At 41.0% G+C, this 288,358-nt stretch overlaps 7 protein-coding genes and 1 long non-coding RNA gene across 11 annotated transcripts; 6 read left to right on the forward strand and 2 right to left on the reverse strand.

Moving 5' to 3' along the window:
• Positions 1-9,079: 9,079 nt before the first annotated feature.
• On the forward strand, positions 9,080-13,556 carry LOC144534063 (uncharacterized). The gene is made up of 2 exons (XM_078275731.1): positions 9,080-9,715; positions 12,006-13,556. Exons 1-2 carry the CDS (start codon positions 9,269-9,271, stop codon positions 12,702-12,704), a joined length of 1,146 nt encoding a protein of 381 aa, XP_078131857.1. The 5' UTR covers positions 9,080-9,268; the 3' UTR covers positions 12,705-13,556.
• Positions 13,557-25,329: 11,773 nt separating this feature from the next.
• Positions 25,330-28,318, forward strand: LOC144534064 (uncharacterized). Its single transcript, XR_013503503.1, has 2 exons — positions 25,330-25,419; positions 26,469-28,318. It is a non-coding gene; the product is annotated as an uncharacterized LOC144534064 (long non-coding RNA).
• Positions 28,319-43,816: 15,498 nt separating this feature from the next.
• On the forward strand, positions 43,817-58,991 carry LOC144534239 (peroxisomal acyl-coenzyme A oxidase 3-like). Of its 2 annotated transcripts, XM_078276068.1 has the most exons (19): positions 43,817-43,922; positions 44,834-45,012; positions 45,866-45,963; positions 46,062-46,197; positions 46,662-46,736; positions 48,619-48,708; positions 49,986-50,129; positions 50,787-50,875; positions 51,027-51,123; positions 51,950-52,132; positions 52,328-52,450; positions 52,545-52,665; positions 52,759-52,881; positions 53,533-53,646; positions 53,813-53,928; positions 54,452-54,626; positions 54,718-54,785; positions 55,256-55,342; positions 56,927-58,991. In XM_078276068.1, exons 2-19 carry the CDS (start codon positions 44,893-44,895, stop codon positions 57,044-57,046), a joined length of 2,079 nt encoding a protein of 692 aa, XP_078132194.1. In that variant the 5' UTR covers positions 43,817-43,922; positions 44,834-44,892; the 3' UTR covers positions 57,047-58,991. The 2 variants fall into 2 exon arrangements, with proteins under 2 accessions (XP_078132194.1, XP_078132195.1); XM_078276069.1 differs by lacking the exon at positions 43,817-43,922 and having other exon boundaries at positions 44,930-45,012; positions 45,924-45,963.
• Positions 58,992-71,931: 12,940 nt separating this feature from the next.
• On the forward strand, positions 71,932-101,366 carry LOC144534142 (peroxisomal acyl-coenzyme A oxidase 3-like). Of its 3 annotated transcripts, none has more exons than XM_078275883.1 (19): positions 71,933-72,104; positions 73,440-73,537; positions 73,646-73,781; positions 74,573-74,647; positions 74,840-74,929; positions 75,610-75,753; positions 76,967-77,055; positions 78,377-78,473; positions 81,000-81,182; positions 81,742-81,864; positions 81,956-82,076; positions 82,152-82,274; positions 86,927-87,040; positions 87,207-87,322; positions 94,236-94,291; positions 94,772-94,890; positions 94,982-95,049; positions 97,202-97,288; positions 101,043-101,366. In XM_078275883.1, the coding sequence occupies exons 1-19, from the start codon at positions 71,985-71,987 to the stop codon at positions 101,160-101,162; spliced, it is 2,079 nt and encodes a 692-aa protein (XP_078132009.1). In that variant the 5' UTR covers positions 71,933-71,984; the 3' UTR covers positions 101,163-101,366. The 3 variants fall into 3 exon arrangements, with proteins under 3 accessions (XP_078132012.1, XP_078132009.1, XP_078132010.1); XM_078275884.1 differs by having other exon boundaries at positions 73,646-73,709; XM_078275886.1 differs by lacking the exons at positions 94,236-94,291; positions 94,772-94,890; positions 94,982-95,049; positions 97,202-97,288 and having other exon boundaries at positions 71,932-72,104.
• A 9,733-nt stretch (positions 101,367-111,099) lies between these two features.
• On the reverse strand, positions 111,100-135,707 carry LOC144534123 (serine protease HTRA3-like). The gene is made up of 10 exons (XM_078275856.1): positions 134,942-135,707; positions 124,741-124,840; positions 123,581-123,713; positions 122,668-122,757; positions 115,593-115,787; positions 115,408-115,440; positions 114,273-114,387; positions 114,128-114,185; positions 113,355-113,450; positions 111,100-113,232 (listed from the first exon to the last, which is right to left on the reverse strand). The coding sequence occupies exons 1-10, from the start codon at positions 135,354-135,356 to the stop codon at positions 113,064-113,066; spliced, it is 1,404 nt and encodes a 467-aa protein (XP_078131982.1). The 5' UTR covers positions 135,357-135,707; the 3' UTR covers positions 111,100-113,063.
• Positions 135,708-147,189: 11,482 nt separating this feature from the next.
• On the reverse strand, positions 147,190-180,764 carry sh3tc1 (SH3 domain and tetratricopeptide repeats 1). Its single transcript, XM_078276506.1, has 19 exons — positions 180,562-180,764; positions 177,676-177,747; positions 171,955-172,085; positions 170,215-170,320; positions 168,916-169,056; positions 167,703-167,901; positions 167,539-167,615; positions 166,489-166,684; positions 165,062-165,192; positions 160,163-160,201; positions 158,695-160,047; positions 157,840-157,980; positions 157,202-157,423; positions 156,560-156,740; positions 155,308-155,458; positions 154,357-154,479; positions 153,566-153,716; positions 151,782-151,978; positions 147,190-149,633 (listed from the first exon to the last, which is right to left on the reverse strand). Exons 1-19 carry the CDS (start codon positions 180,674-180,676, stop codon positions 149,379-149,381), a joined length of 3,981 nt encoding a protein of 1,326 aa, XP_078132632.1. The 5' UTR covers positions 180,677-180,764; the 3' UTR covers positions 147,190-149,378.
• A 3,571-nt stretch (positions 180,765-184,335) lies between these two features.
• znf16l (zinc finger protein 16 like) lies at positions 184,336-188,017 on the forward strand. Its single transcript, XM_078276185.1, has 3 exons — positions 184,336-185,174; positions 186,201-186,410; positions 187,290-188,017. Exons 1-3 carry the CDS (start codon positions 184,424-184,426, stop codon positions 188,009-188,011), a joined length of 1,683 nt encoding a protein of 560 aa, XP_078132311.1. The 5' UTR covers positions 184,336-184,423; the 3' UTR covers positions 188,012-188,017.
• A 38,523-nt stretch (positions 188,018-226,540) lies between these two features.
• Positions 226,541-263,062, forward strand: sstr1b (somatostatin receptor 1b). The gene is made up of 2 exons (XM_078276461.1): positions 226,541-226,795; positions 257,316-263,062. Exon 2 carries the CDS (start codon positions 258,384-258,386, stop codon positions 259,488-259,490), a length of 1,107 nt encoding a protein of 368 aa, XP_078132587.1. The 5' UTR covers positions 226,541-226,795; positions 257,316-258,383; the 3' UTR covers positions 259,491-263,062.
• Positions 263,063-288,358: the final 25,296 nt, after the last annotated feature.

Raw genomic sequence — 288,358 nt, forward strand, 5'->3', positions numbered from 1 at the left:
TAAATCCAATGCTTGGCTTTCAGACTCAAGTCCCTCTTCAACACAACAGTTTGGTAAATCCATCTTACCCTCACTTGTAAACAAGACCCCAAGATACTTGGTTTCTTTCTGGCAGCTTATCATTCCCAACTCAGAGTTAGCGATCCACCGGTTTTCCAGTATATTACCATGATTTCATTGGACTTGGAAGTGCTATTGCAGCACCGGGGCCCAATGGTTAGCACTGTGGCCTTACAGCACGAAGGTACCGGATTCGAACCCTGGTTGTCCTGGGCCTTTCTGTGTGGAGTTTGCATGTTCTCCCTGTGTCTGCATGGGGTTTTCTCCGGGTGCTCCGGTTTCCCCCACCACTAAAAACATGTTCCCCTCCCTCTCACTTAATTGGAAGTCACTTTGGATAAAAGCATAAGCTAAATGACATGTAATGTAATATTAATAGTTGAATTGCCACACATGAATTTTAGCCAATTTTGTCTAAATGATCATGAGAAGTCAGTTTGGTAGGTTTTGTTAATTTTGTTATCACGAAAAAGCAAAGCTTGTTCATTTTTATAGTTTTCCTGGGATTTCAAGAAAATAACTAAAAAACAACAATCATCTTAACCCCCCATGTGCTCTACTGCCTTCTGTATGAAGATGTCTAGGAAGATAAAAGATTTTTGAAAGCCTTTCTCCGGTAATGAAGAAATGTATATGCAGCCCTTCTCCACCCCTCCCCCCTTCTTTGAAACATACTCTGTACAATTAGCTCGATAGTTTCCTCACAATCAAATACACCCTTTGTTAAGTTTCACATAACCTTATGATAAATATACTCATTAACTTATTTTTGTTGTCTTGTCATAATAATATGTAATACATGTAAATACTGTACGTTGTGTTGGAAAGCCACTGAGCTTGTGAGATGCCAGAAGGAAGACTTACAGTAATGGTAACACTTGAATGGCAAAAAAAGAGCTTATGATAGCCTCATTCAGAGGAAACAAACAGTGGCCAGTTGTGAATTTATCTTTAAGAACCCATCACTGATCACCTCACTTTTAAGTGAATACAACTTTCTATTTTCAATGTTCACTCAATGTGCCCTGCTGCCACTTTAAGTTTAGCACCATTTCAGCATTATCTGATTTCTTTAGTCCTGTTATTATCAGCTGCTTCAGGCAAAAGACATTAGGAGATCTGCTGGTTGTCCACTAATCTGCTAAATTGTTTCTTTCCTATCTACAAATCAACATTCCCTTGTAGAACCTTCATCCATCTCAAGGCCTCAGTATGGTTCAAAGGAAGTAGGAGATAAGTGTTTATACATGTTACGAATGGCCACACTTAAAGGCGCGACCATAAAGCCTACCGTTGTACCCTCTTTTCAATAATTCGGTCTTTTGCGCGTCTTTGTAGTCTGGATGTGATGAATCTTAAAAAAATAACTTTTCACATCTCTCTTGATCGCACCATCAGAAAGGGGCTTTTAGACACTTAGAAAAGTACTTTCTTTAAAGCATACTGAAGCCTTAAAGTTTAAAGCTCAATGTTTTGACTTGTAATCCTTGAAAAAAAAATTGTACAAACAAACTTCTTTTTACCTTTCGAGTTGCTAGGGTCATGGCAACCTCAATAAATTGGCCTGGTCAATTTTTATCAATTTGTGCTGCCATTTTGATTTTTTTGTCATTTTTGATTTATTATACTCCAAACTGTTTGGCTACTAAATCCACACAAAATACACAAAAAGATAGTTGTAAAGCTCCAATGCTGATCAAATTCTTTTTCTCCTTTTACAACACTTCCATAAAATTGACTCAGACATTTGAAAATATTTTGGATGCTTTCATCACGGCTTTTCAAGAGCATTTCGACATTTCAAACAATTTGGCATTGGCACTCAAATGAATCTGGCAGAAGCTGTGGATTTTGCTTCTGTGTTTCTTTGCCTTGTTAATGATCCAAATCGTATATTACATCTACAAGTCCGAACAGTACATGCTTACATAATTCCCTCTAACCCCATATCCAAAAGGTGAAGAGTATCCTACAAACTTCTGAGGTCTTTAACTTGAACCGCTATACGTATTAAAACTAGTTTCTGCCACTGAGTTCTGCAGATTGAGATCAATCCAACGATTACAAAACACTTCTACGTACATGCGACACAGAAAAAGATTGGTAATTTAACCCAAGGCTTAAGAATTTACTACAGTATTGGCATAACAGCAGTGTGGTTTTGTATGACTGTATAACACATAGCCCAACAGAGTTCTTGGATTAACCCCTTGCAGTACCACCTTTACACAAGGGATGCTTGTTATTAAATCCTTTTTTAATAGAGATCATTGAAAACAGTAAACAAGGGAATTTTTTGATTTTGCATGACAGAGAAAAACAGGCCAACAGAGGTATTGCATTAACCCTTTTTAATATTTAGTTTTTAAAGTCATACTTTGTAAAGGGTTTACACATGAATAGCTCTATTAATGTTTTTTGATTCAATAATTTATTCATGCTTTGTAGGCCAGTAATAAGGGCAACATTTGGGTTTCAAGATTGCATGGTGTACAGTGTATCATCTTCAAGCATAATATATTTTGTATTTTGAAATAGCTCTTCAGCACTCAGATCTTCTGGGGCTGCAGAGTATTGAACTCAATTTATTGGCAACTTGAATAGATTTGATGGCTTTATTAGAAAATGAGGGCTGGGACACACTTCTCTGGGCTTTGGTTGTTGTTTCTTTTAGACGTGTACATATTTTGGGTACATTCATGTGTTTTAATATGCAGTGGCGCTCTTCTCTGCTTAGATCTGCAGAGATCTATCACGTTTCCTTATCTGCCACCACTTGGGTTAAGGTTTGGTTAAGTCTAGGCACAAAAACCACTTGGTTAGTGGGAAAATATTGTGGTTTGGAACTACTTTTTGTCAAGGTTAGGGGGCCTTCGTTGTTTAACGAAACAAACATTTAGTATTGGTAAGAAATGGAAAACAAACAGTGGCCACTAACATTATAGCTACCACTGTCATTGCTCTCATAGACACGTCATAATTCACATGGTCAATAGACGTTCTCACCAGATAAATGTTGTTGTATTTAGGCATTTGGACAAACAATTGATGCTGTCATTTTTAATTGGAGGACAGTCTCTAATGGGTTTTTCACAACCTGATAATCCAAAAGTTCTGTATGATTTATCAACCATTAACAAGTCATTAGTAACATTATCATATATCATAAAACTGGGCACCATGTCTAATAAAATACCATTTTCATGGGTTTATGCTACCATACAACTAGCATTGGCTTACATCACCAGCATGTACAAGACAGGGATGCTAACACAGAGGATGTATTTGATGATGAGGAAAATAAGGTTAGATAAAAAGGATTACAAAACATTAAAGATTGGTTATAGAGCCCAGTAGTGCCCCAAAATCCCACTAATCAGGGAAAGTATCTTCAGCCATGAAGTCTCAGATGTGTTTGTTTCCAGAGTGCTGGATGCCTATGCTTACTTCTATATAGAGAAAATATACCGCACAAATATACATGTTCAGTAGATACACTGGATTTTATGCATAATATTTCTTCACTGGATGTGGATGCAATGTGTGCTTGAGGGAAGCTCAAAGAAGTGCCAAATTTCATGACTGCTGAACTTCCATGTTTGTCAATTAGCTTACCAAAATATACGAAAAAAAAGCAGCACATTTCTAGAGTTTTTATTCGCAACATGAATTTTTAGTAGAAACGTTATCTGTGGGTTAAATGTTTCTTTTTTCGTAGCCCCATAGCACGCAAACAAAAGTCAAAGGTGATATCAGTGGTTGAATGTGACACTGAATTGAAAGATTGAAGGTTTTCTTTCTTATAGCACTTTGTTTAAAAAAAATGTGATGATTGTATACTTTGTATACAAATGAATAAAATGCTAACACATTGTGCTGCAAACCCTATAAGTAGTATAGGGTTAAGTGTAATATTAATGTATGTTTATGACTTACTGTACAAGCCATTAAGTTAGTGGGTAAAGCAGCATGCACTTTAGTTGTCTTTGGCAATTATACTGTAGATAAGCTCCCATCTCCTGTAAAGTAGCATCGACTTCAGTGAAAAACATGTTCTTGTCGCACATCTTGATGTCCAGAAACAATCATACAGTGTCATGTGAGATAAGCCTTTCTCTGTCGGTTTGACAATATTTCTCCAAAGCTGAACCATTTGACAAATGACATGTAGAGCAGTTTGTCATCAGTATACAGTGGCATTGAAAATAAGACTATATTTTAACAACTAAAAGAATAACACAATAAGAGTTTGAAATGGCTGTGTTCTGAGGGAGTAATGAAGAGAAACCAAGAGAAAAAAAAAGTAACTAAGTACATTTAGTATTCTAGTTTTTAAGTACTTTATGTGAGTAATTCCATTTTGTGAGATCTTATACTTTTACATTTCAGAGGGAAATATTGTCCTTTTTATTCCACTACATTAACCTGACATCTGTAGTTACTAGTTACTTTAATTAAAGACTAACGTTACATGAAAAATATAAATAAGATGCACTGCTAGAGTTTAAACTAGCCAGTGTGATGATAGAAATATGTAGGCTTTAAAGATTTTATTTTAATATGCACTCAGTGATGCAAATCTTTATCTCTGTACATTAAATCTTTCTCTGTGCTTGATTTGTAGTGATTGCTTTATCATGGCTTGATTGGTAATGCCTTGGACCCCCGAAAAAGGGTGGAGATGATCAAACCTTCCTCATTTGTTGTATTTTCAGTAAAGACAAGTGATGAGTCTGTGTTTTCTTTCATGTCATTTTCCTCCTTTCCAGCTGATAATGTATCAGTATCATATCTGTGCTTCAGAGAAATAGTTCACACTCTTAGAGAAATACACCTATTTGCTATTTTTTCCCCAGGGGAACACAAGAAGATGGATACCAATCTCATGTCTTTGTGTTCAGTACAGAGCTGGGGTCATGGCGTGATTAGCCTAGCTTAGCATAAAGACCGGAGGCAAGAGGAAACAGTCATAGCCTGGAATACCACCACCTCTAAAGCTCACTGATTAACATGTTATATATAGCTAGTAAAACCTGTATGGAAACAGAAATCTAAAAACCACAATTTGCAGTTTTAGGGTTTGAGTTACATGCTGGAACTATTCCTTGATAAAGAACAATTCATCCACCCAGTTGGCTACTTTTGTGCAGTGTCTCCAAATGTGTCTGTACAGACAATGGTACCAAACCTGCACACAGTTACTGCACTTAACTTCCATAAAACTGCTAATTGTCTTTTTATTATTTCTGTTTTTGTGCAAATTAAACCGAGACACAATGTGTTAATCATTTGTCACTTTTTTAACTTTGGACAGAGCCAGGCTAGCTTTTTCCTGCTCCTTCCAGTCTTTATGCTAAGCTAGGCTAACCACGTCTTGAGTCCAGCTCTGTACTTAACATATATGAGATTGATATCAAACTGTCTTACTCGCTGAACAAATGTAAATAACTGTATTTTCCAAAATGTTTAACTATTTTTTAAGTAAAGGGTGAAGTCAGGATTTGTTTAGCCTAGCTTAGCATAAAGACTGGGGCTGGTGGGAACAGCTAGCCTGGCTCTGACCAAAACTTCAAAATAGGCGAGTTTCTCTCAAAATGTTGAACTATTCCTTGAAGGGTTTGACACCAGCAGTACGCAGAAAATTGAGATATTTACAGTAGAACATATACGTCCTAATGCAACAGTAATATAACAATGTGAAAACACCCGTGACCTGATATTTTACTACAGTACATTTGACTTCCATACGTGTTACATAAACTTTTGGGTGCAGTATTATTCCATTGTGGTACTGATAGCTTTTTGTAAATAAAGGATTTAAGTCCTTTTTCCACTACTGTTTAATTCATTCTGTGGCTACAACATAGTTTTTATAATTATAGTTTGATATGATTTTTTTTTTAACACAACACTTGGATTGTTGTGCAGTGGGATATGTATTTATAGAAAATATTCTCCTAAGCATATTATGACATTTGAAGTCACAGAAAACAGCACAAAACATGCAATTCTCACAAATATATTCACACTTAAAACTTGTATGTACAAGTATTTTAAGAAATATTAGCTGTAACTCTAAACACTGTGTGTACAGTACACATGTATACAGAGGTGGGACAGATAATCACACTCAGAATTACTCAGACTGGGACTGTCAGACTGAGTTCAAACAGGGGACTCAGAATGCAGGATTTAGACACGCAGTTAACGTCACAAAAGGGAATTTATTGTACAAAAGCGGTACAAAGCAACGGTTATCCAAAACACAAGGCAGAGGCTGGGTCAAAACAGGCACCGGTCGAAAAGGTAAATCTGGCGACAGTATCCAAAAACACTAGACGGACACTTTTGTCAAAAAACAGGCAGACTGGTCAGAACAAACACTTACTAGAAACGGGGGGGAATGCAACACACGAGTGTAGAAGTTGAACTGGCACTGAACAAAGGGAAAAGGATTGCATATATAGTATACATGAGGGGGGAGGTGGAGACAATTAGACACAGGTGCAGGACATTAGTGCAGGCCAGGTGATCACACAAGGCGGGAAGGCAGACTAGACCAGAAGGAAAGTGACCTGCAACAGATACAAATGGTGAGTATCAAAACAATACAGGAAGTGAGCAATATAAGATGATGAATGTGAAAGAAAACTAAAAACATGACCTAGGAGCGGGAGCTGGGCATGACGGATGTTTTTTTTTTTTTTAGAGATATTAGTCTCAATACAAGTAGTCTTGCATTGCCAGACCTTCCTCCCCAGCTCTGCGGAGGAGGGTCTGGCTAGTCCACACAGCATTCCGGGATGGGAGAAAAACGTGCTCTGGTTTATTGGCATCTCTTTAAACCAATCACAATTGCGCTAAGCGCCGGACAACACAATGGTGCCTCTGCAAAATAGCCTCGGGAAGGAACTTGTTTTGGTGGAACATGGTGTACGTTCAAAGGTTGTTTTAGTCTGAACAATCCCGGAAGTAAAACGTTGTCGATATAGCCTTCAATACAATCGACAAATGTCATTCATGTTGGGTGGTATTTGTGGATAGGAAGACACATTTCTGAAAAGTATAAATTATCATACATGTTTGTAAATCTTATTAGCCACGCTTTTAGCTAACTGAAAAGCAACGTTAGTCTGATGGTCACTCGGCCCACCACTTTGGTGATCATATATTTTATTCCCCTGACCTTTCCTAGCGCCACTATTTTACCTGCAAATCTAATGGCATTCCCATCAGCCTCAGCTGTACTTTGTGTTACATGCTTATAAGCAAATGTTAGCATGCAAAGCAATGTTGTGACCTATTATGCTTTTCCGTATTTTGTGTCATATCTATACTGTTATAATATTGGATTTTCATGTTAGACGTTGTCAAAACTTCAAATAATGAGGTAAACGTATTTCAGAGAAATCCATGTGAGCTAAAATGTTCAGATTTCCAACTGTTCTGAACGCTCCGGTTTCAACACTGTGTGTCATGTAACATCTAGCCGGCCTTGGTCATCTGCTCTAGGCAGGAACTGCTGGAGTCTTTTTTTTCAAGCCACTGAGGTGGTCCCATGTAGCTACATGCGAAAGGCAGTAGAAGATGTCATCTTGGCTGCCAATGTTGTTAAATTCTACCCAATTTCGGGTCACATTACTCCTGAAACATTTCGGGTTATGTAGTATTTGGTTTAAAAGCCTTTATCTGCGAATTTTGACTGTAGAAAGTGCTGCTATATTCTATTAGTGTCCATTGCTAATGCTAATAGTTAGCATTAGCAGTGGACACTAATAGAACGAAAAAGAAAAATGTATAACAATCTTGAATCTTTTTGTTGTATTTTGTGTGATTGTTTTCCTGTCAGCAGGGTTCAACACAGTGCAAAACTGAAGAATTAATACAATTACTCGTACCCATCACATTTAGACCATTTGGTTATCTGAATTTTAAAATACGAAGACAATAACCCCCCATGTTGTTAAAAAATGTATGCCCAGATTAAACATGATAAGGTACCATAAGGGCTCCCTTTTAATGAAAAAAAAAAACATGATGCAGTTCCCCTCAAGAGTCTGACGATGGTGCTAGATACAAAAAATAAGGCACATAAAGGAATCAAAGTGTAAACTCATCTCTACTGCAAAGGCCCAGTTTGTTTTCAAAGCTTTAGGTCAGAGCAAGCTATGAGGGTGAGCTCAGTGTCTGACGTGGAGATAAGTATGCAGACGTTTTGGTATGATTTAAAAAAAGGACTAAGCAAGCCGAGCTTTGCAAGGCTGCAATTTATGGAACTGCTGTGACTTTTTTTCCAGGCATCTAGTCAAGACTTATTGGGATTTTCCTCCTCTGTGTCCCCCCTTTTGGGACAATGTGTCTGACTCCAAATAAAAGACCTATATATCCCTGCGCATTCGTTAAATTGGAATTACATTGATCCTAAGCAAGAGCCAAATAAGACGATAAGATAAAGTCAAATACATACGTGAGCCAAATAAGACGATAAGATAAAGTCAAATACATACGTGAGCCAAATAAGACGATAAGATAAAGTCAAATACAAACGTATTTGACTTTATCTTATCGTCTTATTTGGCTCTTGCTTAGGATCAATGTAATTCCAATTTAACGAATGCGCGGGGATATATAGGTCTCTTATTTGGAGTCAGACACATTGTCCCAAAAGGGGGGACACAGAGGAGGAAACCCCCCAACAGACTGAATAGAAGTACTCGGACAGATCTAAATGTTTCAAGCTCACGTTACATGTTCTCCTGAATTTAGAAAAACAACAACAAAAACAAGCAAAATATCAAGACCTTAAAATAAAGACAAATAAGAGATTACAATGAATGATAATGCACCGCAACAGGTAGACCTACAACTGTTCTCTGAATGACAGACAGGATTAAATCAAACTAACAGTGGAAATGAAGAGTGAAAGCATGTTGTATCATTGTTATGAAAGGGCTGGCACATTGTGGGTAACACATGAGCATGCTTTGCAGACAAAGTAAATGCCACAGACAATCTTAACATTTCCTGTTGCTGTGGCTGACACCTCTTCACTTGACTGTTAAGAGGACAGATCATTTCCCCACACAATTATTTAATGTTTTTGCACTGAGAGGACAAACATAGCTACCAAGAGCAAAGGAAGACTGCGTTGTAACATCATCCTATAAAATACCAGAACTCAACATTGAACTCAGCATTTTCGGCCAGAATGTTACACCACCTCGGTGAAGTTCCTCAAGGATTGATGAAAATCATTACAAAGTCTGTGGGTATTTTCCTGCTCATCGCCCTCTTCTTCACTCTGCAGTACTTATTCGATATGGATTTTCTTTGCTCATGCAGACCAGGTCCACATGATGTAGTGTTCGTGGCTGCCCCTCCTTTGATCCTCACCTTGATTGTCACCTTAATTGAGTCCGTCTACCAAATGGGGATGTTTTGTCGTTGCTGTAAATATTGTGTCAACAATTTCTGCACCTCTTTTGTGAAGTTTTGGATGAAATATCTTTTTCTGACCGCTGTTTGGGCGTCCACGGTTCTGTTTGATGGAGATTGGTACTTCTGCCTCAAAAGCTCCCAGACTGGGATTCCTTGCAAGAAAAATCTGACCTACGAGGAGACACTCATCGAAGCCAATTATAAGAATGAATCACGTGTAAGTGACACACAGTAATCTAATAAGCTAAATGTAAACAATTGCAAAAGTTTTGGCATTATCATTCAGAAATGAGTACTTAAACATGAAAATGTTTTTGTTATTATAATATATATTTACACTGTATAGAGAATTGTTAAGGTAAATGTTGTCAGTAATGCAGATAAAAATCCCAACTACAAGTCTGGACGGATAAAACTGAGTTTAACTGTTTTGTTTTTCAGATGTCAGTGGTACTGCAAATCGTACTTTCTCCCAAGAAAAATTATCTGATGTTTCAAAAGTAAATTTCTGTTTTAAGAGAAAAAAATCCAAATATTAAAGTGCTCTATGAAATAAAGTCATAACTTTGAGAAAAAGACATACTACAAGAATAAGTAGTAATTTTAAAGGCAAGGTCAGTTAAAAAATGTGAGTTGATTATTATATTATAATATAATAATATTCACTGGTCACATAATATTTATTATATATTATATTAATTCACGATATACAGATATATATATTTTTAATCTAATACAAGATAATATACCAATAATCATTTCAGAATGTCTTAAAGTGCTCATATTATGCTTTTTGGCTTTTTCCTCTTTCCTTTATTGTGTTATATATATATATATATATATATATATATATATATATATATATATATATATATATATATATATATATCTTTTTTGTGTATGTTATAGGTTTACAAAGTGAAAAAGCCCAAAGTCCACCCCAAAGGGACTCCAACAGAAAACACTGTTCACAAACTGCTCCAAACAGCTCTATTGTAGTCCAGCCTTTACTTCAGAGACAAACGTGCATCACTTTGTAACACACGTTATAATGCTCGCCTAGCTGCTAGCAGGGCACGCCCTCATACTTCTGACTGGCTAGTAGTCCTTACCTAGGTACTGTCAGGGCACGCCCTCATACTCTGCTCCTGACTGGCTAGTAGTCCTTACCTAGGTACTGCTCATGTGCGACTCCCAACAAAGATGGAACAGAAGTGAGAGGTCTCACTCTGTAGCTAAAACAGAGAGCTCAACACACAGGGTGAAAAGAGGAGCTGCAGCAATGTGCAATACAAGAAAAATATGGTGTAAACCATGTAAACCTATTCTGATATAACCTCTAAATACAATTATGAACCTGAAAATTAGCATAATGAGCACTTTAAGGAAAAGTAAATATACACTGTAAACATTTGATGTAAAGTTACAGCTAAAAATCTCACAGTATCTTAATGTTTTAATGTTATAGAGGATCACACTGTAAATGGCAATGCATTCTGGGAGAAAATAATATTACAGCACTACCTGTGAATGTTCGAGATTACAGAATACATCTTGGGAAAATATAGGAAAAGGCGGGAATTACACTGCAGCCAGTATTTTACTGTAAATTCAAATAATACAGTAAGAAACTGTATGTCTATTTACATTAAAATACCTTAAACTTTAAAAACAGTATGCGTACTGTAAGTAAACAGTTGTGTACTGGCGAAGCTGCTGCCTGTATATTACTGTAAATTCACAGTGGAAAGTTCTACAAGGTAAGTAGTACGTAAGTACATCCGCCAAGGCAATCTGGTTGGTCAATTATACATTTAGAACATACTCAAATCAGCATGATAGCACACCCAGACTTGTGACATTGTGATATTAAAATCCTAGTACTTCCAGAAAAGGTTGCTATTTAAAGCTCAAATGGGCTGTTTCTTTGGCAAAATACTTTTGTTAGGACTGCATTTTTATGTATGTAATCTTGACATACTTTGTCATGCAATGCCTTAACCCAAAAAAAGAAACGTAAAATCATACTATTACAACTAGCAAGACATCTGGTTAAAACAAACAAAACAAAAAAATTTTTTTTAAAAGTAAATAACAATGTTGTTATTGTGACTATTAAAACATCAAATCCATGGGGATTAAACACATGTAAACACTGTTTGTGCATTTTTGAGCCAGTGCAGTACAATTTGTAATAAAAAAAAAAACATAGTGTTAAACATTTACATTTCAATAATATTCAAACTATTTGGTATCTCCAAAAAAGCAAAACCGATTTTGTCATTAACATTATGAAAAAGTTAAGCATATTAAAGGGCTTAATTCTACAGTCTTATAAATGCATGTTGTGGCTATAAAAGCAGAAAAGTGGAAAAAAGACAAGTAACAATTATTATAGTACTGTACTTGAGAAGCAAGTACTTTACATAATGGCTTTACACAACAACATCTTACAGTGACATACAGTAGTATAATTTTTCACATATTTACCTTTGTTTCTTTTCTAGGACTGGGGTTTTGCTGTTATCGCTGGAACGTTTTTGCTTTGGAACTCCGTTGATTTTTTAAAAGCCTTTATCAGATGGTGTCAAAGCAGCTCTGTGTCCTGCAACCTGTGCTGCCCTCCGTACTACAAATGGGTTTATGAAGATCTTCTGTCAGAGGCGGTGAGCAGCCATATAAAAAAGGAGCTAAAAATAATAGCGGAAAAAAGAGCTAAGAAACTCTGTGATAAACATGTTAGGATTATTTATAATCACGAGCTGCAAGAACAATACCCAGATGGCAGGAACGTCACCAATGCCAATGAAAATCCCAATGGCAATCACAATGACAATCCCAATGGCAATCACAATGACAATCCCAATGGCAATCTGAATGAGAATCCTAATGACAATGCCAATAAAAATCACAAAGGCAATCTCAATGGAAATGTCAATGGCAATCTGAACGGTAACCCCGATGAAACTCCTAATGGCAATCTCAATGTCAATCCCAATGAAAATCTCAATGTCAATCCCAATGAAAATCCCAATGAAAATGCCATTGAAAATCCCAATGGCAATCTCAATGGCAATGTCAATCCGAATGGCAACCCCAATGAAAATCCCAATGGCAATGCCAACGAATTTCCCATTAATATTTTTGATACCTGGCAGAACATTTCCCTCTCATATTTCTACTTGTTAGAGGAGGGGGTTGTGTAGAAAAATCCATGAAGGGAGATTAATTCTGATAAGCAAAAACGGTACTATGTTAGCACGACCCAGTGGGTTATGAAACACTGAATTTTAAATCCAACTTTGTTGACAAAAACTCCACAGGGCATCTTTAATTTTTATAATGGTTTGGTTATTTGCTATCCATTTTACTTATTCACATCTTAGCATGATTTTTAACATGTGTACAAAGAGATTCCCTGATATAAGTCTATAGCTCTCTATGTATGCAGTTTAGTAGGTCAACAAACAGGAAAACTATGCCATTGTGATTCAGTGCTGGTTCAGTGAAAACCAGTGTTGTTTTGATGGTGTGTGCGTGGATACAATGACATATTTACTGCATCTGTACTACATGTATATTGATATTATTACCCTACATTTTCAAAGGCAAATATTGTACTTTTCACAGGCCTGTAACAATTATTACATAATTGTCTAATTGTCAAGTTTTTTACTTAATCACGGTTTATTTGTTTAACCGTAATAAATAGCTAACATTAGCTAAGCTCTTCAGAGGTAAGACTGTTGATGGTAATTGTTGATTTTGTTTAGAAATGCCAAATTGTAATTATATAAGTAATTATTGGACTGTTGAGCTAAAGCTATGCTAGTTGTTGGTACTTGACCCTATTCATTACAACAAAAATGACAAAAGGGGGATACAGTTAGAGAAAATGTTTTATAATAATAATGAGTCGTGGTTTACTTCATAGCCTGTATACCGGTTATTACATTATCTGGGTCACCTAACAGTGATATTACCAAAATGTATCCTGGAATTCATTCAAAACTTTAATTTGTTTAAAAAAGTAATAAATAAATAAATATTTAAACATTTGACAGAATGAGAGCATTATATTGTTAATCACATTTATTAGAGACAAATAATTGTACAGCAACATTTTGAATTGTTAAAGCTAACTTTTCACTCACTTTTATTTTAAAGCTTTAGTTACTTCACAGATTCAGATTAATAATACAAAATATAATAAATGATGATGCATTTTCATAAAGTAGTTAGAATTACCCCTATACCAGTTGCAGCATTACAGTACAATGATGCTTACACATTAAAGGTAACTTTGTTTTTTTTTAACCTGGACCCCATTTTCCTATGTTTTTGTGTGTAAGTGACTGATGGGAACACCAACTTTGAAATTGGTCCAGTTTTAAGTGTGAACTCTGTGACCAGCAGCCGCGAAACTGGGTTACAATGCAATCCTATAGGGCAAATGTGCATCATCAATTTCGTCCACTAAAAGTGCAGTTTTTGTAACTGACAGGCTCAGGTTGTTATAATAAGTGTCTGACAACATTATGGAAATGATCTGTACAGAAATAGACCTTTTTTAAAGAATAAAAATCCAATTTGTTTAACCGGAAACAGCTCTGAAATCACTACCCCTAAACCCACAGACTCCATTTAAAAACAATACTTTAGGGTGTATAGAGCCAACATATTTTCACATGTAGAGCTATAAACTATGTGTTTATTTCAACCAAAACTAGAGTTGTGATGGTTGGAAAAGTGGAAAGACGAACAAATCATAGTTTGGTAACCCTTCCTTTTACAGCTCCCTAATTACCAAGTATTTACCTGTTAGTTTTATGGTAATAATATTACATTATTAGGTAATTACCACTGGTAATAAGTAGGCAAAAAATATATAAAGAAACTACAGCTGAAGTACGAGGTAAAACCCAAAGTATTACTCGTCCAGTCAACAAAGTACCTTGTAATTCTGATCGTTTTATGATGGTAATAACTCAGATAAAATTGTGTACCATATAGGTTCCACAACATAACTATGAAAAACATTAATATTTACCCATTAAATAAGTTGAAACTGGACTGTAAAAGGAAGTCTTGTTTGTTCCCAGGTTATTAACAGGATATTACCATATAACTTGTAATGGATTACTCGGTAGCACTTTACATTATGCTTCTGGTAGTTTCTGTGTAATAAACATGAATACATTGGGAACGAACACAACTTACTTTTACAGTCCAGTTTTAACTTATTTAATGAGTTGTTTGAACTCACGTATTGAGTAAATTGTAAACACATCTACAAGAACATACCATCAGGTAAGTACTGATGCAATTTTTCATATTTTCTAAGGTAAATCAAATAAAGCTAATACAGCCATGAACAATAACTAATAAGAAGGTAATTAATAAGAAAGTACTATCTGAATTAATAGAAAGTACACAATAAAACTTGGGTTGTTACTAAATAAACCCTGTACATTTTATTGCTGGGTAATTGAGGGGGAATTTCTAAGGATTAGTTGCGTATTTTCTAAGGAAGTACACAGTTTTATCTGAGTTATAATCATCCTAAATCGGTCAAAACAGGGTACTTTGTTGAATTGACGAGTAATACTTGAGGTTTTACCTCGTAGTTCATCTGTAGTTTCTCTATAATTACATACTTATTACCAGTGGTAGTTACCTAATAATGTTATATTATTACCATGTAAAGAGAGTCAATATCAGTGGGGGTCTGGGGCGTTGTTGGTGAGGCTGACTGCAGAGTGGAAGAAGCGGAGAAAAAAAAAGAAGTTTTTATGGCAGGATGTTTTGGTCCTGATGGATTGTGACCAGGGGAGAGGGATCGGCCACAATCTTTCCTGCCCCCGTCAGTGTCCTGGAGGCACACAGGTCCTGGAAAGAGGGCAGATTGCAGCCAATCACTTTCTCAGCAGAGCGGACGATACGCTGCAATCTGCCCTTGTCCTCAGCAGTGGCAGCAGCGTACCAGATGGTGATGGAGCAGGTGAGGCTGGAATCAATGACGGCAGTGTAGAAGTGCACCATCATTGTCTTTGACAGGTTGAACTTTGTCAGCTGTCGCAAGAAGTACATCCTCTGCTGGGCTTTTTTGATGGGGGAGCTGAACCACTTGAGGTCCTGGGAGATGATTGAGCCCGGGGAGGTACTCCAAAGTGTTGATTCTGAAGTCACCCAGGGTGATGGGAGCAGGTTGGGGTTGCGTCTTTCCTAAGTCCACAACCATCTCCACTGTCTTCAGAGCGTTTAGCTCCAAGTTGTTCTGACTACACCAAGTCACCAAGTGGTCAATCACTCAGCCCCACCAGAGATGAGTCCAATGAGTCTAGTGTCGGCAGCGAACTTCAGGAGCTTGACCAACTGGTGACGGGAGGTGCAGCTGTTGGTGTACAGGGAGAAGAACAGAGGGGAAAAGAATCAGCCTTGAGGGGAACCAGTGCTGATGGTCAGAGAGTCAGAGATGTGTTTTCCCACCTTCACGGGCAGCTTCTGGTCAGACAGGAAGTCTGTGATCCACCTGCAGGTGGAGTCAGGCACATGTAACTGAGTCAGCTTGTCTTGTAGCAGAGCAGTTAGGATGGTGTTGAAGGCAGAGCTGAAGTCCACAAACAGGATCCTGGCATATATTCCTGAGGCGTCCAGGTGCTGGAGGATGAAATAAAGAGCCAAGCATTGTCTTGGCTCTATAGGCGAACTGCAGGGGTCTAGGAGTGGTGAGGGTTTTGAGGTGAGCCAGAACAAGTCTCTCAAAAGACTTCATAACCACAGAGGTCAGGGTGACAGGTCTGTAGTCATTTAGTCCTGTAATCCTTGTTTTTATGGGGACAGGGAAGATGGTGGAGGACTTGAAGCAGGCCTGCATATGTCTCCAGTGAGGTCAGGGGCGATTCCAGGATTTTTTGTCTCCACTCCTAAACGGCTCTTCCTTCACCAGCCTTAGCTGTCTGAGTTTTGCTGTAAACCAGGGCTTGCCATTGTTGTACCTCTTTGTGGTACGTGTTGGTATACAGCTGTCCTCACAGAAACTGATCTAAAAATCTACGCCAGGATCTTGTTTGTGGATTTCAGCTCCCTGTACACTAACAGCTGCACCTCCAGTCACCAGTCCTTCAAACTTCTAAAGTTCGCGGACGACACCTCCCTCATCGGACTCATCTTTGATGGTGACGAGTCTGCCTACAGATCGGAGGCTGACCACCTGGTGACCTGGTGCAATCAAAACAATCTAGAGCTCAATGCTCTAAAGACAGTGGAGATGCTTGTGGACTTCAGGAAGAACTCCGCCCCACCTGGCCCCATCACCCTCTGTGACTCCACAATTGACACCGTGGAGTCTTTCCGCTTCCTGGGAACTTTCATCTCCCAGGACCTCAAGTGGGATCTGAACATCAGCTCCCTTATCAAGAAAACACAACAGAAGATGTACTTTCTGCGGCAGCTGGAGAAATTCAACCTGCCAAAGACAATGATGGTGCACTTTTACACAGCCATTATTGAGTCCATCCTCACATCCTCCATCACCATCTGGTACGCTGCTAGCACAGCCAAGGACAAGAGCAGGCTGCAGCGTGTCATTCGGTCTGCAGAGAAGGTGATTGGCTGCAATCTGCTGCCGCTCCAGGACCTTTACGCCACCAGGACTCTGAAGAGTGCTGGAAAGATTGTGGCTGATCCCTCCCACCCCGGCAACAAACTCTTTGAGTCACTCCCCTCTGGCAGGAGGCTGAGGTCCATCAGGACCAAAAGAACAGTTTTTTCCCATCCGTCACTAGCCTTTTCAACAAGGCCCGGAACCCATCCTGACACTCTCCACACTCCACCTCTGGCTCTACATCCCACTGTACTTACTTTTCTTTTTAATACATACTGTGTATATATGTTTAAATTATATTGTTATATTCTGGCACTTGATTCTCTTAGCCTTCTTGTATTTAGAGATTGTGTGACGCGCACCTACAGCACCAAAACACATTCCTTGTATGTGTAAAAAACGTACTTGGCAATAATGCTTTTCTGATTCTGATTCTGATATCTGAGTACTTCTTTTACTGCTAGTGGTGGTTAAAACAACACTTGTTTTATGAAGAATACATCAAAAATAGCACCATTATTTTGCTTGCTTGCTTGTGTCCTACAGACGGATGAGGTCTTCCTGTCATTTCTGCGGCAACGCAGGATTTCGTATCACTGAACATGATGCAGAAACGACTAGCAACTTCATCATGGATCGAGATCTGATCGCATTTCATTTTATGAAACAGGAGGTATAAAACGTACAGCAAAAAGATGCATGAAAGGTTAAGTATTTACTGTGATGTTTCCAAAGAGCACAAACATGTTTTCATCATTGCATCAGCTACACAGTACATGTCCCAATTTAAACCCAATTTTAGTTTCAAAACAAAAAACGGAAAAAACGTTTCTGGTGTCAGAATTAAAACACATAAAACCAATAGAAAAATGGCCTGTTTTTGCTTTTTGGCAATTACTTTTATTGTTATTCCTTTTAAATTGAAGAATATAAAAGTCTGTATTCAATGTGTTTTAACGTTTAAAACGAAAAATGGAAGTCACGTGGGTTTTTGGATTTTTTAACAAAAAAGAAAGTCAGGTGGTCTGTTTGTTTTGTTGTTGTTTCCAAACGAAAAATAAGAAAACCAAATTCAAATCACGGTCTAATTTTGTTTTTTGCAATTTCATTTTGTTTGCTTGTCCTTTTGAAGAAAGTAATCAAGACAGACCAGAAGTAAAAGTAAATGCATCAAAAATATAGAAGCATGGGGAGCGTGTTAGATGAAAAATAAAAAGCCCTCATAATAAATAAATGGAGAAATATATACACAAAACAGTAAAACAAATATATAACTTAATAAACCTGGACTAATAGAAGTAGGCTATATAAGCAACAGTAGTTAATAACATGCGGTTTGATATTGTGCATTTAGCCTTGTACACAACAAGTTTTCAATGAATGAGTGCATGGTTTGGTGCAAAACACTTGTAATATAGTTTCACCTAAGTAATTATTGTGTGTGCAAAGTATTTACTATGAGCATTGTCTGACAAGGCTATATTTAATTTGATTTCCATGGTAATTGTCGATTACTGTCTTTTCAGCCAATATCATGAATACGCCCCACAAAGGAATGATTGTGATACACTACCTGCATAACATTCAAGCATGGGCATGATACATACCAGGCTACATTCTTTTCTTTTTCTGTTCAGCTATAAAAAAATACATTAAGGACATTACTGCTACTATTCAACTTTTTTTCCCCCGTAAGACCCACAGACCCTGAAATGTCCAGTTCACTTATGGGCTGCCTTTCAGATGTCAAAAGCTGGATGTCACAACATTTTCTTCTGCTGAACTGTAGTCACATATGTATGACAATACATCCAAAACAAATGTAGTTCTACTCACAGTCCAGCAGGCGGTCCTTAACGTGGCTCAGGACACATACACGTCCACACACGTTTTAAATGTTTATCATAACAACAGCCATGCCTTAACAGCAGCCATGCCTTAACTACAGTCAGGTCCATAAATATTGGGACATTGACACAATTCTAATCTTTTTGGCTCTATACACCACCACAATGGAGTTGAAATGAAACGAACAAGATGTGCTTTAACTGCAGACTTTCAGCTTTAATTTGAGGGGTATTTACATCCAAATCAGGTGAACAGTGTAGGAATTACAACAGTTTGTATATGTGCCTCCCACTTTCTAAGGGACCAAAAGTAATGGGACAATTGGCTGCTCAGCTGTTCCATGGCCAGGTGTGTGTTATTCCCTCATTATCCCATTTACAAGGAGCAGATAAAAGGTCCAGAGTTCATTTCAAGTGTGCTATTTGCATTTGGAATATGTTGCTGTCAACTCTCAATATGAGATCCAAAGAGCTGTCACTATCAGTGAAGCAAGCCATCATTAGGCTGAAAAAATCTAAACAAACCCATCAGAAAGATAGCAAAAAACATTAGGTGTGGCCAAATCAAGAAAACAAATTTAAGAAAACATTCTTAAAAAAGAAAGAACGCAGCGGTGAGCTCAGCAACACCAAAAGACCCGGAAGACCACAGAAAACAACTGTGGTGGATGACCGAAGAATACTTTCCCTGGTGAAGAAAACACCCTTCACAACAGTTGGCCAGATCAAGAACACTCTCCAGGAGGTAGGTGTATGTGTGTCAAAGTCAACAATCAAGAGAAGACTTCACCAGAGTGAATACAGAGGGTTCACTACAAGATGTAAACCATTGGTGAGCCTCAAAAACAGGAAGGCCAGATTAGAGTTTGCCAAACAACATCTAAAAAAGCCTTCACATTTCTGGAACAACATCCTATGGACAGATGAGACAAAGATCAACTTGTACCAGAGTGATGGGAAGAGAAGAGTATGGAGAAGGAAAGGAACTGCTCATGATCCAAAGCATACCACCTCATCAGTGAAGTATGGTGGTGGTAGTGTCATGGCGTGGGACATGTATGGCTGCCAATGGAACTGGTTCTCTTGTATTTATTGATGATGTGACTGCTGACAAAAGCAGCAGGATGAATTCTGAAGTGTTTCAGGGCAATATTATCTGCTCATATTCAGCCAAATGCTTCAGAACTCATTGGACGGCGCTTCACAGTGCAGATGGAAAATGACCCGAAGCATACTGCGAAAGCAACCAAAGAGTTTTTTTAAGGGAAATAAGTGGAATGTTATGCAATGGCCAAGTCAATCACCTGACCTGAATCCGATTGAGCATGCATTTCACTTGCTGAAGACAAAACTGAAGGGAAAATGCCCCAAGAACAAGCAGGAACTGCAGTAGAGGCCTGGCAGAGCATCACCAGGGATGAAACCCAGCGTCTGGTGATGTCTATGCATCCAGACTCAGGCTGTACTGAAAAGGATTTGCAACCAAGTATTAAAAAGTGAAAGTTTGATTTATGATTGTTAATCTGTCCCATTACTTTTGGTCCCTTAAAAAGTGGGAGGCACATATACAAACTGTTGTAATTCCTACACCGTTCACCTGATTTGGATGTAAATACCCTCAAATTAAAGCTGAGAGTCTGCAGTTAAAGCACATCTTGTTCGTTTCATTTCAACTCCATTGTGGTGGTGTATAGAGCCAAAAAGATTAGAATTGTGTCGATGTCCCAATATTTATGGACCTGACTGTAGTCTCGCATTGCCAGACCTTCCTCCACAGTGCTTTAAGGAGGGCCTGGCTAGTACACACAGCAGGTGCTCTGGTTTATTGGCATTTATTTAAACCAATCACATTAATAATAATAATAATAATAATAAGAATAATAATAATAATACATTTTATTTATGGGCGCCTTTCATAGCACTCAAGGACACCTTACAGTTAAAACAAGCAAAAATACAGTTAAAAAGGCAAACATAGTAAAATTAAAACAAAACACATTTAAAAGATTGAGATAGAAAATTAAAATAAAGCAATCTATCCATTATATTGATGGAGTGTAGTCATGTGGGGTAGGCCTTTCGGAAAAGGTGGGTTTTGAGGGAGGTTTTAAAGGTGGGTAGAAACTCTATGGTACGGATGGATAGCGGGAGGGAGTTCCAAAGGCAAGGAGCAGAATGGCTGAAGGCTCTAAACCCCATTGTGGACAGGCGGGCAGAAGGAGTGAACAGCAGTGAGGAAGAGGACGATTGGAGTGTTCGGGACGGAGTGTAGGGCTGAAGGAGTTCAGAGAGGTATGGAGGAGTGAGATTATCGAGGGCTTTGAAGGTGAGAAGCAGAATCTTAAAGTCAATATGGTATTGGACAGGGAGCCAGTGCAGTTGTTTAAGGAGTGGAGGAACGTGTTCAGTTGTTGGGGTTCTGGTGATAATACAGGCAGCTGAGTTTTGGACCAATTGGAGTTCATGGATGGACTTGTAGGGTAAACCAGAGAGGAGGGAGTTACAATAATCAATACGGGAAGTGACAAGAGCATGGATGAGAGTAGCAGTATTATTGGGTGTAAGTGATGGACGAAGTCGGTGTATGGTGCGTAAGTGAAAATAAGCAGACCGGGTGAGATCATTGATGTGTTTTTAAAAAGAAAGTGTGCAATCGAGGACGACACCGAGGCTCTTGACCTGAGTGGAAGAGGGGACTTTGGAATTGTTGATGAGGAGTGAAAAATTGGGACATTTTGCTAGAGTGGATTTGGAGTCAACAAGGAGAATTTCTGTTTTGTAACAGAAATTGTTTAGTTTGAGGAAGTTATGAGTGAACCAGGTTTTAACTTCATCCAAACAGTCAAACAGGGAAGACGGAGGGAGCATGGAAGTGGGTTTGGTGAACAAGTAGAGCTGGGTGTCATCCGCGTAGCAGTAAAATTGAATATTGTATTTCCTGAAAATGAAACCTAGAGGAAGTAAGTAAATTATAAAAAGGAGGGGCCCCAGGACTGAGCCCTGGGGAACACCACTGGGAACTGGGGAGGGTTGTGACTGAACATTTTTAAGTTGTACAAACTGAGTATGGCCAGAGAGGTAAGATGTGAACCATTTGAGTGATGTATTGATGACACCAATGGAGGCTAGACGGTCCAAGAGGATATTGTGAGAGATGGTATCAAAGGCAGCAGTCAAATCAAGGAGGATGAGTATGGTGAGAAAACCTGAGTCAGCAGAGGAAAAGAGACAAAGGGACTGTGCTTTGTGCTGATGCTTGATGCAGGAAACAGTCGGCTGTTGCACAAACACCTGGGCAGTTAAGGGACTGTGTTCCGTTTTTAACCCTCATAGTCATTGGTGACCTTGACTAGTGCTGTTTCTGTGCTGTGGAGAGGACGAAAACCAGATTGAAACTGTTCATAGAGGTTATTGTTGATGAGATGATTATGAACCTGTGCAGCAACAGTTTTTTCTAAGATTTTTGAGATAAATGGCAGTTTGGAGATTTGCCCCAGGACAATCGTCATGGGCGGCGCTGAACGCCGGACAGAGCCACGGTGCCGCTGCAAAATAGTCTCGGAAAGGAACTTGCTTTGGTGGAACATGTGTACGTTCAAAGTTGTTTTAGTCGTGCAACAGAAAACTCAGATTGGACAGATAGTCTAGGTAGCTGTCTGGATTTACCCTGCAGTGTCATGTCTTATTTTCAAAATAAAGCTCCAAGTTGGTAATTTTGTCATAACAGGAAAACCAGGATTAAAGCCTCAAAAGTGACTGTGTTTACAGGCAATTAATCATGGACCTAGTTTTTGAGTATAAAAGCCCTAGAAGATAACTGTATCCTTACAGGAAGCTTAGGATGACACTGCATGAACAGAAACACACAACAGCCACTGCATGTTAACAGAAAACTTGAGGTGGACCTACTCTTTCAAATAAATGTGCTTATAGTTCAACTCTAGTTCCAACAAAGAATACGAATCATGCCATTGTTTGTATGGACAAAATGTCAGGACTTATGTAATGACATACATGTAGTACCTACGTATGTCTGACAAACTTTCAATGGTTCATGAGAACAGGCTGTGTTTTATGTAGATGTTGTGATTATTTTATGTGGACCCCAGGAAGAGTAGCTGCTACATTGTTAGCAGCTAATAGGGAACCAAAATAAACATAAAGATATTTAACTTGTCAACGAAATTCAAACTAATTAAAACCATTCCCACTTTTCCAACTATTCTCACTACCTTACCTTCATCTTACAGATTTAAACTAGCAATCCAGTTTAGTTTTAGCAATTTAGCTCTTCAGCATACACAAGCATTTTCTACCGAAAAATGCATTTTCAAATTTTTACAGTGATAGTCAGTGGTGTCTATAACGTGAATTCTTGGATGTTAGAGTAAATGTTCAACTGCAATTTTCTGTAATGGTACCAGTAATATTTGTTTGTTTTGCACTGAAGTAGCATATCACCAACATGGTTAAGAAATGTTTGAGCAAAATAATTGAGGGCCAGTGGCGTTGTTAGGCATGGGCGTACGAAGCTACAGCCCTGAATGTTTAATGAAGCCCGAGATCTAAAAAAAAATAAAATAATTATAGGGGTAAATACTGGTAGAGTGGGACAGTTTCTGACTATTTACCTTATGTATCATTTTTTTATTATGATCCAAGTGTCTTGGCCTCGTATGATACTAGTCTAATTAGCTTAAGAGCTCTATTATACTATAAAGAATCATTAAACACAGGATGGATGACTCACATGAACCCCAAAACCACACTGGGACAGGAACACATTCAATTGTTATTCAAGTGTAGGCCTAAGCATTACATACACAATAATATGAAAAAAACAACTATAATAATTATAAGTTGCATGCAGCAATGAACAGGCCCTCGCACCTCCTGGCATGTCTGGGGGTAGTATTGGCGGGACATCCATGGCCGTGGATTTGCACGATAATCAAAGCAGAGTGCGGGGGAGATGGATACGAGGGAGATGGATACAATGTATTGCACCAATTTTCTGTTTAATGGCTAAACACACAGAATGGCTGCCACGCTGTTAGACAACACACAATAAACATGAATTATGTTGCTCTATGTCAAGTGTGGACCACACAATTTAAATTTCATGTCAATCAGATGATGTTTGTCACATGAGGCTGACTTCCTGTTACAAGTAGGGGGCACTATGAGTAGGACTCAATATTCCCATGTAGATATCTTCAGACCTGGACTCTCATCAAAGCATATTGTACCATTGTTATTAAAGTGTTCGCACAATGTGGTAAAATGTGTAGGCCTTCATGTTTTTACTCTGAAAGACACATACAGTAAAAATCAAACTTACTGCACAATGGCAGTGTACTGCTACGCCATCAACTACTCCAACTACTATTTCTAGTCATAGTTCCATTATTGTTATTGTAACTATTATTGCCACTGTTCATCACACCCCCCAACCGGCACCGTCAGACACCGCCTACCAAGAGCCTGGGTCTGTCCCAGGTTTCTCCCTAAAAGGAAGTTTTTCCTCGCCACTAAATGCTTGCTCTTGGGGGAATTACTGGAATTGTTGGGTCTTTGTAAATTATAGAGTGTGGTCTAGACCTACTCTATCTGTAAAGTGTCTTGAGATAACTCGTGATTTGATAGTATACTGTAAATAAAATTGAACAGAATTGAATTGAAAGTGAAAGCATAGTATACCATCATGATAAAAGGGCTGGCAAACAAAACAACATGAGCATGCTGTGCAGACAAAGGAAAAGGCAGCGGACAGATCTTAAGATTTGCTGTTCTTGTGGCTGACACATCTTCACTCAACTGTTAGGACATTTCAGGATATTTTGCTCTGAGGACAGAGCAAAATATTTGATCTTTTTTGCACTACAGAGGACAAACATATCAACACAGAGGAATTTGGTGAAGCAAAAGAACACTGCATTGTAACATCATCCTATAGATAATCAGATTTGAACTATTTGTTCTACACTCAGTCATTTTTCTGCCAGCATGGTACACCACCTCGGTGACGTTCCTCAAGAATTGATGAAAATCATTACAAAGTCTGTGGGTATTTTTCCTGCTCATCGCCCTCTTCTTCATTCTGCAGTACTTATTCGATATGGATTTTCTTTGCTCATGCAGACCAGGTCCACATGATGTAGTGTTCATGGCTGCCCCTCCTTTGATCCTCACCTCGATTGTCACCTTAATTGAGTCCGTCTACCAAATGGGGATGTTTTGTCTTTGCTGTAAATATTGTGTCAACAATTTCTGCACCTCTTTTGTGAAGTTTTGGATGAAATATCTTTTTTCTGACCGCTGTTTGGGCGTCCACGGTTCTGTTGGATGGAGATTGGTACTTCTGCCTGCAAACAAAACTCAAAAGCTCCCAGACTGGGATTCCTTGCAAGAAAAAATCTGACCTACGAGGAGACACTCATCGAAGCCGATTATAAGAATGAATCACGTGTAAGTGACACACAGCAATCTAATAAGTTAAATGTGAGGAGCTGCAACATTTTTGCATTATCATTCAGAAATTAGTAATGAACACAAAAAACGTGTTTTATTGCACATTTTAAACATGGAGAATCCTTTTAGTAATATAAATGTTGTCAGCAGATACTATTAACTACATAACTACCTATATACGCTATAATCATTTTGGGCTGATTAAACTGAGTTTAGGACAAATGATTCCAAATGATACTGGTACTACAACTTTCACCAGAGAAACACAAGAAAACATCTGAGATTTCAAGAGCAAATGTGTATTAGAAGAGAAAATAAATCCCAATAGGCCTAAAGGAAAAACTATAACATAACAGTGTCAAGGTTGATAAATCTACAAAAGGTAAAATATAAAAACAAAGTTATAGTTTGTAATATTTCAACAATGAAGTCACGTTATTATGAGTCGCGATATTGTCTTACCTAAATATATTTCAAGCTGAAGTGTGCTCCATTTGGACTGCATGTTTTTCTATGTGTATCTGAAACTTGGTCAGACAAAGACAAAAAGAGAAGAGAACCAGTACAATCAAAGGATTTCAGTTGAAGCAAGAGATCTGGCAAAAAAATGCCACAAAATCATTTTAGTTTTGAGAGTACAATGTTATTATTGGGACTTCATCAAGTGAAATCTGTGGGGGTTAAAACATGATAAAATGCAGTTTTTCTGCCAGCTTCAGCCAGTGCAGTACAATTTGTACTTGTAAATAATAAATACGTTAAAACATTGTCATTTAAATAATATCAAAACTATTTGATATTCCCTAAAAGCAAGACCGGTTCCATCATTAACATTATGAAAAAAGTGAAGAATGTCTTAAAGGGCCCAATTCTACAGTCACAAATGCATATTAAAGCATAAGTGGAAAAGTAACATTTACAATAATGTACTTGAGAAGATAATGTTAAAGCACTATAAAAGTACTTTACTTTATGATTTCCATTTTGTTATACAATATGCTTTTACACATTTTACAGCGACTTATTATCCTTTGTTTCTTTTCTAGGTCATTGGTTTCAGTGTACTCTCTGGAATTCTTTTGCTTTGGATCATCTTTGATTTTATAAAAGCCTGGGGTATTAGATGGAGTATGTGGAAAAGGAGCTCTGTGTCTCGATACAACCTGTGCTGCCCTCCCTACTACAGATGGGTTTATGAAGGTCTTCTGTCAGAGGAGGTGAGCAGTCTTTTGAAAGACGAGCTAAGACAAATAGCAAAAGAAAGAGCAGAAAAACTCTGCAGAAAACATCTTAGGACTATTCGTGAACATGAGATGCAGGGACAAGACCCAGATGGCACCCGCGCCAATATTCCCGACGAAAATGCAGATGGTGGTAATCCTAATCCCAATGACAATCCCAATGGCAATGTCAGTGGAAATCCCAATGACCATCTCGATGACAACCCTGATGAAATTGTCACTGAAGATTCCAATAGTCATCTCATTCCTGAGAATGAGAATAATGAGCAAAGTAACATTTTTGATACCTGGCAGAAAATTTCACTCTCATCTTTCTACATGTTGGATGAGGGGTTTGATAGGTAAAAAACATGACGGGAGATTGGTTCTGATGAGCAACAACTGTATTATATTGCCATAACCTATCAAACAATGTCATGGATCCAGTGCCTTCAAGAAACATGCCAGTATAAAAGGTACACTGTCGTGTTTTTATGGCAGGAACATGGAGCAATGATAGGTTTTTAAATTTGTTCCAATGTAAACTAAAAATAATAATGTAAAAAAAATAATTTGTAAATAATAACCAATCCATCATAAAAACATGTGCAAGGAAGAAAAGAAACCCCAAGTGGCTTATAAAGTGTCTCCCTTTAAAGGAACACGCCGACTTATTGGGACTTTCACCGTATCCCCCAGAGTTAGATAAGTCCATACATACCCTTCTCATCTCCGTGCGTGTTGTAACTCTGTCAGGCGGTTCCACCGGTAGCTTAGCCTAGCACAGATCCTGAAGGTAATCGGTTCCAACTAGCCTACTGCTCCCAATAAGTGACAACATAACGCCAACATATTCCTATTTCCATGTTGTGATTTGTATAGTCACAGCGTGTACAAATAACAAGGTCACATGAGACACAGCCATCTTCTAACCGTATACAAACTGGGAACTATATTCTCAGAAAGCAAAGCGAAGCATTGCTGATCTGCTCGGGGCTTCTCAGGTGCTGCAAAGCCTATCACTCCGCCCAAGTAGCAGAAGTAGCACTGCTTTGCTTTTCTGAGAATATAGTTCCCAGTTTATATACGGTTAGAAGATGGCTCAATGGTCATTTCACTGAACACGGGAGTTACTGGTCTACTGCCACTGCTGCCTAAAATGGCGTCCACAACAGTTATTTCCAGACTTAGCACAGCTAATGTTGACTCAACTGCTGGCAGAGTTCAAATGATTCATAGCCTAAGTCACAATACAGTCTGTGTGAATTGTGCTCAGGTGTGTAGAGAGTGCTGCCGGTGGTCTTCAGTTTGGGCGAGTTTGTATTTACCCTGATGAATGATGGGATAGGCTGCTTCGCGTAAAGATTAAGACGTTGAAAGATGATTTGTATGTATTTTTCTGATTGTTTATTTCTATGTTGTCCTTATTTTGTGTTTGACTTTTAATGTGAGATTTCCTTGGGCTAACATGCTCTGTCGTGTGACTTTACCGGTTTATACTAATCAGGTGACTTCTTACCCATTGACCATGTAAACACACAATTTGAGAGTAATAGGTCATAATGTGAAATAAAAATGCATTGTTATATACATTTTCTTGCTTTTACTGTCATAAAAAAAATAATAAAACATGTTAAAGATAATTGTTTAACTTTTGTCTTCAATTACCGAACTAATGAATTGTTTGTCATTGTGACATGAATTTTCAATGCTACGTTATGATTATTTTTAGAAGATTAAGTGTATTGTCCAGCAGAGGGCAGCATAGAACTGCCAATGGAAAATGCAAAGCAACGCTAATAGTTTTCATGAAGATGTAAAAGGGGGTTTATTTGTGTCTTTTGAGATGGAGATGTGGAGATACACTTGTTCTGGGATTCTGGGTTTTTGAAAGTCGGTTTAAACAGTGTTAAGGCTTTTTCTACAATGTGTAAGACTTTTTCACAACTATGTTGCAAAAAACAGAGAATGGGTCACTTAACAGGGCTTGACATTAACTTTTTGTTTTTGATTCTGATGTATTATATTGCTATAACCTATCAAGCAATGCCACTGATCCAGTGTCTTCAAGAAACAAGCCAGTATAAAAGGTACACTGTCGTGTTTTTATGGAGCAATGCTAGGTTTTTATATTCTTTCCAAAGTAAACATTGAAAATGTTTTAAGGAGGAAGGAAAATCTGTCAACATTAGACCTACAATGATGCACAAGGTGTGCTTTGGTGTGTTACTGATTAAAACATTGTGATCCAGGGTTGGTTGAGTGAAAACCAGCACGTTGTTTTGATGGTGTGTGTGTGTGTTTATTACAATGACATGATATTTACTGCAACTAACTGTACTATATTGGTATTATTCCCCTACATTTTGCAGGCCAATATTGTATTTTTGTTTTTGCTTCATGTAGCACATCAAAAATAATTTGTACATAATAACCAATCCATCATAAAAACATGTGCAAGGAAGACAAGGAACCCCAAGTGGCTTATAAAGTGTCTCCCTTTAACATAGAGTATGATTACAGTTTAATATGTAACAACAAAGTAAAGGACAAAAGAAAAATCAAATAACAGAACAAAATATACCCTAGATTGGCCAATCAAAGCATTCTGAGTTGGACGCTGGTTCGACGGATTGTGGGGAAAATATGTAAAAAATGTATTCAATTCAAATCTGTAACATAGACGTAATGAGTGGCACATAACGTGAAGTAACATGGCATTTTATTTTGTTTGAGTTGTAACTTGTGCAGTGGGGAAAGTAAGTTTCTCTTCCACTTGCCCTACAAAAAAATCCACTTGTCCCGGACAAGCGGACAAACCTTAATGTCGAGTCCTGCTTAACATCTCATATTTTTTTAAATATAATATATTTTATGTAATTGGAAAAAGGCTGTAGGAACCGATAACTGCTTTTGTAATCAGTTGGTGGTTCTGATTCTGATTAGAGAAGAAAGATTAAACTGGAAAACACAATCTGTCAATCTCTTATAAAAACTATTCCTTGTAGCCTACATTTGCTCCATTTTAGGAAAACATGCTGGGCTGTCTTAGACTCTTACATCACCCATGGTTATGAATCCTATGGTGACATCAACCGTTTTTGTTTTTTGCATTGCTAATAATATGTATGATTAGTTGCAAACCTTTTTCTTTTGTCAAAGTAACTTTTGTCAGCAGGTAACCTTTCCCCTTATGACCTCATAAGGAGAAGATTCCAGATCGGCCCATCTGAGCTTTCATTTTCTCAAAGGCAGAGCAGGATACCCAGGGCTCGGTTTACACCTATCGCCATTTCTAGCCACTGGGGGACCAAAAGCAGGCTGGGGGAACTCATATTATTGTAAAAAAAACTCATAAAGTGAAATTTTCATGCCATGGGACCTTTAAACAGTATAATGACATATTTATTTTTTATGCAGTGGCGGTTCTAGACCATTTCAAATGGAGGGGCCAGGCTGGGGCCAAATGCGATTTTAGGGGTACCAAATATATTAAGTGTTAGTTACCACCATCCCTCCATAGGTTTGGTTCACAAAACAAAAGCCTAGCGATACACATATAACAATAAACACAAGAATGCTCATTCAGTGTTAACCTACATTTTATTTATCACTGCATATGAATAATATACCCCTTTGGGGATAAAAGGTGGGGTTAATATTGTATAAAAATATACAACGCTGAACTTGACTCCACGTTCGCCGAGTCGGGTATGTCTGCAGCCTGAAGACCTCCCGTCTCATGCTCTCCCGCTCAAGCTCACATTATGTTAAAAAAAAAAGAAAAAAAAAAAGAAAAATATCAAGACCTTAAAATAAAGATAAATAAGAGATTACAGGTAAGAATGATAATGCTCCGCAACAGGTAGACCTACAACTGTTCTCTGAATGACAGACAGGATTAAATCAAACTAACAGTGGAAATGAAAAGTGAAAGCATGTTGTATCATTGTTATGAAAGGGCTGGCACATTGTGGGTAACACATGAGCATGCTTTGCAGACAAAGTAAATGCCACAGACAATCTTAACATTTCCTGTTGCTGTGGCTGACACCTCTTCACTTGACTGTTAAGAGGACAGATCATTTCCCCACACAATTATTTGATGTTTTTGCACTGAGAGGACAAACATAGCTACCAAGAGCAAAGGAAGACTGCGTTGTAACATCATCCTATAGAAAACCAGAACTCAATATTGAACTCAGCATTTTCGGCCACAATGTTACACCACCTCGGTGAAGTTCCTCAAGGATTGATGAAAATCATTACAAAGTCTGTGGGTATTTTCCTGCTCATCGCCCTCTTCTTCACTCTGCAGTACTTATTCGATATGGATTTTCTTTGCTCATGCAGACCAGGTCCACATGATGTAGTGTTCGTGGCTGCCCCTCCTTTGATCCTCACCTTGATTGTCACCTTAATTGAGTCCGTCTACCAAATGGGGATGTTTTGTCGTTGCTGTAAATATTGTGTCAACAATTTCTGCACCTCTTTTGTGAAGTTTTGGATGAAATATCTTTTTCTGACCGCTGTTTGGGCGTCCACGGTTCTGTTTGATGGAGATTGGTACTTCTGCCTGCAAACAAACCTCAAAAGCTCCCAGACTGGGATTCCTTGCAAGAAAAATCTGACCTACGAGGAGACACTCATCGAAGCCGATTATAAGAATGAATCACGTGTAAGTGACACACAGCAATCTAATAAGTTAAATGTAAAGAACTGCAACATGTTTGCATTATTATTAAGAAATTAGTAATTAACAATTTTGTTATTACACATTTTATACATGGAGAATTCTTTTAGTAATATAAATATCAGCAGATATAAACTATTAACTATATAACTACCTATATACGCTATAATCATTTTGGGCTGATTAAACTGAGTTTAGGACAAATGATTCCAAATGATACTGGTACTACAACTCTCACCAGAGAAACACAAGAAAACATCTGAGATTTCAAGAGCAAATGTGTATTAGAAGAGAAAATAAATCCCAATAGGCCTAAAGGAAAAACTATAACATAACAGTGTCAAGGTTGATAAATCTACAAAAGGTAAAATATAAAAACAAAGTTATAGTTTGTAATATTTCAACAATGAAGTCACATTATTATGAGTCGCGATATTGTCTTACCTAAATATATTTCAAGCTGAAGTGTGCTCCATTTGGACTGCATGTTTTTCTATGTGTATCTGAAACTTGGTCAGACAAAGACAAAAAGAGAAGAGAACCAGTACAATCAAAGGATTTCAGTTGAAGCAAGAGATCTGGCAAAAAAATGCCACAAAATCATTTTAGTTTTGAGAGTACAATGTTATTATTGGGACTTCATCAAGTGAAATGTTCATGCCATGGGACCTTTAAACAGTATAATGACATTTATTTTTTATGCAGTGGCGGTTCTAGACCATTTCAAATGGAGGGGCCAGGCTGGGGCCAAATGCGATTTTAGGGGTACCAAATATATTAAGTGTTAGTTACCACCATCCCTCCATAGGTTTGGTTCACAAAACAAAAGCCTAGTGATACACATAACAATAAACACAAGAATGCTCATTCAGTGTTAACCTACATTTTATTTATCACTGCATATGAATAATATACCCCTTTGGGGATAAAAGGTGGGGTTAATATTGTATAAAAATATACAACGCTGAACTTGACTCCACGTTCGCCGAGTCGGGTATGTCTGCAGCCTGAAGACCTCCCGTCTCATGCTCTCCCACTCAAGCTCACATTATGTTAAAGCAAAAATATCAAGACCTTAAAATAAAGATAAATAAGAGATTACAGGTAAGAATGATAATGCTCCGCAACAGGTAGACCTACAACTGTTCTCTGAATGACAGACAGGATTAAATCAAACTAACAGTGGAAATGAAAAGTGAAAGCATGTTGTATCATTGTTATGAAAGGGCTGGCACATTGTGGGTAACACATGAGCATGCTTTGCAGACAAAGTAAATGCCACAGACAATCTTAACATTTCCTGTTGCTGTGGCTGACACCTCTTCACTTGACTGTTAAGAGGACAGATCATTTCCCCACACAATTATTTGATGTTTTTGCACTGAGAGGACAAACATAGCTACCAAGAGCAAAGGAAGACTGCGTTGTAACATCATCCTATAAAATACCAGAACTCAACATTGAACTCAGCATTTTCAGCCAGAATGTTACACCACCTCGGTGAAGTTCCTCAAGAATTTATGAAAATCATTACAAAGTCTGTGGGTATTTTCCTGCTCATCGCCCTCTTCTTCACTCTGCAGTACTTATTCGATATGGATTTTCTTTGCTCATGCAGACCAGGTCCACATGATGTAGTGTTCGTGGCTGCCCCTCCTTTGATCCTCACCTCGATTGTCACCTTAATTGAGTCCGTCTACCAAATGGGGATGTTTTGTCTTTGTTGTAAATATTGTGTCAACAATTTCTGCACCTCTTTTGTGAAGTTTTGGATGAAATATCTTTTTCTGACCGCTGTTTGGGCGTCCACGGTTCTGTTTGATGGAGATTGGTACTTCTGCCTGCAAACAAACCTCAAAAGCTCCCAGACTGGGATTCCTTGCAAGAAAAATCTGACCTACGAGGAGACACTCATCGAAGCCGATTATAAGAATGAATCACGTGTAAGTGACACACAGCAATCTAATAAGTTAAATGTAAAGAACTGCAACATGTTTGCATTATTATTCAGAAATTAGTAATGAACACAAAAACGTGTTTTATTGCACATTTTAAACATGGAGAATCCTTTTAGTAATATAAATGTTGTCAGCAGATATAAACTATTAACTACATAACTAACTTCCTATATACGCTATAATCATTTTGGGCTGATTAAACTGAGTTTAGGACAAATGATTCCAAATGATACTGGTACTACAACTTTCACCAGAGAAACACAAGAAAACATCTGAGATTTCAAGAGCAAATGTGTATTAGAAGAGAAAATAAATCCCAATAGGCCTAAAGGAAAAACTATAACATAACAGTGTCAAGGTTGATAAATCTACAAAAGGTAAAATATAAAAACAAAGTTATAGTTTGTAATATTTCAACAATGAAGTCACATTATTATGAGTCGCGATATTGTCTTACCTAAATATATTTCAAGCTGAAGTGTGCTCCATTTGGACTGCATGTTTTTCTATGTGTATCTGAAACTTGGTCAGACAAAGACAAAAAGAGAAGAGAACCAGTACAATCAAAGGATTTCAGTTGAAGCAAGAGATCTGGCAAAAAAATGCCACAAAATCATTTTAGTTTTGAGAGTACAATGTTATTATTGGGACTTCATCAAGTGAAATCTGTGGGGGTTAAAACATGATAAAATGCAGTTTTTCTGCCAGCTTCAGCCAGTGCAGTACAATTTGTACTTGTAAATAATAAATACGTTAAAACATTGTCATTTAAATAATATCAAAACTATTTGATATTCCCTGAAAGCAAGAACGGTTCCATCATTAACATTATGAAAAAGTGAAGAATGTCTTAAAGGGCCCAATTCTACAGTCTTACAAATGCATATTAAAGCATAAGTGGAAAAGTAACATTTACAATAATGTACTTGAGAAGATAATGTTAAAGCACTATAAAAGTACTTTACTTTATGATTTCCATTTTGTTATACAATATGCTTTTACACATTTTACAGCGACTTATTATCCTTTGTTTCTTTTCTAGGTCATTGGTTTCAGTGTACTCTCTGGAATTCTTTTGCTTTGGATCATCTTTGATTTTATAAAAGCCTGGGGTATTAGATGGAGTATGTGGAAAAGGAGCTCTGTGTCTCGATACAACCTGTGCTGCCCTCCCTACTACAGATGGGTTTATGAAGGTCTTCTGTCAGAGGAGGTGAGCAGTCTTTTGAAAGACAAGCTAAGAAAAATAGCAAAAAAAAGAGCAAAAAAACTCTGCAGAAAACATCTTAGGACTATTCGTGAACATGAGATGCAGGGACAAGACCCAGATGGCAGGAACGTCCCCAGCGCCAATATTCCCGACGAAAATGCAGATGGTGGTAATCCTAGTCCCAATGACAATCCCAATGGCAATGTCAGTGGAAATCCCAATGACCATCTCGATGACAACCCTGATGAAATTGTCACTGAAGATTCCAATAGTCATCTCATTCCTGAGAATGAGAATAATGAGCAAAAGTAACATTTTTTGATACCTGGCAGAAAATTTCACTCTCATCTTTCTACATGTTGGATGAGGGGTTTGATAGGTAAAAAACATGACGGGAGATTGGTTCTGATGAGCAACAACTGTATTATATTGCCATAACCTATCAAACAATGTCATGGATCCAGTGCCTTCAAGAAACATGCCAGTATAAAAGGTACAAGGTTTTTAAATTTGTTCCAATGTAAACTAAAAATAATAATGTAAAAAAAATAATTTGTAAATAATAACCAATCCATCATAAAAACATGTGCAAGGAAGAAAAGAAACCCCAAGTGGCTTATAAAGTGTCTCCCTTTAAAGGAACACGCCGACTTATTGGGACTTTCACCGTATCCCCCAGAGTTAGATAAGTCCATACATACCCTTCTCATCTCCGTGCGTGTTGTAACTCTGTCAGGCGGTTCCACCGGTAGCTTAGCCTAGCACAGATCCTGAAGGTAATCGGTTCCAACTAGCCTACTGCTCCCAATAAGTGACAACATAACGCCAACATATTCCTATTTCCATGTTGTGATTTGTATAGTCACAGCGTGTACAAATAACAAGGTCACATGAGACACAGCCATCTTCTAACCGTATACAAACTGGGAACTATATTCTCAGAAAGCAAAGCGAAGCATTGCTGATCTGCTCGGGGCTTCTCAGGTGCTGCAAAGCCTATCACTCCGCCCAAGTAGCAGAAGTAGCAGTGCTTTGCTTTTCTGAGAATATAGTTCCCAGTTCTATACGGTTAGAAGATGGCTCAATGGTCATTTCACTGAACACGGGAGTTACTGGTCTACTGCCACTGCTGCCTAAAATGGCGTCCACAACAGTTATTTCCAGACTTAGCACAGCTAATGTTGACTCAACTGCTGGCAGAGTTCAAATGATTCATAGCCTAAGTCACAATACAGTCTGTGAATTGTGCTCAGGTGTGTAGAGAGTGCTGCCGGTGGTCTTCAGTTTGGGCGAGTTTGTATTTACCCTGATGAATGATGGGATAGGCTGCTTCGCGTAAAGATTAAGACGTTGAAAGATGATTTGTATGTATTTTTCTGATTGTTTATTTCTATGTTGTCCTTATTTTGTGTTTGACTTTTAATGTGAGATTTCCTTGGGCTAACATGCTCTGTCGTGTGACTTTACCGGTTTATACTAATCACGTGACTTCTTACCCATTGACCATGTCAACACACAATTTGAGAGTAATAGGTCACAATGTGAAATAAAAATGCATTGTTATATACATTTTCTTGTTGGAAAATCTGTCAACATTAGACCTACAATGATGCACAAGGTGTGCTTTGGTGTGTTACTGATTAAAACATTGTGATCCAGGGTTGGTTGAGTGAAAACCAGCGCGTTGTTTTGATGGTGTGTGTGTTTATTACAATGACATGATATTTACTGCAACTAACTGTACTATATTGGTATTATGGGAGATCCAAAAACAAACAGAAAAAAATGGGAGGAACCAAAGTCAACGGGGCTTGGGGACTGAGGACTGTGGGAACTGGGGACCATGGGCACCAGTAGCAAAAGGGCCTGGGGGAAACAGAGGGCCGGAGAGGCCTTGGGGAAAACAGAGAGGCCACTCGGGACAGGGAACAGAGAGGCACGTCAGCAGAGGTTCTGGAAGGCTGCACGTCAGCAGACGTTCTGGAAGGCTGCACGTCAGCAGAGGTTCTGGAAGGCTGCACGTCAGCTCAGGAACAATGGTGAACTCAGACTCTGGAACACTGGTAGACTCAGGAACAGTAACACTGGTTAGCATGGACTCGGGACTGCTGGACAGCACGGGGTCAGGTCCGCTGGACAGCACGGGGTCAGGTCCACTCTGGAACACTGGTCAGCTCTGGAACACTGGTAGACTCAGGAACAGTAACACTGGTCAGCATGGACTCGGGACTGCTGGACACCACGGGGTCAGGTCCGCTGAACAGCACGGGGTCAGGTCCGCTCTGGAACACTGGTCAGCTCTGGAACACTGGTCAGCTCAGGCTCAGATACACTGGTCAGCTCAGGCTCAGATACACTGGTCAGCTCAGGCTCTGGTCCGACAAGAGGTTGATGCAGGGCATGGCAATGGGAGCCATGTTTTCCCTTCCTCTGTCTATAGCCAGGTGGGTCCCTTCAAAGGACTGCTTGCTGTTGGGGGTGCCCGCTAGACAGGAAGTAGTTGAGCAAACAGAAAAAAGTTCTGGGGAAGCAGGCAGGCTGGGTCAGGAACAGAGATCCTGTAGCTATGAAGCTAGTAGGCCAAGAAACAGGCAGGCTGGTGGGAGAGTCATCAAGCACTCGAAGGCTGACAGGCTTGGACACAGGAGGGCTGGTTAGCTGCTGAAGCTCTGGAGGGCTGAATTCCCGCTCTGGAACACTGGAAAGCTCTGGAACACTGGAAATCTCTGGAACACTGGTCATCTGAGGCCTTGGAGGAAAAACAGGCCTGGAGACAGGGAGGCCGAATTCCCTCGCCATAGCCTGCCAACGCACCTCCATTAGATGCCTAGCGAAGGCAGGATCATCCTCATGAACACCGTGAAAAAAGTCCATCATAAATTTTCCCCCAGAGTCCATGGGGTGAAAAAGTGGTACAAACTTGACAACTGCTGGGTCCATCTTTGGTCGGATTCTTCTGTCACAGTGTGGAGAAAGTTTGGACCCAAATGCAGTTCAAACTGAGATTTATTCCAACTAGGAAAAACACTACAGGCAGCGCACAACACGACATGAACCACACTAACAGAGAGTAAGAATCCAACAAGTGAAAACAGAGAGACTAAATACACAGGGTAATGAACACTAACAAGGGACAGGTGATACAACAGGTGGAACAAATCAGGGTGGGGCAGAACAATCAAAAAAGGCGGGAAACAAACAAAGACAAGACGTACACTAGACAAGGCAAGGGAGACAAGACAGACTACAAAACAAAAAAGGAAACAGAACATAACAGAAAAACAAGACTACCACAATAAGACAGAACAAAATACCAAAACCCTGACAAGATTGGCCAATCAAAGCATTCTGAGTTGGATGCTGGTTCGACGGATTGAGGGGAAAAAAATGTATTAATTTAAAATCTGTAACATAGACGTAATGAGTGGCACATAACATGGCATTTTATTTTGTTTGAGTTTTAACTTGTCCAGTGGGGCAAGTAAATTTCTCTTCCACTTGCCCGACAAAAAAATCCACTGGTCCTGGACAAGCGAAAAAGCCTTAATGTTGAGCCCTGCTTAACATCTTATATTTTTTTAATATAATATATTTTATTTGGATAAAGGCTGTAGGAACCGATAACTGCTTTTGTAATCAGTTGGTGGTTCTGATTTTGATTAGAGAAGAAAGATTAAACTGGAAAACACAATCTGTCAATCTCTTATAAAAACTATTCCTTGTAGCCTACATTTGCTCCATTTTAGGAAAACATGCTGGGCTGTCTTAGACCTTACACTCTTAAGCCCGAGACAGACCAAGCCGATAATTGGCCGTTGGACAGGCTGGCGAGGTCGGTGACTTGAGTCTGTTCGGTGTGTTCCGTGCTGTCGTCCGTCCGAGGGGCCGTTGGCCTTCATTTTGGCCGATTTAACATTTATAATCAGCGGGGCGGGCACTGGATAAATCCTCCAAGTACGCTAAAGTTAGCCATGGCGTTCCTCAAGGCTCAATGCTCGGAACAATTATGTTCTCCTTGTATATGCTTCCTCTAGGCAATATTATTAGGAAACACTCAATTAACTTTCACTGTTATGCGGATGACACCCAATTATACTTATCAATCAAGCCAGACGAAACCAGTCAGTTAGCTAAACTTCAAGTATGCATTAGAGATATCAAATCATGGATGACCTACAATTTCCTGATGTTAAACTCAAACAAAACTGAAGTTATTGTGCTAGGCCCTAAACACCTCCGAACATCATTATCCCAAGATATAATTACTCTAGATGGCATTGCCATGGCCTCCAGTTCTACTACCAGAAATCTAGGAGTTATTTTTGGATCAGGATATATCCTTTAACGCCCACTTAAAACAAACCTCTAAAACAGACTTTTTTCACCTTCCTAACATTGCCAAAATTAGGAACATTCTGTCTCAAAACGATGCTGAAAAACTAGTCCATGCATTTGTTACTTCCAGGCTGGACTATTGTAATTTCCTATTATTAGGATGCTCAAATAAAACTCTTAGGACTCTCCAGCTGATCCATAATGCTGCAGCGCGTGTTCTGACTTGAACTAAGAGGGGAGATCATATTTCTCCTGTGTTGGCTTCTCTGCATTGGCTTCCTGTAAAATCCAGGATTGAATTTAAAATCCTTCTCCTGACCTACAAAGCTCTAAATAGTCAAGCACCATCATATCTTGAAGAGCTCATAGTACCTTATTGTCCCACTAGAGCACTGCGCTCCCAGAATGCAGAGTTACTTGTGGTTCCTAGAGTCTCTAAAAGTAGAATGGGAGCCAGAGCATTTAGCTATCAGGCTCCTCTCCTGTGGAACCAGCTCCCAGTCTGGGTTCGGGAGGCAGACACCGTCACCACCTTTAAGAGTAAACTTAAAACTGTCCTCTTCGATAAAGCTTATAGTTAGGGAGTGAGGAGTTGCAGCGCTCGCCTAGACCGGCGGGGGCGGGTGTGTAGCACGGAACACAGCCTCCCTATCTCCCCTTCCCTGCAGCTCTTACTTATGCGGTTATAGTTCTAGACTACCGGGGTACCTCCTGCCCTATTACACCGTGCTACGCACTGCAATGCCCGGCTTCGACTTGCTATGTCGACGCCCTGCCACGCCCTGTTACGCCCTGCTGTGCTCTACGACACCACAAACTATTACAACTATTACAATATCTTTATTGTGACTATTATTGCCATTGTTCATCATACCCTCAACCGACACCGTCAGACACCGCCTACCAAGAGCCTGGGTCTGTCCGAGGTTTCTTCCTAAAAGGGAGTTTTTCCTTGCCACTGTCGCACTTACTTCATGCATGCTCTTGGGGGAATCACTGGAATTGTTGGGTCCTTGTAAATTACAGAGTGTGGTCTAGACCTACTCTACCTGTAAAGTGTCCTGAGATAATTCCTGTTATGATTTGACACTATAAATAAAATTGAATTGAATTGAATTGAATATACGACGCTGAACTTGGCTCCACATTCACCGAGTTGGGTATGACTGCAGCCTGGAGACCTCCCGTGTCATGCCTCCCGTCTCATGCCTCATTGCAGTATGGCAATCATGCTAATGAATACAATTCTTTTTTCAGCAGATGTCTTAGTTACAACACAATGGAGCTAGCAAAGCAGTTTTGTGTTTATATGTGCCGGTGGGATTTATTCAGTTTGGGAAATCCCACAATCTCTACAAAGCTATAGGCCTAGCTCAAATTGGCTGGCTGACTAAACAGGGAGGGACTAGAATTCTTGTCTGTTTTTGTTTTGTTTTGTATTTCAAGAGCGGATTGCTCCACAATATGATTACAGATTGATTATCACTTATTTTGTTGGTAACCGTTGTTGTATAATCACAATATTACACTTGAGGAGGCCTATACTTCAGTGATGCGCATTTCGGACTTCGAAATTAAACCCTCTCATGTAATATGGCTTAAACAAACGTCAACGTTAAACGCTGATGCAGTTTTAAATGTTTTATGATTTCAGAAAGGAGGAGGTTAACCAATATTTTATATTAATCCCATTTTTTCTTGTCAAATTTCATATCCATAATTGCAGCTTTTGAAATTATAGAAGATTAAAAAGATTTAGCCTATAATAAAATATTGGTTAACCTCCTCTTATCTAAATTTTAGATATCAGCTCACCTTCTAATGAGAGGCATGAAAACCATTTTATTGTAGCCTACTCTTCTGTGGTCTCATATGTTATAATTGTAAAAGAGTATTCATTTTAGTATTATGTGGGTGGCTTCATTGTTGAGCTATATTTTTTTCACTTGGCATATGTTTTTATGTTACGCTTGTCCTGTTTTTTTACTGTTATGAATCTGCAAATAAAGCATTAATTAAAAAAAATGCAAAGTCATCGCAGGTTTCATCAAATAAACAACAAACGTTAACATCAGGGAGACAACATTAACATCTACAAATCTGCCAACTATAGGCTATGTATGGCTGTTGTTAATTTAAGAGTTTAAACGGCGTTCAATTAATTGCATCATGCTCACTAACTTAACCGTTACTCCATTTAGAAAATTACTAGCAATTTCGTATTCTGAACATCTGAATTTACCGTTGGACATGCCCAGGCATGAGACGGGAGGCATGAGAAGAGCGGCATGAGAAGGGATGGCATCAGACGGGAGGTCTCTAGGCAGCAGCCATACACTCTTGCGTTTGCCTCCAGTTCTCCTTAAGGGCGCTGACACACAGAGCTGATTATCGGCCATTGGACCGTCTGGCGAGGTCGGTGACTCGAGTCTTTTCAGTGTGTTCCATCCCGTTGTCCGTCCGAGGAGCTGTCGGCCTTCATTTTGGCCGACCCGACATGTTCAGTCGGAGACAGGGCAGTCGGGACTCACCCGGAAATGGCGAGCGGATGAGCCTCTCAAAATCTGATGAAAATCTTTTAAACTGACCTTTGCCGATCTGAAATGAAGACAGATTCAGCAACTGCATGGCATGTTTCTCAATTAAAATGTTTTCAGAAACACGTTTCGTTGAACTATTTTAGTACAATGTGAGATCGTATTCTGAACAAGCCGCCATGACAGTCTGGCTATGAATTTCTGGAGAAAAAAAACATGTGACGCATTTGTCCAATCAGCTGCCGGTTTTCATTTTCTGGGAAACAATCAGACTGTTAATGGAAACAATACAGAGCAGCGCCACCTGCTGCTATGGAGATGTATTAAGTTTTGCGCACGCGCAGAGCGTATGGTCAAGTCGGCGTCTCTTGTGGTGTGTTCTGAGGCACTTTTTGGACCTCGGGGACCCGACTGATCAGTCCGACTGCCTTTTCTGCCGACGGTCGGCCGTCTGGTTGGTGTGTAACTACCTTTAAGTTTCGATTCCACCTTAAAAAATGCCTGTTTCAGCCATTGGGTGGCAGAGTTTAACGCTAAATCGAGCCATTCTGCAGATCAGTGCAGATCACACAGCTTGTCCACAGAGTTTGTGTTCTGCAATCTTTTCTGCCTAGTTATGCTTTCTTTCTTTCTTTCTTATTTCGTGTATTTAAATGACAGCTCTGCAGATCAGAGTAACTTTCATTTTCGCTTTAGCGTCCTCACACTCACCTATATCTACTGTGGAACTATTGAGAAAATCCACCTCAAAAATCAACATTTTGACAATTGTATTGCTAAAGTTCCTGACTTTGCACTGCCCCCAAATGGCCAAATATGGTGTCACCTGATGCACCTAATACAGGTCGTCACCTTTCCAAGGATGCCCAGCATGTCCATATCTAGTGTGCAATTATGGAGATACACTACCAGTCAAAAGTTTGGGGTCACTTAGAAATTTCCGTTCCAATCCATTACAGACAGAATACCAGCTGAGATCAGTTACATTGTTTTTTCAAGCAGAGCAGCAGTTTTCAGATTAAATTATGTGCTTACATAATTGCAAAAGGGTTCTCCAATGTTTTCTCAGTTAGTTTTTTAAAATGATATCAGATTAGTAAACAGAATGTGCCTTTGGAACATTGGATGAATGGTTGGTGATAATGGGTAATGTAGATATTGCATTAAAGATTAGCCACCCACTCAGATCAGCTGGTATTCTGTCTGTAATGGAGTAGAATTGAAATGTGTAAATGACCCCAAACTTTTGAGCGGTAGTGTATGTAAGCATAAAAATCAAGATTTTGACCATTTTATTGCAATGATTCCTGACTTTGCACTGCCCCCTAATGGCCAAATATGGTTTTCCGTTGAATGTGTCACCTGATTCACATACTACAGCTCCTCACCTTTCCAATGATGCCCAACATGTCCATATCTACTGTGGAATTCTGGAGAAAATCCACCTCAAAAATCAAATAACAATATCGAAATTACAGTTGCACTGAAATGACCTGGAAAACAAAATGTAAAAAAAAAATTATGAAAATTCTTTGAATTTCATATAGCGTGTGACAATTAAAACATCTTCTCTATATTGTGTTGTGTGCTTTGTTATCCCATGTTTAAACCAATAATAAAAATATGTTTAAAAAAACATCTTCTCACGGTCTCTTTGCTGAAAGCGCAGCTTTCCTCTTGTGTGAATAATTATATAGCCTGACATACCAGCTCCACACATCAGACATAACAGACTAATTGATTTGCCAATTGTGAGTGTCCAACGGTGGTATGCTAACAGAGGCAAAGTGTTTTCGGGTATAGCTACACCAAATTATCGTTTTGTACTTAAGGAGTGTAGCATAGGCTATTGTAATTTGTCATCCCGGATAATGATGCACATTTCAAGGAATAATGTCTGCGAAAAGTCACAGGTGTGCAAAAGACATCTGATACTATTGTAGGCTAGGCTCACAGGGGTTGGTAACCTTTACTTTCTAGCAAGGCATTTTTGGTCAGAAATAGGAGCAACAACTGTCTGGGGGCCGCTAAAAAAAATACTTATTTAATGCATTAGTCTCAATTTGCTTATCAACATTATACCATAGAAATGGCCCATACCAGATCATTTTAAGCCAGTACATTTGCTTAAGTGCCGCATACCAGGCAGTGACCCACATGACAATCCACCCCCTACAATAGCTTCATGCACTGAAGCTATCCCTAATGAATCAGGTGACACATTCAACGGGAAACCATATTATTAGGGTTTTTATTATTTGATGTTAATGCCTATTAACTAGTAGCACTAATTTAAATCATAAAACTGTTATAACATCCACCAATTGTTACTCTAGATTAGAGTCTAATTAGGAAGTTTTGCATCCAAATAACGTTTGGAGATGGTGCTCTTACTTTGAAGGCTACCGACAGGAAATGGTTTTGTTGCTAGTGGCGGAACAAAACAGGACTCGAGCCATAGACAGCTGTACACAGGTCATTGAGACTGTCGAAGAGTAGCTAGCTAGTTACGGCGGTATTACAGGGTAGTTGACATAGAGCCATAAGGTAAGACACAACTACACAGCTCAGGGTAAATGACGTTCTGTCAACAAAGACGTCAGTTCTTTTTTTTATGCTAACCTTAGTGCGTTTACTACATTTAAATCAACACGTTGTGTAACGGTAAAGTAAATAGTGGAAAGACAGGACTTGAGACTCGAGAGGTTGACCTACTTTAGTAAACACTAACTTCTTCTTTTTCATATGTAAGCCATTAAACAACGCGATGTGTGACAGTGGACAAGTCAGGGTTTAGCAGTCCCTTCATCTGCCGTCTTCCGTTGTAACAGTCTGCTGTGTAACTTTAACTTACTGTCCGTGCTGCAGGTACACAGAGGTGCCGATGAAACCTTGAACTCTGCTCTGTATTGATAGCAGCTGAACTACAAGGGTTGCTTTGATTAAAATAAAGTGTGCAACTTATCAGTTTAGATATAACTAGCTAACTGCTGCAGAGTTGTACCATATCTGGTCCGATGTCTCTAAACGTGGGCACATAAAAAAGTTATCTGCATTGCCTTTACGGGAACTTAACGTGCCCCATAACTGCTGTGTAACAATCACCACTGAGTCTGACTTAATGTCCCGCCCACAACACCATCTGACTTTCTTTCACTGGAGATTATGTTGAAAGTTTCTCAATTATTAAATCATTGCTCAAAGCATTTAAACAACATTTTGTGTTGGAGTTTGTAGCATTCCAAAATATTAATTTTGACTTAAAGATTTTCATTTTCACTGTATATGCATATTGGTTATCGGTTTCATTAACTACTAATAAACGGTATTGGTATCGGCCTGGAAAAAACAGCATCGGTCGACCCCTAACCCCAAGGATCTGAATACCCCTAACCCTAACCCTAACCCCACACCCAGTGCTTTCATTTATGTTCCTCCCTTGTTTCTTCTTTACTCAGAAAGAGCAAAGTGCCTTATTTCCCTGCACGGTGAACCCCTTCAGTCTAAACACAAGAAGATGGCTCATGAAGTGGCTGACTTTCCCAGTGGCCCGCTGGATATCTACAGGAACAAAGCCTCTTTCAACTGGAAGGACATGCTCTGCTTCTTAGACGGAGAGGAAATCATTGCATTCAAGGTAGCTGTCAGCATCAAACGCTATCTGTAGGTAGGACTAAATCTGCAATTTGTAATAAGTTAAATAGTTAAACATGAGTGTCACTTTTTTGTGTGGCTATTTGCCAGATTGGGAACGGGGAGAAAGAGAGGGGTATGACATGCAACAAAGATCCCCAAGGCTGGAATCGACCTGTGACTCAGCCGTTATTGATTATCGAAAAATGCCCCGTCATTCAACACCCCGATTTCAACCTATGGAGTAAATCTCATCAGCGTCAGTGAGCCAATAAGCATGCAGCATGTTTCTACCAAGATCAAACAGTGCTGCTGATTGGCTGTCTAACGTTACACATCGTAGAGACACGCAGGAAAAACTCTACGTTACGCGAGTGTGTGCCGTAATGTGTAAAAAATTCTTTATTTTATAAAATTGGTATCGAAAAAAGTAGCGTTTAGGAATCCGTATCGGTATTGCAAATTTTTTGAACAATACCGTATACACCCCGATAGCCCTAACACCTAGTACTCACTGACAAGTTGAGAAAACAATCTTACGTCAAGGTCCATCTAGTAGCCGTTTCTGAACTTTTCATCATCTGCTTCAAATTATCAGTGAATGTAGTTTTTTCTGAGCACTTCAACTCTATTCTCTTCATGTCGGCTTTAAATCTGGGGTTCAGTGTTCATTCTTGACCTTGGACTCAGCAGTTGAGAAACGACTATTTGGGATTGTTTTCTCAAATGCTGTTTCCTACAAGCACCTTTTAAGTCATTTTTTTAGTAATAAGAGAACATGTTTGGTACCCTATGGTCATCTAAATGTTCCTGTGCTGTACATATCCTGTTCATTTTCTCTTATCACTGTGCTACAGCAACACTTGTTCAAGGCACTTGAGAATGACCCTCTGTTTGCACGTCGGCCCGGTGAAGACGTCCCTCTCGAGAAAATGAGAGAGCTGACCTTCCTCAGGTATCAACACAACAGTAACATCCTCTGTCATATATCATATCCTTATATATATATATAATGTACATAGAGAAAATAAAGCTTCAGATAAAAATTATCAGGGCAAAGCAGCTCTTCCGCTATGACTTCCTGACAAAAGAAGAGGTGATGGCTAACCCCTGGAAGTCCATAACGCTCACTGATTGCCTGGGCATGTACGACTGGGCCTTGGTGGCCAAGTACTTTCTCAACAAAGGGGTGAGTGTACATTGGATGAAAGAAATACAAACTATAATGGGATGTACTTAGAGGCAGCAATGGCATGCATTATATTTACTATATTATATACTATATATTTACTTTCTTCTTTGATAATCTTACAGTGTTGACTTTCCAGTGTCTGTACTTGACCCATTACTATTCTCCAATATGCAACTAGCCCTCCAACCTAAATAACGAAACTTGTCATTTGTAATGAGCATCAGCATGTTAGCATTTAGCTCAAAGCACCACTTAAAATACAACATCACAGAGCTGCTATCGACTGCAGACTCTGAAATCTATGGATTGTAAAGTTCTCTCTCCATTTTTTTATCCGTCCCACACTTTATTTATTGGTTTATCATGTCATGTCCACATAGCTGCTAGCATTGCTTAACTTTGTCCCCTTTCAGTAATTGTCTCATCTCAGTAAAAGATGCTAAAAACATCTTGTGTTTTAGATGTTTGGAGCGACTATTGCCAACTCCGGATCAGGGAGACACAGCAAATACGTTGAAAACACTGAAGACATGACCGTAAGTGTTCAAAACAGCTTGTCGCTGCCAATAACTCCACCTTTTAGGTGTATCTGTGCTTTATCAATGGCTGTCTAACGGGACAATGCAGTACAGGGAGGGTCTACAAGGTTTACACCATCCTGCCCCTATTGATTTATAAGCTGCAGGTGCTGAATGATGTTCACAGTGAGCCATACAGGGGGCTATTTCACAAAACCAAGATAAGGGATTAAACCAGGATTTACCAGTTATCCTGGCTCAATTTAGCCTTGACTCGGTTTCATAAAAGTAGAGGCACCTAATTACCATGGTGATTTATTCTGTACAGCTAGCCTGGTCCCAACCAGGCTAACAGCCAGGATTTATTAATCCTGGAGCCTTTTCTATTCACTCAGTGGTTTTACATTATTGTTATCAGCCTGCATTAAAATACAACAGGTACATATTGCTGTTCATTTAAGTACTGTTATTATTTTTTTATAACTATAATAACTTTATTTTTTATAATTATTCATGTGACATTGTTAATGTTATATTGATGAATGAAGACTGCTGTTCATATTGTTGTAAGAAGTTTGATGAATATATTACTGCAGTTGTTGAGATAATTAGAAAAGGCTGATACAGTTGCCAAATGTGTTTTAAATGAAGTCAGTTACTAAGGGCAATATAGAAAGTGCTGTACATGTGTTTCTATAGTGGACCAATGCACCTTACATTATTTTAGTTGATTAATTTCTTTTGTATTCTTAAACGACTATAATTTGGGAGGATTGTACAATTTTAAGAACATATCCTAATTGTACAATCCTCCCAAATTATAGTCTTAGTTCACTGGACCAGTAACTATATAGTGTAGACTACTAGTCTAGTCTATAGTGTAGACTACATCCATGTAACAACAGGGAGAGGACACCTCAATGGTTTTTGACCTTATATATAGCTTGGGGAAAATAACTGATAAATATACTCTGTTACATTAATGTTTATAGTGTGCATTATATTTATCACTTAATTATCTTTATAGTTTCTAGATTTTAGACCGACTAAAAATAGTCTAAAAATATACATTTACGAACTACTGCTCTTAACTGAAACCATTCAAAGAGTCACTTGTCATTTGCAAAAAAACGAACAGTTGTAATAGGACTTATATGACATGGTAATTCACATTTTAGCCCATGAGAGAGAGCGGGAGGAACAGAGTGAAAGAGATATTTACGCATCATGCTCTAGCGTTGTAGAAAATTGATCTTCATGGTAAATTTCCTGAGTAACATTGTCTTCTGCTCAGTTTTAAGGCAAAGAGTACAACTGTTAATTTGTGCTAATGATTAGTAATGATGGTTTCAATTCAGAGCAGTCGTCAGTTAATGTATATTTTTAGGCAACACACCCATTCAGGCGGTTTGCGATCGTCTGCCTCGCTTTCTCTTGCTGTTTAATTACAGCGGCCGTGTTTCTTTTTTTATATAAAAACAATGTGTTTCACATTATCATACTTACATAAGAAGCTGCTGCACACTCTGTGTAAAGTATGTACAATAATCGTGGTCTGCCGTGAACGCGCATCTATCTGAATTATTTCATCCTGACTCGACCTAGTCGCTCCTCCTCAGCCTGGCTTGGTCTTCGTGAAACGCACCAAGCCAGGCTGCACAGATTAGACTAGGTCAAGCCTCGCTTTATCAGTTATCCTGGATTTATAAATTCTGCTTTTGTGAAACAGCCCCCAGTTTTCTTTGGATTCTTATATTGTTATTTTCCCCAAAACTCCAATCACTTAACATTTTAAGGACACAGTTGGTCATATATTTGTAAATTAAGATTCATGTTACTCAGGTGTGAAATTCATATTAATCTCCATCACTATGAACTCTGAATTTGTGTCTGTTTGTAGACGTTTGGATGCTTTGGACTGACTGAGCTGAGCCACGGCAGCAACACCAGAGCCATGAGGACCACAGCAACATATGACCCCTCCACCCAGGTCAGGACACGCACCACACAACACTCCATTAAATTTTCAAGTCAATTTTATTTATGGGGGCGAATCATCACATAAGTTATCTCAGGGCTTCAGATAGAGTAGGAGAATTCCCCTAACAGCGATTTCTCCAGTGTGGCTGCAGGGAGGGAAAACACTCTTTTAACAGGCAGAAACTTTGAGCAGAAACTGACTCTATGTGGGCAGCGAGGGAGAGAGAAAAGATAGAACTGCGATAAAAGCAAAAATAATAATAAAAGTAGCAGGGCGTCGAGCAGGACCACAGCAGCAGGCGCAGCCACAATCCAGGTGCCACCACAATCCAGGTAAATCTGCAAGGCGAGAATAGGACTCTGGGGAAGAAGCTAAGTTATTAATGGAGTACTTCCATAAGATCATCTCTCAATGCAAATCAAACCAGCTATTAGGCTAACTGAAATAAAACCATGCCAATCTCTAGGTATGGTGAAGGGTATGCGATGATGTGGGGCTATTTTGATTCCAAAGACCAAGGGAACTTTATCAGGATGCATAGTATCCTGGATCCATGAAATAACTGGCCTTTAAAAATAAAAATATGCCTGCCTCTATGAGAATTTAACATAGGGGTGTACTGACTTATGCCCCCTGTATTGTAAGGAAGAACATTTATTTATTTACAATACATTATTCATTCACAAAGAAAATTGGTGTCCTCAAGGGTTGGATGTTTCCTCATTCTTTTAATTAAGGCATTAATTCTTCTGTTCTGTCAACTTTAGCATGGGTGTATTCACTTATGCTGAGCACTGAAAGTTTATTAAAGAGAACTTAAATAAAGTAAACTACTGTGTGTGATGTCAGTGATCAGTAGTGTAATGTGTGCGTTGGATGCTAGGGAAGGGTAACCGCTCACCTAACCTTAAACACAAACAAGGGTTCAGTTTGAAACAAAACAAAAAACCCAAGTTGGGTGCCAGCATGTCACCAGGGCCATAACATACGGTATTATCCTTTGACCCCGTGCATGGGCCTGGTCCCCAGGTTAGGAACCACTGCTTTAGACCATCACTTAGTGAAATGGCATTCTTAATTTTGTTGTTATATAACTTACTAGAAGGTTCTTGCACACCAGACACTGGTGCTCACTTTATTAATGTTTCTGCCCTCAAACCTTCATCTGGTAAAATATTTCCTGGTAAAATGTTGCTGGTTTACTGGTCCGTCTACCTTCTAAGATTGTACAGGGTAATGTTGTGGCAATTTGTAATCATTACTATGTTTACCTTTCTACTCTGTAGGAGTTTGTGATCAACTCTCCGGACTTTGAGGCCGCCAAGTTCTGGGTGGGGAACATGGGTAAGACTGCGACCCACGCTGTGGTGTTCGCTCAGCTCTACACGCCTGACCAGGTGTGCCACGGCCTGCACTCTTTTGTTGTGGCGGTAAGACTCTGACCTTTAACCCCTGACCCAGTTACAGCTGGTTACATTGTCAGGAAATGTTATCACACAGCTGCATCTCAGAAAACTCATCGTTACCCAAGTTTTCAACTCGGAATGTTGTTCCATCTCTGGAAGTGCAGTGTGACGCTGAAACATACAATGTAATTCGGTACTCAAAAAATATCCAAAACCAAAAAGGATTACATTATGAAAGAAGTTGAGCTGTAAAGTGAAGTGCATCACTGAAAGCGGATGAAGTCTTGTTTAGTAAAGTATGAACTGAAATGTAATTTAGTTTGTTTAAACAATCACATCAGCAGAGCACATAATCCAACCAAAAAACTAAAATGTATATGAATATATGCCATCCGTTCAAAATGTGAAAAATACAAATGAGGAAAAGTAAAGCATTTTCCAGTAGTTCCAATTGTCTAAAGTGTGACATTCTGTGAGAGAGGACGATTTTTAATTTTTATTTATGCATGTAGTGTGGAAATGGTGGGAGTGGGACGATTTTTAAGAGTTTTCTTTGAGTAAACAACAAGGTACAACAATCTGAAAATTCCTGAAAACATGAAAATAGAAAAGCTATATAAGTTATACTGTATAAAGTCAAACTGGTCATCCACTTTTAAATCAATAACCATTGTGCTGCAGCTGAGAGATCCCAAGACCCTGCTAGCTCTGCCTGGTGTGCTGGTTGGAGACATGGGCAAGAAGCTGGGCCAGAACGGACTGGATAACGGGTAGGTGACAGATACGACTTAATAAATTATTAAAGTTGAAACAGACACACCGCATTACTATAATTTCAATGTATGTCTTGCTTTTGCGCCAGGCACATGTTGCCAGTGTTCTGTGTAACCAAAGATCATTTATCTGTCTCTCTCTCTTCAGGTTTGCTTTGTTTCATAATGTGAGGATCCCTCGGGAGAATCTGCTGAATAAGACGGGAGATGTTACTCCTGATGGCCGCTACGTTACACCATTTAAGGTTAGTAAGAGTTCCACTGGTGGAAAGCACTAATTTAATGAAAGTTAAATTACAGGTGCACTACTCAATATTGTTGTGCACTTCACAACACTGAAGCTCCTGATGAGTAGATGATTAGGCACATGGCTCAATACATGAATGAGGGCCATAAAAGAATTGGTGGGCCAAACACCAGCTACTGGTCAATGGAGCGGTCACTCAACACTGGGGTGTTTAGTTTGCAGTTTTGCGATGACGCTGTGAGTGACGTCACACGCCAACCCCGGGTTTGCCGAGGGTGGGATGTAAACTGCCGCAACAATTACACCAGCAATCTCTCTGAGCATATAATATGGCCTACATATTATAATAGTCCTACAGCTCAGCTCAGTTCAATGTCCGGGCAGCACACACGTTCCTTGATTGTGATGTGACCAGGATTACATCATCAGTTGTTAACAAAAATAACAAGCCCCCCCCCCCCCCTCCCTTTACGCTTCCCACTCGTGGTGCAGTCCCTGTCTGCCACGAACATGGTCCAATCCAAAGGTGGCAGAGAGTGAAAGAGCTAAGATCCTGTGGGACTTCCAGACTGATAAAATGGTGATGGATATGATGGCATGTGGTGGACAAACAGCAGAACAAGGCAGTTGTGATAGATGTAGCAATTCCAAGCGACAGCATACCAAGGGCTTAGAGAACAGTCCTCTGGTAGAGGACCAAAGCTTGAAGGAAGGAAAAAGACCGCCCTAGTATGGGGCGAGTGGGGAATTATTATTTTTTATATTTTTTTTTCTTTTGCTCATGAATTGTAATGTTTCTCCATTGTTACGTTCCTCTCCTTCAGGACCCCAACAAGCGTTTCGGGGAGTCTCTGGGTGCCCTGTCAGGTGGCAGGGTGTCCATCACCAGGATGGCTTTGGTCAACCTGAAGCTGGCTCTGACTATTGCCATCCGCTTCTCAGCCACCAGGAGACAGTTTGGACCCAAAAACACAGAGGAGATTCCTGTTTTGGAGTACCAGTTACAGGTCAGGATGGAGGGAGGGAGTGGATTTGAAAGCAGATTTACCTAAGCATATTACAAAGCACCTTATCAAAGTAACAGGAGGTATCTAAAGCCACAACTACACGTAATGCTTTATGCTATTTGTGTACATATCCTTTAATAATAGGGGTGCACATTTTTACACAAATTCCTTGGAAATTTGTTTATATTGTTTCAGCAATGGCGTCTGATCCCGTACCTGGCAGCAGCGTATGCTCTTGAACACTTCTCCAAATCCATCTTCATGAACTTTGTTGAGTTCCAGATTGGACAGATGATGAAGGAGAAGAGTGACAGACAAGTGAGTTACGATGATTTGCATCTGAATGTCTATATCCAGAGTGCGCATACTGTACAAACTATAGTCTAATATGTCTGCTGTGTGTGTATTGCAGGCAGAGATGGGCAGGGAGATCCATGCTATAGGCTGCTCCAGTAAACCGCTGGGCTCGTGGATTGCTCAGAGAGGGATTCAGGAGTGTAGGGAGGCCTGCGGTGGACATGGATACCTGGCCAGTACGTCTCTCACACACACACACACACACACACACACACACACACACACACCCACACACACACGCACCTAACTAACTTCTCTCTCTTTCTCAGTGAACCGGCTGGGTGATCTGCGTAATGACAATGACCCAAACTGCACATATGAAGGAGACAACAACGTCTTGCTGCAACAGACCAGCAACTACCTGCTCAGCTGGCTCCATGCTAAACACCACAGTCAGTCCCCTATGCACTGCAGGATTATTACAAGCCTTTAATGTCAGATACAGCATACGGTGGCACGATGCAACGCTGTAGCTGCTACCAATATTCCTTCAAAAGGCTAACTTGAAAGTTGAGTTCTTCACAAGAGTTGTGCCGATTGGCAATTGTATCGCTTATCGGTGACTGACATGATGTTCTTCTGCAGTTGCTAGTGCTGATGCGCCTGCCAATGTAAACCAACAGTTAAGGCCCAGTCACTAGCATTCTTCACCAATTACCATCTAGCCAATCGTGATAATCCTTTACATAACTGGGGTGAACTTTGGCCACAGACTGTCAAAATAATGGACGAAGCTTTTGAAAAGTGAAGCCAATGCAGAAGTGCCTCAAACCTGCATTGTATCTAATTTCCAGCAGGGGGCAACTCCACTGGTTGCAAAAAGAAGTCAGTTTCTATAGAAGGCTATGGGAAAATGGCCCTACTTCTCACTTGATGTATTACCTCAGTAATCATTTTAATAATGAGTTTATGGTCTCAATCGCTAGTTTCAAGTCTTCTTGAATTCTCAGTCAATATTGTGTATAAGACAGTTAGATCGTGTACGGCAGAGCGCAGGAACTCTGATCTCCAGCAGTTTCAGCTGCTGTGTTGTGTGGTTTCAGATGGTGTGCGCATTGAGTCTCCTCTTCACACTGTGGATTTCCTGGATGATTCCCACAAGATCCTGGAAAGCAAGTTCACAGCAAGAACGATGGAGGAGTGTATGGACTCTGCAGGTACTCCTAGAACTCAGAAGGGATTATTCCCTGAACTCAACATGGTATCCAAATATACCTTTAACCAGTTATCTAACTATCACAGATACAAAAATTCTACTGATTGCATTTCTAGAGTTGTTTCTCGGTTTAACATAGTGAGTGTACTCCTTGTTCATCCTATCAGTGCCACTGGCAGCCTATAAGTGGCTGGTGTGTTTCCTGATGGAAGAGAGCCAGAAGAGGCTGGAGCAGGAGATGGCCTCGGGAAAGGATGAGTTTGAGGCCCGTAACAACAGCCAGGTAAGACACGCACACACACACACACACACACACACACACACACACACACACACACACACACAGACACACACCACTGCACAGAGCCTTTACGGATACGCTCAGCTATGCCCATACCTCAAGCTAAAAGCTGTTCTCAGTTATTTAAAAAATTGGCGGGAGTTATAGTACAATAATACTTGAGATTGACAATTCAAAGATTGTATGGTTTAATAAGACGCTGCATACAGCTCTATGGATTTAATTAATCATTTTAATTGCCTGACTACCTGCCCTGTTTCCGGGCACCACTCAATCCTTTCCCCTTGACATCAATATTGAGGTGTCTGAAGCTGCTGAGAATTTCACTAAGCATATTTTTGGTACATTTTTTCTTATGATATTCACAAGGTTAGAATTGAACTGTGATAATAGTTTTTTGTCTTAGTTTATAGCAGAAATAAAGACTATACTATTAATGTTCTTTGTGTGTGTGTGTGTGTGTGTGTGTGTGTGTGTGTGTGTGTGTGTGTGTGTGTGCGTTTAGGTCTACTACTGTCGCTCCCTGGCCATGGCATACATAGAACACAACTGCCTCCAGAGGTTTCACGAGCTGACTACTGAAACGGACACACCAGCTGGTCTCAGACCTGTACTAAGCAAGCTGTGTGCCCTGTATGGTCTCTGGAGCCTCAGCAACCACATGGCCACACTCTACCAGGGTGTGTACTGTACTCTATATACTACATGCATCAAGCTAGATAACACATTCCATTGTATTGATATTTGTAACACAGTGTTGTTACTGCACAGGTAATTACTTGAGTGGAAGGAAGCCCACAGAGTTGGTCCAGATGACCATTCTCACTCTCTGCTCCCAGGTACAGAAACATTCCGTGTATTCTATACGTAAGGGTTAATTACCTTATTACCTGATAATGGAGACTGCTCCAGTAAATAGGACTGAATAGTAGGTGTCCTATATCATAAATGAATATTAAATGTATTAAAATATAAATTAATGGTTTAAAAAAGTGACCATGGTATAAGTGGGTTAATGCCCTTACAGGTGTCCCTTAATGGACTCCGCGGCGCGTCGGCCGGTTCTGACCTCGCCATCGTCCATTAATTCCTGATAATGAACACCTAGTCAGGCATTAACCCTTACTTAATGGACACCCTGCAGCCATGGTATAATATTGGATAGTGTTTATTGCTATGAGGTCCCTTCCTTGTGTCCGTCCATACTTCCTGACTGTCTTCATTAAGCTGAATAATGATGTTATGATGCTGCCCCCCCCACCTGACTTTAAGCTCAACCTGACCTGCTCTGTCTGTGTGTCGCCTCCAGCTGAAGGATGATGCAGTAGCATTGGTGGATGTTTTGGCACCTACTGATTTCATTCTCAACTCACCTATTGGCAACGCTGATGGACAGGTAAAGACATACATACACATAAAGCCTATTTGTATCTCAGTATTTTGATGTATGCCCATAAATAATGAAAGAATTGTCATGTCGTACCAACACATTTAGGGCGCTGTTGACAGGTGAGGGTAACTTTAGATTATTTTTTGAGGAAAAAAGGTACAATATACATTGTTCAGTCTAAATCTGACATGAGCTGGAAGCTTAGGTTTTAATCATGGCCCTTTTTGTCACAGGTCCCCTGACAGGTAGGCAAGAAGGGAAGGGTGGGGAAGGGGGTGGGGTTCGACCATAAATTGACAACAACAGTTGTTGACAATGACCCTCTCTGAACTGAGTTTAGCCAATCAAACCACTCTCTGCAGGGCCGGTCTGTTTGGTGCTGTTTCCGTAGGTTGTAGGTTGATTGGTTGGTCTGTTGTTGTCCTGACTCCAGCGGGTCAGGTCCTCTACTTCTTTCAAGTAGGCCTTTTCATTGTTGTTTATGATCAGGCCCACCACAGCTGTGTTGTCAGAATTAAGGGTGGAAGAGGTGCGTCTGCCCACCCTCACCACCTGGGGTCTGCCTGTTAGGAAGTCAAGGATCCAAATGCATAGTGAATCCCAGGTCCTTGAGCTTCGTGACGTGACGGCCCTGCAGAGAAAAATGGTGTTATACACTGATTTGTAGTCAATGAACAGCAATCTCACATTCGCTCCATTTCTTTTTGAATTGAGATAGGGTAGTGGGGAGGATGTGTGCTATGCTGTCTTCCGTTAATCAAATGTGACGGTAGGCAAACTGTAATGGGTCCACTGTGCTGGGTAGTAAGGAGCAGATGTTTTATTTTTATTTTTTGGGGGGCATTTTTTAGGCCTTTATTGACAGGACAGCTGAAGAAATGAAAAGGGAGAGAGAGAGAGATAGAGAGAGAGAGAGGGAAAATGACATGCAGCAAAGGGCCGCTGCATCGAGGATTTGACCTCTATATGTGGGCGCCCGCTCTACCAACTGAGCTATCCGTGAGCCCAGTAAGGAGCAGATGTGATCAATGACCAGCTGTTCAAAGCATTCAATGACTACAGGTGATCGTCACTGGGAGGTCGTCATTCAGGCAGTCTGGTCTTGTTAGCTTGGGCACAGGAATGATGGTGGACTTATTGAAGCACGGGGGTATGACAGTGACAGGTTGAATGTTATTGTGAACACCGGTGCTAGTTGGTCAGCACGCAGTTTGAAGACCGCCAACTGTTATTGTCAGGTCCTGCTGCTTTCTTGGTACTTGAATGTCCTCCTGACGACTTGCATAGAAAAGGATATGGGTGTTTGAGGTGCACCCACCCACCCATCAACCCCTGCTTCAGCTTATTTTGCTTGTTGGCTGCCAATCAGCATAATTGTGTTTAGCTCACTTGCTATAGCATCAGCACTTCTCAAGAAGGAGGAGGTGGGTTTGTAATCTGTCATAGTTCTTAGACCTTGCCACATGGGGCGGGGGTTGCCCTCCTGAAATTGTAGTTCCACTTTCTTCCCTTAATAAAAATAGGTTAAAAAAAGGGAAAAACCTTTGTTTAACAATGAGCACATCTTCTCCTTGTTTCTCCCTCACGTAGCTTTACAAGAACCTGTGGTCGACAGTGATGCAGGGCAGCCAGGTGCTGGAACGGCCTTCCTGGTGGAAAGAGTTCTGCTCAGACAAGCCGGTGGTCGGATCCCTCCGTCCAAAACTCTAGAACCCACTCAACAACCTCACTTTACCACATTCTAACTAAGTGCAGTTTAAAATGTAATGTCCATACATACAACCTATTGCCAAAAAAAGTGTCCAAAATCTTATACAAAGAGTACCTAATCAAGTGTTTATTTTGAAACTCTGGAATCCTGTGCACTCTTGAGAACTCCGGATGAACTAAAGAACTCTTGATTCCTGGGCTGACGCTAAACAAATCAAAAAGACCTCGAAACAATTACACTGATAGACACAATTACCACGATTCCCTCATAAACACACATAGAAGCCTTGGACCTGCTCACCAGCACATTCTCTAAAACCCTGCATTTAGATGTTGTGACCACCACATCAGATAGGATTGTAAACGGGCCCTGCCAAAGCTGCCCAGCTGAAATGAAATTGCAGGTTTTTCTGCTACAGCATACTGATCTTTTTTGTGAATTACATGTCAAGTCCTCAGAGTGGTGTAGTTCCTCTGTCTCCAAAAACAGAGACATTCTGTGCCAATCAAATAATTCCACTTTAAACTGTATTAACAAAAAGAAGAAATGTGACTGTCCTGTAATTGGCTGACGGTGACGCTTACCGGCACAGAGCAGATGTGACCCAACACAAGAACTCACTAATACACAACTCTTGCTAATTTCTCTTAAATGAGCTACTCAACAGACATGAAGCGGAGAAAATTGCACAGCTAACAGTTTACAGCTGAAGCTGCCAAGCTGACTAATGGCTAGAGCAGCCTAAAAGGTCCCAGATTGTAAAAAGTGGAATTTCAGTGTCTTTTTTTGATTATAAAGCAGGCCAAGGTGCTATATAAATACTGTCAAAGTATCAAAACACTCAATCCACAGAGAAATGCACACAGCCTGTATTCAGAAACTGTATATACAAGTATACAGACGGACAGTATGAGACAAATAATGTGTTGTTTGAACATTAAAGCATTTACAAGTATGCATAATAAGTAAGCATAATATGGGACCGTTCAAAAACCTACTTGCAAATGTCAACATTGTTCCATTAAAGGCTAAATGATGTGTTACTTATTCTTCAACACTGTCTGGCCTGAGCTTGTAAGCTAAACTTAGCAGCATACGTGTATTAAGAAAAAGGAATACTGTTTCAAGATGGCAACCTATTCATTCCAATGTACTACTACTACTACTACTATTACTACAACAACAACTACTACAACTAACTGGGCATTTGCGGCGAAAGTTTTCAAGATGTCCTCAGGATTCCGTGTTTTTTTTCTTCGTCCTTTCAGGAATTACATATTATTAATAATACATTTTAAAATCATTTGGCATATTTTATGTCATTAATGGAAAGGATGACTTTTTGAATTTCAGTTTGCCTTTAAATAATACAATATTTTTAGTATTTCACCGCACTTCATTGGTATGATACATTTAATAATAACCATTATAATAATTTAGTTAAAAATGTATATATTTATAAGAAATTGCTGGATATACTGTAAGGTTTAATGAAAACCTTTGAGTGTCACATGAATTCAATGACCATTACCAGTAGGTTCTATAACATGGAAACTCTGATTATGTGAATTATATTTGTAAACAATGCAATAATGTAATTTATTTACACATTCTCAATTTTGTTTCCATACAGCCTTTATTTACAGGTTTACAAAGAGTTATATACAACCACAGGCTTTCTGTGTGTTTTTTTTTTGACATGCAACAATCTTACTGACCCTTACTGGAGCCTATATAATTGTCTCAACAAACAACCTCATAATTACAGTAAACATCTAGATGTAATTTTTTAGATGTATTGTATTTCATAGTTGAATGATGTGAAATGTATCTAATGGGATGTCATATTCTAATGAATGTGAAAATTGTGTGGATGTCAAGTTTCATATGACCCTGTAAAGAATGATCACAATACAAATTAAATAAATGTTTCGCACAACAGATTGTCGAAAAGCGGAACAATCTTTTTTTCTCGGAAATTTATACCAAAAATAAATAAATAAAATATAAATCTGTGCCTTATTTGCAACAGTTTACTGGCTGAAACTCCCCCATCATGTCACAACTATGCCTCCTTCACAGACAAAATCTAAAATATTCAACAAACAAACGCTCAGCGCCTCCGTATAAGGCGAGTGGTCCATGTCATTCCCTCTTAAAAAAGAATTCTATCTGCATGATACAATGGGTAGATTGTGTTAAAAATGAAACTTCTTTTATTGGCCTCCCTCCAAATTGTTTGGACTTGGATTAAGAGACACACCGAATTGTCGGAAATGTAAGACAGAGAATGGCCAACAGACCTTTTTCACAGCAGACGTATTGACATGTCATAGTAGGAAAAGCACAGGTGTATTCAAAACCATTAATGATGGCTGCATTCCACTTAGGAGAGGCCCTGGTATTGAGCATGCTGACTCACTGAAATAGCTCACTGGGACACTTGATGGAATTGAGCCATCGTTAAGGTTATCAATCTCAGCTGGGCTTTTCCTACTATGACAAGTCAAAATGTCTGCTGTCAAAAAGGTCCATTGGCCAAGGAAGGACACAGACTAAATACACGAGGTAACGAGGGAAAAACGAGGGAAAGGTGACATGAGGGCTGACGAACAGGTGGGACACATCAGGGCGGGGCAGACAATCACAGAGGCGGGGAAAAAAGGCGGGAAGTAAAACAAGACATGACAGGAGAAACAGACACTACAAAGTAAAACAGGAAACTGAAGCATGAAAACATACACAAGGATGGAACTAGAAAAACCCAAACAGAACACAGAAAGAACACGGGTAACACATAATCATGAAACAAACAGGGAATGAATACACAAAATAAACAGGAAACTTTATTTACTCAATTTTTCAAATGTTTGACTTAAGTAAAAGTTGTATTTTCACCACTGCATACAGGTTAGGTGAACTGGGGACCCTTAATATCCCGTAGGTCTGTACAGAACATAAATAAACTACTTTAACGTATTTTTTTCTTTAGGGCTTTATTACGTGGTATTGGATCGGTGCATAAACTCCAGTACTTTCCGATACCGATACCAGTGTTTTAGGCAGTATCGGCAGTATCTATTAAAACCATGCCTGATTCTAAAGTCATAAACTGGGTAGACACTGTGCGTTTATTTTTAACCTTTTACACTGTGTTAACACCCACTACATGTTTTAATCTGCCTTTCTCAATGGCAAGACCCACAGTGAAGGACACGACGTGGCTGTGCACACTGAACATGAGTACTGTTTTCACAATTCAATTCCAATTCCAATAAAGTTTATTAAAGATGTGCAGTTTTACTATGAACGGAAATAGAAGAATTGCATAGCTCCCGATGAGGAATTTTAAGTACTGACAACAAAATTGTGGGCGCGTCCACATGCTACAAGGTACATATACATGGTACAAGTTGTTGTACTATATTATATGAACCCGTTCATTGCATTGTGTAGATAGCTCTCTCTGTGGGTGGGGGGCTGTCAGTGGTGAAATGTAACTACAAGACTTGAGTAAATGTATCTACAGTGGGGCAAAAAAGTATTTAGTCAGCCACCAATTGTGCAAGTTCTCCCACTTAAAAAGATGAGAGAGGCCTGTAATTTTCATCATAGGTACACTTCAACTATTAGAGACAAAATGAGGAAAAGGATTTTTAATGAATTTATTTGCAAATGATGGTGGAAAATAAGTATTTGGTCAATAACAAAAGTTCATCTCAATACTTTGTTATATACCCTTTGTTGGCAATGACAGAGGTAAAATGTTTTCTGTAAGTCTTCACAAAGTTTTCACACACTGTTGCTGGTATTTTGGCCCATTCCTCCATGCAGATCTCCTCTAGAGCAGTGATGTTTTGGGGCTGTCGCTGGGCAACACGGACTTTCAACTCCCTCCAAAGATTTTCTATAGGGTTGAGATCTGGAGACTGGCTAGGCCACTCCAGGACCTTGAAATGCTTCTTACGAAGCCACTCCTTCGTTGCCCGGGCAGTGAGTTTGGGATCATTGTCATGCTGAAAGACCCAGTCACATTTCATCTTCAATGCCCTTGCTGATGGAAGGAGGTTTTCACTCAAAATCTCACAATACATGGCCTCATTTATTCTTTCCTTTACGCGGATCAGTCGTCCTGGTCCCTTTGCAGAAAAACAGCCCCAAAGCGTGATGTTTCCACCCCCATGCTTCACAGTAGGTATGGTGTTCTTTAGATGCAACTCAGCATTCTTTCCCCTCCAAACACGACGAGTTGAGTTTTTACCAAAAAGTTCTATTTTGGTTTCATCTGACCATATCACATTCTCCCAATCCTCTTCTGGATCATCCAAACGCTCTCTAGCAAACTGCAGACGGGCCTGGACATGTACTGGCTTAAGCAGGGGGACACGTCTGGCACTGCAGGATTTGAGTCCCTGGTGGCGTAGTGTGTTACTGATGGTAGCCTTTGTTACTTTGGTCCCAAAGTCCCAAAGTGTGGTTCTGGGATTTTTTCTCACCGTTCTTGTGATCATTTTGACCCCATGGGGTGAGATCTTGCGTGGAGCCCTGGATCGAGGGAGATTATTAGTGGTCTTGTATGTCTTCCATTTTCTTATAATTTCTCCCACAGTTGATTTCTTCACACCAAGCTGCTTACCTATTGCAGATTCAGTCTTCCCAGCCTGGTGCAGGTCTACAACTTTGTTTCTGGTGTCCTTTGACAGCTCTTCGGTCTTGGCCATAGTGTGACTGTTTGAGGTTGTGGACAGGTTTCTTTTATACTGATAACAAGATAACAAGACTGTTGTTTGTGCATATGCACCAAACAAGAGTTCGGAGTATTCGGCCTTCTTGGAGACCTTGAGTGGAGTCCTGCATGGGGCTCCAGTCGGGGACTCCATAGTTCTGCTGGGGACTTCAACGCGCACGTGGGCAATGATGGAGACACATAGAGAGGCGTGATTGGGAGGAACGGCCTCCCTGATCTAAACCAGAGTGGTTGTTTGTTGTTGGACTTCTGTGCTAGTCATGGATTGTCTATAACGAACACCATGTTCGAACATAGGGATGCTCATAAGTGTACTTGGTACCAGAGCACCCTAGGCCAAAGGTCAATGATCGATTTTATAATCGTTTCATCTGATCTGAGGCCGTATGTTTTGGACATTTGGGTGAAGAGAGGGGCGGAGCTGTCAACCGATCACCATCTGGTGGTAAGTTGGGTCAGGGGGTGGGGGAAGACACAGGACAGACCTGGTAAGCCCAAACGGGTAGTGCAGGTAAATTGGGAACGTCTGGAACCCCTGTCCGACAGACTTTCAACTCACACCTCCGGCAGAGCTTTTCGCGCATCCCTGTGGAGGCTGGGGGCATTGAACCCGAGTGGACAATTTTCAAAGTTTCCATTGCTGAAGCTGCGGCGAGGAGCTGTGGTCTTAGGGTCTTAGGTGCCTCAAGGGGCGGTAACCCACGAACACCGTGGTGGACACCGGTGGTCAGGGAAGCTGTCCGACTGAAGAAGGAGTCTTTCCGGGATATGTTATCCCAGACGACTCCGGAGGCAGTTGCAAGGTACCGAAGGGCCCGAAGGGCTGCAGCCTCTGCCGTGAAAGAGGCAAAGCAGCGTGTGTGGGAGAAGTTCGGAGAAGACATGGAGAAGGACTTTCGGTCGGCACCAAGGTGCTTCTGGAAAACCGTTCGCCACCTCAGGAGGGGGAAGCGGGGAACCATCCAAGCTGTGTACAGTAAGGATGGGACGCTGTTGACCTCAACTGAGGAGGTAATAGGGCGGTGGAAGGAGCACTTTGAGGAACTCCTAAATCCGACTAATACGCCCTCTATGGTAGAGGCAGAGCTGGAGGATGATGGGGGATTGGCATCAATTTCCCTGGTGGAGGTTGCTGAGGTAGTTAAACAACTCCACAGTGGCAAAGCCCCAGGAATTGATGAGATCCGTCCAGAAATGCTTAAAACTCTGGGTGTGGAGGGGCTGTCTTGGTTGACACACCTCTTCAACATTGCGTGGAAGTCTGGGACGGTGCCTAAGGAGTGGCAGACCGGGGTGGTGGTTCCCCTTTTTAAAAAGGGGGACCAGAGGGTGTGTGCCAATTACAGGGGTATCACACTTCTCAGCCTCCCCGGTAAAGTCTACTCCAAGGTGCTGGAAAGGAGGGTTCGGTCGATAGTCGAATCTCAGGTTGAAGAGGAACAATGCGGATTCCGTCCTGGTCGTGGAACAATGGACCAGATCTTTACTCTTGCAAGGATCCTGGAGGGAGCCTGGGAGTATGCCCAACCTGTCTACATGTGTTTTGTGGATCTGGAGAAGGCGTATGACCGGGTGCCCCGGGAGATACTGTGGGAGATGCTGCGGGAGTACGGGGTGAGGGGGTCCCTTCTCAGGGCCATCCAATCTCTGTACGACCAAAGCGAGAGCTGTGTCCGGATTCTCGGCAGTAAGTCGGACTCGTTTCAGGTGAGAGTTGGCCTCCGCCAGGGCTGCGCTTTGTCACCAATCCTGTTTGTAGTATTTATGGACAGGATATCGAGGCGTAGTCGGGGTGGAGAGGGGTTGCAGTTCGGTGGGCTGGGGATCTCATCGCTGCTTTTTGCAGATGATGTGGTCCTGATGGCATCATCGGCCTGTGACCTTCAGCCCTCACTGGATCGGTTCGCAGCCGAGTGTGAAGCGGCTGGGATGAGAATCAGCACCTCTAAATCAGAGGCCATGGTTCTCAGCAGGAAACCGATGGAGTGCCTTCTCCAGGTAGAGAATGAGTCCTTACCCCAAGTGAAGGAGTTCAAGTACCTTGGGGTCTTGTTCGCGAGTGAGGGGACAATGGAGATTGGTCGGAGAATCGGCACAGCAGGTGCGGTATTACATTCAATTTATCGCACCGTTGTGACGAAAAGAGAGCTGAGCCAGAAGGCAAAGCTCTCAATCTACCAGTCAGTTTTTGTTCCTACCCTCACCTATGGTCATGAAGGCTGGGTCATGACCAAAAGAACAAGATCCAGGGTACAAGCGGCCGAAATGGGTTTCCTCAGGAGGGTAGCTGGCGTCTCCCTTAGAGATAGGGTGAGAAGCTCAATTATCCGTGAGGAGCTCGGAGTAGAGCCGCTGCTCCTTCGCGTCGAAAGGAGCCAGTTGAGGTGGTTTGGGCGTCTGGTAAGGATGCCCCCTGGGCGCCTCCCTAGGGAGGTGTTCCAGGCACGTCCAGCTGGGAGGAGGCCTCGGGGGAGACCCAGGACTAGGTGGAGGGATTATATCTCTAACCTGGCCTGGGAACGCCTCGGGATCCCCCAGTCGGAGCTGGTTAATGTGGCCCGGGAAAGGGAAGTTTGGGGTCCCCTGCTGGAGCTGCTACCCCCGCGACCCGACCCCGGATAAGCGGATGAAGATGGATGGATGGATGGAAGTTCAAACAGGTGCCATTAATACAGGCACGAGTGGAGGACAGAGGAGCCTCTTAAAGAAGAAGTTACAGGTCTGTGAGAGCCAGAAATCTTGCTTGTTTGTAGGTGACCAAATACTTATTTTCCCGAGGAATTTGCAAATAAATTCATTAAAAATCCTACAATGTGATTTTCTGGATTTCTTTTCTCATTTTGTCTCTCATAGTTGAAGTGTAACTATGATGAAAATTACAGGCCTCTCTCATCTTTTTAAGTGGGAGAACTTGCACAATTGGTGGCTGACTAAATACTTTTTTGCCCCACTGTAGATACATTTACTCAAGTCTTGTACCTAAGTACAAATTTGAGGTACTTCTACTGGTACTTTTCTTTTCATGCCACTTTCTACTTCTACTCCGTTACATTTCGGAGAGAAATATTGTACTTTTTACTCCACTACATTCATCTGACAACTTTAGTTACTACTTAAAAATACGTAAAAATATGGTTTTATTATAAATTAAACTAGCCAACAATATACAGTATAGGGGGGGGGGTGGTGCACGGGTCACAGAAGGCTTGTATCATGTGGACGTGCTGACAGTGTTGTTGTCATTACTTAGAATTCCTCATGGGGGCAACAGAAACTATAGCTTTAAATAAAATGTGGTAATCATTTTTACTTTTACTTAAGGAAATAATCGGAATCCTTCTTCCACCACTGGGGGCTGTGGCAGGTGGATAGCTTGGTTCGTTTGGTGGTGCTGGTGTTGTGGTTGTTTTGGCTGCTGAGGGTAAAGTGTAAGTATCATCAGGAAAATGTACATAAATGCAGAACAATCCCCACATTTTAGAAACTGGAAAGGATCCAAACTGATTATTATTTCAGCTGGACTTGTATGCTGTTATATTGTTGGGTAGTTTAATTTATAATAAAACATCGTATTTTATAAAATGCATGTGTTTTGTGTGCAAAAATCTTAATTTGTAAAGTAACTAGTAACTAAAGCTGTCAGATGAATGTAGTGGAGTAAAAAGTACAATATTTCTCTCTGAAATGTAGCGAAGTAGAAGTAGAAAGTGGTATGAAAAGAAAATAATCAAGTAAAGTACAAGTACCTCAACATTTGTACTTAAGTATAGTATGAGTAAATATACCTATTTACATTTCACCACTGCTTGGTAGAAGAGATGACAGAGTCACACCACAGTGTTGCTGGTAAGTCTCTGAACCTTGCTGTCAGGTCGTTGGTCCCTGTATGGACCAAGATGTTCTTCTCATCCTGATACCTCTGTTTAGATAGCTGCTCACTATATAGACAAGTAGTAAGATATTAACTTTCCCTGTTAATCTCTCTCTCTCTCTCTCTCCTTCAAGGAGAAGCAGCATCTATACTCAGGTCATTTTTTACCACAGAAGAAGAGAGACAGCGATATCGACAGGGGAAGCTCACATATAAGGTAAGACACAACTACACAATAATAGTGTTAGACATTTTAGGTTAAGCACTAAAGCTGTCTGAAAGCCACTTTGAGCTTTGTGAAAGCTTTATTCCATTTGTGAAAATACAATAAAGGGACATTTCACTGATTCTTTCAATCTTTTTTACATCAAGACCACATCGGACCAGGTCCAGATCAAAACTTGGACTTATCAAATCAGGACTGCGTTATCCCAGAGAGGCTAAAGATTCTTTAAAACACACTTTCAGATTTGTGAAAGCTTTATTCTATTTTTTTGAAAATTCAATCAAGGGAGCTTCCAGTCCATTATCCTGGAAATGTACCTCTGTTGATCCAGACTATGGTACCTCTAACACAGGCCACAGTTACGGCTTTGGCCAAGGTGAGGACAGTAAAATTGGCAGAACCATTGATTTTTTTTTTTTTTTAAGAATTCGTGTTTGAGTTAATTAACCAATTGACCCAACTATGAAGATGTTTTCATTGTTTTTCAAAAGGAATACAAAAAAACATGTTTTCTAAAAAACTAATTAAGTGAGAAGGAAGAGATGTTCACAGCATTAAGAAATGGATGTGGAGAGACTGACTTCTACATTGAAAGTCAAACAACAAAGGCTGTCTGTCACATTCCATTCTGTAAAAACTGAACAAAGCTCTCGCTCATCTGTTTTCATTGGTATCGTACATTTGTATCAAACTGTTTCACCGTTTTCCTTCCTGAAGATTTATCTGTGAACCAACCTTGAACCAATCTTCCTTTCCTCTTGGCCCTTTTCTTATCTAGTGAGTAAGTGAATGGAGCGAATTGTTAGAAAATGTATAGATTCTTGAGTCTCTCTGAACCTGTAGAACATTGTCAACTGAAAGGATATGGACCACATAAGGTGTCACAAATATGAAACTGTGTTTAAAGAGAATCTGTAGCCTCTCTGGGATAATGTAGTCCTGAGTCCTTTTAGTTGTTGCATTTTAACAAATAGAATAAAGCTTTCACAAATCTTAAAGTAATATTACTTGGAAGAACATATCGTAGCTGAGCAGTTCTCTGCAAACTGTTAGATTTGCCAGTCTCATTAAGGGTTTTATGTGTGCTTTTGTTTGGTCTGACTATCAGTGATTAATGTCGTAATTTCAACTCTACATTCTGTGAATAATTTAAACTAGATCCTGTGTTGTGTTGTGTTGAGTTGAATGTTGTTGTGTCTTATTATTTTGATTGTTTTTTCTTTCCGTGATGCATTGACTATTGTTTTGTTTGGTGGTTGTTTTTAATGTGATCATGCACGACAATGCATAGCTGCACAAGTTTTGGGTGGACTCAGGAAGAATAGCTGTGGCTATGGCCCCAGCTAATGGAAAACACTAATATATCAAATCAAATCAAAGTGGGTTTCAGACAGCTTTAATGATTACTTAAAATGTCTAATATCTTTGTCTGGCCATCTTCCAGTGTAACAGATCGCTCTGTGCCAGCAGGTACACAGAGGTCCGGATGAAACCTTGAACTCCGCACTGTATTGATAGCAGCTACGAAGGTTGCTTTGATTGAAAAAAAAGGGTGCGTCAGTTTAGAATCTTATTTTTTACACACTATTGTTTAGAGTTTGATCATCTCTGCTCTAATTTCTCAAAACGTCGGCACATTTGGCGCTTACCCACGGCTAGTACCAGCTCTACTCAGCTCGGCTCGACACGGTGCCCACTCCTCCATTTTCCATTGCAGATTTAGTACCGTCTCATGCGTGAGGCAAGTGTGGCTGGTCGTCATAGCGATGCTGCAGGAAACTGCCCTGACCTAACGCGACACACACAGAACGTTGAAGGTGTGTTGTTTTTGACGTTTTTTTCGTTGTGGTTGTTTTGGCTGCTGAGAGTAAAGCTGCGTGGGCAGGGTGACGTCCGTGTGGGTAGAGAGCTTCCTGGTTGGGGGGGAGTGTTTTCTGCGCTAAGGTGTGGATGTACTTTCGGCCTAGGGCTGTGTCCCTGAGGCTCCACGGCTCTCTCACTGAGGTGGATGTGTTGCTGCTGAACGATGTCTCTGGGGACATGGACTTTCTGCAGTTGTGTATATTTCTTTGCAATCTCAGCATTGATTGGGTTTATTGGGTGTTGACATGGATCAGTGCTTGGTAGCAGTGGTGGAAGAAGTATTCAGATCCTTTACTTAAGTAAAAGTCCTGCATTGAAAATGTTACCTAAGTTAAAGCATGTAAGTATCATCAGGAAAATGTACATAAATGCAGAACAATCCCCACATTTTAGAAACTGGAAAGGATCCAAACTGATTATTATTTCAGCTGGACTTGTATGCTGTTATATTGTTGGGTAGTTTAATTTATAATAAAACATCGTATTTTATAAAATGCATGTGTTTTGTGTGCAAAAAATCTTAATTTGTAAAGTAACTAGTAACTAAAGCTGTCAGATGAATGTAGTGGAGTAAAAAGTACAATATTTCTCTCTGAAATGTAGCGAAGTAGAAGTAGAAAGTGGTATGAAAAGAAAATAATCAAGTAAAGTACAAGTACCTCAACATTTGTACTTAAGTATAGTATGAGTAAATATACCTATTTACATTTCACCACTGCTTGGTAGAAGAGATGACAGAGTCACACCACAGTGTTGCTGGTAAGTCTCTGAACCTTGCTGTCAGGTCATTGGTCCCTGTATGGACCAAGATGTTCTTCTCATCCTGATACCTCTGTTTAGATAGCTGCTCACTATATAGACAAGTAGTAAGATATTAACTTTCCCTGTTAATCTCTCTCTCTCTCTCTCTCCTTCAAGGAGAAGCAGCATCTATACTCAGGTCATTTTTTACCACAGAAGAAGAGAGACAGCGATATCGACAGGGGAAGCTCACATATAAGGTAAGACACAACTACACAATAATAGTGTTAGACATTTTAGGTTAAGCACTAAAGCTGTCTGAAAGCCACTTTGAGCTTTGTGAAAGCTTTATTCCATTTGTGAAAATACAATAAAGGGACATTTCACTGATTCTTTCAATCTTTTTTACATCAAGACCACATCGGACCAGGTCCAGATCAAAACTTGGACTTATCAAATCAGGACTGCGTTATCCCAGAGAGGCTAAAGATTCTTTAAAACACACTTTCAGATTTGTGAAAGCTTTATTCTATTTTTTTTGAAAATGCAATCAAGGGAGCTTCCAGTCCATTATCCTGAAATGTACCTCTGTTGATCCAGACTATGGTACCTCTAACACAGGCCACAGTTACGGCTTTGGCCAAGGTGAGGACAGTAAAATTGGCAGAACCATTGATTAAGAATTCGTGTTTGAGTTAATTAACCAATTGACCCAACTATGAAGATGTTTTCATTGTTTTTTCAAAAGGAATACAAAAAAACATCTTTTCTAAAAAACAAATTAAGTGAGAAGGAAGAGATGTTCACGGCATTAAGAAATGGATGTGGAGAGACTGACTTCTACATTGAAAGTCAAACAACAAAGGCTGTCTGTCACATTCCATTCTGTAAAAAACTGAACAAAGCTTCGCTCATCTGTTTTCATTGGTATCGTACATTTGTATCAAACTGTTTCACCGTTTTCCTTCCTGAAGATTTATCTGTGAACCAACCTTGAACCAATCTTCCTTTCCTCTTGGCCCTTTTCTTATCTAGTGAGTAAGTGAATGGAGCGAATTGTTAGAAAATGTATAGATTCTTGAGTCTCTCTGAACCTGTAGAACATTGTCAACTGAAAGGATATGGACCACATAAGGTGTCACAAATATGAAACTGTGTTTAAAGAGAATCTGTAGCCTCTCTGGGATAATGTAGTCCTGAGTCCTTTTAGTTGTTGCATTTTAACAAATAGAATAAAGCTTTCACAAATCTTAAAGTAATATTACTTGGAAGAACATATCGTAGCTGAGCAGTTCTCTGCAAACTGTTAGATTTGCCAGTCTCATTAAGGGTTTTATGTGTGCTTTTGTTTGGTCTGACTATCAGTGATTAATGTCGTAATTTCAACTCTACATTTTGTGAATAATTTAAACTAGGTCCTGTGTTGTGTTGTGTTGAGTTGAATGTTGTTGTGTCTTATTATTTTGATTGTTTTTCTTTCCGTGATGCATTGACTATTGTTTTGTTTGGTGGTTGTTTTTAATGTGATCATGCACGGCAATGTATAGCTGCACAAGTTTTGGGTGGACTCCAGGAAGAATAGCTGTGGCTATGGCCCCAGCTAATGGAAAACACTAATAAATCAAATCAAATCAAAGTGGGTTTCAGACAGCTTTAATGATTACTTAAAATGTCTAATATCTCCGTCTGGCCATCTTCCAGTGTAACAGACCGCTCTGTGCCAGCAGGTACACAGAGGTCCGGATGAAACCTTGAACTCCGCTCTGTATTGATAGCAGCTACATTTTCCATTGCAGATTTAGTACCATCTCATGTGTGAGGCGAGCGTGGCTGGTTGTCATAGCGACGCCGCAGGAAACTGACCTAACGCGACACACGCATAGAACGTTGAAGGTGTGTTGTTTTTGACTCTCGGCATGTGGCTGTTGCTGCAGCCAGAAGACACATTTTGTTTCAAAAGAAGCTGGAGGCAGCAAAAAAAACACCGCTGGCTAAACTGTTTAAAAATGGCGGGTTTGTTCAGGTCACCCCCATCTGTCGCTAGCAATGATGACGCAGTGACCGTTCTCTCCAACCAATCAGTAGTCTGCAGGTTTTAACGTCACCTTTTGGTATCGCCTCGGCTCGCTTGGAACCTCGATGGAGGTGATACTTATGGCGTTTATCCATCACGTGGTACCTGCTCGACTCGCCTCGACTCTACTCGCCTTTTTTGGTTTTCCATTACGAAAAAAAGTACCTGGTACCTGCTAACAGGTACTTTTTTTAGTACCACCTCAGTCGAGGTTCCAAGCGAGCTGAGCCGATACCAAAAGGTGACGTGATAGCGACAGACGGGTGTCCTGAACAAACCCACCATTTTAAAACAGTTTAACCAGCTGGGTTTTGTTTTGCTGCCTACAGCTTCATTTGAAATTAAATGTGTCTTCTGGCTGTGGCAACAACAACACACCTTCCACGTTCTGTGTGTGTGTCGCGTTAGGTCACGGCAGTTTACTGCGGCGCCGCTTGCTTTACAGTTCTGCGGAGGCTCCAGGCAGAGCTTTCGCCGTAGCCTACGTACACACACACACATGCTGGCTCGACGCACACACCAGCGCAGAAGTATAAACATCAGGCCACTTTTACATAGGCTACGGCGAAAGCTCTGCGTGGAACCTCCACAGAACTGTAAAACAAGCTCAAGCGGCCTGATGGTTATACTTGTGCACTGTTGTGTGCGTCGAGCCGGCATATAAGACGACCAGCCACATGGAAAACGGACGTACAGTGTGTCGAGTCGAGTCGAGCAGGTACCATGTAATGGAAAAACGCCATTAGAAAAGTACCTGTTGGCAGGTACCAGGGACTTTTTTTCATAATAGAAAACCAAAACAGGCGGGTAGAGTTGAGGCGAGTCGAGCAGGTACCATGTAATGGAAAAACGCCAATTGATTTCAATTCAATATTATTTATAGTGTCAAAAGTTATCTCTGAACATACCCCATGCCAATCTCTAGGTATGGTGAAGGGTATGTGATGATGTGGGGGGCTATTTTAATTCCAAAGGCCAAGGGAACTTTATCAGGATGCATAGTATCCTGGATCCATGAAGTAACTGGCCTTTAAAAATACAAATCTGCCTGCCTCTATGGGAATTTAACATAGGGGTGTACTGACTTATGCCCCCTGTATTTTAAGGAAGAACATTTATTCATTTACGATACATTATTCATTCACAAAGAAAATTGGTGTCCTTAAAGGTTGGATTTTTCCTCATTTTTTTAATTAAGGCATTAAGATCAATTTCCAAAAGATGATTTTTTTATTCCTCTTTTTGGTCAACTTTAGCATGGGTGTCCTAATTTTTTCATGTGTATATATATATATATATATATATAGTATACCCCTGCTTTCATTTATGTTCATCCCTTGTTTCTTCTTTACTCAGAAAGAGCAAAGTGCCTTATTTCCCTGCTGGGTGAACCCCTTCAGTCTAAACACAAGAAGATGGCTCATGAAGTGGCTGACTTTCCCAGTGGCCCGCTGGATATCTACAGGAACAAAGCCTCTTTCAACTGGAAGGACATGCTCTGCTTCTTAGACGGAGAGGAAATCATTGCATTCAAGGTAGCTGTTAGCCTTAAAAGCTCTCTGTAGTTAGGTCTACATTTTTGTAATAGGTTCAATAGTTCTACACAATTGCCACTTGTACGACCTGCAACAAAGTCGAACCTCGGACCATGTCATCATGTAACATTCTGCAAGATGCTCAAAAGACCTAAGATTGAACGCTGATAAAAACAAAGCTAAAACATGCTATTTTCAAACGTGCTATTTTCAAGAGCCATGTATATATGGTTAAACTAATATTTCCACTATGAACGGACTTACTATCGAGAGAGTCACAGAATATAAATATCTCAGCATCTGGATTGATGAAAAATGATTGTTTTAGTGCACCTGACTCGTGGAACAAAATAACAAAACACTTTCTCAAAATCAACTCATTGTGCCTTTCGGACATTTTAGAAATCTGATTTTGGACCTCCAGACTTCTACTTGTAATTGCTTTACATAGTTGTATTTCTTTTGCATCCTGGTTGTCCTAATCTGTTTATCAAATTGTTTTTCTATTTGGGAATTTCTGTGTTCTTCTGATGGGGTCGCTTCCTTTTCTGTGTCGAAATCTTTGTCTTTGTAACTCGATGCCATTGTAAATGAGGGCTGCCCCTCAATGATCTCTTGAGTACAAATAAAGGTTGAATGAATAAATGTGGCATGGAATGTAACCAAGGCGCTCCTGCCATCTTTAAAGAAATATATACATTTTCATTTTTCAACAGTTGGACACCGTCATTTTTTTTACAAAAATCACTCAAACAGGAGGAGAACTTCAAGGACTTCTCGTTCATGTTGGCTTAAACTCTGGGGTTCAGTGTTCATTCTTGATCTAGGACACAACTATTTGAGATTGTTTTTCAACTGCTGTTTCTTACAAGCACCTTTACTTAACTTTTAAATAACTTTGTATATAAGAGAACATGTTGTACGGAAGCCCTGAATTGCAAGGTGAAAAATGTGTTAAAGGTTATCTCCTACCTACGTACAAGATAAATCTTTGGGCTGGTTTGAGAGTGAGAAAGGTGTGCAGAATGTAGCGCTTAGTGCGCAATACAAAAGGAGTTGAAAGTTCAACCAAATGTAGCATAAACAAAAGGTATGTAGGAGATGAACTTTAAGATATGATCTCCTACGTACATCTCCTACGTACGAGATAACATCTTCTACGTAAAAGATGAACTTAGGTTTTGGTCAACTTAAAAGAAATTGCATGCAAAGTTGACATTGCATGCAATTTCTTTTTCACCTTGCCTTTCAGGACTTCTGTATGTTTGGTACCCCATGTCATCTAAATGTTCCTCTTCATATCCTGATCATTTTCTTTTCTTCTCTGTGCTGCAGCAACATGTGTTCAAGACATTTGAGAATGACCCTTTGTTTGCACGTCGGCCCGGTGAAGACGTCCCTCTCGCGGAAATGAGAGAGCGGACCTTCTTCAGGTATCAACATAACCATATGCAACCACCAGTGACAGCATATGTTATATATCATATCATTATCTATGTAATGTACATAGAGAAAATAAAGCTTCAGATAAAATTTCACAGGTTAAAGCAGCTCTTCCGCTACAATTTTCTAACAAAAGAAGAGGTGATGGCTAACCCCTGGAAGGCTGTGACTCTTAATAGTTGCCTTGGCATGTATGACTGTTCCTTGGCAGCCAAGTACTTTCTCAACAAAGAGGCGAGTGTGCATTGGTGGCTGTGGTGGGATTGAATATGGGTGTATCAAAAATTTAAAGAGGTTGAATGAAATGTATACTATAATTAGATCTACTTAGCAATAACATGCATTATATTTACTTCATTAATAATCCTAGTGTTGACTTTCCACATTGACTATGCCCCTATACTGTACAGGGCCTGTACTTTGCTGTTCTCCAACATGCAACTAGCCCTCCAACCTAAATAACAAGATTTGTCATTTGTAATTGCCTTTTTAAAATTACCCATATCACTGTTAGCGTTTAGCCAGGCTTGAGGCGTAGCTCTATAGATGGCAACGTGAATCAGTCGGTCATCCACTTTGGTCCAGACTGAAATATCTCAATGACTATTGATATATTACAATTACATTTACTATGGACATTCATGGTTCATGATGTAGGCTAATACCTTTTCATCTAGCACCATCATCAGGTAAACATTTCAATCTGTCCAATAGTTGACCAAATATATGAAAAACTCAGCTGAACTTTGTGTTTCGTGCTAATTGGGTAAGTCTAATAACACGCTAGCTTAAGATGCATAGAGAAATTGCTTACTAAACATCACCATGTTAGCATTTAGCTCAAAGCACCACTTAAAGTACAGCGTCAAAGAGCTGATAACTGTAGACTCTTGTCTATGTATGGTTAGTTTTTTGTATCTCTCCCAAACTTTTAGCTAGCAACTTTTAGCTAGCAACTTTACTTTTTCCTTTTCATTCATTGTCTCATCACTGTAAAATATACTTAAAAAACATCTTGGTTTCAGATTTATGGATCAACTATTGCCAACTTAGGATCAGGAAGACACAGCAACTATGTTGAAAACATTCAAGACATGACGGTAAGAGTTCAACACAGCTTTACGCTGCCAATAACTCCGCTTTACAGTTGTATTAGTGCTTTATTAATGGCCGTCTAATGGTAAAATGCAGTACAGGGAGGGTCTACAATGATCCTGCCCCTATAGATTTATAAGATACATGTGCTGAATGATCAACATTAACTGCATGTGTCTGCATGTGTCTGTTTGTAGATGTTTGGATGCTTTGGAATGACTGAGCTGAGCCACGGCAGCAACACCAGAGCCATGAGGACTACAGCAACATATGACCCCTCCAGCCAGGTCAGAACACGCACCACCAGACACACACACAATATATGTTTGTATGAATATTAAATGGCAATATGACAGCATAAAAGTATCTACAGTAGGTATGTCATTTTTCCTTAATGTAATGTGTAATGTGTGTGTCTTTTGTTGCTTGTCACAGTTTTGAATTTGTCAGGTTGCCAGCAGGGCCATAAAACCATTAGGAACACCAAAGTCATTTTCTGGGTTTCAACAGTTTATATCTATAAATACACACCAATTACATATGGTGGCTAAAAGGCTAAAATCACACAAACATTGATAATCAAAAAAGGAGCAACCAGACTTGGACTTTCAATCCCAGTTGTATTTGAATATTTTTTTGGTCAATTAAAGTTTTCCCGTAATTCACACGAGAAAAGCAAGAATTAGAAAAATATCTACAAAATGTAGTCTTAATTGATTATTTAAATCAATTACTACAAAGTTCTTGCACACCAGACAGTCTTATTGATAGGAAAGAAGGAAAAATCCTGACACACTCGATCACTTGTGCTCACTTTATTAACGTTTTGGTCCTCAAACCTTCATCTGATAAAATATATCCTGGTAAAATGTTTCTGGTTTACTGGTCCTTCCACCTTGTCAGATTTCACCAGGAAATGTTGGCGGAATTCTGATTTATTTTTTCCGTTTACCTTTCTACTCTGTAGGAGTTTGTGATCAACTCTCCGGACTTTGAGGCCGCCAAGTTCTGGGTGGGGAACATGGGTAAGACTGCGACCCACGCTGTGGTGTTCGCTCAGCTCTACACGCCTGACCAGGTGTGCCATGGCCTGCACTCTTTTGTTGTGCCGGTAAGACTCTGACCTTCAATCCCTGACCAAGTTGTTAGTAAGTTAGTTTGTATGTTGTGGTTCCATTATCAAGAAATGTTATGTGATGTCACACAGCACTTCATCTCAGAAAACTCAGTATTACCCAAGTTTTCAACTTGGAATGTTGTTTCTAGTCTACAGTACAGTGTGACAATGAAATATACAATGTCATTTAGTACTAATATACTTTAGTACAAAAAAGAAATCCAAAAACAGAAAAGGTTACATTGTCTGGAGTGTACGTTATGAACGCAGTTGAGCTGTCAGTTGACAGACAACATAATCCAACCAAAAAATTCAATGTGTGTTAATGTGAGAAAGCGCTCACACAGAGTAATAGACTCACAAATGCACGACTCGTTCTTAGGTGTCAAAGTCCAAACAGTTTATCTACAAACGGTGACAGAAAATACAGGCAAAAGCACCAAAACTCAGAGGCAGAGATCCAAAACCAGAAGACAAAACAGGGTCAACAAACTCACTAGACGCACACAGGGAAAACAGGCTGGAACATTGACACAAACGTTACAAAACGAACTGGCACAGGACTAAGGAAAGGGGCAGGGATATATACACAGACACAGAGGAGACAATTGGACACAGGTGCAGCACATTAGGCGAGGGGCAGTTATGAGACATGGCGGGAAGGCAGACAAAGACCAGGAAGTGAAGTGACCAGAAACGAGACAAGACAGTGAGTATCAAAACAAAACAGGAAGTGGCAAAAAGAATACGGAAATAAACATAAGACAAAAACATGACCTATGAGCGTGCAATAATAATAATATAATAACAATATGAATGTATGTCATTCTGTCACAATGCGAAAAAATACTAATCAGGAAAAGCAATGCATTACAACCTCCCCTATTAGCTGAAGTGTAATCATGGAAAGCAATTAAAGTCTCATTAAAAATGAACAGGATGAAACATAAACCTTGAACACATGTTCCCCTCCCTTTCTACCAAGCGTCTACCGTCGTAAGGCTGCCGTACATCACCCATGCGTCCTACACATTGGTGGTGGTAGAGAGTAGCCCCCCCCCAAGCGCTTTGACTGTCTATGATAAAGAGCTATATGAATGTAATGAATTAATATTATTATCACTCTAGGTTTAATCATTATGTACAATACTCAAACAGGTAAAAATCTGAAAATGCCAAAGTTAAATCAATAACCATTGTGCTGCAGCTGAGAGATCCCAAGACCCTGCTAGCTCTGCCTGGTGTGCTGGTTGGAGACATGGGCAAGAAGCTGGGGCAGAACGGACTGGATAACGGGTAGGTGACAACAGAGGGAGACATTGTTGTATTTTACCCAAAGATCTGATGTTTAACAGCTTGTTACAGTAGCAGAGAAAGCCCAAGGTTCTGTAAGTGCAGATAACATGTAAAAGTGTACCACTCATACAGAAAACAAGTCAATACAGAAATGCTTGAGCCCTATAATAAAATGTAAAATGATGCAAGGACAGGGACAGTATGAGTGTGGTGGGGAAAGTATGCATGTCAAGAGTTTTGACTAACATAGGCCTACTGTACGTGAAGTTGCAATGACAGGTAAACTATATAGTCCCCAGTTGACATTATGTCATTATGGGTGCTGGTGAGTGCAAGACATCTGGATAAAATCTTTTCTTCTGGATATTTTCCAGCTATTTTCAGCTCAGTCATGTCCATTCTTAAGCTCAGGATGCCCACTTCAAACTACTGCTCAATATTACTGTTGACTTGCTTTCCCACTGCATTTTGCGTACAGTCTATTTTAGCATGAAGCACCTTTAGTTCATTCATTAATGCAGAATTGCATCTTTTCTCAGAGTCAGATTCTTTTAGCATACATTGTGTCTGTTATCAGCCATGACCTTGGTCAAACATCTCAATCCTCCAAATGAACACTCAGGTTATACACACCAATTTGATAAGTGTAGGCCGGACTTGATCAGTATTTCAAGAGTTATTTGTACAAATGAAAGACAAAGAGGCTCACGTGGCCATCTTGAAAAATTACTTGTACTTATCATATATTTATGTTATAGTTCAAAGTGCTGATCTTTTACCATACTACACACACCATACACCATCCCTTGCTCATGTAAAGCGGCAACACATGTTCTTCAGTGCCTCAGTAAAGCAACTAGATGGAGATAGCTGCATTCATAGTTTATAGCAGAGGAATGTCAGACCCAGAGGAAACATTTGAGATGGATACTAAAACATGCAGAAAAACTGATTTTAACAAAGCAAATCAAACAGGCTGTACTATACAGGGTTAAGTAATGTATCCAATTACAATGTGTTGGTTCAAGCTTCTTGAATGAGAGAATTCATTTATTTTTGCAAAAAACTCACAGTAAATGGGGCTGGTATTGAACATTTGTACTTTTTTGATACTGACCGGAATGTGTGTGGAATTTGGGTTTTAGTCAGGCAATAAAGCAGTTGATAAATTAAGTGATTTATTATTTTTATTTTTCGCTGCTCAAAGTTCAAGCAGACACACCACATCACTATAATTTCAATATATATGGAGTTCTTTTGTGTTGCATGTTTCCAGTGTTCTGTGTAACCAAAGATCATTTATCTGTCTCTCTCTCTTCAGGTTTGCTTTGTTTCATAATGTGAGGATCCCTCGGGAGAATCTGCTGAATAAGACGGGAGATGTTACTCCTGATGGCCGCTACGTTACACCATTTAAGGTTAGTAAGATTTCCACTGGTGGAAAGCGCTTAATAGGCATTGGAAGCACTAATTCAAGATAAATTAAAGCTGCACTACATAACAATTAATAAAATGGTTGAGTAATGTGTAAGGTGTCGCTAGTAGTGATAGCCTGGCTCCGCCCTCCTATGTACTTCCGCTCAATTTTCATTTTCCTTCAGTACTCCATCTGGGTTTGCGGTATATTCTTGGGTTTTCTACGGCCAAATATTTGGCGGTCCAATCTGTGAACAGAGGGAGTGGCTGAGAACAATGACGTTGAGGTTGTGTGCTAGAAAGATGCAAGCGAAGCCATTCGGTCCGTTGTGGCAACGCTGCCGAATATCCAGAAGTTAAAGCCCGAGCAAGAACAGTCTTTGCTGAGTTTTGTTGGTGGCCATGATGTACTTGCCCACGGAGTTCGGGAAAAGTTTGATTTTCCAGCTCGCTCCATTAGTGGTGAAGGAGTTGGCTAAGGCTAACACTAGTTGATAGTTGTTGTCGGTCTCCCCTCTTGTTGCGCATGACATACGTCCAATCCATATGGTTTTAAACTTCAACAAAGTACTTCAAGGAAGTTAACACTTGTCAATGGAGAGTGGCCAGACTCTCTGTACAAATGAAATGTAGTCTATACTACAGTCTGGTAGGACCAGGCTATAGTAGTGATACACCTACAGCAAATTTTCACCAACTCTGCAGTTCCCCTCAGCTCTACAGAGCTTTTAAGCCTCTTCCAGTGATCCGATCTTTTTTTTATAAACTAACTGATACAAATACTGAAGACCCTGGTTTCAAAATATTATACTGATAAGCTTAAATTATTGATATGATTTTTATCAAAGTTTAACTGAGAGAATGCGACTCCTAACAATGACATGAACTGATCGGAGTGAAGACGTCTCGCTCAACCAGAGAAAACGCAGATCAAGCAGACGGGCACCACTGAAGCACTGAGGTGGACAAAACAGATACAACAGTAAAGAAATGATTGTTTTTGATCGGCTCTATTTCAGCTGACACCAATCCATTAAAGTATGCACGGATTGGACATCTCCAGCTAGTGTATTTATATATATATTTATATAGCGAACCCCTAACCCTAACCCATAAAAAACAGTTTTAACTAATTTTTAATAGAGTCAACAGAGACAGCAGATCGTACTGGAGGAGGTAGAGCATTCCAAAGTCTCTGTGCTACCAACTCGAAGGCTCGGTCACCACAGGTCCTAAGCCGGGTGCGAGGAACAGTTAGCAAATTTGATTTGATATAGTAGACCTTAGAGGGCGCACTGTCAAATAAGGTTCCAGAAGGTCAGTCACATATGCAGGTGACTAACCTGATCCTATATTTGACAGGTAGCCAGTGGAGAGACTTGAGTACTGAGGTGATGTGAGACCGTCTAGATGACCTTGTAAGTAGCCTTGCGGCAGCGTTTTGGATGGACTGAAGGCAATCGAGGGCAGACATACTGAGTGCAGAGAATAGTGAGTTGCAGTAGTCAATGCGGGAACAGATAAATGCATGTATGAGCTCAAGTTCAGCAGTTGAAACTACACATTTCAATTTACTAATATTTCTCAGATGGAAAAAAAAATAAGATTGGGTTAGCTGCTTTACATGTGTGTCAGAAATCTCGAGATGGAGACCTACACACATTAAACCATCACATAAAATCTACTGTAATTTAAATGAATTGACCTTTTAAAGCTGTGTAAAAATACTCATGTACTCCCATCAATGTTTATTTTGCCAGCAAATCCCATAGGAACCGCAAAACTCTTTATTTATAATGCATGCAGTCACAGATGTCAATAAACAAATGCAGTAGGCAACCTTTAGCTGTTCAGCAGTCAAACGCTGTCTCCACATTATGGCTGCTTTTCACTGCTGCAGTGATTTAATGAGCTCTTAGGGGCCAAATCCATATGGATGTGGTGAGAAGATGGCTGGTAATGACAACCAGGCCTGGAACATTCCTCTGGTACCCCATGAGAGGTGTAAATAGCAAGGACAGTCCATGGGCCTGCATTACAAAGCTAGATGAGTAGGTCAGGCAGCTATCTTTGGGCTTAACGTTATGCTTTCGCAAAGCTGGCAGACTTTAAACCATGGTAGATCCCCATGGTAACGTTAACTTTTAATGATTTATAGTGTTTCTGCAGCTTCTTCTATAGGCCTACTACTTATTTGATTATGTTGTTTACATTTCACCTTGCTGAATATCACTTTTTGCTGTCGCTATAACCAAATGTTCCCGTGGGTATATTCATATTAAATGTTCCACTGGTTGTTCTGATGATGTTGTTTGTACTTAACAACTCCCCCACTTTCACTCGAAAATGCTGGTAGCTGGACTAGAAAACCCAGAGTTAACTGAGCCAGTAGATAAGCAGCTTTGTGATACTGTTTATCCAAGACGGCCACTGTTATGCTCAGTGAAGCCAGCTACCCCTGGTGGCTAGACTAATATCCCATTCTGTTGTTTCTCATGTCTCTCCGTTGTGACGTGTCTCTCGTTTAGGACCCCAACAAGCGTCTCGGGGAGTCTCTGGGTGCCCTGTCAGTTGGCAGGGTGTCTATCACCAGGATGGCTTTGGTCAACCTGAAGCTGGCTCTGATTGTCGCCATCCGCTTCTCAGCCACCAGGAGACAGTTTGGACCCAAAAACACAGAGGAGATTCCTGTTTTGGAGTACCAGTTACAGGTCAGGATGGAGGGAGTGGATTTGAAAGCAAATGTACCTTATCATATTACAGAGTAACTTATTAAAGTTATAGGGTTATAGACTCACAAATGCATGACTCATTCTAAGGGGGCCAAAGTCCAAACACTAAGAAAAATACCAAAACTCAGAGATCCAAAACCAGAAAACAAACTCACTAGAAGCCCACGGGGAAAACAAGCTAACACAAACGGTACAAAACAAAGTGGCACAGGACTAAGGAAAGGGGCAGTTATATATACACATACACAGAGGAGACAATTGGCCACAGTTGCAGCACATTAGGGGCATTGACAACTTGAAAAAATATCCCCGTTTATAGTACATTTAGATCAGATTAAATAAAATGTGGGTTTAATTTGCGATTCGCTCTAATCTTAAAACACCTACTGCTTTATTTTATTTATGTTTCATTTATTATTGGAAAACTAGCCTTTTGGCTAATTATGGTATATTTACAGAAATGTTTTTTACTATGCACTGTAAAAAATAAATAAATGTTTACACAAATTCTTTGGATATTTTTATATTTTTATTTCAGCAATGGCGTCTGATCCCGTACCTGGCAGCAGCGTATGCTCTTGAACACTTCTCCAAATCCATCTTCATGAACTTTTTTGAGTTCCAGATTGGACAGATGATGAGGGAGAAGACTGACAGACAAGTGAGTTAGGATGATATGCTTATGGGTCTATATCCAGAGTTAGAATACAGTAACTCTATAGTCTAATATGTCTGCTGTGTGTGTATTACAGGCAGAGATGGGCAGGGAGATCCATGCCATAGCATCCTCTAGTAAACCGCTGGGCTCGTGGATTGCTCAGAGAGGGATTCAGGAGTGTAGGGAGGCCTGCGGTGGACATGGATACCTGGCCAGTACGTCTCTCACACACACACACACACACAAATACACACACAAATACACACCTAACTACCTTTTCTCTTTCTCAGTGAACCGGCTGGGTGATCTACGTAATGACAATGACCCAAACTGCACATATGAAGGAGACAACAACGTCTTGCTGCAACAGACCAGCAACTACCTGCTCAGCTGGCTCCATGCTAAACACCACAGTCAGTCCCCTATGCACTAAGGAATTATTAAAGGGATATTTCAAAAAGATGAATATATCTTTAAATTGGTCACTTATGTAGTAGAAATGTGAATTTTCTTTCAGAAATTGGTGGCTTCTAGGCTGAGAAAAGCCAGAAAATGTGTTTTTGGCTCATGTGGATGAAAGACACCAAATCCCAGAATGCACTTGGTTCGCTGCTTTAGCGTCTACTCCCAAGCCACGCCTACTGTTACAGACAGACAGTGAGACAGTCAACTCAACTTTAGTGTGTTTTATTGTCATTTCAACCATATACACGAAACAACGTTTCACTCTGGCTCAAGTGGTGTTACACAATTAAAATATATAAAAACGACATTATATAAAAACGACATATGAAACAAGCTACATTTAGTGCACACACATGATATGCTCCGTAAAGTTCAGCTAACACATAGCTACTAGCATTAGCGCTTGGTGGGCTGTATCACCGAGTATAAACACAGCCGTAAATTTGCGTGGAATGTAGAATGGTCGGCATTTAAGTCACAAACTCCACCAGCAGTTAGCAGTTAGTTGGATACAAGCACCCCCATTTCTGCACCAGGCAGTTCGTGTAAACACAGCCCACCTCCACTAGCTAGTCTTACCCGCAAAAAACGTCGTTTTACGTCATCGAAAGATTTTTTCCAGACCCACAATACAGAGATCTCTCGTCTCAGGGGGACATGAGGGAGGGACGCATTAAAAAATACTACCGTGTTCTACTGATACAAAGCTTAATGCTAAATCGGTGAAGTATCCCTTTAAACTATATTAAGCTTTTAATGTTAGGGGGGCGCTGGTAAAAGGTTGCACTGTAGTAGCGCCAAAATTCCTTCAAAAGGCTGACTTTAAAGTTGAGTTCTGCACAAGGGTTGTGCCGATTGGCAATCATATCGCTTTTTGGTGATTACCAGGATGTTCTGCAGTTGCTAATGCTGATGCGCCTGCCAATGTTTAAGTTTTTTTTGGACCATGTACAATAACAATGAAGGCCAAGTAACTAGCATTCATCACCAGTTAGCCAAAATTAGCTAATCGTGATAATCACATATTCACGTTTTTCACCCTCACCTTATCGTGTCGGAGAGGGTTGCGTGTCCCTATGAACCTAAGGGCTATGTTGTTTTGAGCCTGGCGCTCGTTGTAGGGTCTACCATGGCTATTTGGTCACAGGCGAGGGGCCAGACTAAGAATGGTTTAAAAAGACCCTATAATAAAACAAGGAAGAGGAGGAAGTACCCAGCACGACGGAAGCCCAGGGCCCCCATCTGGAGTCAGGCCCAGAGGTGGTCAAGGAAGCCGTCCGACTGTAGAAGGAGTCCTCTGGAGGCAGTTGCAAGGTACCGACAGGTTAAAGGGCTGCAGCCTCTGCTGTGAAAGAGGCAACGCAGCAGGTTTGGGAGACGTTCGGAGAAGCCAAGGAGAAGGACTTTTGGTTGGCACCAAGGTGCCTCTGGAAAATTGTCTGCCCGTTCAGGAGTGGAAAACGGTGAACCATCAAAGCTGTGTTCAGTAAGGATAGGAGGCTGTTGACCTCAACTGAGGAGATAATCAGGTGGTGGAAGGAGCACCTTGAGGAACTCCTGAATCCAACTAACATGCCCTCTACGATGGAGGTAGAGCTGTAGGATGATGGGGGATTGTTGTCAATGTCCCTGGTGGAAGTCAGTGAGGTCAAACAACTCCACAGTGCTTGATGAGATCTGTCCAGAAATGCTGAAAGCTTTGGGTGTGGAGGTGCTGTCTTGGATGAAATGCCTCTTCAACATTGCGTGGACGTCTGGGACAGTGCCCAAGGAGTGGCAGACCGGGGTGATGGTTTCACTGTTCAAAAAGGGGTACCAGAGAGTGTGTGCCAATTACAGGGGTATACCACTTCTCAGCCTCCCTGGTAAAGTGTACTCCAGGGTGCTGGAAAGGAGGGTTGGTCCGATAGTCGAACCACCTGATCGTGTAACTACACATTAGCTCTTCACTCGCAAGGATCGTGGAGGGGGCCTGGGAGTATGCTCATCATCAACATGTGTTTTGGGGATCTGGAGAAGGCGTATGACCAGGTCCCCAGGGAGATACTGTGGGATATGCTGTGGGAGTATGGGTCCCTTCTCAATGCTATACCATCCCTGTACATTCAAAAGGGAGACGTGTCTGGGTTTTCTGCAGTAAGTCAGACTCGTTCCAGTTGGGGGTTGGCCCATGCCAGGGCTGCGCTATTACTGCTGGACCTGGGCGAAAAATGTGACCCATGGCCAGATTATCATAGTTCTTAAAAATGCAGCGCAGTGATGACAGACATTCCATACACGAGACGTTTGTAACGCTGCTGACACGCCAAAGTGCATACAACACGCGCTGGACCCGTTCATGATGAGTCAGGCGGCATCACTATGTAAGTAGAGAATCCAGTCTGCAGTGTAGTTCAAACACTTCACTGATAAACCAGAGAACTCTACAGTGACAATCGGCTTCATGGTCATACACTTTGATCACAATCTATTTTCATAAAACTGCTTCTAACATCTCAAATTTAACCCACTTTGTCAAAAATACCAAGATATATATTGTGTATCGCCATTCAGCCGAAAAATACAGAGATATGATTTTTAGTCCATATGGCCCAGCCCTACTTTGTCACCAATTATGTTTGTGATAATAGATATCACGATATCAAGGCGTAGTTGTGGTAGGGAGCGTTAGTAATTGGCGTAGTTTGGCAGGCTGGTGATCTCATCGCTGCTTTTTGCTGATTATGTGGTCTTGATGGTAGTGACCTTCACTGGATCAGTTCGCAGCCGAGTGTGAAGCGGCTGGGATAAGGATTAGCAACTCTAAATCTGAGACCATGGTTCTCAGAAGGAAACCAACTGAGTGCCTACTCCGGGTAATGAGTGAGTTCTTACCCCAAGTGAATGAGTTCAAGTATCTCTGCGTCTTGTTCGCGAGTAAGGGAACAATGGAGTGGGAGATTTGCCGGATAACCGGCACAGCGGGGGCAGTATTGCATTCTCTTTACTGCACCGGTAGGTAGGCTGAGCCGGTAGGCAAAGCTCTCGATCTACTGGTAAATTTTCGTTTCTACCCTCACCTATGTTCATAAAGGTTGGGTCATGACCGAAAGAACTAGATCGCGGGTAGAAGCAAATGAAATGGGTTTTCTCAACCTGCCTACGTCTCCTCTGCAAACAGTGTGGACTCCCTCCTCAGCTGTACACCTTCCACTCTTTCCACATTGGTGCAGCTGCATTGGTCAATTTTAGGTAGTCTGATCTTACATCTTACTAAGGTCCGCAGCAAACGTGTTGCAACACATAGATATCTCACATAATTGTAGGATGGCCTCTCACAGGATGTATCTTGCATCCTTGAGGCCTGCAGGTACACATAGATATTTGACATAACTGTAGGATGATCTATATGCTAATCATTCCTGAGGTCCGCAGCTGGCGTGCTGCTTCACATAGATATTAAACATAATTGTAGGATGGCCTCTCATGGTGTATACGGCTTCCTGGAGGCCTGCAGTAAGGCTTGCGGCTACACATAGATTTTTACATATTCTAGCTGATGCTCAGTTATTGTTGGCGTTGGGTTCCGTTGTTTTGGGGGTTTCTGCATAGCGCTCCCTGTTTTAGCTTAGCATGCTGCTTGGCTGGTCCAGGGAGCATTATCAAGAGTGGAGCCATCAGCGCCAAGCATAACTGTATTTCCATTGGTTGCAATAAATAAATAAATAAGTTAAATCTATGGCGAGAGTGTTCCTGACTGAAATAAGACAATTAAATGTTTTCAATAAATAGCTGTCTGCTTTCTACCGTATTGGTCTGAATATAAGACTTTTTTTTTTCTGGAAATACGTTGTGAAAAATGTGGCCCGCCCCTCCTCCCCAGACTCGAAGTTCACGGAGGTTGCCAGGCTGAGACCGCAGCTTCCACAACAATGTTGCTAGCCGCTTGTCTCACATAGCCAGACATTACTTCACAGCACAGCGGAGTATGCTGGCTAAATTGACATTCATAAAAGGTCATGCTCACGCACAGTTCTATACCCAACAGACACACTTTTTCGGCTTAGAATTATGGTAGGAACCGCAAAAAACAACAACTACCTTTCCGTCCTCTCCACCCAACGGACAGACACACTTCCTCGGCTTAGAATTAGCTATGGTAGGAACCGCTAAATCACAACAACCTCGCTGTCCTCTCCACCCGACGGACAGGCACACTTCCTAGGCTTCCCCACTTCCCATTGGTCCTGTTCGTTTGTTTGCTGCTTTCATGGCTTTAATAACGTTACAGCTGTAGCGCGCTGGGTTTACGTGTTTACAGGTATATCTGGCATCCCGGCCTGGCTGTCAACCTGGGCAGACACATGCATTATAAGCTATATTTAAAAAAGAAATCTGCTTCATTCTCCCTGTTCACAAAGGCTTCCCTCTGTGTACCACGAGGAACATTAATGTTAGACATACACTATGAGATCTGAATTTTCAAGTTGAATTCTCAGTACATGTTGTGTATAAGGCAATTAGATCATGTATTGGCAACCTCAGAGACACTGACAGAATTCATTGTGAGCGCAGGAACTCTGATCTCCAAAGTTTCAGCTGCTGTGTTGTGTGGTTTCAGATGGTGTGCGCATTGAGTCTCCTCTTCACACTGTGGATTTCCTGGATGATTCCCACAATATCCTGGAAAGCAAGTTCACAGCAAGAACGATGGAGGAGTGTATGGACTCTGCAGGTACTCCTAGAACTCAGAAGGGATTATTCCCTGAACTCAACATGGTCTCCAAATATACCTTTAACCAGTTATCTAACTATCACAGATACAAAAATTCTACTGATTGCATTTCTAGAGTTGTTTCTCGGTTTAACATAGTGAGTGTACTCCTTGTTCATCCTATCAGTGCCACTGGCAGCCTATAAGTGGTTGGTGTGTTTCCTGCTGGAAGACAGCCAGAAGAGGCTGGAGCAGGAGATGGCCTCGGGAAAGGATGAGTTTGAGGCCCGTAACAACAGCCAGGTAAGACACACACACAAACAGAGACACACACCACTGCACAGAGCCTTTATGGATAGATTTTTGCCAATAACCTAAGCTTCTGATGTAACTCATTATCAAACCAAAGCAGTAGAAGTGATGTCTCGGAATTGAATTGCTGTCCACAGAAGATAGACAGTTGCGTCATCTCTCCAGGCCAGCTAATTAGAAACAGAAATAAATGGTGTTAAGTAAAACAGAGGTGTGAATTTTTGACTCTTTACTTGGCTGCCGTCATCTGGTTTGTGTCAGTGTCAGACGGGTGTGTGCTGTGGTTCTGGGAAATGTGTGTGTCACTGGATTCATTTGTGTGACTTGTTTTTGAGCACATCCCATGGGCCCACCACCTGTGGGAGGAACCGCTGAGGTCGAGTGCGCTGCCACACGGGTGGCAGTGAAGGTCAGGAGCCTCGACGGACCAGACCTGGGCAGCAGACGCTGGCTTTGGGGACGTGGAATGTCACCTCTCTGTGGGGGAAGGAGCTGGAACTTGTGCGGGAGGTGGAGTGCTACTGGTTAGATCTGGTGGGGCTCTACGCACAGTCTCGGTTCTGGAACCATACTCCTGGATAGGGGTTGGACTCTTTTCTTCTCCGCAGTTGCCCAGGGTGTGAGGCGCCGGGCGGGTGTGGGGATACTCACAAGCCCCCGGCTGAGCTCCGCTACGTTGGAGTTTAACCCGGTGGATGAGAGGGTCGCCTCCCTACGCCTGCGGGTTGTGGGGGAGAAAACTCTGACTGTTGTTTGTGCATATGCACCAAACAAGAGTTTGGGGTATTCGGCCTTCTTGGAGACCTTGAGTGGAGTCCTGCATGGGGCTCCAGTGGGGGACTCCATAGTTCTGCTGGGGGACTTCAACGCGCATGTGGGCAATGATGGAGACACATAGAGAGGCGTGATTGGGAGGAACGGCCTCCCTGATCTAAACCAGAGTGGTTGTTTGTTGTTGGACTTCTGTGCTAGTCATGGATTGTCTATAACGAACACCATGTTCGAACATAGGGATGCTCATAAGTGTACTTGGTACCAGAGCACCTTAGGCCAAAGGATTTTTATAATTGTTTCATCTGATCTGAGGCCGTATGTTTTGGACACTCGGGTGAAGAGAGGGGTGGAGCTGTCAACCAATCACCTGCTGGTGAGTTGGGTCAGGGGGTGGGGGAAGACTCTGGACAGATCTGGTAAGCCCAAACGGGTAGTGCGGGTAAATTGGGAACGTCTGGAGGAGGCCCCTGTCCGACAGACTTTAAACTCACACCTCCGGCGGAGCTTTTCGTGCATCCCTGTGGAGGCTGGGGGCATTGAACCCGAATGGACAATGTTCAAAGTTTCCATTGCTGAAGCTGCGGTGAGGAGCTGTGGTACCGAAGGGCCCGAAGGGCTGCAGCCTCTGCCGTGAAAGAGGCAAAGCAGCGTGTGTGGGAGAAGTTCGGAGAAGACATGGAGAAGGACTTTCGGTCGGCACCAAGGTGCTTCCGGAAAACCATTCGCCACCTCAGGAGGGGGAAGCGGAGAAACCATCCAAGCTCTGTACAGTAAGGATGGGACGCTGTTGACCTCAACTGAGGAGGTAATAGGGCGGTGGAAGGAACACTTTGAAGAACTCCTAAATCCAACTAATACACCCTCTATGGTAGCGGCAGAGCTGGAGGATGATGGGGGATTGTCGTCAATTTCCCTGGTGGAAGTTGCTGAGGTAGTTAAACAACTCCACAGTGGAAAAGCCCCAGGGATTGATGAGATCTGTCCAGAAATGCTTAAAGCTCTGGGTGTGGAGGAGTTGTCTTGGTTGACACACCTCTTCAACATTGCGTGGAAGTCTGGGACGGTGCCTAAGGAGTGGCAGATCGGGGTGGTGGTTCAATTACAGGGGTATCACACTTCTCAGCCTCCACGGTAAAGTCTACTCCAAGGTGCTGGAAAGGAGGGTTCGGTCGATAGTCGAACTTCAGGTTGAAGAGGAACAATGCGGATTCCGTCCTGGACGTGGAACAACGGACCAGATCTTTACTCTCGCAAGGATCCTGGAGGGAGCCTGGGAGTATGCCCAACTGGTCTACATGTGTTTTGTGGATCTGGAGAAGGCGTATGACCGGGTGCCCCTGGAGATACTGTGGGAGGTGCTGCGGGAGTACGGGGTGAGGGGGTCCCTTCTCAGGGCCATCCAATCTCTGTATGACCAAAGCGAGAGCTGTGTCCGGGTTCTCGGCAGTAAGTCAGACTCGTTTCAGGTGAGAGTTGGCCTCCGCCAGGGCTGCGCTTTGTCACCAATCCTGTTTGTAGTATTTATGGACAGGATATCGAGGCGTAGTCGGGGTGGAGAGGGGTTGCAGTTCGGTGGGCTGGGGATCTCATCGCTGCTTTGTGGTCCTGATGGCATCAACCAGGCGTTGCCTGTGACCTTCAGCACTCACTGGATCAGTTCGCAGCCGAGTGTGAAGCGGCTGGGATGAGGATCAGCACCTCTAAATCGGAGGTCATGGTTCTCAGCAGGAAACCGATGGAGTGCCTTCTCCAGGTAGGGAATGAGTCCTTACCCCAAGTGAAGGAGTTCAAGTACCTTGGGGTCTTGTTTGTGAGTGAGGGGACAATGGAGCGGGAGATTGGTCGGAGAATCGGCACAGCAGGTGCGGTATTACATTCAATTTATCGCACCGTTGTGACGAAAAGAGAGCTGAGCCAGAAGGCAAAGCTCTCAATCTACCAGTCAGTTTTTGTTCCTACCTCACCTATGGTCATGAAGGCTGGGTCATGACCGAAAGAACAAGATCCAGGGTACAAGCGGCCGAAATGGGTTTCCTCAGGAGGGTAGCTGGCGTCTCCCTTAGAGATAGGGTGAGAAGCTCAGTTATCCGTCAGGAGCTCGGAATAGAGCCGCTGCTCCTTCGCGTCGAAAGGAGCCAGTTGAGGTGGTTCGGGCATCTGGTAAGGATGCCCCCTGGGCGCCTCCATAGGGAGGTGTTCCAGGCACGTCCAGCTGGGAGGAGGCCTCGGGGAAGACCCAGGCCTAGGTGGAAGGATTACATCTCCAACCTGGCCTGGGAACGCCTCGGGATCCCCCAGTCGGAGCTGGTTAATGTGGCTCGGGAAAGGGAAGTTTGGGGTCCCCCCCCCCGATGTTTTTGAGCATTAATATGACATACGCACATGTAACAATGTTCAGTGTAGCAATGAATGTTTCTAAGCAGACACTCCGGAGGCCGGACTTCCAAATAAAGAAAATAAAAAGAATTTATACCTAATACGCCTATTCTTGTTTGAAATTTTCACTTTCTTACTGAATTAATGCTATATTTAATTTTTTTTACATGAATTATTGTGAGCAAACTCCTAAAAAACATGGAAACTCCACAATGATAACTAGCTCTTTAACTAGAAAAAGATCTCAGACTAGGAGGCAGTTCACTGAGGAGTGATGGTTAAAGTCTGTGATTAGGGAAACATGGTTGTAGTATGCAGCGTCCTGATTGGTGGAAAATGCTTGCAGAAAGAAATGGCTGTTGTCAGGTAATGGTGAATGAGAACGGACTGATAAGCAGGCTATGCATTCGTCATGTAAGCCCCATTTGCAATGAAACAATGCTGTTGCAAAATAATACAACCAGCATCATCATCAACAATGAAGAACGCGAACATAAAGATCGCGTCATTCACGTGTATATTAAGTAGCCACATGCATCTGTTGTGGTCTTATAATACATCCATAGGTCTACCGCGCTAGCGGAGAGGATGGCGCGTTCAGCCAGCAGTTAAATTTATAAGAATAAAAATAATAAAAAATATATAAAAATTCGCTATTTGCAGAGTAGAGCTGTGTTTGCGTAAAACAGCGCGGTGGACAAGAGTGGACTGAGCAGACAGAGCAGATTGAAATATCGCTTTCTACATGTTTATGCCTGTCTATACAGGTGAGTGCATTGATAAGTATTGACTTTTTACTCACAAAGGTTTTATCGTAGCCTACTTACAGTAACCAGACTAGCGTGAGTTGATCTGCCCCAGCGGCCATTGGTAATCCTCTCTGTTTCGTTCCCAGTCAGGTACTGCGTGTTTTAACGCACACACATCTCGGCTCAGCTGTGTGTGTGGAGCGCGGGCATCGCTGTACAGAATCCCGGCATGTGAATAGAGATGCAAATACAGGGGGCTGGGTTTTGTGCTCTACCTGTGAGATGTTACCTGCTGTAAATGCTTGAAATGCTAAATAACAGAACGCATTTTTTCCTCTTCACATTTTCTGAATTCATGATTATTCTGCGGGCCAGACTAAACGCTTTGGTGGGCCAGATGTGGCCCGCGGGCCGCCAGTTGACGTTGGCTGCCTAGAGAGTCCTTTAGTATGTTGATTGAGGTTGTTGAGCGTACATGTGCAGTTTTTGAAAAAAGTTTGATTAGTCAAGTCCAAGAAGGTACTGTAAGGCTCTGTGTACAATGTGATACATTTTTTTCAAAAAGCAGAGCTAGAGCCAAAGTCTTGACGCCCCCTCCGCTATTGAGAGTTTTTAAGTTTTACAAGCACAGTACAAGATTTACCGGCATCAGTGTGCGTATTGTACGTATTTTGAAGGGTTAATAACCACAACAAAGAACAAATCACACAACTCTGCATTTTTGTTAAGTCTTGCTTGTCGCTGTAGAAATGTAAACACACGCAAGCTAGCTAGTAGCTAGCTCTCATAGCTACTATATAGGTTATGTTTATTTCACAAAGATCTTGGATTTAAGACCTAATGGTATGGTTTATAGCTGGGGTAGGCAGTTTTTTTGCAAAAAATCCATAATAACCTTTAAGTGGTCTGAGAGAAAACTAGTACTCTACACCTCCTCTTGGCCCTGTTTTCAGGCTTTACAAAATCTAGCCTTTAACGGGAGACTTTGGCCAATCACAGGTCATTTCAGAGAGAGAAAGTGAGCGATCCTATTGGCTGTTCTGCAAATGCGTATGCACGTCCCTTTGCTATGCCCTGCAGTGCCCTTCTACGCCCTGTAACGCCCTGCAGTGCCCTGCTATGCCCTGCAGTGCCCTGCTACACCCTGCTTTCTGTCTGCCCAAGGTTTCTCCCTAAAAGGACGTTTTTCCTTGCCACTAAATGCTTGCTCTCGGGCAATTACTGGAAATGTTGGGTTTTTGTAAATTACAGCTTGTGGTCTAGACCTATTCTATCTGTAAAGTGTCTTGTTATGATTTGATACTATAAATAAATAAAATTGAATTCAAATTGAATTGAATGTGAATTAGGTTTCTTACTTCTTAAAGGTCCAATGGCATGAAAATTTGACTTTATGAGGTTTTTTAACATTAATATGAGTTCCCCCAGCCTGCCTATGGTCCCCCAGAGGCTAGAAATGGTGATAGGTGTAAACCGAGCCCTGGGTATCCTGCTCTGCCTTTGAGAAAATGAAAGCTCAGATGGGCCGATCTGGAATCTTCTCCTTATGACGTCATAAGGAGGAAGGTTACCTCCCCTTTCTCTGCTTTGCCCGCCCAGAGAATTTGGCCCACCCATGAGAGAGAGAGAGACATCATGGCTTTCAAACGAGCAAAGTGGCAGTTGGTCAAGGCCACACCCCCACCCTCCACCTTGCCCCCCCCCTCTCTTCCTCAATAGCATTTAAAGCTACAGACACAGAAATGGCACATCCTAAGGAAAGCTCATTGTGGGACTGGCTCTAGTGGCTGAAATTCTGCACCAAGGCTGAATTTCGGGAAAGAGACTTCAGATACAGTATTAGGGGACCACTAATGTCTATATAAAAGAGACTTCAGATACAGTATTAGGGGACCACTAAGGCCTATATAAAAGAGACTTCAGATACAGTATTAGGTGACCACTAATGTCTATATAAAAGAGACTTCAGATACAGTATTAGGGGACCACTAATGTCTATATAAAAGAGACTTCAGATACAGTATTAGGGGACCACCAAGGCCTATATAAAAGAGACTTCAGATACAGTATTAGGGGACCACTAAGGTCTATATAAAAGAGACTTCAGATACAGTATTAGGGGACCACTAAGGTCTATATAAAAGAGACTTCAGATACAGTATTAGGGGACCACTAAGGTCTATATAAAAGAGACTTCAGATACAGTATTAGGGGACCACTAAGGTCTATATAAAAGAGACTTCAGATACAGTATTAGGGGACCACTAAGGTCTATATAAAAGAGACTTCAGATACAGTATTAGGGGACCACTAAGGCCTATATAAAAGAGACTTCAGGTACAGTATTAGGGGACCCCTAAGGTCTATATAAAAGAGACTTCAGATACAGTATTAGGGGACCACTAAGACCTATATAAAAGAGACTTCAGATACAGTATTAGGGGACCACTAATGTCTATATAAAAGAGACTTCAGATACAGTATTAGGGGACCACTAAGGTCTATATAAAAAGAGACTTCAGATACAGTATTAGGGGACCACTAAGGCCTATATAAAAGAGACTTCAGGTACAGTATTAGGGGACCACTAAGGCCTATATAAAAGAGACTTCAGATACAGTATTAGGGGACCCACTAAGGTCTATATAAAAGAGACTTCAGATACAGTATTAGGGGGACCACTAAGGCCTATATAAAAGAGACTTCAGATACAGTATTAGGGGACCACTAATGTCTATATAAAAGAGACTTCAGATACAGTATTAAGGGACCACTAAGGTCTATATAAAAAGAGACTTCAAATACAGTATTAGGGGACCACTAAGGTCTATATAAAAGCATTCAAAGAGCACCATGTCATGGGACCTTTAAATAGAATCTGGAAGCTCCATCTAATTGTGTGTGTGTGTGTGTGTGTGTGTGTGTGTGTGTGTGTGTGTGTGTGTGTGTGTGTGTGTGTGTGTGTATGTGTGTGTGCGCGTGTGTGTGTGTGTGTGTGTGTTTAGGTCTACTACTGTCGCTCCCTGGCCATCGCCTACATAGAACACAACTGCCTCCAGAGGTTTGTGGAAGAAAAAGTTATCTCAGGTCCAATTCAGTGGCTGGTTCAGATGAGTTTTATTCACTGTGCAGAGGATACAGAAGGGCTCAAGAAGCTGTAGGATTCTCAGTGTAAGTCTCTGGCCAGGGTTTTATACAAGGTTACAGAAAGCAACAGAACAACTGAGAAGACATTCACAAGACTATCTGAGTAGATTTGCATGGACCCACTACCGTCTGCTCAAACTTTTGAAAAAAAAGGTCCTTTGTTTAAATGAGGTGTGAATCTCCGCTGGAGCTCTTAAAGCTCTCACTCACAGTGACCAAAGTAAAATGCTTTGTTTTAACACCAAGCTAGACAAAAGGCAGACAGACTTCATTAATTCAGGAGACACTAAAAGTGTGTTGATCAGGAAAAATAATATGAACTAAATCAGTGAGCAGGAAAGAGGATATAAGGATAAAATGAGACTCGAACTGTTAGGTAATTCATTTTCTTCAGATTTCACGAGCTGACTACTGATACGGACACACCAGCTGGTCTCAGACCTGTACTAAGCAAGCTGTGTGCCCTGTATGGTCTCTGGAGCCTCAGCAACCACATGGCCACACTCTACCAGGGTGTGTACTGTACTCTATATACTACATGCATCAAGCTAGATAACACATTCCATTGTATTGATATTTGTAACACAGTGTTATTACTGCACAGGTAATTACTTGAGTGGAAGGAAGCCCACAGAGTTGGTCCAGATGACCATTCTCACTCTCTGCTCCCAGGTACAGAAACATTCCATCTATTCCATAAGTAAGGGTTAAAGGTGACATATTGTGCTTTTCTGCGTTTTCTGTCATATCTACAATGTTATAATGTTGGATTTTCATGTTAATTATGAGGTGAACGTATTTTAGACAAATCCCCGTGAGCTAAAACGTTCAGATTTCCAACTGTTCTGAACGCTCCGGTTTCAACAGTTTTTTCTACTCTCGGCTTGAGTGTTACGCAACTCTAAGCCGGCCTTCTATGATTGGTCATCTGCTCCAGGTACGCAGGACTGGAGAACTTTTTTTTCAGCCACTGCGGTGTTAACACTGTCCCATGTAGCTACATGCTAACGGCAGTAAAAGATGTCATCTTGGCTGCCAGTGTCGTTAAATTCTCCCCAATTCCGGGTCGCATTACTGCTAAAACATGTCCGATTGGGTAGTGTTTGGTTCAGAAGCCTTTATCTGTGATTTTTGACGGTTGAAAGGGCTGCTTCGTTCCATTACAATCTAACGTTAGCATACTGCTAACTATTAAATAGCTACATGCTAACACGACATAGCTGTAGTCTCGGCCAATGCTGGTAATTTCTCCCTAAATTCCAATTCATTTACTGCTGGGATGTGTCCGGTTGTGTAATATTTGGTTTAGAAGCCCTTATTGGTGATTTTTTCACTGTACAAAGTCCTGCTATACACTCCATTGCAGTAGCTCCAGCTCTGGAGATTCCAGGAAGCGTGTTGGCCAATCAGAGCAGACTGGGCTTTGTCGGGAGGGGGGCTTAAAGAGAGGTGCTCCTACAGAGCGTCTCATACAGAGGGTGAATACAGGTGCAGCAGCCATGGGCAGTATGAGAAAAATAGTTGGGTTTTTTTTTACATTAAAGCATGTAAACATGTTCTAGTACAAACACAAAATGCAAGTATAATCCTGAAAATTATATATAATAGTTGCCCTTTAATGCCATTGTCAGGTATTAATAGACGACAGCGAGGCGTGAACCGTCTGACGCGCAGCGGAAGTTAGTTAATACCTGACAATGGACACCTTGAAGGGCATTAACCCGCTTATACCATGGTCACTTGCAAAATAACATGTTTTTAAAACATTAGTTTATATTTTAATTCGTTTTACAATCAAAATCTTAAGTTTTTCCAAACAATAACTCAGTTTCTCTGGTTACGCCTGAGGGTTTGACTAATACCTGGAACAAACATTCCCATCCCATAAGGTTATTATGCAATGCAAACATTGTTCACTCCTCCAGGAAATAGGAAGGACCTGAGATACGACTTGCCACCCTTAGCAACAGGAGATATTTATTTAGTCCGCTCAGCTCGTAGAACCCTTGAGCTCGCACAGCTACGAGCCAGAAAGCTAACGCAGTGCTAGTAAGAGTTAAAGTCAATAACGTGTACAGTTGGCAATCAGTAAATATCAATGACAATATGTTTAACATCAAGACAAGCTAGCTATCCAGCCATGTCATTTTCTCCCAAAACGATTTTTACGAACAATTTTATCCGCGATGTGTAACGTTACTGTCGGCCGCAGCCTGATGTAGCGACCTGAACAGTGAACGGGATGTGAGATAACGTTATTCGCTGTGAAACAAAGTCAGTTCAGTGGAGCGGTGTAACTTACTTCCTGCAGCTTGTGTGTTAGCGCCATCCTGTGGTGTTCAGAGGACGAGGCACTGAAGCACCACACAGAATTGGAAATAACAGATTCACATTTCTTTTATGTTTTAATGTAGCACATTCATTTAGAACAGTAAACAGTCAGTTTCACCAGAACTCCTTTAGTAGGTGTCCTATAACACTTTTTTATGGACACCCTGCAGCCAATCAGAATCGAGTATTCACCCAGCCCAAGTACGGGTTAAAGCCTCTGAACACACACACAGATTTCCAGTCTGTGTGACCAAACATTTCCTCACTGCCCTTGACCCCATCAGTACCCAAAATACTCAGGCATTAACCCTTACTTAATGGACACCCTGCAGCCATGGTATATGTTATAGTGTTTATTGTTATGAGGTCCCTTTCTTGTGTCCGTCCATACTTCCTGACTGTCTTCATTAAGCTGAATAATGATGTTATGATGCTGCCCCCCCACCTGACTTTAAGCTCAACCTGACCTGCTCTGTCTGTGTGTCGCCTCCAGCTGAAGGATGATGCAGTAGCATTGGTGGATGTTTTGGCACCTACTGATTTCATTCTCAACTCACCTATTGGCAACGCTGATGGACAGGTAAAGACATACATACACATAAAGCCTATTTATAACTCAGTACATAGACGGAAATCGTGGGGGGGTCGGGGATGGTCAGGACCCATCCCTTCTGAGGGTTGTCCCCCCCCCCTAAAAATATCATTAAAACCACGCTGTGTATTGTATATAACATACACTTTAAATTATTGTGTAAGTAGTAAAACAATACAAATGCAAACGGGGCAAAAAAAAAAAAATGCATTTGTAGTTTAAAAAAAACATTTTAAGTCCCCCCCTCCCTTGCCTCACAGTGGTTTGGTCCACTGCTTGGTTTCCTCCCTTTACCTTAACTTACTCAGAAGTCTGGTGGGACTCGTGGAAGAGAACCAGTTGCGTCAGTAAGAAGGCTGTCAAGGCTGTTTTATTCACTTTAAAAATCGGATGAAGTGATTATTTTCTCTAGTAAAGATATTGCTGAGTCATTAATAAATTAGTATGATGTATTTTTTCACGAGTGCGCTATGTTAGCAGGTATAAAGTTACTTAGCTTGTTTGGTAGCTTGTTGGATAGTTAATTAGCTAGCTTGCTAATTCAACCCACCGTGCTTTCAGCGTTATTATGGAATCCACCTGAAGTTACTTCTAGGCAGGTCCCGCCCTACGAAGCAGCTCGATTGGTTGGGGTTAGGCATTGACCTTGAGTGGTTAAGGTTAGGCTAGCCGATTGGTCAGGGGATAGAACCTGAACAAATCTGGTTACGTTACCTTGCGTAAGCATGGACGTCTGGCCAATAGTAGTGTATGAATGCTATCGAAGGGCGGGCCTTTCCTAGAAGTTACGTAGGTTCCATAATAACATGTGCTTTCATGCTACGCACTGGTTATAGAAAATGAGCCGAACGAAGTGTCACTCATCTGGCGAGAGTGCTGTGCTTTTCTACGCTTTGACAAGAGTGAATGTAACATTAAGTTGTTCAACTACTAATTTAGTGGCTGGCTGGCTAGTTAGTTAGCTTGCTTGCTAGGAGGCTCAGTTCTCAGTTCAGCATCATCTGTATCCTATACAAGTACAATTTTGTATGTATTATTTGTGTCCCCTTCAGAAATTGCTCTTAAGATATTTTATGTTTATTGTCCCCCCCCCCCAACTGTTATATGATATTTACGCCCATGCCTCAGTATTCTGAGTTGTGTGCAGAAATTATGCAAGAATTGTCATGTCATACTAACACATTAAGGGTGCTGCTGACAGGTTTAGGTTTTTTTTTTTTAATTAGATTAGATGATATGAGAGGCTATAACTTGATTATTCTTTGAGGAAACACGTATCTTGTGTTATGTTTTAATATCAAATACCCCAGGTTTATTGTAACAATAAACAGTGAGCCTCAATTTTAATATCACATTTTTTGCAAACCAACTAAATACTCAAAGGAAACATTTTTGCTCTTTATATTCTCTAGGAATAACCAATAAACACAGTATCAGTGTATTATTTTATCATATCATACTGTTGTTTTTTTTCTCTCAGTTACTCCTCATTCCCATGTAATCCCACTGTGAGACATTTAGTCAGTCCAGTTAAGTCTCATTACTGGAAGAAGACTGCAGCGCTTTGGCTGCTGTCTCTCCCTCTTCCAGGAAAACACATACAGTGTTGTGTTTGGTCATGAATTGCGTTTTGACAGTTGTTGACAATGACTCTCTTTCTGCACTGTCTGAGAACTTCCTTTTTTCATGAAAAAAAGGCTCAACTGATGTTTGTTTTGTCTGAGAAATGAAGACGTCATGCAGACCCACAGTGTATTCTGTTACTCTGTGTCAGCCTCGGGGTTGGTCAATTTTATTTTTGCAGCAAAATTGGTTTTAGTTGTTTTATCTCTAATATTTAAGTTTGAGAAAGTTTCTAGTTTATTAATCCTAAAACCACTGACTTCTATTCTGTATGTACTGTATTGCTTCTCCATTATCCTCCTTACCTGAAAAAATGTGTAAGCCTGTGTGGGTCTTAATTAGGGATCCAATATGTCTAATATGAAGCATTAGAATAATGGCAGATGACTAATGGGCAGAACTATGTAGAAAATACATTACCAGGCAATATCATGTTCGAGTTTGCTGTGTGTCCTGGTGACTTTTTTTCAATTCATAAAAAATTAGTTAATAATAGCAATTATATGTATTGATTTCTACAATTAACAGAGATCTTCATTATTAAATGGAAACCTTTTTTTTTTTTTTTAATCAAGCATCATGTACATTTTGACACAGATCTAGGCATGCTGGGTTGGGAGTTGTGTCACCACAACATAATGCCGACGGTGTACACCTTTTGCAGTCAAAACAGTTCGTGTTGATATACGTTTTCTATCATTTTACATTTTATATCTGGCCTAACACAACTGTCTGGTATGTTTTCTACTCCAGTCACACTCTGCTTAAAAAGTTGTGTTTTGTTTAGTTTGAATAACGTTATATTACTAGCAACAAGCTAGTTGTCATTGCTACAATGCTAACGTTACTCCAATGCTACTACTACTAAAACAAATGTATATAAAAACTCACCAGGAATACCCACTGCAGAAATTTATAATAATATAATGATGCAGAAATACCACTGAAACAATAAAAAAAACTGAGTCAGAGTTACTCACCCAAGTTTCTCAGCAGGCCGTCCTGCTCTGAATTACTCCAGAATTTTGATTAACCCACATAAACAAACTCCCTGTTCAGCTGCGGTCACATGCAAATGCATAGTGAGGTTCCGAGCCATAATTCATCAAATCTGTTTGGGTTGTTTGTCTGAAATCAGTAAGAGTTGTGACATTTGGAAGGCCTGTAGTACGTTTGTAGTATCCTCAAGATGACAGCTTTGCCTCTTCTTGTGGTTGGTGTGGATCCAAAAGGCACTTTAATTGCAGGTTTCTGATGTCTGGTTAGACAGGAAGTGATGATGACAGCTTAGATTATACAGGGAGGGAACTCTATCATATCAAAACATGGCATGAAGAAGATGTCCTCCCTAAGGTTGGGTATCGTTTTTTTTTTTTCGATACCGGTGCTAAAACCATACTTTTTAAAACTTTGCAGGTGCCTTAACCGTGCCTTATTCAATACTTTAAATTATTTAAATTCAACCATATGGCCTTAGCAATAAATAAGCTGTTCTTTAATGTTGCCGACTGTCGATTTCTGCTCTTTTTTTTAAGTAATACAATAACTTATTTCACCAGTCAATTGCTTATAAACAATAAAAAAGAACCACTAGATGGCAGAAGGGTACTTTACACCAACAGATTGAGATGTTGAGTTGCAATTGAATGCACCATCAGGTCCCTTCAGTGTTGTTTCTCAACATCTCTGACTGGCAGTGTCTATGGTGTCTCAAAATGCAGCTAGTTTCCTCTGTGTCTTTAGCTGCGGACAGTTTGACGTCTCGCTTTTGGAATCCATTCCAGTGAAATACAGCCACACTTTACACTGTTTAGCTTTCAGCATTTTAACCGTGTTTAAGTCAGCTACTAGCTACTAGCACCAGAGGGCAGCACACGCAATTACGTTGCACCAAAAACTGAAAACCAAAATTCGGTCTGGTAGATTACGGTCGTATAGGAACTGGTGTCATATTAGCTCCGGTTTTTGATACCCAACCCTATTATTGGGTGTCTTTTAGTTATACAGTATATTATATTGAGAATGAAATAGGTTACATGAAAAGTAAGATTAGAAAATAGATCAGGATCTTTTTTTCTCAACAGTGAGCACATCTTCTCCTTGTTTCTCCCTCACGTAGCTTTACAAGAACCTGTGGTCGACAGTGATGCAGGGCAGCCAGGTGCTGGAACGGCCTTCCTGGTGGAAAGAGTTCTGCTCAGACAAGCCGGTGGTCGGATCCCTCCGTCCAAAACTCTAGAACCCACTCAATGATCCTACTCTACAACTCTGGATATGTGTCTGGAGTGTCCACATTCTAACGCTGAAATTCTAAGAGCAATTTAAAATGTAATGTCCACACACACAACATATTGCCAAAAAAGTGTCCAAAATGTTGTATACAGAGTACCTTATCAACTGTTTAATATTAAATGCTGGAATCCTGTGCACTCTTACTCCGCAACTCCGTATGAACTAAAGAACTCTTGATTTCCGATCCGACGCTAAACAAATCAAAAAGACTTCGACACAGTTACACTGATAGACACATGTACTACAAATGAACACCCATAGAAAAGAGCAGGTGTGACACAAAAAAACGTTAAGACCTTTAAACTCACATTAGCTCATTTCTATTGAATGACCTACTAAACAAACATCCAGCAGGGAAACATGCACAGCTAACAGTTTGCAGCTGTAGCTGACAAGCTAACTAGCAAGTAGTAGCTTAATAGGTCCTATGCCTAAAAAAAGGCTTAAAAGGGTTAAAGTGCTGCTACTATTTTGGAGCCAGAAGTGACCATATCTGGACAAAATGATGGAGCTGGTTAGGATGTCAGTGTTTCAATGGCACTATGCTAAAGAGGGAAAATTGCAGATTTTCAACCCTTATGACCCGAGAACCTGATATGGGACCATTAAAAACATACTTGCAAATATTAACATTGATCCATTAGAGGCTAAATGATGTGCTCCTTAGTCTTCAACAGACTGTCTGGCCTTAGCTTGTAAGCTAAACTGAATTATACATTTTGATAATGCAATAATGTAATTTATTAAAAGTAGCATGCACTAAAGTAGCAAGGATTCCAGTGCAGTTTTGTGACAGTTATATTTTAAAAATCATTGGTATGGCCAAACTGAGGATCATGACAAGTAGACTAAATAGCAACCAAGGACTCCTAGTTAACACAATGTAACTTTGAAGTGTTAAATGATCTTTATTGTATGGGGGTCAATATGATTTTAAAGCTTGTGCAAGGATTAGAAATAATGTTGAAGCCTATATATGACATATATATACACACAGTTGTGTTCAAAATAATAGCAGTGTGATTTAAAATAGTGAATAATGCTCAAAATCCTTAGAATAGCTTTTAATTCCATAATATCAATGCATTGGGAACACTGCGCATTCAATTCCAAATCAAAACATGACCAAAACTGATCAAGTTTGTGTTCTACCTTTACAGAAAGTGAAGAAAAAGGAATATTAGGCTGTTCAAAAAAAATAGCAGTATTTGCATTTGTCTTTACAAACTCAAACATTTACTGTATAAACTGGGTCTCAAGGGTTTGCTTTACTTTGAATCACTGCACTAATATTTAGTTGCATAACCATTATTTCTGAGAACTGCTTCACATCTGTGTTGCATGGAGTCGACCAACTTCTGGCACCTGTGAACAGGTATTCCAGTCAACATGGAATACAAACAATTATCAGAAATGGATGTTGTAAAAACTTGTCATACATTTGATGTATTGTAATGAATTGCTAACTTCAGAGTGGAAGACAGTTTTACCTATATACCGACACATAAACACACCATTCCTTTATGTTACATGTGTCAAACTCAAGGCCCGCGGGCTATATCCAGCCCCTCGCAAACTTTGATCCAGCCCGTACATCAATTTAGGTTCACAAGAACTTTTGGCCTGCCTAGTTTTTGTCGCTATTTCTGACATTTTGGGGACTTTTTAAACATTTGGCGCATTTTAAAATGTGTTGGGATTTTTTTCCTAAAGATTTGGTGCAATTTTTTGTTTTTTTTTCTCGCTTTTTTGACATTTTTGCAACTTTTTCAGAAGTTTTTGGTGCTTTTTCTGTCATTTTCTAACACTATTTCCGACATTTCTGGTGCTTTTTTCGACGTTTTTGTCACATTTTCCAACATTCTTGGCATTATTTTACTTTTTCGATGAAATCAAAGTATGTCAATAAACTGTACGTCTGGCCCTCGATGCGATTCTCTTTTTCCAGTGTTCTTAAGAGAAGTTGAGTTTGACACTACTGCTCTATGTCAACCTCAGATGTGCACTTTTGATTGGATGATCAGAACTGGAAGACCTGCATACTAGTTAGTATACAAAATGTAGTCAGTAAAGAACTCTGCAAAAGAGTGAAGCTTTCACAAGAAAGTGTCAGACAGAGAATATCATGACGAGGACCTCAGATAAGAACAGTTAGTTAATTACAGTTTCTTTCAGACTATATTGAGGAGAAAATCGTGCTAAGGCGAGCAGAAGGAGAAGGGGCAAGAAGAGAAGATACTCAGCATGTGGATCGGGTCGACCACTAATCACAGGGTTGGGGGGTACAATCTCCAGAGGCATATTGCTAAGCGCTTTGATTAAAAGCCATACCAATGCAGCCATTTGCCATTGGTGTAACATAATAGAATTCACTTTGCTAGTGTTGTGACACTTTGGTAATGTCATAACCCAGCCCAAGGCTGGACGGACGAGTTGAATCTTCCTGACAACCTGACCTGGCCCACTATAGGCTTGTGGAGGGAGAGGCCTGCTTAGAGAGGGTTTGGTCATCTACAAATCTATTAAGTAACTCATGCCACATAAACACATGAAATGTGAATGTAAACTATGTTGATTTCTTCTCCTCCACCAGTCAGAAATGTGTGTTTTTTTTTTTTTTTGGGACATTGCTAACTCACTGAGCTCGACTCGTTTGTCAAGACCGGATTGAGAGACCCAGAACCTTCACCATTTATAGTATCAGCCGTCTGCCCAAAAACCAAAAACTAAATTACAGGTTGGCTTGTGACAGTTGGCAAAATTAAGATGTTTTCTTGGAATAAGACATGACGGGAGGACAGACGAAGGCAGGAGGGGGAGGAGGATGAAGGACAGGGGGGGTGGAATGTGAAAGGACTTAGAAACAGACATTCAAGATGATTTTTGAAGACACATTTTGTCAGTGACTTAAAGACACGTCACAGGATCTCACATTTGAGCCTAGATCTTTGGTTATACAGTATATTGCAAAGATTTTCGGAAAAAAAGGAAATTAAAATGTCACCACAAGGTTTCCAGGTCTGTCTTTCTGCCACCTCTGCAATAAACCCACAACACCAGAATGATAAATAGATGTTAACTCACTTTGCATTGTGAAACAATTCATTATTTGTTGCAAGAGTTACAGCCAACGATGTGATTCATATCACATTATTTAGTGTTTTGTCTGAAGCCATTATTGTCACCAGCACAGTTATGACTGTCTCTGTACTGTGACAGTTAATTTTTTGAGAACCGAAAAGCTTAGTGTCAAGGTTTGTGCAGGCTTGGACCCAAAAATGCAGAGGATTAAGATGAGGAGGCAGTGTGAAGGTCTTGAAGGTTTATTAAATAAAAACAGCTACAAAAAAATGTGTCCTAAGGCAAATGGCTCAAAAACTGGCAAAAGGAACATCCAAAAATCACTAGGAACAAAACTACACAGGGAAAGACACAGGGAGAGACGCAGGGAATGACTCAGGGTACAGCAAAGACACGCATAACAACAATGATCCGTCAACAGACAAAGAAAGCACAGAGACTAAATACACGAGGTAACGAGGGAGAAATGAGGGACAGGTGACATGAGGGCTGAAGAACAGGTGGAACACATCAGGGCGGGGCACACAATCACAGAGGCGGGGAAACACAAGGCAGGAAGTAAAACAAGATATGACAGGAGAAACAAAAACTACAAAGTAAAACAGGAAACTGAAGCATGAAAACATACACAAGGATAGAACTAGGAAATCAAAAACAGAGAAACAGGAAACAGTGAACAAATGACAGGGAAACAAGCAAAACAGGGAATGAATTAACAGAATAAAACAGAAAAAACCCACAACCATGACACTTAGTACCACTCTCATCAATGCAGCATTATTCAAGAAAAGTATACAATGGGAGATCTTTGTCAATTTGAGGTATGATGGAGACTGACAAGAGACTGGCCAGTTTTGTAGCTCTGATTGCAGCATAGCCGTAGCCTGGCTCCGCCCTCCTACGTACTTCCGCTCAATTTTCATTTTCCTTCAGTACTACGTCTGGGGGTGTGGTATATTCGTGGGTTTTCTCCGGCCAATCTTTACCGGTCCAATCAGCGAACAGAGGGAGTGGCTGAGAACGATGACGTTGAGGTTGTGGGCTAGTTTGAGAACGATGCGAGCGAAGCCATTCGGTCCGTTGTGGCAACCTCAATATCCAAAAGTTAAAGCCCGAACAAGATTGACAATATTTGCTGAGTTGTGTTGGTGGCCGTGATGTTGTGGCCCTCCTCCCCACGGGGTTCAGGAACAGTTTGATTTTCCAGCTCGCTCCGTTAGTGGTAAAGGAGTTAGCTAAGGTGAACGCTAGCGATGCTAAACCGACGTCACGACCAAACGTTAGTGATTGGTTCTGGCAGATCCAGAGTGGCTCTGGGCAGATCCAATAGTTTTAAACTTCAACAGAGTACCCGCCTTCAAGGAAGTTAACACTTGTCAATGGAGAGTGGCCAGACTCTCTGTACAAATGAAATGTACCAGAGTTTGGTAGGACCAGGCTAGCATAGCCGCAGGTAGAGCTCTACTAAGGACAGTTCTCCACCAACACTGTACGTAAAGTCACAATTAGGAAGAAAATATTGGAAATATTTTAGTTTTCTTAACTTTGGATGGATTTGCGAAGCTGTCCAAACTCTAATTGATTATGAATCATAAAACGATATCTTTCGCACGTGGGTCCACCAACACAATAAATGACACAAGACAAAACATATTTGAGATGTATCACCAACTAGCAACATAATGGCATGTCTATATTAACAGAGTCAGTGTGCTTTGCTAGGTTTCAAGGAATGCAAGTTACAAACACAACAATCTACACATCCAGCCTTCTACCCTTTCAGTTTGTATTTTTACTACTACTTTTAACACATATACAAGTTTTACCGGTTTCCCATGTTTGAGTGACTTTCTTTCAATTTTCCTTCAACCAACCAAAATGAGAAAGAAACAGATGTGACAGATCAGCTACTGATATGTTCAATTATGAATAATTGGCATTAGATTAGAAAATGTTTAAAAAGCTGTTTTTAAACAGAAGCCTGAAGCTGGGCTTTTTCAGCATGTGAAAGCCTGTTATCATGGTCTCGTAGGTCAGCACTCATTCATTTCTCTGGCATGTTACATTTATAGCCTGTATCCCCACATAATGCCTGTTTGAACCAACCACACAACGAGTCAGCACAACTGTGTCTGCTTTCCCCATGTTGAGGTTATCGTCAGTGTTTGAAACTGTGCTTTTAGACCCAAATGAATAATGTGGTCTCTAATTAAAGGACATTTGCTCATGGAAACAGGGATGCTCTTTACTGCTAGGGAGACAACCGAAATAGATTTTTTTTAGACATGTCTGTCTAAATTGTCTGCCTAAGCGCAAATAGCCAAGTAGCCTATATGCCCGTCTCCCCAGCCAATTCCTCAAGCTCCTTCTCAGGTATCCTGGGGTGTTGCTGGGCCAAACAGGATATAATCTCTTCAGCATGTTCTGGATCTCCTTCTAGTTGTACTGTATATACACCTACTCCAACAGGCATCCTGACCAGATGCTCAAACAACCTTTACTAGTTCCTGCAGCGGTCCTACTCTGAGCTTCTTTCGGATGTCTGAGCTCCTTGCACTTAAGGGTGAGACAGACACCCTGCGAAGGAAACTAATATCAGCTGTATTCACCATTCTTTTGGCCTTCCCTTCTCACCTGCTATGTTTTCCAGCTCTTTCTGAGAGCTAAAGATATTCCTTGGACATATGGAAGTTAGAAGTATGGAATACATCCATTTATTGGGCTGTGGTGGCCTAAAGGTTAAAGAAAGCGAGCTTGTGACCGGGAGGTCACCGGATACCGACAGGATAAAATCTGGGTGTGGAAAGTGAAAGTGCAGCGCTTGTCCCTCCCTCATCACCACCACTGAGGTGCCCTTGAGCAAGGCCCTTAACTCCAACCGCTCCAGTGGAGCTGCTCAGTGGCCAGCAGATCAGACTGTGGTTGTACCGGGCAGCTTCCAGGTATGAATGTGTGGAACTGTGCGAATGTGACAGGTCGTCAATGCAAATGAGGATTCGCTCTCAAATAAATTGGAAGGTGACCATGAGACATTTGTCAACGTCCACATGGATATCAAAATCACCTACAATAAGTACATTGTCTGATTTAAGGACTACACATGATAAAAACTCGGAATACGGACCTAGAGCTCGGTAAACAAAACAAAAAAATATAATTGGCTGTAATGTTTCCCATGTTGGATGTAGAAGATTAAGAACAAGGCTTTCAAAACGAGTTATAACTTAGTTTAGGTTTAGGATTAATTAACAGGCTTGAATCAAATATGGCTGCAACTCCTCGGCCTGAGCCTCGAGGAATTTCAGTATTATCATGACTGGGAGGAATGGCTTCATTTAGACTAACATATTCTTCACGGCACAGCCATGTTTCGGTGAGACAGAATAGATCAAATTGATTATCGTTTGCTAGTACTGCTTTAGAAGACAGGGATCTAATATTTAATAGTCCACATCTAATTTTCCTATTCTGTTCTATCATTGCAGTGGTGGTTTTAATTCCAATTAGGTTCTTAAGTATAGCCCCTCTGCACCTCTGATTACTGATTTCAACCTTGGGTTGTCATGGGAACTTCAGATTCAATTCCTTCTTCACCACACCAGTCTGGTATAAAAACTGCAACACTGCAGTTGAACCCCTTTACTAGGGGCAGAAATTTGTACCTTATTCGTAAGTGGCAATCCACCTTCCGACAGAGTACCACGGCCTCAGACTTTGAGGTTCTGACCCTCCGCTGCACGTCGCTCAGCCGTGGCATGGTAGCGTTACATTTCCCCCCCGTGTAAACAGTGCACAAGTATAAACATCAGGCCACTTACGTAAGCTACGGTGAAAGCTCTGCGTGGAGCCTCCGCACAACCATAAATCATGCTTAAGTGTTTTAGGTTTTAAGTGATAGTATAATAACTTTATTTTTTACAATCAACCAAGAGGCTTTGTCTCATAGTAGGTGATACAGGGAAAGCGCTACAGAACGGTTGGCTAAAACACAAAACTGAAAATATTCAGAATATGAGACAAACTAAATGTAGTTGATAAAAGCAGTGAGCTTTTTTTGTAACGCATGGTGAAAAGACAGTGTTGGTGGTGGCTGTGGGTCTGCCTTCACTGCACACATACATTCATGCTGTTCTTGCATTCTGGCTTTGGGCCAGTCCCCTACAACACTACCTTGTCCAGGATATATGTCAGTGTTACTCCACTCTAATAAATCATGTTGTGATTTTTTCCCCAGCTGTATGGCCTTCTGCAGGATACACTTCAGGAAATGAAAGAAAGCGTTCTGTAGACGTACACATACAGCTGTGGGTTTGCTCAAATTGTTCTGTAATTACAAACCTATAGGCGGTGATTATTTTAGAGGCTGATTTCAGTATGTTTCGGCCTGATACAGTCAGGCCTAAACTATGAGGTACAACAAAAAATAAGTACAAAAGTAAAAAAGACTAAGACCAGCACCAACTTTTAACACTTTTAAGATTGGGGTTTGAAACACAAGCCCTATAACTCAGTGGTTACCAACAGCAGGGCTGCAGACTAGTACCAGGTCACAATAAAGACTAAACCTAAAGAACAAGTATATAACTTTATGCTGCATTTTTCTCATCATACCCCCAACAACAGATTTGTAACTACTGTAAGTCATCAGTATGAGAGGTAACCAGTTTGGTTTTAATCACCCACTTTTAGCATCGAAATATACAGTGTGTAACTGTGTAGTGGTTTTTTTTTTTACTTTTGTAAGTAAACACGATGTTGGCAACGACCCTGTGTGGGACTACCCACCGTGTTAAAAATAAACTCATGACTTGTCAAGAGCTGTGAAGGAAAGAGTGCTTATGTCTTAAAAAAAAAATCTGTCTGCAGTGACTTTATCACTGAACCCCAAAAAGAGTTTCCTTTGTGTTTTTTCTATTCCAGCATGGGAGACTTGTTTCCACTCAGGAATGTTTCTGACTGGCCATGAAGAGAGCTCAGCCAGTCAGGTATTGTACCGCTGTGCTGAATGGTTCCTAAACGTTTCCCGCAAAAACGTCCCATGAGTCATTGCCTGTGACCTAGATTTAAAAGGTAAGGAGATGTGGACAAAATGGTGAAGAATTTGGATTTCCAAACCATCAAGGCAACACAGATATAATAAAACAAAGATAGTTTGGCAAAACTTTATTTGGTGGAAAAAGCTACTGCCAAAGGCTGATGTAGGGGATTGCAATGTTGGCAACTTACATGTAAACATTTGGTTTTGACGATGTGATAAAAGTCTAGTCATACTAAAAACACAAACAGTTATTATACAGAGCAGCAGCGGTGGTGAGACTATATAAAAAAAAAATCCACTCACATTTTGTGCTCTTCATTCCAACAGAGTACATCATCTAAACTTAATCAACACACATGTGGTTCACATTTGGTTATGGAAGGACAACTTACAGCAATAAAGAGTCATGCCAACCACAAACCATAGATAACATGACAATGTTTAACATCTGCTTGGGCACTATCTCAAACTTTCACTGGAAGCTCATGGTGATGAATATAAATATGCATATTTTACAATCAGCCCATTAAGAATTCAACCTGATAAATGTTTACCTCATTGTGTTCTCCGGCTCTGCAGCTGTGGTACAGACTTTTGCATGTGGCGTTGGGAAACTCCCTATTCACTTCTCCAGCTATTAGTTAAATAGCTGGGTCCCTTAAAAAGGGACATGCATGTGTTGGCCAACAATATCAGATAACGGTTTACTTTCACCTCTGTGTCCTGTACAGAGATAAGTCCAGGATTTTTCTTAACTTGAGGACAAAGAGTAATTGTTGGTTTCAGTAGCGAGCAATCTGGCCAGTAGTCTTATTAAGCCAAGCAATAAATGGTAAGCTGCACTAATGCATATCTTTGCCGTGCCATTTTGGAGTGTGGTTGGGCCCTTGAATTGCAGACAGCAATTTGACACAGCTCGGGTTGCTTTATGTTTGACTGTGACATTGCCTGTCACGCATGTTTCCGTCTGATTATTTATGTAAAGGGTTTTAGGATTAAGACCTAGAACAAGTAACCCAATTAGAACCAGAGTCTTTCAGAGGTGATACAACTTTTGGGCTCAGATTGGATGGACTCCACTGGGATACTCCTCTCATCCATCTGTACTCAAGCTGTACTACAGCACTAATGGCGTTTTTGCATTACGTGGTACCTGCTCGACTCGCCTCGACTCTACTCACCTTTTTTGGTTTTCCATTACGAAAAAAAGTCCCTGGTACCTGCCAACAGGTACTTTTTTTTAGTATGACTTCCATCGAGGTTCCAAGCGAGCTGAGGCGATACCAAAAGGTGATGTGAAAACCTGCACACTACTGATTGGTCGGAGAGAATGGTCACTAACCACTGCGTCATCATTGCTAGCGACAGACGGGGGTGTCCTGAACAAACCCGCCATTTTTAAAAAGTGTTTTTTTTGCTGCCTCCAGCTTCTTTCTAAACAAAATTTTTCTTCTGGCTGCGGCAACAGCCACATGCCGAGAGTCAAAAAACTAACACACCTTCAACGTTCTGTGTGTGTCGCGTTAGGTTTACGGCAGTTTCCTGCAGCGGCGGTATGATGACCAGCCACTCTCGCCTCAGACATGAGGCGGTACTGAATCTGCAATGGCGGCCGAGTCCAGTAGAGTCGAGCAGGTACCATGTAATGGAAAAACGCCATTAGTATGGGGTTATAGGAAGTTTTTTTCCAGCAAAAGATTTAATATAAGTCATCACCATATTCAATAACGGTTTTTCAGCAGTTTTGGAATGAAGCTGCCTGGACTATATTCATTGTCTTTTAATAAAACCATTTTCATATCTAAAACAAATCAGGTTTCATTGCAAATTTTACAAACTATTTAGCAAAATCCTCCTGCAACATTTTGGAATGGCTCTTCTAATCATACAAACGACATACAGTACAAATAATAAAAAATTATAAAACATAGCACTCAATAGTTGAGGTCAAGAAAGACTGTCCTTCGTATCTGCACTGGGTGATGATTGAAGGCCAATATCGACAAAACTAAAACCCTATTTTCATGAAAAAGGTGGTGCAAAGTGTAGTCCACGTGCAGGTTACGAGGCACAAAGAGTATGTTGACACTATACGCTTGTATACTGTTTAGGAGGGAACTCAAATGATAGAAGCAGAGTTGATGAAGGTGACTGAATTGATACAATTGCACTTCATTTGCATTTGATAATGACCTGAAAGATTTTATGAACACAGACTTGATCTCATTAACCTCTTTATCATTCAATACAACTCTGTTCACCATTAACAGTGAGGTTGGCATTGGTGCATTTATTGTTGGGTCAAACTGGCAATAATAAGCCATACCCAGTGACTCTCATCATCCACCCATTCAGCAAAGAAGCCCATACATCCTGTTCCCCAACTGCTTCCTCCTGGTCCTCCTAGGGGAGCCCAATGTGTACCCAGGCCAGATGGGATATATAATCCTTCCAGTGTATTCTTGCTCTGCCCCTTTGTCTCCTCACCATTGGACATGGCCAGAACACCTCAAAAGGGAGGCATCCTGAAGACAGCCTAATCCGAAGCCTGAACCAATCCGAGTGACTCCTTTCAACACGAAGAAGCAGCCAATCTACTCTGAGCTCGTTGTGGTTGTTTGAGCTCCTAACGCTGCCCAGACACCGTGCAAGGGAAACTCAATTTGAATGCTTGTATCCATAGTTCTTCAAGTCATCATCCAAAACTCATGACAAAGTTGAGGGATTGAATGTAGATGGACTGGTGGGTCAGAATCAGTATGAGATTTATTGCCAACGCAAGTTTCAAGAGCTTTGCTTGTTCCAGGTCAGTTCCCTCTTCACTCCCTATGGAGTGGCCAATTGAGAAGCAAGCTACCTCAATTGGATTTAGATTAGGGAGACCAGAGGGCATGGCTTGCAAGTGCTGGCCCCACCAGGACATAAGGGTCAAGTGCAGAGCAAGTTAAGGGGTTAAGACACCGGCAATGAACCTTTGTTGCATCTCTCTCAGGTGAAGGTCAGGTGAATTACCAAACGGATGGATCATGTGATGGCAGGGGACTTTGTGTGCTGACCACAAGCCACGGAAACTAGATCTAAGTAGAAGCAATTTGGATGGTACAGTGGAACAGTGGACTTACTCTTGTATGGATACTGAGGGGTCATTGGAGCAGGACTTATGACCATGTCCCCCAGTCAGAAAAATGCTTAAAAGCTAATTCATTATCATCACCTTTGTTTTTGTTTTAATTTATTAGCTAGTTTCAAGTTATCAATTCAATAACATTCACCAACTTTGCTTTTATCTTTTTGTGATGTGCACCACATTGGGCTGCTTAACTTAGCCGTTATTGCCTCATATTAACATCATATTTTTTTAAGGGAACTGTCCAGCAAATGTGTTGAAAAATGTATAATCAAAGTAAAACATAACATATATCAAAGGGGTTTGGGTTTATGCGATTCGGTAGGGGGTTCCTGTGTGCACCTGTTCCAATATTGACCTGGTCTGAACAGGAGGAAGGCACAACTGTAAATCCTTGATACCAAACTCAATTGCACAATGTCGGTCATTGGCTCCTTTTACTTTGGTACAGTCAACAACCAGTTGCCAAAATATCAGAAGATGTGTGCCCTTGACAAACGTTTCACTGCAAAGGTGCAGAACTTCCACCATCCGATGTTTTTTCACAAAAATAGGGCCTTAGATATTGGTCTAACTCTGCATGAGTGCATTGCTTCCAATGTCTACTGCATGATAACGTCAGGTTCGATGTTAAAGAGCAAGTCATCATTGTCCCTCCTGACCTCCAGTAGTAGGGCTGTCTCCTCCTGCAGTGCCCCCTGGAGGTCAGCTGTGGCCATCAGAGGTTTGCCATTCAGTTTCACGATAATGTCACCATCTTTGATACCACCTCTGGGGACAAAGAGAGGGACAAAGAGAGACTGTTATAGGTAAAGCATTAATTTTACTTCAGAAATGAGTAAAACACCGTATGCTGCATTTGTTTGAGGAGAGAATGAATGAAGTAAACCTACTTTTGTGCAGGTGAGTGAGGAACAACCTCATGGACGTAAATCCCACTGGTAACATTAGGGAAGTCTGGGTTCTGCTGTTTTAGCTCTTCAATTAACCTGGAACCAACAAATATACAGTTTCTCAAAAAAGATCCATTATCTTACCAAAGTTGGTAAGTTTGTGAGATTTAACTAATTTATTTCAGGAACCAAAGGTGTATAAATACTGTATATATTTATTTAACCTTTATATAACCAAAACATCCTCGTTGCAAGTGTCCTGACCAAGATAGGATGTAAAAAGTCAAATATAAACAATAACAGATGGATAACACAAAATCAGGATTTGAGAAAAATAAAATGTATAATACATTCATATAACAGATTTCATTTCAGCAAGGTAAAGTGGTGAAAATATTCTAAATATAGCTTACACTTTCAGGTGACTAAAATACATTTTGCTGCTGCTGGCTGCCCCCGTCAACAGCAGTAAATTCCATGTTGGTACCCTGCCTGCTTCTCCAAACTGGGGGCGTGCCGACTGCCATCTACAGTACTGTAGCTAATACACTGACTATGGATAAGTACCTCATACAACCCAACTTCAAAATACCTGAACTATCCCTTTAAGCTACGATAGGCCTTGTTTTAAAAATAACGTAGTTAGGCCGGCAGTTAAGTATTTGAACCAAGTTGGATATTACTTAATTAAATAACATATGATACCATCATTCTGTTCTTATCTATTTGCCATATTTCCCATAAACATAATATTATCATCAGTTCCGACTTACACTGGTGTGATGGTCAGCATCCTAATTCCAATGAAACGCTTCTTTATTGACCTCACATCTGAAAGAGACTTGGACAGTTAGTTTCTGTATATTCAGCAAGAAACTCATAGATGTTTAATCCTAGCCCTATCCTTACCAGACTCACCTTTGCTGTGCTTGTCAAATGAGTCATTAAGGAAGCGAGTGATCCTGTCGGAGGGAATGGCAAATGAGATTCCTGCTGCAACCTTTAGGGTGTTGATGCCAATGACCTCACCATCCTCAAATACAGAGACACAGAAGTATTGTGAGGCCATACAACAGAAAAAAAAAAAAATAGGTTTCTTAGTTTGCTGTCATCAAGAATAAGAGTTCCTGTTCGTGAAGTTAAACAACGGACTAGGGATGCACAGAATCCAGATTTTTGAGCTTCGGCCGAATCCCGAATCCACTGGTTAAGATTCTGCCGAATCCTACTCCCATCCTCAGTCCATGAACACAGTAAACACATTGATGAAGTAAACAACATCCACAGCCTCTAAAATAGTTAAATGTTACAACTTCATGTTGAATTCACACACCAGATGAGTGACAATTTTGTTTGGCAAATATTCCCTAACCAGTGTATGATGAAGGTGTTGCGAAATGTTTGTTTTAAGCACTTAAATAAGAAATTCATGTTGTTTAGTTTAAAACATACAGTCTAAAGGAAATGGTCAATTATAGTGTGATTAAAACTCACTATTTACATTATTTACAGTACTTGATTTACAACTGATATGTGAAAAGGTACACAACCTTATTTGTTTAACAGTAATTTAGTTTTACTGCGAACCGTCACAGGAAGTGTTTTTATTTTGAAGTAGCCTACACGGAAGTTGTCTGTTGTGTCCTCTTGCTAGTTTACTGAGATGAACGTGAGACGCTAGATGCAAAACATGTCCGTCACGTTTAAGTTGTTCACTTTCTTGTGTGTAAAACTGCAACATATTGAACAGTAAACGTTCACAGTAAAAGACAAGCGTTTTTGGTCGTCGTTCGAAGCCATTCCACTACAGAAGGCATGTTGGGTGGGTGAAATTAGCGTTTAATTAATTAACGTTAGCTAACGAGCAGCAGTCAGGGTTCGGTTCGGTGGAAAACCATTCTAAGGTTCGGCAGAAACCGAACCCCGTCAAAAAGCCCAATATTCGGCCGAATCCGAACCCAAATCCTGGATTCGGTGCATCCCTACAACAGACCCAAGCAGAGAAAGGTATTTTACAGCAGGCAAGCTTTGAGGTAGGAAACCAAAAGCTTACCAAATTGACAAGAGGTCCTCCTGAATTCCCATACTGTGAAGGAAAACACAAAAAACAGTAGTTCACTGTGGCGTAGCAAACTGCAAAAACACCTTACAATGTGACATTTTAACAACTTCAACATACTACACTGCTTAACAATACTTTTGACGCAGAGCACGTTTTCTGCCTTGATATAGTCTCACATTGATAATAGCGTCCGTCTGGATGTAGTCCATGTCGGAGTCTCTGAGGCCCAGCTCCTTGCCGTCTCTCTGGGCGGTGCTGACGATGCCAGTGGTGACGGTGTTCTGGAGGGCGAAGGGGCTGCCAATTGCAACAACAAACTCCCCGGGTCTCAGGTCTGCACTGTGGCCCAGAAACAATATAGGCAGTTTTGTCTAGGAAGAGGCAAGAACAGACAGAGGGTAAGATATCGCTGTAGGACGATATAGGATATTTGGGGGAACCCTTCATAAGCAAGAAAGCACAATCATTCACACTTATATTTACACCTACAAACAAGTGTGAGTGTCCAATTCACCCAACATGCTTTGAAATGTGAAAGGTTTTTTAGGAAATGTATTATTATTATACTATTATCGTTACTGCTATTGTTACCGCTATTAATATTATTTTATTATATCCACTGCTATAATTCAATTCAGTTTAAGAAGGGGACAGTGCAAATTAATAAAACCAATGATTATACATGGGTTAAAAATGCCAAAATGCTATTTTTCATCTGTAGTCCTCTGGGCTCAATTTAAAAAAAAAAGCTTTTTAAAACACAAATAAACAGGAAATAAAGACAACTCAAGCAGAGCAGAAATTAGCACAAAACAAGTCACAGCACAGAAGTACAAAGATTACCAACAAAACAAAGCACAAAGCAGAACAGGTTACAAGATAGAACAACAGAGCTTAGAGTACAAAGACTAGACAAGACACAGCTGTTGAGAGCAATAAAAGCAGTAATGAACTAAGAGAAAACAATAAGTACATTACATTTATGTTGAGACTCCAAACTAACAGAATACATACATAATAAATCATTTTAGTGCCGACACGTATATGTATTGACCATCCATTGGGTATCTCAACCCTACCGGTCGAGGCAGATGGCCGCCCACCCAGAGCCGGGAGTTTTTTTCTTGCCCCCGTTGCTCTCTGTAAATTATAGAGTGTGGTCTAGACCTGTTCCATATGAAAGGTATCCTGAAATAACTTCTGTTATGATTTAACACTATAAATAAAATTGAACTGGAGCACATGGAGGAAGCCCTTCTGGTTGCATCTTGTCTATACACAGTTTATTATAAAGAAATACTACTTAAGCATAATATACATAAGTACGATGGAATCAAGGAAAGACAAGCCTTAAAGGTCCAATAGAAATCACAATCAGTCATTCATTTTTTTCCAGTCAAAAATAATGCTTTTAAAAAAAAATCACATGAATCTATTGTTAATATTTTGCGCTAAAACGGAGCGTTTCAGGCAGAGGGTGAAAACAGGTATATTCAGACAGACACTATGAGAAAAATAAAGTATTTTTTGAACATTAAAACATGGAAACATGTTCTACATAAATTAACACAACATGGGACCTTTAAACCTTAAAACTAGCCAGGTACATCCCGCTGTAAAGTAAACACAGCCGTGGACTAAAAAGCCGAGGTTGCACTGCAAGATAAAATACAGTCATAAAAGATTATCGAGGTAGTAACTTTTAATGTTCAGCTCTGTATGCTTTTGATATTTGTGCTTTTGTTGGACTGTTTCCAGAGGAGCACTTCTCTACAACAATATTATGAAAGGTAAAATGTGAATGCAAATCTAAAAAGGCATAGAGCAAAAGTACAAAAAAGCTTTCCATTAGTCTGCGCTGCATTCTTCCTAGTCCAACCTCTTTCACAGCTGTGTAACCGCTGCTCCTCGGCTCATTAATCTACCATACACCCAAAATGACCTCGGCCCAGAGGCCTGTACATTTACATTTTGCACACTCAGGGAAATGAGACCAAATGCATGCTACAAATATAACGGCTCCAAGAATCCAGTGTGCTAGTATGGCAAAAGCGGGTATCAAACCTTCGCACAACCAACAATCAACAATTCCAACATGTGTGGAACGTGAAGAGCACAAATTAGATAAAGAGCGGAAAACCATGAATGACTGCTGATGATGGAAAATGCTTTAAAACAAAAAAAGTGAAATCAATAAAAGTACATTTGAAAACTCTATGGCCTAACATATCACTATGCAGCCATATTCTGTACAATATATATATATAAAAAATACAAAGAAAAATGGGAGGGCATATGAAGAAAAAAATTGGTGGAGAAAGTGAAGGAAAGGGGAGGAAAAAAATGGAGCTGAGTGGAAACACATTCCCAGGAGACAGATGGTGTGACGGAGGGAGAGAAGGAATGAGTAGAAAGGATTTATTTAAGGTGGAGTGCTCTGGATTGTGTTTCTCTTTCTCTTACTCCTCCCATTTCTAATGCAGAGATGTCAACCGAGGTTCAACTGATGTTGGCTTTTGAAAGAAGATATTTTTGCACTGAAATGACCCACCCATCTGTGTCTTCACCTCGACAATCACATTTTGTATGGTCAAGTACTGTTCAAACTCACAGCAATATCTTCTATTTCTATAGTGAAAATCTCCAAGTTTCCAAAGATACCAAATGAGGCTCTCCAGACAAATTTTGGGGAAGTATTTATGAAAATGATGCATCTAGAATATTTCCATTTTGTGAAATGTGGTAGCTATAACAAAAAATGTTGGATGAATGATGAACTGTTGGAACAAGATATTAAAAGAATATATGCGTGTAAATCTGCATTAATCATTTTTTTGGCCTTTACGTAGCACAACGATATTAAACTTGCTGACAGATACACAACTGTCTTATATTGTATGTATTATATATATACACACCTGCTTTCATTTTGAGTCATGGAAAGATAAGAAAATTGCAATAGTATCCCCAAAGCAGAACGTCTTATTTGCTCATTTGTTTTTAAACCATCCCTGTCTTCTGAAAATGAGGTTTTCGTGCTACTGCGTTTTTTTAAATCAATGTTTTTAATGAACATATCTTCATAATTACAACATATTCATATGGAATGTATCTGCAAAACCACAATCTTTTTCTAAACCAAATCATTATCTTTGCTTAACCACCTTTGTGTGGTTGTGGCCTAAACCTAACCAAACATGGGCCACAGTCCTGCCTTTCAGTGTGGTCAGTTTGAATTTCTTGTCTTGTTTTGTTTGAGGAAATTCAAACTGTCCAACTTGTGTAAGCTTGTTTCAATGCACAACTTTGTCTTAAAAATCTTCTAGACGTTTTTGTGGGGGATGAATGGTTACACCTTGCATGGCGTGCAGGACATGTGCTCATTTGTCCAGCCTAATGTGGTACAAGTGCTTCTTTAATGTCTAACCTTTGCAGGTTAGACATGGTCCCAGTTTCTCTGGAGGACCACGCAGCTAAGGAACGTTGCCATCCCTAACTCCAACATCCCATGGTTCAGCACAGTCGGCATCCAAGGCATTCCATGCTTGCAAAGCGTTGACTGGTCGTGACTGTTTTCCCAAGATGGCGCCTGCCTGTATACGTGAACGGTACTGTTGGTTCTTTTTAATAAACTGTCTGTACACTTACAAAGTTCTCAATGCTTCAGTTTACATGTAGGGACCCTCATTATGCTACCGTGGAAGTGTGGTGCTATTTTGAGCCTTGTTAGTGGTATAGAAATAGCGATTTTTTTTCATTTTACTTTACCCGTGCCCCGACGACTAGCGTTATAAGCTAATTAGCGGTTTGCGCTAAAACTGGCCACATTCGATTAGCATGAAAAAATATCCCAGAGAACGGTGAACTCGGTACACGTGTTATTAACCCCTGGGTTCATTTTGCGCCGGATTTGTCCTTTAAGAAGCTAAATGAAGATGTAATTCTCAACAATATTATTGAAAAGTCCAGCCCAGTAAAATCAGCAAACTAATGCGACTTCAGTTGGGAGTTGACGAAAGAGCAGCAAACTAAGAAAATCCCCCTATAATCCCTGAGGTGGTATGAGCTGTGGATGTGCTGTACACTCAAGCTGGAAGTATTCGGTATCACCCCAGGGGAGGTTTGGATTGTGGTCCGTTACCCCACCCTACAGTATTAACACCACTGTGAACCTGGATACACGACACACACTGTAAACACACGCACAAGCCCAGAACAGAATCATTAATCTGCTGGAGTTTTACTGCAACTGGAGTGCTAATGGAGGCCAGGAGGCGGGTGCATGCTACACTGTGGAGTCATCATTGTAAACAGACACTGTTTTGTTTACTATCTAGAGTTTATCCGCGAGGATTAAAGCGGGCATATCATTAAATCAAAAGGTAACTTTACGGTGCTTGTGCACATACATTTTGGTATCTTGTGTGCCTACCAACCGCCAAACTGTGGAATGAGGCAACTCAGTCAGTTTTTGTGGGCTGCATTGTTCAGAAAACATGGGATTCAACAAGCCATTTAGATTTGGCTCCCCTTCTATATGTCACACGCAGCCTCATTAGAATATACCCCCCCCCCCCCAAATCTGAGTATCTCCACATCTCCACCCAAGGCTTGAGAACTGCCTTGCAAAGGTGAGAAATCTTTTTACTCAGAGCACACTGGGGTTTTTTTTTTTTTCGGGATTTGGGCTTAAAGTAACCTGATGCGCCAGATGGTTTTCTTACACAGAACCATCTGAGAAGCAGTCCTTGGAAACTGTTTGGAAAAGAGCAGGCACTTTAAAAAAAAAATACCTGGCAGGCGATTGGAGGAACCGTCTGTCTAGAACGTTAACCATTGTTAAATTGGTTAAACCACGCCCGTAGCTGCCAGATTAGCACCGATTGGTTCAGCAAGCTAGTAGTACAGACACTGACGCATTACTTCAAAGCCTGACAAGATGGATTTTCTTTCAATTCTCTCTCGCGTGACATTGCGAGAATCCTGCTGCAGTGCAAGGTAAGGCTTAAAGAGACAGGCGCTAAAACGGAGCGTTTCAGACAGAGGGTGAATACATGTATAAGAAAAATAATGTGTTTTTTTAACATTAAAGCATGTAAACATATTGTAGCGGAAACCCAAAATACAAGTATGAACCTGAACATGAACATGATATGTGTCCTTTAACAGACATGTTGAATGGGTTTCCTATCTTTAAAAAAAAATGCTTTTGTTTTTAATGGGTTTTGAACCTGTATTGTATATAATAATTTGATAATCCTCTTCTCCTCTATTATTGAAGCCTGTAATGTTACCACCACCACCACGTGCTCCAAGCCTCTGCAGAAATATATATAGCATCACCTTGTGCTTTTGGTGTGCGTATAGGTCCTTGTAACCACACTTGAAGAACATGTGATACTAACTGGTCAACACACTCATTGCAAATATTTGGTAGCGGTATTGTACAACAGACTCAAACCAAAAGCGAAGAGATATGTAGTTAACCTCTTCCACTGACATATCTGTGACTTGGTCAAATTTATGTTTGCTCAAAATGATAAAAGTTCATTCAAATTCAGACAGAGATCTGACAGTGTTCCAAGTAAAAAAAACAAATGATGGCTGAATTCTGTGGAAATAGTGCACAAAACATCAAGAACATTTCCATAAAGTATAAAACCAATACATAGCCAAGAATGTGCCACTTTTTTTTCTTTTTCTTTTTTTTTTACATATCTGGGTGTTCTCGGATTAGACACAGGAGTACTGTTTTCAGTACTTCCCTTATTCCTTTTATTCAAATTTTAAAACAAATCCTTATTTCCTTATATCCGTATTATTGAAAATACTGGGGTCTTTCTGAGTGGAGTTTGCACAGGATTCCTATTGGCAAACCTAAAAAAAAAAAAAAAAAAATACTACAGGTGTGAAGCCATAAGACCACCCCATCACCCTACCATGGCTGATGGTCAGAACATGGGTCATTCAACAACTAAAGCAGACTTTAAGAGGTAAATGAGTGAGTGAGTGAGTGAGTGAGTATGATTGCTGGGATTAAAATGCATGTGTGCTTATGTGAAATGCCAATGTATGAACTGTGTGTCAACTATCATAATCATCTGACTGTTTGACTTTAATGTACCATGTTCACTGACGCAAGTGACTTCAGACTGTAGTGAGAAAGGATGACAGCTGGACATTAGGGCTGCAGGATATGAGAAAATAATATCTAATTGCGATCATTTTGACTGATATTGCAATTGGGATATGATTCACGACATTGGAGGAAATTGTAATTTTTGTATCATTATTCGCATTTTCATTGTAAATGATTATAGTGTCATATTAGCGAGGATCTGTACCAAACAAAGAGTTTTTCTTTAGTCTGTATGATAGGATTTGTAGGTCGGGACGTCTCTGCAGCACCACAGTACTTCATTCAGAATGGTTTGACACATCGTTGGCCTTTAACAAATATTGCGACCCCCCCAATGGAAATTTATGTCACCCATGTCTGGAATTAATATCAAATGATACAAAAGACATCACAAATATAATTTGATGGAATGATGCAGCCAATAACAACATGGCATCTTTAGGTTAGGTTATTTTACCCACTGTAAACATCCTTTCCCTTTGAAGCAACATTACTTCAACAAGTACTATTTTAGTAAGAGGTTCTGTGTCGAAAGGAGCCAGTTGAGGTGGTTCGGGCATCTGGTAAGGATGCCCCCTGGGCGCCTCCCTAGGGAGGTGTTCCAGGCACGTCCAGCTGGGAGGAGGCCTCGGGGGAGACCCAGGACTAGGTGGAGGGATTATATCTCCAACCTGGCCTGGGAACGCCTCGGGATCCCCCAGTCGGAGCTGGTTAATGTGGCCCGGGAAAGGGAAGTTCGGGGTCCCCTGCTGGAGCTGCTACCCCCGCGACCCGATACCGGATAAGCGGACGAAGATGGATGGATGGATGGATGGATGGTTCTGTGTTGTTGGTGTGTCTTTTCCTCACGTGACCACAATGGTCTGTCTCAAACTGGCAGCAAAACGATGACATTCCGTTCTTATTTATTGTTTGTTAAAGCAACACTAGAGAACTTTTCCCTACAGGTTGGAAGAGGAATTGTCCATTACATTACATTATGCAAGTTTGCCAGATCGGGTAGCGCGAACTGTAGTTCCAATGAGACAACCTGTAGGGGGACTGAAGCGGGAAAAGTTCTCTGGTGTTGCTTTAAGAAAATCCCATAAAATCCCATGGAGCTGTGCACTCACCTGTGAATTGATTTTGATGGTAGCAATGTCTGACTTTTTGTCGATGTCTTTTATGTTGGCTTCGTATACGTCACCATTATGCATCTGGACCTTAAGGAAAGAATGGAAGAATGAGATTTCAAGAAATGTAACATCTGAACTGAAACTTAAATCAGAGCATAGGATTCGGTTTGGTCCATTTCTGTGGAGTTAGCCTTGTATCAAATACAGTGCATCTAGTACTTTTTCTGCAACGAGGGTTAATGCCATACTGTACGTACCTTTTAAAGAACCAAAGTAAGTTATGTTTTAGCCAATTGTGGTTCAATTAGATATCATTTTTTGAAGGTCATTGACAACGTCTTGAATTTGCCAGAAGCCAGGATGTGGTGTCAATGTTCAACTTTAATGTATTGTACATTGAAAATGTTACTTAAGTAAAAGTATGTAAGTATCATCAGGAAAATGTACTTAAAGTACTATAAGTAAAAGTACTCAATGCAGAAAAATCCTCACATTTTAGAAACTGGAAATTAGCCAAAATGTAAATCAACTAAGTGTTTAATTGGCCAAACCTTTTCAGCTGGACGAGTAAATATATATATATATATTGTTGTATACAATTAAACACCATATTTTATAAACTTCATGTTTTGTGTGCAAAAGTCTTAATGTGTAAAGTAACTAGTAACTAAAGCCGTCGGAAGAATGTAGTGGAGTAAAAAGTACAATATTTCTCTCTGAAATGTAGTGGAGTAGAAGTAGAAAGTGGCATGGAAAGAAAAGACTCAAGTAAAGAACCTCACCATTTGTACTTAAATACAATATTTGAGTAAATGTACTTAGTTACATTCCACCACTGAAAATACACCCAACCAACACGTCTGTGCACATTTAAAGGGAAGCACAAGTGACGAAAACAGTATTTCAGTACCTTGAGGTGCTGTTGACCGGACACCGGTGTGGTGCTGGAGACTACATGGGCATTGGTTACAATCAGTCCGTTATCTGACATTACAAAGCCAGACCCACTCGACAGAGGGATGTTCCGACCGAAGAGAGGATGCCTGGGGGCGTGAATACAAACATTAGGAAATGGAGCTGGACTGGCTTACAGAGAGAAGATGTGACTGCTAAACATTTTGTTGGCCCCGTTATCTCAAGTTTAAGACTTGAGTGCCATAAATCTCAAGCTATGTCCCAATTCAAGGCCTGCAGCCTTCGGAGGCCACAGCATTCGAAGCCCACGACGGCCGAAATTACAAAACAGTCTGGTCTGCAGGGCATTTCCTGTTTGCGTCGAAGCGCCGCTCCTGTCGCCTAGCAACCTTGACAGCTGCGGCTGATAAGTGGTCAAAAAGTTTAGACCGAAATGGAGCCAGAAGTTGTTCTTTTTTATTTTGCCATCTAGTCAAGTGTCTCAAAGAGAGAGGAACATAAATAATAATCCCTCATGTAGCCTACATGTGAACATCTCTCGTCTCTGAGCCGGCCAGATATCCAGCTACCCCCCCGCAGAGCCAGCTGGCGTCAGGCCAGTTTGTGGAGCTTCTACACTTGGAGAACATTTTAAAATCGCCATGAATAATTCATTTCTCGCCTAAAACATTCTCAGAAGTCAATTTAATAATGAAATAGCAGAGGGAAATTGTAAAAAGAAGAAATATCGGTTGTTGGCCGTTTGTGCTTGCCTGTGCTTCTGCTTGAAGGCCCAAATCCAATCTCCTATCCCTTCTGTAAAAGGAGGCCACGTCTGTGGACCGCATTTGAAGGAGCCTTCGAAATTAAATGAAATGGGACGGACTTGGTCGCGCCGGTGTGACGCAATCGCTCTACGAATGCAGCCTCCGAAGGCTGCAGCCCCTGAATTGGGACATAGCTTCAATATGTGAGAAGGTTCGCTTCAATAAGGATATATTACATCTACCTTATGAAACCCATTTGCTTAACATGTAAGCAAAGTTGTTTTTTAATGGATTCTAAAAGTTGACCTTTTAAAGTCACGTGTTCTGAACTGACATGATAACATAACCTCTACAAAACACACACACACACACACATACACACACACACACACACACACACACACAGTACCTGAGGAAGAGTTCGATGTGGACCACAGCTGGAGCGATTTTCTCCACCACGTCGGCTATGAAGTTGAACTTGTAACGAGGACTGGCAGCATGTGAAGGACCTATACTGGCAAAAAGAATTATGTATTTGAATAACCAGTCAACACTTTGATTAAGCAGCAATTCAATGGACTTTTAACTGACGTAAACCAGAAGAAAGCACGTTACAGTAATCTAAATGAGAAGCTAATAAGGCGTTAATGGAGGACTTTCTCAGTGTCATGAATTGAAAGGATGGATCTGCCGGAGGCAGGCATTTTGTGATGTTACTTGAAACATAAACTTGAGTCAAAATTGAATCCTTCATTCTTGCACATCGGCATTACACGGCTAGAGAATGGTGAACAGTTTTGACGATACAAGTAGGAATATTAGTAAAGATTAATATCTCAGTTCTGTTGAGACTCAACTGCAGGAAGATATATTTATATTTAATACAATATAAAAAATAAAAAAGCAGCAGAGGGTCAAGGATAGACCCTTGCTGTACCCCACAAATCACTAGGTGGACAGTAGAATAGTTACCAGTTGTGAAAGAAAACTTCACGTTGGGGAGGTACCAAATAAACCATATAAGAACCAAACCACAGCACTTACAGTAAATGTAACAGTACTAACACCAAGCACCTGCCAGTTTGTGAGTCTATTAGAATGTCATCGTGGCACAAACAAGTCTTAGTTTTGTGAATTTGGCAGCATCCAGACTGAAATTGTTCAAATGAACAATGAAGTAAAGCTGCAAAGATGTATCGATTAATCGATTAGTTGTCAACTATTAAATTAATCGCCAACTACTGTGCTAACAATTCTCTAATTCCAGCTTGTTAAATGTAAATATGTTCTAGTTTCTTCACTCCTCTGTGTCAGTAAACTGAATATCTTTTTTAAGTTGTCGACAAAACAAGACAATTGAGGACGTCATCTTGGGCTTTGGGAAACGCTGATTGACACTTTTAACCATTTTCTAGCTTAGGTTTGTCACTTTAGGGCCTCCATACTTAAGAGCCTCTGATGGTGGCACCAAAATCCTTTTCTCTCTGATTTAACTCCTGAAATATGCAGTGGACAGTCAAAAGTAAAGACAGTAAATCTGCGTCAGAACATCGCAAACCAGTTCCCCTCTGTTCCATTACCCAAACATTAACAAACCCACCTGATGGCACAAAGCTGGCAGCACTGATGGAAAACTAAGTTTAATTTGCCAGGATCATGTCGTGACCCCCTTTTACTGTATGCCAGTGAAAATGAGTTCCACGTGCTCTCTACAGCTGCACTGTACGCTGCTGAGCCAAGGCTGTGGTTTGGGATTTTAGACTCTAACGAGATTCTCAAATGACAGGCAGAATCCAACCAAAGGCCAAAGCCAGTGGGTTTAAATCTTAACATTACTGGTCTTTACAAAGTAATTTATTTCTTATAATCAGTGGTGGAATGTAGTCAAGAAATCATTCCTACCACAGACAATACAACTTTTAACACTTCATCACTGAGTGTGATAAGACTCATATACATCACAACTGCACTAAGTGCAACTTGCACAATATGTTTACTTACATTTTTATTACTATTTAAGTAGTTGTACATTTTTATTACTATTTAAGTGGTTGTACATTTTTATTCCTAACTTGTATGCATTTTAAATATTTGTCCTTGTATTTTATCCCATTTATTATTTCATGTATATTATGTATGTGTGCTGTGTGTCTGATATTTTGCTGCTGTAGCACTGTAATTTCCCATTTTTGGGATCTATGTATCTATCTGTCTATTTATCTATCTATTTAGTTCAGTACATTTACTCAAGTACTGTACTTAAGTACATATTTGACGTACTTGAGATTTTTCTTCTCATTTTTCAGATTCATCTTCTACTTCTACTCTAGAACTACTAGAACTTCTACTACTACATTTCAGAGAGAAATATTGTACTTTTTACTCCACTACATTCATCTGACAGCTTTAGTTACTAGTTACTTTACACATTAAATTTTGCACACAAAACACATGTAGTTTATAAAATAAGTTTTTTTTTTTTTTTTTACAAATTAAACTAGCCAACAATTTACAACATTAACCTTGTTTTATAAGAACAAGGAGAGATGCTTTGTACTAGGGGTGCACCGATCTGATATTAAGATCGGATATCGGCCCCGATACAGACAAAATAGCTGGCTCGGGGATCGGAAAAATGAACAGATCCACAAGCAGATCCAGTTTTTGTTAGGAAAGTAATGTTTAGTTAGGAAAGTCTGGTGCCTTTAGTCTCTTCCACACGGTGGAAGGAAGGTATAAGGTGGAAGGTATACAGTGTATTATTAATTCAACAACAAAGGGTACAAGCAGCCGAAATGGGTTTCCTCAGGAGGGTGGCTGGCGTCTCCATTAGAGATATGGTGAGAAGCACAGTCTCTCCCTGGGCGCCTCCCTAGGGAGGTGTTCCAGGCACGTCCAGCTGGGAGGAGGCCTCGGGGAAGACCCAGGACTAGGTGGAAGGATTATATCTCCAACCTGGCCTGGGAACGCCTCGGGATCGCCCAGTCGGAGCTGGTTAATGTTTGCGGTCCCCTGCTGGAGCTGCTCCCCCCGCGACCAGATACCAGATAAGCGGACGAAAATGAATGGATGGATGGTATCGGATTGGTATCGGATTGGTATCCGGTATCGACAGATACACAAAGCCCAGGCATCGGTATCGAGACTGAAAAAGTCGGATCGGTGCATCCCTACTTTGTACCAGGTTGTAGCACAAGTGCTATTTTCCGCCTGCAGTCCCTTGGCAGGTCAGTAAAACAATAAATATTCAACGCAAGTGAAATACAAAACATCAGAATATATAATTTTGCAACAAGAGTCACAACTTATTTACAATAAAAACAAAGTTATGCAATCAAAATCCTTCAAATCAAAAAACACACTTCATACATTTGTACAATTTTGTTGTTACAGTAAGAAAGAACGCTAGTTTTTATTAATGCCTCTGCCCGGGTCTGATTTTCCCCGCGCAGTCCCAGAATGATTTGCGGCAGGTAGACGGCGCTACAGTAACACATTCTGACGGGTCACAGATTTCTTTGTAACACCTGAAAAGCCTGTGTTAGGTATCCAGCCAGGTGACAGGAGATGTCTTTATATAGGCCTAATTGTATTTTAATGTTATATTAGAAGTTATCTGCTGTAGTTATGGCTGATACTGGGGCAGGACCATCACAGGAAAGAAGGAAATTAAACCAAGAACAACTAAAAGATAAACGGTAATGTCAAAGACGACGGGCGATAACGTGAGTCACACTCGATCGGGCTTTCAACAGATGGAGACAATTACGGGATTGTAAATGATTAAAAAACGACCCCGAAATGGCCCTCAGGTATGTAATGTGTCTATTTCATTCATGAAATAACTTGACAATGCTCGATGTGGTTGTGCGTCAGTAGTCAACATGATATGACGCCCCCCTTCCATTTAGCGCCTGGTTTTTATTTATTTTACTCCGTGTTTGTGTTGGCCTACTATTTTCTGTTCCCTTGTCCCCCTGTACTTGTGTACTTGTGTAAATCATCCGTGGGTTTTAAATAATGCGCTATATTAATCTAAGTTATTATTATGTTGGTTGCTACAACAATCTCTTCATGTTTTGTCTCGTGACCCAGCGACAGTGATACCCGGTTTATCTCACGATACATCCAAAGTAGGCTAAGTTACCGTATGTAACACTTGAAATGCAACGATGCATCTGTAACGTTTTCTCTTATTGTAAATGAATGATTTTCTGTCTGAACAAAACATTCATCGCAACTATATGACCTCCTGGTAACACTAACTCAGTAATCTACAGTGGGTAATACAGCACCGTAAAGAAATGAGCTTTAGGACAGCAGGTGTGGTAAAAACAGCACCGCTTTAGTCCAAAGGGGCCGCTAGAACCAACACAAACTGAAAGTTACATAATGCCACTTTAAGTAAAGGATTTGAATACTTCTTCTACCACTGCTCATTATACAGCCTTTAAATATAATGCAATCACCATCAAAATAAATAAAAAAACAAATAAAAAATCATGGTCATTGTCTTCACTCGTGTTTATGCGCGCGAAAGTAGCCGGACGACACAATCTTCTGAACATAGTCATGTTGAGAGATCCAGAGAGAGTTGTGTGGAGCTGAAAGTCTTAATTAGCTTTGTAGCAACTCATTTGGCAACGGCTTGAATGTAACGGACGTTCATTAATATCAAAAACTTTACGCGCTAAAACTTTAATGTCAGAATTCAGACTTTTTTTTTTTTAAAGTGCTCATATTACGTTTTTTGGCTTTTTCTCTTTCCTTTATTGTGTTATATATCTTTTTTGTGCATGTTATAGGTTTACAAAGTGAAAAAGCCCAAAGTCCACCCCAAAGGGACTTACCATCTCCAACAGAAAACACTGTTCACAAACTGCTCCAAACAGCTCTATTGTAGTCCAGCCTTTACTTCAGAGACAAACGTGGTCACTTTGGAACACATGGTATAATGCTCGCCTAGCTGCTAGCGTGGCACGCCCTCATACTCTGCTTCTGACTGGCTAGTAGTCCTTACCTAGGTACTGTCAGGGCACGCCCTCATACTTCTGACTGGCTAGTAGTCCTGGCCTAGGTACTGTCAGGGCACGCCCTCATACTCTGCTTCTGACTGGCTAGTAGTCCTTAACTAGGTACTGTCAGGGCACGCCCTCATACTCTGCTTCTGACTGGCTAGTAGTCCTTACCTAGCTACTGTCAGGGCACGCCCTTATACTCTGCTTCTGACTGGCTAGTAGTCCTTACCTAGCTACTGTCAGGGCACGCCCTCATACTCTGCTTCTGACTGGCTAGTAGTCCTTACCTAGGTACTGTCAGGACACGCCCTCATACTCTGCTTCTGACTGGCTAGTAGTCCTTACCTAGCTACTGTCAGGGCACGCCCTTATACTCTGCTTCTGACTGGCTAGTAGTCCTTACCTAGCTACTGTCAGGGCACGCCCTCATACTCTGCTTCTGACTGGCTAGTAGTCCTTACCTAGGTACTGTCAGGGCACGCCCTCATACTCTGCTTCTGACTGGCTAGTAGTCCGTACCTAGCTACTGAGCTTGTGCGACTCCCAACAAAGATAGAACAGAAGTGAGATGTCTCACTCTGTAGCTAAAACAGAGAGCTCAACACACAGGGTGAAAAGAGGAGCTGCAGCAATGTGCAGTACAACAAATATATGGTGTTTTTTTTTTGTTTTTTTTTATTCAACCATGTAAACCTATCGATTCTGACTTTTTTCTCTGAACTTGATATATTTTTTCACCCGTGGCCCTAATCCTCTTGCAGTAGAATTGTTTTTATGAGAGCACCAACTTGTCATGGGTCACCATGGCAGGAGTGACAAAAGTCAAAAAGGTTTTTCCATTAATAAGGTAACGCACACTTCCATAAGAAAGAGAGAACCCCCCCTCCCCCCACCACCTGCTGTTGCTCCTGTCAGAAAGCTCAAATAAATAACTTTCTCTGTCTGACGATTCTTCCCCAGAGAGACACACGGACCAGATGGAGGGTGTTTGAAACAGCACATGTCAAAGCTTTCATGAGTTGTACGGAGTTTGAATCACATTAGTGAAAGAGTCAAAGGTATAACTGAAGTGTACTAATTCTATCTTTGTTGATTAATCAAGGCTTTAAAACTCCACTTCTACGGATTGTTTTTGGGGGGAAAAGACTTAAAAGCCACTTAAAATGAATTCTTTTTTTGCCTTGGCAATTCAGGACAATTTTGCTTAACTCTACTACTGATATAAATGGGCATGATGGGTAATTTACCACAACCAATTTGGGAGTTGAGAAATGCAGGTCAGTCACCCATACAGTATATTTTTAGTTAACCACGCCCGTAATGCTCTAGTGACATTGTTTGTGTGTGTGTGTGTGTGCGTGTGCGTGTGCATGTGTGTGTGTGTGTGTGCGTCAGCCACATACCCTTTAAACCCAGACAAAAAGGATCAAGGGGAAATGTAAATGGCGTCTGCCACAACTCTGGGCTGCAGGGACTTCCTGTTTCCTCAGTTGATATCTCCCATTGGTACGTGTGTGTGTGTGTGTGTGTGTGTGTGTGTGTGTGTGTGTGTGTGCGCGTGTCAGTCAGTCGAGCAGCAGATCTGTTTTATTCATCAGCACTGAACAGACGTCCAGCCTGTCCAACACAAGACGTTTGATTTTCAGACTGAAAAATGCACACATTTGGAACGTGCACCCGACCGACGGGCACTGTTGCCACACTCGGTGACATACGCTGACAACAATTTAACATCTTAAGAGCGTCGGCAGATCGCTAGGTGCTACGACATGAGACGCTCTCCTAAAGGCACACCCAGCACAAAGACAAGGGCTCGACGTTAAAGCACAGCGCGTAATGCAACAGCTCCACCAAAACACGGATGTGTGAAAGGACGTTTTTGAAATTAACCAAAAATGATTGTAAGGTATTTTATTGTGTTACCTCTGTTAAATGTTAGGAAGAAGTTCTGAGGACTATGGTTAACTGCTCATCAGATCTCTGCAGGGTAAATCCAGACAGCTAGCTAGACTATCTGTCCAATCTGAGTTTTCTGTTGCACGACTAAAACAACTTTTGAACGTACACGTGTTCCACCAAAACAAGTTCCTTCCCGAGGCTATTTTGCAGAGGCACCGCGGCTCCGTCCGGCGCTTAGCACTGCCCAAGACGATTGTGATTGGTTTAAAAATTTTTTTAAAAAAAGCCAAAAGACCAGAGCACGTTTTTCTCCCATCCCAGAATGCTGTGTGGACTCGCCAGACCCTCCTCCGCAGCGCTGTGGAGGAAGGTCTGGCAAAGCGAGACTAATGAAGAGATGTGCAGTGCCCAAATTCCAGATGGCCAGTCCGTCACTGCAGCCCAAAATAACAGTGTAATAACAACGTGAGCTTGATGAGTAACGTTCGAGTGTAGCCTTTATGAAAGTTAAAGGTAACGCAACTCTCGCGAGGGGATCTTGACAGCGTACAGAAATGATCTGAACTCAAAGGCTGGAGGAGATCGGGCTTAAAACCTTTAAACCTTAAAGCCTTTGTTAGGAACAGGGTGGTAGACGGCACAGTGGGAGTGGGAGAGAGAGAGAGGTGTAGAGAATGTGGTACAAATGAAGAGGGTAAAACAGCATATAGTGAAGGAAGGATGGTTATTTAATGGCCAGTAACTTTTCTCCCCGTTTAGTTTTGAATGGAGACAGTAGTCTAATAAATTGTTGAGAACTGCAGGCAGGAGCATTTATATAAGTGTGACAGAGCAAATGAGAAACATGCACAGAGTGTGGACAGGAGTGTAAAACAGCAGATGCTGACATTGTTACCCAAAATACTGGCCATCTGTGTGCTTGTACTGTATGTGTGTGTGTGTGCGTCTGCCATCATGTTTAGCAGATTTACTGACTACTTTACTGTAGCTGAGTATTTACTGAGCATGTGGGATAATGTCAGTACACAACTCAACAAAATATAGTCAGTCGTTTCAATGCGAGGATCACTAAGTCAGAAGGACTCATTGTCTTGGAACCATGAACGTGGCGCCAATCCATGGTTCCATGTATGAAATATTTAATAGAATAAGTGGGTATTTAGTCTGGATCAACAGAAGTACATTTCCAGGATAAAGCCTGAGGAAGATGAGGGACATCCGACGCGATGTCCGCTCTCTTTGTGTCGCCGTTTTCGAACTCCATTCGATTTGGGAAAACAACAACAACAACCTTCGAGCTAGCGAGCTACACGCTGAAAATGGCAAGTTTTGAAGAAATATTGGATCGGGCAACAAGCCAGGCCTGCTTGGTTCTTTCTGGGAATGATTGTAAAGATTTACAAAGAATATGTTTTCGGCATTTCCTCTCTAACTGGAACGTTTTGGGGCTGATTGGTGAATTGCTGTTGACAAATTACACTCGGCGATACACTGGTAAGAGCTAATAACGTTTAACCTATATCCAGCTAATTTAAATAGCTCACGTTACTGTATTACGTAAACAGTTAACTTCATTTAATATTGTATGTGTGCGTTATGCTGATAGCCAGGCTCTCATTGGCTAGCTGTTGGCCAATCAGAGTCAAGCAGCTTAGCTCGTTGAATATTAATGAGAACTGGCACAAACCGAGCCGAGTCCTCCTGCAGGCTAGCTATACCACGCTGGAATGGCTTGAAACAAGGTAACCAAGGCATTTTTTTTCCACAGAAAATGTTAGTCCATGGTAGAACTTCAGACATTACCACAACGTAATGAAATGAAAGGGCACCTTTAAGATATTTTACTAAAAGAAAGATAAAGAGACTTAAAGAAAATAAGAGAGTGCGAGACATATGGCGCAAGACTTCACGAGGGGAGGGGCTGGAGGCAGCTGGTCTGGGTACGCTGTAAAAAATGTCGCCTATTCATGTTTTTAACACTAGATGCGCCTGCCTATTAATCGGCTTGATATACTGGGATATTCAATTCCCACTGTGATACATCAACCAACGTGTCCCTGAGCAAGATACTTAACATATAGTTGCCCCAGAGACGTGCAACCTCTGACATATATAGCAATTGTAAGTCGCTTTGCATAAAAGCGTCAGCTAAATGACATGTAACGTAATGTAACTACATCAGCACCGGTCTCGTATCAGTCTAAAAGCAGTCTGCTGTGAAGCCCCCCTCCCCTTCCAAGATAGAAACTGCCTGAGCCCACACCAGTGCTCAGATAGAATCTCCTCACATCCTTTCATGAGGCAGTCTCCACTCTCTGACAGAAACCCTGTTTACAGAGCGAGGCCTGCACACGAACTCTGTGTTTGGGTTGGGGAATTATCTAGGCCAGTCTGTAGGACAGAATAACAACTTTTTACAGGAGGTGGGGTTCATTCTCACTGTTCCAAATAACTGCTTCTGGTCTGCTTTAACGGGCTGTTAAACCTGCACCTGCCCTCTAACCGGTGTTTAATGCTGCTGTGGAGCATTACTCTGGAGACCAAGCCTTATTAATCTGGCTCTTATTAGTGAGTTGGAGACAGTAAGAAAAGCCACATGGCAGTTTATTGAGGTGGGGGTGGAGGGCAGATCACATTCTCCTGATGAGTCAACATAATATTGTGGGAAACCCATTTCTACTATAGTAACACCAGATTCACACCGAGTTCATTCTTGGCCTTAGGAATAGCAGTTTATAAAACCACTGTTATTGCTGTAAGTGCATAAGGTATTAGGGATAGGGAAAATCATATGTATTGTGATTTTTTTTGCAACGATTTTTTTAAATTGATTCTTTTCCCTAGAATCATTTTTTTTTATTTCATTTTTTTTTAACAACAATTCACCTTAATATTTTCTGTTTATACCATACCGCCAACGGCGACTACATCATATCCGTTTTCCGACCGAAAGCAGAAAAAGCAGAAACTCCATGTTGTGTTCTTCTTTACAAATGAAATAAATGGCAGACTGACTGACTGACATGTGATGTGCATTCTTCTTCGAAAACAATCAGTTTTTAGAAATGTCTCATGATATATTGTCTCTAGAAGTGTATTATTCAGCTTTTGGGGAAAAGAAAATCGCAATACTTCTAGAATCGCGATAAATGAAAAGCGCAATACAAATCACATAGGCACCCATGCATCGTGAAAGAATCGAAGGGGGGACAAACGCATAGCGACCCAGCCCTATAAGGTATTGTTCTTCTGGTGTTTTTTTGTTACAGACAGCTTCAGGTGCATTTCCACCTCCTTCTGGACTGGAGGAGGACCCTGATTAACATCAGCAGAGAAAACCAAGACGGATTGAAACGAGAAATCTGATATATTGGCACATACCAACACATTGTATGATATCATACAAAATAGGTGACTGCCGGCTGGTCATGTGACAACCTGTGGCTTCCATTGTGGCTACCTTACCTACCATATACTCAATGTGTAAATACATTTTATACAATACCGATTTATCTTTGCTATTGATATATTAGATTCATATTAATGTAGCCTACATTGTCAGACATATTTTAATTTTTGAAAAACTAAACTTTCAACTCTGCACTAACTCTGAGGACCCCCCCCAGGTGCCATGGACCCTCTTCTTTAGACTGTCTGGTTTACTAAATGAAGCCACCAATGCATAAATCGTACCTGTGCTGGACTCACACGGTCCTTTCTGGACCTGGGTGACGCCTGGCAGTCCCTGCTGCAGAGCCTTCCTGCTGGTCGCCTTCAGCTGGCACACGTTGCCGTACGTCTTCCCGTCGCTGCCGCACACCTCGGCGCTGAACCTGCACCGACAGAAGCCCTTGGAGAGCCGCTTGCCCGCCGGGTGTTTGCACTCCAGTCCGTCCCCGCACGGCAGGTCGTCTTTGCGGCCGCACGGTTCTCGCTCTCCCTGGGCGCACACCAGGCAGCAGTTGCAGCGGTCCGGCACGTAGCCGCTGGGGCAGCTGGGGCTCGGACAGGTACTCACGTCGCACCGGGTCGGACACTTGTCTTTTGGCTCTGCGTGGGCAGACTCCTTGAGGTACAGGAACACAGCGGTGTACAGGAGGACTTGCATTTTTTTTTTAATGGCGGGAGTTCGGGCGGATAGAAACTTAGAGAAGTTTACGACCAGAACACATTCCCTAGCTCCGCGCTGCTCATCACTTTGTGGAGACTTTACAGATGGGAATCCGCACACACGAAAGATAGAAAGACAAATGTCTCTTTAATATTTCAAAATACATCAGAATAAAGCGATCCTGATATTGTAAATTGGACGGTGCGGCTTGTTATTTGCTATCTTGTAGTAGCCGCGTGTAATTGAGAGTATCCAGCGGAGGTAGACGGGACGCTGTGCTTCCTTTGCCCAGGCAGAGTGCACATCCGCTCGGCAGGGAGAGCGCCTCTAGCAGTGAAGCTGGCCGGAGAGAGGGAGGAGATGTGGGGAGAAGCTGTGCTCCTGGAGGCGTGGCAACGGGACTCAGACGCAGATGTTGGCAACACCACTGTTACCGTGTATGACCTCAGTCAGACTTTATTTTAAAGTCACATTCAGTGGTGGAAAAAGTATTTAGATCCTTTACTTATTAAATAAATATACAGTGAATAGGCCTAGTCTTGTTTTTTTTTAATCACCTTCAAGTTGTGTCATCATTTAAAAAAAAAGAAGAAGTAATATTTGGTCCCAAAGCATTGCTCTAATGGATGTATTGCTACCATTACACAATTAATAATGTCCATTACTGAACAAGTTCCTGAAATGACATGTGGACGTTGTGTATTTAGCCATATAAAAGAAAAACATGAAATATGTGGATTATGCAGGAGTGGTTTAACAAGTTTCTATGGATAATGAGATACTGATGTGCAGTGGTGGAAGAAGTATTCCGATCATTTACTTAAGTAAAAGTACTAATAGTCTACTACACTGTAAAAATACTCTGTTACAAGTAAAAGTCCTGCATTGAAAATGGCACTTCAGTAAAAGTATGTAAGTATCATCAGGAAAATGTACATTAAGTATTGAAAGTAAAAGTACTCAATGCAGAAAAATCCTCCCATTGTAGAAACTGGACAAACAGATCCAAACAGTTGTGTGTTTAATGGTCTAATCACCCTTACTGGACTGGTAGGCCGTTATATTGTTGGCTAGTTTACTTTAGAATAAAACATCACGTGTTATAAACTACATGTGTTTTGTGTGCAGGAATCTTAATGTGTAAAGTAACTAGTAACTAAAGCTGTCAGATGAATGTAGTGGAGTGAAAAGTACAATATTTCCCTCTGAAATGTAGCAGAGTAGAAGTAGAAAGTGGCATGAAATGAAAATACTCATGTAGAGTACAAGTACCTCAAATTTGTACTTGAGTAAATGTACTTAGTTACATTCCACCACTACCAGGGATCCACTGGTCACATTCTCCCTTATGTCTAACAGGTCTGGTGGGGACAGTCAAAAGGGAGGCTGTTACCACGGCAATAGCCAAAGTTTTAGAAATACAGGGGTCATGAGTGCAAGTCCCCTCAATGCACCAAGCCCTTTATTTAACCTTTTTAATACATTTCATGTATTCCGTTAACTGTAAATGTGTCATGTCTCAGAGCCAACACATGTACGCCAACAGAAACCGACTCATCAAACACTGCCTCACATCACATCGCATAAACAAACACCACAGCTGACTGCCAGCTGTTCCTCACCTGCTTAACAGGAAATAACCCAATCTGGAGTCTGTGTTCTTAGTCCAACAAAACATCGCAGAAAGACAACAAAACAATTACGCAAGTACAAGTAACAATAGATGCAACGCAAGTCAACAACTGATTCTGACATTTCCATTCTGACGTTGCCTTTTGCAGTGCATGTGTGAAAGCGGCTCAGGTTTTACTTGACCTATGACAGTGTCTTCTAACTCAAACTCAATCTGACAATTAAGTTTAGCTGTGTGTGTGTGTGTGTGTGTGTGTGTGTGTGTGTGTGTGTGTGTGTGTGTTTGATGTTTTTTTTATTAGGAATCATGTACATCTCAACAACAAATCTGTTGGAGAATGAGACCTTCTTAAAGCCAGACGCTCCAAAGTTTAAATACACATAAATCACATCTTTATTATTCTCGCTCCTGTTGTGTTTCTTTAACCCCCCACCCGATGTAGCACAAGCAGACACAGTTCTTGTTTTCCGTACATGTTTTGAGCCCCTCTGCACGGTTATTTCTTTACCTCTTTTGGGGAGTGGGTTGTTTCATATTTTTTGAGGCGGACAAATCTAACTTATGCAAATATTGGGGGGGAGGATATATCCCCTTGCATCCTCCTTGAAATCTATGCCTTTGACTGACATACAGTATACAAACATTGTCCTTTATTGCCCATTCCTGTCATTCTTTTGATGGATCTTCTGTTCAGCTGCTCTCAGTTTGTGCTCCTAGCATTAACGTTCGACAGCAGTGGCCCATGTGAGCAATAGTATTGTGTAGAACAGTGGTTCTCAAAGTGGGGTCCGGGGACCCCTAGGGGTCCTTGAAGAGGTTCCAGGGGGTCCTCAACAAAAAGGGGAAACATTTATTTTCACTATAATTTCATCCATAAGTAACACAATGACAGATTGTATGACTATTTTGCTCATGGGTTTCATTCACTTTCTGCAATAAAACATCTAAAAGCAAAGATTCCATCAGGTAGGGGACCCATGGGACACCATCATGGACATATCAGATGGGGGTCTAATTTGTGTCAGTTTAGGGGTCCTTGATGTGAAAAAGTTTGAGAATGACTGGTGTACAACACTGTAATCCTCTTAACCAATGAGAACAGAGACATAAGGGACTACATGTAGCTGTTGCAGGGATGGTGTGTTCAGGCAGCTCCATGTGCTCGCTGCTTTTCTTTCTTTCTTTCCAAAACATGAAGTCATTCATTATTTGGTGCAGACTGGGGATATGAGGACATGCTTTCATTACTGTCCCCTTGTAAGGGCAATTTAAGACGACCAGACCATGCAGTCTCACACACTCTCTCTCACACACACACACACACACACACACACACACACATTTTGCAGCCCCCCTGATGAACTTAGTAGAATCACCAGAGGCCTCACGATACGATATCATCACAATACTTATGTAACGATATGATACAATTGTGATTTTTAAAGATATAGCAATATTCTGCGATATACTGCAATTTATTACCTTTTTCCCAATTTCAAATGATGTCCCCAAAAGGACACTTTGTCCCCAAAAGGACACATCTGTTTTATCTAAAAGATACATTTCTCTGTTTGTTCAGCTCACTTTGTCAAGCAGACAAACTGACCAACAGATACTGTATATAATAATAGATCGGTACTTGACGTCTGTGAATCAATACAGTATTGCCACAGAAAATATTGCTATACTGTATAGATTTTTATCCCCCACTCCTACTTAGTACCACATACGTGGTTCATTGGCATGCTTCACCTCTGTGTGGCCAGTTAAAATGTTAGCACGGCTGGAGTCTGTGTTCTTGATCGCGTGACGTGTGTCCGGTACAGAGTTCGGTGCGTTTGACAAAGTGCAGTGTGAAAGTAAACCGAACCGAATGACATATGCAACAATGTTGTAACTTCACCCCCCCCAAATCGCCCTTAATCATGATATCATAATTGTAGTGGAAATCTAACAGCAAAGAATGCCACTGGAGGGAATTTGAAGGCATTTCCGACTCGTGCTGGTGCAAATGATAACACTTTATTTATTAATATGTTTAAAAATATCTACAAAAACTGACTTTGCCCACTGAAAAAGTAAAAAAAGACTAGAAAAAAAGACTATATATATATATATATATATACACACATATATATATATATATATATATATATATATACACATATATATATATATACACACATATATATATATATATATATATATATATATATATATATATATATACACATATATATATATACACACACATATATATATATATATATTTATTTATTTATTTTTTTTAAATTTTTTTTAAATTTTTTTATATATATATATAACTAGACCAAAAACACACTATCACGCGCCCACAGCTACAGTTGAAAAACTGTTGGGCTTACCGGATCCTAATTCCCTCTCGCTGCTCACCTGGGATTCCCTCTTTCTAAACCTCTGTGATTGCCGTAATAAGCACACATACACAGGTGTGCAGGTGACGTAGTGACCAACAACATTCACACAAACCTACCACACACACACACACACACACACGCAAGTCTAAATTGGCTACAACAATATTTTATATTTGTGTTGTTGCAACGTGCACTCTGCCTGCCAGACTGAGTCACTGAGTACGTTTACATGCACACCAATATTCCACTATTATTCAGAATAGATGCAGTTCATGTAAACATATTCCGGTTGGATATTCCGAATAAGGCCTTTTTCCGAATATAGCATTTTCCCATAAAGACGTGGGATATTCCGGTATTATTCGGGTTTTAGAGGCATTCTTTGGACGTATATACAGCGCATTCAGAATATGCGTCTCAATGGGGGGTTTTTGCCGCAGTTTACGCCCAGTTTTGGCCTCTTGCCTGTTTAAGGCTTATGGTCAGCTCTGTGTGTTGCTGTGGTTGATGTACACAAACCAACCAGCCGACAGTTTGCGAGGCTGCGGACCCGATAAGAAGGAGAAGCACAGCTACTTTTAAACATTATATTTTAACAGGTTTTTGGATATGCGCACACATCGCTACACCGACCTTTTCAAGAAGCTGGTTGAAGGAATGAAAGAGAGACGCTGTGTTCACACGGTCCAACAAGTCCACCGCAGCTGGAAAACTTTGGGGAAAAAAAACGTATTTTGCACGGCTGCATGTAAACGGGAATATTCACTCTCATTAGCCATGTAAACGGCTTAGTCGGAATATCGTCTTTTTCAGAATACCAAAAAAACGGAATATTATGTTCATGTAAACGTAGTCACTGTGTCCCCAGATAAATGAAGCTGGTGTTATTATAACCAACAGGAATGATAGTTAGAAAATACAAAAACAAGACTCAGGTTATAAGAAGTGGAATTTCCCTTGGTCCAAAATGACCTCACTCAGCAAAAATGTTGTTTCTCTCAGAGTCTTTAACTAAGCTGCTTCTCACACAGTTGGGAGTATCCTGTAAGAACCCACCCACTGACACAGTGGTGGAATGTAACTAAGTACCCTTACTAAAGTACTTTTAACTCCACTTTATTAATCTGACAGCTTTAGTTACTAGTTACTTTACTAAGTAAGATTTTTTTGCACACAAAACACATGCAGTTTATAAAATACGTTTTATTATAAATTAAACTACCCAACAATATAACGGCCTACAAGTCCAGCTGAAATGATAAGCCGATTAAAGACTTAATTGATTGATATAACTGTTGTGAGCATGCATTGATTAGTTTTACATTTAATACGCTATAGTGCGTAATTTCTGTCGCCCCCATGAGGAATTCTAAGTAATCACAACAACACTGTCGGCACGTCCACATGATACAAGCCTTCCGTGGTCGCTCACCACCTCCACACAGTTGCTAGTAGCCAAGGAGGACACGGAAGATTTATAAAAAACCTGATGGACTCTTTGGAAGAAGTAATCATCTTCACTCTCACGTCAAAAAGCAATGCTTGGTCAGGTGCTTTTGGCATTTGTTATTGACGCAAAAAGTCTCCTTTAGCGTCATATTTCGCGGCGCACTTGGTCCGGAGTCTTGCCGTCACTTTTTGACACTCTGGGTCGGGACTATTGGTGTCACTTTTTGACGCTCTGGGTCGGGACTATTGGTGTCACTTTTTGACGCTCTGGGTCGGGACTATTGGTGTCACTTTTTGACGCTCTGGTGTCACTATTTGTCGCTCTCAGGACTCGAGTCTAGCCCTTTGGCGTCATATTTCGACGCTCTTGGTCGGGACTCTTGGCATCAGTTTTTGACGCTCTGGGTCGGGACGTACGTTTAACTGACATGTGGCACAAGAACGGGACAGTTAGGGTTAGGAAAAGATGGTGGGTGGAGTTACAAAATGTACCTTTCAATGACGGAACAAGTCCTGTGTTGTTTGACCCATCTACCAACCTAACCTCCTGCCTCCTTACGCAGATTTATTTTATCGTTCATACTACTCTCTACTGTTGTCTCTCTTAATCCTACATCGCTCGGTCGAGGTGCTGCTCTGCCTGGTGCGTCCCGTACAGACGCTAAAGGGAGAATTTTTGGTCGTACGCGACGCTGAGAGACACCAACCAAGCGTCAGTATTTTAAGAGTTAGAGAAATACAGAGAGTTGTGTGGAGCTGATAGTCTTAATTAGCTTTGTATCAACTCATTTGGCAATGGCTTGAATGTAATATAAAAAAACAGTTACGCACTAAAGCTTTTAGTCCGTTTCCATACTTTTGCTTAAGTAACATTTTCAATGCAGGACTTTTACTTAACGTAACAGAGTATTTTTAGTGTGGTATTAGTACTTTTACCTAAAGTAAACGATCTGAATGCTTCTTCCACCACCCACCGACACATGCTATAGATGTGAGGCTGTTTTTGAATTCTTGCCTTCCTCTGACAGGCGCACAGTCCCAGAGGGGAGGCAGACTGTGGAGCGCTCATGTCTACGCAACGCCGAGCGGCCCAGTTTGTTTTCTCAGACGAGAGGGGTGAGGACAGAGACATGTGCTGCTCACCCAGCCGTGGGTGTGTTTGTTTGAAATAGTCTGTCACTTGAGGAAACACAGGGCTTCTTGTTCAGCAGGAATACACAGGTTGCTGAAGGCAATGGAGGGATGCAGACAGCACTTGGTAATATTTATCCGACTGTTTGACACACTATGACTCATTAATTACACACTCCTCGAGCCTGAAGGCCTTAAACCCAAACTGTTTTTATTGTTCTGCTATTATTGAATCCACTGTGTATACAGTAGGATAAGTCCTTACTTTGGTGCCATCCAGTGATCAAAATAAGAATGACAGTGAAATGCTTCCAATACCGCAAATCATTAAAAGTTATGGCATCAGACTCATTTGAACGATGAATAACTCCATGCATTGGTTTAAAGTTGAAATCATTCTACTTTTTAAATACTTTAAGTCCCTTGTTATCATGACAGCCATATTTCAACTTCCTGACTTTTGTGTGAACCTGGAGGAAGTAATCTTTTTTTTTTTGTTGCTAATCTGATAGATGGAAACATGCTAACACTAACATAGGCCTATTTGGGAACCAATGACAAGGCCGGCAGAAGATCCTAAAAGCTGATCAAATGTGCTGTTGTTAATGTCAGCTGCAGGTAGGTACTAGTCAACAACTCCCCTAGACCATACGACGATATAGATAGTTTATTCCAACTCTCTAATACCACCCCCAGGAGCATTTTACCTCCTCATATCTAAACCAGAGAACGTAACGGTCGCGGTTTGATTAAGTTTAGGCACTACTGAGATTGGTTTGTTGCGTTACTTCAATACTGGTTATGCACGTGACACAGAACACAGTCTCGCATTGCCAGACCTTCCTCCACAGCGCCGCGGAGGAGGGTCTGGTTTATTGGCATTTCTTTAAACCAATCACAATCGTCATGGGCGGAGCAACGGTTCGGCTGCAGAATAGCCTCGGGAAGGAACTTGTTTTGGTGGAACGTGTGTACGTTCAAAGGTTGTTTTTAGTCGTGCAACAGAAAACTCAGATTGGAGTAGTGCTGGGGCCCAGGCTGGAGCCGCCACATACTTGGCAGGGCTGGCTGCTGTCGTTTTTTTCCTAACGTTTCCAGTTTAACTGATTTCTTGCATAAGTAGCAGTAGGCTTCAAATACGTTGTTAGCAACTGGCTTTAACCAAACCCTAAATTCAGTTTTCCTTCAGTATCGCTAAACTTGCACTTCCTCATAGCTGAAGAATACAATCCGTTTCATGTCTGTGGTACAATTCGAAAGAGACTCGTGCCAATAACACGAAAGCTGATTGGCTGAAATATAAGTTGCATGTCGGTCTCATTTGTAGTCGTAACACAGCGAATCGCATTTGGACTAGCGAAAGATCAAACTACAACACCACGGAATGAAAAAAACAACATTCTAGAGCACTGCGGGAGCATTTCAGTGAACATAAGAGGATACTCTTCGGAGGTTATTAGAGTAGGAAAATTAAGACCTGTTTAGAATGATTTAAGACCTAAAACGCAATACTTCAGCAAATGTAACATTTAGATTTGGGAATTTTAGACTTTTTAAGACCCCGTGGAAACCCTGTTGTAGAGGCAGTTGGCAAATTCCCACCTTTGTTAAAACATCCATCTCTTGTCAGATTCTTCCAGAGTAATTGAGTGTATAGTTCACTATGGATCATTTCAGTCAGGACCACTTTGTCAAAATAGATAAATTCATCTGCAATTTGTATTGGGCGGTATGGCTCTGTTCTGGGACCTCTCCACACTTCCACGTGCATATGTGGAAAGCATGAGGCAGGGAGAGCACACCCCCCTGCCTATATGGAAAGCCTTAAGCGGGGAGAGCAGCAGTGCAGGATCCCCATAGGGTAGAGAACAGAGCAGCATCAATGACAGAGACACGACATTGATTAAGTCAGACAACATGAATTTAAAAAAGAGGAGCTGAGGTGGAGGTGGGTTGCAAGCGCTAGCAGAGCTGCAGCAAGGTAGGCTGGGAAAAGCAGTTTAAATAGAGCACGCAATTTGGAAATCCAATCAAAAGAGGGAATCAGCTGAGCCATCAGCTGGTGTGCTGGCTTAGGAACTGTCAGCTATGAGCTGAGATAATAGCCGAGCTTGACTCCGTGACCTGCCAGAACTTACGCTATGCTTCATTAATAAAGTCTGTCACTAGTGTAACATAATTCTATAATGATATTTCCATCCTCTTTCAAGACTGCTCCTACGTTCATTTAAGAGTTTGCCTGCAACCCAGAGCATATGTGCGTTTGTTCAGATGGTTCATGGTACAGTGACAAGAAAAAGTACGTGAACCTTTTGGAATTTTATGGGTTTCTGAATAAATTTGTCATAAAATGTGATCTGATCTTCATCTAAGTCAAGGGTATTTGTCTAAAATAATAAACACATTCTGATCTTTCATATCTTTATTGAACACACCCATTCAACGTTCAAAATGGCAGTGGAAAAGGTACGTGAACCCTTACAATTGATAACTGGTTGACCCCCCTTTGGCAGCAGTAACCTCAATCAGGCGCTTCCTGTAGCTGTGGATCAGACCTGCACATCGTTGAGGAGGAATCTTAGCCCATTCTTCCTGGCAGACCTGCTTTAGCTCTGTCATATTCTTTGGACGTCTCATGTGTATGGCCCTCTTCAAGTCAATCCATAGCATCTCTATTGGGTTGAGGTCTGGGCTCTGACTTGGCCACTCCAAAAGGCGGATTTTATTTTTCTGAAGCCATTCTGTTGTGGACTTGCTCCGGTGCTTTGGGTCGTTGTTGCATCACCCACCTTCTGCACATTTTCAGCTGACGTACAGACATTCTCACATTATCCTGAAGAATGGTCTGATATACTTGGGAATTCATCTTCCCCTCAATGATTCCAAGCTGACCAGGCCCTGATGCAGCAAAGCAGGCCCAAATCATAATGTTTCCTCCACCATACTTTACAGTTGGGATAATGTTTTCATGATGATATGCCGTGCCCTTTCTACGCCAGATGTAGTGCTGTGTGTTTCAGTCTTAGTTTCATCAGTCCACAAAACATTTTGCCAATACCGCTGTGGAGTGTCAATGTGCTCTTTTGCAAACTTCAGGCGTGCAGCAATGTTCTTTTTAGTAAGCAGTGGCTTCCTTCGTGGTGTCCTGCTGTAGATACCCTGCTTGTCCAGACTCATGAACAGAGATGTTAGCCAGTTCCAATGATGCCTTCAAATCTTTGGCTGTCATTCGGGATTGTTTCTTGACCTCGTTGATGAGTCTTCGTTGTGCTCTTGGTGTAATTTTGACTGGGCGCCCACTTCTTGGTAGAGTACCAACAGTCCCAAAGTGTCTCCATTTGTAGATTGTTTGCCTAACTGTAGACTGGTGAATTTCTAAAGTCTTTGAAATAACTTTGTAACCCTTGCCAGCTTTATGTAAATCAACAATTATTGATCGTGGGTCCTCTGAAAGCTCTTTTTGGCGAGGCATGGCTCACATAAGCATGTTTCTTCTTTACTTTTTATCAGTCAAAGTAGCTGTAGTCCACACCTCCAAGCCCATTAACTCAAGGGTTCACATAACTTTTTCCACAAGCACTATGAGGTCTTTTTGGTTGTTCTCAATAAAGACATGAAAGATCAAAAAAAATTGTTGTTATTTAAGACACATTATATTTGTCAATACCCTTGACTTAGATGAAGATCAGATCACATTTTATGACAAATCTATTCAGAAGACCATGAAATTCCAAAAGGTTCACATACTTTTTCTTACCACTGGTACATGCTGAGACAGAGACTACTACTACTACTACTACTACAGACAGCAGGTGAAATACTCTTATTGTTCTTTAAAGGCAGCAGTGTCAAAGTCCTGTTGATGGGATTTCTGATAGGGTTGTTGCTTTTACACTCTAATTCCATCACTACAGCTCCAAAATACATCAAACCAAAAATACTCCACACACTGTTAATTAATCAGCTCCTGGTAAATTATAAATGCAACACTTCTGAAAGATACACATATTAATCATACGTTTCTTCTCCGTTGCCTTGGCGAAAGAAAGTCTTACATTACTTTCAGATGTGTGTGCGTCACATGTGCACAATAGTTCATTATCAGACAAAAAAACTATAAACATTCTACATTAAAGGCATGTAAAATAACTTATTTAAGCCTTACTTTGATATTTGGAAATCATTGTTAGTGTTTCTGCAGCTTATTCTATTCTATGTTATGTGTTTATACTGTTTATGTTTCACCTTGTGGAATATGTTTTTGCTGTCGCTATAACCAAAATATTCCCGTACTTCATCATATCGTCGTATCATATTAAATACTTCACTCATGGTTCTGATGATTAACAGCTGTAAATAACTGCTCGGTCTCTTTCACATGAATGTGCTGGTGGCCGCATTAAAAAAACACAGAGTTACCGTGCCAGTTGATAAACAGCTTCATTATTCCGGTTATCCAGGGCAGCCAAAGTTCGGCTCAGCGGTGGTCAGTCTACCTCGGATGGTTTAGACGTTATGGCTGATAATCAAAATCCTTACGGAGAAAATGAATGGGATTTTTACTTCCGGAACCACACTGTCAAGCTCTATAGAAGCATTTCATAACTTAGCGCCCCTAGCGGTGGCAGGAAAAATGAGCATTTTCCATCCTTATCGGTTACGCTTTTAAACATAACGTTAACGGTGTGAAGCGGTCGCAGTTTGGTTACGTTTAGGCACAAAAACTACTTGGTTAGGTTTAGGCTACAAATCTACGACTACTATTTCTAAGTCTAGGAAAAAGATCGTGATTTGGGTTAAAATGAATAGATTTAGTTACGTTACTTTACTTGCGTTTACGCACATGGCACAGAATGTGGGGTAGTTCCGCTTGTTCCGTTTATTTTATAAACGGGACACGAACCCCCGGTCTCCAGGGTGAAAGTCCAGTGTTTGAAGGGTTAATATTGTGAATCGGAAAAAAAACTACATGGTTAGTTTTCTGCCACAAATCTAAATTGTAGAAGATGATGGTTTGGGTTCAAATAAGAAGCTACTTTTGTTACGTAATAAAAGTTATGTACGTGTGCTACGTAGGTTAAATATGTTACATAATCAAGTCAACATTGATTTTGTTTTCACACAGGACACGAACAGCAGCCTCTGGTTAAAGTGTTAGTGTTTTTTTTGAGCCACCCATCCAATTACCAAACATAATAGACAACGCAGTTTTGTTGTATGGACAAGTACACAGTTACATCATTTTATTTTGACCAAAAATCTGGAAATAAAAAAATGAAGGTGGATACAGTCCAATAGATGAGCAGCTGCATTAGAAAATATCTTGCTTAATGAAAAAATTAAATAAAAATCAAGGTACGAGAACACATTCGATGTCATTATATGATAGTTGTGTTCATGAGTGATCAATTAAAATCTGCATTTCACTTCTCTTGTTTCGACAAATTACAAAAAAGAAACTGAAAAAATGAATCATAAATGACCTCACACATAAGGGCAATAACATTACATGTCATTTAGCTGACGCTTTTATCCAAAGCGACTTATAATTAAGTGACATAACGTCAAGACGTAACATACAATTACTTAAAGCTTTTTTATTTCTTGGTTTATTATATTTATCTGTATTATCTATATCTATATATATATGTATCTTTTCTGTGGATTAACAGAGGCCTGAGTGGACAGTAAAATTAAATCCTGAATTTTGAACTTGTGCACACATAACGTTTTACAATGCAAATGAATGGACATCCTGGATCTTTCATTATCTCTATTTAAAGGTCCCATGGCATGAACATTTCACTTTATGAGGTTTTTTAACATTAATATGAGTTCCCCCAGCCTGCCTATGGTCCCCCAGAGGCTAGAAATGGCGATAGGTGTAAACCGAGCCCTGGGTATCCTGCTCTGCCTTTGAGAAAATGAAAGCTCAGATGGGCCGATCTGGAATCTTCTCCTTATGACGTCATAAGGAGGAAGGTTACCTCCCCTTTCTCTGCTTTGCCCGCCCAGAGAATTTGGCCCCCCCATGAGAAAGAGAGAGACATCATGGCTTTCAAACGAGCAAAGTGGCAGTTGGTCAAGGCCACACCCCCACTCTCCACCTTGGCCCCCCCTCTCTCCTCCTCAATAGCTACAGACACAGAAATGGCACATCCTAAGGAAACTGGGACTGGCTCTAGTGGCTGTAATTCTGCATCAAGGCTGAATTTCGGGAAAGAGACTTCAGATACAGTATTAGGGGACCACTAAGGCCTATATAAAAGAGACTTCAGATACAGTATTAGGGGACCACTAAGGCCTATCATAGGACCTTTAAAGTAAGGGGGAGGGGGGGGGGGGGCGGTCAGGCTGGGGCTACATGCAATTTGTATAACAAATATATTAACCCTTAGAGACCCGTTTTGTCTTTTTAGGGGAGGAAAGGGGATCCTTTAAGGAAGATAGCAGGTCAACAGTAACCTATACTGTATGCCACATAGAAGTGATTACATCATCTGAAAGCTGGGAACCTGAAGATTCATTTGAGATGCATCTTAGCACGGTTTAAGTTTTTCAAGTCATAAATCTGTAATGAACATTGTATTTTTGATTGGGCGAGTGTATAAGGGCTTTAAACATGATGATAAAAGTATATGATGTCCATTTAAACGCTCTATTATGTCTCATGAGTTGTTGCAGCATTTTGGGGTTGATACCATTTGTTACACAGATTTGGTGCAAAATGTAACTATTTTAGACCATTCAAGAATCAATTAAGAAAAATGGTGGCCCCAGTATGCAGACATTTACAAATACACCATTTTAGTATAGACGAAAATAACATATTTATACTGCATGAGAAAAACTGCATGTTTCTTGCCCCAAACTGCATGGGATTAGCATAAAGTGGGCATGTCTGTAAATAGTCGACTCGTGGGTACCCACAGAACCCATTTTGAGTCAGTTATTTTGAGATGAGAGGTCAAGGGATTTTTCCCTTCCCAACGCCAAACTTTAGGGCATTATTTATCCCCCTCTTTGACAAACTGGCATGTCATGGTTGGTACCAAGGATTCCTTGGATCATCTACTTTTATATGATACCACTATCTTCACAAGCTTTAGAAGAGAGACTTTTAAAGACAGCAATGCTGGCCGAGATCGAAGTAACCACAGTTAGAGGGCCAAAATCTTAACAGGCTTAATACTACTGGGGCACTGAACCCCCTTGCCCTCCTCTAGAATCGCCACTGTAAATCCGTTGCCGCAGTCATTAATGCATAATAATTCATAAGGCTTCTCTGGAAATTAATTTTTTTCTGTACCAAAAAACTTTCATTCAGTCATCTGCTGAAGTTTTTGTTTCACTTTGCAAAAGTTTAGTTTTTTTTGTAAAACAAAGATTTGACTTCTCAATGTGCCTTTCCTATTGTCCGGTGGTCTTGTACTGTGTGGTGCTGCTACACTGCTGATCCGGTGAGATATTAATCCTCCTCACGTTCAGCTCTGCAGCAAATGCTCTAGCCTTCTGGTAAAAGAAGAGAGAGAGCTCACGGTCTATTAGGAAGTTGTGGTAGATGGTGGCGAGGCGGGTGCACAGCTGCAGCTGAGACCTCTTGTTGCCCAGATCCATGGCTGCAGCCAGAGCCAGGTGGTAGTAGCCTGCAGCGTCAAATGGGTCCTGTAGAGAACAAAATATCCCACCACTTCACAAAGTGTTATGTAATCACATTGGTCATTGTTAAGGTAGTCCACACTCTGCATAGCATTCGGGGGTTGGGAGGAAAACGTGCTCTGGTTTATTGACATTTCTTTAAACCAATCACAATCGTCTTGGGCAGTGCTAAGCTCGGAAAAAAGCTGCGGTGCCGCTGCAAAATAGTCTCAGGAAAGAACTTGTTTTGGTGGAACGTGTACGTTTAAAAGTTGTTTTAGTCGTGCAACAGAAAACTCAGATTGGACAGATAGTCTAGCTAGCTGTCTGGATTTACCCTGCAGAGATCTGAGGAGCAGTTAACCATAGTCCTCACAAATCCACCGGAGTTTAAAATGCCAACACAAAAGAAGCCCAAGGCAGCGGATATCCGGCCTAATTGAGTGAAATCTGGCAGATTTTCTGGCGGCCACGGAGCGATCCCGGAAGTGGAACGTCGTGGATATAGACTATTGTTAAGGAAAAACTCAGAAGCAGCACAACTCATTTCACAAATGTGAAGAAGGTTCGTTGGACCTTGATGAATTACACAGGAGCATGTAATGAATTCACAACTGAGGAGAGTTTGGGATTACACGGTACAGTGTAGTCGCCACTCCAACTTCTGAGGTTCCTGTCTTCATGAAGGTGTTTTTAAACTAATGCGGGAGGCGTTAAGTTTATCTGAAACTTCAATGTAAACAAAGATATTGCAGATGCCTAAAACACAGATGCTAAAGCCTAGTTCAGCCTATCTCTCTCTCTCTGGGAAGTAAAAGTGCAAAAGTGGGGCAGGTCCATCAACGTCCAAAAGGAGACAGTCCTGAAACAAAACATTCCCTTACCATGCAGCTGCCTAGATTCCCTGAAGAAGGCACAGAGTTGGAGTACTCCTCTGCCTGGAAAGTAATGGTTATGGTTGGAGATTATGGACACTGACCTGAATGAGACCTGAATACCACTGTCTCAACTCACATAGCATGAGTTCCTACGCTGGAAATTCCACCACAGTCATTGTATTTCCTACAAGATGCTTGGGACTTGAGTGTTTTGACTTGGAATTTAAATAGGGACATAATAGCCAAGACTTAACACATACTGTACAGTACATGTGTCTTGCAAAAGAATGATGTCCCACCTTTGGGCAGATTACCTGAATTTCGCTAGACATGAGCTCAAATTTTGTGAGTCACACATTGTGCCCAGTGCGAAGAGAATGCGGTGGCACACTTAGGATATTTTTGTGTCTGTTGTCCATGCAGCATTCCAATAACATTTGTTTTCTCCGCCTGAGGAAACTATTTTATATTCCAAGATAGCAAAGTAATTAACTTGTGATCTCCAGGTAATGGGATCAAAAAATGGAACCGCAGCTACTTTGTGCTAAGTATCTCATAACTCTGGTGACTCTTGACAATAGTCCCAGGTACTAAGGAGCGACGTGAACTAATCTGCCGTGGCTCAGGTGGAAGAGCGCTCATCTACCAATTGGAAGGTTGGTGGTTTGATCCCTGGCTCCTACAGTCTACATGTCGACGTGTCCTTGGGGAAGACACTGAACGCCAAATTGCTCCCGATGCTGCGCCATCGGTATGTGAATGGAAGTCCCTTTGGATTAGCGCGTCAGCGAAATGTAGTTTAATTTAATAATCTCAGGAACTAAACTATGAACTAGAAGAACCCATTTTTGCATTCCTTCTTACTGTGTAAATAAAGCTGCATGGTGAAACAGCTGGAAGGTTTATGTTCAACTAGCTAGAAACATTTGGCACCTAAAGCTCCCTGATTGTTGGTCATCAGAAAGTACAAACCCCAAAGCAGGTTCTTTTTGGGGAGCCATGGCTGAGGAACTATATTTAGACCATGGTTTCTCCTGTGGAAACGAGCTAGAACATCCAATAAAGCTCCGATCCAAGTCAAAATTACAAATGAGAACGGTCACATATTGGCAAAGATTAAAAATGAAATGTAAAGAAGCTCAAGCGAGACTATTTTCAACTGATATCGTGAGATATTTGGGGCTTTATTTCACATTACAAGGTGGGCATTATCTATGGACGATGGAATCTGTGTGTGTCGCATTGTCTAAGTGCTAGTAGTAAACTCCAGATACATATCTATTATATAATCCCTTACCTTCAGGTCATTGAATATGATGTCCCCCAGCGTCTGGTACACCCGAACATAGTACAGTGTTTCCTCATCAAACTGCAGAGTTGTTGGACAGAGGGTCAGGGTTTTCAGGTAATGATGTTCAGCCAGTTCATACTGGTCCAGACTGTGGTACAGAGAGCCCAGTCGATGGTAAGCCACTCGCTCATTCAGACGCTCGCCTGTATGTACAACCAAACACAAAGGGAGACAGTTATTCAGTTATAGCACATGACTTGAGTTTAGTCATCAGTTCGCCTGTGTACCGCTTTGGATCAGAGCAATGAATACCAACAATTGTTGGCCAGAATACCATGACATTTCATAATGATATTTATGGTACCCAGAGGAAGATTTCTAATGGCTGTGCTCACCAAATTTCATACTTTCACACCAGAAAATAAATGTAATGTAATGGGCTTGACATTTGCTGAGCACATCCATGGTCCCCAAAGGATGAACCACTCATGAACTTTCCTCTTGCATAAGATATCTCATCTGTCAATCTATTTTATGAATTGCCATTTAACCTGTTGAACACATTTTCTGATTGAACGCTTTAGATTTTCTTTTCGCTACCAGCTGGATAGACTTCACATTTAAGCTCCAGGACTGGCAATGAGGGCTCGACTTACAGTCATATCATTTTGTCGACTGATCAATTATTTTATTTAATCGACAGATCTGTGCGGTTTGAGTGGTTGTTAAGACTAGACAAGCGCAATTTAAATGCAGTCCATTTATCATCTGTTTCTCCACACAATCATGCAAAAGCACCGCTTTAAATCTTGTGTTTACCACAAATGTGTTTATTCAGCATAAAAAAGCATTAAAAACCAAAACAACCGATTACTCGACTTATGGACTAAGATGGGGCAGCCCTACTGGCAAAGCTCTATAATTAGCTGAATCATCAGTATGTTGTTTGTTCCTGAAAACTTTACTGTTGGTGGATTTAAAGTGTGGACATTTTTAGAGGTCCTCCTGACAGAAGGATTTAAGTTTAAAGTGGCACTGTTGATCTTTAAAAAAAATCCTTCAGTTACATTGGTTCATCTAGGACCATCATCGTACCAAACGTATCAAAGTCCTTAATCAGGGATGCGGTGTGACGTGCAGTTAGTGATGGCAGTCCAAAATCTCGCTATGTAGCTTGCCTCATAAAGGTCCCAAAGTGAGATTTCCATACCTTTGTTGATTATAAAGCAGGCACTATACTGTAAAAGTCTAAAAATGCCTAATCCACAGAGAAACGCACACAACCTGTATTCAGAAAATGTGCCTTTAAACGAGCTGTCAGGACTTCTGTACGGTTGTGATGTCACAACTATACTATATATAGAAATGTAGAAAGTGCCGCTACGGTGCCGTTACAGTCATTCCCCGGCTGCAATGATAGTACAGCGACTCAGAGAGTGCAGATGCAGAAGACCCGGAAAGGTTGACCAATCAGAGCAAAGTGGGCTTTCTGGGAGGGGGTCTTAAAAAAACAGGCGCTAAAACGGAGCGTTTCAGACAGAAGATGACTCCAGGTATATTCAGACATTCAGGTATGAGAAAAATAACATGTTTTTTTTTTAACATTAAAGCATCTAAGCATGTTCTAGTATAAACCTAAAATACAATTATGAACCTAAAAATGAGCATGATATGGGACCTTTAATACTTCTCACAAGGTCGTTCTACAGATAAAGTGCAAACAACCATAACTCACAATCCTAAACTAACAATTTAAAAATTCTAAACTTTGTGTTGGAGGTTTTCCGTACCCAGAGTGATACTGATGTCCAGTGCAGTCTGAGCAAACTCCACAGCTTCCCCATACAGCTTGAGACTGAGCATCAGATCAGTCAACTTATTACACAACCTCAGCCTGGAACGCACACTGCTGCTCTTCACAGCGATGGGCAGAGCACGATCCTACACGATGGGATACACAGAGATACACAGGATATTACAAGAGGCTTAAAGGATAACTCCAGCATCATTCTTAACAATAATAGTAATACTGTAACACCACAAAAGGCCTAAGGTTGCTTAAAGGCAGGGTTGGTAAGTATTTACAATATTAATTTTGTTATAACTTTTTTGAAATGGTCTTTACACCCCGACAGCCATATATAACTCCTGGGCTCGAAAGCGAAAAAAGATCTGTCATCTGTAGCTGCTGTAATCCTGTAAAAACTTGCGGTCCGCTTGGAAAAAGAACCAATTAAATGCCTCCTTGCCCCGCTGCCCGTACTCTACCCCACCGGTGAATCAGACATGGAGTAAAATTGCTGTCCATTTCCTGTCCCAGCCCCGAGGGCAGGGGGAGGGGTTAGACGGAGCCCAGAGGAGATGCTACTTTTAAATCTTGCTAGCTTTTCAACATTACCAACCCTGCATTTACTGTAATGGCTAAACATTTTTTTTTCTAAAAACATGGATAAATAACCTAAACTTACATCAGAACTAACTGAGATAATTATAAAGGGTATATATATATATATATGTATATATATGTGTGTGTGTATACTGTATATATTTGTATCAACTCAGTGTTTTATTCAGACTATACCCTGTAGAAGGTGATAGCCTTGTCCCTGTCGTGGTTGCTGTTGAAGAAAATGTCGCCTGCAGCTTCCAGATGCTTCAGGATGAACTTGGTGTCTCCTGTACTCAAAGCGACATCCTGAGCTGCCTGACAACGACATCAATAAAAAATACAGTTTTAGTTTACCTGTCAAAGGCAGCACTAAACTAAAGCCAACCGAGCAGCTGCTTAGGGTCTTGTGGCCAGAGAGGGCACTAAAAACACAAATTACAAATGTGAAGTCCTGTGTTCATCATTTGATAACATGTATTATTCTAGTTTTTGGAGTGGAATTATTTGTACCATAATGGCTCTCATAATTTCATTCATTTCAATACAGAACCAGTTCAGAGTCCTACTCACCACTCCGTGTCTCTTTTTAACACAAATACTGTTTTCAGTCACTACATATTTAGTTATTAACAGGGGTTGATGCATAGACTGTGGAAGTGAAGCCAAAACATCTGGGTCGCCCTCTGGTGGCTGGCTGCAGTGCAGGTCATGTATCATTAGTTATTTAGATACTATGAAAACGGGGTGAAATGTCATGATTGACAGCTGTGATTGACTTGTGATTTGGGCAGGTGTATGGGCGGGACTTCGATACCACCGATCCGCCGCCTGATCACTACTGCGCAGACACTGGCTCCAAAATCACAAGATGTCAGCGCCCGTATCCTGGATATTTTGGCTTCACTTTTGTACAGTGGGATTCACCTTTATATACAGTCTATGGTTATTACGAACTACAATTAGTTCTGGCTTGAAAGCAAAATAATTTTTCAGTCACTGATGAATCACCATTAATAACAGTCAACACTCCCTGCTGATTTTTCAAAACAAAAGCCCACCAGAAAAGGGACGGATTATGTATTCACAATACATTGACACTTTGACACTTAACACAGTTTCGTAGCTACACAGCTGCTGTCAGACCTGAACGTAAAGGTCCACCAGTTCCGTCTGATCCAGCAGGTGGTAGATCTTCCCAGCTTGCAGCCAGCCCCACGCCTCCTTCTCCCTGCAGCCCAGGTCAATGAAAATACCCAAACTGGTCTTGGTGAAGTCGAGAGCCGCCCTGTAAGCCCTGAAAACATTCAAAAACTTAGATTAGTCCGGTAGCTCCAAACTGTAAACCCATCATTATGAATGACTAGCGCTAAGGTACCGTATTCAATACTTGACGTATTCAGCACTGACCGAATTTCCTCCTTAGTATCGAGTATATGAACAATAGACAATAGACAATAGATACAACAGAAATATGTGTTTGGTGGACCGGGTACACCTTCTTCACTTAATAGCCTACAAATCATCCACGGGATCAATTACGCATCACATGAGTTTGCCCACCCGACACAGCGTTTTATCCTGGGGAGATGGATCCATGCGCCCCGCCTCCTGTGTGCCATGGATGTCTGAGCCTCAGCAACTATTAACTATAAAGATACAATTTGCCTGTTCCCAGCATTAGCACAACACTTTGCGATGGTTAGCTTGTTACCTGTGACTAAATGTAACGTCTCATTATTTTATTCTCATCTCATTATTTAAAAGCAATAATTGCATGAAAACAGGTTGATGACGAGTCTCGAAGCTCGAGTCCGAGTCAAGTCTGAAGTCTTTTGGGTCGAGTCACAAGTCAAGTCGACTTAAGTGCGACTCGAGTCCGAGTCTCAGACTCGAGTCCCCATCTCTGCTCTATTCATAACAGTTTTACATATTTGTCCCACTTCCGAACAAGGTTATTGTAGTTTTATGGTTTTTTATGTTTTATGTAATTATATTTTAGTTGGAGTTAGTTTTTTCAGTGTGTGTTTGCTAGTTTTCGTATTTCAGAAAGATTTAGTTTTAGTTTTTATATATTTAGTTTGAGTTTGTTTTTGTTATGGCCAGGTCTAATGTCTCAGAAGTACGTAGCTACATATACACACAGAATACATGGTTAGAGAACATTTTATTTTTAGTTTACTATAATAACCCTGCTTCAGAAGACACTGCACACAATTTGTTGTTCCACTAAAAATAAGTGGCTTTAATACTTACACTTGTGACAGGGGCAAACAAGAGCAAAGGTAAATGTTATATCGGACCAGTTTTAGCTATACAGACAGACAGACAGACAGACACACAGACACACAGACAGACACACACAGACAGACACACACACACACACACACACACAAACCTCTCTGTGGCCAGGGTGAGGTAGAGCTGGCTGATGGCTACCAGTGCGTCTCCCTCCTGTCCTCTGTCTCCTGTGTGTCTCAGCAGCTGGACCTGGTGCTGGCTGTAGATGATACACTGGGCCTGCTCTGGACTCTCACACTCATAGAGACGGCTCAGCTGTTTGGTTGCAGTCAGTTGGCCTGGCAATGAGTGACAGTGCAGTTCAGTTCATTGAAAAAATAGCACATGAAACAATGTGTGAACTACAGTGGTGGAAGAAGTATTCAGATCCTTTACTTAGTAAGTAAAAGTACTAATACCACACTGTAAATATACTCTGTTACAAGTAAAAGTCCTGCATTGAAAATGTTACTTAAGTAAAAGTATGTAAGTTTCATCAAATGTACCTAAAGTATTGAAAGTAAAAGTACTCAATGCAGAACAATCCACACATTGTAGAAAGTGTAAAGGATCCAAACAGTTGTGTGTTTAATGGTCTAATCATCTCAGCTGGACTTGTAGGCTTGTAGCGGAGTAGAAGTAGAATTATTATTAGTATTAGTATTACTAGTATTACAAGTACCTCAACATTTGTACTTAAGTACAGTACTTGAGTAAATGTACTTAGTTACATTTCACAACTGGTGACTTCCATACTTACAGTCTAACAGGTCGGCACTGATAGCGAGCAGCAGGGCCCATTCGTAGCATCCTTTGCCAAAGTCCAGCTGCTGTTGCTTCACATAGTGCTGCCCCAGCTCCAGCAGCACTGGGATGAAATTCGCCTCGTGACCTTTTTCATCCAGCTCAGAGAAGAGCTGCACGGCCTCAGTCAGGTTTCTCTGCGCCAGTCCTTTGGCTCCGGCCTTCAGACATAACAGTCCTTCATGAGGAAGAAGAAGCACAAAGTCATCTCTCAGACCTGAAGTCCATTGAAAGAAGCATGTGTTGAGAAGAAAATGGTGTAAATGTTTGAAAAAAACGACATAAATGTTGGAAAAAGCAACAAAAACTTTGAAAAACACTGAAAAAGGCGAAAAAAGTTAAAAGAAAAACGAAGAAAAAAAAACTAGAAACATTGAAAAGAGCGACAAAAAAGTTAAAGAAAGTGACTAAAATGTTGAAAAATGCGACTAAAACCTCAGAAAAAAAAGACAAAAATGTAAAAAAAAAAAGAAAAACAATAAAAAAAAATTAAAAAAAACAACATAAACAGCCAAAAAAGCGACAAAAACAGCTGAAATCTTGCCTAGGGCACCAAATAGGTTAGTGCCAGCTCTGTTGAGAAGCATATCTTACCAAGGTTAGCCTGAGCTACAGCCCAGTTTGGCATGTCCTCATACTCTTGGCAAATGTCCACAGCAGCCTGGTAACTCTCTGCTGCCCTCCGGAGGTCACCCATACACCGAAGTGCCACGCCACGCATGTTGAGGACCACACCTATACGTTAAATTAAACACATTAACTGATTTGTGATAGAATAAAGTTGGCAAATGTTTTTTCAGTTCAGAGTCCAAATAATGCCAGAGGCCCAAAACATTAAACGTTGAACCGGGAAGTAGCTCTGCAAATTAACATTAATAACTGACAGTTAGGTAATAACTTTAATATTCAACTTTTTCACTTCCAAATTACTCCGGTGGTTATCATGTGCACACAGCCTATGGTAATACATTGTGAATACATATTTCTAAAATTGTGTGATGTTTTTGTTGAGTTATTATTACACAATACCTTTTCTGACCTTTTTGAGTCCCCCGACAAATAACCCATATTACAAAAAAGTCTAAAACACAAAAACTAAACTAAAACTAAGCATTTTCAAAAAATAAAAACTAGCAAACCCGCTTTAAAAACTAATTAAACTAAACTGAATTTGAAAACAAAAAGTCAAAACAAAATTTAAATAGAAACTAATGAAAAATGCAAAACTATAATAACCTTGGTCCAGACTACAAAGCAACCCCGGTGGTAGTGGTGTTTACAAATGCCTTTGTTTTAGGGGCTCGAAAAAGCCGGAGTAGTGCAGACGCGAGGCATCAACGTAGCAAAAGATATTCTTTTTTTTAAAACCAAAACATAGTAGTGTAAATGTAGCTTGAAACACTCTCTAATTGTTATTTCTAACACATTAAGACATAGATATTCACAGACCTTCCTGAGGCGTAGTGCAGTGTTCTGGCATGGAAGCTAGGACAGAGTCCAAGATATCCAAAGCAACATGTGGCTGATTATTGTCAATGTGAAGCCATGCTAGCCAGATGAGGGCACTGTTTCTTTCTGGGACAGAGATGCGGAGTCGCTGTGAGGTTGGACTGTTGTTGATGAGAGTATGCATATGGCAGATGGCGTGTCCAACCATCCTGTGCTTGCAAAAGAGTTGGCAGAGACAAACAGTGAGTCGATGGCTCAAAACATGGTATCGATCACTTCCTCGCCCTTGGACTTTGTTAGAAAAGAGCGCTTGGTATAAATATGGAGCCACTTGAGGTGGGATGGAGGCTTCCTGTTCTGTGATCCCAAACAGTCTGTTGACATTGTCCAGAACAAGACCCATGCTGCTGAGGCAGTCAGTCAGTGTAGCAGAGGGCTGAATAGAAGCTCTCCTGGCTGAACTGATACTGAGATGGGGAAGTCGGAGTTCGCTGTATAGCCTTCCCAGGGCAAGGTACTCATGACTGGGAGAGATGCCCCATGTTCTTTGAGCTTCAGCACAAAGAACAAGTAGTCTCTCAAGATAAGGAACCACTCGCACCGCCTCAGCACAAGTCCAGTGGTGCTTCGCCAATTGGTGACAAGCTCGGGCCTCTGCCATTTTGTTGTGAGAGAGAACAGCTTTCTTGAGGATGTATTTAAGAGCAGAGTTGTCCTCTAAGCATTCCAGGCAGTCTGGCATTCCCAGTAGCAAGGCAACAAGTCGCTCTGTCAGAGCAAAGAAACGTTCAGTATTTTTCTGCAAAAGATATATGGCAACTAGGTTGGAGTAGATGCTGGCCAACAGTCTAAGGTCCGTGAAGCCTTCTTGTGGCACACTGAGGGCTTCCTCAAAGTAAACCCGAGCCTGGCTGAACTTTAACCTCCCAGCACAGAGCTTACCCAGCAGGAAGCACAAACGAATCTGCGGCCAAAGGAGTCGCCTCTTCCTGGCTGTTTCCCTAGCAACTCCCAGGAAGGTAATCAGCTCATCCTTGTCGGAGTGACCGGTAAATATGGAGGAGGCGAGGAGTTCAGAACTCAGTCCATACATGATGCCGAACTCTATTTTGTAGTCTTGTCCTTCCAAAAACGAGAAAAGGGGAATGAAGTTCTCAGTGTTGTTGTTTCCTTCTACAACTGGCTGAACAGTGAAACAGGGAGGGCTTGGGTTTTCTGCTTCTGTAGCCCAGACCGAGTCCTCCAGAGTCCCGTTCACAGTCACTACAGAATCTGATGAAGAGTCCTTTCCTTGATCAATAATCCTCTGAATATTTCTCTTCAGGTCAGCTTGCTGAGTATCAACTTTGCGTGCTTGAAAAGAATAATCAGAGTAACAAATTATGAACTACAGAGGAGACTAGATCCTTCTACAAAATAAAAATAAAAAAACATTTACGTGTCATTAACTGTTGGTGGCAATACTTACATGATGCTTTTTTTTCAGAGTCTTGGTAACTGATCATATCTGAGATCGAACAACAAAAAAGGACAAGGGATAGAATGAGAAAATCCCCTAAAACATCATGAATAATTCAAACAATTCCCTTCAGATCAATTAGAAAACAATGATCCAGAACATTACAATGCTTCCCTCATGAATCTAAGGCATCGACTGCACTTGAAGTGAGCAGATAAAATTTGTCTTAGAACACAGTCCGACTGACTACCGCACTACGATAAGCACAAGACAGGTTCAACCTTTTTGCATTGGCGCCCCTGTGCCTCACTGAAATGAATGAGGAAGCTGTGTTTTTAATGCAGTGCCAACTAGTGCCAACTAGTGTCAATTTGAACACTGTGTAAGTCCTTCATGCTGTAAGCTTTAGACGCATGGTATTAATTCAAGCTACTTTGCTCCATTTAGACCGCAGATTAAAGTGTTCTAGTGATGATTCTTTGACAATGTCCTCACAAGAAAAACGACAGTAACAGTCGTTTGTTTACCAGAAAAGGACCTCAAGTGGCCATGTGAATTATGACACTTTTCTGACTAATATTGTGAAATTGTTACTAGTGATGTTCCAATAAAGCTTCATGAATCATTAGTTTTTGTTTCCCGTCTCCTACTGATAGTCAACTGTTTTTTTCAAACGATGACCACGAAAGTTCCCTAACATTAACCAAGTCGTTTTTTTACCTACACCAAACATTTTCTGTCAGGAGCAATGGCAGAAGTAGTGTGAAATTGTTACTAGTGATGTTCAAATGAAGCTTCATGAACCATTAGTAGTAGTAGTATTCATTGACCCAACTAGATAGCGCTCTTGGTTAATGGAAAAAGGCTCAAAGAATGGCAATTCAGTGTTCTTTGAACCCTTTGTTGAACAGAGAGCGCCATCAATTGGGCTCAGAAAATAACGAAAATGCTTTGCTAAGCTTCATTTGGACATCACTAATTGTTACAACAAAGCAATACCTAACCTCGTAGGGAGTAGGGTGGGGGAGATGGTTGGATCAACAAACCTAACACAAGAGACCCATATTTGTTTCCCGTCTCCTACTGAAAGTCAACTGTGTTTTTTTCAAACGATGACCACGAAGGTTCCCTTACATTAACCAAGTCGTTTTTGTACCTAAACCTAACAAAATGTTAACCTTAGCAGTGGCAGATCAGGAAATGCTATAATGAATATTGTTTGGCACCAGGGATATTAATTGTGGTCTACAGGTCCGTCCATCCATCCACCACTTTGGTCCAAACTGTGATATCTCAATAACTATTGGATAGATTACTATGGAATACTGTACAGACATTAATGGTCCTCATAGGATGAACTGTAACTGACTTTGGTGATCCCTTAACAATGATTGGACTGGTTGCGAACTTGCGATGACATTTTATTAGGGTTGCACAATATTTTTTTTTTTATCGTCATCGCAATATCAACTGCCACAATATACACATCGTGAAAGACACAGAGAGATGTTTTGTGTTAGATGAAAAAAAATATCAAGAGAAAACTGCACATTAAAATGTAACTGTCATTCTTTTTTTAGTGGTGCCTTTTATATTCAATTAAATGTTCAATTTTTTTAATAAAAGTGTTAGAAACCATTTCCTTTTATTAGTGTTAAATCCAACAAGCATTTTAGCAGAATACTGAAAGCATTAGAAATGCAGAAATGAATACAATTTAATATACAGTACAGGCCAAAAGTTTGGACACACCTCATTCAATGTGTTTCCTTTATTTTCATGACTATTTACATTGTAGATTCTCACTGAAGGCATCAAAACTATGAATGAACACGTGGAATTATGTACTTAACAAAAAAGTGTGAAATAACTGAAAACATGTCTTATATTCTAGTTTCTTCAAAGTAGCCACCCTTTGCTCCAATTACTGCTTTGCACACTCTTGGCATTCTCTTAATGAGCTTCAAGAGGTAGTCACCTGAAATGGTTTTCCAACAGTCTTGAAGGAGTTCCTAGAGATGCTTAGCACTTGTTGGTCCTTTTGCCTTCACTCTGCGGTCCAGCTCACCCCAAACCATCTCGACTGAGTTCAGGTCCGGTGACTGTGGAGGCCAGGTCATCTGGCACAGCACTCCATCACTCTCCTTCTTGGTCAAATAGCCCTTACATAGCCTGGAGGTGTGTTTGGGGTCATTGTCCTGTTGAAAAATAAATGATGGTCCAACTAAACGCAAACCAGATGGGATGGCATGTCGCTGCAGGATGCTGTGGTAGCCATGCTGGTTCAGTATGCCTTCAATTTTGAATAAATCCCCAACAGTGTCACCAGCACCCCCACACCATCACACCTCCTCCTCCATGCTTCACGTGGGAACCAGGCATGTAGAATCCATCCGTTCACCTTTTCTGCGTCGCACAAAGACACGGCGGTTGGAACCAAAGATCTCAAATTTGGACTCATCAGACCAAAGCACAGATTTCCACTGGTCTAATGTCCATTCCTTGTGTTTCTTGGCCCAAAAAATCTCTTCTGCTTGTTGCCTCTCCTTAGCAGTTGTATGTCCTAGCAGCTATTTGACCATGAAGGCCTGATTCGCGCAGTCTCCTCTTAACAGTTTTTCTTTTCTTTTTTTGTGGCATTCATCTGGTCTCTAATCTGAGCTGCTGTTAACTTGCGATTTCTGAGGCTGGTGACTCGGATTAACTTATCCTCAGCAGCAGAGGTGACTCTTGGTCTTCCTTTCCCGGGGAGGTCCTCATGTGAGCCAGTTTCGTTGTAGCGCTTGATGGTTTTTGCGACTGCACTTGGGGACACATTCAAAGTTTTCGCAATTTTCTGGACTGACTGACCTTCATTTCTTAAAGTAATGATGGCCACTCGTTTCTCTTTACTTAGCTGATTGGTTCTTGCCATAATATGAATTCTAACAGTTGTCCAATAGGGCTGTCGGCTGTGTATCAACCTGACTTCTGCACAATACAACTGATTAATAAGGCAAAGAATTCCACTAATTAACCCTGACAAGGCACACCTGTGAAGTGAAAACCATTTCAGGTGACTACCTCATGAAGCTCATTGAGAGAACACCAAGGGTTTGCAGCTCTATCAAAAAAGCAAAGGGTGGCTACTTTGAGGAATCTAAAATATAAGACCTATTGAAGAGTTAAGAGTTATTTCACACTTTTTTGTTAAGTACATAATTCCATATGTGTTCATTCATAGTTTTGATGCCTTCAGTGAGAATCTACAATGTAAATAGTCATGAAAATAAAGAAAACGCATTGAATGAGAAGGTGTCTCCAAACTTTTGGCCTGTACTGTATGTTTATTTATCGCAAGGAATATTGTTATTGCAATATTCAACAACGTTATCGCATATTGGATGTTTTCCTCATATCGTGCAGCCCTACATTTTATTCATATATCCATGATGCCATACAACAATGAATCCTAATGTTTTTGGTGATCCCTTGACTTTTCATTTATCACCACCAACAGGCCAACTGTTTTTTACTTATCCAGTTAAATATCTCAACCACTGTTGGATGGATTGCCATGAAATTTGGCACACACATTTATGTCCCCCACAGGATGACCTAACGACTTTGGTGACCTTCTGACTTTTAATCTATTTTTCTTCGATCATTTGGTCAAAATTTCAGTTTGTCCAAGACTTTGGTTTATGAACAGATACACATGCAGAGCTAATGAACTTCCTTCAGCCTCAGCTGCACTAATTAGCAAACGTTAGCAATGCAAACACACTAAACAAAGACGATGAACTTGTTGAATATTATACCTGCTTAGCATCAGCATATTAGCATTGTCATCGCAAGCATGTTAGCATGGTGACATTATTAGCATTTAACTCAAAGTGCCACTGTGCCTAAGTACAGCCTCACAGAGCTGCTAGCATGGCTAGACTCTTAGTCTTGTACAGTAATAACCTCCACCACGTAGGTTATGTTTTCGGGTTTGGTTTGTCCGTTTGGTTGTTGGTTTGTTTGTCTGTCAGCAGGAATACAGAAAAAATTGTCTGGATCAACAAAAATTGGGATCTCTTACCGGGGATTTACTATGGACAAAGTACACACGGTGATACACTGGTAAGAGCAAATTACGTTTAACCATGTATCAACCTAATTTAAATAGCTGACATTACAGTATTGTGTGAACAATTAACCTTAGTTAATATTGTATGTGGCGTTTTTTTTAAGTAGGGTGCAAATGTTCCACCAAAACAAGTTTTTCCTCGAGACTATTTTACAGATCCATCATCTTTTGGACCCGAGCTTAGCGCCGCCCAAGACAATTGTGATTGGGTTAAAGAAATGCAAACAACCCCTGACCGTTCTTTCTCCTATGCAGCAGTGTATGTGTGGAGGGGCCGGACCTTCCTCCGCATCGCTGTGGAGATAGGTCTGGCAATGCGAGACTACAGAAAGACTACTTTCCCAATTTTCATGAAAGTTGGTGGAAGGGTGTAGCATGGTACCAAGGAAGAACCCATTACATTTAGAGTGAATTCACGGAGATACACACTTTTGGTAACGTTGCGAGATTTGTGCTGCATTCATGTGGCGTTAGAATTATCGGAAAAATGTGGTCCTTACTGGGTAAATTCACACATGCATTAAAATTGTGTCATAGGGCAAGACTTGGCGGAGCTCTGCGCTCTCATGGTGCCCCTTCTAGTTTGTAACTTGTTTTTGGAAGGCACTGACATACAATGGCATACTGCCAAAACAAGCAACAGATCAAAATATGTTCCAACAGGTGGTCTTCATAGGCAATGACAACCGAATTTGTCATCTAGTTTTGATATCTTATTGATTCTTTGTACACATGACACAACTATGGATAAATCCGTGAGACCTGTGAGTTCTTCTGCAGCCTTTCAGTCTCACCCAGTTTGTAGTTCTGACCAGTATCATTTTGAGATTTCTTCTTCAAGGAGGCAGTCATTTCCTCTATGACTTTGTCTTCTTGCAGACTGAAGAATGTCCCTTCCTCTCCATCCAAAAGAATATCTGCTGAGCTGAAAGGGGGACAAGAATTGAACTAAAAATTAAGCACTGCGTTAGGTCATGCAGGACATGGAGTCATATTCCGACTTATTGAATTATCATTCACAACCAATCACAGCCATTTTTCACATCAGGCGGTCCATTTAAATGTCTCCCTATTCCTCTCTGGTTCCTGCTACTCCAATGCTGCTTCACACCGCTGCTGCTGGCAAAGCTTGCCTCCACCACCCCAGCCTCCACCTTCCTGGTTTAGAGTGTCATCATAACTTAACTCTGAAATTGTTTAAATATCTTGGATTGGGCCCACTCTTGTGTACAGGGGGTCTCAGCAGCGTGCTCCCTGTGTCATCTTAGTATGCTGCTTGGCTGATCCAGGGAGCATAATTAGAACAGAGCCTTCATTGCCAAGTACTGTATTTCCATTTGTTGCAACAAATGGTTAAATCTATGACGAGAGTTTCCCTGATTTTCAAATACTATATTGTAAAATATTTTGTTTTGTTAAAGGTCCTATGACATGCTGCTTTTTGGATGCTTTTATATAGGCCTTAGCGGTCCCCTAATACTGTATCTGAAGTCTCTTTTATATAGGCCTTAGCGGTCCCCTAATACTGTATCTGAAGTCTCTTTTATATAGGCCTTAGTGGTCCCCTGATACTGTATCTGAAGTCTCTTTTATATAGGCCTTAGTGGTCCCCTAATACTGTATCTGAAGTCTCTTTTATATAGGCCTTAGTGGTCCCCTAATACTGTATCTGAAGTCTCTTTTATATAGGCCTTAGTGGTCCCCTAATACTGTATCTGAAGTCTCTTTCCCGAAATTCAGCCTTGGTGTAGAATTACAGCCACTACGAGCCAGTCCAACAATGAGCTTTACTTAGGATGTGCCATTTCTGTGTCTGTAGCTTTAAATGCTATTGAGGAGGAGAGAGGAGGGGCAAGGTGGAGGGTGGGGGTGTTGCCTTGACCAACTGCCATGCTTCACTTGTTTGCAAGCCATGATGTCTCTCTCTTTCTCATGGACGGGCCAAATTCTCTGGGCAGGAAAAGCAGAGAAAGGGGATGTAACCTTTCCCCTTATGACTTCATTAAGGGAAGATTCCAGATTGGCCTTGATTGAGCTTTCATTTTGTCAAAGGCAGAGCAGGATACCCAGGGCTTGGTTTACACCTATTGCCATGTCTAGCCACTGGGGGACCATAGGCAAGCTAGGGGAACTCATATTAATGTTAAAAACCTCATCAAGTGAAATGTTCATGCCATGGGACCTTTAAAATGGCTAACAGTTATCGTGGTGATGCACTCACTCGTAAGTGTCGGCCGACGGTTTCACCAGGCTCGTCTTAACCAGACCCACTTCTCCTGTCGCCTCCTTCCGCCCTAGGAACCAATCAAAACAAGACCCCAGAAGTCCCGCAATGATGATACGATCACCGGGTGCCACGCTCAGCTCATCTGGGCCCTCAGCATCATACTCCACAGTCGCCAGACAGGTCCCTCTGGCTGAACAGAGAAGAGGTAAGAAGCGGATAAAACGAGACCAGATATCCCACAACTTATAATAAACAATAAAGTTTGTAATGCTCTTTAGTAGATAGTGACCATAAAATATCACTGGGGGAATTCAACTGGGTGTTGTTTACATCCCCTCATACACATATTCTTTAGTTCATGTGTAAGCGCTGAGTTTCAGTGTCAATTTAAATATAAGCCCTCAATATAAAGATCAATATGTAACGGCAAAGTTCATACTCATATTTTCTCTCATTTTTATGTTTCTGAAATTATTTTCTAGATTTTACAGCACTTTCCAACAGGGCTGCTCGATTATGGGAAAAAACATAATCACAATTATGTTGGTCAATTTTGAAATCGTGATTATTTAACAAGATTACTCATTGACTTTTGTAAAGATGTTGCATTTCATTGAACTAAAAAAAAACCTTGGACTGTGAAATTGCCCTTCACACTTTTCCCCGTTAAAGATTGTTTTTAGTTGGTTTGTGTTTAGTCTAACAATAAATTATCTTATTTAACCTTGAACTGTTTTCCGCCTTTCCCTTGGTTTTCCCCCGGGTTTAAGTAATTGTTAGCGTCCTCCGCCCCTAGATATGATAGGGACGTAACAATTTTGGGGGCTCGTCCGGGATCTTTTGAAAATCAGTCTTAGTAGGTTTGTTTTGAAGTTTAGGACATATTGTGATTGCACTTTTCATTGTCTGATACAGTAACAAAAGATGGAATAAGAGTGTTTGCAAAACGGAATGTGCAGAATAGTTGTTTCTCTCATTGACAATGTTTTTGTGATTATAAGGAGCCGAAAATGTAAATTCCATTAATTGCACAGCCCTACTTACCAAACTGCAGAGGGAAGTCACAGGCAGGTTTCCCATCACCAACTAAAATGCTCTCTGCACAGGATTTGAGAAACCATCTGTGGACGGATCAGATCAGATTAGTGAGAGCAGTCACAGTCACTGGTATGTAAGTCCATACAGGCCTGTGTGTGGATGGGACTTACTGATGAAAAGGGATGACCGGCTCCAGAGCAGGTTTGGGTGCAGTGCCTCGGGCTCCATCGGCCAGGCAGAGGACAGTCCACCCTGAGCCCAGAAATGGAGGCTCAAAATGGGCTATGTCTCCCTGCTCCAGGTACAGGTCCCCTCCAGAGGTGGAGCTGTCAAACATCTGGTTGGTACTGCAACTAGCAAACAATGAGCCTGAGGATGCAGAGAGAGAGAGAGAGAGAGAGAGAGAGAGAGAGAGAGAGAGAGAGAGAGAGATTATATTATTGTATTATTATTGAATTGTATTATCCTTGGTGCTTTGGCAATATTGTTTACATCATTTAAAGCTGTAGTGCGTAGTTTCTGTCGCCCCCATGAGAAATTCTGAGTAATGACAACAACACTGTCGACACGTCCACATGATACAAGCATTCAGTGATCATGCACGCACTTCTGTGTTACTGATTGCCATGTCAAGTTCCTGTGTGTCTGTTGATGCATTTGGCGAATAAAGTGATTCTGACTCTGATTCTGATTATCTTCACTCGAACTTCTGCATGCGAAAGTCGCCGGACGACACAATCTTCTGAACATAGTCATACTGAGAAATACAGAGAGAGTTGTGTGGAGCTGATAGTCTTAATTAGCTTTGTAGCAACTCATTTGGCAATGGCTTGAATGTAACAGACGTTCATAAAAATTGACTGACTATGCAGTAAAATATACCTAACAAAAACTATAACTTCAATACATAGCGTAATTGAAAATATTGTATAGCAATTGCTGTAAAAAAGATTATAATTTTAACAAATGAATCTGCTGTTAGGTTAGCCTCACACCAATAATACTACGGATGGTGTTGCCACTCAGATGTAAGGCTATATCAGCATGTGTGATAAAATAATGCTATTTGTTATAATGTTACGATGATAAGTCCTCAAAAGTATTTTTTTAGCAAACATGTTGCCTGTAGTAGGTAATTGACAGAGAGATATAATAGGAAATGAGGGCAGAGATGGAAATGACAATTAAAAAAATATATTTTTTTATTTATTTTTTAACAGGTATTCATCACTATTGGTGATACTTTAGGTGCAGTTACAGTCCTGACTTATAATGGGTCAACAAAGACAACTAATGGTTTATAAAGCTTGATTTGAACATCACTACTAGCAGGTGATGCTGTTAATGTGCAGAGCAACTCTGCAAGACTGAATTCCTTCATACCTTCCTGCATGAGGATGCCTTTGTACATCAGGTTAAGAGTGTCCTCCTGAATGGAAACCTCAATAGCGATGTCCTCCTCCAAAGAAGTGAGCCAAAACTTCTGGTCTAACAACAGATTCTCCATACAGTGACCCAGGAAACCTGGAGGAGAGGAGACGAGAACACTAAAAACTCTAAACTGTACTGGCATCATTTTCACTACGGCAGTAGCAGTAGTACAGTAGCAGTCCTATCCAGGATGCCATAGCTCAGAAAGTACATTCCTACATTCCATCCTGCACAAGTCAACAAAAAGTTTGAATATTTATTTAAATACAATATAATCATTATCTTTTGCACTTTTTCCTTATTGCAAATACTTAAAGGTCCCATATTGTAATTAACTTTTTTGATTTACAAAGCAGGTTAAAGTGCTATATTATACTGTGAAAGTCAATCAAAACCAAAACACTCAATCCACAGAGAAATGCACACAGCCTGTATTCAGGAACTGTGCCTTTAAACGAGCCGTCTGGACTTCTGCATGGCAGTGTTTCCCACACATAGACTAATGTGTGGCGGTGCGCAGCACTCTCAACACCGGCCGCCCCACATTGCGTTTCGTAATTCATTTTTAAAAAATTAAACGCTATTTAAAACACGTTCAGCTGCATTTCCTTTTCCTGCCCTCCTCTGTCTCTCTGTCACTTGTGTCTCGCTCACATACACACACACAGCTCCTCCCACCGTGCGGTGTTTGGTGTTTTTAGCCCCCAACGTCCCTTTTCAGGCAGCGTGGCAATGGTTATGTTTCAAGGGTTAAGATGAGGGTTAGCTGCCTGGAAGGCGACGTTGGAGGCTTAAAACACCATCGAGCCCACCGTGCACACAGCATCTGACCCCCCCCGCCACAAATTGCTTTCTAATCTGTGGGAAACACTGCACGGTTGTGATGTCACTATAATATATAGCTAGAGTGGCGTTACAGTCATTCCCCGGCTGCAATGACGATGCAGAGACACCAAGAGGGCAGATACCGAAGACCCAGAAACGCTGACCAATCAGAGCAGACTGGGCTTTTTCGGGAGGGGGGCTTAAAGAGACAGGCGCTAAAACGTAGCGTTTCAGACAGAGGGTGAAGACAGGTATATTCAAACAGACAGTATGAGAAAATTAATGTGTTTTTTGAACATTAAAGCATGTTATCATGCTCTAGTAGAAACCCAAAATACAATATGAACCTGAAAATGAGCATGATATGGGACCTTTAAGTTTCAGTCTCATTGTTACTGAAACTACTTTATTATATTCCATACTTACCTATTGTGTAATATGTGGTGAACTTCCATATTTCCTCAAATGTTTTAAATGTCACAAAAATCACTTTTTCTTCACTGTTGATGGAGATGAGATGAGTAGACAGCTCCTGTAGACAGAGAAAATAAAAGGTTTAATAAATGATACTTCTATATTGACTTTCTTGTGTGCAGCTCATAGTTCTGTAAATAAATATTTCCGTTTGTGAATATAGTCTTGTTTTTTTGTTTTAAGTTGTATCATAATTCTTTAAATCTCTTTGTAACATTTGGTCTTTAAGCATTAATTTGCACTAATGGATGTAGTGCCACTATGAACACAATGAACCAGTAATGTCCATGACACGTTGAGTATTTAGCCATATTAAAGAAAAAGATGAAATATGTGGATTATGCAGGAGTGGTTTAACAAGTTTCTCTGGATAATGAGATACTTTTTCCTGATGTGCAGTGGTGGAAGAAGTTTTTAGATCCTTTACTTGAGTAAAAGTACTAATACAACACTGTCACTGTCTCTATTACAAGTAAACGTCCTGCACTGAAAATGTTACTTAAGTAAAAGTATGCAAGTATCATCAGGAAAATGTAGTATTAAAAGTAAAAGTACTCAAACCTCACATTTTAGAAACTGGAAATGATCCAAACTGTTTTGTGTTTAATCGGCGAATCATTATTCATATCATATTATATTTAAATCTTATATTTATATTTAAATCTTAAATCTCAGACAATACTGACATTGCACTATTCCTTCCCTCTCTTCTTCAATTGTTATTGTATATTTTTTGTAAATTTGTAAATTCTATTTTACTGTTATACTGTATACTTAACAGTATCTTTTCATATTTCTTACTGTCCTTTCTGTTTTTATTCTTTATATGTTAAGTGAGTGTTGTACTTTGAGAGTAAAGATTAACCGGAGTCAAATTCCTTGTTCGTTTATGCAAACCTGGCCAATAAAGCTGATTCTGACTTTTACGCTTGTAAACTGTAAAATGTGTTTTGTGTGCAGTCTCAATGTGTAACTAGTAACTAAAGGTGTCAGATGGATGTAGTGGAGTAAAAAGTACAATATTTCTCTCTGAAAAGTTGCGGAGTAGAAGTAGAAAGTGGCATGAAAAGAAAAGACTCAAGTAAAGTACAAGTACCTCAACATTTGTACTTACTGTAAGTACAGTACTTCTGCCACCACTGCTGATGTGAATGAATCAAAGTTTACCATAACCTCTATTCTCTATGAAGGATACAACTACCAATGTGTAACTTGTAACTAAAAGGATATATTTTTGGGTATCCGTTACACTTAAACAAAAGCACTTTTTATCACAAAACTTAAAGCTTGAATTCTGGCTACTAGAATACAGAACTGCAAACTGAGCAGACAGACCGCCTTAACAACCAGATTCATTCATAATTTTGGACTTTGTACAGCTGAAAATGCCAGGATCTGTGTGCGTGTTTGTGTGTGTGTGTGTGTGTGTGTGTGTGTGTGTGTGTGTGTGTGTGTGTGTACGTGCATGCGTGCATTTGTGTGTTTGTGCGCGTGTGGTGTGTGTACGCGTGTGCGCATGTGTGTGCGTGTGTGTGGGTGTGTGTGCTTGCGTGCCTGCGTGCGCATTTGTGTGAGTGTGGTGTGTGTGTACATGTGTGTATGTGCTTGAGTGCGTGCGTGTGTGTGTGTATGAGTGTGAGTGTGTGTGTGTGTGTGTGTGTGTGTGTGTGTGTGTGTGTGTGTGGGATGTACCGTGAACAGAGCGTTGACCTCAGTGCCGTCAGCCTGCAGAATGCGCAGTTTCCCTCGCAGCATTTCCTGCAAATGCTCGTCTGCAGGAAGCTGCTGCGGACCCTGGACCACATCCAGCAGCACTGGCAGAGCTGAACACACAGCACATGTTAAATCATCCGCTCACTACATATCCTCCTGGCCACAGATCTTTTATAACCACATTTAAGGGTCTTGATTATTATTATTATTATTATTATTATTATTATTATTATTATTATCAGGGGCAGAGCGAAGTGGTGGCTTCTGGGGCTCCAGCTCTGAATGTTTTCTCCAAAGCCCCGAATCTTTTACGTTTTAAAATGACTTCAACTTTGTGTCATTTACCCTCAGTCTCGATGACCGGAGCGGCAAGTCAACAGAGCAAAAGTTCTATTACTGGTAGGGTTGGGTATGGTTTGGAGTTTTGAGTGCCTAAACGGTGCCTGAAACGACACTTGTTCAAAGATTTATATATATATATATATATATATATATATATATATATTAAAGGAGCACAAAACGACAGTCTGCGAAATTTAAGAACGGCTTGTTTATTGCTAAGGCCATTTGGTTAAAAATTAAATGATTTATTAAAAATGTAATAACAATAACTATAACAATAACTTATTTCACTAGTAAATTGCTGGTAAACGACAAAATCAACCACTAGATGGGAAAAGGGTATTTTACAATAACTTTGAATGCACAACGAGGCTGGCGAACATTTTAACCGTATTAAATCCAGCTACTAGCTAACGCAGGGGTGTTAAACTTTTCTCCACGCAGCAGCCTTTCTGTTTATATCTCTATAGCCCTCAGATGAGAGGTCATTGGGAATTGGACATTCGGACACTGACAGAAGTCGTGCTAGTCTCTCCGCCATTTTTTTTCTACTTGCTTCCAACGCTTTCAACGGTGTAGTATGAAGTCCATTGGGGGCGCATTGCGTATTACGGAGCTGATTTCAAGTGCCAGTGTGAAGGCAGCGTCAGGGAACAGCGCAGGCATTTAAGAGGCACCGAAATGAGGCATCGCAATCCACATTACTATTATGTCCAGTAGATACTGGTCGTTAAGGCACCGGTGCCATATTAGCACCGGCTCTCAGTACCCAACCCTAATTACTGGGGAAATATTCGTTCTGTTAAACTCTACTAAAAATAGGTTTCAAGATTAGTAATGCTGTTTTATGCCAAATCCCTGTTAGGGACAGACCAATTATCGGGTCGTTTTTTGACAGTATGCAGATCTCTGGTGTTTTAATTGCCTAACAACCGATAAAGTTAATCAATGAAAAAGTGGTCTACTTTGGCTCGGCTACAGCTCTGTGTCTGTCCCTCTGCTTTGGTTTCACTCACCACTGAGTCTGACTTAATGTCCCGCCCACAACATCATCTGACTATCTTTTACTGGGAATTATGATGAAAGTTTCTTGTTTATTAAAGGATTTAAACAAAGTTTTTGACGTTTGGCGTTTGTAACGTTCCAAAATCTTTATTTTGACTTAAAGATTTTCATGTTCGCTGTAAATGCATATCGGTTTCAGATATCAGTCATCGGTTTCATTAACTACTAATAATCGGTATCGGTATCAGCCTGGAAAAAAAACGGTATCGGTCGATCCCTGATCCCAAAAACAGGATGTAGGCTCTACAGGAGGATTGTTTTCCTAGGCAACTATCATGTTTTTCCCAAAGGATGTAAAGAGTTTTAGGCATTCTTTTATCAAATATCTTGAAAAATACTGCATATAGCTGCCGTAAATGGGAAAAGAATCTCAGCCCAGAATGTTTATGTCTGGCTCCGCCAATGATTATAATGTTTAAGGTACTGTAAATCACTGTCTCTTGCATCAGCTTCATGAAGGGACATACTAAATTACTGGAGAGCCCTGTTTGTCCTCTGGTCAGTTTTGCATTGCATGATAAAGATCATATAGTATGTAAAGGTGTCTGTGTAACAACAATGGCGACTTTGGGAGATATGGGGATCACTTACATCTCAGTGAGTAGAGTCATGTGCTGTTTTCCTAACATCAGAGACAGTTAGACTGCCTATCCTGTTAATGTTTGCTAAAAAAAAAAAAGAATGAGCTGAACAGTTTCTGCTGCTGTGGTAAAAACACTTAACTGGTGTAATAAAACAATATCCACGATCCAGCGTTACAATAAAATACAATAAAATAAAAAATACCTTTTTCAAATGCAAATAATAATTGAATATAGTGCTTTGAGAAAAAAAGGAAGTTTAGGTATTTGTAGAACTTTTTGACCTGCAGAGGGGTCTGAAACAGGGTTGTCCTTTATACCCTAACATGGTCATTTTAGCTAATGGAGTTTAGGACAGAGAGCACAAAACAGCTACACATTCAATACACAAGGAACAGTAGGATATTGACATTATTGACACCATTTTGAAAATTGACATGTACCAAATTTCTGACAATTGGCATTATTGTGATGTGGGGAATGTGATGAATCATGTTTCGATGGATGTTAGGGTTAGATTTTAAAGGTCCAGTGTGTAACGTGTTTAGTTGTTCATTATCAAAATCTGTGTTGACCGTTCACAAACTTGTCCTTTATCATGAATATTTACCACCACCATCAATTCCAAGTATTCCTTTTGGCTTGAAATTTTACATTTGCATGAACTGTGGTAGACGCTCCATATTCATGCTCCATCTTGAAATACGTTAGCCGGTAAGGGACATACAGGACATACTGCTCCGCCTTTCGTGTTTTCGCTGTCACATTATAAACTCACAGCTGCTGCTAATGTTGCTAACGGGTATCGTAGCTTCCCGGCATGGCAAGTTTGAAGAAGGAAACATGGAGGACCACACATATTCAAAATCCAAATTTCAGGAACAGGAGTCTTCTTCTTTGCCCAGAAAAAGAAAAAGGAGATTGAAAAGAGCAAGAGAGCGGCTTTTTGAAGCGTGAAGGCTACCGTAGCTGTAATACGTACTTTGAACTGCGTGGCGCAAGAGAGTTGATTGAGATATATGATCTCAACGCTAGATGGGAGAAATTCCCACACATTGGACCTTTAACAATAGGACCAACTTAAACGATTTAAATGCAAACTGAGCCTTTAGGGCTGGGACGGTGTGCTTTTGTCCCAAAATGATTCTTTCAAGATGGGTGCCAATTGGATTTTTATTGCGGTTTCCATTTATTGCGATTCGATAGCATTGAGTATTGCAATTTTCTTTTCCTTCTTTTAACAATTAACAAAAGTTGAATAATACACTTCTAGAGACAATGTATCATGAAGAATGTACATCACATGTCTGCCAGTCAGTCTGACATTCAGGGGCTTTAAACTGACACCCGCCAACCCGCCAAATACCGGTAAAAATTAACTTTGTAAAGTTACTAGCCAATTTGGCCGGTGATGAATAAAGCAAAGTGTCTGTTTTTAATCAGCAGGCTGCAGAAACAATCCGACAAGTCAGTGTTTACAGATTGGTCTGTTTTCCGGCAAGAAATATGGGTGGTTTTAACAGTGCGAATCAAACCAGCTGAAATGAAGTTAGTTAGGGCAAAAAAATGAGTCACCAAAGAAGAGTCTGAGTTGAGTCCGAGTCGAGTTACTATTACCTAAGTTTGAGTGTGAGTCAAGTTTCGAGTCCAAAGAATAGCAACTCGAGTCAGACTCAGAGTCCAGGACTTGAGTACTCCATTACTGCCTGTTACACATACAAGTAGTCAGAAACTTCATCCAACTTCCGAGTCCTATTTTTATGAATGCTCGAGTCCAATTTCATAAATCCTGGGGTCAGAGTCCAAGTCAACAGTGCGCAAGTCCAAGTCGAATTACAAGTCCAGAGAAGAGCGTCTTGAGTCAGACTCGAGTCCAGGACTAGAGTACTACATCACTAATAAAAGGGCATTCAGAAAGTGCAGTCCTCTGCCAAGGCAATGTTAATGCAGTGTGAATTTTCCCATGAGGTAACTCATTTTTTCCGATTACTCCGACACCACATGAATGCAGCGCAAACGCCCTATCTAGCAATGTTAAAGGTGCAATATGTAATACTGACAGCTAGTTTTTAAAAGTTACTGCAGTACAAATTCAAAATACTGGAGAGAGTCGTCTCCCCCACCCCCTCCTCCCCAGACTAAAAGTTCACGGAGGTTGCCAGGCTGAGACAGCCGCATCCACAACAATGTTGCTAGGTGCTTGTCTCACGTAGCCAAACATTACTTCACAGCACAGCAGAGTAGCTAACGTTAGATGCTGGCTATATTGACAGTCATAAAAGCCCGTGCTCACATGGAACTCTGTACGTCACCCAACTACAGACACACTTTTTCGGCTTACTCTAAGAACCGCTAAAAACACTACAACCTCGCCGTCCTCTCTACCCAACTGACAGACACATTTCCTCGTCTTAGAATTAGGGGGCGGAACCACTAAAAATAACACTAACGTAAGCTACCTTGCCGTCCTCGCCACCCAACTGAACACTAAAAACACACTGCAAACTCACTATTTTTGCACATTATGTCCATAAGAGGGCAAACCATTACAATGGGAGACATAACTACTTGTGTAGTCTCGCATTGCCAGACCTTCCTCCACAGTGCTGCGGAGGAGGGTCTGGCTAGACCACACAGCATTCTGGGATTGGAGAAAAACATGCTCCGGTTTATTGGTATTTCTGTAAACCAATCACAGAAGACTGAACGCAGCCACGGCCCACAACCGATCACGCGAGGCATATAGCCGCGGTAGTGTCATTTTTTACTCTTTTATAATATTCGAAAAATACATTTCCGAAACTGACATCACAGACAACAAGCATCACTGCTTGTGACGCTAGTAAACATTACACTTGGCAGCAGTCAACATTAGCCTACTGTTAGCTAGTAGCTTGATTAAATTCTGTTAAAATGCTGACAGCTAAACGGTCTAATGTGTGGCTGTATTTCACTGGAAAGGATCCAGCACCGGGAAGTACAATAGTCTGCAGCTAAAGATACTTGCGACAAGGGACTTCATGGTGCGTTCTATTGCCCCTCGTAAGCTCACGGTGCATTCAATGAAGTTGGAAAGTTCCCTTCTGCCATCTAGTGGTTCTTCTTTTTGTTTTTTAACAGCAATTGACTGGTGAAATAAGTTATTATGACATTTTAAAGAAATCATTGCAATTTGACCATATGACCAATGTCGTTTTGTGCTATTTTCTTTTTTTACATATCTATTAAGGCACCAGCACCATTGTATGTATTGTAATGTACTGTTTTAGCACCGGTATTGGAAAAATACTAAAAACAATATCCGACCCTAGTCTGGACTGAATAGACCAACAAGAGCTGGGCAATATAGAGAAAATCAAATATCACGATATTTTTGACCAAATACTGTACGTCACTGTCGATATTGCGGCGATATTGTTAACACAGTGAGATTTCTGATAAATAATCGCCAATAATGTGGATACAAGGGAAAAGGAAAATAATAAAACAGCTAGTTAGTCTGGTAAGTTCAGAAAATCACATCACCTTAGCCTTTAAAACCAGGAACAGACAACTCTTATGTCATATCACGATATTACGACATCCATAATTTAAGACGATATTTAGCCTCATATATCGATGTCGATATAATATCGATATATTGCCCAGCCCTAAGACCAACAGTGGTAGTAGCAGCCAGTCCAAAAGTAAAAACAAAAGAACAAAATGTTACCTGTTGGGAAGTTTTCCTCACATGTTGACATGGTTCCCTTTAGATTTGCAGCATCTCTGGAGAAACCACGCACTGTTAAAACATGAAGATGCAGACATAACCAAAATTGCAAGTAACTTACTTTTATTTTAAGCCCTATCACAGAACTCATATGGCTGAAGAGTCTTTTTTTAAATGGAAAATGCTGCACTGCCACAACTATTATTTCTAGTCATAATTCTGTTATCTTTATTGTTGCTATAATAATTGCCACTGTTCATCATACCAACAGCTAATATATATTATTGTGAATCATATTTCTCTATATCTGTATCAGTGTCTCTGTGTCCCAACCGGCAGCTGCAGATGGAAGTTTTTTTTTTATTTTTATTTTATTTATTTGACAGTGACAATGCACAGCTCCTTAGCAGTAGAGTTTGCAATGAACTAATTTTGAAAAATGAAAAATCTGTAGTCCCTGGGCAGGAACAGGGAATAACATCTCTGTCAGAAGGGAAACCTAACACTGGAGTATAAAAAAATGCTAACACAACAGTCAAGGACAACCATCAAATTTCACAGTATTAAAACTCGCCCACAACAACAACAACAACAACAACACAAAAACACCACTCCGACAACCACAACATGAAGACAACACTACAACAACAATACAATTTCACAGCATTAAAACACCACAACAGTAGTACCAACAATAACATTTAGGGATCAACCGATACTGGTTTTTCAAGGCCGATACAGATTATTAGCCGTTAATGAAACCGATAACCGATATTTGGAACTAGGGTTGCACGATATTGAAAAAATGTGATATTGCGATATTGATTATGAATATTTCCATATTGATATTAATTTCGATATTTTTAAACATGTGTAAAATTACACAAATTATGGGAAAACGCATCAAAATAGATTCATAACAAATACAACACAAGGTTTATTTCAACTGACAGTCATATTGGACTGGTCCAACATGAATAAATAAATAATGACCATGTCTACAGAACAGGACATGTATTACTGGTTGGACAGTATAAAATAAATAAATATAGAGAACAGGACACAACTTTTCTTTCGCTTCTCTGATTCGTTCCGTTGAGTTGTCTAATATGCACACACGTGGTACGCTCCATAGGGTTTAATTTGTCACGTAGTGGAACCGTGCGCTGACGTGTACTAACAAGTGCAAGTGGCACGGTAACTGGCCAATGAAACATGATCATTATAGCGTTTCAAGCGGGCTCTAAATCAAACACAACTAAGCCAGACAGCCAATGGACGGGACGCAGCGCTCCACAATATAAACTAAATATTGCATACTTATTGCGACACTTTCGATATAATATTGCGCAACGTGATATCGCGATAACGATACTGAGTCGATATATCATGCACCCCTATTTGGAACCGATATGCATTTACAGTGAAAATTCAAATCTTTAAGTCAAAATCCATATTTTGGAATGTCATAAATGCCGTCACAAAACTTTGTTTAAATGCTTTAAGATATTATTTAATAAATGAGAAACGTTCAACATAATCCCAAGTAACAGTCAGATGGTGTTGTGGGCGGGACATTAAGTCAGACTCAGTGGTGAGTGAAACCGAAGCAAAGGGACAGACACAGAGCTGTAGCCGAGCCAAAGTAGACCACTTTTTAATTAACTAAATGTATCGGTTATCAGGCAAATAAAACGCTGATGCAGATAATCTGCAAACTGCCAGAAAAACGGCCCGGGCCGATAATCCCTAATAATAAAATCATAACATTAAGACACCCGCTACAACAGGACTTTCACAACATTAAGATAGGTTTAGTCTGACGTTTCTGCCTGTTAAAAGGACATTTTTCGTTGCCACTGATGCTCTTGGGGGGAATTGTTGGGTCTTTGTAAAGTATAGAGTTTTGGTCTAGACCTACTCTATCTGTAAAAAGTGTTCTGAGATAACTTTTGTTGTGATTTGACACTGTAAATAATATTGAATTGAATTTAAAATGACAACTGAAAGACGGAAGCCCACACACAACGGCATCCAATACATTTCTTTCCAAAACAGGAAAGAAACAGAAAAGCAATAAAGGAACACACACTATGGACTACATGTAAAGTATAGTAGACAGTATACAGTGTACATGTGCTTCAACATGAAAACAGCACAAAGCACTTCACGTATATATTTTTTAACCTTAACATTACACTAATCTGCCCATTAATAATTATATCATTTAGGTATTCTAATAGGATAATTAACAGAGTAAACGTGTTGCCTATTGTTTCTTGACTGTGATGTTAAAGCCTAACTGTACAGTAATATATATATATATATATATATATATATATATATATATATATATATATATATTTCAAAAATAAGTGTAAAGCTAGTGGTTATAAGTTGGTATTAGTGATATATACTGGTGGTAGTGGGGGGGAAAGTGCCAAAAACGTTGAAAAAAGCGACACAAATGTCGAAAAAAAAGGATCAAAAACTTGGAAAATGCAACAAAAATGAAAAAAAAAAAGTGATCACTTCCAATTTTGACAAGTTGCATAGTCGACGGTAAGACAACACAGGGGTTAAACACTTGACACTTGAAGGATTGACAGAACTGTTTGGATCGTTTCCAGTTTCTAAAATGTGAGGATTTTTCTGCATTGAGTATCGGCCTATTCTTACTTTGCATACTGTAAGTAGGCTACATTCTCCTGATGATAATTACATATCTACTTTTACTTAAGTAGCCTTTTTTACTGCAGGACTTTTACTTGTAACAGTTGTTTACAGTGTGGTGCTTTAAGTAAATGATCTAAATAGCTTACTACTTCCACCACTGGTAGCCTATCTCTCTGGTTCTGAAGTATTATAATATTAGTAATAGCCTACCTATTCTGCTGTGTCGGTTTGATTTCTCTGCCGCCTCACGATGCTGCTGGCCGTCTGTAGCGCTCTTTCTCCGGGGCCCGCGGCCGCCGGTGTCTCGGTCCGACCTGGCTGACATGTCCAACACGGTTACACGGTTATACGGTTACAGTGTCCCAACTTCCCCGGTGTGCGGTCAACACTTCAACATCACAGGCTTCTGCTCGGTGCGGCCAACGAAACTTCTCTCCAAGTATCAGAGCACAGGCGGAAGTCTCGAGCTGGTGTTTCCTTTCAAAATAAAAGTCCAATTGACAAAAAACATTTGACCTTAACTGACCTGCCTGTGTCGTAGATTTTTTTCTCCAAATGAATGCACATTGAGATTGAGCTCAACATTTAAGAAACGTGTTCCTGTCTTTGGCAGAGGATGTTATTAAAATCACAAGTATTTTTTAGAAATGTATATAGCTTCTTGTTGGAATTCATGTTTGAATAAATGATCTTATTTATATTGTTATAGCCTATTTACAGTACACAAATATGTGCTTTGCAATCTAATGTAATGCTGGTTAATAGAGTTTTGTTATAATTACTCAATTAAAAAAACAAATACATATTACTGCTTTAAAACATTATGAACATAAAGCGAGATCCACATTTTTACGAAACTCAATTCTAAACAACTGAATAAATAAATCACATACTTATTGTATGAATTGTAGTTTTTTTGTTTGTTGTTGACTAATATGTATTTATTTTTAGGAATTTATTTGTAATTATTCATTTATTCCCATTTTATTTTTCAAAATACACATTTTTCTGAATGCATTGTTGTTATTTATTGGGTGCTTGTGTTGCTGAAAGTAGATATTTTGGCACTATTTCTTTTTTATTCACTTCATTTTGCGTTATGTTAATTACTTTATTTGTTTGTTAATTTGTTATTTTCAGTATTTCTTTACCCAGTACATACAACTGGCTATGAACTTGAGTGCAACGTGTGTACCAATCAGATTGTTGGCAAGGGCAGTGAAGTGTGCAAAAATGTAGCCTACTACCATTGTTACACAGTTATAATACAACATTGCTCTCTTATTTTGAAGTTACATTTACTACATTTCCTGTTTAGCTCCAGTTAACTTGACTCAGACCCTTTGCAGTGACAGGCCTAAAAGCCTCATCACATTCATTCTGTTTGTGTTATTACCTCTGTTTGTTATTTACATTCATGCTGCAGGTTGTATATCTGCGTATCAATCCAAATAGCAAGACCCGGTCTTCACCTTTGGTGAGATTCAAGTATTGAAAGGTTGCTCCAATCCCTTCTCAAAATTCAAGTGTGCAGTTGAAATTTCGGGTTAATAATCACACACTGAACAAATAAAGCTCTTTCCATTTTCCAGATCAGTAAATGGGACACAGGGCTGAATTTTAATCATGTTCTTATACATAAAGATAACGTATAGAGTGTCAAACTCAACTTCTTTAAGGGCCCCATTGGAAAAAGACAATCACATCGATAGCTAGATAGATAGATGGACTTTATTAATCCCAAATTGGGAAATTACTTTGTTACAAGCAGCAAGTTACAAGGACATACACACATACTCACCCACACACTTACAGAAAATACAAGAACTATAGGCCTACTAGAAATAATACATAGGATAAAAATTAAATAAGATAGAAAAGTACAACTACTGAAAAAGATGGACATGTGCAATAGTGTATTGACGTGCAAAGAATTTTGAAAAAAGTGACAAAAACGTTGTCAAAAGCACCAGAAATATTGTAAATAGCGTAAAAAAAAATGCTGGGAAAAAGCATAAAAGAAAAAAGAAAAAAAAGAACTCGAAATAGCGGCAAAAACTAGGCGGGCCAAAATTGATCGTGAACCTTGAATAACGTGTGGGCCGAATCAAAGTTTGCGAGGGGCCGGATTTGGCCCGCAGGCCTTGAGTTTGGCACATGTGACCTAAACTAATTTCGGGGAATATAACCAAAGAACTGGCTGTATTTTCTTTCCCTCTTTCTATTCTAAACGCCGCCCCCCCCCCAAAAGCAAAAGTTTGCCTCTGTGTTTTGTGTGTGACGGTTTGGGTGTGTGTGTGTGTGTGTGTTTTCCCTCAAACATCCCAGGAACAGACTCAGCGTTTCCTTTCCTCCAGTCAGTTCCTCTTGTCAGCTCCGAATTGCAGCGGCGTTGTTCTAAAACTGGAGCAACGCTCAGGAATTTATAACAGCAGCTACGAGACAATCACAGGGAAAGGATCACAAGATACACGATGGCTCAGCACTTACACATTCTGCAAGGTGTCATAAAATACTTACTGATTTCATTACACATTTTTACTCCACACACAGTAGTAGTCGTCAGATGACTAAGGAGTGTAAAGTGCAGGAGTCTTTATTATTATTATATGGGAGTGTGAATGCCCAAAAGTATGATCCCTGCGTTATATTGTCCTTAGACACCACCATGCGATAAGGTCAGTGATTTCACAAATTGATCATTGACTCAAAACTGCATCATCATATTTTTCAGCCATGGTGGAAATGTTAGCGAGCAGCTTCCAGCAGACACAGAGGCAAGATTATCAGTCATTAGGAGTCATGTTTGTGTTCCCCTGAGGAATGTAAGTCCAATGTTCACTCTGCTTTTAGCTCGGTTTTGGTCTCCACCAACTCCTGAAGAAATGCTGGAGATAATGAGATAAAAGAGGTGAAAAGCTCTGAAAAAAGGTGATGTCAATTTGAAGATTTCTGTTAATCCTTTGTGAGTATGTCACTACGAACGACACCTTTTACAGTAGACATTTGATCCACCCACAAAATAAAATAATTGATGGTGCAGCTTTAAAAAGGCTGTAGTTTTCCACAATTCAGTCAAAATTCGCCAAATGTCTTCCCTCCTCTCTGTTAATGTAGTTCACCATAGATGTAATTTACTGATAGTGGGGTTACAACCCCGCACCCCCCACACACACACTAATCAAAACTGTGCTTTTTCCAAATTTGTCGCTTTTTTAGACGTTTGTCCTTTTTTTCCAAGTTTTTTATTGATAATCTTTTCATATTTTTGTTGCCTTTTTCGAGTATTTTTGGAGTTTTTTCGACGTTTTTGTCGCCTTTTGGAGTTTTTCTTCCGTAATTGCTGTCGCTTTTTCCGACATTTGTCGCCCTTTGGACGTTTTTGACACATTTTTTGAGTGTTTTTTTTCCACAATCTTTTCAATGTTTTTTTTTTCAATACATGCAGACATGTCCCGGGACCTCCCTAGATAGTTGAAGATCTCAACCCCTCCCAATATTGAACATCAACTGTTAAGTTAGAAGACATTTGGAGCATTGGAGCAGTGTTGGACCCAGAAGTTATTTTATTAATGGATAATAATGTAGCCATACATCTTTAGTAAATACTGTATTAACCATTAATAAGGCCATTTAGTTACAACTTATAAATCCTTTAGAAAAGGTGCCAAGTTGTGCAGTAATACTGATTTAACTGCCACAGTTAGTTTTCTACTTTATACTCTAGAGGGCGCTACTCTTGACAATCGATCTAAACTCTGCCGAATTCAGCCATTACTGCAACTCTGTTGTGTATGTCAAGTAAACTCATGAGTAAACTACTATCAAAAGTGATACTTCCATTTACTGCTTTCAAAACAAAAGTCTAATTGGCCAAGCTACGTCCATTCAGTTGTTTGAAATGACAATGCTTTTGTTTTGAAGATAGATTCCTGTTACATCCGGCGTTACTAGCGCTAACTCTGAAAAACCTAACTACTGTCTTTCAGCATCATCCAAACATTAGCTTGTTGGTTAGCTTTTCAGCTAGCCAAACTCGTAGGAAAAACAGAGCTCCTAGCCAAGCAAATCTATGAGTCGCAAACGAAACCACAGTTTCGCTGAAACGAGCCTGTCTCCTGAACTCCAAGGCGCCTTCATGGAGCCTCCCGGTTCAGCGAGCCGAGGAGACGGCGATTTCTTGGAGCTGGAGCACGACGAGGAGCTGCTCTGCTCGGTCAGCGACATCACCGAGCACCTCGGCAGAAACATCACCGTGGTGCTGGAGACAGCGCTGTCTGAGATCCGCAAAATGGTCAGCATCAGGATACGAGTCCTGAAAATGGAGCTGCGCGAGAAAACCGAAGAAATTGAAGTCTTAAAGGCGAGACTAGATACAGTCCAGCGGGATGGCAGGGACCCTTTCCCCGGCGTTACGACCATGGAGCCGTCTACAGATGCTGGCTTCAAGAAACATGACTTCAGCTCAGGCACCAAACACAATAGTGTCGACCCAAGGAGAGCCAAGGCTGTCATGCCGGGTGTGAAGAAGGAGAATATAGATGCTATTTGCGACTATCTGATGAAAGACAAGAACTCGAGGGGGTGTGCTGAAATGGACGCAGACCAGAGCAGCCAAGCCAGCGGCGACCGGGAGCCTCGCCAAGATCCGGACCCGCACTCCCTCAACCTGTGGCCCGACAGCGGCATGGCTGGCTCCGGGCACGGGCAAGGAGACTCCGAGTCCACCACAGATGACCTGTTCAGTATGCTCCCCTCTGGCAGCAAACGGATGTATGACTACGAATGGATAGCACCAATGGATTATTCTTCAGACCTGAAAGGTAAACACAGCTGTGTGTGTGTGTGTGTGTGTGTGTGTGTGTGTGTGTGTGTGTGTGTGTGTGTGTGTGTGTGTTCTTGTTTAACTATATTCGTGGGGTCCAAAAACCGGGAATACTTGTGGGGTCCGGACAGCTTTGTTGGACCAAAATGCTGGACCCCACAACTTTAAAGGCCTGTTTGAGGGTTAAGACTTGGTTTTAGGATTAGGGTTAGAATTAGGTTATGGTTAGGGTAAGGGTTAAAGTTAGGCATTTAGTTGTGATGGTTAAGGTTAGGGTAAGGGGCTAGGGAATGCATTATGTCAATGACGGGTCCCCACAAAGGTAGTGCCACGCACTGTGTGTGTGTGTTTTTACTACACTATGGAGGACACTTCTGAAGACATGCACTCATGGATCTATTACTGTGTAACGGGTATGGAAGCCCATTGCAGCCAGCAAAATTGATTTAAAAAAGTTAGCAATGATGTAAAAAAAAAATACTCTTGATAATTCAAAATTATGAGATAGTGAGTCATAATTATGAGATTCTAAGATAGCATTTTGATTTAATTGTTCTAATGAGGTAACAATTTAACATTATCTTGGGTAATGAGATTCATAACATAACTTCACGACATTAAGTTTCATGACATAACATGATGTGATATGTTGTTGTAACAACAAACGTTACGACAAAATAATAATAGCATGACAAATATCTTGGATTAACATGAACTATGATGATGATAAGACCAGTTTCTTGTTGGCATCGTGATATTTGATTTTTTTTTTTTCCATATCGCCCAGCCCTAGATTGTAGTATGGCAAACAAAAGTCCACATCCAAACGGATTCATCAATCACTAAACAGAGCTTTATTTGTATCATTGCTAACTTTTCATCATTTTTTTTTCTTTTGCTAGTGACCTCCATGAAATGCAGATAAGGAAAAGAGTATCTGCTAGAATTGTGAGAACATGAACAGTTTATTCCCACGGTACAACTTTCCTCTGGAGAAGTTTAATGTGATGTAATGTTTCCCCAGTTCTGAAGGAGCCTGAGTGTGAGAGCAGCCCGACGGCCCCGACCGAGGACGACGAGGAAGAAGAGTCGCCGAGGAGGGACGGGGGAGGGTTGGAGCCGGCCCAGGCCCCGCTGTCGCACATCCATCCCTCTGAGTTCTCCATGGAGCCCCAGAGCTCTCCGGGGGAGGGGGGGAGTCCCCTGCAGGGCAGCACAGACAGGCCTGTGGCAGGTTGGTGAGAAAAGGAATGTGGGGGAAATTTGCCAGACCGTCCTCCACAGTGCTGCAGAGGTGTGGAGGACGGTCTGGCTACACAGCATTCCGGGATGGGAGAAAAATGTGCTCTGGTTTATTGGCATTTCTTTAAACCAATCACAGTCGTCTTGGGCGGCGCTAAGCTCAGCACAGTCCTGCTGCAAAATAGCCCCGGGAAGGAACTTGTTTTGGTGGAACGTGTACGTTCAAAAGTTGTTTAAGTCGTGCGAGAGAAAACTCAGATTGGACAGATCGTCTAGCCAGCTGTCTAGCTAGCTGTCTCCTCCGCAGCGCTGTGGAGGAAGGTCTGGCAAAGCGAGACTAGCCAAGAACAAATGTTTGTTTTACACCTGTAACAATTCTTACATAATTGTCTAATCCCAATATTTTTACATAACCGCGGTTTCTTTGTTGAACCGCAATTAATGCTAACATTAGCGAAGGTCCTAAGGGGTAGGCTGGTGATGGTAATTGTTGATTTTGTTTAGATGTGCCAAATTGTAATTATATAAGTGATTATTGGCCGGACTGTGTAGCTAAAACTATGCTAGCGGCAGCTATCACTTGCAACTCCAAACATCCTGGGCTGTAGCTGCCTAAACCTAGAGAGACTTGCTCAATGTTTATGGTCATTTAAGAAAAAAAAACAATGCTTTATGATAATAAAGAGACGTGGTGTACTAAATAGGCTGTGTACTTGGGAAAACTTTAGTTTGTTTGAAAAAGTAATATATCTTTTTTAATTTTGACTGAAAGAGATAATTATATTGTTAACCGCAATTATTTCTGAGACAATTAATTGTGCAGCAACATTTGGAATTGTTACAGCTCTAGTTTTTTTGTTTGTGGTTTCAGGCCAGCAGTTCCCCGGCCACACCTACATCTGCTCTCTGTGTGGAACCTTCTGCCCCGACTCTGTGTTCCTAGAGGAGCATGTCAAACTGATACACTCGGACTCTGCCGGCGCCCAAGCTCTCCAGGCCCTGCAGTCCACCTGCTCGGCGGCACCCGCCATGGGGGACAGCAGCGATGACCCGAGGAGGGGCGGCGGCGGCGGCGGGGGGCAGAGCGAGGATGGCACAGGGGCTGGGGCTGGCGGCGGTGGCATGGCGCGGGGAGCGGCACCTGTGAAAAAGGAGATTAAAATTGAGGGCGGGTACGAGTGCGGGGACTGCGGCCGCCGCTTCAATTATCTTGGCAACCTGCGGCAGCACCAGCGCATCCACACCGGGGAGAAGCCCTTTATGTGTCCCGAGTGCGGGGAACGCTTCCGCCACGCCGCCCGCTTAAAAAGCCACCGGCTGGTGCACAGCAGCGCCCAGAGCCCCTTCCCATGCCCCCAGTGCGGGAAAGGCTTCTCAGTGCTGTCGGGACTCAAGAGACACCAGCGGGTGCACACAGGCGAGAGCCCGTACGCCTGTCCACAGTGCGGCCGGCGCTTTAAGGAGCTGGGGAACCTGTACACCCACCAGAGGATCCACAGCGGCGCCACGCCCTACTGCTGCCAGCAGTGCGGCCGCAGCTTCCGCCACCTGGGGACGTACAAGAGCCACCGCTGCACGCCGCTAGGGGTGTAAATCACACTTTTTAAATCACGATATCATATCGATTCTATGTACAACGGTTATTAGCTGATATCTCAAAGTCTGTCACGATACGATGACCATTCAATTCAGGGGCCTGCGATCGATATGAGACGATATGACGCGCCCATTTAACGCAGTTACACTACGCTAAAATATGATTAGGATCGGGCATCGAGTAGGGCTGCACGATACGAGGAAAATATGCGATATGCGATGACGTTGAATATCGCGATAACGATATTACTTGCGATAAATAAACAGATATCAAAGTGTGCTCAGTTCTGCGTTTCTGCTGCTCTTAGTATTCTGCTAATTACAACAAATCGCTGGTTGAATTTAAAACAAAGGAAATAATTTCCAAAATGTTTTCATTGAACAAATTGAACATCGAATTGAATGTAAAAGGCACCACTTACAAAAAGAATGTTATATTTTTATGTGCAGTTTTCGGCTGATATTTTCTTTCACCTCACACTAAAAATCTTTGTCTATTGCGATATGTTGTAGCCTTTTGCGATGTGTATATTGCGCAAGTTGATATTGCGATGACGATAAAAAAAACGATATAGTGTGCAGCCCTAGCATCGAGAACCTGTTCCGACTCGGAAAACTGTTTCAGGAATTACGAGAAATTAATTAGATTCCAATCCGATCGTCGGTTCCAAATTGAACACAGGCGAGTTTCGGTTTCCTTAGCAACCGCCGTACTTCCACGCTTCTTGTTTGTGTTGCAGCCATGGAGCACAGTAAGCGGCGCTCTAAAGTGTGGCTTTATTTTACATGGAAGAAAAAAAAGCCCGGTAAAACTGTAAATCACCATTCAGTCTAAATAAAATCTTCCTCTTATCTGTGAAATAAGCATGTGACCCGTTTCAACTCCACCCCGCAAAGAATCGATAAGCGGAATCAAATCAAAACGATACCCAACCCTAAATATGATTTGACAATTTTATTACTGAGCTCTCCCAGACATTGAATTAAAAAACAAACTGCTCTTTTTAATAAAAAGAGCAAATATAAAGTGGGAATCTAAAATAAAGGGGCATCTTACAGACGACATGCATCGATGTTTTTCACTCCGCATCGATAATATTGGATCATGGGTCATTGAATCAATACGTGGGTCCAAAATGATGTATGGTCACCCCTGCGGTAACGCGCCCCACCAGCTGCTGTTTCACTTTCTGATACCAAGACATTTGTGTCACAGACAGGATAGGGTATCTCGTCCTCACAAGAAACCAATCCAAGGCTAGCAAAATGATGCTAACAAAGTAACGCTAACATCACGTGGCTAAAGTTAATATTTCACACTCACAGCATGAAATCAATTAACAGTTGCCTTATCATCTTTAAGATTGTTGAAGACACTATCAGGTACATTTCGTTGCGTTTTCAGGAAGATGAATACCTCCTCCTCAGCGGCCGTTTTGACTGCTACTCTGATTGGTTTCTCGTGTGCACCAAGAGAAAAAAATATTGTCCCTTTAGGGCAGGGGCATCAAACTCAACTTCCCTAAGGGCCACTCTAGAAAATGAGAATCACATCAAGGGCCAGACATGTAGAGTTTATTGCTTTTATGTCGTCGAAAAAGTCAAATATCTTTGACTGGATTATTTCATGTCTCACGTAGTGCTCTCACTTACAGTTTGGTCGACAAAAATGGCAACAATTGTTGGAAAAGGCGTCAAAAACGTGGGGGGAAAAAAACCTCCAAAAAGGTCGAAAAACTACGTCAACCGTTGAAAAAAGTGACAAAGCTAGGCGGGCCAAAATGTATTGTGAACCTCAATAGATATGGGCGCCGGATCAAAATCTGCAAGGGGCCGGATTTGGCCCCGCGGGCCTTGAGTTTGACACGTGTGCTGTAGGGGCTCCGTACATTTCCCACTGATGCACGCAGTTTGGAGCACAACAGGAACTCCCAACAGGAAGGAAGACTTACATGAACGTAATATTCCGGTTTTTGCCCTTATTCCAAAAAAGACGGTATTCCGACTAAGCCGTTTACATGGCTAATGAGAGTGAATATTCCACTAATATTCCTGTTTACATGTAGCCGTGCAACTTTTTCTAAGTTTACCAGTGGCGGCGGACTTGTTGTACCGTGCAAACACAGCGTCCCTCTTTCATTCCTTCAACCAGCTTCTTGAAAAGGTCGGCATAGCGATCTGTGCGCATATCCAAAAAAGTAGCCGTTTGTCCTTCTAATCGGGTCTGCAGCCCTGCAAACTGTCGGCTCAGCTGACCATAAGCCGTAAACAGGCAAGAGGCCATAAACTGCAGTGAAAACCCAGATTGAGACGCATATTCTGCATGCGCTTTATACATGTCCAAAGAATGCCTCTAAAACCCGAATAATACCGGAATATCCTACGTCTTAATCGGAAAATGCTGTATTCGGAAAAAGGCCTTCCAACCGGAATATGCTGTTTACATGACATGCATCACATTCGGAATAAGTTTGGAAAAGTAGTGGAATATTGGTGTGCATGTGAACGTACTCAATGAAAGTGTTCAATATATCTGAGGGGGTTTGAATCCATTCTTTCATTTGCGCCATAACCTGCCGAGCCTCCAGGACGCCTGACTTAGTGGGACACCAGCACCCACATGTGGACGGACTGTGTAACTACAACAAAAAGATCTATCAAGACTCTGCTTGGTGCTGTGTGTAGAGCAGGAAGTTTATTATATCATTTTTAACCAGTGTAATGTATGTTACAGACTATAAATATTGGTTATTTTATATATTTGCCTGTATGACAACTAAGAAAACTGTGTGATGTCAGAAAAAGAAGAAAAAAAAACAACCTTTATGGAAAATAACATCCCAAGCATCAAGGAGTGTTTACTTTATTTGATCCGATTCAGTGGAAGCCCATTTAAAAGACTCACGCTTGTCTGTAAAATTAGTTTTTTAAGGTCTTAGCACCGTGCGCAAGACTAACTTATCCAAGCCTGTGGAATTGAAACGCTAACCATTGACAATCTAATAAACAGTTGTTGTCACGTTGTGTCATGAATGAGTGTGTTTTTAAAAATCAATCCTAGGACAGACAGGGAGTGGGGGGGAGTGAAGCTACGATTGGAGGGATGTGATGATCGTCTGTTGAAAGGCAAAGGCAGCTTCATTTGTGTAGCACATTTCAGAAACAAGACAATTCAAAGTGCTTTACCTAGCCCGCCGGTTGGCCTCGGGTCCAATTTGAACCGTTTTCTAAACTAGTACTGTGCCCACCCCCCCCCCACTAGCCAGCAGAAGCAGAGTATGAGGGCGTGCCCTGACAGTACCTAGGTAAGGACTACTAGCCAGTCAGAAGTATGAGGGCGTGTCATGCTAGCAGCTAGGCGAGCATTATAACGTGTGTTCCAAAGTGACCACGTTTGTCTCTGAAGTAAAGGCTGGACTACAACAGAGCTGTTTGGAGCAGTTTGTGAACAGTGTTTTCTGTTGGAGATGGTAAGTCCCTTTGCAGTGGACTTTGGGCTTTTTCACTTTGTAAACCTATAACATGCACAAAAAAGATATATAACACAATAAAGGAAAGGAAAAAAAGCCAAAAAGCATAATATAGAGCACTTTAATATCCAAATGTTGTCCATACTGCTCCAAAATCCAAACCCCAAATTCATTGGATACCCAGGAAACCAAGTAGGAAGTAGATTGGATGAACGGTTGCTTTTTTTTTAAATCAAGAATTAGGTATAATTTCCTATAAATGAGGTTTATTGACCATGAATTCCAAAAATAAGTGTAAAACTAGTGGTTGGAGTTAATTGTATTTTATACATGGTATATTGCCATTCAGTTAAAGTTGGAGGGCCTTTAGCGTCTTTTCTGTGACATATTTCCTAGTGAAACGGAATATTTGAGTGGTAAATCAAACTTTGCACCAGATTGGACCACTAAGAAGTGGGCAGACTGTTGGCAGTGGTTCCACACAATCTTCCCTCAACGCAACAGCGAGAGGAGGTCAGACAGATGAAAGGGAAACGTTGCTGACTTCCTAGAGGCTCTGTCACTGCAGCGCCTCCCTCCATGCCACCAGCTCACCTGCTTGCTCGGCTGCTGTTATCTACCAGTGGCTCTGTAGTCTACGTGATACGCAGGTATACGCAGTATACCCACTAGGAAAGCTCCAGGATTTCCATATACCCACTTTAAAATTCCCAATGACATGCAGCAACATACTTTCCATTATAGTTTTGATATATTTTGAATTGTCATTTGTGTTTTTCTTCTTCACATAGGCTAAATAAAGGTATTTCCACTCTAAATTGGTGCATAAAAGTGTATCCGAATACAGGAAATGAAGTTGTTGATGCTCAAAACTGCCCCCAAAAGGTAAATTCTGGCCAACGTATATACACCACTGGCTCTGTTCATCTGCATGGAGCTTGTAGCATGGCTGCACTGCACTGAGCCAGTAACATCCAGAGAGAGAGAGAGAGAGAGAGAGAGAGAGAGAGAGAGAGAGAGAGAGAGAGAGAGAGAGAGAGAGAGAGAGAGAGAGTGAGTGTGTGTGTGTGTGTGTGTGTGTGTGTGGGTAGTATTCAGATCCTTTACTTAAATAAAAGTACTAATACCACACTGTAAAAACACTGTAAAAGTAAAAGTCCTGCATTGAAAATGTTACTTAAGTAAAAGTATGTAAGTATCATCAGGAAAATGTACTTAAAGCATTAAAAGTAAAAGTACTCAATGAAGAAAAATCCTCACATTTTGGTCACGGTCTCTAGCACCACCCAGTGGTCACTGCCTACATGACACAAAACGTACGTTTGTACATTATTTCCTTTGTATTTTTAAATCTTTCTTGATTGAATATGTGTTCTTGGATTCTATCCTATTTATAATTTCTTGTATATTCTGTATGTGCTATATGCTGTGTGGGCTGATCATTTTCTGCTGTAGCACTGACATTTCCCAATTTGGGATCAATAAAGTCTATCTAATTTAATTGAATCTAATCTAATCTCATTATAGGCTGCTGCAGGAGAGCATTGGTCACAGTCTCTAGCGCCACCCAGTGGTCACTGCCGGGATGACACAAAAAAAAAACCTTTTGGCATGTTATGTTAGGCCAAAATTCAGCCATACATCAAACATTAAACAGCAGTTGATAGGGTCAGGAACAATCCCTGTGGAATCCCCTTAGAACACCAAGCGCCCACTTTAAATCGACTTGGAAAGTCGGTGCTTTTATATGTTTTTAAAAGTTATATCCAGTAAATATGTAAATGGCTGTCAAACACAATCCAAGCATGCCGTCAGGGGTGGAAGAAGTAATCAGATCCTTTACTTAAATATCATTCTGTGACTTACGCGCAGTCCCAGAATGATTTGCGGCAGGTAGACGGAGCTACAGTAACACATTCTGACGGGTCACAGATTTCTTTGTAACACCTGAAAAGCCTGTGTTAGGTATCCAGCCAGGTGACAGGAGATGTCTTTATATAGGCCTAATTGTATTTTAATGTTATATTAGAAGTTATCTGCTGTAGTTATGGCTGATACTGGGGCAGGGCCATCACAGGAAAGAAGGAAATTAAACCAAGAACAACTAAAAGATAAAAGAGAAAGTGAAAGACGACGGGCGATAACGGGAGTCACACTCGATTAGGCTTTCAACAGATGGAGATAATTAACGGGATTGTAAATGATTAAAAAAAGTCCCAGAATTGGCCCCGTATGTAATATGTCTATGTATATTTTTATTTAACTTGACAATGCTCGATGTGGTTGTACGTCAGTAGCCAACATGATATGATGTCCCCCTTCCATTTAGCACCTGGTTTTTATTCCTTTTACTCCGTGTTTGTGTTGGCCTACGATTTTCTTTTCCCTTGTCCCCCTGTAACGTTACTTGTGTAAAGCATCATGCGTTTCATGAAATGCGCTATATTAATCTAAATTATTATTATGTTGGTTGCTACAACAATTAATGCTTTAGCTTGTGACAAAGTGACACCCGGTTTATCTCACGATACATCCAAAGTAGGCTAAGTTACCGTATGTAACACTTGAAATGCAACGATGCATCTGTAACGTTTTCTCTTATTGTAAATGAATGATTTTCCTCGTGACTATATGACCTCCCGGTAACACTAACTCGGTAATACAGCACAGTAAAGAAAAGAGCTTTAGGACAGCAGGTGTGGTAAAAACAGCACCGCTTTAGTCCAAAGGGGCCGCTAGAACCAACACAAACTGAAAGTTACATATAGCCACTTTAAAGATGCAGTAGGTAAGACTTATAAAACTAACTCTCTCATATTTGCTGAAACTGACCCTATGTTCGAGTAGAACTAGATGAAGCAGATCTTTTAAAAAAAAAAAAATCTGGCTACTCTGGCACCGCCTACAGCCTCACAGCTCCCTGTTCAGATGCACCAATCAGGGCCAGGGGAGGGGGTGTCTAACTGCATGTCAATCACTGCTCAGGCACACACATTTCATAGCGTCATCCCCTCCCCCACGCACAAGCTGCAGATAGGTTTCCTCCCCTTCCCCCTCTTCACACGCGCTCTATCGTGCAGAGCTCTCCCTTGTGGGGGGAGGGGCTTAGGAGACCGCTGGCACAAGAAACAACAGTGTTCACAAACAACAGAAAGAAAGAAAAAAGTACAGGACATTAGTGCAATAATACAAAACCATAAAATAAGATAAAGTTTGCACAGATTTGAATACAAACATGAACACACACACACACACACACACACAAGGATTTACCTAAGCTGTTATAAAATAAGATTTTCTATAAATTTATCATTTCTTTTATTAAGTAGTTTTAAATTTGATACTTGATGTATTTAGATCTGATTGTTTTTGAAAGAGTTATAGGAGGGCAATGTCTTTAGATATTTAATTTCATAGGTCAAGCCTTGCTTTAACAGTTATCCTGGATTTCTAAATTCTGCTTTTGCTTTTGTGAAACTATATATAAATAACTGGACCCTATTTTCCTATTTTTTGTGTCTAAGACATTGGTCCAGTACTAAGCAAGATTGCTGCAGTCGGCAGCGACGAAAGTGTCTGACAACATTATGGAAAGGATTCCTAAGGAGGTCGGCCTTTCTGTTAAAGAGTAAGATCTGGGAATTGCGTTAACGCTTAACTCACCAGACTCCATGTAAATGTCACGGCCCACTGACCGTGACCCTGGCCACCTTCATAGTATGTGTCGGAATGTAGTTTTTGTGTTCTTTTTTCCCCTTTTGGTGTGCTTGCTGTATGCTTGGTACACACCAAGCATACAGCAGGTTTGGCATCCAGCTCTGTGTTTTGCCCTCTCCCTCATGCTCTGGAAGCCACAGGTGGGCATGCTGACTGGAGCCCTCGCTTACACACCTGAGGCTCATCACACCACTCAGCACTCCTGTTCCTAATTAACTATCAACTCCCCTTATAAGCCAGGCCAACCTTCCAGTCTCCGCCGGATCGTTGAATCAGCCTGTATGATAACATGCCAGCCAATCTAAAAACTGTCACTAGTGTGAATAACATTTTGCTAACTTGTTTTGTCCTGTCTCACCTCAGCCTACCATCTCGCCCTGTGCCTGAAACCTGACCTACCTGCCAGCACCGCTAGACCCAGAGCTCTGGAGCCCGGACCCCATTCCCTCTCTCTGACTCATCCGAACCACCTGCCTTTCAAACCACACTCTGTTCAGTTCAATAAAATCACCTTAATTGCAATTAACCTCTGGTCTGCGTTTGAGTTCTGGTCACCGGTCCTGATAGTAAATAAACAGTAATTTTAGCATCGTAAAATACACTTAATTCAAAGTCAACAGAAACAAAATTAAACTATGAAAAGCCGTTTTGGGTCGTCTTTCCACTTTTCCAACCATCACAACTCTAGTTTTGATTGAAATAAACACATAGTTTACCGATTTACATGTGAAAATATGTTCTATATGCTCTATACATGCTAAAAGTATTGTTTTTTTAAATGGAGTCTGGTGTGTTTAGTGCTAGCAACATCAGAGCTGTTTCTGATTAAACAGAAAGGTCTTAGCCTCCAATCAAATGCCATGTATGTAGATATTATATTTTTGTTTTATTTTACTCAACCTCAGCCAATCGTCAGCATTTATGCTCTTGTCTCGTGCACTGCCCACTAACCAAGGAAGAACAGTACAAAAAAAAAGTCTTTGCCTCTCGGCTCAGAGATCTAGTTGGTCTGATGAAAAAAACAGCTTCAATTATAGTAATGCTCCGCATTTTTTGGCAGTAGCGGTAACGGCGTTATTAAGATGGGAAGAGTAATCAATTAGATTACTTGTTACTGAAAAAAGTAACGCCGTTAGTAATGCTGTTATTTATAATGCCGTTATTTATAATGCCATTATTTATAATGCCGTTATTTATAACTACTATTATCTCGCTTAATACTGGACCAATGTCAAAGATTGTTGTTCCTATCAGTCACTTAGACACAAAAATGTAGGGAAATAGGGTCCAGGTTGAAAAAAACGGTAGTTACCCTTTAAATGAGAGGATGGCATTCAACAATACTGAATCACTGTGAGTGATCAGGGGGCTATTGCACAAAGGTCGAATGAAGAAATCCAGGATAACTGAAAACGTGCAGCCTGACCTAGTTTGATCTGATCATCGTAGCTTAATCAGTTGCACGTTTGCCGAGCCAGGATGAAAAGGTGAAGCTATCTCAAGCCAGGTGTAGGAAGTTGGGATTAGTGCACGTTCGCGGCTTTCTTAAAGAGACCACGGTATCGATCACATATTTACTGATGCAGAAATGGAGAAGACGCGTGCAGCATATTTTTCACCCGCTGAGTGGCAGCTTCTAATGGAAAGTTATGAGGAGGGAAACGTATAATATGCAAAAAGGGAAATATGGCTGCTGTTATCAAACAGAGAGAAAAAGCCTGGCAGACAATAGCGGACCGACTGAATGCGTAAGGATTTAAAAATATCTACTTACTAGCCACTCCCCATTTTTACAAAGTTGTACACTCTGTTTTAATTGTTTAATATGCTTGTTTTATGTGTTGGTTTTATTGCTGTATCAGTTTTTATGTGCTAAATGTGCTGGTTTTACTTTAAAGTGTCTTTGAGTACCATGTAAAGTGCTATATAAATAAAATGTATTATTATTATTTAGCCTACTTTGCCTTAAAAGTGAGCAGAGGGAATTAATGTTCCTCGGGTAATTTACCCTAGACTAGGCCTAATTTCAAACCCTTATTCGACAATGCGAGAATATGTTTTACATAATCTAATATCTTTCTACAATTAATGTTCATACACAAAATGGACAAAAACGAACCTGGCAACAAGTTAAGATAAAATATAAAAACATTTTGCAGGCTGGTAAGTGCCTTGATTCTTAACAGTGTACAAATGGTATGTAAAAAGTACTTGAAGTTGCCTACTCACATATTTTATTATCTAAACTAATTTTAGCAGTTAAGAAGAAGGCTCATTTGTCTGGCACGGGGGGGGGCAACAACTCCAGACTTCACCCCAGCTGAGGAAATGGCCCTTGTCTTAAACCAAGGAAGGCCTGTAATGGAAGGGATTCAGGGTGGGACAGCTACTGACTCTGTTCAACCTGCAGAAACTGCCCTCTTCATATAAGGTACATTTTTCCAGTACTGCACATCAAACACAATCAACCATTTAATATGGGCATATGTGGACTGTCTGACCTTGTTTGGCCTTGCAGTGTCCGGCGACAAAGTCACTCTCCTGCCACCAGACGATGATACGGTGAGTATTATTTATTAAAAGCATATGGCTTGGCACATCCTGTCAATACAAATTCTATTCAATAGGCAGGGGGAAGGGGCTTCTGCAGCATTGGAAGGGGCTTCTGCAGCCGATGATGAAGAGACAGTGTCACTGGACTCCAGAAGGCCTGAGGTATCATGTCAATCTCATGGAAATACGTATTCAGCCCATAATGGATGAGAAGTCAGTGATATAGCACTCATAGAAAATATATATGTAACAGGATCCAGCCAGCCTGGCAACATAGTGAGTATTGGCTAAAGCAAATCCAAATTATGCACTGTGACTATAATTGCCACAGTTCATCACACTCCCAACCGGCACCGTCAGACAACCGCCCACCACGAGCCTGGGTCTGTCTGAGGTTTCTCCCTATAAGGAAGTTTTCCTCACCAGCCGAGGTTTCTCCCTAAAAGGGAGTTTTTCCTCACCATTGTCGCACTAAAGGCTTACTCTTGGGAGAATTACTGGAATTTTTGGGTCTTGTGTGGTCTAGACCTACTCTATCTGTAAAGTGTCTCGAGATAACTCTTGTTATGATTTGATACTATGAATACAATTAATTTGAACTGAATTATGTAGGACAGTGCAGGCTACAGTGATGTCACAGGCCCTTTCTGGGGCGACCCTCAGGTGGTGGAGACACTGAAAACGTGACTTGAGAAGGCCAAATGCCATCTCAATTCGGGCCCTTGTTCTTGCATGGGCAAGATTGTATCCTTGCTGTGCTGCTGTCTGAGGGTCTGCAAGGGGAGTGAGAAGGAACATCTCACAGGCATAACCCTAGTCTCCCAGCAGAATGCCAGAGAATTCACCTGAGAATACAAAATGTTGAATGTTAATTACAACTACACATAAGTAAAACCTTTGACGCATTTGTGTTTATCAGTGAAATGTGTTGGGCAATGGCTGTCAGCGTCTGAAGCGACACAAAAAGCACCCTTCAGCGTGTTTGTAGAACGCACCAGGGAGAGCAGCAGCTACAAAGGGTTTGAAGATGACCTAGCACTAATAGCGACTACGGTATCAAGTAGTACGAATGTCCGAAAATCCACGTAGGGAGGTTGGTTAGGGTGGTGGATGGGTCACACAACACAGGACTTTCACCCAGGAGACCGGGGATCGTGTCCCGCTAGTCACGTTTCCTAAACCCAACTGTCGCTTTCTTCTATTACTAAACCCAACAATCCCGTTATTGTTTTCCTGAACCCAACTGTCCGTTCTTCTTTTCCTAAACCCAACCGTCAGTTCTTCTTTTCCTAAACCCAACCGCCCCATTCTTCCCGCATGTCATGGAAACGTAAGCCCACCCACAACCTTTTCCTTAACCTAACTGCGTCAAAAGTTACGCCAATAGTCCCGACCAAGCGCGTTTAGATTTGGCGCTAAAGGAGACTTTTAGTGTCAACAACAAAGCCAAAGGCACCTGACCAAGCGTCTGTATTTTAAGCGATGGGAGTGAGAATCTGTTGCAATATCAGGGCTTCTTCATCCAAAACGTCAGTCAAAAATAGGCATTAGTGATGGAACAACCACCTCTTTTACACAAGTCGGTTCAACCCGACGGTCGTTGGTTGGCCTACCGAGTTAATAGATTCGGTCACCGTATTGCATGCCCTTGGCGGCAGGGGGGATTATCTTGGTTCCCCGCCAGGAACCAAGACACCGCTTGATTACACTAGACTCACGCACTGGTCACGGTTACATTCAGTAGCCTGGTGCGCGGTCTCCTCGTGACAGTCTAACTACCATGTAGCAACATTCACTTCTAATATTTAACTTAACATAACTACCAAGACAACATGACGTATATTTGTATGTGATATAATACTTTCCCCTTGGTAATGTAGCCTATGAATTTCCATGAACACAATTCTAAAATGCACGAGACATAAAGGCTTCTACTATAGGTTGATTACATAGACTCATGCATTATTGCATTATGCACAGTTACGGTCTCGTTCAGTAGCCTGGTGCGCGGTCTCCTCGTGACAGCCTACCTACCATGTAACAAACATTAATCCATCCATTTTCGTCCGCTTATCCGGTATCGGGTTGCGGGGGGAGCAGCTGCAGCACGGGACCCCAAACTTCCCTTTCCTGAGCCACATTAACCAGCTCCGACTGGGGAGTCCCGAGGCGTTCCAAGGCCAGGTTGGAGATATAATCCCTCCACCTAGTCCTGGGTCTTCCCCGAGGCCTCCTCCCAGCTGGATGTGCCTGGAACACCTCCCTAGGGAGGCGCCCAGGGGGCATCCTTACCAGATGGTAAGGAGCAGCGGCTCTACTCTGAGCTCCTCACAGATGACTGTGCTTCACACCCTATCTCTAAGGTAGACGCCAGCCACCCTCCTGAGGAAACCCATTTTGGCCGCTTGTAACAAACATTTAACTTAACATAACTACCAAGATAACATGGCATGTATTTGTATGTGATGTACTTCCCCATCGATAATGTGTGAATTGCCATGAACACAATCATCTAAGATGCACCAGAAACAAGGCTTGGTTAATAACTCAAACTTGCCGAGAACCAAGACAGCATTTGATTACATTCGACTCGATCGGCCGGTTGCACGGTTACATTTGGTCTCGTTCAGTTGCCTGGTGCGCGGTCTCCTCAGGTATCCCATTTCTTGATTGATTCTACCACCACTCCAGTGGAGGTGCTAATGGCCTAGATCAGTGGTTCCCAACCTGGGGTCCGGGGACCCCTCAGGGGGGCGGCAAAGATCACAGGGGGTGCGCAAGTCTTTATCTGGTTTGAGGTTGAGGTAAAAAAAAAAAATATTTGCACATGTTAAACAAATTATGATAATACACTAGAATATATAATGTATACAAAAGTCTGTATAAAAACTATATATTTTTGTTCTCGCTTAAAATTGTAGGCAGGCAACTTAGTAGGCCAAACCTCTGGGACCTCTTAACCTGGGACCCTTGCTGTCATCAGGTCAGCTGCTAGCTGCTATCATCCTCGTTTTTCCTGCCGCCACGGCATCACTATTTTATAAATGAAACATAGCAGAGAAACGTAAAAGTGCTGATAACTCCTCTGTATTAAAAAAGAAAGTAAGGCTCTATCTCGAGAGAGTTACCTCAACTTCGGTTTCGGAGGGGGGGGCTCAGCTTTTCTTAGACATAAGTAGGGGGGGCGCCAAGGAAAAAAGGTTGGGAACCACTGGCCTAGATTACTACACACACAGTAGCAGAAGAATACCAGCTACACACAACAGCACAAATGAGGTGAAAAAACAGAAGTGAGTCGGTTCATTATATATGGCACTTGATTCTCCCAGTTCAGTGACACGAGTCGGGTTAATTAATCGGCTCTTCGTTCAGTTCGTCAACACTAATGGGCATGCCATGGTGCAGATAGAAACACAGGTGAATGGGACTTTATATATTGCCCTCATCACTGACTTCATTAAAACCACCATTGCAACTTCATCAACCATTTCCAACCATCTAAACAACTGCAATAGTAAGATTTAAATCAAACTTGTGACAGCAATAGTGACAAGTACTTAAGCATTGCGTTAGTTCATGCAGGACAAGGAAGTCATAGGCCCACTGATTGAATTATCATTCCAGCCAGTCACAACCAATCACAGCCATTTTTCACATCAGGCAGTCCATTTAAAATGTCTCCCTATTCCTCTCTGCTGCCTCACACCACCGCTGCTGGCAAAGCTTGCCTCCACCACCCCAGCCTCCACCTTCCTGGTTTTGGGTGTCATCATAACTATGTCTGAAATTGTTTAAACATCTTGGATTGGGCCCACTTTTGTGTACAGGGGGGTCTCAGCATCGTGCTCCCTGTATCATCTTAGCATGCTGCTTGGCTGATCAAGGGAGCATCATTAGAACAGAGCCTTCATCGCCAAGTATAACTGTATTTCCATTTGTTGCAATAAATGGTTAAATTTATGACAAGAGTGTTCCTGACTGAAATGCATGTTAATAAAAATAGCGGCCCTGAAGTGCAAATCACAACAGCAAATAGAAAAATGCAACAGCAAATCATAAAACACAACGGCAAATAGGAAAACCATTCAACAAATCATAAAACACAACGGCAAATAGGAAAACATGACAGCAAATCATAAAACACGACGGCAAATAGGAAAACACAACAGCAAATAGGAAAACACTTCAACAAATCATAAAACACGACAGCAAATATCAAAACATGACAGCAAATAGGAAAACACGACAGCAAATAGGAAATCACAATGGCAAACATGAAAACACGACAGCAAATATGAAAACACTTCAACAAATCATAAAAGACAACGGCATTAACTTCTACCGGAAAAGGTAGGACCTATCTAGCAGAGGACGGAGCCTCCTGATTGGACAGTCAGTCTGTCCAATCAGGAGGGTCTGTCCTCTGCTAGATAGAAGGTCTTTATTTTATTTATTTATTTAAATATTTGACAGCAACCTAGGACTGTGGGCGAATAGTCTCACTTTGCCAGACACTTGCAAACACTTTTTTCATAATAGTACATTTTTGGATATACCATGTACACACTGTTGTTCTAAATCTAAAGCTCTTTTGTCTTTCATAGGCTTATATCTACATTTACAATGTTCTAGAGAGAAAGTAATCTGCTGAAAGTGGTTGAAAAGTGTACTGTAAACAACAATGTAATGTTACAGTAAAACAGAAAATATTTATTGGGCAAAACATTACGTTTGTAAGAATAGCACAGTGTTGTATACAGTAGCATGAAACAAGAAAACAAAAGTACAAACATATGTAAACCAAAGGTATCATTTTTAGAATAAAGAATATGTGTGTGTGTGTGTGTGTGTGTGTGTGTGTGTGTGTGTGTGTGCGTGTGCGTGTGTGTGTTGTGTGTGTTTGTGCGTGCTTGTGTGTGTTGGGGCGGGGGGGCGGCTTTTGCAAAACAAAGTCTGATTGATTTGTAATGCTGAAATAGTAATTGGATAGTTGCATGCAGTATGGACGCCACTGTAAAGCTACTCAAGATGGGCTTCTCTCATTGGTCAATCCATGGTTGATCACATGATGAATAAGTGTGGACCTGATCTCATCAGAGATGGCTCTCCTTCTTCCTATTCTTCCCTCCTCCTCCTACTCCTCCTCCTCCTCCTCATTGTCGTCCAATCTGGCCCTCCTCCTCCCCTTGCTCTCTGTCTATTGTTGGCATCCACTGTTCAAAACAGATAATCTGACCTTTGACCTATGTATAGGCCTATACTAAAGCAGTGATTGGTTAGTGTTCAGTTATGACATAATGTGTTTGCAAATGTGAGCAGTGTGTGTGAGACCTGGTAAATAAGTGTAGCATTTTGATTGGTTGTGTTTAGAAAAGGAAAGCAAGTCACTTCCTGTTAGATTTTTGTGTCTTAGGTAGAGAATTGTGTGTAATGTTTTGAAAAAAGTGTTTCATGCAATTTAAAACTGAATTAAAATAGCTTCTGGTTTTGGAGATTTGCTGTGTAGTTTTGCACTTTGAGTGAGAGGTTTCAAAAATCATGTGACATGAAAAGATTTTGTGTGTAAGCAGTTGGAAAAAACTGTAATGGCATTTCTTTAAACCAATCACAATCGTCTTGGGCAGCACTAAGCGCTAGACAGTCCCAGGAAGGAACTTGTTTTGGTGGAACATGTGTACGTTCAAAAGTAGTTTTAGTCGTGCAACAGAAAACTCAGATTGGACAGATAGTCTAGCTAGCTGTCTGGATTTACCCTGCAGAGATCTGAGGAGCAGTTAACCATAGTCCTCAGAAATCACAGAAGTGGAAGGTCGAGGGTATAGACTAATGGGCAAGCAAAGCGAGAAGAGGACAGATACAGACCACAGCTGTATACTCGTCTATGTAAAGGGAAAAAATCTAGTCTTTGATAGTGAAAAACAGAAACTGCAGCAGTTGTTGACAATGAGGAATGTGAGGAATGTGTATATGTAATCCTATGACCAACTCACTTCTCCTTGGCATCAGCTCTACCCACCTCAACCGACTCCAACTGGTCCAGAATGCAGCCCCCCGACTCATCACCCGCACCAAATCCTGGCACCACATCACTCCAGTCCTAAAACAACTCCACTGGCTTCCCATTTCCCACCGGATCACCTACAAAATCCTGGTCCTCACCTACAAAGCCCTCCACCATCTGGCCCCCTCATACCTCACTGACCTCCTCTCCCTCTACCAACCCTCACGGTCCCTCAGATCCACCTCAGCCGGTCTCCTCTCCATCCACAAGTCCAACCTCCACAGTTTTGGGGACAGAGCCTTCTCCAGGGTAGCTCCCAGGCTCTGGAACTCCCTCTGCCAAGAGGTCCGCACCTCTGAGTCCCTCACCATCTTCCAGTCCCGCCTCAAGACCCATCTCTTCACCTCTGCCGATCCGTAGCACCACGCCCCCCTCCCTTTTCATCTGTGCCTGAATCTTGTTTTGTTTTGTTTTCTACCTTGCCCTGTAAAGTGACTTTGAGTCCTTGAAAAGCGCTATACAAATTAAATGTATTATTATTATTATTATGACCAATCCAATATACTATACTATATACATTGTTTGGTTCTTGAAGCAACCTTTTTCTTGTTATTGTGCAACTTTATTGTGATAAATTGACTTTTTTCTCATAATTTTACGACTTTTACCACTGGTTTTTCCCTACCAGTGGTCCCAAAACTACTTTGTAACAAAGTAAGAGTGAACTGTGTACTATTTTTTCTAGAAAATCTTTCTGTCGAGCCATAGCAGGGCATAGCAAAACACCCCTTCTAGAAATACCCTATTTACATATGCAAACATTATATATTATTATATAACTATAAATCACATATTGTACACCTTACATTACTGCTGCCCATATTCCAAACCTATTTTCCATACAGTATGTTTACGATTGCTTTCCTGCCTTCCAGGCAGCCTTTGCTTTTTACTCATCTCAGTGCACTATTAAAATCATTGTGCAGAGACTTTGTTCAGATAGGTAATCTATCACGGTGACCTTTTTATTCCATGCTTATACAAGAGGGACCGGGGACTGATTTGAAAGCTATTGGTGCATTAAAGAACACTCTGACATTTGAGCGCTAAGAGTCAGCTGCTGGACAGGGACCCTTTTTTAAAGCAAAGAACGGCCAAATTCTCTTTAGCTATTGTCCTTCTCATAGATTGTCAGAGCCTACATGCACCAGTGGCTTTGCATGAGTCACAGGCAACATTACTTGTTGTTCATTAATTGGCATTTCTCCACTCATCCATGAGGCTGCATTAATTCAACCTTCTGCCCCCTAGAAGGGCCACTTCAACTTTGACCTAGTTGCAGCTGACCTTTCGGAAGCGCAACCAATGAGACCTAGCAACGGGAAATAGCTTTCTTTCCACCCTTGATGACAAATAACTGGGCTGCGCTTTCCTCTGCTTATAGAAAATGTGTACTGTTTTGAAAACAAGTGAAATTAATAATGAATGTGATGTTTTATTCAGAATTACATTATGTTGTTCTATCCTATTCAATATTTCCTATATTTCTAATCAGATTTTCTATGCTGTGTTCTGATATAAAAATGGACTACATTACTAAGACTCTTAGCGTATTAAGCTAAGACTCTTAGCTTATTTAGGTAATGCAGTTACAATACATTGCTAGAAAAGCTAAAATGCTAAACTGTAATACTGTCAATAGTGGAATCTCAAATGAACTGACTTTGTTCCATTGCATAGAACAAAAAAGCATCACCCTAAAGAGCTGAGGGGTGAAATACATTGGCTGAAAAGAAGAGGGCTTAAGGACATTGCATTACAAAAAGCTTCAAAAAGGAAATGCATTAATTAAAAACGTGAGCAGAACTACATTTGTTTTGGATGTATTATCATACATGTGTGATTATGGGCTGGGACAACCTGCCAGGCCATCTGCGTATCGCACTGCCAGACCTATCTGCACAGCACCATTGTGTACACATCTTGCAGTGTGAGCCTTATAAAGAGTTAATTTACCATAAATTCGTTACCACTAATAAACCTCTGTTATTTTTTTTATTAAAATCTTTTATTAATTTAAAAAAATGAAGAGCTATAAATTAAAATTATTAATTTTATTTTGAAGCAGCCAGACACACAAATGTACTGAGAGCTTTTAAAAACCTATTTCTCTCTTTTTTGTGACAAACAGGTGTACAGTTTTGTTTCACCACCAAAGTAGGCTACTGGTCTTCTGTGCAATTATTATTATTAGTAGTAGTACATTATTACTTATTATTACAAATACATAAACACATACACACAAATACACACGGTATACTATATATATATATATATATATATATATATATATATATATATATATATAATTAATGTAAATCAATTGTAATGTTGTGTTATTGCTCATATTACTGTCTGTAATTGTAATTTTGTCTGGGGGAAAGTGCAGTGTCATGGTATAGTAAAACAGCAGCTGGTCCTTCGAGCTGTGATCAGGCCTTGCCCTCGCTTTGATATTTAATTACACCTGGTGGTTGATAGACGTCTTTATATACTGAGATTTACTAAAGGAGCACTATTAAGCCTACCTTCAAAGAAGCCTCAAAAAAGCCAAAACAATACATGCTATCAATATAATGACCTCACTGTGGGCACCACAAAACATTTCCGAACATATTGATATATAATTTGTGTGGATAAAATAAAGAAATTTGGGCTTATCAGCGAGTCGAAAAACTCAGTACGCTGTGCTTTTGTCCGGGAATGTGGAGGATGTTTAACAATGGCTGTGAAGGGAGAAATGCTTGTGCATCTTGTCATTTGGAAGCTCACCGAGCCGAATATATAAGTCCTATTGCTTAAATGAGCACATTGGCTGAAAGTAGACAAGAATAGTAGTAGACAGGTCAGACTTCTTCAGAAGTAGTGTGAACACTCAAATCTAGCCCAGATCTAATTTTTTCAAATCAGATTCAGGCCACTTCCATATGTGGTCCTGAATCAGACCCAGATCAGAGTTTTTTCAATGCGGCCGCAACCAAGGCGGATTTGATGCAACTTTTACCTCAATAACCCCTTGCTGTGCCCTCTTTCCTCGCAGGGAGGGGCGGGGCCTCCTGCTCCCGGTGCAGCTGTCAACCTGGGTGGACTGTCCTCAGTGTGCCCCAACCGCCTCGCGGCGCCAGTGCGGGGAACGGCTCACGCAAAAAAGGCAACATCGGTAACCCACCCGAGCCGTCTTGAGACACCGACCAAGACGTTTAACGAGCGGGTCGCCCCGTGACGCCAAAAGTTCATGGGGCACCAAGCTTGTTTTGAGATAAATGTCTTTTATTCGTGATGCCTTGGATAAGTATTTCATTACCCACAATCCCACAATCCCACAGTGATGTCTCTGATTGGTGGAACTCATGTAACTGTTTGGTTAATCCGTGAAAGTCTTTGCTGCTGTAATGTGTACAGGGAGGTTGGTAACGTTAGTTAACATTATCCGTTCACTTTAGCTAGACTACTGTAGGCTTCATACTGTATGAGTCATATCAATAATTACACGACTACTACTGAAATAACTGCTATTAACTGTACATTCACTATATAAAAATCACTATGTTGGAGGAAAAGTGCGCAAGGCTGTCGTCGGATTGGAAGTTTTTCAAGAGGCTCTTTCGCGGTTGTGTCTTCGACTATATTATTCAGTGGTGCACGGTGGTTTATGGGATGAGAAGTTCCTTCGCTCGGAAATGAAAATATGTACACAGTCTTGTACCTTTGAGTTTTTTTGGATTTTCTATTCGTTTTTTCACTCAAAATTATATGTTGTATGCTTATGAGTCATGGCGTAGCTGGTTAGCCTAAGGCATGGTCTAAAACTCGTTACATACGGATTTTCCAGATGTCAATGGGAGAAATGAATGGGAAATTTACTTCTGGAACCTAAGCTCTCTTGGAGGAGGGGCGGGACTGTTGAGGTCTATACACACCCATTATAAATGCAGAAAAGCCTGAAAGAAATGCTAAACTTTAACAGTGATAACACACAAACTGTAAAAGATATCAAAAAGCTGAATACAACTGTAATAGCTGAAGATTTTGTGAACAGTTTAAAGTTTGAATGATGTCTGTAGTAAAGTTTGTAGGAGGAGTAGCATTTTGAAGTGGAAGAGGATTTGAAGGATTTAAAGGTGCTGTAGGTAGGATTGTGAAGGTCCAGGACTTAGCCAAAGAATTTGAACATCAACAACTTCTCAGCCCCTCCCCCCTTTCTGCTAAAGCCCAAACGGTCTCCTAAGCCCCTCCCCCCACAAGGGAGAATGAATGCGTGTGCATGAGCAGTGATTGACACGCAGGTAGACACTCCCCGTGGCCATGATTGGTGCATCTGAACAGGGAGCTGTGGACTTATTGGAATTTGTTTTGCCTGGACACTGATATTGAAGCACTGATTGTTTGTCTAATTTTCTGAATTTTGTCTTTGAAGAAGGTGGCAAAATCATTGCAGGCCTCGTGGATAAAAGTTCAGATGCTACTGGTACTGGAGGGTTTGTTAACCTATCGACAGTAGCAAACAAAGCACATGAATTATTATTGTTTTTGGCAATAATGTCCGAGAAGAAGGACCGCCTTGCATTCCTCAGTTCCAAATTATAAATGCGAAGTCTCTCTTTATAGGTGTTGTAGTGGACCTGGAGATTAGTTTTTCACCACTTCACCAGTTTTTTTTCTGTTCTTACCAGTATGGCATTTCTCCATGGAGATCTTTTCTTATCAGAGACAGTTTTTACCTTAACACTAGAAGTGCTGGAATTCCATAGCTACTAGAACTGCCGTGAGCGGTCATTTTGACCGGGATTGTATTTTTTTATTCAGCAAAGTTATTACACATATAAATTTCAAAACGGTCAAAATGACCGTCATGGCCATTCTAGTGTTAATGGGAGCAATGGCATCAATAACATTTGTAATTTTACAGTTGAAATTGTCTACAAGCTCAGTGACTGAGACCCCTGAGAGGGTGGGTGTGGACGAGAAAAGCTAAATGAATGTTTCACTGGTGTTGTCAGTGATATACCATTTTCTTATTAACTTTGTTTGGACACTTTTCTGCACAGAGATAGTACCATTAAAGAAAACACAGAAATGATCAGAGAGAGCAGCATCAGTCACCACAACCTTGGAAATGTTCAAACCCTTCGAGATAATCAAGTCTAGAGTGTGCCCCTTGTTGTGTGTGGGCTCCGTCACATGCTGAGTCAGTCCATAGTTCTCAAAAATACAACACAGTTCTTTGGTCCGTCTATCCTAGGGGCTGTCAACATGAATGTTGAAATCACCAGCAATAACTACACAGTCAAAGTTAATACAGCGTATAGACAGCAGTTCAGTAAAGTTGTCAAAAAAGGATGCACAGTATTTAGGTGGCCTGTAGATAATTAGAAATATAGGTCGAGAGGAGGACCTTAGCTGAAGAGCCACATATTCAAAAGAAGCAAAGTTTCCATAAGATATTTGAGTACACTGGAACGCGTCATTTAACAAAATGGCGACTCCACCTCCTTTCTTATTCGCTCTATTCTCACTCATAAAACTGAAGTTAGGGGGAGCTGACTCTATAAGAACAGCATCACTGTTATGATCTAACCAGGTTTCAGTTGAAAACATGAGGTCAAGATTGTGCTTAATAATAAAATCATTGATTAAAAATGATTTACCTGCCAAAGACCTGACGTTTAGTAAGGCTAATGTTAGTGTGTTAAAATAATTATCTGTCTCCTTTTTGGGATAGGCTGACGAGGAATGGATGCTAAATTTGCTAAGTTGGCAGTTAACTGCTTCTTTTTGTTACTTAGCGGATTCACCATTCTTTTTCTATTACCTATCACAACATAGATTGATGAAGAATTTAATACACAGGGCCCAGGCTTGTCCTGGAAAGAGTCATGAGTGCCACTAGGCGTGCAGCCTGGACCCAGCACATATCAGTTAAAGCTTGTTTCATTTTGTACACAAGCATACTTATCAGTCTGGTGAGAAGGAGTTCGCTGCCGTCCTTGAGGGGGCAGAGGTGCCTGGCGTTTTACTTTCAGCGGTTCAGTCAAAACAAGGTCAGTTTGATGCTGGGGGCGAATGATGGGAGAAGGTAGTGGGGCAAACTTGATTCCAGCATCTACCAGCTGCTCCATCCGGTCAGTGAACCCCAACATGTGGCAGGGGGAAACAGGGGAGAAGGCGGATGGGGAGAGTGATGGATCCTCAAAGGCGTCAGTGTTGGTAAGGGGATTTGAGGAGTGTTGGATGGGTGAAAAAGGGGGTTGAGATTTCTCATCTCTGCTCTGTGGTCTTCCATGGTCAAATCTTTGCTCAGGTGGGGGCTGTGGTGGATCACTGCCGCACTTTGTTGTGTCTTCCTCTTGTTTTGTTTGTGTTGATTTATCTTGTCTCGTGTCCTTGGCCGGGGGAGTAGATGTGTGGTGCAGAAAGTAAAGTAGGCTAGAGGTGAACAGCTTTACTCCTGGTTTGTTAAGGAAATCTGCTTTAAAAAGATCTGAAAGATCTTAGAAAGTCTGCGGTCCCAGAACATGTTAAAATTGTCAATGAACCGCAGAGAGTGGACGGTACATGCAGTTGAAAGCCATCTGTTCAGTGCCAACAGTCTGCTGAATCTCTCAGCTCCTCTTCTGACTGGTGGTAGAGGGCCACTGATAAACACCTCCACGTTTAGGGAGCTGACTGTGTTCAGCAGATTCATAAAGTCACGATTCAGCACTTCAGACTCTTCCTTTACAACATCATGTGACCCTATATGCAGTATAATGTTCTTCACAGTTGGGTGTGCTGCCACGATATCCGGTATTCTTTGGGCCAAGTCAGACACCATGTCTTTGGGAAAACAGAGTATTTTGGTGTTTTTACTGCTTTTTATGTCTTTTACAGCAGAGTCACCCACAATCAGAGTTAGGTGCCCAGTTGTTAGCTTATCCTGTAGCTTTTTACTTTATGAATTGCTCTCAGTCCTTACCCTGCTGTGTGATGATGAGACGCAATCCAGGCCATGTCCAGGGTTCTGTTCTCCACCTGCACACTTAGTTGTTGAGGAGGCATTTTGTTGCTAATTCTCCCTTTTGCAGCTGTCCACGGCTGTGTCCTACTGAGTACAGTGGTTGAAGAGGCACTCTGCCTGGATGATAATGCAGGCCAGCCGGTCGTATCACAAATCTCAGGGCGCTGTGCCCTGCCCGTTAGTCGTCCTCCCATTTCCCAGGAAAATTATTTACTCTTAGGCTTTGCACCAAAAGAGTTCCAGGGAGGACTACCACTTGTTGATTTATTACCCATTCCACAGCCCTGCTGTTTGTTTGTAGTCTTGCTGGTGCTAGTTAGCTGTGTGCTGGCATGCTTTTGTCCATTGTTTTGGGACAATGGTAAAGTGGTGTCATGTCCACATGATCCGTTCACTTCCACGTTTACTTCTAACCGGTAAAATTTGGTTTCCAGAACTGCAATCTTCTGAAGGAGTTTGTAGTAGTCCTCCATGGAGAAGGGAGGCATCTTGCTGCTAATTAGCTTTAGCTACAGTCACTTTAGGACAGGCTTGAGCTATTGGTAGGCCACGCTCACGCAGAAAAATGTTGAAATATGGCAATAGCCTACTAAGTCTACAAAAAATGTATAGTCCAGTGATTTATAAGTATCCAAGAGTATGCTCATAGTTTCTCACAGAGGAAAAGCAAGATTATCAGCAGAAATATGCAAGCAGAGGCAGGAGCAAGCAGCAAAGCTATAGCATTACACAACAGGTCAGTAAACACATAGACAACCCCAAGGCTTATCCACGCCTACTGTTTGTTTAATTTAGCTAAGCTTTTAATACGCTGCAGCCTTACATGTTGATTAAGAAGCTAAAACACATACATGTTAATCCCTTCATTTTTTTAAGCTGCTATTTATCTTTTTTAACCAAGGAGTGCACAAGAATCCACCCTGGGAACTATGTTATTAAGTTCTCTGATGATAGCCATTGTCAGAGGGTGTGTACTGTATGTGTAAATTCAATTTGCTGGGCAGTCAAAAGTGCCCCATGACTCTGTCCTCGCAGACCCAGACCCGCCCTAAAATTTCAAAAATTCATCGGCTCTACACAAATCACACAAATGAGCTATATTGGATTCCATACGGTGAGTTTTTTTGTTGAAACCTGACAAGTTTGCACCCCTGCAGTGTAATAGAGATTATTTCCTAAGTGACCCTAACCCGTAATACAGCTAATCTGCACACATCCTACATTATTCAGAGCCGATAAGGTTAAAGGATGAATGAATGAATGAATTTTATTGGTCGTAACCAAAGGGTAGGGTCGGAAGTTTCAGCTTATATAAGGCCCCCCCCACATTTTTTAAAATAACAAACTCATTTTCAAGGAAATAAAATCGACAAGACAAAAAAGATATAAGAAATTAAATGGAAAGAAAAACAAACCTGAATCAAAACATGCCTACATCATACCTACATACATACATACCTACATACATACCCACAGAAATACATACGTACACACCTACATATACCCATTTAGGGTCAGTGCTTATATACATTGCAATTGCCACCTTAAGGTAAATAATATCATAATTAATGATGACAACCATAATGGTAATGATGCCTATCATCATCAACATGATTATCCACCTTTGCACACAATAATATTACTCAATTTCTATACTTATCTAGTATCATATCTTTGAACCCTTTTTTAAATTTAAAAACATTCCCGATATGTTTTAATTCCCTTGGCAATGCGTTCCATAACTTCACGCCGCAGACAGAAATGCACCTGCTTTTCATTAGTGTTACAGGTAGGTTGTTTCCAATTTAGGTCACCTCTGAGGGCGTAACCCCCTTCTCTTTCTCTAAACATGGTTTGAATGTTGGGGGGAAGTAGATTATTTCGGGCCTTATACAGAACTAACGTAGTATTTTGGTTCACCAGGTCCATGAATTTCAGTGTGTTTGACTTAAGAAATAAAGAATTAGTATGATAATTGAAGCCGACATGAACTGTGCACACTGTCTGTAGAGTGGTTTTACAGGCATTGCCCCAAATCTCAACACAGTACGTTAAATATGGTAGTATCAGCGTGCTGTAGAGAGTGTTCATAGATCTATAATTTAGGAAGTGTCTGACTTTACTCAACACCCCAATGCTTCTGGAAATTTTGGATCTTACATGGTTTACTTGTGATTTCCAACTGATTTTATGGTCAATTATTACCCCTAGAAAGGTGTGCTCATAAACTCACTCTAACTCTTTCTATCCTTAAGCTTACATGAGTTGTTAAATGTGTTTTGCGATTTCCAAAAATCATAAACTTTGTTTTTTTCAAATTTAGAGATAACTTGTTTACATCAAACCACAGTTTCAATTTACCTAGTTCTACTGTCACCTTGTCCATTAGCTTTTGCAAACAGTCGTCTGTACAGAAAATGTTAGTATCATCTGCAAAAATGACATATTTCAATATATTGGACACGTTACAAATATCATTTATATACATAATGAATAATTTTGGTCCAATTATCGAACCCTGTGGCACGCCACACGTGATGTTAACTAACCTGGACATGGCATTTCCCAGTTGTACATACTGTCTCCTATTTTTGATGTAGCTCTTCAGCCATTCCAGACCTACACCTCTGATTCCAAACCTTTCCATTTTTTCCAACATAATATCATGGTCTATGGTATCAAATGCTTTCTTGAGGTCTATGAACACTTCCACTGCAAACTTCTTATCAACTGAACCTGTAAGTTTTTCCATAAGTTCCATCAAGGCCATCGATGTTGATCTTCTTTCTCTAAATCCATATTGACAATCAATTAATAGATTATGTTTTTCCACAAAGCAGTCCAGTCTTGCAGTTTTTTTCAAGTATTTTTGAAAATTGAGATAAGAGTGAGACCGGTCTATAATTTGTATATCATTTTTTATCTCCAGCCTTGAACAGTGGAATTACTTTTGCTGTTTTCATTTTGTCAGGGAAATGATAGGTTACAAATGCACGCCAAAAGCACTATGATGTCTGAAATGACTTCTTTTACTATTGTCATGTCTATCCCATTCCAATCTATTGAAGTTCAATTATCTCATTCTCTCCCACTTTTATCAGGAACATTGATTCAGAATTTCTGGCTCCATAAAATTTTTCTACACTGCCCCCATCTGGCGGTATAATTTCCCCTGCCAGATTGGGGCCTACTGTTACAAAAAACGTATTAAAACCTTCTCCCACTGCATTCATGTCATCGACAACTTTTCCGTTGTCAATAAAATGACTGGAATATGTGGTACCAGTTGATTTTTTACTAATAATTTTATTTAGTATATCCCATGTTCCCTTAGTGTTGTTTTTATTGATTTCAAGTTTATTATCAAAATACTCCTTTGAGTATGAGGATTAGCCTGGTGTTATTTTATATTTCTGATACTGTCAACAAATATGTGCAGAGCCAAACCAACAATGTGTTAGTCCATCTCTCGTTACTTTCTGACTTCCCTACCCTGTCTGTGGCTCTCTGCTTCAAACCCAAGTCCTACAGTGTCCATGCTTACAGCGAGGCTGCACTCTGTTCTCTGGAATCCGAGAGCAGAAGTGGTTGTAATTATTTTTAATCCTGTTATCTCGATAACACCAGTTAATTTATGAGTAAGTTGTTGGAAAACAGACGGTTGATTATAGAATCATGCTCTTGAGATAACATGATTAAAAATAACTGCAATCATGGCCAGTGCCCTTGCAGTATGTGCCCAGCTTGGGCATTGTTAAGTATAATGAGATAAGAGTATAATGAAAGTATTTAGAGCACATGTGTCAAACTCAAGGCCCGTGGGCAAAATCTGGGCCCTTTTTAGACAATGTTGTTGCTTTTTCTTGGCGCTTTTTTCTATGATGGCTAAGGACCTGTTTCCCGACTTTTTTAGAGAGTGAGAAAGCTATATGAGACATGCAATAATACAGTAAACATATTCAACTTTTCTCACTTAAATAAAAGCATGTCAATTTATTTTTACATGGCTGGCCCTTGATGCCTTGATGTGATTCCAATTTAGACATTTTAGACATTTTAGTTAGACCCTTAGTGAAATTGAGTTTGACACCCTTGATTTAGAGAGAAACATTGTTGTTTTGGGTCTGAACATGGGATTTGTTACAGCTTCAGGATTTTGTCAAATCTCCCGAGCACGATAAAAAACATGCTCACGAGCAAATTATATCATTTCACATGCGCAAATATTACTCTTCGTGCACCAATTCAATAATCGACAGTTGTACAGGCAGCTGCGAGCACAAAACAAAACATAAGGCAAGGGAAAGAATGGCACGCGCACAGAGCAGCCACCACATGCCCGCGAGTATCTGCTTTGTGAGTGCCCGAAGGCATACGTGCTCTCGCAGGTAAACTCTGCTCTCAAAGTTGATTTTTGCACGCTCTAATGAAATTTTGGGGGCGGAAACCAAGGAAGCACTGGCTCTCCTATGATTGGTCACTTTCAAGGCGATCTCACCCACATGGACCTCCTTAGTCTAACTTGATTGACAGCTATCGTTCAGGAAGCCCGAAATTGGTGTGCTGGCCGACAAAGTGTTTTTCTGTCTTTATTAACGATGTAGCGCAAGACAGCATCGTAAATAAAGGAATGTATAAGTGTCTCTCATCTGTTCTGTTGTTGGGATATGTGCGACGCTTTTAAAATGTCCGTAAATCCTTGCCGATGTACGCGATGTACCGTTATCTCTAACATTAGAGCTAGCCTCAGCTAACATGGCTATTGTTTAGTCTGGCCAGCCAGTCTGATTAATCCATAACAGAAAGTTAGAGCCAACTAACCAAATACTTATACAAGTTTTGGCATGTTTAACTTATTAGTAGAATGTAGAGCTGTAACAATTCCAAATGTTGCTGTACAATTAATTGTCTCAGAATCATTGCGATTAGCAATATAATTGTTTCTTTCTGTCAAATATAAAAACATTTTTTTATTTAATTCCAGGATACATCTTTTGGTTCTATCACTGTCATGTGACCCTGATAATGTAGTGACACAGGTACACAGCCTATGACGTAAACCACGTCTCTTTATAATCACAAAACATTTTTTTCCTAACTATATCCCCCTCGTCGTTTTTGTTGTTATGAACATGTATAGCGTTAAATTCCACCAACTAGCATAGCTTTAGCTCAGCAGTCTGACCAATAATCACTTATATAATTACAATTTGGCATATCTAAACAAAATCAACAATTACCTGGATTACCTTATTCTGGATTATTCAGACTGGCAGGCCAGGCTAACAACAACCATGTTAGCTAAGGCTAACGTTAGCTCTAATGTTAGCGGTATGGGTACATACATCGGCAAGGCTTTACTTACATTTCAAAAGCATTGCACATATCCCAACAACACAACTATAGTCAAGCTATAGCGGAGGATGCCACACACGGTCCATTAACACAGGTTTTGGTCTCTGTAGAGGCACAGTAGGACCAAACTTCAAACCTGACTGCGACAGCGAAGCTCCAGGAACACACACACACACACACACACACACACACACACACACACACACACACACACACGCACACGAGACTGATATTAATCGAAAACAGAAAACAAATAGGTGTATTTCCAGAATTAATTATTCCTTTATTGCAACTAATTTGACTGAATTCCCAACCAGATGTTATTCAGTACGGATAAAAAGTGGAAATCCAGGTACTGAGCCTGAACATCAGTCATTTGTCTTTGCTTCCATTGTTCCACCTCACTGGATCTGACTCTTCTTCTGCTGCGAACATCAGCGTTGTGACATCAGTATCACACGCCGCCCCTCTCTCCAAAGATTTTCTATGGAGAATAACTGAGTGTGAAGCCCGGCTTTAGGAAATTAGTAAAGGTCAAAAACACGTGAGGTCTGAGGATTATACTGAACAAACATATCTACACATGTATCGTCGTCAGGTGCGTATCTCTACTATGGGCAATAGTTGCCATGGTAACAGCAAATGGGCTGTTGTAATCTATGACGTGACACACACACACGCAAGCACAAAAACGCACACAGGTACACACACACACACACACACACACACACACACACACACACACACACACAACCTGTTACCGTATCAAACAAGTATTGATGCTACCTCATGACTGAGCAGACGCCATCAGACACGAGAGGTTTCATTTAGCATTCAATATGAATCACTCATCAGTAACATGGCTGTTATAGATGCATGATGCATGATATTCCTATGTATTTATGCGAGAGCAAAAGGTCATTGACAGTGGAGGTTGTAAACAAGCACAAGACGGTGTCTAAAAAAGGAATTGTTCCATCAGGTGACAGATGGTGGCTGATGTCAGATCAGTCTCTGAGGGCTTTAAGGCTCAAATATGCAAACACTACTTCATAAATAAATACAATGTTCTACATTTCCAGTCTGTTTTCATGCCTGGATCTCTACTGGAATCAGGTTGGCTCTTTCATAACAAAGATGAGGATTTTAGTTTGACAGAATAAGGTCCATTTAGTGTCTTTTCCTGGACCTTTCAATTGCATCTCATGATCTTCGTTTAACACCAGAAATTACATTCACACGCAGGCAATTTCCAACATGTTTTGAAGGAAACATATTGCTGCCTGGATTAGGTTTTCTATTGACATTAATAATAATGTTTCAATAAGCGGGATGGATAAGCATATAAGAAAACTGGGTCCAGACCAGTTTGATGATAGCCAGACAGATTATTTTAAGGGGATGGAAGAATGAAGGGCTGTCTTCAATCCAGGAGTGGGCTTGTGAGATGGCTAGGGTGGCGGTGTTTAAAAAAATGTCATATAAACAGTTTGCCAGGTTGGATGTCTATAGTAGAAAATGGGGAAAGTAGCTGAGCTTTCTGGAGGGCTCCTAAGAAGCTTTGTGCTGGGGAGAGATGTGTACGATGGGCTTATGGTGTTGTCATTTATACATATGTTTCAATGGTTAATGGTTTATTGTCTATTTTGTTACTATTTTGCTGAATGGTCTGGAATGTTGTAGTTATCAGTCATCTTTTCTTGTTTTTTGTCTGGGTGGGTGGTGATGACGAAGGGGGGGGGGGGGTGTTCATGTTGCGAGTTCTGTGTTTTGTATTTTGTTAAAAAGGTAAAAATTGTTAATCACCAAAAATTATTAATGTTAAAGCGTAACTCTTGCCAAAATGCAATCTAGGGTCTTTTTGTGAATATACCTGAGTCAAACTTTCGCTTAAAAGCATATTTAGGACGGAAACGCCACTTGTAAGATTGACCGTATTCTCGTTTTGGGTCAAATGACCTTTTGAATGGGAGTGCTAGGGGCACTTCTACGATAGCATCAAAATCACTATTTTTAAAACACTAAGAAGGCTTGACACAACATGAAACGTTGCTCGAAGTATCACCAGGAGCTCTACACATGAACTCGAGCATTGACAACATTATTTGTGTACACAGAGTTTACTAAAAAAGAAAGGTTTTGAACCACTCACTTTAGCAATTGTTGTTTACGCTAGCCACCATTTTGTCAGTCAAATTCCTCCTATGTTCATTCTGTTCATTCGCATTCGGAGACACTTTTTGACTGACAAAATGGCAGATAGCGTAAACAACAACTGCTAAAGTGCTAAAGTAAAAAAAAAAATACCAACCCTGTTCTCATTCCCAACTCGTAAAATACTGATGCTTGGTCAGTGTCTCTCAGCGTCAGATACCGATGCAATAATCACCCTTTAGCGTATGTATGGAACACACTGAGCAGAGTAGCAGCTCGACCACGGTGCTGTAAGATGACGTAGTATTAGCGACAATGGTAGCGAGTAGTATGAAAGACCGAAAATCCATGTAACAAGGTTGGTTGGGTTAAACAACACAGGACTTTCACCCAAGAGACCGGGGTTCATGTGCCGTTCGTGTCTCGTTCTTGTCCCGCGTGTCCAGGGCATGGAATTAACACCCGACCACCCGCCAAATGCGGGAACCATCACCTTATCGTGGTGGAGAGGTTTGTGTGTCCCTATGAACCTGAGGGCTGTGTTGTCTGGAGCTTTGTGCTCCTGGTAGGGTCTCCCAAGGCAAAGTGGTCTCAGGTGAGGGGCCAGACAAAGAATGGTTCAAAAATCCTATGAAAAAATCGAGGAAGGGATGAAGTGACCCTGCCCGGAGGAAGCCCGGGGGCCCCCGTCTGGAGCCAGGCCCAGATGGAGGGCTCGTCAGCGAGCGTCTGGTGGCCGGGTTTGCCACGGAGCCCGGTCGGGCACAGCCCGAAAAAGCTACGTGGCGGACATCCCTCCATCCCATGGGCCCACCACCTGTGGGAGGAACCGCTGGGGTCGGGTGCGCTGCCACATGGGTGGCAGTGAAGGTCAGGGGCCTCGACGGACCAGACCCGGGCAGCAGAGGCTGGCTCTGGGGGACGTGGAATGTCACCTCTCTGTGGGGGAAGGAGCCGGAACTTGTGCGGGAGGTGGAGCGCTACCGGTTAGATCTGGTGGGGCTTACCTCTACGCACAGTCTTGGTTCTGGAACCATACTCCTGGATAGGGGTTGGACTCTTTTTCTTCTCCGGAGTTGCCCAGGGTGTGAGGCGCCGGGCGGGTGTGGGGATACTCACAAGCCCCCGGCTGAGCGCCGCTACGTTGGAGTTTAACCCGGTGGGACGAGAGGGTCGCCTCCCTACGCCTGCGGGTTGTGGGGGGGAAAACTCTGACTGTTGTTTGTGCATATGCACCAAACAAGAGTTCAGAGTATTCGGCCTTCTTGGAGACCTTGAGTGGAGTCCTGCATGGGGCTCCAGTTGGGGACTCCATAGTTCTGCTGGGGGGGACTTCAACGCGCACGTGGGTAATGATGGAGACACATGGAGAGCGTGATTGGGAGGAACGGCCTCCCTGATCTAAACCAGAGTGGTTGTTTGTTGTTGGACTTCTGTGCTAGTCATGGATTGTCTATAACGAACACCATGTTCGAACATAGGGATGCTCATAAGTGTACTTGGTACCCAGAGCACCCTAGGCCAAAGGTCAATGATCGATTTTATAATCGTTTCATCTGATCTGAGGCCATATGTTTTGGACACTCGGGTGAAGAGAGGGGCGGAGCTGTCAACCGATCACCATCTGGTGGTGAGTTGGGTCAGGGGGTGGGGGAAGACTCTGGACAGACCTGGTAAGCCCAAACGGGTAGTGCGGGTAAATTGGGAACGTCTGGAGGAGGCCCCTGTCCGACAGACTTTCAACTCACACCTCCGGCGGAGCTTTTCGTGCATCCCTGTGGAGGCTGGGGGGCATTGAACCCGAGTGGACAATGTTCAAAGTTTCCATTGCTGAAGCTGCGGTGAGGAGCTGTGGTCTTAGGGTCTTAGGTGCCTCAAGGGGCGGTAACCCACGAACACCGTGGTGGACACCGGTGGTCAGGGAAGCCGTCCGACTGAAGAAGGAGTCTTTCCGGGATATGTTATCCCAGACGACTCCGGAGGCAGTTGCAAGGTACCGAAGGGCCCGAAGGGCTGCAGCCTCTGCCGTGAAAGAGGCAAAGCAGCGTGTGTGGGAGAAGTTCGGAGAAGACATGGAGAAGGACTTTCGGTCGGCACCAAGGTGCTTCTGGAAAACCGTTCGCCACCTCAGGAGGGGGAAGCGGGGAACCATCCAAGCTGTGTACAGTAAGGATGGGACGCTGTTGACCTCAACTGAGGAGGTAATAGGGCGGTGGAAGGAGCACTTTGAGGAACTCCTAAATCCGACTAATACGCCCTCTATGGTAGAGGCAGAGCTGGAGGATGAGGGGGGATTGGCATCAATTTCCCTGGTGGAGGTTGCTGAGGTAGTTAAACAACTCCACAGTGGCAAAGCCCCAGGAATTGATGAGATCCGTCCAGAAATGCTTAAAGCTCTGGGTGTGGAGGGGTTGTCTTGGTTGACACGCCTCTTCAACATTGCGTGGAAGTCTGGGGACGGTGCCTAAGGAGTGGCAGACCGGGGTGGTGGTTCCCCTTTTAAAAAGGGGGACCAGAGGGTGTGTGCCACTACAGGGGTATCACACTTCTCAGCCTCCCCGGTAAAGTCTACTCGAAGGTGCTGGAAAGGAGGGTTCGGTCGATAGTCGAATCTCAGGTTGAAGAGGAACAATGCGGATTCCGTCCTGGTCGTGGAACAACGGACCAGATCTTTACTCTTGCAAGGATCCTGGAGGAGCCTGGGAGTATGCCCAACCAGTCTACATGTGTTTTGTGGATCTGGAGAAGGCGTATGACCGGGTGCCCCGGGAGATACTGTGGGAGGTGCTGCGGGAGTACGGGGTGAGGGGTCCCTTCTCAGGGCCATCCAATCTCTGTACGACCAAAGCGAGAGCTGTGTCCGGGTTCTCGGCAGTAAGTCGGACTCGTTTCAGGTGAGAGTTGGCCTCCGCCAGGGCTGCGCTTGTCACCAATCCTGTTTGTAGTATTTATGGACAGGATATCGAGGCGTAGTCGGGGTGGAGAGGGGTTGCAGTTCGGTGGGCTGGGGATCTCATCGCTGCTTTTTTGCAGATGATGTGGTCCTGATGGCATCATCGGCCTGTGACCTTCAGCACTCACTGGATCGGTTCGCAGCCGAGTGTGAAGCGGCTGGGATGAGGATCAGCACCTCTAAATCGGAGGCCATGGTTCTCAGCAGGAAACCGATGGAGTGCCTTCTCCAGGTAGGGAATGAGTCCTTACCCCAAGTGAAGGAGTTCAAGTACCTTGGGGTCTTGTTCGCAGTGAGGGGACAATGGAGCGGGAGATTGGTCGGAGAATCGGCACAGCAGGTGCGGTATTACATTCAATTTATCGCACCGTTGTGACGAAAAAGAGCTGAGCCAGAAGGCAAAGCTCTCGATCTACCGGTCAGTTTTTGTTCCTACCCTCACCTATGGTCATGAAGGCTGGGTCATGACCGAAAGAACAAGATCCAGGGTACAAGCGGCGAAATGGGTTTCCTCAGGAGGGTAGCTGGCGTCTCCCTTAGAGATAGGGTGAGAAGCTCAGTTATCCGTGAGGAGCTCGGAGTAGAGCCGCTGCTCCTCTGCGTCGAAAGGAGCCAGTTGAGGTGGTTCGGGCATCTGGTAGGGATGCCCCCTGGGGCGCCTCCCTAGGGAGGTGTTCAGGCACGTCCAGCTGGGAGGAGGCCTCGGGGGAGACCCAGGACTAGGTGGAGGGATTATATCTCTAACCTGGCCTGGGAACGCCTCGGGATCCCCCAGTCGGAGCTGGTTAATGTGGCCCGGGAAAGGGAAGTTTGGGGTCCCCTGCTGGAGCTGCTACCCCGCGACCCGACCCCGGATAAGCGGATGAAGATGGATGGATGGATGGACCCGCCAAATGCGGGTGAATTTTGCAATTGGTGGTTAACACTGTCAGTCTACCTGCCACGTTGTCGGGTAGCCAATGAGAATTGATTGAGATTGAGATAGATAGTAACTATCGGTAAGCACGGTTGCTGGGTCCGGTCCAATCAGGGGTGGGAGTGAGAACGGGTCAAATTAATTTCCTTGTTTCTGTTATGAAGGCGAGATCTGTGTGACTCGAACATCTCACATTTACCAACAAAACGTACAGCGAAAGACCGTGCAAAGCATTTCAGACTGTCCTGCCTACCTGTATACATTTTAACATCAGTGTACGCTATAACAACTTTCAATCCTGTCGGCTGTCTGCAGCGGGCGGGGCTGTTGCTCCGTTCCCCCGCGACTGACACGCACAAACACAAACATACACAATCACACACAGTGGATGCAGGAAAAAACGCAGATGAGATGTACAGTTTGACCTAAATTGAGGACAGCTACGCTCGTTATTGTAAGTGCAATGCTAAGTTAAAGTCCAATAAGTACTTTATGAAACCGTATGAATGTGTGTCCCAGGCCAGGATAGGAAATTAACTAACAATGTAAAGATCAACAAGCCACTGACAATGACAGATATGTTCATATTTGATTCATTCAATAAATTATTATTTTGTGTCTTAAATCCACCAGCCGTTTTCATATCATACCAACATTTGCAGCATCTTGAGCCTTTTTGGTAAGGTTCCTAGGAAATCTCAGCCCAGAGTAATTAATAGTAATAATTATTATTCTCCCCAAAACAAGTTTCCTTTTTATTTATTTTTTTATTTTTAAGAACTATACAAAAAAAATTTCAACTTTTTTGCAACAACTCATGTGTTATGGTGCGCATTCACCAGTGTTTTTGTTGTTGTTGTGGTGGGCGTAGGCTACTCCTGATTTTGTCAGTCATCTCATCTCTTATATGCAGTGGCGTAATGAGACAACACCAGGCCCCTATGCAGGATTATCAAGACCGGCCCCCCTACTACAGCACGTGATGACGCGCAATGTCCACGAGTAGGCTACCATCAATAGGACAGGATAGGATCAGCAATTCCTGTTTTTCACCTTTTATGAGGCAACAAAAAAAAACTGTCTGGTAAAAAGTCACTTTTGAATTTTGGATTTTTAAATCCACCTGCCACAGTGGCTGGTGGTCAAAAAAGTTAACTTCATGCCCTGCGTGTGTCACTGAAATGTACATTTTGTAACCGCATCTTTTTCTAAACCTGTCCCATTCTTGTGCCGCATGTCAGTTAAATGTCCGTCCCGACCCAGAGCGTCAAAAAGTGTCGTCAAGAGTCCCGACCAAGCTTGTCTAAATATGACGTCAAAGGGCTATACGTGAGTCCCAACCCAGAGTGTCAAAAAGTGTCGCCAAGAGTCCCGACCCAGAGCGTCAAAAAGTGTCGCCAAGAGTCCCGACCCAGAGCGTCAAAAAGTGACGCCAAGAGTCCCGACCCAGAGCGTCAAAAAGTGACGCCAAGAGTCCCGACCCAGAGCGTCAAAAAGTGTCGCCAAGAGTCCCGACCAAGCGCGTCTAAATATGATGCTAAAGGAGACTTTTTGCGTCAATAATAAACGCCAAAAGACACCTGACCAAGCATTGCTTTTTGACGCGATGGGAGTGAGAATGTGTTAAAAATAATGCTGAATATTCACAATTTTTCCAGACCATCCAAATTTACACTCCGACACGGCAGATGTCACTTGATTTTCCTTCTCGCCTTTGTAAAACAGAAATAAAATAGTTACCTTTCAAATGTATGAACCACAGCGCTCAGGAATATGGAAGTGTATTTGTTCTACACCGGAGAGTCAGTGACGTGGCGGGACTTTTCCACTAGGTGGGGTTACGGCTCTATTGATGGCAGTTTTTAGTATTTTTAAACATTAATATTTTGAAACTTTTTCACAGAGGTGTGACAGAAACCACTGAGAGTGAATGATTTGGCTATTATTATCATATATAACTGATGTGTCAGTGTTTTTGTTCAGGTGCTGTGGACAGATCTAAAACCCTCGCCCGCAGAGTCGGCAGCACAGACTATAACCTTACTTTTAGGTTCATAAATGTATCAGAGTTAATGAATTATGTAGGATATGATTAGTACACATATATGTAATCTTACGTGGCAATGTCTGCTGTATGAGTGTATTGTGTATTTGCAGCGTTTTTATGTTGCATGTGTTTTTTGTGTTTTTAACTTTGCATCTGTTTTGTATTTGCAGCAAGTTTGTATGTGTTTTGGGCCATTGTAGTGCGTTTGCCCTGTTCGGCCACCGTAGTTTTACTATCCTATTGCTTCGCTGGGGTCATCAGGTGGGCACCCTCCTTCCTTTGTGTTTCGTTGCTAGGCCCACAACAGTAAGGCTCAATGGTGAGAGGTGCCCCTCTGCTTTTACCCCTCCTGCTGGCTGCTGGTCATCCTACCGCCCAGTTTTTATCCTTTCTTTTCAGCTAGAAACAGTTGCTGCTTCGCTCGGCCGCCTCTGTCAGTGACTTCATGGCCTGTCAGTGGGCCTGTCCTCGGACTCCCATCCCTTTCAGCAGCCTGGTGGTTGACATGGCTACAAAACCTCTGCAGCCGATCTCCACTGGGAACACTCCTGTCCTCCAATCCTTTTGTTCTGCCTCAATTGCTAGGTCAGAATACTTGAGTTTTTTCCCAAGATCGACCTTCATCTTCTAATCTCGTGCTGTATTCAGTAGGCTTAATTCAAGAGAAATCACACGATCACATGAAATCCATCTTGTCAGGCTTCGAATAATGCAATGTTGTCCGGACTACCAGTGGTTTGGACCAATCAGTGTCCTGTTGAAGATCTTCTGGGAGCTACAGGCGAGGTTTAGTTGTGTGTGTGACCACACGTATTGTAGATGCTGCTAGCATCAGTTATATAAGAACAGGAGAGTACTCTTCATTGAAAGAAGAACAAAGAATGGCACAAAAGGCCTTTCTTGACGAAAGGTGTTTTGGCTTTTCTCCCGACTGGCTGGATCAAGAGTTTTATAGATAGATCAGATCATCCAATCACCTGCCACGTATTTTTTGAAAGGGCCTTCCCTTTTCCAAACAGTTTCCAATGACGGCTTCTCAGATGGTTCTGTGTAACAAACCATCTGGCGAGTCAGGTTAGTCTAGCCTTACTGTAGAGCATTTGTATTCTTCAGTAAGGCTAGTTATAGCCAGTTCCAGAGCCCCGTTACTATGCAAGCTGATATTGCTGAGGTAGCGTGGGAGTCCAAGCCATTTCTTGATGAATGTTATAACTGTTCCCATATAATTTTTCTTGCAAAATAATGTTTTTCTTTGCTAAACGTATACTTTATTCTGAAAACATTACAATTTCTTTCTTGTAAAATTACGACTTTATCTTATAATATAATTACTTAATGCACAATTAAGACTTTATTCTCATAACATTATGACTTAATTCTGAAAATATTACAAGTTGTTATCAGAAATATTCTGACTTTAACTTGTAATATTAGTAGTTTTCTTAAAGGTACCACTTTATTCTGAGAAATTGTCTATTTTTGGCCCTAATGACCCCCCATACCAGAGGCACGTTTTAATGTCAGATTGTTTACTTCCTGCACATATCAGAATGACAGGATTAATGCTTTCATTTTCTCATCTCTTGTAATTGTAATCAGTAGCTTAGTTTTAATTGATGTGTCTTTGCAAATGTTCTGTGGTTAATTTGCACTCCTTTTTTGAATTGTTTCCAAGTTATTACGTTAATAAGAAATTCTAGTTTCCAAATCTTCTGCCATCTGTCTAAAATCGCCACTATGCAGTCTTATTCATCTTCCGTCTGTCTTTTTTTCCCCTCTAAATCATGGCAACAGCCCGTTTTCAGCCAATCAAACTTTCATAATTTTCCTTTTTTATCTCGCCTTGAGATGTATTTTTCAGGGAAATGAGTGGGTTGTGTGTCCCTCAGAGAATGCATCAGGCAGAGGTGGAGATAATACTTGAAATAGTGGAGAGATAGGAGGTAAAGGCAACAGTGTGTGTGTGTGTGTGTGTGTGTGTGTGTGTGTGTGTGTGTGTGTGTGAGAGTGAGTGAGTGAGTGAGTGAGAGAGAGAGAGAGAGAGAGAGAATGTCAGTGCGCAACCAAAACAAATGTATAGGAGGTAAAGGTGACAGTGTGTTTGTGTGTGTGTGCATGCGTGCGTGCGTGCGTGTGTGCATGTGTGCGTGCGTGTGTGAGCGAGAGAGAGAGCATGTCAGTGCGCAACCAAAACAAATGTCTTACAGCACGGAGGGGGAGAGAGAGAGAGAGAGAGAGAGAGAGAGAGAGAGAGAGAGAGAGAGAGAGAGAGAGAGAGAGAGAGAGAGAGAGAGAGAGAGAGAGAGTGGGCAGAGAATGTGTAGAGAGGCAAAGGAGAGCGTAGCGGCATTAAGCAGCTCAGAGATCAGTGGATGCTGACAGACGCACAGCTGCTGACGGGAAGAGGGGAAACAGAAAGGACAAGATTCTCACACTCCAGAAGAGAGAGAGAGAGAGAGAGAGAGAGGAGGAGAGCAGATATACTGTCCATGTTCATCCTCATCATCCCGGGGATTAGGATTGGAGGACAGCAGCCTTTCAGCAGCCACAGACGGACGGTAAGTTACCAACGCACACCTGCACGAATCAAAGTTAATCATCAGATTCAGTGAAGGTCAATGCAACCAATACGGTGTTTATGAACAGGTCCAGTTGGAATTTTGTCTTTTTTCCTCTCAATTTTCTATGATACTATTTGAATAGAATGATCAGTGCCAATTAATGTTTTTGGAGATTGTCAATACTACCTGCAAATGCCAGCTCAAACTAATATTCAAAATGAAGATTCAAATTCAAAATGCTTGTCTTTTGTATGGGCATTTCATCCCTGATTTCATCAGTGACAAGCTCATACCAGTCTACTGTGCCTTTGTAACTGCTGTCAGAATGCGACTATAATTTGGTCAGTGGAAGTCATTAATCAGACCTGCCCAATGTAAGACTGGAGTGTTCTTTGAAGGACAGCAAATAACAGTTACTGTCTAGAGTGATTAAGTTATTAATCACATTTATAGTAGAACATAGGTTTCAGGAGTGGAGGGTGGCAACATGTACTTAAAAATGTGTATGTGTATATACTAGTGCAGTGCCCATTCAAAGCGTGCCTGGTCTCCGGTATTGCTGCTTACTGCGTTCTCGAGAACCAGCCGCTCATCCAAACGAGACATTGTACTTCCTTGGGTCCTGTCATATTTGCGTCCGCTAAGACAATACATGTCATTTCAGTATACTAGATCCGTTGTTCTCAGCCTAGGGGTCGGGACCCCCCAAAGGAGGTCGCGGGATAATTTCTGGGGCTCGCCAGATGGTTTGGGTTAAAATAAATGAAATAACATATTCTAGACTGGGGAATGGCTTTTACATTACAGTGTAAGTTAGGTACATTCCATGTGTTGTATTCAGAGCTTCATTTGTAAATCACCAGGTCCTGGAACACATAAAAGGGGTCTAAAGGCGGGTCGGGGGAGAGACAAAGACAAAACGCATCAAAAGTCCACAGAGCCTGGAGCACATTGGACAAGGCTGGTGCTAGCTGCTAAAAGTCAACTGGCATTACAGCAAAGCATTATTTGTTTACATGTATTGATTGTGTGTGAGTGTTCAGAAAAATCCCTCAAAATCAGCAGGGGGCGGCTTGTAGAAACAGCAGTTTGTCAGTCTGTCGAACAGACAGATGGACAAACAGACGGATGGATGGACAGACGGACAGACTCCTTCCATTTTAGATGCATTTAAAACAATTTGAATGTATATACATGTTACAAATGCAGGGCATATCTATATCTTTATACTGTATGTATATAGATGAATCAATCTCGTAAATAACACTTCCATAATAATGGTAGTAAATACAAAATGAAATAGAAATTAAATGCAAACCTCTGTATTGTTAATACACTTACACCTCTTAACACCATGTTTACTTTCCTTGGTAGAGACTTGACACTTTTCCATGAAAGAACATATTTAGTACATATACACCAGTTGCCAGTTTAGCAGTCTAATACAACAGTCCTGCAATCAATCCTTTATACATGTAGAATGCTCAGTTTGTGTTGAAACTGGTTCTTGGTTCTTTTGGAGAATGCAGTTTGTCGTACTGTTAAACCGTATTACATTATACAGAGAGGTGTTTGTTATTTAGCCTACCCTAATTGATTTATGGGGTGGACAAAAGAGTGGAAACTGGATTTATTGCAGGACTGTTGTATTACTCATGTAGCTGTATTACTACACATGTGTATTGTCTTCTCCTCAGGCTGCATACTGCAACCTCCACCAAAAAAGTAGGCACACTGTATGTAGCTTGAGAGATGGTACCCAGGGCAAAAAAAGAATCCAAGCACTTGCTTCATCTCTTGCTGTTGTACCTTTGTACCTTTGATTTTACTGACAATTATCACAACTGAAGCAATTGTTGTGAGATGTTCATTTGACATGTAATCAAACTAGCTGATAAGAATAACAGAAAAATAAACCCATTGTGTCAAGCAAAAATGTCAACCATCCCCCACTTCCAGCTTCTCTTTAGTGATGATTTGCTACAAGAAATATGACGGTGTCCCCTTGGACTCTCCGAACTTGCAATGGACATTTTATTGCCCAAATGATTGATCAGTTAATCAAGAAAATAATTGTCAGATTAAATAAAAATGAAAACAACCGGCTCTAAATCAAACATATATAATGGAATATCAAATAGTCATTTAGCAATTTCGATCACAACTAAATCTCAGCAAAGCTGTTGTGTCATGCCAATGAAAATGCTAAATCATAAAATGAATTATCTCGTGATCGAGTGGCTGTAATCATCCTAAGCATCAACACTGTGTCATTTTCAGCATCACGTATGTTCTGCACTGCAGGCAGGCAGAGAATCTGAGCGGGTCAGATGTCATGCTCATCTTCTCCTCAGCTCTGTGATTGTTAGAGATACAGTAGCTAGAATGCAGACTTCTCTCAGTCAGTTCTAAGGATGTAACAATGTGTCGTGAATCGGTTAAAAATCGATTTTAATTTGCAAAGATTACAACCGATTGACAAAAAATAAATCACGATGCAATTTTTTAAACAACCCAGGGCGTGACGCTAGCTAACATTACACAGCAGGTTATGTTAGCATACCCTTAGCTAGTAACGTTAACTGGCTTAAACACGGTTAAACGTGCTGACAGTTAAACTGTGTAAAGTGTGACTGTAGTTCACTGGAAAGCAGTCTGCAGCTAAAGACACAGAGGAGACTTGCTGCACTTTGAGAAAGCATGATGGGACTTAGTGTTGCGTTTGTGTCCGGCTCTGTAAGCATTGTGTGAACGTATTACGTTCAATGTTATTGTAAAATACCCTTCTGCCGTCTAGTGTTTCTTCTTTTTGTCATTTAACAGCAAACAACTGGTAAATAAAGTTGTTCTTAAAAGTTATTCGTATCGAACTGGAGTTGAGTGTATTGTTACATCCCTAGTTAGTAGGCTACTGTATGGCTATTCCTGTGTAAATTTACACCATTTACACAGGAATAGTATTACTAGGGGACTAGTCTCGCATTGCCAGACCTGTCTCCACAGCGCTATGGAGTAAGGTCTGACTAAACCACAGATACGCTCTGGGTTGTTTGCATTTCTTTAAACCAATCACAATCGTCTTGGGCGGCGCTAAGCTTTGGACGCAGCGACAGTGGCTCTGTAAAATGTTCTCAGGAAGGAACTTGATTTGGTGGAACATGTACTGTGTATGTGTGCTATGGAGGACATCTGTTCAAGATCATATATGTTTGTGAGATGGAGGCCCCAATGTTTTTGACCTATGACCTAGGGAGAGATGGCATTGCCCTGCTTCTCATGGTCTGGGAAAAACAAAGTTGTTATGATGTGATTTCCTGAACATCTGGAAATCGTTTAGATGTTGGACTCTGTGTGCCCAAGCAATATATATCTATGTGTATCTTTACTGGGAGAGAGAGAGAAACGATGGCAACATGTTGCAACACTCTCCCGGTGCACTGATGAAACTGTACCTAATAGAAGATCTGGAGTTGTAGCGGCAAAATTGAAACTCATATTAAAGCTATAGTGCGTAGTTTCTGTCACCCTCATGACGGATTCTAAGTAATGACAACAAAGCTGTTGTTGCATCACATGATACAAGCCTTCCGTAATCGCGCATGTGTCCCCCCTCATCCACACAGTTGCTAGTAGCCAAGGAGGATTAAAAAAAAACAACAACATTATCTTCACTCGAGTCGCCGGACGACAATCTTCTGAACATAGCCATACTGAGAAATACAGAGAGAGTTGTGTGGAGCTGATAGTCTTAATTAGCAATTATTGAACGTAACAGACGTTCAATAATATCAAAAAGTTACGCACTAAAGCTTTGAATGAGCGTATACAAATATGAGCAAATACAACCAAACTCAAAATTATTTTTAGTTAACTTGAAATCCTACGGGAGTCGTCTCATCATGTCTCCTTTCATCACCTTCTACACCCTTCAAACCAAAGGGTATCCCCAGTATAGTCTCTATCTTGTAAGGGGTCCTTGGCTGAAAAACAATTGAGAACCTGTGCCTTGGCCATGCATGTCATTTTATCATCTTTCAACCCGTTCTCTTTCAACCCAACTCGTAAAGTGTCTCTCAGCATTGGATACAGACGCAAAAACTGCACTGGGAAAACATTAGCTCGACCGCGGTGCTGTAAGATGACTTAGTATTATAATATATAATTAGAGTGACAACGGTAGAGAGTAGTATGAAAGATCGAAAATCTGCGTAAGGAGGCAGGAGGTTAGGTTGGTAGGTTGGTCAAACAACACAGGACTTTCACCCGGGGTTCATGTTCCGTTCTTGTGTGTCACTGAAACGTACATTTTATAACCACACCCACGATATTTTCCCAAACCTAACTGTCCTGTTCTTGTGCTGCATGTCAGTACGTACGTCCCGACTCAAAAAGTGACACCAATAGTCTCGACCCAGAGCGTCAAAAAGTGACGCCCATAAGTGAAGCCCATAGTCCAGACCCAGAGCGCAATTATAAAGTAAAGTTCCAACAGCAATTTGGGTGCAAATTCAGGAGGCTCGTCACTACCCACCATGAAGACCTATTTGCAGAAAGAACAAGCTCAAATCAATCAGAAGAGGGACCTTTTCAAAGATGCAACACATTCTCACTCCGATTGCGTCAAAAACCGATGCTCGGCCAGATGCCTTTGGCATTTGTTATTGACGCAAAAAGTCTCCTTTAGTGTCATATTTAGACGCGCTTGGTCGGGACCTTTGGCGTCACTTTTTGAAGCTCTGGGTCGAGACTCTTGGCGTCCCTTTTTGAAGCTCTGGGTCTGGACTATGGGCTTCACTTATGGGCGTCACTTTTTGACGCTCTGGGTCGAGACTATTGGTGTCACTTTTTGAGTCGGGACGTACGTACTGACATGCAGCACAAGAACAGGACAGTTAGGTTTAGGAAAATATCGTGGGTGGGGTTATAAAATGTACGTTTCAGTGACACACAAGAACGGAACATGAACCCCGGGTGAAAGTCCTGTGTTGTTTGACCAACCTACCAACCTAACCTCCTGCCTCCTTACGCAGATTTTTGATCTTTCATACTACTCTCTACCGTTGTCACTCTAATTATATATTATAATACTAAGTCAGTTTTAAAATAAACTTGCAAAAATTTCTAAATTTCTGTTCTTTTCTGTCAAGATGGGGTGCTGAGTGTACATTAATGAGAAATAAAATGAACTTTTCTGATTTTAGCAAATGGCTGCAATGAAACAAAGAGTGAAAAATGTAAAGGGGTCTGAATACTTTCCGTACCCACTGTAAATTCAGATTTCTTTGTTAAAATGCAGATACATTAGACGATAAAGAATACTAAGCTTACTAAGTGCACTTACTAAAACCAAATTAGACCCTGGATGGACTAAGGATCATTATTTCAGACAGGTGTATTGTTTGGTTTCTGAGGCTCTGAGGAAAACATAAAGAAGCTGCCATGCTGTAGTCTGCCGTGTGCTGTGTGCACTGTAATCGATGGGTACTTGTGGGGAATTTTATAGGTTTAATTTATAGAATTGTGTTTTGTTTATTTTGCATTTACCCTGCAGCATTAACCTACTTCTCATCCTCACAGTAAAGGTTTTCTTTCTCTCTCTGGGAAATAGTTATTGGGAAAAACTATACAAATACAGTTCATTCAGTTTGACTGAGGACCTATGTATATTGGAATAATTCAAAGCATTCTCATGAACGGGATCGTATAATATTGTATGAAAAGTTATGCACAACAAGATATCCTACGAATTGATGGCGACCGTCAGCCCCTCATGTGACAACCAGTCGCGTGAGTTTAGCCGTCTTTACAGTTACATTTAGACGACAAAAGGTGACTGTGAGCTGGGTACAGAACACTGTGAGGTTACGGTCGTTTCAGCGGCCGTTGAAATTAGGTTTAGCTGACAAAAAGCGACCATCCTGTGGCGACGACAGTTAAGTTTAGACACTAAAACAACTAGTTAAGATTAGATAGAAGACCGTGGTTTGTATTAGGTGGGATTTTCCACTTTCTGGTCAATATAGCCCTGCCTCTGCTGAATTATTTTTATCCCCGGTGGGGATGCCACTTCACCAACAGACCATATATTATATACCTAAAATAGAAGTATTTTAAACTACGTAACTTAAAGCACTGTAATGTGAACAGTCTATAGTGCGATAAAATCAGAGTTGCTGGTTGTATTTAGCCGCTCAACGCATTCTCGTCAACATTCTCTATGATATTGTACAAAAATGTATGCACACCAAAACGTATGATATCCTACTAAATTAGCAGACTGCCAAAAGTTACATAGTATGCCTTTAAATACATGGAATACATATATGGATCACAGTTAATTACTTTTTGTAGCTATATGTACGAATGGTTCATGAGAACAGCCTGAATAATTTAAACATGAAGTATCTTACATCAGCAGTTGTTAGGGGGAGCGAGTGTACGGAAGTTAATCTGTGACAAAACTATTGAGAAAGCACTACACACATCTGGATTTCAATTGAAACGTCCAGATTTGAGAGGTCTGTGTGTGCAGAACAGGTTTTGCATCAGTGTAATCAATATTTTAAAACTATAAATTGTCAGATTTGAGTGAGCAGTAGGATTTCCTTTGCTTAGTTTTTTCAGACTTGTGTGATTGGACAATGTTGTCAATGAAAACACTGATGAAATATATATATATATAGATATTTTTTTTAATGTTTGGGCTACATTATTTTTTGTATATTTCTTCTACAAAACCTTGATTTAGCTGCTTGAGTCACCGCAATTTGCATTTCAGTCACGCCGCGTCTCTGCCTGTTATGTCAGCTAACGTTGCCAGTTGTTAGATGGATGTTCATAATGTTCCAAAACATAACCAGACAGGAAAACTGTGTGGGGTAAATTTTGCTTCCTCTCAAAAATCAACGAACTGCTCACGCTCTCCAAACTTGGATTGCAGCCTAATTATGGCTTCAATCTGCTTTGTGCTCACACAGTAGTTTTCAGTAGTGGAATGTAACTAAGTACATTTACATTTACAAGTACTGTACTTAAGTATAAATTTGAGGTACTTTACTTGAGTCTTTTCTTTTCATGCCACTTTCTACTTCTACTCCGCTACATTTCAGAGACAAATATTGTATTTTTTACTCCACTACATTCATCTGTTACAGCTTTAGTTACAAGTAACTTAACAAATTAACACTTTTGCACAGAAAATGCATGTAGTTTATAAAATCTTTTTTTTTTTTAAATTATAAATTAGACTAACCAACAATATACAGGCCTACCAGTCCAGCTGAAATGATTAGACCATTAAACACACAACTGTTTGGATCCTTTACACTTTCTAAAATGTGAGTATTTTTCTGCATTGAGTACTTCTACTTTTAATCCTTTCAGTACATTTTCCTGATGATACTTACATACTTTGATTTAACATTTACTTGTAACTGAGTATTTTTACAGTGTGGTATTAGTACTTTTAATTAAGTAAAAGATCTAAATACTTCTTCCAACACTGGTAGTTTTGTCATCAATTAAACTCGGCAATGGTGTCCCTCACTCAGGCTTCACGCTCACATTTACTCTGCTCAGAAATTTGGAACATTTGTGTCACAAGCCTACATCTTTGTGTCACCAGCCAGTGGTGTAAGGGAGTTATGAGGGGCCCCAGTGCACATTATTATGAGGGGCCCTTTTATGTTTGAAAGACATGACTGCTCGCTTGGCTTACAGATTGTCGGTCTTGACAGAATCGTATATTGTATCATCTCGTCACATTATCAAATAGAGACTTGACATTGGACATCAACATGCATATTAACCAGCAATCATCGTGGCATATCTGTATATGACTCCCGCACACTGTCTAACTTGCAAGAAAACATGTAATAACTGGCAACGTTTCGTATGTATAAGGTACCAACAAGATTTGCGAACATGTCTATCTATGAATGCATTTAATTTTTGCATTCATTATACAGAACTCTACATCTATCTATTATATATTTCTCTGGGATGATATATTATTGTTACTATAGAAAGTGTTGTATATATATTAGGGCTGTCAAAATAACACGTTCATTTAGATTAATTAATCTGAGAAAAAATAACGCTTTATAAAAATAACGCAGATTAATCCATTCCATATTGATGTTTGACCCGGAGCCGTTCTAGCCACCAATCGACTGTAAAATGAAGGAGGGAGACGAGAATGTTCTGCCTGGATCATTAATTGGAACATTTACTTGAGAAAATCATCTTCCTGCCAACCCTGGCTACCGAAATCTGGTGCCACTGATATGTCTGCTCTTCTCTCTGATGCTCTGAAACATATGATACAGGCAACACAAACACCGCTGCATGTGACGCTAGTTAACACTATACTCGACAGCAGCTAACGTTAGCCTACCGCTAGCTAGTAGCTGGATTAAACACGGTTACAATGCTGACAGCTAACGCTAAACGGTGTAAAGTGTGACTGTGTTTTACTGTAGAGGATTCAACACCGGGATGTAACAATCTGCAGCTGCCGTGGGAGAAACAACAGAGATGGTGCGTTCAATGAAACTGGTAAACTACAGCCTCATGGTGCATTTGAAATTATTGTAAATGTCCTTTTCCCGTCTGGTGGTTGTTTTTGTCGTTCAACAGCAATTTACTAGTGAAATAAGTTATTGTTATACATTATTATTAAATCATTAATTATATTATTTACTTATTTTTTTTAAGAATCTTTTTTGGGCATTTTTAGGCCTTTATTTGACAGGACAGCTGAAGAAATGAAAGGGGAGAGAGAGAGGGGGAATGACATGCAGCAAAGGGCCGCAGGTCAGAGTTGAACCCGGGCCCGCTGTGTCGAGGAGTAAACCTCTATATTTGGGTGCCCCCTTTACCAACTGAGCTATCCGGGTGCCCGAGAGTGTTGTTTTTAAGTTTGAGCTCTATCTATAGTTATGGAAATGTAAAAAATGTTATATCATTTTGCCTTATTTCATGTGAAGGTTGGTGATATACCTATAGAAGATGGCTTTTCTGTATGTAATACCATTTGCCTAATGATAGTCTAGTACCGAAACGTTGCAAGCTATTACATTTATTCTTGCAAGTTAGACAGCGTGCGGGAGTTTCTTCCCTCTAACCCAACTTTTGACCTACTAGCCCCTCTCCGAGGCACCTGTTATATATCTGTATATGACAAAAATATATCAAATTAAGAAAATAAGAAATAATTTATTCATATAGTTCATATGAAATAAGCATATTTTGATATAGACTTCTAATGGCTGATTCAGTGGCAATCTGAATCGCTTGCAAGGGCCCATTCTGCGCCCAACATTGTTGGAGGGCCCCGCTGCATGGCCCTGCACTGTCTACGCTGGTATTGTTTTATTTTTTTATATATGTGTGTGTGTGTGTGTGTGTGTGTGTGTGTGTGTGTCATCATGGCAAAATGTGGTCTTGGAGACACCTACTGTACATATACGTGAGCACTTTAGGTGGCACAGATTTAGTGTGTAGTTGAGATCATAATGAAGTGGTCTGAGCAAAGAGGGGGGGGGTATAAAGTAGAGTATGGGCCATTGACCCCACTACTTTAAGCTCTTGGCTCAATGCGGCGTTGCAGGTGTGATCCCATCGTTACATTGCCTCTAATTTTTTCAAAGGGCTTCCATCCCTTTGGAAGACTTCTTTTTCAGGAAATAGGTGGAGCAGGGGAGGAGGAACATGTTTGGTGAATAGTGATATTGACTGATTGGGTGAATGGTACCTGTGTATAAAGCTCAACAGTAAAAATCCCAAGGATTTTGATTATTAGCCATATTGTCTTAACCATCCAAGGTAGACTAAAAAACGAGCTATGAGATTGTCAAACGAAGGTTTATGTTCCTGTAGAAGACACAGGTCTGTGTGAAATCAACCTTGTATTGAAAAAAACATTTATTTGCAATCTTATGGAGAAATACTGCACTACACCACAATCCTAAGCGTAACAGCGACATCTCTGATTGGTCCAACTTGCTGTTACCATCTACCATTTGTGAATGCTGAGCACCTTACATGTTTAGGGTTAATCAATGCTATATTTAAACTGGCAAAGCCCTGCAAAAGCTAGATGATGCAACAAATTAAAATAAAATGTTCTTCCAATGGAATATAAAAGCATGGCATTATTATTTTAATGCATGATAAATGTGTTTCTTACTAGAAATTGCATCACTCAATATAATTTATGCTTAACCTCTTAAGATATATTGTATCCGGTGTATGTCATAAATAACAGACTGATGGTGTTATTTTAAGGCTTCCCTGTGCTATTTGTGAAAAGTGTGGCAGTGCTTAATTATACAGTTCTGTCGTTTTAAGTGTATCCGGATAAAATCCAGATGAGATTTAAGACATTTTCATTTACAATAATGTACAGGATGTTTTTTTTACACCTAGAGTTTGTTTTCTCTGGTCTGAATCGGTTCATGAGTTTGTGACTTGGTTTGGTTTCGTTTCACACATCACACAAACTAAAATACATTTCTACAAACCACGCAAGAACGTTTACTCTGCTTACTGGTCAGATGTGTCTGGGGCGGGACCAAGAAAGTAACTACATGAAGAAGGTCCTGTGTTCTGGAATAGTGCAAATTTCATATTCCTCTCAATGAGAGGCAAGCGTGCAGGAAGGGGGTGCAGGAAGGGGGCGCGAGAAGCGGGCGCAATCCCTTGAAAGTGTCTCGTTTGTGCTCGTCACATGCCCGCCTGTGGCAAGAGTCGAATTGTGTGGTACTTTTTCCTACGAGAGCGGCGCGCAGTACAACTCAATGAACATGATTGACTGATTGTTGCTGTTTGTTTTTTAAACCGTTATGAGGACAAGGGCAATGCGGCTTTTGCTTGTCAGACAACACAAGACTGGAGCTGTGTTCAAAACCGTTCCCTCATTCACTCACTCACTATTCCCTATATAGTGTTTATTAACTAGTGAACTATATAGGGAACGACCAAACGAGATTTCAGACACTACACTGAAAACAGAAAAAAAAGCCCGCTCCATTTATCCTTTTTAGTTTTCGCGGGTTCTTCCGCTTCTTCTTGTCCTCGGGGAAAACACGCCCGCGTTGCATTGTGGTTTACGGTAGTAAAATGTAAGGTACATTGTATGTACACTCAAATTAGCAGTGCATTGTGGGTATTCATTAGTGAATGAAATTAACCGCAGAGAATTCGTTCACAACTACAAAATGGCGGACACACTATATAGTGCACTATTTCCGTGATAGGGAACGATTTCGAACACAGCTTGGATGTATCAGCTAGTGTCAAGCTTGAACTTAAATGAGACTATAGATTCACGGCTATGCTAATTTAGCTAACTTTAGCTATTAAAAAAACAACAGTCTGTGGTTAGGAAAGATATAGTCTTTATCGACAGCGTTTCATTTCCAGAATTGTTCAGGTGCTGCCGGAAATTCCGGCTGGATGTCCGTTACCTTCCGCTTTCTTTGTGTTGGCATTCTAAACTACAGTGGTATTAATGGTGACTAACTGCGGTCCGGTAAATCCAGACAGGTAGCTAGACTATCTGTCCAATATGAGTTTTCTGTTGCACGACAAAAACAACTTTTGAACGTACACGTTCCACCAAAACAAGTTCCTTCCCGAGGCTATTTTGCAGCGGCACCATGGCTTCGTCCAGCACTTAGTGCCACCCACATCGATTGTGATTGGTTTAAAGAAATGGCAATAAACCAGAGCACGTTTTTCACCCATCCCAGAAAGCTGTGTGGACTAGCAAAGCTCCGCCGCAGTGCTGTGGAGGAAGGTCTGGCAATGTAAGACTAGGAAAGATTGGATTGCCACTATTTGTTGTAAATCGACCTGTAATTAGGGATATATGATACCACCGCAACTGTCATTCAGTTGATACAGTAGTGCACAGAATCCCAATGGTTTCCATGCATTGATCGCCTGGCGTTTACTCACGGAGCGTTGTCTGCCTGTCTGTTCACATGAGGGGCACAATGAGGCCCCGCGATCCAAGTGACTACGCAGGCGAAGTGTCGCTTACCGTCTGAAAATACCTTTTTGCATCTTCACTCACACTGCTCGCTTACCCACACAACTAATTAACTAATAAATAATTAACTAATTATTTTTACTGTACCATGGATGAGTTAAGAGAATCAGACAGTGAGTGGATATTTCAGATCATACCTACTGCTTACTAATGTAGGTGCACAATGGGAGGAGTACAGTGAAAGAAGGTGTTATATGAAACAATCCAACAGATGAGAGAGGCTTTCACAGAATGGAATGGAATGTATTCACAGCAGTAAGCGTCTTGGAGAGATGGATGCATTTACATCTTTTCAACACATGACAAATGCTTCTCAAACCATAATTCCTAATACGCAGTTGTCAAGACAATTTGCAGTTGACTGATAGTCTCTAATCTGACAAATCAAATTTAGATTTGTCAGATTATATTTACTCAAATGATTTGATTATATTCATTTAGAAAGGTTGATGGAATATGAGCCACTTAAGAGGCCCCTCTTGAGTGCCTCAGATTCCTTCAGCCGTTCTAAAGTAGGATCCCCAAAATGAATAGCACCAGAGGGACACTTTTTACAGCACTCCATGCAGACTGTATTGTGATGGGCTTAATTATATTGTCTGTCATTTTGAAGTTATATTTAGACTCAACGTGGTATAAATGCCGGTTCCAATCCCTCTCTGCACTTCGAGGAATACATTCCTGGCGGGGAAATTCAAAATTATTTGAATGAGAAATTTCTAAATATATGTATATATATATGAGAAAATTAGCAAATTCCACAAATGATCTTTACCTCAATGAATGTGGAGTTTAAATATCCTATGTTACAGAAATAAACTTCAAAAATAGGAGAAAAAAAAAGACTTATAGCTATAGTGCGTAGTTTCTGTCGCCTCCACAAGGAAGTCTAAGTAATGACAACAACACTGTCTTTGCATCCACACGATACAAGCCTTCCGTGATCGTGGACTGCCCCCACCCCTCCTCCGAGCAGTTGCTAACACAGAGGATTAAAAAAAAACATGATGAACGCTTCAGAAGCGGTAATTATCTTTACTCAAATTTCTACGCGCAAAACTTGCCGGACGCCACAATCTTCTGAACACTCTTGAACTTTAAAAACCTGTGAATAGAACGAAAATATTGCCACCCAGAATTCCTGTAGCTTAGGACATAGGTGCATAACTATGTAGTAAATCTGCATCTGCTTGGTTACACTTTTCACAAATTGGGGACACATCTGGGAAGATTTTATGTAACTTCACCTTTGAATAATGCAACCTGTGCAAAATTTTGAACTGGATCAGACAGTGTCTGGCATTAAGGGAGCACATATTAATATATTTCAGACTCCCAGGTGTCCTCTGCTATTCCCATCCGTAATTCTTTTTCACAGTCCTTTTTTATACCCTCCATATTCACTTGCTCATGTATCATATATATCATATAAAATGAAATTGCATATTTTTCTACTATACAGTCTCTGAGACATTGGTCCAACTTATCAGGTGTTGCAGTCTCAAAATTGTCTAGATGAGTCTTCACAAAATGTCTGATCTGTAGGTACCTAAATAAATCTTTCTTTGACAGTCCATATTTCTCCTGAAGCTGCTGGAAAGACGCAAACACACCCCAAATATATAAATCCCCAACACAGCAGAGTCCAAACTCTTTCCATTGATCAAACGCTCCATCCATAATTGAAGTAATAAATGACGGATTTGCTGATACAGGCAGTGTAAAGGATAGAGCTCTAAACTTCAAATGTGTTGCTATTTGTTTCCTGATCTGAATGGTGCTATGAATAATCGGATTATAATTGTAGTATGATTTTTTGAGACAAATGGGAGACATTAGGATAGCCCCAATCGAGTAGGGAAGACAATCCTCCCGTTTCATGTCCAGCCAGCTGGAGAGCGCAATAGTCTCATCCAACCAGTATGAGGCGCAACGCACGTTTGCCGCCCAGTAATAACGCATATAATCCGGAAGGGCCAGCCCACCACTTGTGTTACGCTTGAACAGATGCCCCTTCCTGATCCTATGGGATTTATAGTTCCATATAAATGGTTTTCCAAAACTCCAATTTATTCCTAAACCTGTTTAATATAGTCATAGAATTAGCTTCAAATAGGGAGTTATATTTCTTTGTGATTTCTAACCCCATATATGTGAATGTGTCCAATTTGAAGCCAATTTGAATGGAACCTGTTCAAGCACAGCTGGGTCTCCGCAACCCACAGGCATCAGCTCGCTTTCCCCCCAGTTTATCCTATATCCCGAGAAGGAACTAATCAGTTCAATTGTCTCCAATAGAACCGGCATAGAAGTCCATGGCCTAGTTATATACATCAAAATATCATCCGCATATAGCGACATTGCGAAGTGTATTCCGTGTCGTAACCATGAATCTCACTGTTTGCATGAATAGTCACAGCAAGGGACTGAGAGCGCACCCTGCCCCTGTGCAAATTAAATGCATCTGAAACTGTTCGATTAGTAAGGATTCTAGCATTAGGATTTGTGTATAGTAATTTAATCCATGCAATAAATCTTGACCCAAATCCAAATGTTCCTAGCACAGCATAAAGGTAAGACCACTCTACACAATAAAATGCCTTTTCGGCATCTAAACTTAAAATGAGCAAATCTTCTTTAGGGTGTCTGGGAGAGTACATAATATTGAAGAGGCACCTGAAATTATGAAAAGAGTGCCTGTTTGGGATAAACCCTGTCTGATCAGGGTGTATCTATCTATTAGGCCATGTGCGGACTAAGTCTTCTTGCTAAGGATTTAGCCAAGATTTTCTGGTCGGTGTTTAATAAAGACACTGGCCTGTGTGAACTTGCTTGCTTTAAGTCTTTCCCTTTCTTTGGAATAAGCGTTATGGTAGCTTCATTTAATGTTGGTGGTAGTGTGCCGCTCTCAAAGGCCTTCTTGTGCATTCTATGTAAATATGGAGTTATTATGTTACTGAACTTTTTATAAAACTCATTGCATATCCCGTCCGGCCCCGGGCTCTTACCGTTTAAGGAATTGATTGTTCTTTGTATCTCCTCCCCCGTAATTTCCAGCTGTATGGCACTCTGATCCCTCTCTGACAGTGTAGGTAAATTCATCTAAAAATTGTTTCATAGCCTCAGGCGCACATGCTTGGGAAGTGTAAAGTTTTTCATTAAATTGACACCTGAAACCTTATGTGAAGAGGAGCACCTGATTCTGATGTTATTGTGTGGATGGTCCTATCACCTTCTCTTTTCCGCAGCTGACTTGCCAGTAGTTTGTGTGGTTTATCCCCAAATTCGAAATAGGTCTGCTTAATGAATGTGAAGGCTTTAGAATTTTTTTCAGAAAGTATCCAATTGAGCTGGTATTTAAGGGCTGATATTCTGTTATGTGTCTCCATACATGGTTGAGCGGCGTTTTCTGCATCTAATTTTTGTATTTGCTCTTCTAACTGTGCTTGTTCTAATCTGCCGCCTTTCTTCTGTGAGGATTGAAAGGAGATAACACATCCTCTCACATACGCCTTGAAAGTCTCCCATAACAAAATTGGCAATACATCGTTTTTATCATTCGTCTCAAAAAACAAACTTTATCTGAGTCTCTAAATACTCACAAAACTGTTTCCTTGTTGGGGATCGAACCTTCAGGATATGAGTTCCTGTACCCCCAAGCAGCCCCAACGAAACAGAAACAAGACAGTGGTCAGAGATGATAATGTTGTGATATTTGACATTATTAACTCCAGACATAAGTTTACCATCCAACAGAAAATAACCAATTCTGGTGTATACATTGTGAACCCGAGAGTGAAATGAATACTCTCTACCTGTCACGTTTAATGTTCTCCACACATCAAATAGGTTTGTATTTTTGATAAACGTATTCAAAACGTTAGAAGCGTTAGATGGTGCTCTGAGTTGATGATCTGTCCAAATAAGTATCCAGGACCATATTAAAATCCCCTCCCCCAATAATAAGATTCGTAGTAGAAATATCTGGGATCAGGCTGAAAGTTTTCCTGAAAAATTCTGAGTCATCCCAGTTTGGTCCATAGGTATTCAGTAATGTAATTGGTGTGAAGTGTATCTCACCTATGACCAAAATAGATCTCCCCTCTTTATCTGCAATCGTAGATTTGTGTAGAAAAGGAACATTTTTGCGAATTATTATAGCCACTCTTATAGCCTTTGCTGAAAACTTGGAATGGTAGACTTGACTTATCCACTTTGTTCTAATTTTCCCATGAGCCTCATTTTCTAGATGCGTCTCCTATAAGAAGATCACAGCCGCCTGTAACTCTTAAAGAGTTACAGGCGGCTGTAAAGACCTTTCCCCTTTTTATTGGCTCATTAATTCCATTCACATTCCATGAGCAAAAAGTTAAATTTTCCCCCGTTCCGATGTGTCCTTCTACCTCAACAGTGGGGCTGCAGCCATACTGATAGATCAGTATCCTATTGCAAATTCTGACGCAGTGACATTTATCAGTATAAGATGTAGTCTAAGTAGCACCCATGCCCATCCCACCCTGAATAAGTCTAACAAAACAACAAAAACACTCAACTTCCTCTGAACACTATAGTCAAACTTCCAGAAGTGGGACCAGCCCTCCTTCCCAGAAGTCAAACTTCCCCACCACCTACTAGTCCACCACTTCTTAATCCCAGTCATCCTGTCCGTGTGTAGTTCCACAGATATTTAATAAACCCAAAACCATGATTACAGGTAAATATATTAATTAGGTCATTTAAGGAAACAGGTGTTAATTATTTATTAGTTGGGACATTTAAGGGAGGTCTTAGTCATATTTCAAAAAATAAGCCAATATTTTGGTGACAAGTTATTAAGTCCTTCCCTGAGTTTCCTGCTTAAGTAACACCCTTAAATAATTTCCCACTCAGCTTGAAAGATATTCTTATATAGCTTATTTGCCTATCGATAACATCCAGTAAGGAAATCATAAGAGAAAAATAGGAATTATCAAGTAGTTATTAATTTCACGAGAGCCCAAATGCCCACTTTGGCTCATTGGCATACCTAAGCCAGTAAACAAAACTTCAAGCCCCTGAACTACTGCTACATTTTGTAATGAACAACGTTATAAACAGTAACAGTGCACGTTAACCTTACATGTAAACAATAACCCTCTGCAAGATCCACCTTCCATGTTCACTTACATGAGGCTCCTGTTAGAGACCTTGTTCTCAGTTTTTCCCCGTAGGACTGAAAAGTCTACATTATCCGGGGTTCCATTATGATGAGTCTTCCTACTCATACTTCACCTGAAGGTCCGAAGTGCCGCTCGGCATACAGTCGCGCCTCCTCTGGATCCGTGAAGACCCTCTCTGACCCGTTGTGTGACACCCGGAGTTTCGCTGGATACAAAGTCCAAATCTGACCCTGGGTTTGTCACGTAGCATCCTCCTAGCTAGGGTGAATGCAGCTCGGCGTCTTACCACTTCAGGTGGGAGGTCTCTGAAAATTTGGATCCGTAGGCTCCGGAATGTCAGGTTTTTGGTGGACATCACCTTCTGAATTATGTCTTCGTAAGCATAACAGTAATGTATCCTCGCAACGAGGTGTCGAGGGGGCTCGCTGTCGCCGGGTTGTCTCCGGAGGGCTCTGTGGGCTCGGTCTACCTCTGGTGCTTCTTCAAGGTGTAATACCTCCTTAAACATTTGAGCCACGAAATCCCTCGTTTTTAGGCCATATTCATGCCCTCTTTAATTCCGGCCATTCTCAAGTTCTGTTGCTTCGAGCGGTCCTCCAGGTCAAGGAATTTTAATGAGAGTCTTCCAGCTCCTGCAGTGTGTCCGAAGTACCGTTAGCCGAGTCAGCTAGCTCTTTCAAAGTTTGGTTTTGTGAGTCCATCTAGGCTTTTAGCACTGATATCGCTGTGTCATTGTCGGCTCTTAGTGCTGCTATCTCTCCTCTCAATGTAGTGTCAACCTCTGAGATAAATTTTCTTACAAATCTCTGACTTGACGAGTGTTAGCTCTGAGTGGAGCGATGCTATAGCCTCCAGCACGTCGTCGTCGTCTGCTCTCTGGGCCGCCCCTCCAGCATTTGCTTCTGTAGTCAACCCAAGGCTTCACTTGGGCATGCTTCATCGTTCAAGTCCACCTTCGCATTGATCTTTTTCGGAATTTTCCACGGTCTTCTTTTCTCTCAGAGGGATTAGGTTATATTTTGATAATTTTCTCAAGTTGTCATTCGCATGGTTTAACGTTAATTGTGCACATTCAATTTACGTCCACTAAAAGTTCTGTTTTTGCCAATTACAGGCTCGGATTATTATTCTAAGTGTCTGACAACATTATGGAAAGGATCCCTACAGAAATAAACCTTTTTGTTAAAGTTGTTTAACAATTAAACAGCCCCAAAATGGCTATCGCCAAACCCACCCGACTCCATTTAAATAAACATGAATTTTATCATCAGAAAATGCACTTAATTTTACTTGAAGAACTCGTACGAACAAACCTCAGATAAAAGTAAGACAAGTTTATATATACGAATATGAAAAAGGTCCTTGCATGAGGCCCAAAGATTCAAAAAAATGCTGAAATCAGTCAGGAATGCAGTCACAATATGTTTGTGAGAGTGAAGCCATTAAATCTTGTTGACCACATTCCCTATCAGATGCTCCTGAAACACCTCAGCTAAGACTTGAGTAGCTGGAAGGCAGAGCTGGAGCCTTTTCCATATTTAATCAGGCTGCACTCCAGACTGCGAGCTGCAGATATGTCATATGAAATTAAATGAAAATAGGACCCAGCATACAGCAGCTACCGGCGCAGGGGAGTGAATGGAATGCAAATGAAAGAGAAAGAGCTTTTCAAAGCACTCTCTCCCTCGCCGTTCATTTTTCCTGCACTGTACATGATCACATAAAATGAGGTGAACATTTTTCAAAGGGTGCCAATTTCAGCTCAGCTCTGGGGAGGAATTATCTGATGGAATGCTCCTTTAGGTGTGGCAGACGATCATTAGGGCAGCGGAGGCAGGGTTTCTGGGAGCAATTGATGTTTCAGAAAGGTAAAAAAAAAAAAATCAAATAATGTGTGAAGATAATGGAACTACAGTAAATGTACCTTAAGACATCAAGTATTGAGAACAAATAACACCCCTTCATATCTCTTTTACAAGCAGAAACCAGAAACTTAAAGTGCTCATAGTATGCGTTTTCCCTTTCCTTTATTGTGTTATATATCTTTTTTGTGCAGAGTGAAGTGTTACGTGTTAAGTGAAGAAGCCCAAAGTCCACCCCAAAGGGACTTACCATCTCCAACAGAAAACACTGTTCCAAACAGCTCTATTGTAGTCCAGCCTTCACTTCAGAGACAAACGTGCGTCACTTTGTAACACATTCTCTATAGGGCTTTTCACATTGAGGATGAAAAGAAAAACTGAAAGAAAATAAAGACATTTGTTGACAGTTTTTCACGTTCAAACCTTTGAAGCCCAGTTCAGACCAAAGATTCGCAACGAGACGAAACTGTTTTAGAACGTCGCAGAGAAAAGTTTCAGTGGTTTGAACCGGCCCATCTCAGCTCGACTCAAACCAGCTGCGACTCAGCTGTTCAAGTCGCAGATGCAGGTGTTAGAACAAAAGGGACGTCACCTGTTTCAACAGCCAATAGAGAAGTCTGCTAGTAAAGTCAGCTATAAACTATAGAAATGAAATGATCCATAATCCATTTTATTTTTATGTTACAAACAGCTGGCCGAAATGGCGACATTTTAGACAGAGCCTCAACGACCGGCCAAAAGCACGGTAATGTTATACGGTCAAGCGAGATGGAGAGAGACTGAAGCGAGAGAGAGCCCAGCGGCATTAGAACAAAGCAGTGAATCTGAGAAATAAAACATTTTTTCGCCGATTCATCACTAGAAATGCAACTGTAGCAAGCATCTCAATATCACTAACATTATCCACATTCATATTAAGATGAAACAAATGATATATCCAGCTACAAAAAAGTCTAAAAGTCGGAAGTTAAAACGGTAGTACAAAGAGGCGTTGCTAAGGAGATGATACACTGTCTGGTCTCGTCGCATTGGTGTAAATTGGCAGGTTTTAGAATGCTGCAGAACAGCTCGCTGCAAGAAGTTGCAAGTTTCAACTCGTCACGTCGCGAATCTTTGGCCTGAACTGGACTTAACACAGAGGCCAACACGAATATTCACGTTCTGTGCATTCCATCAAAAAGTAAAGTTCCATAACGTCACACAATCATTGATTCTTCATTGTGATTACTATAATATACCCATCCCACAACTCTACACACTGGGGATGTACTTGTTGTATGCAACACTAGTGTAGAGGTCTTCACAGCTCCAAGCACTTGTGCTGAAACCAAAAAAGACCCGAAAATGTACGACCTAACCGGACTCAGGAGATAGTCCCGATCTGCACCGATTTCACAGCTGATTGCATTAATAAACTAACGCAAATTTTGTCTTAACGTTAGTGGTCTTCTCCCCTGGCCGTGTAGATATAAACTGCCTTCCATACAGTAGAACACGCTGAAAAGACTTTTGAAAAGTCTAAAGTCTGACACCATCTCACATCTAAAGACAATATGTCATAATTCCACTGACTTTTTAGTCACAAGCCATGTTTCCATCCACACGGTTTTATGCAAAATAAGTAATATCGAATGACAAATGCCTTGTGGAAACAGTAAAATTCAATTAATTTTGATGAATATCGACACAAAGTTTGTAAGTTCAACCTCATCGGATTTTCTCTTAATTGGGAAATGATAAACGTTAATGGAAACATTATTTACAGAGTAAATAATGAATTGCGATATGGTTTATGGTTGCAACCCACCTTAAAACAAAGAAGAAGAAGTTTTAGGTCATTTCCGCCACGTATTTCCGCTTTCTTTGCAGACATGGCGGGTGTTAACAAAGACAGATATATACTTAAGTGGATGAAAAAGACGACAGACTTTTAAAATTTAATTTACAAGCGAAACATAAGGGCTAATTTAAATAGCAAAAATCCTTGTCTTGGCATTTGTGTGCATCTTCATCTGCATTATCACAGTGATGTTTTGATAGCGTTGTTCTCTTATTATAGCTTGATATGTCGCTGTCAGCTGGCACATAAGCACTATTACAACTTGTGCAGCATTAATCATTTGTATGTAGACTGCGTGATCCATTTTGGCTAGCAAACTTTGTCGGCAGATGTTAGCTTAATGTTGTGCGGTTCAGTGCGAAAATGAATGGAAACTCCTTAAATTGTCTCAAATTCGCTTTGAAACCGTTGACCGGATGGAAACACACTTTCACCGACTTTATTCCCATGAATGTTTTTAGCGATCTTCAGATAATTTTATTGACAAGTGGATGGAAACATAGCTACTGACTGTAAGATTTTACTACCAAGACTTAAAACTTGAAAAAGACGTAAGACAGCTTGGACTAAGTTTTATGACCACCTTACACCAAATGATTGAGACGACGGGAGCGTGCCCCAACTTTAGCAAGACTCATGATTTCATTCCGATATTAGAAATTTGTCTGCGACAGTGGAATCGCTTGAAAAGTCATTTGGTGTAAGGTTGGCATAACTTGCACGGCAGCTGAATTCTCGCAATATCACATATCACATGAAAATCCATCTCGTCAGCCTTCAAGTAATGCATGTGTGACCGAACAGCAGCTCACTGAACCAATCATGCCCTGTGAGAAGCTACTGGCAGCTACAGGCTTGGTTTAGGGGTACGTGATGAATGCGACTGTTCGTTCAAAACAACAATGGCGGATGTGATAGATGCGCTTTTATGGATCCCACTACAGTTCTAGGCAAGACCAGCCCTACGAAGCAGCCCGATTGGCTGAGGTTAAGCATTGACCTCGAGTAGTTGAGATTAAGATGGCCGATTGGTCAGGGCATAGGACCTGAACAAATCAGGTTCCGTAACCTCGCGCAAGCATGGTCGCCTGGCCAATCGTAGCGCGCAAAAGCTATTGAAGGGCGGGTCTTGCCTAGAACTGCAGTGGGTTCCATAATAACGCATGATAAGACGGATGGTTCATCCAATCACCTGCCAGGTATTTTTTTTTATTTATTATTATTTGCTCTCAAAATGCCTTAACACTGATTGTGCTGTAAATAACACAAAGCAGGTTATCAACTGGCTTGGTTACCTCTGAGCTTTCCAATCTGGCTGGGAGTGTGTTTACGTAAAAGAGTTGTAGTTTTAGTTACATGTAACAGAACAGTGAGTGAAGTGATTAACCTGACATGAGATGAAACGGTGAAATGTGCTGGAAATTAAGGTTGTTGCAAAAAGTGATAGTCAGCAAGGTACAATATAATTAAACAAAAAAATTTAATAATAAACTGTGGAAACAGATTACAATACAAGTATTCATAGTAAGGTTATAAATACTACTATGGTAGTAATCATATCAGCCTTTCTAAACCTGTAATAACAGATTTGTTTTTGGCCACTTGGAGTTGTGTTTGTGTCCACATGATGAATGTCCTATATTCTCTTTCTTTTAGCTGTTTTTGGTCTCTTAGAGAAATATCTGACTCTTTAGCTGCTAGATATCCACTTTGTTCACTAGCTGGTCTCTAACTGTGTCTGTTTGGTGCTCAACAGGTAGAGTATAGTGGCTTTTTAGAGATTATTTATCTGAAAACAGCTGCCTGCTGCGGCTGAAAATTACACTATAGGTGAGCGTGAACCAAAACAGTAAGACTACGGTGGCAGATTCCATGCAGCAGTCCCATTTTTATGGAGAGGGGATGGTGAGTGGAGGATATCATCAGACACGGTAGTAGGGTGGAGGTGGGGGGTTTACTCTGCTGGAGAGAAGAAATGCAGAGAGGAATGACATATAAAAAGAGACTGCCAGATAACTGTGGGATAATGCAGCATTCTGTGAGCTCTTCGGTTCATTACTTGCTCTTCTAGGTGATTTTAGGCATCGCCAAAAGCTCTGATGAATTTCATAGTGATCTGCATTTAGCTATTTTCACTGATTTTGTATTGACTCTCACATAAAGTATACACTGTTAAAGTATTTATGTTTACAAAGTTGATTGCCTTCGATTGGACAGCACTACAATTGTCTCCTTGCAACAGCTCCGTGCATAAGGTATTTACTAGCTAAAACAGTACTTAAAGGACAAGGCTGGTGTTACTCAATCAGGAGGAAATAGTGATTTTGTTGGGGACTATTTTCAGCGGCAGATTAATCCACTTGTTGCTCTAGTGAGTATTTGGGGCAGCAGGACAGTGTATATGGGATTGAGTCAAAATATAATACAGCGTGTGTGTTGTATGGAGCTCTATGGCACATTGGAAGAAGATACATCAGGCTTTGATACACACAACAATACATTTATTGTTGGTTTGGGACGAGAAATATGTCATCAGAATCACACTTTAAATTGTTATTCTAGAAGCTTATTTAATTCACTAGTCGGAACCTAAAGAAAGACTTTGCACACACATTTAGTGATTGATATCCTAATAGAAAATATGAACCTAGACCAAAGTGTTGGACGGACAGTTGAACTCATTACCGGACCAACGTTTTCATCCTGGGTGCCCCGAATTGTCATGGCAACATGGCAATACTGACAACAGTAGCCTTGGTTGTATATTCATGTAATGTTCCACAACGTAAAGCAAGGGATGTATATATACATGTTTTCCCATTATCTCTTTTATTAACACACACACACACACACACACACACACACACACACACACACACACACACACTGATATATTCCTTCTACCAAGCAGCACTAATGCAACTACAAGGATTATCATTAAAGCTGGCAGAAGGGAAGTAAAGGTTGGAGTGGAGCTAGCAGCCCGTCGAAGAATGAAAATACTAATTAAGACTTCGGACTCCTTGTTCTTCCTCATACATCATTGATGTTTCGGAGGGGTAGCGTTTATACTGCAGATTAGCAGCTGTTAGATCTGAACTGCAAAACAAACAGGCCCTCTGAGATAAGGGTAGTTCTCTGGTTGGCCACCAAAGAGCTCTGACTCTGTACTGACATGATATTTGGATGCATAGACAGAGCGGGAGTGTACTTTTTGACGTAGACCAACTCTATCAAAACAGATCTAGCAATTCCAAACTGATCTTTTGTTTTTTGTTTAGATTTTTTTATTGGAATTTTAGGCCTTTATTGTATAGGACAGCTTAGACATGAAAGGGGGGAGAGATAGAGGGGAAATGACATTGTGTTGTCCGGTGACTTTCGCGCAGAAACTCAAGTGAAGATAATAACCTCTTGTGAAGAGTCCATCAAGTTTTTGTAATCCTCCGTGTCCTCCTTGGCCACTAGCAACCATGTGAAGGAGGGGGAGCGGTGCGCGATCACGAAGCGGTGCGCGATCACGAAGGCTTGTGTCATGTGGACGCGCCGAAAGTTTTGTTGTCATTACTTAGAATTCCTCATGGGGGAGACAGAAACTACCCACAGTAGCTTTAATTGCTTCTAATTTTAAGTTTTTATTCCTGATTACAAAAGGATTTAACTTTGCATTCCCTGGGCCTTACAGACAACATTACTGCAATTCATTTGTTCTGTACTGGCGCCGTAAGTTAGCCGCTCTCTCTTTACTTTTTTCCTGAGCAATGTTTACAGGCATCTTTTGTCTTTTTCAAGTCCTGGTAGTCAAAGTTATTTTGCAGAGAACTGGGAAGTTGTTGACCATCGTGATCAACTTTTCCTCCATTTAGTTTGACCTGTTTTAACCTAGTTGCGTGGAGTAGAAAACATGAGCTTTTGTCATGTTAGTCCTGTGTACATGACATTTGTATAAAACTGGAACTCTCTCAACCTGCCCACGTTGCACCTCGTGGGCGCCCTTTAAGGCCTTTCAGTAGTGGTAAGTGGCTCATTTTTCAAGGTTCATTAATATAATCCTGTTGTGTCTCCAGTGTTCGAGGCTGCATGTGTCAATGGGGGGTGATCTCACATGCTACTGCATAGACTATATTGACTGGATACATTATGTTGTATTTGGTGAAATAACACTCTTAGGAGCCTAATCTCATGTGAAACCAAGGGGATTAGCTTGCTTCATCCATGAAAAGAGAGAGAAATACATATATGTAGAGCTACCAGCATCCCATGAAACATTTGTCACTTTTTACTTTGCAAGATAGTCATGCGCTCTAACTGTATCCTGAGCTAGTCAGAGCATGAGCAGTACACCATCTTGAATACTGAGTTATCTTTCATCTAGCAGGCCAGATCATTAAAAGACTATTAAAAATGATGTCTGGCAATCAAAAGAGCATCTTAGACCATAAGAGATTGGACAGACATTAAAAAGGACCATCAAAAGATCAGCGATACCTATCAAAAACAAAGTGAGACTATTAAGTGTACAAATGCAGACCATCAAAGCATAGGCTGGACCCTCAAAAGGCATTTTTAGACCAACAGAAACAAGGGTTGGCCATCCAAAGACCAGCTTAGACCTCCAACAACAGGTAACATAATCAAAGGAACAGCTTAGACAATTACACTCAAAACTAGACCATCAGCACAAACCACCAGTGCAGACTATCTTGTAGACCAGGGGTCTCCAACCTTTCTTCATCTGAGGGCTACCTTAAAATAATGAAAGTGGCCATGAGCTATTTGCATCACATCGCTTAGATTTATTTACATAATAACACACATAATATCACAACATAATACACATAAGATGAATTAAGTACTACTACACTGTTTGCTGAAATTGCAATGGCCAAAGCTTATGAAAAATCTTAACTTCACGTCAAGGTTCATGACTACTTTACACTTCTTTAGCCCACGTAGTTAGCTACATCACTGAAGATATTCCCATCATGGTCCAAGAAAAAATTACCACTTTACACGTCTATGGCCCACAAAGCTAGCTACCTCACTTTTAATATCGTGGTGATTTAGTGTCTCAGTTCCTCAACATATTGGCAAGCTTCAGGAAACCTGCTCGCGAGGATACACAAGGAAAGGACCAGCATGGATATTTTCAACACAAGGCCAGACTATCAAAGAACAAGCATAAACCAACCAATGTATGGCTTGATCATCAAAACACTCAAAAAGCCAGCTTAGACCAACAAAGACCACCCTAGACCATCTGGGAACATGCTTGACCGTCAAAAGATCTGCTTGGACCAACAAAAACCAGGAACTAAAAAATTTGCTTCAAAGCATTAAAAGACAATTACAGTGTCCGGGTTGGCTCTCACCTGTCCTGTCCATCAAAGGCAGAAAAGCCCCCAACAAATAATCTTACAAACAACAATTACAAAGTAATTTGAGTTGCAACCTTTTCATTGGGGACACAGGTTAAAATAATTTGGCACTAGTTTCTAATTATTTTTTTAGTCAGTGTTGTAGCTCTTGTGTCTTAGACAATCACTCCCTTGAGGCAGTATGAATGTACTGTACTGCCATTGTGTCTCTCTCAGATAAGACTATTTGGCAGCTGCTCACAACAATGGATGCCTGCAAACTCTCAATGTGCAGCAATGGAACAAGGATGGATCACTGGAAGGCAGAATGAATAATGACCATACCTTATTATGAGCAACATTGCATACACTGATTGCTGGCGAATGTGTGGATTAATGTCCTCTGTCTATTTTTATGTAAATGAATAAAGCAGCGTTCATGCTGTTCATGGACAGACAACAGCAAATCAGTAATTTGCAGTAGCAGCACCATTCTGACCTGATCCTGTTATTAAAAGACAACATCCATATACAACAGGCCAAAACAGCAATGTGTTTGCACGGAAGTAATTTGCTTGTAATGGATGCAGGTTTTGCTTTCACTTTGATATATTTTATGTTCAGTGAACTTCTTATTTATAATAGCACCATCATTAAGCTATTTTGTCAATTCATCTTCTGACATGCAGCCTTATCACTTTTTTTGTTTTGTCATAGTGTTCAGTGCACAAAGCAGCCTACAGCTGAAATGATGGCATAGGGATGTCAGTGTTGCAGGTATTTGGTCATATACCAAAGAATTGGATGGAAATATATATATTGAACTGATGATGGCTTGATAAAAGGTCAGGAGATCACCAAAGTTACTGCAAAATTCATCGACGACCCATGTCTGTACAAAATTTACAATCCATCAAACAGTTGATGTATTTCATAGTGGAAGCATGGCTGAAAACAACTCGCACAAACGTTGTGGGAAATATCGGACAATTACATCTTTTTGCAAACCCAGACTTAATGCATAGCATCCACAAAAATACAGACTTCCCTTCTCAGCCTACATGCAGGGGCCAAGAAACATGGAGTATGTTCAAAAAACAAATAGGCACAAAGCGCTGCAAGCTCGCAGCCTTTTTAGCGGTTGTTGTTGTTACGTTTAGCCGACAAAAGGTGACTGTCAGCTGGGTACAGAGCTCTGCGAGAGGACAGGCTTTTATAATCGTAAACCTAGCAACATCTAGCAACTCTGCTGCGCTGTGGAGTAATCTCTGGCAATGCGAGACTAGCATCTAGCTAACATTGACACTGTGGGCCATTGGGTTCAACATTTTCAACCTGGCAACCTCTGTGAACTTCGACGATGGGGAGGAGGATCCGGGGGAGACAATTCTCTCCAGTATTTTGAATTTGAACTGCAGTAACGCTAGCTGTCAGTATTCCATATTGGACTTTTACGAGCAACTATAAGCTTTGTAGGTCAAATACCTAAGCTCTCTACACAAACCTGGAATACAAACAGTTTTAGGGACATTGTTTTCTGTGCATGTACAGGGGAATTTGGCAAATCAGTGTTCTATGAATTACATTCATATATAACTCCTGGGCTTACGTTCCATTGTCCAATTTTTGTAGTGGAGTAGGAGAAGATGATTCAACCATACAAAGCTGTCAATGTCCAGATTAGCAGTCATGGCTGGCAAACAGTCATGGTGATTCTGCTGAGTGCATGTTAACAGAGCAGCAGATAGCATAGACAGGGCAATAAGTGAAATGTTTCAGGGTGAGAAAGGAATTCACGTCAGCAGTTACAACGGATAATGTTATAATGCTTTCATTCTTGTCATGTATTACCATATGTAGATATTAACGTATCTGTACCACAAGATGATGAGACAGCATGTTGGAATCATCGCTTATGTGTGAATCATGTGCTATGATATGCTGTTGGCAGACAACCACAAACCTCTTTCACTCTGTGAATCACACTCTGAAGACCTGAAAGGATGTCCCACGCCTTAGGACAAGTCAGTCCTGTATAGTTGGCAATGTTATGCATCATTGTGAAATGCCCTTCGTACGCCCACTTATGTAGAAGATTGCCAGTTGGAATTCCTTTCTGCTATCTAGAATTGCATTGCAGTGGAAAACTCAATATAGAGGGTGAGGGTGAAGGTTTTGAATTGTGACACTTCAGTACCTAATTATTAGATTTACCCATTTTCAAATCATTATGGAATACATTTCCCAAAATTCTGCAACCACACAGAGGAGGGTGTTGGGTTAGATAAAAAGAAAGCGGGGAAAAACAGCATTGGATACCAGCTTCCTGGCCTCATACACAACCCATTTTGATGAAGGCAGCGAACACTGAAATCTGACATAGATTGGAGAGACCCAAAAGTCAGATCTTTGCATTACTTTAAAGCAGTGGTTCTCAAAGTGGGGTCCGGGGACCCCCAGGGGTCCCCAACAAAATAATTTATTTTCAATATAATTTCATCCGTAAGTAACACAATCACTGTGATGATTGTATGACTGTTTTGCTCATGGGTTCCATTCACTTTCTGTAATAAAACATCTACAAGCAAAAATTCTATCAGGTAGGGGAGCCTGGGACAAAATCTTATCAGAAACCGTGGTCTAATTTATGTCAGTTTAGGGTTCCTTGATGTAAAAAAAAGTTTGAGAACCACTGCTTTAACTCCTGATCACATCCGGTGTGTATAATAGGACTGGGTTTAATTATTTTTTTTTTTTTTCAATTAAAATCGATTAAAATCATTTAAATGATCCTATATCGATTCATAAAATCCTGAGATCGATCTCGTAAGAGGCTCTGTTTTAAAGCTAGAATGAAGATATTGGTAGCATATGAAACTAGATGATCTAAGGAATCCACAATGCTGAAGAATCCTCCAATATTAGGCACATTTGGTGAGGGAAAAACTGCCATGGAAATGGCTGTTAAACAATGATAGTTTATTGAGCATCACAGAAACTCAAAACTCTTCTTCGAAATATCACACCATGAGCCATTAGGGTTAATGTAACAAACTAGGTCTTTCTTCTTTGTTTCGATCACCAACCCAGGATTTCTGGCATTGTCTGTTTTTAACATTGCCGATTAAAGCTGAGCGCAGTCTTTCAATCGTTCCTCTTAGTCTGCAAAAACAACTACCCCAGTCTTGTCTTTGTTTAATTAATTTTAAGAAAGTTCCGGGACCTTAAACTGACATATTTGCCATGTCATGTTAAAGTAATTGTGCCTAGCAACTAAAAATGACACTTATGGTAAGCTTACAGGGTTAGGGTTAGGGGTTAGTTTCTCATGAGTCATAATTTTACCTTCTTTCTAAAATATATGCAGGTTTTTTTTTTTATGTGTAGTAGTTCAAATTCTTGACGCAGATACGAATGTTTTTGAACACCCACAAGTCAACAACACTAGCTCTAGTCTGGTGAGCATGAGTTCTACAAAGGCGGTCTGAAAGATACTCAGGGGCACAGTTGTTGAACATTATGCACCACACTGAGTTATAGTTGCACAGCTTGAACCCTTAAGGGTAATTAGTTGTTAAAACGGCTGTTTGTCAAAATGTGCTCTACACAAGCCTGACTAACTTGTTCTAAGAGATCTGCAATTTCACTTTCCCTTTACTACCAGTAAGAAAAGCTACTACACTAGGAAGCAACACTAATAAAGATGCTACATCCAATCCTGTACTCCAACTGTAATAATAGTGCCTGAAAACCAAACAAACATGGATGCCTCGTGTCAGCTAAAGTTTGCTGTTCAATGAGATTAAGACAAAGGAAGCTATCAGTTGTATCACAACCAAGAAATTTGACAAACAGTCAAAGAGATATCAATCAAGCCCAATCTGCAGATCCACACAGTCCTGGGAGAAGATCTAACCACTAAAAATAAATCACCTGTGTGGGTTTACCATGGGTGTCAGGGGGATTTGTCACACTCTAAAACTGTTCCTCTCAATTATTACTCATGGGCTATTGGTAATCAGTATTGCTGCAGACAGCCTGTATGGGAATATGACTTTCCAAGACTAAAAGATTTTGAGTCTGTGATGTGTGCAATACATACAGACACAGACCTAAATGTCTTCATGCTAATACATTCTTGTTAAATGCAGTCTCAGAAAACTAACGCTGTATAAGGTATGACTCATCTTGTGCTTGGTGTCTTTCAGAGGCAGACTTAGTGACAGTTCTTTGTTTTCTTACAGGTTTTCATAATTCAGGTCACAGAAAATGGGAGCAATGGGGCTGTGAGACTCAACAAGACAACATAAGTGCAGGAGCCAAGCAACACAACCTTTAAGTGGACACTTGATGTGATTTGACTCTCCGGGACATCGCATTGCAATCAACAGATTGAGTGATTTGTATTTATGCTTACTGTGTGTCCAAGTGGTTGTAGCTTGGTTTTGATCAGAACTCTGCACTTGCTACAACCTGGAACAGATGGGCAATAAGATGGTTACTCATGAAAGAAAATGGAACGCTACATGATTGCCCACTAAGAATCCTGTGAATCAAGGTGTACAGTAGATACCTTGAGAATTCCTGCATACCCCGTATTTCTTTTGTAGCTAAGAGGAAAAGAAGCCTACAGGTTGTCTGGACTTTACAATGAAAATTCTCTTGGGTGACAGTGGCAAAGAAGTTCCTTTTGAAATATGAACATGATCCTTTTTTTTCTGTGAATTGTCATAGAAACCAAAAGGAAAATAGAACACATAAGTCCTGACACTTTTACACTAGCTGTTATATCTGTTAGCTCAAGGAATGTCTCATTATCTCACTATATTAGATAAATGAGTACTATTACAGAACTCGCTATTATGATTTGAACCCTTCATGATTTTAACAAAATAACAAAACAATGATTAGTTAGGGGCTGTAGTTTTTCAAATACTAAGAAGTCTTTTCAGAGTGTCAGCACAAGTATGACGTGTTTTAGATATCTACGTCATTCGGTACACCTTGTCCAGTCTCATAGCTGCAGCCATTTGACAAGCTTGGTCTTGTGGGCAAAGGTGTTCTTGAAAGGTTGCTAAAATAGAATTATTGAATGAATAATAAAGTATTACCATCCCTGCCTAGACAAATGTGGTAGGCCGCACAACCTACTGTTGATCAAGGTTATGTTTTAGGCCTGGCTCTTTGGTATTCTGTGGTATTACAAATCCAAGAAGCCCAAAAGCTTGACTGATAGCTCTCTGTAACTTCATTAGCTAGCACCATTATCATTTAAACTTAAAGTTAGCATCAAATACCCACCAAAACTGACCATGGATTTCAATGGGAGCCGGGACTATGGGTCCTACCCAACAGGGCTGCCCTATAACACAAGCATGGACTACGAGTACTACTACCCAGAGCTTTACGCTAGTAGAATCATCCTCCCATCTATCTATGCTCTTGTCTGCTGTATAGGTCTTATTGGCAATGCCATGGTCATCTACGTCATTCTGAAATATGCCAAAATGAAAACAGCCACAAACATTTACATCCTCAATTTGGCAATTGCTGACGAGTTGTTCATGTTAAGTGTTCCTTTTCTGGCCACATCAGCTGCCATCCGCCATTGGCCCTTCGGGTCGCTGATGTGTAGGTTGGTGCTGAGTGTGGATGGTATCAATATGTTTACATCAATCTTCTGCTTGACTGTGTTGAGTGTGGACCGTTACGTAGCAGTGGTTCACCCTATCAAGGCTGCCCGCTACCGCAGGCCAACTGTAGCCAAAGTAGTCAATGTGTGTGTATGGGGGCTGTCACTTTTAGTTATCCTGCCCATCATTATCTTCGCAGACACTGTCCGGGCGCCAGACGGTGCTGTGGACTGTAATTTCTTGTGGCCTGAATCGGCGTGGTCAGAGGCATTTGTGGTCTACACGTTTCTGTTGGGGTTTCTGCTGCCGGTTGGAGCTATCTGCTTATGTTATTGTTTAATGGTGGCCAGGATGCGAGCAGTGGGGCTAAAAGCAGGCTGGCTTCAACGACGGCGCTCAGAGAAGAAGATCACCCGCATGGTGCTGCTAGTTGTGGCCGTCTTCGTTCTCTGCTGGATGCCCTTCTATATCATCCAGCTGGTCAGCGTTTTCCACCGGCCCCCAGACCCCATGGTGACTCAGCTTTTTGTCATCCTCAGCTACGCTAACAGCGGCGCCAATCCTATCCTGTACGGCTTTGTGTCTGACAATTTCCGGCGGTCATTCCAGCGCATTGTGTGTTTCCGGTGGCTGGAGTCTGGGCTGGATGCGGAACAGGTAGATTACTGTGCTGTAGCTTTGAAAAGACAAGCAACATGTAACCCTCTGGATTTTCCCAAGGACTGTATGGCTTCTGATATGGTGTTTCGCAATGGGACATATACCTCCCGTACAACCACAATGTAGTGGTAGAGTGTTATTGTCTTAAGGTTTATAATGGGGAGATTGGTATCCTTTTCATTCATACATTATAAAAATGTAACCTACATAAAGTCCAAATATATCATCATTTGTATACATCCTCTGAAGTACACAGGTGTGCCATACAGAAATGGACTTGACAAAGTGTAAACTCCTTAATGAGGATTTTGTGACACGGAACACAAACTTAAGAAAGCCAAAAGAACAACTAATGGATAAGCAGAAAATGTACAATTCAGCAGCCGATCTGACTGGCTGACATGTTAAGAGAAAAACTGAAAAAGATGTATTTAACTGTACGAATCCCACAAATGTTCTGTTTCCAAGTGGGCAAGGATGTAAAGCACAAATGAATGTAAACACAAAATGGCTATGCTTATTGACATGTTGATTCTTACTTTAGGTTATAGCAAGCCCTAAGTATAAGAGGCTGCTTGGATACCCGGCAAACTAATTACAAATGTAAAATACCATGGTTGTTTGTCAAAATGTAACAGATACACCCCCAAAAAAGCATCCAATGCCACCCCCAAAATGCACAAATTCTACAGTTCACGGATGTGTTTTAACAATTTAGATTACACAAACAATTTGGCAAAAACACTGTAAAAAACCTTTTATTCTCAAATGAACACGGTAAGGTCAGAGCAACAACAGAGTCGTGTCATACTCACCACTCTGCTGCTCTCAGTTCTTTATTAAAATATTGTTTGTTCAATTATTTCCAATTACTTTCATTTTGCTGTGTTTTTTACAGTCAATGAAACTCAACACGGCTGATAAAAACTGCAGATGTTTCAAAATAAAAGCCTGTACTATTAATGCCAACATGCCATTCTGATCATACACTCACTACAATTGAACCTTCTTTTTTTAACATAGGTTTACTTTACAATATTTTACACAATCTTCTCAAGTCCTCTTGGTTTTCCATAGAATGGAGACAGCACTAAACCAATATTGTTTAAATTTCACCATGTTTAAATATCTCTTTCAAACTTTTAAATGTAATTGATTTTATCTTATCAATCTTACATGTAGTTGTTCTGCAGATTTGTTCAACACAAAGTTCAAACCAAAATTGTTGAAAAATTGATATTTCTGAGAAAAGACAACACAGGCTTAATTTCATAGTATACTAGTGTGCGAGTTTTACTTTTCAGTAACAGAGATTGATTTATTAATGTAAAATAAAAATAAAAAACCCGTTGGGTGTGGTACAGTGCGTTGCCTGTGTGGGGCTTGTGTTGGCCCTGGATATCCCCCAGATAGGAGAAAGGTTTAATTAAACGTGTGTCACTTTCTCCAGGCTTTAAAATAATGTTTGATTTTTTTTCTGTGTACGTTTATGTAATTGATGTATCTATATTTGTTAATTGTTTGTTGGTGGACCTGTTTGAATCTGTTTGAATTTGAGGTTTGTCTTTGCAAACTGGGCAAGAGCTGTTCTGCTTCATTTGAACAACATGACAGAAATGGCTGAAAAAAAATATGATGTACTGTATATGTTGAGTTCATGTTTCTAAATTTCAAACGCTCACAAAAAACTTTTCACCCGTGATTTCACTTTGTTGTTTTGTGTTTAGCAGTGGTTCTCTAAAATGTGATAAAATGTATTTTATAATGAAATGTTAATTTGACCTTTAAATCTGAAAACAATTACTCAAAAGTGGGTGGGATCAAAAACTCACTCAAGAATTTTTGTTCACTTGTACTCACTGTATTACCAATGTTTCTATCCTCAGACCTTCATCAGGTATAATTTATATAGACAAACAGCTCCGATACCACGTATCCTTAATTTTCAAAGTGCCCCAAAATGACATATGTTAATGTTTAAGTGACAGCGCCATCTAGCGGCTGTAGTAATTATGACTGTTGTCTGTTGGGAGAAAAGTCGGGTGACGTCAGGGGGCGGGACTCGAGAAAAAAGTCGCAATTACAAATCTGCTTGCTACTTTAGCAACACGGACAGCATCATGGATTTATGAATACACGGTTATGCTAGTGACATTTCAGAGCCATGGTCGGAGCCATGGATTCTAACATTCACAAACCTCAGTCAGATACATGATCAATGAGTCACGCTAGGGATAAACTGACCGCTGAAGCACCGCAAAGTGGAGCCATTTTCATTTCTGCGCCCATGATATTCAATCTGTCTGCTCACACTGGCTGCAAACGTTTCGGCTTCTCCTGTATTTCTTCAGCGAGTGAATGTGTCAAGCTAGGTAGGTAATCAAACAGGAACACCAGATACTTCAATCCATCACAGGCAATCGCCGCCCAGTGCATGCCGGTTAGATTGTGTCCGACTTGATCTGACATCATGCGCACATAGGCAACGATAACCTCACAAGATTGAGGCGGCTGCAGTTTTTAGAGCCAGGCTCTGCAGTTGCTCTCCACCGACTGCAAGACCCAGGGCATGATGGGAAATGCCTGGTTCGCAGCTGATCTAACAGCTGATTGGTTCATAATTGACTCAACACTATAACGTTTCACATACACTTTTCGTTGTTTAATTGGAGAGGTTAAGATCGATATTTGTCTTATTTGAAGGCTTATTCTGTTAACAGAATACATGTGTGGCTGATGGTGGCGTTTAGTTTTCAGAGAGACTAAATACAAAAAGTAAGTGAGACTAAAGTTCAGATTACAGATCGTCTACAGTCTGTTGTATATTAACATCAGCAACAGATTGCCTGCAGATCATTTTAACAGGCTACTCTGTCAGAATCTAATCAATCGGAGACTGAGCGCGAACTGATATGGGTCTGATAACATTTTAATTAATCGGACCTAACAGGATGTGAGTGTTTCTGTGACTTCTTCTACAGACTTCAGGCTGCTTCAAACGGCTGTATACTCTCCGACTTGGCCACCGCTTTTTGTCAACGCCTCCAGTTGCTGCTGCTGCCTGCTCATCTTGAACGAGCCCATTGATTGGTTCTTGCTTCCACCCTTTCTCACACTTAATTACCTCATTAAGTTCACCAGGTGACCCCATATCAAAAGACTGCACTCCCTCTCATTCACTAGCTGTGTTGGAAACCGTTCCCCATCATGGAAATAGTGCATGTGTACCCTACCCTGAAAACTGAAAAGGAAAAATGGAGCAGGGTTTCGTTTCTTTTTTCAGTGGAAATGTAACATGCAACATCAATACAACCTTTTACTATTCTCCGGAGCACTCCGTTTGTTTCAGGGGCATATTAAAAGTATTTTTGGGGTTTGTTTACATGATGTTGGGCGTGCACACCTCCGTCACACAAATAACCACCGCATCTACTGACGCAACAATGTTTTCAGTGAGTGTCCGCAATCTCGTTTGGTCGTTCCCTACATAGTTGACTATTTAATAAACACTACATAGGGAATAGTGAGTGGGTGAATGAGGGAACGGTTTTGAACACAGCTACTCTCTGTTTACCTAGCATGGTAATGGGCATGGGCTGGTGATTCATGGCATTCTGAATCACCAGCCCATGTGTGGTTTTGTACTCCTTTTCATTTGCAACCATTTTAAGTTTTGGAAAATAAATCTTTGTTGAGTGGACTGAAGTTTCCTGGCTTACTTGTGCCTTCTAACCGATGCCTATGATAAACCTGAATCTCTTTTACAAGGGAGTCCTGGCAAGGACAGTGACAATAAAAAGTGTCACATAAAATAATAAACAACATACTTTTATCACATCAATTACATCAAACAATGACTTATCTATGTTCAGTAACAGGACATGTGCATTCAGTGGTCAAGTAGTCCTTATGGTCTTCCATGTTTATATCAAATCAGAGGTTATCAGCAGCAGCTCCCTGATATCCAAACAAAGTAATGAGCTCTTTTTATTATGAACTAAAAAACTGCACCGAGTTCTTCTAATTGTTATTTAATATTTGTTAATTATTCCAATTAACAGACATAGTACCTCTACCAATGTTAAAGATAAGTACATATGATATGATAGAAAAATACAATTTACAAATACAATGTCAAAGGATGAACCAGGGAAATCAACATGTTAATATCTAAAAGTTGAAGGGGGGCCTATGATGTCGTGACATAATTCACGACATCATAAGAAAAAAAAATAGTAATCGTCCAGCCTGACCATAGACTGTAAAATAATGGACGTAGCTTTGGCGACGTCATCTATTGGTTTTTGTTTTAAAGCCTCGAGTTTGGCAATTTGGCCCTTGCCATCTTTTTTTTTTTAAACAGGATGAGACGATTTTTGATGGGACCTTTTTATCAGAATACAGCATAGAAAAAAAACTGCTTAGAAATATAGGAAATATTGGATAGGATAGAAAAACACAATGTGATTCTGCTAAATAAAACATCACATTAATTATTAATTTCACTTGTTTTGAAATGGAACTTTTGCTCTATTTATTTGCCCGTCCAGTGAGAGAGATGATGGGAAATGACACAAAGTTGAAGCTATTTTAAAACCCTAAAATATTTGATGGCTTTTGAGAAGCTATCTGGGCTGGAGCCCATTTGATTTTTTAAGTTTTAGTCTGTTCAGAGTTCTTATAGCTGTGGGGGGGAAAGCTGTGTTTGAGTCTGTGGCGCTTCCCAGAGGGCAGCAAGTCAAACAGATGTTATCCTGGGTGAGTACAGTCTCTGGTGATGGTTGAGGCTCGCTGAGGTAGCGAGTGTTAGCAATGTCTTCCAGGGATGGGGAGAGAACAGACGTTGATTTTTTTGTGTCGTATTTATTACCCTCTGCAGAGCCTTTTTGTCTGCTGCTATACAGCCGGCGTACTAGACTATAATGCAGTACACCAGGATACTCTTCTATCATTATAACATGTATAGGGTAATTTTGTTTTTTTCAACCTAGAACCTATTTTTTAAATGTTTTTGTTTCTATGTAACTGATGGGATCAAAAATCTTTGAAATTGGTCCAGTATTAATCGAGACTCCGAAACAATTCAATTCAATTTTATTTTTAATATCAAATCATAATAAAAGTTATCTCAGGACACTTTACAGATAGAGTAGGTCTAGACCGCACTCTATAATTCACAAAGACCCAACAATTCCAGTAATTCCCCCAAGAACATGTGACGAGGAAAACTCCTTTTAGGAAGAAACCTTGGGTGGTGAGAAAAACTTCCTTTTAGGAAGAAACCTCGGACAGACCCAGGCTCTTGTCTAGGTGGGTAGGTGGTGTCTGACGCTGCCAGTTGGGGGTGTGATGAACAATGGCAATAATAGTCACAATAAAGATACTGGAACAATGACCAGAAATAGTAGTTGTAGTAGTTCATGGCATAGAAGGGCACTGCAGGGCGTAGCAGGACATAGCATGGCACTGCAGAGCGTAGCGGAGTGTAACAGGGCATAGCAGGGCGTGGAGCAGGACCACCGGGACAGCTGCAACCATGATTTAGGTGCCACCCTAGTCCAAGGAAACATGCTGGGCAAAAGAACCACATAAGGGCTCCAGGGAATCAGCTCCCCAGAGCTAAGTTAGTAACAAGCATTTCTGGGACACAGATGGAAAGAGAGAGAAGAGAGAAACTCAGTGTGTCAAAGGATGTCCCCCGGCAGTCTAAAACTATAACAGCAACACTAAGAGAGACAGGTTAAGGAGAGGAGCCGGGTCGGGCTAGAACTCTCCCCTGCCGTATCGGGCTGGACTGGCCTGCCTCCCTCTATTTTGATTATATGGTAGATTAATCTGACGACTATGAAGAGAAGCAGAGAAAAGAAGGGGTGCCGTGTGTGAAGCGATACACCCTCCCCCACTGGTCTAGGCGAACACTGCAACTCCTCACTCCCTAACTATAAGCTTTATTGATGAGGAGAGTTTTATGTTTACTTTTAAATGTGGTGACGGTGTCTGCCTCCTGAACACAGACCGGGAACTGGTTCCACAGGAGAGGAGTGTGATATCTGAAGGCTCTGGCTTCCATTCTACTTTTAGAGACTCTAGGAACCACAAGTAACTCTGCATTCTGGGAGCGCAGTGCTCTAGTGGGACAATAAGGTACTATGAGCTCTTCAAGATATGATGGTGCTTGACCTTTTAGAGCTTTGTAGGTCAGGAGAAGGATTTAAGGCTATGCTTAGACGGAAACGATCTGAAGAGAAAATACAGAAGTGGCGTTCTCACTATTTATTCCGCGTTTAGACAAGAGTTTTGGGGGGGAAATCTGCATGCATATGGTGACGCAAAAGTGTGTGAAATTTGATGTAGTATGCACGCCAGGCGGCTAGGTGGCACTGCCACACAACACCACCGAGGCCGCGCGCCTACGTAGAACCTTCCTTCTACTTCTCTCCTTAGTAGCGCGAAACCAAAACATGTTGAAGCGAACAACAAAAGCTTGTCTGGAAAGACGAGGAGGTGGAGTTGCATGTTTGTCTGATGATGACCAGCACAGTCGACCGTGATAAGCCACAGCACCCAAGGGAGCACTACCAATATCCTGAGCCTCGCAGCCCTTCAGCCGCTGCTTGAGAGCGAGAGGCAGTGGGCAGAGGAGGCTGAAGCAGACCCTCTGCCCACTGGCCGCTGCCATTTAAGATTTCCACTCTGGAGGGTGATTTCACTTTTTTGCGTTTTTAAGCCCCAAAAACGCCGTCGGCGTATAAACAAAAGGCACATCCGATAAAATATTTTTTCACTCGCGAGCGTCATCTTGTAAACAGGGCCTTAAATTCAATCCTGGATTCTGAAACCTGGAAACAAGCTGCAATGTATCGTTAACGGCAGTTGCGAACCTTCAATTTACGTCCACGTGTCTGACAACATAATGGAAAGGATCCCTACAGAGATGACCTTTTTTTTTTTTTTCTTAAAGAGTAAGATCTTTTTTGTTTAACATAAAACATAAAAAAAAAAAAAAAAAAAAAAACGATAATAATCGCTATCGCCAAACCCACCAGACTCCATTTAAATAAAAAAAAAAGACATTTCCCTTTAAGCTAAGGTATTGACTTTGGCATCATATTAGTGCATACATAACCTACATAACCTCAATAACTCCATTATTTATCTATTGGTCACACTCACACTAAAAGTAGTCGTTCTCCTGCTTAAAGTCAGAGCAGGAAGCTTCATTCAGGAGCTTTCAGACAGCGAGCACTCGCTGCAGCAGCCTGTTTTCAACACAGTGGCAAAGAGAGGGAGGAGCGGCTTCCGCTCTAATGACCGTGCACAGGTATTTGCTGATGATTTCGGAGTTCAACGTGGTTCAACTTTGTCTACCTGCGGGAACCATGGCAAACACAGAGAACCACAGCAAGAGAACGAGAAGGAGCTGATTTTACTGTATCTGAGTTCTCTGGATAGATCACCTCCTCACCAGCAGAGAAGAGACATCAATGAATATTTGGCATCTGCGAGGCTTCCAGTTAAGAGCCTGAACTTCTCACTCCAGGCACATTTGCAGTGCTCCAGGTTCTGACAGGCTGACAAATCAAATTCATGATTTGATATGAAATTCCAGCAACAGGCTGGAGGGTGATACCTCAGGAGACACACACACACACACACACACACACACACACACACACACACACACACACACACTATTATCCAGTCCAGTTTCTGTAGTTGACATGAATCAATCAAGAGGTATGTTGCAGCTTGAAATATTCTGAGAGCTTACATAACTACTAGGCTTCAGTCCATTATGATAATGGTCCATGTGTTACACTGTAGTCAAGCCTCTAATTTACTGTAGAATGTAACAAACTGCAGCTTTTAGAGATTTAGAAATGAAGCATGTATTTTGAGCCGCTTGTTGTGTTTCCAAGGAGACACCAGACGTTTCACAAAGCCCCTTCAGGCTCGTGTCTTGGTTTTACACGTTTTATGTTAAAATGTTTTATGCCACTTCATTTTCTAAATGGCGTGCTAAAAAGGTGCCACACAGAGAGGTGGGACCATGGTAATCCCAGTCTAATGCATTCACTTTAATCAATTAAGCCCTCAGGTCCCTGCTATTCCTCCAACTATTTGCTTTATCAATGTTCTGGTGTCAAAAAAAATTCTTGAAAAAAGCTTTAATGGATCTTTAAGAGTACCCCAGGTCTTTTCCCCCAACATAATAGCATGGTGCACACTTAGGCAACAGTAACTTACATCAAATGTGTAAAGCAACATAGCAGAATAGTTCTGCAGTAAGAACATATACACACACATATATATATATATATATACACATTGGGCCCGCACTGCACAATAACACATCGTGGCTATGTCCTGCCTGCTTAATTGTATCCTCAATTGAATCATCAAGGTCTCCCGAACCTTCTTCACATATATGAAATGAGTTGTGCTGCTCCTGAGTTTTTCCTTAACAGGTGGCTTTTGGGTGTGAAAGGCTCCTTAAGTACTTAGTGAGGTGGATGAGGGGTTAAGTTGTGATGTTTCAACACCACTCTGATTTAAATGTTTTAAAAATGTTTTACTTTTAATGTTTTTAATTCTTATTTTCCCTTACTTACTTTTGATATGTGTAAGATGTAGCTTATAACCCAGTACAATATGTAGATACACATTAAATATAAAGGCCTACATTGAGAGATATCAATTAGTTTGAAAAAATAACACTTTTTGGATTTGAACTGAATAAAAAAGGGACAATTAGATTCATGTTGCTATTTATTTTTGTTGATATACTATTCAAAAATCTTTACAAGCAATAGCAAATAGAATTAAGGCTTAAACATGAAAGATATTTTCTATTTCAAACACTGGAAGAGAAAACATTTGTGTTCATTTACTGGTCAGAGAGGCATAGTTGGAAATGAGTCATGGCCACATTGAAATAACCTTTTCTTTCTTTTAAGAATTTTACAGTCTAATGGACTATTAAAATGACACAGACAAAATGCACTCTGTTTTGCATCATGTACTTTTGACCTGTTTGGTATGAGTACAAATTACTTAAAATAGATATTTTTCCAACCTGGACCCTATTTTCCATGGACTTTTGTCTTATGTGAATAGGAATCTTTGAAATGGTATTGTATTGAGCGAAAACGTGAACCAAGCTGCACTGGAACCCTATGTGGCAATAGCAACCCCCAATGTACATCCACAAAGTGGTTGTTCTTGCTGCAGGCTCAGATTGTTATTATAAGTGTCTGACCTCATTACGAAAAGATAAAGAAGTTGCGAACATCCTGCCATGCTTTCATGTGTAACGTTACTGAACCAGGTCAACACAGTAACTTTAGCTAATAGCATTAGCTTAACTCCGCACTGTCTGCAGCTCTCCACCAGGAGCGATTCCAGGATGTTTTAAGTGGGGTGGCACAGGGGGAGGGACCAATAATCAGTCAGGGGCATGGCATCAGAGTACAGTGTAGAAAATCTGTATAGAAATGTAATTATGCTAAATAAAACATCACATTCAATATTCATTTAACTTTTCATTTTAAACTAATTGTAAATCCAAATACAATACACATTTTCTGTAGGCTCAGTCTGCCACAATTGCAGTGCTGGTTCCATGGCATCAGAATTTTGGATAGTCGTCATGGAAACATTAATTGGTCTTGTGACAAGGGCTGGGAAGATTGGCAGAACAGCCAGCCAAGTGATAGTATTCACTGACTGAACCAATGGAAATCACAATTGTCAGGTTGACAGCACTCTAGCCCAATCGAATGGGGGGGGGGAAATCACATTTCAGGGAGGGTCACTGCCACCCCGTGCCCCCCCTTCTAGCCCCGCCCCTGCTCTCTGCACTCTTGCAACAGCATTTTTCTTTAGGAAAAGTTGCTTTTGGACTAGGATTTCTTGTTCTCTTTGGCTGGCAGTAGACATCCTTGATCAAAATGGTCACCGTGGATGGACTGGAGTGTTAGGATCCATTTGTAGCTGTCTGCTAGCACAACTAGCCACAATTTCATGTTGTCCGTATCCAAAAACAACGTCTATGAAAGCTGCTCAAAATGTAGCTCGACATTTTGTTGGCCAAATTTTGAAATGTACAATTGAAAATCTTTTAGACAACACAAAGCAACGCTTTCTGTAATCCATACAACAATGATTCTACATGCTGACATGCATGATCCATGTCTATAATGCGACAAGAAGAATGCATAGCCAAGATAATTTTCAAGATTGTAATGTGTTACCTGACCCAGCCCTGCACAATGTACTGTTGAATGTATGTTACAGTTGACTTTGTGTAAAACATAAGGCCAGTGTCCTTTCTGCCACCTTTCCAGAGCTGTAGTCCTTGTATAGACTGTAGGGGTGACAGACATTTAAAAAAGGCTTTGAAGATGTGTACATAGGTGCACTCTATGGCCCAAGATAATTCATAGTCATTCATAAAACACAATGGGTGATAGAAGGAAGAAGAAAATGTAGTGTATTGTTCATGGCAGGAGATCAGGCTTCAATGACTGCCATCTGGGATACAAAGAGTATGGAGCCAAGTTTCCGCTAAAGGTCATATAATCCTGTACATTTGTGCTTCGCTGTGCCCAGAAAGGTTTCAATTTTGTCAGCACTTTGCCAGCAACAGGTCCTCCACCTGTTGATGGAAAAGTGCTGACAAAAGAATGTTCTTGATAGGTACACCAAGACACACTGTCGCTGCTGTCTTATGAAATACTATCTGCACCAAAAACTCCATCCATTTTCTGTTCCTGCCTATCGTCTTAAGTTTTGCAGGGAACTGGATCCCAGCATGTATTGGGAGTTGGCAGAGTACAACTGGGACAGGTCAGCAGTTCATCAGAGTTACAATCACACTTATGGACTAACAGGGGGCCCAATCCTTACGCCAGAAAATAGTGCTAAATACAGGACAATTACACAAAACATTACATTTCAAATACATTTTCTTTCTACAATATCTACTGTACAGATGGTAACTACATTATTGCCAATTAACTATGGTATGATTAGGGTTAAGAAACTAAAACACTTACCATTAAGGGGTTTGGGTTAGAGGAGGATGGATCATTTATTTGCATAGGCCTACTGATCTTATGATTTGATACTATAAATAAAATTGAACTGAATCTATATTGTATGGTGAAAATATTGTTTATTGTTTTGTTAACTAAGGTAAGCGCTCTCCCTGCTACGCATCCCAGCCCAGCTGGATCCTGTTCCACTGCCCCCCAGGGGGGTCACAAGCTTTTCTACTGGGGAAGGAGGAGGACCAAGAGGCCGAGACGAGGGCAGCATTAGCAACTTTTGGTAGGTACGTGAGTAGGGAGCGGTCTCCAAACTCAGGGGTCAACTCAAGGTCAGGGCTCAAGATCCAGCAGTGGCTCCAAGGGGCCAACGACAGCACAGGCAACTGCTATATCCACTTTGAACAAAACGCTGTTTGTTTAAAAGGACGACCGTGCCGAGGGTGATAACGTTTAAAATCAGCTTAGTAAGAGCCATCTAAGGACTATGGAACAAAGATTCAGGAGAAAATGTATCCTTCAAAATGATAAGACAAAGAAGAAAAATAACAATATAAGTGCTAATAATAAGTGCTCAGGTAAAACCATGCAAAGAAAACCCACACAATATGATAATAAGTGTAAGTAGATATGTGCTGGGATAAAATTCATGCAAAAGGATAAAATATTAAAAAGCCAAACAAGAATATTAATATTTACAAGGATAAGCAGATAAGTGGAATCCAGGACATTTTTTATTCCAAATAAATGTCCTGAAGAATGCTGTGAGTTTCTTAAACATTCCTGTGGTGGCACAAGAGTGATATTTTGAAATAAATACATGAATTTAGTCAATATGTTAATTTTGAATATATTTATTTTCCCAATCATAGATATAGGTAAAGGAATTCACCTTTATATAGATTTATGTACTGAGTTCATTATGATATCATAGTTTGTTGGTGCTATAGTTTCCAAATAAGGTATTTTGTTGCCCAAATTTGTAAAATTAGATGAGAGCTTGAAAGTATAAAAGTATTGGTTTATTTATTGTCTTTTATTTCCGTTAAGTAGCATTAGTGATGATTTTGAAGCATTTACTTTATATCTTTAGATATTGTTATAGGAATAAAATTACATCGTCAGCAAAAAGAGCTATTCTATGGTCTCTGTTGCCAATTGAAACCCTCTGTATTTGCCTACTGGTTCTAATTGCTATTAATAGTGGTTCAATAGCTAGTATGAACAGAAATGGTGATAGAGGTGAACCTTGGGGGCAACCTCTTGTAATATTTAAGGGCTCAGATACCACTTCATTTGTCAGTACCTCAGCTATAAGATTGAGATGTAATATTTTGAGTAGTATTTCCAGCGTATTAATCTTGTCTTTTGTTGTGGCTATGCATTGTTCAGCCTCAGCAATGCGGCTGCTGTATTCTTTAATATCGGTTTGAACATTCTGATTTGCTGTCAGTACACCATCCATTTCAGAGTAAAAATCTTGTTTGAATGATTGTATAGCTTTCATGATGTCCATTGTGGAGAGGTTGTCCATGATTTCAGCGCTGTTGGTACCTGACTCTGCAGCGCGTCCACCCCCTTTCTCGCTGGATTCCCGTCCCGCCGGCTCGTTTTATTCATTAACGAATCCATGTGCTGTTTTAAATTTGTCCTTGGTTACTTTTCTTGGCACATTAACTTGTATTACAACTATTGTTTCAAGTTGTGATACTTTTACTCTAAGTGGAATTATTTAAGTAGTATATGTTTTAGGATTAGCAACAGCGCACAAGAATCCACGTCTGCTCACCGCACCGCCATCACCGAAAGTCCCCAGTTGCCAACTTTTATAAAAAAAAACTTGCAAATGCCATTAGGAGCACGAGAACATGATTTTTTTTTCACCAATTATCTGTGTGCTGTGCTGTCAGAATATATATTTGCTGACAGTTTCAGCAAATATGACAAAGTTACTGCTAAAGCTACCGAACCTTCAAGTCTTGAGATCAGAATTCAAAATGCTTTACATCACTCCATCAACACCAAGAAATACACAACTATTAAACATTTTAGTCATGAATGCATTTCAACAGACGTTATGACTAAACAGAAGTCATGACTAATGAGTTTCTCTTTAATTTAGCTTTCTTTTGTGCAGGATACAGTTGTTCCTCACTACTCTGAAATTCAAATTGTATTCAGCAGATATGCCACATTCTCTTTAAAGCAGCAGCACAGCAGACAGAAACATGCCTCATGTCACCACGGGGAAAGTATCCTGTCAAGCTAAGTGACAAAAGAACACGAACAGAACAGGAGGCATCTCTGGCACATAAATTATGTAGTATATGGAGAATACACTGCCACTGCAAAGCTCAGAATTCAGCCCCAGCAGAGCCATAAAGAGTTGGATTTAGAATTATACTGTGATGGCTGATGGCCTACCTGCACAAACCTTTACATGGCTGTAATTAACCTGCACTTGTCCCACATGTAGGTTATTAAAAAGGCATGTTGCCATTCTAGTTGAGATCTATCATTTAGTTTCCAAACATGAGAACAATAGAGGCCACCAGCTGGCAACAGACAAAACGTGTGGTTTTAGTGGTACTGAGTAAAATGAAATTAATATAATGAATGCATCATATGAATAATCCTGGCATGTTCTTTTATTTATTTTTACTCTACAGTTTAAGGTCAGTGGCTGATATAACAGTTCTAGCATGATGTTTTAAATGTGCTTGGCTTAACAGGCGACTGTGTGGGGAAAACAATACAAATGCCCAAATTGTTTGGCAATGAAAGGGGATGGCATGAATATGATGCAAAGTGTAGCTGATTGGCTTTTCCACACTGCAAAATGATTGGCTGTTTGCCATGTACTGTTGTCGTCATTTGCCTGTAGCTAAAAAAAGACTGGGGTCACCATTAATAATGTGGATTATCTTCCACAGCACAAATTTTAAGTCTACATTTTGAAGAAAAAACATCTTGGTACCCACCAGCCACTGTGAATATTGTAGTTTTACACCAAAACACTGGTAAAAATAATCAGATTTGAACACAGAGTGGTTCTCTAGAAAACATGTCTAACTGCTTACCACCTGACGGTAATTGGGAGTGGATGGTAATTGGTCAGGAACAGGCTTTCAGGACCTCAATCTTATTTACATCTTATATTTATTATGGTGTTTGGTGTGAATCAGAAAGTAATGTTTTTATTCTGACTCCTGCTTCCTGCTTCTTACAGTGCAGACACTTTGCTGCTTGCTCCTGTCTCTGCTTGCATATTTCTGCTGATAATCTTGCATTTCCTCTGAGAGAAACTATGAGCAGCGGCTCTTGGATACTTATAAATCACTGGATTATAAATTTTTTGTAGACATAGTACGCTATTGCCATATTTTAATAGCTCAAGCCTGTCCTAAAGTGACTGGAGCTACAGCTAATTAGCAGCAAGATGCCTCCCTTCTCCATGGAGGACTACTACAAACTCCTTCAGAAGATTGCAGTTCTGGAAACCAAAATTTGCCGGTTAGAAGTAAACGTGGAAGTGAACAGATCATGTGGAAATGACACCACTTTACCATTGTCCCAAAACAATGGACAAAAGCATGCCAACACACGGCTAACTAGCACCAGCAAGACTACAAACAAACAGGAGGGCTGTGGAATGGGTAATAAATCAACAAGTGGTAGTCCTCCCTGGAACTCTTTTGGTGGAAAGCCTAAGAGTAAATCATTTTCCTGGGAAATGAGAGGACGACTAACTGGCAGGGCACAGCGCCCTGAGATTTGTGATACGACCGGCTGGCCTGCAGCCGGTCGTATCACAGCTGCAAAAGGGAGAATTAGCAACAAAATGCCTCCCCAACAACTGAGTGTGCAGGTGGAGAACAGATTTGCTCCTCTGCTGCAGGACCCTGGACATGACCTAGATTGCGTCTCATCATCACACAGCAGGGTAAGGACTGAGAGCAATTCAAAAAGTAAAAAGCTACAGGATAAGCTAACGACTGGGCACCAAACTCTGATTGTGGGTGACTCTGCTGTAAAAGACATAAAAAGCAGTAAAAACACCAACATACTCTGTTTTCCCAAAGACAATGTCTGACTTGGCCCAAAGAATACCGGATATCGTGAGAGCACACCCAACTGTGAAGAACATTATACTGCATATAGGGTCACATGATGTTGTAAAGGAAGAGTCTGAAGTGCTGATTCGTGACTTTATGACACAGTCAGCTCCTTAAACGTGAAGATGTTTATCAGTGGCCCTATACCGCCCTATATAGAGGAGCTAAGAGATTCGGCAGACTGTTGGCACTGAACAGATGGCTTTCAACTGCATGTACCGTCCACTCTCTGCGGTTCATTGACAATTAACATTTTCTGGGACCGCAGACTTTCTAAGATCTTTCAGATCTTTTTAAAGCAGATGGACTTTTCCTTAACAAACCAGGAGTAAAGCTGTTCACCTCTAGCCTACTTTACTTTCTGCACCACACATCTACTCCCTCGGCCAAGGACACGAGACAAGATAAATCAACATAAACAAAACAAGAGGAAGACACAACAAAGTGCGGCAGTGATCCACCACAGCCCCCACCTGAGCAAAGATTTGACCATGGAAGACCACAGAGCAGAGATGAGAAATCTCAACCCCTCTTTTCACCCATCCAACACTCCTCAAATCCCCTTACCAACCCCGACGCCTTTGAGGATCCATCGCTCTCCACATCCACCTTTTCCCCTGTTTCCCTCTGCCACATGTTGGGGTTCACTACATTCTCCCATCATTTGCCCCCAGCATCAAACTGATCTTGTTTTGACTGAACCGCTGAAAGTAAAACTCCAGGCACCTCTGCCCCCTCAAGGACGGCAGCGAACTCCTTCTCACCAGACTGATAAGTATGCTTGTGTACAAAATGAAACAAGCTTTAACTGATATGTGCTGGGTCCAGGCTGCACGCCTAGTGGCACTCATGACTCTTTCCAGGACAAGCCTGGGCCCTGTGTATTAAATTCTTCATCAATCTATGTTGTGATAGGTAATAGAAAAAGAATGGTGAATCCGCTAAGTAACAAAAAGAAGCACTTAACTACCAACTTAGCAAATTTAGCATCCATTCCTCGTCAGCCACAGCCTGTCCCAAAAAACGAGACAGATAATTATTTTAACACACTAACATTAGCCTTACTAAACGTCAGGTCTTTGGCAGGTAAATAATTTTTAATCAATGATTTTATTATTAAGCACAATCTTGACCTCATGTTTTCAACTGAAACCTGGTTAGACCATAATAACAGTGATGCTGTTCTTATAGAGTCAGCTCCCCCTAACTTCAGTTTTATGAGTGAGAATAGAGCGAATAAGAAATGAGGTGGAGTCGCCATTTTGTGTAATGACTCAAATATCTTATGGAAACTTTGCTTCTTTTGAATATGTGGCTCTTCAGCTAAGGTCCTCCTCTCGACCTATATTTCTAATTATCTACAGGCCACCTAAATACTGTGCATCCTTTTTTGACGACTTTACTGAACTGCTGTCTATAAGCTGTATTAACTTTGACTGTGTAGTTATTGCTGATGATTTCAACATTCATGTTGACAGCCCCTAGGATAGAGGGACCAAAGAACTGTGTTGCATTTTTGAGAACTATGGACTGACTCAGCATGTGACGGAGCCCACACACAACAAGGGGCACACTCTAGACTTGATTATCTCGAAGGGTTTGAACATTTCCAAGGTTGTGGTGACTGATGCTGCTCTCTCTGATCATTTCTGTGTTTTCTTTAATGGTACTATCTCTGTGCACAAAAGTGGCCAAACAAAGTTAATAAGAAAACGGTATATCACTGACAACACCAGTGAAACATTCATTTAGCTTTTCTCGTCCACACCCACCCTCTCAGGGGTCTCAGTCACTGAGCTTGTAGATAATTTCAATTGTAAAATTACAAATGTTATTGATGCCATTGCTCCCATTAAGGTAAAAACTTGTCTCTGATAAGAAAAGATCTCCATGGAGAAATGCCATACTGGTAAGAACAGAAAAAAGAGTGTCGAAAAGCAGAACGCAGGTGGCGAAAAACTAATCTCCAAGTCCACTACAACACCCATAAAGAGAGACTTCGCATTTATAATTTGGAACTGAGGAATGCAAGGTGGTCCTTCTTCTTAGACATTATTCAAACATTATTGCCAAAAACAATAACAATTCACGTGCTTTGTTTGCTACTGTTGATAGGTTAACAAACCCTCCAGTCCCAGTAGCATCTGAACTTTTATCCACCAAGGCCTGCAATGATTTTGCCACCTTCTTCAAAGACAAAATTCAGAAAATTAGACACAGTCAGTGCTTCCTCATCAAGTACAGGGTATGTGTTGTCACAGTGTCCAGGCAAAACAAATTCCAACATGACCCAATTTCATATGATTAACCATAAAATCCTGGAGGACATTATACAACATCTGAAAACCTCCTCCTGTTGCCTTGATATTCTACCAATGGGCCTTTTCAAAAATGTATCGAATTGTTTGGCTACAGATCTTCTACAGATTGTAAACACGTCTCTTCTCTCAGGTATCGTCCCACAGGCCCTGAAAACTGCAGTCATTAAGCCACTCTTAAAAAAGAACAATCTAGACACGTCACTAATGAGCAACTATAGGCCGATATCAAACCTTCCATTTTTAAGTAAAATCAGTGAAAAAATGGTTTCTCAACAACTCAACCTTTTCTTGTCACTAAACCACAGTTTTGATGCCTTCCAGTCAGGTTTTCGACCACAGCACTGAGACAGCTCTTGTTAAAGTCTTTAATGACATCCACTTAAACACAGATAGTGGCAAAATTTCAGTCTTAGTATTACTTGATCTCAGTGCTGCATTTGATACGGTCGACCATGACATATTACTAGACCGATTGGAAAACTGGGTTGGCATTTCTGGCTCAGTACTGAACTGGTTTGAGTCTTATTTTTTTTTCTTCTTTTTCCTACTAATTCCCTATAGACACAAAGTAGAGACTACTATAGGGAATTATACATCTGAGCATACAAATATGACGTGCGGAGTTCTCCAGGGCTCCGTTCTGGGGCCTCTCCTGTTTAACATCTACATGCTTCCACTGGCTCAAATTATGGAAAACAATAAAATAAGTTACCATAGTTATTGCCAGGGGACTATAGTCCAATAGAACAACTGACTAAGTGCATTGAACAAATTAACGACTGGATGTGCCAAAAGTTTCTTAAATTAAATGACGAAAAAACTGAAGTGGTTGTTTTTGGAGCAAAAGTGGAACGATTAAAAGTCAGCACTCAGCTTCTACAATATTAAAAAACAACAGACAAAGCCAGAAATCTTGCTGTAGTCATGGACTCAGACCTGAATTATAACAGCCACATTAAGACAATTACAAAGTCAGCCTATTACCACCTTAAAAATAAATCAAGGGTTAAAGGACTTGTGTCTCAGCAGGATTTGGAAAAACTTGTCCATGCTTTTATCTTCAGTAGACTTGACTACTGTAACGGTGTCTTTACAGGTCTCCCTAAAAAAATCAATCCAGTTCTGAAGTCTCTACACTGGCTTCCAGTGCCTGAAAGAATTGATTTCAAAATACTGTTGCTGGTTTATAAATCACTAAATGGTTTAGGGCCAAAATACATTTCTGATCTGCTGCTACACTATGACCCACCCAGACCTCTCAGGTCTTCTGGGACAGGTCTACTTGTTGTCCCCAGGTCCGAACTAAACAGGGGGAAGCAGCATTCAGTTTTTACACTCCACATATCTGGAACAAAACTCTCAGTTCTTTTAAATCACAGCTAAAGACCTATCTTTTTGATGTTGCCTTTCTTTAAATAACTGTTCATTTGTTATACTGAAGTTGCATTGATGACACTGTATGACATTCTATAACTGCTCTTTAATGTGTCATTTCTTATACTGCACTGTAACTTTTATTCACGTATTTTATCTCTCAGTTTTTTAATTTCTTATATTGCACTGTCAATTTTATTCTTGTCTTTTATCTAGTGGTATTTTTGAACAGATAACGGACATATTTCTGAGAATTTCTCCAACGCGGGTGTGACATAGATTAGAACTCAAAAAACTTGGGTGTGACAATAGATTATCCATACAAGGACCACGTCTGTGAACTGGTCAGATTTAGTCTGTGAACTAGGTCAATAAGAAAGACGTCTGTGAACTTGTCAGATATTTCTGTGAACTTATCAAGAGACAGACTGTGAACTGTCCCGGATTTAGCAAGGTTTACCGAGATTAAACTAAGCTTTATAGCGACGGCTACATCGTAGTGAAAAGTAGAACTACTGCAATCTTGTAATGGGTAACGAAAACACCAAGTAACCGGAGCCAAAAGGACCTGTGGTCGGAGAATTTCTACCTGCACTTTGAGGTTTTAATTTGCTATGTTTTTTTTAATCGTTTTCTAACTGCTCTTTAATGTTTTATGTAAAGCACTTTGAATTGCCCTGTTGCTGAAATGTGCTATACAAATAAAGCTGCCTTGCCTTGCCTTATTTTATCAGGCTGTGTTGGAGAGCAGGTACAGCATATCGGCGTGATTTGGTAATCTCTCTGCTCAGCTAAAATCTAAACTCGCTCTCCAGGCACAGTCTGCCATGAAGGTGATGGGGAGGACTGGAAACTGGATTGAAGTGGACCAGCTGTTAACACCACTAGGTAGCAGTGGCCCGGTCAGCCAGGCCTGGAATGCTGTAGCTAGTGGTTTGGTGGTAGAAGTCAGCCAGATGTTTGCAGACATGAAAGTTGTGTTGAGAATGCTTGGGAGGGGGTCCAAAGAGGGAGAGGGGGACACCTCCAAAAGGTTAAAAACAGGTCCCTGTGGCCAGAGCCACTCCACAAGTGGTTAAACATGCACTTAATTAAGTTTTAAAAAGGTTAAAACATTTAGAACAGGAGCTAAAATAAAACATCGCAAAACTGTGACAAGAGATACAAAGGAGTAAAAAGGTTTCTCAAGGTTGTTGCTTCCTCAAAGGGAGATGAGGAAATGTAAGAGCTCTGGATATTTGACTGAAACTAAACCACTTACCATTAGGGGAAGGGTAAGGGTTTGGACAAGATTATGGTGACAGTTAAGCCATTATTTGCATGTAATGATTCGATATCCCCAACCCTTACTTTCTGCCACAGTACATAGAGGGCACATTCCTTCCTGAATTGGCATAAATCATAAGGTGTGAGATCATCCTAATTTCCATATGGTGGAGTCCCTTCTTCTTGGTCAGAAAATAAATGCCTGTTAAGGCATCCACCTCTGCACCTCAAACAAACTAAAAACTTGTGAATGTCCAGACTGGAAGGCTGCCTAGAACTCCTGCTGTCATAGCCTCCTCTTGGCTGTATCCCACCGCGTTCCTAATCCCTCTACAAGTACTCTGTTTTTGTAGTCTAGACAAGATGAGTACTGCAAATGAGGATAATTGCACTCAAGTTTCTCCTCAAAAGGATGGTGTTGCACTCAGTAATACACATGAAAAATGCCAGAGGCACTCAAGAGTGAAAGCTGGAGGAAAAAAAAAGACTTCGAACCTGACTTACTTTCTGACCTCCCAGAGAGCATTATCAAGGGCGGACCCATCAGCACCATGCATAACTGCTAAAGTCTATGATGAGTGTTCCTGACTGAACTGTCAATCACTGTGTAAAGTGCATGCTAATGTTATATTGTCTCTTTCACTCTTTCAGTAACTTGGAAAAAATTGTTGAACGCAGCCCCCCAACTTTACCAGATGGTGTAAAGTTGTGAGGGGTTTTACTGTTTGATGATCTAATGTCTGACAACGCCTCTGTCAGAAGTAACGAGAACAATCGATGGTGAGAGTCTAAGTTTCACAACTTCCCTGATGATATGTTTGTGAGTCACATGAATTATAACAAGCGACTTTTCCTACATTGCAGTGTCCGGTATTGTCCGAGATGTACAGTGGAAGAACAACAGGATGCTGTGTACTTGGAACCTCCATGTTGAAAATTTAAACAGGAGGTAAGGACTACCATAAAACATTTTGCAAGTACAACAAATAAGATAAGATTAACATGATAATTTAACATGTTTTTTTTTTTTTTTCTTTTCAGGTGTAAAACGTTGCTCGCCACCACCACTACTGTAACCAGAGTGGACCATCCCTGGAGTTCACCAGGAACAGACCAAAGCTCAGGAGCAGACGCCACAAAATTGTCTCAAAAGTTTAAAAAGGTTGGCAGCATTTGCTTCTGTGTTTTTGTTCATATCGTATCAACACTTCTGGACGACAACGAAGTGTCAGGAATGCACACACTTTATGGATTTTTGTTGGATCAATGCATGCATCCTTCTCCAAGAAAGTGAGCAAGGAAATTGTCCAAAAGGTAAGTTTAGTTGTTTGCACCCATTTGACTGGATTACACTGCAGATATGTGAGCAATGGGTCAAGTAAGGTTATTATTTATTCATACATTTGTTTTGTTTTTTCCTCATAGTCATGCCATTTTGACAATGAATCAGATGCAGTCAAAAGACTGCTGGCCAGCCAAGGTGGACTTAAAAGTAATCTGAAAAGTGTACAAAGACAAAAATGCCACCTTGGAGCTGACAGAGCTGACAAAAGCAAAAATTACTCTTTATTCCTATTTTTCTCTGTCAACAGTCATTTGATGTGTATCACACAAGGATGCAGCCAATGCTTCTGAAGTCAAAGAAGAGCTAGTGGGGGGTCAGGCAAAGGGAGAAGAAAGATGTTTAATATCCACCATGGTGAGGCAGATCTGTAATGCCTCAAATGATCTTAACCGGCTGCAAACAAAGTAAGCAAACCATCGTAACTTTCCTGTCCAATGTGTACTTTGGTACCATTAATAATGGTACATGACGGTACATGAATTATCATGGATTCATGCATAACTTCATGCATGAATTCATTCATGTAGTATTTCATGAACTATCAGTAATGTCCAAGGATTAATAGTATCTCATGCATGACTTGATGCAGGAACAATATGTTATTAGTGCATCAATTAAGGTGTTTGAATCATCATGAAACTGACCAGTCACAGCAGTGATCATATATTCTGAAGAATTGTAGTGTTGTAATCATTGTTATCTAAACAGGGACATCCAGGTTGCGAGGAGCTGCCGTTGCACTATGGAGTAGAGGGCTCAGACCTTTCTTGGCTCTGATTTCTCTGTGTCTGCCAAGAAACCTGCTAGCAAGGCCAGACTCTCACTTTGGTGAAGATCCCAGACCTGGGGCCTCATTTACAAAACTGTGCAGCAGATTTGCGTCAAAAGTGGCATACGGACAAAACGTAACACCAATAACACACCGCACGCTGAAGCGCCACCAATAGCTGTGAAGCACCGTGAAGTGGAGCTATTTTCATTTCGGCGCCAATGTAATCCAATCCATCCGGCCACACCGGCTGCGATCAGGTGCAGGGTGGCCGCGCCGGCCCAGCTGCAGCAATCATTTCGGTGTCTCCTCTGTCAAGCCAGGCAGGTAATCACATAGAGGAAGGCCACAGTGCACTACTTTACAAAATAAACCAAATTTCAAAATAAAACAGCCAGGTTTATGGTGATTTTGGCTGTCTTGACTTCTCAGCTGTCTACAGCGAGACACGCAATTAGGCGCACAAAGAGAGAGACCGACGGACAGACTCTAAATGTGGCGCATTGTGACATTGTGACATTATGAGACGAGAGAAAAAAGAAAGATGTAGGTTTTGAACAATATGAACAAAAACAGTTAGCAGTTAGCCAGCTACCAAGCCTTTTAGAAGGTTGGTATCATATTTCCTAAGCCCTTCAGTGATATTTCCAAGTAAGGTTAAGTTAGGAATGTGAATGTTGTACTGATACTAAAACCCAGGTTTATTATAAATTGTATTGTTACTTCCGTCCAGAAGTTCTGAATAAAAAGAGAGAACTAAGAAACCATTAGCATGGTCAACCAGGATCTCTCCACACTCCTTCCAGCACAGCTGCATGTCAGTTTGTTTAGACTTCTGTTTGAGAGTGATAAAAAAAGAAGTCCCTCTAGGCCTGGGAGTTGGTAAAGGTCAAGTGTGCTTCCCAGGCATTAAGCCACGTCTTTAGTTATTTCGGTGTCCAGCTCTTTTCCCATCGTTGTTTCACACAATCTGTATTGTCCTTATTCAACGATGTGAAGCCGTGGTGTAACTTGCTTATAAGAACTTTTTGCTTCCTGAGTCATAAGCATCATTAAATATGTGAATGACAATAGGTGGTTCACTTCGATCAGTACCTTTTACAAATATCTATAATATATTTATGTAATTTATAACTTACTTTGTTTAACAATCAAGTGATAACAGAATAGGCCCATTGTCTCATGTCTTGACTCATTGCCCAAAACAACGCTCTCATTAGACATTTTATCTATCTAAGCAATTTAAACTCTTTGTAGTTGGAAGCGATGAATGACTTCTACCCATACTTTTAGTGTGAACCATTTGCTTGATGGCCTCCTGTTTGTGCATTGCGTGTGTGTGCACCTGCATGCAGATTTTCACTGTAGAAAGAGCGGTCTGACTCTGTGCTTTACACACAGACACAAGATCAATATAAATATTCTCATATATCCTTTGGAAGTAAGCAAATATGTGTATTTTCTAAACATGATACTAGTTACCTACTAAGTAAGTGTAACTTTTTTTTTACTTGAAGAAAAGAAAGTGCCATTGTGCATACATGCGACACAAAATGCAAATTTGCCTGCAAAATGCCTACACAGGATCAGAGTTCCTTCTTTTATAAGAACAGACTGTTGTGTTTATTGGACAGTTTCTACCGGTGAAGAAATAAAATGTCCCTGAGGTTCAAAGCTAAAGGTTCATTTTTATGTTATTGTTATTGGTATATAATGGAACTCCGGATACAACTTAGCTGGAGCCAGGGGAATGCTAAAAATACACTAGTGGTGAGAAGTTCTTATCCCCAAATCCCAATTTTTCCGATGCCAACTGTTCTTGTGTCATAAATCTAATCACCCATGGGAAGTTCTGTGCTTCGCCTGGCCACCATTTACCCCAATCACATCCATGCTGCTTTTGTTAGACACAAGAATGAAGAACTTTGTGGAGTGGGAAAAAAAAAAAAAAAACATTGTGGTGAATTATCCAGAAGGTAATTTAGTAAAATGAAGATCAAGTTGTATAGTAAGATCAGGGACATCTGGCGTGTGGCTCATGCAATTATCCTGGAAATGTCCTTTTTGAAAAAAAAAATATTTTTCTATGGCATTTTTGGGCCTTTATTTTTGACAGGACAGCATAGACATGAAAGGGGAGAGAGGGGGGGAATGACGAGCAGCAAACGACCGCAGGACGGAACTGAACCCGCGGCTGCTGCGTAGAGTATCTGTATATCGGCGCACGTTCTTCTGTTGATCCAGACTACTCAATACGAGACCGCGATTGGTTCGGTCCGCTGCTCTTCGGATTTTGTTTTTTTTTGCATGGTTTTACTTGCATGTTTTAAGTCTGGTTGCTGTGCTTTTGTGTAGTGTTTAACAGTACAGTGTACAGTGTTTTCTCCAACGGCCGAGAGACGGTGAGGAGGGGGACGATTGACGTGGGGAGCAGCCTTAAGCCTGTCTGTGGTCCAAGGTGAGGACCAGGTGTGCGTGGATCTGAAGCGTGGCTATGGGCACACTGTGATCACGGCGTCACGGAGGAGCCGCAGTCCCCTCACCCTGACATCTCTCCATTTGTGCATGTATAGGACCTGAGCATGCGTGTGTATTTCATTAATATTTTATAATTTATATAAAGTATAAAAATAAATGACACCACAGCGGCAAGCAAGGGTGTAGCAGACATGGGGTACACTTTTTGTGTCGGTGCCCTCCGTCCCCCACACTTATAACATGTCTGAGTTGATTTGAAGGCACCATAAGTAGGCGAGTGTGCACGTTACTCAGGTTGCATCAGTTGATCGATAGACTCATTTAGATATAGGCAATAATAAAAAAATATATACAAAAGAATATAGGGAGGAAAACTCATTAAACTGTGAAATAATTAAGAGCAGTGTATATGATGGAATAGTGGCATTAAAATGTACCAAAGGCCACCAAATTTAGGCTATTACAGCCAAAGTTTTCTCTAATGGGGCATGCCTTGGAATCCGCGGTTTGGAGAGACAAGTGGGAGTGGATCTTTTCAATTAAAAAAAATCATCCTCCTGAACAGTCTGTCACCCTCACTTTTTTTACGGCTACGCCCCTGGTGGCAAGTGACCACAGACAGAGAGGTGCTTCCCAGCCTCCGCAGCAACCTCTTCTGCATTCACTGAGGAACTTTTACCTTGAGTGAGGTGTGTGAGGCCTATCTTCTGTTAGTGAAAGGGAATGGTTATACTGGGACAGAGAGGCTGAGCGGACTGGTTTGAGAAGAAACGAGCAGAGAAGTTGAACCTGGAGCAGACTTAGGACTTTGTGATGCTCGCATTCAGACAGGAGGGTACAACAACTCTCTCCAGAGGAACACATCCATGTTGCTTGGATCTTTTGTTATCTTATTTTGTTCTTTATTTTCTTATTTATTATTTCTAGTATATGTCTTGTATTTTCTTTACGTGTGTGTGTATGTCCTTGTAACTTGCTGCTGTAACACAGTAATTTCCCAGTTTGGGATTAATAGTGTCCATCTAGTGTATCTATCTAGTGTATCTATCTATGCCTACCTACCTAGGCCTACCCATCTACCTACCTACCTACCTACCTAGGCCTACCCATCTATCTACCTACCTACCTATCTAGGCCTACCTACCTACCTATCCATCCATCCATCCATTTATCCATCCATCCATCCATCCATCTAACATAGTGTTTGTGTGTATGCACTACAGATCTGTGCAGTCTCTCTTTTGCTGTAATAAGCGTTTGTGACAGCAGCTGCTGTGGCGTTTATACTATTCTGACAACTTGACATTAAACGATGACAACATAACCGTCATAAATGTCATAGCAGGCATAATTATCAAAGAAACGTTTAGCTTTATGAGTTAACATCACATTGAACAGTCATAAGTCATTTGGTTTTGACATTGGCTGTCATGAGACCGTTATAATTGCGTCAGGAATGTTTTCCTTGCCCTCAAGTAAAGTGAAACAATGTGGACTTGTCATGTAGATGTCATGAAGTTCGATCACACTGTCAAATTCTCAGTATGAGGTGAAGTTACTATTTACTATCTTAGAAAATGTTCGTAAAAACCTGATCTGTTCTCTGGAATTTATGCTTTTAACTATGTGGGAGCGTATAAATCCTTAAAAAGGATTGGACAAAAGTGGCAATAATATAGGACTTGATTCCATTCAGACTCTGTCTTGTCAAAAACATTCCTTTGCGAAGATTTCCATTTCTTCATGGGAAATGTACAGAACGTGGCCTCAATGACATATGACGGACTTTTAACATCTTAACAGTTTCAAGGTGATTTTATCTTGTTTAAACGGTTTTCATTTCTAAATAGTTACTTTTCATGTGTTAAAATAAATGTTAGCATACTCTGTCCTTCCTTTAGGTTACCATGCATTGCTCTCCCTTGTAGAAAAGAACCTAAGCCTACCAATTGAAGTGTTTTAAAAGATTTTAAGAGTTCCTAATCTCCCAAACTAGGTGGCGTTGTCGGTCAACATTTAAAGTAATCGGCCACTCACCTGGCACCTTGCCACATTCGGCGTTGTCAGCAGGATACAAGTTGGGAGCAGTTCTGGTCCCCAGGGATCATAGACAAAATGATGATGTGGTTGTGTATGAGGTACAGAATAGGCCAGATGAAAATGAAGGTGTCAGGGACTGCCACCGTTAAAGGAGAGGGGGGGGAGGAGAGTGGCAGAGATGGCAGAGAATTTGTGTTTGGTTATAGTTTTTTGCAAGTATGGTTTGTTTTGCTGTGCTTGATTTATTGATTCAATTTCTGTTTGCATGTTTGCTAGTTGCTTTTGGGATTGTTTTGGTTTGTACAATTGTTTTCTGAGTTTCTGCCGTGCACCCCAATGGAGAGTCGCCGCCTGCAGAGTCCCAGAGTGGCTGGAGGCCACTGGACACAGACGAACGTTCCATGGCGTGGAGGCCGCTGGACACAGACTAGCGTTCCAGGACGTGGAGTATCGCCGCCTGAGAGTCCCGGAGCAGCTGGAGACAGCTGGACACAGACCAGCGTTCCAGGATGTGGAGTTTATGTGGAGCTCTTGGTTGGGACATGTTCTTTTAATCTTTAGTTTTTTTTTACATTTTGTCCTTTTTAAATTGTTTTTGTGCTGGCCTTTTAACATCTTTAAGGGGATTTTATGTTGTTTAAACAGTTTGGATTTTTAAATAGTTAATTTAGAAAATTATTAGTTTAGCATATTCTGTCCTTCCTTTAGGTTACCATGCATTGCTCTCCCTTGTAGAAAAGAACCTAGGCCTACCAATTAAAGTGTTTTCAAAGATTTTAAGAGTTCCTAGTTTCCAATAAAAACTAGGTGGCGTTGTCTGTCAACATTTATAGTATTCTGCCACTCACCTGGCACCTTGCCACATTTAGTGTTGTCGACAGGATGCACGTTGGGAGCAGTTCTAGTCCCCAGGGATCATAGACAAAATGATGATGTGGTTGTGTATGAGGTACAGTATAGGCCAGATGAAAATGAAGGTTTCAGGGACTGCCACCGTCACACAGCAGATTCAATCAATTCATTTAAATGTTATTAATAGTATCAAATCATAACAAGAGTTATCTCAAGACACTTTACAGATAGAGTATGTCACGCCCCCGCCTGCCATTACTTCCGCACGGTGACAGTCTGGTGTGTGTGTGTCAATGTGTTTTGGTTTATTTCTGCATTTCGTTATGCCTGCCGGCTGTTTGGTGCGTTTTGGTGTTTTGTCTGTCTCTCTGTGTTTCTGTTTTCCGCCTGCATGTTCCACAATGTGTGGAACATGCCAACTCCCTCTCTTTCTCTCCCTGCCGGATTGTTGCTTACCACTGAGTATGCGTCGTCACCAGCTTTCGATATTTGTATTTAGTCTAGTTTCTTATCTTTGTATTTACCTGTCTGCTCCATTTCCTGACGTTACTAACCGGAAGATCTCGGTCCTAGAAATAACCCATGCAGGGCATTACAGGGTGTAGCAGGGCGTAAATGTATGTATTTTAAGGGTTTTGGGAATAGTTACAAAAAATGGCTCGCTAGCGCCCCCTACAAAGTTAAAAAAAATTGAGCCCCTGCAGTGCATTTAACGTAGAATAACGAAACGTGGTACACATATGTAGTATGTCAAGACGTACAAAAAAGCTCATTGGACCCATACCCTTAACGCAACAGGAAGTCCACCATTTTGAATTGAAATTTTTGCCATTTCCACGTCGTACTTTAACGAACTCCTAGAGATTTCATCCGATCGACTTCAAATTTGGTCAGTGCCATCTTAAGACCTTAGCGATGAAAAGTTATTAAAAGAAAAACTTTTCATCATAGGACATGGCCGTGGCGGGGCGGCCATTTTGTGCGTTTCGCCATCGAAACAGGAAGTGGGTGTAACTTGAGTGTACATTGTCCAATTCGCTCAAAACTTTTCAGGATTCATAAGAGTCCAACCCTGAGGACATCTACATGCCGATATTGGCTCAAAGTCATAATGCCCCCTAGTGGCAGGTGCTATACTTTAACGAACTAGAGATTTCATCCAATGGACTTCAAATGTGGTTTGTACGATCTCAACACCTTAAAGATGAAAAGTTATTAAAAAAATAAATAAATAAATTTCGTCAAAAGGTGTGGGCGTGGCGGCCATTTTGAGCATTTATCGATGAACAAAGAAGTTGTTTTAACTTGAGTGTACATTGTCATATCTGCCCGAAATGTCTCAGGTTCGACAAGGGTCCAGGCCTGAAGACATCTACAGGCCAAAAT

Source organism: Sander vitreus, chromosome 19, assembly GCF_031162955.1.
Source record: "Sander vitreus isolate 19-12246 chromosome 19, sanVit1, whole genome shotgun sequence".
NCBI lineage: Eukaryota > Metazoa > Chordata > Actinopteri > Perciformes > Percidae > Sander > Sander vitreus.

Coding starts and splice junctions, on each gene's coding strand:
- LOC144534239 (XM_078276068.1), top strand. CDS start 44,893: ATGGCTCATGAAGTGGCTGACTTTCCCAGTGGCCCGCTGGATATCTAC. Junction 46,737..48,618: donor AAAACACTGAAGACATGACC/GTAAGTGTTCAA, acceptor GTCTGTTTGTAG/ACGTTTGGATGCTTTGGACT. Junction 51,124..51,949: donor GCTACGTTACACCATTTAAG/GTTAGTAAGAGT, acceptor CCTCTCCTTCAG/GACCCCAACAAGCGTTTCGG.
- LOC144534123 (XM_078275856.1), bottom strand. CDS start 135,356: ATGCAAGTCCTCCTGTACACCGCTGTGTTCCTGTACCTCAAGGAGTCT. Junction 122,758..123,580: donor CCGGTCAACAGCACCTCAAG/GTACTGAAATAC, acceptor TCTTTCCTTAAG/GTCCAGATGCATAATGGTGA. Junction 115,788..122,667: donor CCATCAAAATCAATTCACAG/GTGAGTGCACAG, acceptor GCCTCTTCCTAG/ACAAAACTGCCTATATTGTT.
- LOC144534142 (XM_078275883.1), top strand. CDS start 71,985: ATGGCTCATGAAGTGGCTGACTTTCCCAGTGGCCCGCTGGATATCTAC. Junction 72,105..73,439: donor AGGAAATCATTGCATTCAAG/GTAGCTGTTAGC, acceptor TCTGTGCTGCAG/CAACATGTGTTCAAGACATT. Junction 75,754..76,966: donor TGCACTCTTTTGTTGTGCCG/GTAAGACTCTGA, acceptor ATTGTGCTGCAG/CTGAGAGATCCCAAGACCCT.
- sstr1b (XM_078276461.1), top strand. CDS start 258,384: ATGGATTTCAATGGGAGCCGGGACTATGGGTCCTACCCAACAGGGCTG.
- sh3tc1 (XM_078276506.1), bottom strand. CDS start 180,676: ATGTCAGCCAGGTCGGACCGAGACACCGGCGGCCGCGGGCCCCGGAGA. Junction 160,048..160,162: donor CTCTGAAAAAAAAGCATCAT/GTAAGTATTGCC, acceptor ATTCTTTTCAAG/CACGCAAAGTTGATACTCAG. Junction 153,717..154,356: donor AGGCTATCACCTTCTACAGG/GTATAGTCTGAA, acceptor CCCATCGTGTAG/GATCGTGCTCTGCCCATCGC.
- znf16l (XM_078276185.1), top strand. CDS start 184,424: ATGAGTCGCAAACGAAACCACAGTTTCGCTGAAACGAGCCTGTCTCCT. Junction 185,175..186,200: donor TTATTCTTCAGACCTGAAAG/GTAAACACAGCT, acceptor ATGTTTCCCCAG/TTCTGAAGGAGCCTGAGTGT. Junction 186,411..187,289: donor CACAGACAGGCCTGTGGCAG/GTTGGTGAGAAA, acceptor TTGTGGTTTCAG/GCCAGCAGTTCCCCGGCCAC.
- LOC144534063 (XM_078275731.1), top strand. CDS start 9,269: ATGTTACACCACCTCGGTGAAGTTCCTCAAGGATTGATGAAAATCATT. Junction 9,716..12,005: donor ATTATAAGAATGAATCACGT/GTAAGTGACACA, acceptor TTTCTTTTCTAG/GACTGGGGTTTTGCTGTTAT.